The following is a 279,659-nucleotide window of genomic DNA, read 5'->3' on the forward strand; positions in this document are numbered from 1 at the left end:
GCCGAGGTTTTGCAGGGGGTTTGCCAGCCCAAGCTGCCGCTGTCCCCTCGGCACCGTGTTGGCCTGTGCCAGGCGCTGCTCCAGGCTCGGGCGGGTGCCCTCTGCTCAGGAGGGCGACGGGCGCTCCCGACTCCCCTTTTGCCTCCCACCATTGGGGGCCTGGTGCTCGGTGGCTGGCTCGCAGCATGGGGGGCCAGTGCCCCCCAGCCCGGGTGGGGGGGCTGCAGCAGCCTGCCATGGTGGGGTTGCTCCTGCGCCGTGCTGAGCTCCCGCAGCAGGTCCGTTCTCAGCCTTTGCTGCCCTGACTTGGTTTTACATCACGAGCGTTGGCCGACTCCAGCTTCTCCCTCGGGGCTGTCACGCTTGGCGTGAGGTTCACCCCGTCGCCGTCCGCCCTGGCTGCATGGACTCGCCCTCTGCCAGTGGTGGAGGAGGCATCTCCTCTGCAGGCACCCAAAGCTGGGTGGGATGAGTCCACTGCATCCTCCACTCTGAACCCCTGCCTTCACATCCTCCCACCTTGCTTTCTGGTGCCTTGGTCTTTGGCTCTGGCTTCAGCAGTCAAGGTCTCTTGGTTCAGCGTTATCTCTACCTGCAGATCTCTACCATGGGAACACTGGTTAGACTGGCTCTACTGCGTTCGCTTCGCAGGCGAGGCTGAACTGGCAGTGGTCTCCCCAGGAGCCCAGCAAATGCATCTCTGCAAACAGCTCCTATTTGGGCCAAGGCTTGTGTTCAACTGCTGTGTCCTCGGCTGCTTTATTCAAAATAAGCAGAAAGCACCACAAGAAAGTTTGAAGTTTAACTAGTTTCCTAAACTGCAGTCATGGCCTCAAAATAGCAATGGCACCTCTGCCTGGTGAAGAAGGACGGGTGACACAGGCTCCCTAACGCACCGGGCACGGCTCTGCGGTGCAGGGACAAGTGTCAACAGTCTTAGGGGGGAACAGCATCTTCCCAGTCTGCTGCTTTCTGCTGTCGGGGTGCAGGCAAACACCCGCTGGGCAGCTTTCCCTGCACATAGCCCCGCTTGTCGCCTGGCCTGGCATCAGGGTGGGAAGCACATCCAGCGCGGTGGGAAGCACATCCAGCACAGTGGGAAGCACATCCAGCGTGGTGGGAAGCACATCCAGTGCGGTGGGAAGCACATCCAGCGAGGTGGGAAGCACATCCAGCGCGGTGGGAAGCACATCCCCAATGCCACGGAGGTCTTGCTCAGTCCTGGCTCCAGCTGCCGCCCCGTGCCCCGGGTGAGGTGGCCAAGCGCCGGCACAGCACCAAGGGTAGCCTGGACTCTCACAAGGAAACCCTCTTGTCTTACGGATTTGCGGTCCCTCTGCACGCTGGGACCAGGCTTGCAGGGTCTGGGGTCTGCAGCACTGCTGGGGGAAATGCTCCAGCTATGGCAGACAACAAGTGTTTGAAGCAAGTTTGATTCTGCTGTTCAGTGATAAACCCCCCCACACGCCCACCGAGAGGCCATGGGGGGACAACCCAAATAACACCCCCCCGTCCGGCAGCCACAGCCTGGCCTGGCCCGTCTACACCCACCCAGGGGAGCACCGGGACACGACGGCAGGTGGGGACCTGGATTAGGGACCCCCTGTCCGGGCCCCCCCGGGCTGTCACAGGGAGCCACAGCCCCCGGCCGGGGGTGACACCCGTCAGGAGGGGAACCTGGGAGCCGCTCTGAGACAGGGGGGGGGTCACTGCCCAGGGTGCAGGGTACGCTGCGGGGTGACACATCCCTGTTGGCTGTAGCTTTTATAACACGGGGGTTTCTATCAATCAAAGTCACGAGTCACAGCTGCTCACGACAGGTCGTGACAGGCCAGTCCCCACCAGGGCTCTCCCCCCACTTCTGGCCTGGGCTGAATCCAGCCGCTTTTCGCTCAGCAATGCCGCTTTCTACTCAGCCCGTTCCTTCGAGTGCAAATGCTCTTTTTGCCAGCCCCGTCGCTTTCAGGGCTGTTGCAAGACGTTATAAATAAAAAAGAGCTTAAACACTAACGACACAAAAAGTTTCTTGATGTCACGTGAGTCCACTCTGAGCATAAGGATGTGGAAAACAGTGTGTAAGTACGCATGAAAATGGACGTACAGGGGTGATGCTGGTACCTGCCGCGTTAGCTGTTTCGGCACACCCCAGCAGTCTTCGTGCCACCCCAGCTGTGCCGGTCTCGGCCCAGCTCACGCTCCCAGTACTGCACGTCCCTGGGGTCTGAGGGCGAGCAGGGGGGATTAACGATTCAGTCACAACTGAGTAACATGATGCGAGTGGTGGCAGTGAAACCGGGTGATTTCTACGGCCAGAAAGGTAACGCGGCTGTTCGTGGCCTGCTGGAGAGGGCTCCCTCAGACAAAGCGCAGGATGTAGGCACCCGTGCTGAAGACATCACTGCTTCCTCTGAGGGTGCTGATAACACAAATTACAAGGCTGGAAGGCACGCGCTAATGAGCAGTTGCACAAGACTGGGATGTTGCTGTGGGCTGGATCAGGCCTGAGGACGGGCGGAGGCACTTCCCCGGCACCACTGCGCCGAGCGCCTGTCTCCGCGCACGTCCGCACCGCGACGGCGACTGCAGACCGCGACGGCGACTGCAGACCGTCGCGGCGGCCCCGACAGGTCGGCAGAGCAGAGAGGTCTGCTCTTCCCCGGCTCTGCAACCGGCGCGCTGGCGGGTCCCCACAGCCCCGGGCTGATGGTGTGCCGTGAGCGAGGGGCCGGGATCGCTTCCCTCCACGTCCCTCTGTGGCCTCCGCAGCCCCCGCTGGCGGTTTGCCCCATGTTGGATTAACATGTGAAACGGGGGAATCTCTCCCGGCTTTGTTGTCTTCACCCGCTGGCTGGGATGCTCGGCCCCTCGCAGCCGGCCCCGGTCCAGCCAAGCTGGGGGCCACAGGCAGCGCCCGCCTGTCCTGCGGGGACGGTCTCCCCTTCGTGCTCCTGCAGCGAGCGTGGCCTCACAGGTATTTTGCAGCACCTCAAGATCTCAGGTCCTGTACGTGCCCTCAGGGGCCCTGCACGTCTCGCGCGGCGGGACCCTGCTGGTGGGACCGGCAGGGACCCCACATTCCCATGGGGTACCACGCCGTGCCCGCGCCTGAGCCCCCCTCACTGGCGGCGGCGGTGTGACTGAAGGAAGACGACCAAGACCGTTCCCTCAACAGACAACCTCAGCCACGGTTACGGTGTCGCTGGAGAATGTTTTCCTCGGTTAGATGGCACGTTTGAGCATCCAACCGTTCTCCAAGTGCTCAGACAGATGCAGATGTTGGATTTCTGCTTGCGGTCCCTCACCCTCATGAAGTCAGCGGGCACCAAAACGTGCTGTACGGGCGCCTCCGGGTGCTGCCGGGCTGGATGCCCATGCAGCTGCCATGCCAGAGGCGGCGGAGGAGACGCTGCCTGCAGTCCCTGGGTTTCCCTGCTGACAGCCTGTGGCTCAGGATGTTTTTGGTATTGGACTGACGAAATGCTTCCTTTGACGAGGAAGTCCAGTGGTTTTGGGGCATCCTAAATTGCCCTTCCAAGAGAAGTTCGTCCTTGCTCAGTTTTCTCCCATTCTCGGTCTCCTTGTTTAACCTGCAGCCAGCACAAGGGACAGGGAACTGCAACTCCCTTTTCCCCGCGTTTCGCCCCAGCTCAGCACTTTTTCTGGGCAGACTTCGAATGCTCTCTGGGCTTTGCTGTCCGCAAGTGCCGGCAAGCGGGTGGTGCACATCACGGTCCAGGCTTTCCCACTCTCTCCTCGGGTACCCGTCTCGTGAGAACTTGCCTGCAGAAGAGCTGTCAGCATTTCCAAAAGGAGTGACACAAGGAAGGGAAACTCGAGCTTCCCAGTGACTGGGAAGGGCTGGCCCATTTCAAACTACATCTGAGTTCCTCTACCTGGAAACCCGAATTTAGCACGGCAGCGAGGCGTCGGGGATCGGTGCTCCAGCCTGCTCGCATCTCCTGACCTGGGAGGCACAAGGCGTAGGACGAGCAGAGCTGGGTCAGACATACCTGCCCCACCGCTGGGTCTCCAGCAGCGGGGCAGCCGTGCCTGTAGCCGCGCGTGAGAAGGTGGCACGTGTACGGTGACGCCGTCCCACAACACGCTCCCGTGCTCAAAGGGCAGCAGCACGGCGGCTCACTGGGTGCCGGGGGGTGCCCCTGCGGCTGGCAGCCCTCTGCGGGGACGTGTCCTTTCATGTCCTGAACCCAGGTAAACTCTTTGCATCCCCGGCTGCCTGAGACAGCGCCCGGCATCCCGACCCTTGGTCTGTGCCCCTGCGGCGCCGGTGTCAAAGCCTTTGCACTTTGCAGGGGGTCAGGATTAGTGCTGGGCTAGAGCCCTCCTCTGGGCATTTCCAAGTTTTGCAAAAAACGCTTCCAGCCATCACCCATCGCAGGGATCCCCGTCGGATGCTTGGCCGACGAAGCGTGTGCCACCCCAGCAGCCACCATAACCGACCGAGCTTGTCCCTGCCTCGGCGCGTCTGACCTGCAGGACACGGGACCTGCGGACCACCAGGACGGTGCAGGGGCGTCCGCTGAGCCCCCCGGGAACCGAACCTCTGGAGCCGCTGCCCAGCGAAGTGGGGTGACTCTCCCCCCGCCGCAGCGATCACAGCCCCCTCTGAGTGCTGCGTCCCCACCGGGAGATCAATGTCCTCCTCTTCGTGCTCTGAACCCGGGGATCCCTGAACTCCATCTCCTTCCTCGGGAAGCCCACTAATCTGCCAGAGCTTGTCCTTCCGAGCTCGCGTTTTCCTTACGCTGATTTTAATTCCGTGCTCAGCAAAGCTCATTTACACGTTTTCTCTGACTTGTCTTTTACCCAAAGCACTTTTCAGCCGGCATGAGGCACCGCTGGTCCTGCTGGCCCAGGCGTGCCGCCGGCAGCACCCACGGCAGGGCTCCCAGTGCCCTGAGGCACAAACTCCTGCCGCTTCTGCACGTTTTCTTTCGGTGACTTCGGATAAAATCTGTCACCCTGGGACCGGCGGCCTGTGCTGTGCACGCCGGAGACAGGGTCTGTTCTGAAGGGGTAAGGCAGCTGCTTTGCTTTGCGGGATGCCTGGTGTCATGCAGAAGGCGATCTGCTGCAGGACCGTGAGGCTTTGGGCAGGAGGGTGGAGGAGCGTCCCCCGAGGCCCCGTCAGCCCCCAGACACTGGCTGGGGTCTGTGGCATCCAGCCTGGTGACGGCCTCTCTGCTTACTCCTGTAGTGGAAGTGCGAGATTTCTTCCTGTAATTAAAGAAAATGATGACAAAAAGCCAGGTCTCCCTTTTAGGTTGGTTAAAGTCCACTTGTTGGGTATTTCGGATTTACACCTTCTTGAAGAAGGACTTTGGTTTTTCCATCAGGTTGTAGAAAGGTTTCTGAAGCAATCCGCTATTTTCAGGCATTGTAGGACCTTGTTCTTCGGTGGACCCTAAATTTGGCATGAACAGGTCCCAAGGAGCTCTCTCTGAGGCGCTGCCTTCCCCGCTGCCGCAGGAAGCAGCCTTTGGGGTGCAGCCAGCACTGTGGGGAGAGCAGGAGGATGCGGGCTCGCACGGAGGAGCCGCACAGGTGAAGTCGCCGTGCGAACTCCCCCGAACGCGTGTTGGAGGCTCATTAGAGCTTCGTTAGAGGCAGACGCTTGGATAATCCCCACTGCAGTATCTGTAACTTGTTTCCTTAGGAACTCAGGATGCAAAGCAGCGTGTAATGAATGGAGCTAATAGGAAACAGAAATCACGGTAAATGAGAATTTATGACAAGTGGAAAAAGACAGGGGAAGCGAGAGGCATCAGGAAGAAATCAGGGTCAGGTCCTGCCAAGGACAGCGGGGAGAAGATGTAAGAATGCGTTAGGAACAGGAGAGCTGTCAACAGCAGCGTGCCTGCCCGGCTCTGCACTGATGCTGCAAATGATGCTGTGGAACGGGAGAAGAGTTTGATGTTTCTCCTCTGCGCTGGAAGGCGGCAGGGTGATGCGCTCATTTTCCACACGGCGGATGACGTGCCTGCTGATGCCACAGTTCCTCGGGGAAGCGGCGACGGCCGCGCAGGAGGAGCTGCCCGGGAGCCGTGGGATAACGGCGCCGATCCACGCCGTTTCTTCTGCAGCAGCTGCCCCGCTGGCAGACGGGTGCTGGGAGGCACGTTAGCGCCTGCGAGGCTGGCTGCTTCCCCCCCAGCCCGCTCGCGGGGCCAACGATGACGATGAGGTGCCGCGAACGGCTGAAGCTGTCGAGCGGTGGAGAAGAGGGGCGGCCAGATGAAGCATTGTAAATGCCCAGGCCGTTTCCTGTGCTATTCATCATTTGCGGTTTCCAAGAAGAGCCGGGGCCGGTTCAAGTGACAGAGCTGTGCCATCGGCACCACTGCTGATTCGCAGAATATTGCAGCAGGCTGGAGAACAGGGTGGCCAGCGGGGCATGGAGCAGGGGCAGGGGCAGGGGCAGGGGCAGGGGCAGGGGCAGGGGCAGGGGCAGGGGCAGGGGCAGGAGCAAGGGCAGGGCCCTGCTCGCTCCTCTGCATTGAGCACCTGCGTGAGCTCAAGCACAAAGGCAGAGCTGGGGGGACACGTCCTGCTGCAGTGGGACGAGGGTCCCAGCGAGTCCCGAGCAGCCCCGGCAGCGTGGGGCCGGGACCCCAGCCAGGCTTTCCCTCACACATACCGTGGGGCACCCGGCGGCAGCCTTGGCCACAGTCAGGTCACTTCCCATGGCATGAATGTGCCCCCAGTACTGAGCACCGGGACAGGGAGAGGGCTTTGGTGCCCGGGACTCTCGGTGACTGCACTGGGGTGATTTGTTCCTCTTTCGGTAATTCTATCTCCAATTTGTAATCAAGAACACACCATTTTGCTTTACAGGAACAATTCCGTCTGCTTTCTTCTGAGAGCTCACCTGCTGGGAACGGTCCTCTCAAACAACCCCGTCTTCAGTTTTTGAAGTCTGTGCTGAAAAGGTAAGTGCAGATGTAACACGCTCTGCTTTGGTAAGAAAATTGACTTAGTGCTGTGGGACATTTTGATTTAAAAGCTTAGCAGTGTACAGTGCTAATAAAGAACTATTAAATGACTCTAAAAGCCTAAGTGATGAATTTAAAATGTGTTTGTCAACAGGAATTTCTTTTTTGGCTGAGTGTGTTCCTAGAAAGGTCCCTAAAAGACCTCCTCTGGTGCTGGTGGCATTCAGCATCTTACTCAGTGGTCTAAAAGCAGCAAGAAAACACGGGTGTTGAAAATATGTGGATGACCTGCGGTTAAAATCACAGTCTGGGGATCACAGATAGGCAAGGAACCCCCCAGATGCGTGTGGAAGGCAGCGGTGTAGGTGACCCCCCCAGACACGTGTGCAAGGCAGCAGTGTAGGTGACCCCCCCAAGACACATGTGCAAGGCAGCGGTGTAGGTGACCCCCCCGATGCGCGTGCAAGGCAGAGGCGAAGGTGACGCAGGGGCAGCGCTGAGACTGCGTTGCGGCATTCAGCAGAGGTGAGACCAGTGCTGGAAAACGGCATCCAGAGTTTTGCATTTTGAAAAGTTATTAAGATCTGAGAGGATTCAGAAAAGAAACATGAAAATTAACTGAGGTTTGGAGAAAACGCCTTACTTTGATCTTTCTAAGCCTTACAATCGCATCAGAGCAGAGGTTGAGTGGTGATTTGATTACGGCGCCCAAACACCTTTCTAGGGAGAGAAGGCAGCTTGGGCGTCAGCACTGGGAAGGAGCTGCAAAGCTGCTGGTAAACTGGTCTCAGAGATACCTTATCGATATCTCACCAGTAGGGCAGTGAGGTTCCCCCTCACGTGACGTCTCAGAAGAGCTGGGAAATTAGTTCTACCTGGTATTTTAACTGGTGACAAGTGCAACATCCACAGGCACAAAATTCCCAAACAGGAGAGAAGGAAGAGCGATGTGGGATTACGGACAGCATCACTACAGCGAAGGATCCGGGTGGGCAGCAGCGGGGCACAGACACGTGCTAATTAAGTCACTTGCAAAAAGAACAAACCTCAATTTTGGGATATATTCATGGGAGATGATTGAAGAATATAAAGTCAGTTAAAAGTGTTTATTAGAATTAGCTTGCATTCATTTGATCACCTGAGCCCACGAGCTGACGTACCGAGGTCTGTTTCTAACGCCAGCCCTTTTGGTTCTGTGACAAGAGCCGGTGGGGTATCGGTGCCGCAGGAGGTCGGGCAGTTTTTGACAAGACTTCAGCCCCCCCCCGCTTTCCCATGCTTTACTAAAGACACGGCTGAGAGCATCACACGTACCAGCGCAGCGCGTTTCTGCGGTGGGGATGATGGGCAGTTCTGCCTACCGAAGCCTGCAGGTCTCGGCCAGGCACCTCCAGGGAATTCCTGCTTTAGCCAAACATCGTCTGTGCTTCAGTCAAAAAAAGTTACTGGTCTCACCACAGAGGTCACTGGGTGAGATTTTAGAGCCGGTGAAGCCCAGAACGGGATCCCGCAGTGCCCTCGAGTCGGTGCGTCCCATAACTCCATGGAAAAGGGGACGCTGGCACCGGGTACGGGCAGCTGTTGTTCGGGAAAAGTGGCACCTGACTGGTGCCATACTCAGAAAAAGAGCCTGTGGGTGTTACCTTTGACATTTAAATTTAACTGGGGAAATGAAGGAGCAAAGCTGGAAGAAAATAAATTTGATGTGACACGGTGTCTTGGGCAGGAGACGTTCTGCCGACCTCAGCGACCCGGCTATCACAGAACAGCCCCCATCTCCACTGGCGTGAGCAGAGGGAAACGTTGCCTGAAACCAGCCCATCACATGAGACATCCCAAAATTAGACTTCTGACGCCAGTCCTTTCAAGACGGATTTTCAAATCCATCCCTTTTTCTTGGTCATCCAAGAAATTCTGCTTGGGGTTTGCATTTAAATTCGTATTTTTTAGTCTAATCTTTCCTTTTCAGTGATTTTACTTGACTTTCCTCTGTTGAAGGAAATTAAGCTTTTTGAAGCACTGCATAAACCTGTTATTGGCTGGGATTATCACCTATTTGTCTGGATTGATTGCACTCCTGTTATGATCACTAATTGTAGGACGACCGCTCACGGATTACACCAGCACCCGTCCGGCTCAGACCATCAATCACAGGGTTCACTCAGGACCCTGACCTCAAAAGCCAAACGCAAACCAAGGGGCAGCGTGAGATCTACCGCCGTCATATCGATTGGTGCTCTGACCCAGATCTGCAGGCAGCGGTTTCAGGCCGAGCAGCTCCCCGAAGGCTTGAGGAGACGCCTGCTTCTCGACGAGACCCATTGGTGCCTGTGGGTTGCGGGATGAATGTGGCTGCTTCAGTTCATCTTTTCAGGTTTCATTTTTCATCCAGCTTTGGATAGCGTTCACTTTCAGTGCTCTGCTGGTGCATAAAGATAAGGAGAAAAGCAGAAAGCAATGGGGTTTTTTTCTTTTTTTTTCTCTTGTTCCTTTTCCAAGAAAGAAAGGGAAAAATTTGAAACATAAACACGTGTGTGTGTGTATGTACGTACGTATATTTATTAAAAAGAAGACTAATCCTGCTGCCTGGGCTCCACAGACCTTACAGAAATAGAAGAATCTCCCCGTGGACCTCTGGAAATTCCCCAGGCTGCAATAGCTCACGCTTTCCAGGTGCTAACTTAATGGAAACGTAGCCGTTTGCCCAGGAGCCTTCACCGGGTGATGGTGCAGGACCACACACGCGTTTCAGAAACATCCAGGACCTGCAGCCTTTCACTGGCTCTCCCCTCTGAGGAGACAGGAGACCGAGAAAAAGGCCCCAAGACAGTTGTTTTGGACAGGCAAACCATCGAAGTGGTTTTCTCATTCAGAGATGATGAAATAAATGTTCTTAACACTAGAGGAACTGGGAGATACCCGCAAGGCAACCTTGCCAGATTGCTCTGTCTCTTCACAGGTAGGTAGAGTGGGAAACCCTCAGCACGGGCTACCAAAGGAGCTTTCTGAAGAAACGAACCCAACCATTTTGGTGGCACTGGGCGCGAAGCTGTTTTAATTGGTCGCTACGCCCAAGGCAACGTCTCAGACTGCAGTGTCCGTGGGGAGGACACAGAAAACAGTCATTGCTCCGGGGGCAGAGGCCTCCATCCAGCACCTCCGGAGGGATTTGGACAGGGGACCCTTGGACTGCTCGGTGTCATCTGCAGCCAGCCGTTTCAATTAGCTGCTGTGAACAAGAACAGAAAGACACAAATTAAAAAAAAAAAAAAAAGAGTCTTCAAAAAAGGCTCCAGGCATGGCGCGGGCACTGCAGACCAGGCTGTGCAACTCGTGTGCCCACTGCATCAGCAGAGACCGCAGTACAGAACAGACGCAGCCGTGGTTGCACCTGAGACACTAGGGAAGAGCCAGCCTGGCTTTTGTAGAGCAAACTTACGACTCACAAATCCATTAAGAGGTCGTCGGCAGTGTCCGTGACCATAGAGGTGAAGTTGATCCAGCCGCTATAATAGACGCGGATTTTCTAAAAGCTTTCAACAAAACCCTCATAAAAGTTTTTTTCTAATCTACCCCTTCTCACGGTGTAGGCTGCAGGGACCGCGCTCTCGAGGAATCCTGGCAGGCCAAAAGAGGGAGACAAAGAGGGCAGGGATGTGCTTCTCCCCCCGCACTCCCCCAGCACCCGGCTGCCTGCATCCCGGAGGATTCCTGAGCCCGGGGAGGCGATTCTGGTTCGAAACCCTCCAGAGCTCTTCCCTCCTCCTCCTCCTCCTCCTCCTCCTCCTCCTCCAACCCTTCCCACCATCACCTCTGAGAGGGGCTGTGGGTGGGAGCCAGCCCCCAGCTGCCCCCAGCATGGCCCAGGCCCGGCTCTGCAGCCGCCCCCCGAGCCCCCCAGGCACCGAAGCATCGCTGCCCCACGGGGCTTTGGTCCCAGTGGGACTGAGGGAGAAATCCATTGGGATCTTGATTCTCTCAGCTGGCCGTTTTTCAGTTCTTTCTTCATCTCCCTAATTATACTTTCTCATTTAATCTGCCAGGGCTTACGATCCTGTTTTCTTCGTTTCTCAGCTTTTTGGAAGATGCTCTCTCGTTTCCATCAATCTCCTCGGCTCGGCCGGGCAGCGAGCTCAGCTGGCTCTCACGCTGCCCGCAGGCCGGGATGCGCACGCCCGCGGTGCTGCCAGGACCGTGCCCTGCCGGAGCCTGTCCGTTCTCGTGGTCACCCCTCGCAGGCTGTTTTTAGGGGTGAGCACAGCCGGGGTGGGCTTTATCGGCCCCTGCCCAACAGCAGCGATGGGGCTGGCAGCCTGACAGTCGCGACTGCGGAGAGCCCGATCAGCGCGACCGCCTGCGGCTTCGTTAGAGGGACCCACCAACCGCTCTTGTGTCCTGCCTGCTGCAGCCCCACGGTCACTGAGCATCCCGCTGCGACGGTCCCCTGGGCGGTGCCGCCACTGCGCCGGCCTTCACCGAAGCAGCCGGTACCGGGGATGCGAGTGAGGCGACAGCAGCGGGGCCCTGTGGGCAGGGGGTGACTGGAGAGGGGACCCCACCACAGTGAGGCAGCGGTTGGGGATCATCCAGGGACCTCTCGGGACCAGCCACCTTTCACAGTTTCATTAATGACCTTGGCATGATAAGTGTAACGATGAAATTACCTCCGAAATACAGTCGGGACGCAGGGAGGGTCAGGGTGGCGCACAGAGGGGTCCCCACGCCAGGCCGGGGGGCATCTGCCCGGTGTCCCGTGGGGCTGCCGAGGGGTCTGCGTGGGCAGGGGAAGCAGCACGACGCTGGCGCTGCAGCTGGGGCAGCCCTACCGAGCGGGGTCCCGGCGGGATGGCGAGGGGCGGCAGCGAGGGGATGGGGAGCAGCGTGTCCCCCCCCACCACCCCCCGGCCCGACCGGACCCGTCCCCGAGGCGAGGGCCGGGCAGGGCCGCCGCTGCCCGCAGCGGGACAGGCAGCGTGGGAGCGGGCAGGAGGGGCGCGGGCAGGAGGGGCGGGTGCCCGCCAGCGCCCGGGACGCCGGGCCGGGGAGCGGGGAGGGGTCGAGCCCCGCTGCCTGGCGGGCAGAGCCGGGGGCCGCGGGTACGGGGCCACGCGTGGGGCCGGGCGGGCAGGGGCCGTGCCGGAGCGGGGCTGCGTGGGGCGGGGCAGGGCACGGCCCCCCCCCCCCCCCGGCCCGGGCTCCCCCGCCGGCGGCGCAGCCCCCCGCCCCCCCCCCCGCAGCTCCCCCGCCCCGCCCCGCCCCGGGGCCGGTCCCGCTCCCGGCGGCGTGACGCGGACGCGAGCGCGGGCGGGGCGGGGGCGGCGCGTGACTCGGGGCGCGCTGCCGGCGGCGCGGAGCGGAGCGGAGCGGGCGGCGCGGCGCGGCGCGGCGGGGGCGGCAGAGCCCGCAGAGCGGCGGAGCCCGCAGAGCGCGGCCATGCAGCGGCTGCCGGCGGCCCCGCGCCGCTGACCGCCGGCCCCGCCGCCGCCGCCATGAACTTCCAGGGCGGGCCCGGGCAGAGCCCGCAGCAGCAGAGCCTGGCGGCGCCGGGCGGGCCGGTGCCGGTGCCGGTGCCCGGCCCCTCGGGCCCGCAGCCCGGCGGGCCGCCGCCGCCCCAGTTCGGGCTCTCCAACTCGGCGGCGATCCGGGCCGAGATCGGGCGCTTCGAGTCGGTGCACCCCAACATCTACGCCATCTACGACCTCATCGAGCGCGTGGAGGACCTGGCGCTGCAGAGCCAGATCCGCGAGCACGTCATCTCCATCGAGGGTGAGGCGGACGGGCCGAACCGGGGCCAACCGAACCGAACCGGGGCCAACCGAACCGCGCCGGGCCGAACCGCGCCGCGCCGGGCCGGGCCGGGCCAAGCGGGGCCGCGCCGGTGCGGGCCGCGCCGCACCGAACCGAACCGAACCGGGCCGGGCCATCGCCGCTGCCCTTTGTCCCCGCCGGCCGCTGCACCTGCTCCCGGTGCCCGCCGGGGGCGGCGGCCTCGCCCGCTGCCTGCCCGCGGGGCCCGGCTGGAGCCCTGCCCGCCCCGCCGCTGCGCCGCTCGCCGGGCCGGCACCGGCCGCGCATCCCGGCGGGCCCCGCAGCAGCGGCGGGAAGCGGCCGGCCCGCGGGGGCGGCCGGAGGCGCGGCGGGGCCGGGCCGCGGCCTGCGCCGAGGCGGGCCGGGGCCTGCGGGGCGCGGCGCCCCCCGCTGCCGGGAGCCGTTGCCGGGCGGCGGCGGGGCGGGGGGCTCGGGGCCCGGCTGGGCTCCGGCCCGGGGGCTGCAGGCGCCGGGCGGGAGGGGGGGGCACTCCGCAGCCGCCCCCTGCCCCGGGGGTCCCGGCCCGGCGCCGCGGCCTGCAGCGCTGGTGGTCGCGGCCCGGCAGCCTGCGCAGGGCTGGAGGACGCTCGGCTTCGTCCTTCCCACCGGGTGCTGCGGCCTGGGGCGCCGAGCTCTGGGTGAGAGGGGCTCTGTCCTTGGAACTGATGGGCAACGAAACCCGGCGGGGTGGGTGCGTGATGTGCGGAAGCCCGTTAAAATTAAAAATGCGGAAAACTGCAGTCTCGGCCCAAGGAACTGGCAGCAGAAAGGCTGAGATGGAGCCGAGCGAAGGGATGGATGAGGGAAAGGGGAAGGATTCACAGCTCTGTGCTGAGGCTGGTGTTAGGCGGGGAGGCGGCTCACAGCAGCCCAGCCGAAAGGTCCCTCTGGCTGGCTTTGGTCATCCTAAACCTTCAGATTTTTGCAGCCGGGCTTTGCCCTTTAGCAAAGAAAGCTTTGGGGCTGCGGGTGCCATTTGGTCTGTGTGAGGAATCCTGATTTGGTTTGGTGGCTTGTTGAGTGTTGCTGTTTCCTTGCCGTGGTTTTTGTCGTCTCGGCTTGATTTTGGCAGCCTGCTCAGGTCTGCTCCCGCTAACTCACGCCAGAAACGTTGCCGCAGGTGGCACGTGGGACCGGTTTTGGAGCGCGGTGGCCCCGCTGTCGTGGGTGCAGGCAGGGAGCAGCGCGGTGGCCCCGCTGTCGTGGGTGCAGGCAGGGAGCAGCGCGGTGGCCCGCTGTCGTGGGTGCAGGCAGGGAGCAGCGCGGTACCAGCCTGCGCAGCAGGTGACGCTGCATGGGGGTGGCAGTCTGGGCCAGACGGCTTCCCTGGAGCTCTTCTGGAGATGCCTGCATCCCACTTAAGTCTTTGGGATGGTTTCTTTGGAAAGAAGAAAAGTAAGAGGGGCTGTAACAACAGTCTAAAAGGTTGCATGATCGAGGGAATGTAAATTCAAGAATTTGTTTCATCTGTCTTGTGGTGCAAGGACAAAGGACACTCGGTGGGATCGGAACAGGGCAAATGTAAAACCAATAAAAGGAGAGGGCTTTTTTCCACTTCTGTGACTGCTCTGTGAGGTCTCCTGCCGCAGAAAGCCATTGCGTTAATGGAATTCAATGAGGTGAAGAGGGAAGGGATTTGTACTGGAGACCAGTGGGAGTGCACAGCGCTGGCCCAGGCCATGGCAGTGCCTTAGCCCTGTGCGTCGGGGCTCCAGCCTGTCTCCAGCTGGGGGGTCAGGATGGTCCTGGTGGGGGAAGACCATCTCGCGTCCGTTCCCATGGGGTTCCTGCAGCTCTTCCTTGTTTGTGCCTTTGATGCCGGCTGCAGTGGAAGACCCGAGGGACCGGTAACTGTGATGACGTGGTCTGATCCTGCTTGTGATTCCTGTGTTGTGGGACAGAGAAGCTACCCACTGAAATACTGCTGTACGAAACCTGGGTGTTACTCCTGAGTTGCTCACAGGGCCATCCCTGCAGGCAGAGCGCGGGTGGCCAACCCTCCGGGCTCCCTGCGTCCCTGCCTCTGCACCTTGTCTCTCTCCCCGTGGGGATGGAGAGCCGCTCCCGCCACTCCCCTGGGCGCTGGGTGCGTGTGTCCCTCCCCAGCCGCTGTCTGCCCTCGCCTGCCGCTGCCCGCCTGCACCCTGTGAACACGTGTCAGCTGGTGGTGAGCACGTTGGCGTTTAGGTGCGTCTCTTAGCAGCCTCGCTCGTGGTGGTGCGTGTTTTCTCCTGCTGCTCAAAGGAAGGTGTGAAAACAAAATTCTTTTGCGTGCAGCTGCAAATGGTCAGGGCTTCCCGAAGCTGGAGGGCAGCTCTCTCGTTTAACCCAAAGATGAGTTGCGAAGAGCGACCAGCGCACTAGCAGGCAGCCGTGGTGTGGCTTGCTTGGTGTCACGCAGGGCTGTGTGATGGGGCTGGAGGCCAGGTGTCTTTGGGGGCTTTGCCTGCTCCAGCCACAGACCTGTCCTGTCTCTTCTGGTCTTTCCCCATCTCCTCCCTCCTTTCTTTCCAGCTGCAGATTTGGCAGAGCAGGAATCCCACAGATTTCCTTATCTTGGCTGCATTTCCCACTTACCTGCTAGGCACTGGGTTAAATCGTGATCCTGGTGAAAAGTGCGCTGTGATGATGCAATTACATGCAATATGTTACCAAGTATAGGTGAGAGACTGAATTAACGGTGGGGGTAATTAACCACTGGAAGAGTTTTGCTGGAGATGTTAGCATTTCTTGAAGTGCCTGAGTCTGGAAGGGAATATCCTTCTAAACTGCGTGTTTTGGGCTTGATACAGAAATTGCTGGAAGAGGGTTTTTGTTTGTTGGTTTGTTTATGTTCTTGATCCAAAGATCAGATTCTGTGACTGTAACGGCTGCTTCTGGTCCTAAAATCTGTTATGGAAGTCGCCAGTGAAATCCAAAATTCAACTTCCTAACACTGAGTGCTGGATATTGCAAGACTTGCTCACATCCTCTTACCAGATTCTTTTTCTGCAGGCAATTCCTTCATTTTTAAAAGGGAAAAAGGCAGGGGCCAGTTCCTTCTGCAGCGGTAGCGGTGTGCCCGAGCTGTCCACCCTCCGGCCAGAGCCGGGCTTGCCATTGCTTCCGTGCAGGTTTTCACCTTCAGAGCCGTGTTGGCGGGTAGGAGGGGGAGGCGTTAGCAGAAGGTGTGTTGTACAGAAACCTTGTGGTTTTGTGGCTCGTGCTGCAGACAGCATTGCCAAGGAGGGAGATAAAGTGGGTGTTGGGTAGGCTGCTGCAGCCGGGAGCCGTGATAGCCCTGCCGGGTCGGGGGGAAGGAGCCTTTTCCCGAGGAGGAACGAGAAGGGTTTGGAGTCAGCGACGGGGCGAAAACCGCACGCAGACGGAGCCTGCGGCTGCTCGCCGGTCAGCCTCTCCTGGGCCTGAATGGAGGTGTTGTTCAGAGTGTCGCTGCAGGAGGAAAGGGAAATCTGCTTTATTTTGGTCTCCTCCTCGTAGCTGGAGCTTCGTTTAGAGGCTGTGGCAGGAGAGAGGGCTGTTGGGCGCCCAGGGCTGGGGAAGGCGGTGGGTTTGGCTGGTCGCCAGCGTCAGCTGAATCACAGGCAGGACCCGGTGGTTTTCAGTAGTTTCTAACCGCCAAATTTGGACAGATTTTCAGGGGGCTAGCAAAAAGCGTTTCCCTCATCCCAGGCTTGTTTCTCTGCCAAATTTCAGAGACTGCTGCAAGCTGCTGAGCTCTATAAAAGATTTTATGTATGCATAAAGCAAAATGATACGCAACTTTAGTTCTGAGGTTGGTACAACCCCTGCTTGTAATAAATGTGACCTCTAACTATGTTACTCTGGAACAGACTATAGACAGAATTATATTAATAGAATTTGTAATTAGAACAGTAATTACACAGCACTTAATTTCTTTCATAGAAGTGAATTTTCAGAAGTGACCAAAACGCAGGTTCTAGGAGGGAGAGCAATGCCGACAGTGCAGAGAATTACCTGAGGGACGCGCAGGACGGGGACTGCGAGCTGGCCTGGGGCAGCAGGAGCCAGCGTGCGGCCACTGGCACACAGGAGAGAGCGAGCCAGGAAGGTGGAGATATGGAAGGAGGATCACGGTGCAGGGCTGCGAAGATGGTTACACAGAGGTCTTCTGTGTGCGTAAAGTAACGAAGGCCAGGAGGGAGGAGGTGGAAGGTAGAGGAGAAGAAGTAGGTGAGATCCCTCAGATCTCAAAAAGACAGAGCTTTTGTCAAATGATAGGAATTTTTTCCTGACGTTAGCTGTCATGCACATGTCTTGCAGCCCACCTAAAGGCTCAGCTCTCAGGAAAAGCTTGGAGAAAGTTGTCAGCCATGGTGAGAGGACTTGGTGGCCAGGTAGCAGGAGCAAGAATCTCTGTTTGAATGCGGGTAGTCAGAGTTCTACCTTGAGTGTGTGTTTTTCCCTTTATTGTCCTTTCACACCCCTCCAACACGCTTCTAAACTCGTTTTGGTTCCTTTCTGCATTTTAAGAAGTGGGATTAGTTTGGAGAAGCTTTCCTCTACGTTTTTCAGCTGTTGCTTCTCTGCAGGCGCAGGATGAAAAAAGCCCTGGAGAACGATCTGCTGATAGCAGACTGGCGGTTAACTGTGGCTCTGCATCTGGCTTTTGCTGGGCAGGAATTACCTTTGAATGTTGGCTTTGCATTGCTCCAGGTCCCAGCTGTTTTGCTGGGTTTAAGACTAGAATGGACTGTTGGGTCACTTGGTATGAACACTTCCATCCCGGGATTCTAGCCTTTTCCCAATCAGTTAAATAGAAGGCATCTGGTTAAGGCATATCTTTGAGATACAGCTACAGTCTAGGGCCTTGCTGCCTTAGGAGTTTTTCTCCTTTATTAGCTGTCTTGCTGTTAATAATTAGCTAGTTTTTTTCAATAGCATCTCTAATATCCTGGATATATTTTTTTGCACTTCTCTCTAAGAGTAAGTAGTCCTTTGATACTGGGTATTTTTGTGTTTAAAGCTGCTCGTACCAATTAATGAGGTCACTTTTCTGTCTCTCTTTCTGATGAGTTAAACTGGCTGAACCTTGTCATTTTATTCAATTCCAGCATAAATTTTACAGCTCTATTCTGTATCCTTTTCCAATGTCTTTTGAAACTGGTTCCTGATGCTCTGATTCACAAAGCAAAATCGAGGCAGGAGTTGCCGTTGATGCAGTATCTTCTTGAGGAAGATAAGAACGAAGCTCGCTGGAGTCCTCCCAGCGTCCTGCCTGGGTTCGGGGGAGCCCCGTGCTGCCAGGCCGCACGCAGGGTTTGCCGGCATGTCCTTGCTCAGCTGAATCAGCCTCAAGTAAATTACACCCTTTGGGAAGGAGAGTGTTCTGCTTAGCTGGCTTTTTCCTGCTAATTCCATGACCTCTGCAGAATTGCCCTGTTTATGTGTGCCTGTAAGTTCCCGAAGGCTTGGAAACCACAGGGAACGGTGGCGGGGTGTGGCGGGAGGAGCTGTGCTCCGTCTCATCCAAGAGCAGCAAACGTCAGAGCCGTCAGTGCATCTCTGCTCCTGGGGCTGGAGCCGGCGATCCCGGGCGGCTGCGTGTCTTCTGCCGTGCTGGCCCTTCTGCGTGCCGGATCGGGGCAGCACTGCCGTGTCACCGTAGTCTCGACTTTTGCTGGAAATTAAGTGCAAAGGTGGTTAAAAGAACACAAAAATGAGAGATCAGGCAAACGTTCTGATCACACGCTCTGTTTTGTTTGGATGGGGGGTGCTGGGGTCTCAGGGCAAAGACTCCCAGGAGAGACTCCTGAGGGTACTTGGAAGTGCTTCCCGAGCCGCCTTACGTGCTAGCGAGGAAAAGCCCTGGGTCCTCTAACACAGCGTGTGTCCTTGCCTGGCAGAGGAGTCGGCAGGGCTGACACCGCTCAGCATCTCCCAGAGCCGGTGCCCGGCGTGAGTGGCACAAGCAGACAGATCTGTGTGGGGAGGGTCCCGGAGCAGCCCTGGTGCGAGGGGAGGCCTTGGCCCTGTGGGAGTGATGGGCAGAGCAGAAACACGGCTGGAGGAGGCCTGTAACACGGTTGGACAAATACATCCGCTGTTTTTATGAAGTTTTATATTGCGGCCCCAATCATCTGGAGCCACCTTTGCCAGATGCAGGTCTTACCTCATAGAGCTTACAACTCAAGAACAAGGTCTTGTGGAAGAGTCAGAAAATCAGAAAAAGAAATTGCTTGATGCTGTGATTGACAGGAGTTGGGAGAGATGATGAAGCCGGAGCAGGAAGACTGGAGGATGATCTTGATAGCTGAAGACTGAGTAGGATGGAGTTGCAGGTGCTGTGGTGAGGGAAGAGAAGGTTTCTGGTGCTGCGGGGGCAAGAACTCTGACATTGTGGCTAAAGAGGAAAAGATGGGGATGTGGAGGTACGCCGCAGGGAAAGAACGGGATTTGGATGTGGCCTGAGTGAGAGCATCGGAGATTTCTGTGGCTACGGTTTCACAATTACCTCAATCCAACACAAGTCTGTTTGCTGCTAGAAGGGACACTGCCCGCTCCCCACCTGGCAGCTCCTTGCCTGCCCTCCCTTTCGCCAGCGCTGGTTGCTGCGCGGTGAGCGGGATCAGGGAACTGCTCTGGTGGAAACCGAGCTTTGCATTGGGGTTTGGTTGGATCAGTTTTCAGTTGCTCACCGGGCTCACGGTGTGACCGCATGAGTGCGAGTGTGGGCACAGGCAAGGAGGGGGGTAATGCATGGTCAGGGCTGGGGGAGAAGGCAAAATGGACCTATATTTTGCTGATTCTGAGCTTGTGTGAGACAGCTTACACCAAACGTCCGTTTACTAAATATTCTGACTGTGACAGCAGCACAAGTCAAATGCCTGGCGAGGAGTGTGGGAACCAGTGCCTGTTTAAGGGATGCTTTCTCCGAGTGTTTTGCCAGACATCGGCAGGTCTTCCTGAGCTCGGTGTGGTTTCTGTGTGTTGTTTAGTCCTTGGTGGCTCTCTTCCCTTGGTTCGTTCAGTCTTCCTTGACCCAACGTAAACTTGTAGCTCTCATGATTTCTCCCGGCAGGGAGTTTCACAGTTCGGTTGCACAGAGTCTTTTGCTTGTTTAGGGACAGTTCTGCACCTGACTGGTGCTCCGGGCCGCGACGTCCCGCTGACCGGCAGCTGCCTGGGCCTCTGTTGGAATAGGGACGGCTGTGGCGACCCTGTCCCCGGGAGCTGCCTCTGCGTTCGGTGCAGGGCGAGACCTCGGTTTGTGGCCAGGGACCATTGCTTGCGCTTTCCTTCTGTGCTTGGGCTGGAGTGGCCGGGGCGTTGCCTGGTGAGGACCCAGTAGGAGAAATTCGAGTGTGGTTAGTTTTTGGCAGTTGGTCTGTGCATAGTTGATCTTGCCATCCGCTTTCAGGAGGTTTCCTAGAGCTCCTGACGGAGCGTGTCTGATTTCTGTGCAGAGACCTTCGAGTCTTGGGCAGCGCTGGGCTCTCGCCTCCTCTGGAGTTTCACCAAGATGAGGATTAAAGGCATTTGTGCATCCAGGCTGGCTGTTCAAAGCTGGTGATAGGACTTTTGGTTAATTTGGGTGGCCAAAGTAGGTTTAAATTATGTCTGATCTGGACCTTAAACTGTGTTTCCAGATAGGCTGGCTGGTGTGAAATGGGTCCCACCTTCTCTCCTCATCAGAAGTAGGCCTGGGGAAGACTGGGTGTTCCTGGTGCCACTGGGCAATGGGGTGGCAGCCCTTGAGCTAAAATCCCAGTCATGCTCTTAGCTGGCAGTGAATGGGAGAGGGGTGCGGGCAATGGCCGTGAGTTCCAAAGGAGCAGCAATGGGCTGAAACAAAAGCCTAACTACCAGAAACTGGGGGATACAAGAGCTGCCCCAGCAACATGCCTATGATCAGAGCTTTTAACCTTGACTAGCACCTCAGTAATACCGTCATGCTTCTATTGCATCCCTCGCTGGGCAGGAGGAGTCGTTTTCTCTTCGTGATCCCACCTTCCTACTTTGGCGTCTGATTTTTTTTAAATCCTCCTCCAGGACTTTCTGCGAGTCAGAGCCTCCCGTATAGCAGCTGCACGGAGTGAACAAACCACGTCCATTTTATTTCTGCCTCCCGTGTCCTGCATGAAAAAGGCAACTGTGGTCTTAGTTCCTTCTGCCTCCTCCTGCAATGTGCTGGGCATCACTAGCAGCGCTGAAGCTGGGGTGTGCCTATTCAGGTGAATTTTCTGAAGTGTTGGAGTGAGAGCAAGGAGCCTTCTGAGGCAGGAACCCTAAAAATCAAGATAATTTTAGGCTGCTTCCCTGTTGAAAGGAGGTTTGTATCATTAAGACCTGTTCTTCTGTGTCTGCTTGCCTCTCCTGCCTCAGTAACTTTCAGACCTGCTGTCCAGTTTCAACCAAACCTGGCAAACCCCTGCTGTTTTTGAATTCCTACAAATCCCAAGAAAACAGATATCTAGACAGAGCAGAGCGACCCAGCTTGTGCCACACGGAACGAAAGAGATGTTTGCATCTGTCCTCAGTGGCTCGCTGCCGTGGGGCTACATCTTGGCACAGGAACCTCTGGCTTGCGTGAGTCACTCTGGAAGTTCTTGCCCGGGGTTATGTGTGAGATCTCGTTCTTTCCATGTGATCTGTGTGGTGATGAAATCCACTCAGTCATCGAGAGCACTGTGCCTCAGTTACAGCTAACTGGTTGCTGACTGCTGTGTCCGAAATCGTGGTCTTGTCGTGCTGATGCCGTTGTCCTGGAGGGTTGGGAGCCACCGGCTTCGGGTTCGTCATCTCACGTCTCAGCTTGCTGCTGTGGATAACGTGGGCTGTCAGCCCCTGACACTTGCTCCCTGTCGCGTGTTTATTGCTCACTTGCCTCCTGCTGCTGTTTTTTGGACAGCTTTTGATATTTAGCCCAGCAGTGACTCCTGTGCTTAATGAAAAGGGTTTTGACCTTCAGATCAGCCTCTAGCGAGTGCACGTCCCTTCCCCAGTCTCCAGATGAAGGAATGGAGGTGAATGGAGGGCAAATCCATGAACGAAGCAGTGCTGCTGGCCGGTGGGCGGGTGGCCGGGGCTGGTGCTGTCCCCAGCGCGTGATGGGTGCTGCAGGGTTGAAAGCACTGTGGCACTTCTGTTTGGGTACGGTTAGGTGTGAGTCTCCATCTTCTGTTACTGTTTTTTTCATTAGAGTCACACCTTGGAGCCTTATCTGATCAGGTTCCTCCCGCAGAAGATGCTGTGAAAACACAGGACAAAGAGAGCCCTGCCGCAGAGGTCTTGTAGTTTATTTAAAAATGAGAGGCAGATGCCGATGAGCAAGTGGGGAGCACACAGAGACAGTGGGACAGCATGGGCTGCATCGTGGGCTTGGACTTAACATGGCAGTGATCTAATCTGTGTTGTTTTTGATGTTTCTGGTGAGTACAGAGGCACAGGAGAGCTTTAAGGAGCAATTTGAAAGAAGATAATAAAGTGGATTTCACGTTGTTTACACAGAGCTCTTTTCAAACATGAAGTACAAATGGGAGAAAATAGAGAGGTGTTTGCTTGAAATTTAGCAGCTGGGAAGTGGAGATTGCTGCCATAGTTGGCGAGGGAGAAGAGTCAGCTCTTCAGCAGCGAAGGAAGGATAGTTGTTAATGTATGAGTCGTTTGGGAGGGTGAAGACAAGCAGCTTGCAGTTGACGTGACAGGAGAGGAGGACCCGGAGGGGGGATTCAAAGGGAGGGGTGGCCTGCTTGAGAAAGAGAGGTTAGGAAAATAATTTTAGCAGCAGCATTCTGACTGAATATGGATAAGGCATGATTTTACGCGTTATAGACAATTTTGGGGGGAAGGGTGGAATAGTGATTGATGCAGAGTGGGAGCCTGGGGTCTTTGTCTGTGTGGCCAGGTGATAAAGGCTGTGTTTCAGGGACTATAACTTGTGTAGCTCTGTAGGGGTTTAGGGACAACCAGGATACGGAGAGAGTAGGAGAGTTAGGTCCACGAACTCTGTTCTCTGTGTGAATTGTGTCCTTAACTCACAGACAGGATCTAAGTGATGTCCCCAGGCATCAGCACCAGCACAGCAAGGGCTTGGGGGAAGAGGGGACAAAGCTGGGATTAGTAACAGCTCTCTTTAATCATGTTGAGCTTGGGCTTGTGGGTACACACTTGAAATGCTGGAGGGGAAAATAAGCTACGACTTCATTTTGGACAGGAGACAGTCCAGGAATAGAAAGGCAGAACTATGAATCATCAACATAGAGCTGAGAGATGGTATTAAATTAAAACATAAGGCTAGCTAGAAGAAGCATGAAGGGAGAAAAGAAGGTGCTATGGTGTGCCGGTTTTGGCTGGGAGAGAGTTAATTTTCTTCACAGTAGCTAGTATGGGGCTATGTTTTGGATTTGTGCTGAAAACAGTGTTGATAACACAGGGATGTTTTTGTTATTGCTGAGCAGTGCTTACACAGAGCCAAGGCCTTTTCTGCTTCTCACCCCACCCTGCCAGCGAGCAGGCTGGGGGTGCACAAGGAGCTGGAAGGGGACACAGCCGGGACAGCTGACCCCAGCTGCCCAAAGGGATAGTCCAGACCATACGACGTCATGCTCAGCATATAAAAAGCTGGGGGAAGAAGAAGGAAGGGGGGGATGTTCGGAGTGATGGCGATGTCGGAGTGATGGCGTTTGTCTTCCCAAGTCACCGTTGAGCATGATGGAGCCCTGCTTTCCTGGAGATGGCTGAACACCTGCCTGCCCATGGGGAGTGGGGAATGAATTCCTTGGTTTGCTTTGGTTGCGCGTGCAGCTTTTGCTGTACCGATTAAACTGTCTTTATCTCAACCCATGAGTTTTCTCACTTTTACCCTTCCGATTCTCTCCCCTACCCCACCGGGGAGGAGTGAGCGAGCGGCTGTGTGGGGCTTTGTTGCTGGCTGGCGTTAAACTGCAACATATGGGCAGAGCCATGTGAGACACCTGAAAAACATAGCAAAACTGAAGGGGGGGGTGAGGACTATCTTTTTGAGACTGGTGAAAGAAGCAGTGGAGAACCAGGAGAATAAAAGAATTGCTGGGACCAACGAGGACAAGGTGTCGTGGCCAGTTAGGTTCCTGAAGGAGTAGCTGGCAGGGTCCAGAACCACCCAGAACCTGCACATGAGGCAGGAACAACCTTGTGCAATCCCCCGGTGAGGTGGGAAAGGGCAATGGGAGATCATTTGCCCACCTTCCTGCCTAGGGTCAAGATGTCTGTCCTTCCTGAGAAATGTTTGTCTAACCAGCTTTTAAAAGACTGTCAGTGACAGTACATCTGAAGCCTTCCCAGGAGACTGGAGAGAGATGGATTTGATGGATGGACTATTAGGTGGGTAAGGAACTGGCTGGATGGCTGCATCCAAAGAGTTGCACTCAACGGCTCGATGTCCAAATGGAAACCAGTAACGAGTGGTGTCCCTCCAAGGTCTGTACTGGGACCAATACTATTTAAGGTCTTTGTTAATGACATAGATAGTGGGATTGAGCGCACCCTGAGCATGTTTGCAGGTGACATCAAGCCGAGTGGTGCAGCTGACAGGCTAGAGGGAAGGGATGCCATCCAGAGGGACCCTGACAGGCTGGAGGAGTGGGCCCATGTGAACCTCATGAAGTTCAACAAGGCCAAGTGCAAGGTCCTGCACCCGGGTGAGGGCAATCCCCAGTACCAGTACAGACTGGGGGATGAATTGATTGAGAGCAGCTCTGTGGAGAAGGACTTGGGGATATTGGTAGATGAAAAATGAGACATGAGCCGGCAATGCGCACTTGCAGCCCAGAAACCCAGTCGTATCCTGGGCTGCATCAAAAGCAGCGTGGCCAGCAGGTCGAGGGAGGGGATTCTTCCTCTCTACTCTGCTCTCCTGAGACCCCACCTGAAGCACTGCATCCAGCTGTGGGGTCCGCAGTGCAAGACAGACATGGACCTGTTCGAGCGGGTCCAGAGGAGGCCACAAAAATGATCTGATGGCTGGAACACCTCTCCTATGAGGAAAGGCTGAGAGCGTTGGGGTTGTTCAGCCTGGAGAAGAGGAGGCTCCAGGGAGACCTTATTGCGGCCTTTCAGTACTTGAAGGGGGCTTATAAGAAAGATGGAGAGTGAGTTTTTACCAAGGCCTGTAGTGACAGGACAAGGGGCAACAGTTTTAAAGAAAGAGGGTAGGTTTAGATTGGACATAAGGAAGAAATGTTGTACGATGAGGGTGGTCAGACACTGGAACAGGCTGTCCAGAGAAGCTGTGGATGCCCCATCCCTGGAAGCGTTCAAGGTCAGGTTGGACCGGGCTTTGAGCAACCTGATCTAGTGAAAGATGTCCCTGCCCATGGACTGGATGATCTTTGAAGGTCCCTTCCAACCCAAACCATTCTAGGATTCTGTGAAATCTCTTCCAGTGTTTAACTGTCCTTTTCCTTAGAAAGTTTAACCTGAATCTTTTTTTGCTCCCAGTTTCAGCCACTTGCTGAGGACAAAGGGAACAAATCGTTGCCTTCCTTTTTGCAGCAGCCTCTGTCCATACTTGAAAACCGTAGCAGAATCCTCTTCTTTAGGCTTAATAATTTCAGGTCTTTGTCCGTGACATTTTCTGGTCCTCTGTTCATCTTCATGCTCCTCTGGACTCTCTCCCCTTGATCACATCCCCCTTGAAAAGTGGTACCCAAGGCTGGATGCAGCACTCCGCCAGTGCTGGAAAAAGCACAAAGCAGGACTTCTTCTGCAGGCTTGTCTCTGTTCATATGATTCAACGTGGTCGTTGCCTTTGCTCAGAAATACGGTATTGCTGACTCCTGTTGGTTTGTGATCCACTTTGACCCCCAGATCCTTTTCTGAAGAGTTGCTGACTATTCTACAGCTGTCTGTCCTGTTCTTGGGCAAATGATTAATGCTGTGTAAGTGTAGGCCCTCTCAACTACCCTTTTGGAATTTAATCCTTTTTAGACAATTTCTCCAATTTGACAAAGCCATTTAGGATTCTAATCCCTGCAGTCACTCTTAGTTTCATGCCACCTGCAATTTTAATAGGCATACTTTCTTCCATCATCTGGTTGGTTAATAAGAATATTGAACAGAGCTGAACCTAGGAGAAACCTTGCCCAATCCGAGTTGATACTCATTTCAATTCATATGGTTGTCTTTGATAAATATTCTCAGAATAGTTATCAAATCAGCATTGTTCTGAGCCTACAGCAGGTTTATCCTTCCTTAAATTAGTTTTGAAAATACCTTGTGAAACAGAGTCAGAAACATCACTTAATGTATGATGCTTAACATCTGCTTCTCTGCGGTGCTGAAGGTCTGTTACCCTGTTGCAGAAGGAACTGACGTTGGTTAGATGCCATTTGTTCCTAATAAATCCATATGTACTAATGCTTGCCTTGTCTTCCAGGGACTTACAGGTTGTTGCTGTTGTTGCTTTTTTTAATGTTTCGAATCAGAGTGATCTGTGAGTTCTTAGCTTCTCTATTTGTTCATTTTTAAAGGTGGGCACTACTCTTGCCTTTTTCAGTGCAGTTGCCTTCCATCAGCCGAGAGCTCTCAGGGCTTGAGCTCTTCCGATGCTCCTCCAGACAATTAAGCGTTCCAGGGTCAAGTTAATCAAAATCTGACATTGCTTTTTTTTTTTACTGAAAGCTTAGGTATATTCTTTGGCCACTACTTTTTGTGCTAGACACGTCTTTGCTGTTTATAGTGAAGACTTACGCAAAACCGCATAAAACACTTTGTCCTCAGTGTCACTTCTCAATTGCTTTTTCTGTTCACTGAGTAACAGACCAATCTTTTTCATGTTGTTACATTGATTACTAATGTACATGAGAATTGCTTCTTGTCTTTGCTGTTTGTTGCTAGTCGCCTCTTACTCTGCGTAGCTGTTTTGAGTTCAGTCTGTGGTGCTGATGCCACTTTTTGTATTTATCCTTATTAATCTGACCTCATTTCCACTTTCCACATGCATGCTGTCCTGTGCCTGAGACCAATAAGGAGCTCACGTGAGCCAAGTTGGTCTCCTACCACGCTTGTTATTCCTTTGCACTGGGATAATTTCTGTTTGTGCCATTAGCACCATTGCTTTGAGGACCTGCCAGCTTTCTGTAATATCTTCCCCCCCTCTTGTGGATTTGCCTCCAATAAGATCTTGCCTATGGAGTTTAGTAACATCTGCCTTGGTGGAGTCTCTTGTTTATAGTTTGCTGTCCTTCCTCCGATATATCGTAAGAACTTGTGGACAGTCTTTTTTTCTGCTCTGCCTCTTCCTGACAGCTTTCTTCAGAGGATTTGGTGAAGGATGCTTTGGTAAACTGTAAGACGTGGAAATTAAGTTGGAGAGAGTCCAAGATAAAATTGGAGGACAAAATGGTGTGTGGCCTGGTGCAAGTAAGAAATGGGTGTGGGGGAATCTGCCCAACCACTTCTGCTCAGGAGCCCAGGCTTGCAAGTGGGTTGTTGGAGAGAGGATTGTGCAACGTGGCTGCGATGAGACGTTCAGTGAGCTTGTGATGGAAGGGCACGAGGAAATTGTGATGGTGAGAGGCGAGGGCTGAGAGGGTGAGAGGGGTGAGACTAAAGTATATTCCTCTTGTGAGGACAAAATGCCTAAAAGTATGTTGAGCTCAGTCAACTGGGTTTTGTGGGTTTTGTTTTTTAAACACAGAATTTGATACTGGAGTGTCTGTTCAATTATTTTGCCGTGTATTGTGAACTAATAAAATTCACATTATTACCCCACTATTTAGTTTAATAAATTGTTTGGCTGAAGCATTTCCCAGGCAAACGTGTAGGTCGGACTGAAAAACATCAAGAGGTGGAGAATGGCAGAACCATCCCTGTTGGAAGGGACCTTGGGAGGTCTCTAGTGCAACGTCCCGTTCAACACGAGGTCAGCATTGCCATCCAGGCAGGTTGCGAAGGGCTTTGTCCAGCTGAAAGGTCTTGAAAACCTCCAGGGATGGGCATTCCACAACCTCCCTGGGCAACACGTTGCAACGGTGCCCAATCCACTGTTTCCTTCGGTCAGTTGTTCCAGTTGTTAATTCCTCTAGCTACTAATAGTTAGCATTTAATTTCTAATTTGCATTCATCTGGTTTAAAGTTCCCCTTTTTTTACTTCTTTCTTTAGATTGGACTGAATAAAACTTTGTTACCTGAACGTTATTCCCTGAAAAGTTTGCTTTTACTTTATAATCAATTATCTCTTGATGTTCTTTTTGGAAAGTTAATCGCATAATGCTCGTTAAATGTCTCTTTGTGAGTTCATTTATTGTGGCCTTCAAAGAATTTTTATGGCTCTTCATTACCCAGTGTTCGTAATAAAAAAAAAAGAGACTATAGGCAACATGCTGTTATTTGACTCAACTACAGTTACTGTAAATCCATCTCCTTTCTCTATTGACTGTTCTCTTTAAGCATCTGAGGATCATTTAGCTCTTTTGCTTCAGCAGTGCATTGAGGACTAATGATGAACTGCTCATCTGCTCGGACCTTTAAACCTTTCCCAGGATTTGAGCCCCCATCCTACGGGGATGGCTGGTAACCCTTGGTCAAAACACCTTGCACTGGGCAGTACAAAAAGGTGCTTTAGCTGAATGGGCTCAGCTTGCAAAGTGATTCAGACCACTCAGTCACATCCTAGTCCTAGATTCTCCAAGTTACAGCGTCAACCAGATGTTTTTCAACAGTGATCTTACTTTTACTTGCATTATTGCATCGTATAGAGAAAGCATTGAATAACATCAGGTCTGATACTGATTCGTTGATACCATCGGAGAAGCGTTGTTTGGATGTCTGGAAATCTCCAGTCCAGCCTACTGAAAGTCAGACTCTCACCAACACTAGATCAGGTTGGCTGTGGCTTTCTCTTGCTAAGTCTAGAAAACTCTTCAGAATGGAAATTATACCATGTCTCTGCAGGTGCTAGTCCCTTAGTGGAGAAGTTTTTTCTAATACTCGGTCTCTGTGGCCCAAAGCCATGAGACATGGCTTGTGTCGCTTGTTGCAGTCTGCTGTTGCTGAGAAGGGTTCAACTCCATCTTTCATGTAGCTGAAGGCCACTGTTAGATTCCCCCTTTGCCTCCTCTTTGCTAGACTGAGGAAGCCCATCTCCTCAGTGTCACCGTGTAGATCAAGCCCCTCACCACTTCGTAGCCATCTGTTGGACCCTCACTAGTTTTTCAACATCCCTCTTGAACTGGGGAGCCCCAAACTGGTGCAGCCTCACCAGTATTGAGTAGAGACACATGATGGGGTCCCTCAATCCACTGACCATGCTTCTCCTGACATGACCCGGGATGCAGTCTGCCTTCCTCGCAGTGAGTGTGTGCTGTTGGCTCGTACTCAACCTGGCGTGTGCCTTGACCCCCAGGCTCTTCTCTGGCAGGCTGATCTCAGCAAGCAGCTTCCCAGCTGGCACCGCTGCACAGGAGTCCTTCTGCCCCAAACACAGACATCTGCATGTCTCCATACTGAGCTTCATGAGGTTTCCCGTCACCCAGTCCAAGTTTATCATGGTCCTTGTGCATTAGAGCTCTGTTGTTTGGCGTATCCACCTGCCCCCTCCCAGATTAGGGTTATGTGCAGATTGCTGGGGGTGCGCTCTGTCATTACATGGGTGGTCGATGAAGGTATGGCGTGATATCGGCCCAGTATTGACCCACGGGCTACTCTGCTTGTTACTGGCTGACAGCTGCTTACTGAGCCATTGATGCCTGCCCTCAGCCTGGTGGTGCAGGCAGTGTCTGCCCATCCTTACTCTGGTTGTCCAGCCCACGTTTCCTCAGCCCAGCCGTTTCGTGAGGCAGTTGGGTTGATCGTGGATCATCTGCCATGGTAAATCCATACCGACGGTTCCTGGTTACGCACTCGTTCCTCACGTGTTTGGAAGCGGCCTCCAAAAGGATGTGCTCCATGGTCCTCGCAGGGGCTGGGGTGGAGCGGGCTGTCCTGGCGTTTCTGGCATTTGCCACCTTGGGCGTCTTGGAGAGAGGCATAGCAAGAGCATTTCCCCAGTTGTCTGGAGCTTCCCCTCATCACTAGGATGGCTCCAAAGTGTCACTAGATGTCCTCTTACCCGTTAGCGTGAAGTTTCTCTAGCTGTTTTCTGAGACTAGGCATTTAGCCAGTTCTTATTGCATTTATCATTAATGACTTTGCAAAGTGTTAATTTATAATAGGAATATTGTACGGTAATAAGTCACATCTTCATGAAAATACAGACAGAATTGTCTTTATCAGCAAGACTTTAAACACCTGGAAGAATGGAATCAGATCTATAACATGAATTTCTGTCTTAAAAAAAATCTGTTCCATTTAATCCTTCCCCTTACTTTGTAGGGGACTGATGTCAAGCCAGATAGCTGATGGTTACTTGGGGGAGTCTGTGTGTTCTTTTCTGGATACTGAGGTAACTTCACTCTGTTTCAGTCATTCCTGAATATCTCCATTATTTCAATATTTACTAAAACTTAGCATAAGCAGGAAAGTGATCCTTTCTGTGAACTCGCTCTTTGTGATACCATTACATCCAAGTTGTTTGTGCCTTTTAATTTAAAATTATATTGGTTTAACGATTTTTTTTTTTTTTTGCTAATGGTTTTGAAATTATGCATTTGTCTTTGTGTTTACTCTTTACGAGTATGTCAGTCTGCTCTTTTAGTGACATCGGTGTGAGGACTGACGGACCACTTCTGCTCTCTGGTATCTGCTGCAGTGATTTTCTGCTGTGTCTGTCCTGCAGGAGCTGTGTGGAGGTGCTGTATTTTGCAAAGCTGCTTCCTGTTGTACTTAGCATTGTTGAAAAACGTTTTTTCCTGAAGTCTTCAGCTTCCTATACCAATTTTTGATACTTCCTGCATTCAAGATCTTATTGACATCTGTTTCCTCCTCTTTTTTCCCCATTTCTTACCCTTTTTTGGGTATTTCGGATGTTACTAGCATCTAAGCTAGTTCAGGTCTTTTAGCCAAATTGTCGTCTTTATTTTTTTATGGAGTATTGGCTTTTTGGCTATCTGATGAATTATCATGAAAATGTAAAAAAACCTAAACAACAACAAAAACCCAAACAAACGAAAAACCAAATAAAGCCACGCACCCCTTCAGACCCCGAATGCCAAACCCCGTTTTCTCAGCATAAAATTTTCCCGCGAGTACTTTCATTATCCAAGACGACCAGAAACGAGCAGGCGCTTGCTGGCTGCAGGAGGTGTCCGCGCTGCTGCCGAGCTGTTGCCGGTGGGGGTTGCCGCAGTGTGAGCAGGGACCCCCGAGCGCCCGTGGGTTCCCAGCCCGGTGGAGGTGTCTCTCCACGAAGAGCCCTCCGCTCAGGGGCTGCCCGGCCTCGCGCTGGAAGGCGGCCTTGGTTGGAGTCCTGCTGTCAGGCGCGTTGCCCACACAGAGGTGCCTGCAGAGCCAAGGAGCGGCTCCTGCCTGTCCTGGTCAGTGGGGTGGTCTGGAACAGACTCCGGCCAGGCTCTGTCTTTGGCAGCCCGTGTGAAGGTCCAGCGGGCTCAGAGTTTGCAGCCGTGAACTGCGCTGGAGCTGGAACTGCGAGCTGTGGGCTCTGTTTCCGACGGCCCCTCGGTCCTGGGCAGTGCCCGGCAGCCTTTAGAAAGCAGGTTGCATCCGCTGCTGCCTTCTCTTCTCTGGGTTAAACGGGAAGAAGCTGCTCTTGTGCCCACAGCCCCGGTCCCACCACTGGTGACAGGGTGTAGGAACGGGTCATTGCCATCCCCCTTCCTCCTTCATGCAGTTTGGCGGGGGCCATGTCAGTGAGTGAAGCCCCCACCACTGCACCCTGGTGCCTGCTTTCCTTTTCGACTGGTGGGTCGTGCTGCTGCTCTCCCCGTAGTCTTGGGCTGTTTCTGTGGCTGGGGCTGTCCTGCTGCCGGCAGCGCCGGGTCTGCCGGGCTCCTCGGCAGTGCTGACCCCAGCCCCGCGTCCCCTCCTCTCCTTGAGCTAATTCTACTGGTCCCAAACCGCAGTGGCGGGTGCCGGATTTAGGTGGCACACTAAAATAAATGCACAGTTAATAAGATTTTGGGTTACTTTGTTGCTGAAGTAGGTGGTGTGCAGTTTCCTCCAGCCAAAGAGGGCGGCAGTGGTCAGAGGGACCAGGCAGGTGAGGTCCCCTCGGTCCCCCCGCCTCGAGCAGCATGTCCCTGTGCCCTGGCACTGCCGGCTGCCCGGGCTGGGGAAGGTGCCATGGACAGGCCGTGCTCCCGGCACAGCTGGGCCGCTGGGCTGCCCCATGTCTGGGGCAGGGGGTGTTGGAGGCCGAGGAGCGGGTGGGTGTCAGGGAGGTGCATGGGGCGCAGGGTGGGTGGCTGCGGCACCATGCCCTGGACTGTGGCGCTGGGAGCCATCGGCGGGGCGGCTGCTACGGTCAGGCTGAGGGCTCGTCCGACCCACAGCTTCGCTCCTGGCAGTGGGGGCAGACAATGGGGACTGCGGCAGGGACACTGGCGCGTGTCTGGGAACAGGCACGGCGCCCCTGGTCAGTGGTCCCTGGAGCACCGCTGGCGGCCCGGGAGACCTCCTGCCCATGCCACTGCTGGGTCAGCGCTCTGCCCCGTGCCGGGGCCGTCGGGGAACCGCTGGCAGCAGAACGGCACAGCATGGCGGGGAGGAAACCTGCACCTGGAGCTGCCGTGGCAGCATCTGCCGGCCGGCCAGCATCCATCCGTCCCGCAGCGCTGTGTCTGAGGGTGAGTCAGCCAGTCTCCGCACTGGGTGAGTCAGCCAGCAGACTCCCACATGCCGCGCTGCCTGCGCCTGACTCACTGCTGCTGCCAGGCAGAGGCACCCGCTGCAGCACCCGCCGCCCGCTCCCCTCCACCAGCCGAGGGGGTGTCAGCCCCGGCTGGCCAGACGAGGGGGAGAGAGTGGGCGGGAGAGGAGGATGGGCAGGCTGCAGGCAGGAGAGCAAAGTGGCAGGAGAGGAAAGGACAGAGCGAGGAGTCGTACAGGAGGCAGCCCGACAGCTTGGCTGCTGAACCCTTGGGGTGGGGAGGAGACAGTGTACGTGTGGGGGGAACCCCAGGGGTAGATTTGATCTTGCCCAGTGTCCTGACAGCGTATCTCCTCCACATCCGCACCCCAGTCCCATGTGTGGTGGCTTTGTGGAAAAGCAGGCTGGGCCTCCTGTATGACACGAGGAGCTCGGGTGACTGCAAGGTTCAGGATGCTCAAGGGCTCCGTGCAGGGAGCAGCAGGCGTGGACTGGAGGTCTGAGAGGCTCTTCCCTGCCTGTACTTGTCCTTACAGGTAGTCTTGGGCTGGCAGGCGTGTGTAACTGTACCCTGGGGAGTTCTCTCCAGAGGCTGACGGAGAGTCTTGCCTAAAGCACACCCGGCTTTCACGGTAGATTAGCTGTAGACGTAGTTTTCAGCTATGCTTGTCTGTCTTGATATGGAGCTTTGCCAGCACAAGGGTGGAGATGGCTCCATGTGAGCTCACTGGAGCAGGGCAGGCTTGCCATGTCCCACAGACTCTGCTGTAGAAGGTGTAGAAAGTGACTTCCCTCCATCTTCTCCAATTCTGAGCTCTCTGTCTTGGAGCAGGGTTAGGATTTCTGTGGGTGAGAAGTTGCTCTCCTAGAGGTTGGGACATTGCTGTCCTGACCTGGCAGGAAGGTCTTAAGGAGTGTGGTTACAATCATGGTAGGAATTTGGCTCACGGCCAGGTTTCCAGTGCCTTCCAGGCATCAGCAAGGCAGCAGATAGCATGTGCTATGGAAAATTACTCTCCATTAGCATCTGTTACCCACTGTCTGCCTGTTTGTCTGTGTGGCGGCACATGATCAGACCTGGACTGAGCAATTTTGGTCCTTGGACTCAGGTGTAATGGCCAAGAGGAGAGAGGCTCGTTGTGCAAGACTCCCTGGACCCATTAGCTAATGGTCATGCTGACCACAGCGATGCCAAGGCATCAGAGCACCAAGAGGGGATTTTGGGGCGGTGACCCCTCAAAGTGGACACCTAGCTGGGCAGAAGACAGAGGGGCAGCTCTTCTCCTCTCTTGTGGGAGATGCCTTTGTGTTACCCGAGTGCTTCCTGGGCACAGGTAACTCCCCTGATCTAGCTCAACAGCCTTGGTGATGCTACCAGTATCATAGCTTACGTTGTGTTTTCCAAACCCAAGATACTTGTTTCAGAAGGGTTGTGATGCTGCCTGGGTCCTTCTCAGCGTTGTTTTCAAGAAGGGCTTGTGGCTGCAAGGTGGAGTGACGACAGTAGGGTTGGACAGGGTAACCCTCTGCTAGCGATAGTAATTAGCACCTTGGCTCCGCACCGCTCTTTCTTGAGGTTGACCATAACAATTGCAGTCCTTTGCTGTGTCAGGCGAAAGAGGAGGCATTAGCCTTTTCTTGTGCCGGCTGATACTCATATTAGTGCCTGAAGCCATCCAGTAACTCGCTGAATGACTCACAAATACAGGAAGCCTGTTCCTACTGCTGAAGCATCAGAGAAGCCTTGGTCAGCAGGATTGCTGTACGTTGTCCGAGATCAGTTGCCCATGTACAAGCAAGCACTCGATTCAACCGCCATCAGTCAGGAACTTCCGTCTCCTAATGTACTGATGCAGGGTAAGCTCTCTGGAAGCCTAATTGACTGGTAAGTGAAGCAAGAGTAAATACCGATGGGACGGTCCTGCCTGTGGTGGAGCTGCCTGAGTGTGGCCGGATGCGGTGGCAGGGCCAGAGAGCGGCTCGGCCGCGTTGCCACCGCACGGCCTTCGGCAGGGCTGCAGTGGGGCGGTGGTGTGGGGAAGCGCTGTCTCCTCTCCTGGCGTTGGAGACGGGAGTGCTGACAGGTTTAACAGTTAAATACCCGATGTTGGTAATTGTCTTCAAACTGAAGTCTCTAATTCTGCTGTTTCCATGGAAATAGAACGATCTTGTGATTAAGACGTAAGGCTGGGGTGGCGAGCACTCCGGTCCTTTGGAGCTGCAGGCCCTTGCTTCGTTCCCATGATTGCTGGTCCGAGGTACAGTGTGTCTGTCTGCCTGGACTGCGAGGGGAGACGCAAACCTGCCCTTACACAGAAATACGGATGCCTGCTTTCAGAAAGGTGGTCCAGAAAACCCTGCCTAGTCCCCAAGGATCCTGACAGAAACATCTTCAGGTGCCTCAGGGGATGGCGTTGCTCATGCCATGTCGGCTGAGCAGGCTGTCATCGAAGGGAGGCGTGAGATCCAGGAGCTGGGGGAGTTGTCTAACTCAGCGTTAGGTGGCTGTGATGGAGGTGACACCACCTGAGTCAGTTCCCCCAGGCTCCTCGGTAGTCAATCTCGGGCTGAAGTAGGAGTGCGAAGTAGGTTGGATGACTTGTGCAGTAAAAGTGCTTATTTTTCTCCACTGACTGTAGGAGAGCCGAGGGTGACTAGATCAGATGTAGATGTCTAAAACACAGATGGCTTTGAGTTCAGCTTGAAAAGAGGAGGAGGAAAAGATGTGATGAGACCCACTTTTTTTATGATAGCCTCCTGAGCGGGGCATTAGTGCAGAAGGGTCACTCGGGCTGGTGGGCTTCAGCAGAGCATCTCCCTGCAGAGCTGCCCCGTGGAAACCAGCGTCGCCAGAGCAGATCCATTCTCAGGTGGCTTGGAGAGCTGGTACCTTCAGCCCACCTCTCCCTGGTCCTCCAGCTGCCTTGCCTTGCCAAGTGCCCTGGCCTTGGCGTTTCTCCTGTTTCCGTGTCTAAGGTAATGCTTTGCGCTGGCGTGGAGTGAAATCTCGCAGCCACCGTGGTCTCCTGTGGGTGGAGGTGGATTCAGTCCCATGAAACACAAATCACAGAGAGTCTGCTGGTCTGTTTGCTTTCTTGAGAGAGCTTTACTGCTGGGCTTGCAGATTAAACCATAGCATCTTGCTGACTCTGGAAGACCATGTCGTGGTGCACGGTCAGAAGGGAAGAGGAGTCCATTCCTTCCTGGGACTTGCTCCTTTGTCTTTAGGGCACCGAGACATCACACAAATGTCAGAAGTGTAACTTCTTTGTAAACTCTCAGTTCCTTAATTAGTTTGTCTGTATTTCTACCTTTACTAGCTTTCCTGTAAGCCACGGCAGTTTTAAAGCTGGCGCAATATTTTATGCATTATACAATGTAAGAAAGTTATTAAGCAAATACCTTGCTAACTTCCAACTCCCAGGCATTATATAAAATGATAGCTCACGTATGGTCCAGTTGAAGATGCATTTGAGTTTGGCCGTGTTTAGATTGTGCAACATCCCGATTGTTGTGTTAGTTTGGGAGAAACCCTCTGTGGGACCCTGCTACGCAGACTTTTAACATGAGTTGGAACTTATCTCACAGACATGGAAGGGAGGGCTAACGTTTTTATGGCCTTGACAAGACCATCACCAGGTACTATTTGTAATTTTGATGCCTGTAATTTTTTTATTGTTTAAAAAATATGAATAGTTACAAAAAGAGCCATAAAATCATTTAAAGCCTGGGGAAAATGGCTAATAGTATAATAAGGGGCTTAAAAGCAATCAGGTCAATTTAGAAGCTGAAGACAGAATGTGACCCACTGGGCAGAGCCCAAAGCTACACAGATTCAGCTTTTAAGTACTCGTTTTTGTCAGAGAGTATCTAACCATTGGAATAACTTTGCTAGAGATGCAGTAAATACTTGCAAGGCCTCAAATCAAAGCCTGGTGTTTCTTTGCAGATAAAAGTCCACGCTAGCTCAGGTGTAAGAGATGATTTTGATGCTGAATTTATTGAGTGGGTTTTTCTAACCTGTGCTGTGCAGCAAGTGCAACTAAATGGCACAGGGATGATCTCTGCTGTCTTTGTAATCTGTTATCGGTGACCAAATATACAGGATTCAATAGGAGGAGTCCTCCTCAATCTCAGCTGAAAAGCCTGACTGCATATGTAATACAACTGATTGCATTCAAATAAACTTAAGCAGCGGTGATAAAATTATAAATCAAGCGCTCAAAAATTGAGAGGTGCTAAAATCAAAAGTGCCTTTGTATTTCTTTGTATTTTTAAATTCTTTTTTTTAGGCTGCCAGCAAGGAAGCCATCTAGCAGATCAAGATAGAAGCTGTTCTGCTGCAGCCTGTGTCTTGGTGTAGCCCAACCTAAAGTTTAGGCTGTTGTGCATCTTCAGCTTGAGTTGTTGACGCGTGGAAGCCAAAGGCTGAGTTGCCTCCCTGGTGCGTTGGTTCCTTCTGTATTAGTTTGAATTAAGAGCAAGGGGTCTCTTTTGCATCCAGCACCATAAACTGAGACGTGTGAACAGCAACTCTCAGAGGGGTTGTGTCCCCCCCAGGCTTGGACGCACATTTACAGACAGCGAAAGTCATCTTCTTGAACGAAGGATGACCCCAAGCCCGCCACTTGGTTCCAGCTGTGAACTATGGAGGTCGATTGGCTCTTCAAATAACTCAGTCAAAGCTGGAAAAATGTACAACTTTGGCAAAGCTACCTTATTTTTCCCTAACCTCATTTTTGGAAATGTCTGAATTGCTTTTGCTGAAACTTCTAAAAATACCAGCCTAATGCAGAGAGCAAGCATGGAAAATTTCAGCCTGAATAGTTAGTTTGGCAAAGTTTGAGGGCCCTGATTCTCAGCTGCTGCAGTCACTATTTGACAACCTAAACCACAGATACTGCCAGCAGCTCTGCTTGCACACGCAGAGGCCCGCGGGGGAAAGGAGAGGCGAGTCCGCTCTTCGTGCCATCGCGAAAGGGGCTCCCTGGGCTCTTCAGCCCATCGCCCTGGCCTCTGCTGCCGCCCAGCCTGCGCCTGGGGGCCGGGACGCGAGCCGGGCTGCGGGCCATTCGTTCTCCCAGCATGGAGCCATTTGTCGGTCACGGATTTCCCGAGCCCAAAGCAGCGTCTCCGTGTTTCCGTAGCCCTGTGTGGAGCTTTTGTCCTTGAATTTGCCTAATCATCTTCTGAGCGCGTGTTAGCTCGGCATCCACCACATCCCTTGACAAGGCATTGTACAGCTTAGCCATGTTCTATATTAAGAGATCTCTTTCTGTTTTGAACCTGCCTCCTGATTAATTGGATTTGATGTCCCCTAGTTTGTGTTTTGGAAGAAACGGTGAACAAATTGTTCCCTGGTGGCCTTCTTTCTTCTCCTGACGTGGAAGACTTCATTCCTCCTCTGCCATCTTCCTTTTCAGGCTCCTTGTACAGAAGCTATTCTGTCCTTTTGATCATCTCCTGCCCTTCTCGGTACCTTTTCTAGTTCCCTTCTATCTGTTTTCGAGATCTGGGTCAGGAGCGCCGGGGAGGGTGAGGAACGGTACTCGAGCGGTGCACAGCCTTCAAACCGTGGATCGGTGCGACAGCGTCGTGATGTTCCCTGTTTTGTGCTTCATCCTTTTCCTAGTACTTGCTAGTACTCCGTTTGCTCTTTGATTGCTGCTGAGCAGCGAACTGATGTTTTCATAGAGTTGTTTAGAATAACCTCAAGATTTCATTTGAGTGGTAAGAAGAAGTTGGAGCTCATTATTGTATATGTAAAATAAGAATTTTTTTTTTCTGAGCACGCCACTTTACATTGATCATCTACTATTCTGTCACCCAGTTACTCAGGATTTTAAGGTCCTTTCACAACGCTTTGTCTTTGTTTCTGCTATCCTCACTAATGCTTTGGAGCTGATCTGATTGATTTTTTTGTTTTGTTTTGTTCTTTTTGTGCTTGCCTGCAAACGCTGCACTTGTTCTAGCACCTTCCTCCTCCTGAAGCTCTGGGGCTGCCACAGCCTGAGCTGCAGCGGAATGGGGACGTGCTGCCTGCTGAGAGACTCGCTCTGTCCGTCCGGCTGAGCAAAGGTTTCTCTGTGAACCAGAGTCTTTTGTCTGAGCCTGATTTAATTTATTCTTTCTCCAAAGTTCCTTTCAACCAGCTGGCCGTTCCTCTGTGCGTCCGAGGCCCGGGCAGGTTTCCTGTTCGCTGCCCTTCCGGCGGTGCGGCGTGGTGCGGCGTGCTGTGCCGTGGGATCTGCAGCTGGCTCCCGCTGCAGGCTGGACTCCGGTCCTGGGAGGTGCTGCCGCCGCTGCGGTGCCTTTCCAGCGGCTTTTATGTTCCCTGTCCAAGAGCTGTGCAGCTGCCTCCTTTCAGTGCAGATTTCTCCCAAGGAGGGAAGCCATGGTCCTGGGGAGCATGCCGTGGTCGCCGGCGCTGCCGTTCCCCGACGCGAGTGGCACAGCTTGATTTCGGTGGCAGAGGCACAGGGAGAGCTGAGCAGTGCTGGCATGCGGCTCTGTGCAGAAAATCTCTCGTGCTTTAAGGACTTCCCAGCCTGCACCGGAGCCTGCGGTGCAGCTCACTGGCTCAGGGAGGATTTGTGGTTTGGCTAGCGAGACCTTGGATGTCAGAGATGTTTAAAGATGGAGTGAATGTTGTAGTTGTGTGTGTGTTTACTCTGACGGCTTCAGTACAGGGGAAAGGGGGTTAGGAGTGTAGGGATCCAGACCTGCCTTCCTAAGTGCTTGTCCTGGTTTCAGCTAGGACAGAGTTAATTTTCTTCCTAGTAGCTGGTATAGTGCAGTGTTTTGGATTTAGTAGGACAATAATGTTGATAACACCCTGATGTTTTCAGTTGTTGCTAAGTAGTGTTTATACTAAGTCAAGAATTTTTCAGCTTCTCATGCCCAGCCAGCAAGAAGGCTGGAGGGGCACAAGAAGCTGGGAGGGGACACAGCCAGGACAGCTGGCCCAAACTGGCCAAAGAGCTATTCCATACCATATGACATCATGCCCAGTATATAAACTGGGGGGGAGTTGGCCAGGAGGGGTGGATCGCTGCTTGGGAACTAACTGGGCATCGGTCAACGAGTGGTGAGCAATTGCATTGTGCATCACTTGCTTTGTATAGTTTAATTCTTTTAGTATTACTATTGTCATATTATTATTATCATTATAATTGTTTTTCATTCCTTTCTGTCTTATTAAACTGTCTTTATCTCAACTCACGAGGGTTTTTTTTCATGATTCTCTCCCCCATCCCAGGGGTGGGGGGGGAGTGAGCGAGCGGCTGCATGGTGCTTGGCTGCGTGGTGCTTAGCTGCTGGCTGGGGTTAAACCACGACAGCGCTTCAGTACCTGGAGCTCCCGAGTTTTGCAGTAAGCTCTCCAGGCAGCAGAGAGCCGGTGTGCTCGCTCAGTCGTCGCTCGTAGTGCTGGGAAGCTGGAAGGTGGCTGTGGGCAAATGCAGACAGTGGAGGGGACTCAGCTCTTGAAGCACGGCTCACTGTGGCCCTCGAGCAGCCCAGCAATATTTAATGCGATGCCAGCTCTTCCTAGATACCTACGTTAGTCTGACTGCCTGCTCAAATAACGGTCAGGGCTCAGTCCACCTCAAGGATCCCAGAAGGTGATGGGGAGCTGAAAGCAGCTCTTCTCCGGGCTGAGCAAGCCCCGTTCCCTCAGCGTCTTCTCCAGGGCGAGCACCCCAGCCCTGGGCATCCTCATTCCCTCCATGAAACCTCCCCACGTGCTGTCCAGAAGCGTTTCGTTCGTGGCTCGGCGGTTGCACTCGCTCCCTGGCAGCGCTCTCCCTCCAGCCTCAGTGGCTCAGTGCTGTTCATTTCCCACCTTGTCCCCAGCACAGCGCAGAACCAACCGCATCAAAAGAGATACAAAGAGATCAGGTGGAGGTGTGAACCGCCATTGCATCTGCTTGGTGCTCATGCCAGACAATGTTCTGATGCTCTGATCATACTGCGATTTTAGACGTGAGCAGCATCGCACAGTGAATGCCAAAGTTACCGGGTCTGGTGTTGTGGCGTTACCAGCGGTACCAGTCTGGTGCCAGCCTTGGGCATCGCTGGGGGAGGTTCCCAGCAGTGTTTCCTGCTACACCTCCACCAAAGCAATCTCTTGGGAGCCATCCCAGCCCTTTCCTTGGTACTGGATCGTCTGCGGATGGGGAAGGGAGGGCGGGACGTTCCCCTTCCCCTTACAGCCCTCTGTAACTCCCTGACTCTTTCTCCCAGAAAGGTTGAGTAGTGATGCGATGCTCTTTCTGGTGATGGTGTTTGTGTGACACTCACCCGTTACTATTTGTTTTAGAAGGGCTGATGTCACAAAGCCGAAAAAAAAAATAATAATTATGAGCCAAAGTACTTAGGAGAAAGAACATAAATAGAAAATGCAAGCAATAATTACACATTTCTAAAGAATGTCTTGTTTGTGCCCAAAACACCCAAACCCCACAATTAATGAAGAAGGCGGCACTATTTCAAAATTCAGCCTGGCATACAAAAGAGGTGGCACATCTAAACAATAAGACTGTCATATAATTCATCGTTAACAGAGAAAAAGTTGGTATTACGGAACATAAACCAAGACTGAAAGTGAGCAAACTGAAGGAATGAGAGACAAGTAGCAGTCTATGTCCAGCTTGGTTAGTGGCGACTGGGAATTATGAGGTTTATTAGGAACAGGGATGTTTTTTAACTGCAGTGTTGGTCCATGGCTGGCTAAAATGCACGGGTTGTCGGTAGCCGTGCAGTATAAGGATTTCCATCCCGTGCTTGCGGAGATGAAATACTTGCCCTCGAATGGTTGTTCGGTGTTGAACAGCAGCTACCGAAATCAGGTATTGTAAGATTGCCAGCTTTGGGTAGCTTGCACCCGGGAGCCCTGGGGGAGCTGGCTGGGAGCTCTCTGATCTGGGGAGCCTCTTGGTGGCTCCCGAATGAGACTGGAGCGGGCTAACGCTGTGCCAGCCTTTAACAGGATAAATGGGATGACTCGGGTATTTATGATGCAGTTAGCCTGATACCGATCCCTGGGAAGGCAGCGGAGTGGCTGACATAATCTGAATTAATGAAGAATTAAAGGAGGGGAAATGAGTGCCAAGTAACATGGTTTGATGGGATCTGTTTTCCATAACGCTGATAACAACTCCTGAGCAGAGTGACTAGGTACAGGTGTTAATATTAAATAGTATGTTTAGACCTCTTTATGATATTTGATTTAGGACAGAGTGACCTTCTGATGAAGGAACTAGAAGAGTCTGTGGCCAACATGAAACGTGTAAAATGGAGTGAGAATTAGGACCTGAATACGTAGTTGTAAATAAAAATTGTATTTGAGCAGCTAGGTTTGCAGTGGGTTTTGTGGGATCTGTTCTTCACCTTGTAGCATTTAGCATTTGTACTGATTGCTGGAAAAAAAAATCAAGAATGGTGATTGAATTAATAAAGATCATGTAAAGTGACAAAAAGGGGAGGAATCCAAGCAGTGAGGTGGGCGAGTCTCTGATGGAGGAGAGTGAGGGACTGTGTCTGGAGAGCCCCGGACTGGGAAGGCTTGAGGAACTGTGCTCTTTTATCAGTGGAAAATGAGTTTCCAGTGCAGTGCCGAGGACAGAAGGGGTAGCGTGGATTCTCTGTGTGCGTGTGGTTATCTGTAGGGAACGTGGTGGGAGAGAAGGAGGTTTGGCACCAGGATGATCCCTGCTTGGACGGTGCCTGGTTCTGCTGTGTCTATACCAGAAGAAAAGCATTGGGAAATTAGGGAGGATTCAGAAAGATTCGTGAATTAATGGCCGGACTGCGGGATGTACCCATAGAAGGGGACTTGAGTAGCCCTGCTGTATCATAGAGACTGTTGAGAGGTTATTTGGTCAGACTTACAAATATCTTTTAAGGGAGCAGGATTTTGATAGCAGTCCCTTCGTTTTGCAGACAAAAGGGTGATTAGAGGCTGAAGCCGAAAGACACCATCTGTAAATAAGGCACGTGTTCTGAAGAGGTGAGGGCAGTAATTCAGGGGCGAGGGGGGCATACGAAGGTCACCTCTTCTCTCCAGTCCCTGGAGCAGGGCGGTGGGAGGTGAGCGGGCAGAGGATGTCGTGCTTGTGGCACGGGTGCCAGAGGTGTTGTGGGTGGCCGGCGTGAGACTGCCCGGGCACCAGCAGCACGGGGTGCATGGACGAAGAGGGATCTCAAATGGGATCTCAGGTGCCGGTCCGGAGAAGGGGATTTGGGCACAAGAGTCTCTCAGAAGACGTGTGTATTAGCGGGAGCTTGAGAGGCTGGCTCTGGGGAGAGCGTAAATGAATGCTCCTTTCAGTGTGGTTCGCAGGATGGCAGTCCGTGACGGAGCCGCCGTTCCCGCTCCTTCGCTGAGCTGTGAGGTGATGCTGCCCTGCGCTCAGCCCGGCCGAGGGAGCGGGAGCTGTTTGCAGCCGGAGCCGCTCGCCTGGCGCGGCTGGAAGGAGATGCCAGGGAGCATCTGGTGCCTCTGGGCTGCGCGAGCGGCTGTGCGGGGCGGCAGAGCTGGCCAGGGCAGATGCTCGTGGGGGTTCAATCTTTCCTGAACAGCCTTGTGCCGCTGCGGGGGCAGTGGCTGTCTGCTGCCTGCCGCAGCTCCAGGTCACCAGGGCGCTCGGAAGGAGATAATGCCGATCCCTCTCTGCCACTGCCCCTCGGCTGGGCTGCGGGCTGGATCTTCACTGTGCCCAGGCAGCAGTTACATTGCAATTACAGCACATGGTTTGCACAGCCTGGCGCTGCTGGGAAGGGAGGAGGGGAGATGTCCTCCTCCAGTGCAAGTGGGTGCTCTCTTTGCCTGCCCTTGCTGGTGGAGCACCATGGTTCTGGGCTGAGGAGAAGCAACCCTTGAACTTTGGTGTGAAGGAGGGACGGATGGACGGACATCATCCTGTCCTGCGCCAGCACACAGGCTGTCAGTCACCAGCCACTCTGCAGCAAATGGGGGAAACCTCCTCACGCATGTCTGTGTGCTGGGGGACAGGCTGGTGACGGCTCTTCTTATAAAGGTCTTCTTGCTGGCCCAAAGTATGGTTCGGTACGGCTGGTTATCCCGGCGCCCTCCTGGCTCCCCCTGGCAGCTCAGCTCTGAAGACGTCTGCCTTGTCCTCCCTGCTAAAGAGCAGCCGGTTTCGGGGCGGTGAGAGGCACCCGAAGCTGTCGCCTCCTGCCCTGACCGCACGGGAAGTTCATATCGGTGCCGGTGTTATTGAAGTCTTCCTCTGCACGTCTCTGCGGTCAGGCAGCGGGGGCTCGTCAGGCTCTGCTGGGACTTCGCATCGGCGGGGAGACGCCGAGAGCGGCGAGGGTCAGCGTGGCAGAGGGGTGTGGGACGGGGCAGAGCGACGCGGGGGCTGCTCCCTCCCAGGGGGACCGTCAGGTGGGATGCGGCACACACTCCGTTTCGGGAGGATGAGCCATCCGCAGGCTGAGGCGTCTGTGGTTGCTGCAGGAGCCTCTGGGGGACTGTGAGAACATGAGAATGCAGGTGGGAGGCCAGCACCTTCTGCTGTGTGTGGCTTGGGTTTTTTTTGTTTTCTTTTTTTTTCCCCCTCGTCTGTGGTTGATGGTTTGGTCTTTGTGCAGAGGCCTTGGGGAGAAACCCACAATGCCTGTGTTTGACGGAGCTCTTCTCGCCTGGGTGCTGCTCGAGGGGTCTGCCTTCCCGCAGCGTCCTGCCCACCGAGCACCCGGCCCGAGGCCCCGTGCTGTGGAGCCTTCTCCTGCCCCGGGAGCACATGCTGGACGCCCTGCCTCGGGCAGGAGCGGTGCTGCTGCAGAGCAGGGATGCAGGCAGTGGAGTAAAGGCGCTTGGGTGGAATTCGTCTAGGACAGCTTCACACGCTGGGGCTGGTGGGGCTGGCGTGTGTACGGGGGAATAAAGCAAGAGCACACTAGCCTGGGGACTCTGGCAGTACAGCCGTTTTTCCTGGGTCGCAATCCCCATCTGATGACAGCATGCAAATCTGCAGCTCAGCTGGCAGCGGCTGTACCACGGTACCACAGTTTTGTAGTTCAGGCTCTCTGGATTATGTGAAATGGGTTCGTACAGTTAGATAAAACTTTATTTTTTTACATAAAAAGAAAAGTCATATAAAACAGCTCACAAGAAAACTGCACTAAAACCAAACAAACATCACTTTGGTTCCGCAAGCCAACCTTGTAAAAATTTACATTTGCCTTTACATCCTAATTTGGGCTCTTTTGCATATGAGTTTTGATGCAGCCTTTAATTATGTGCTTGTATATTTTCCACGAAGCATTGCCTTACTCAGGATGAAATCGCACGCATGCAGGCCTGAGATAACGTCGTGTTGGCAACGGCAGGACTGGTACTGCTGGCTGTCGAGTGCTTCCCCTTGAACCTAAATTATCTTCCAATGCACTTGCCTAAGCTGTGCCAGAAATGAGCTGGTGTGAAGGGAGCTCACCTCTGAGAACTGGAGGGCCCTTGGTACCACCTTTTGGTCTTTGAGGAAGGAGTTTGTTCAGGGCGTACCTCTTCACCACTTTTGACTCCTGGGATCTGAGACCTGACCACCCGAATAAGCTCCTTCTCCCCTCTCCGGAGGGTTGCCTGCGGTAGCCCCTCGTTCGTCCGCTGGCGATGGTGTCCGGCTCCGAGCACTCCGTCAGCGTAAGGATACGGAGCTCCTCTCTTGCTGCTGCGTTACAGCCCGCGGGTGACTAAGGATTACCATGAGCTCAGAACAAAACCATGGATGGCCCCACCCAGCCCATTTGGGACAGCATCTGCAGGGTCCCCTCCCGCCAGCCCGGGCTCCGGCCAGCCCCGTGGTGGTGATCAGCAGCTCGGTGCTGTGCCGTGCCGGGGTGGGAAGGGGCTCTGGGGCTGGCAGGGAGGGCTGCACCCCTTTCCTCACTTCCCGGCTGTCTGCTTTTGGGTGGCTACATCATCCCCTGTAGTGCTGGACACGTTTTGTTTGGGTGACACAGCAGCCCCTTAAGACAAGGGTGGGTTTGCAGATTGGCTGGTGAGCGGGCAGGTGAGGGTTGAATAATATTCCTGGTGTCCCAGCTCTCTTCTCAGTCTGGCGATTTCCACCCTCGCCGGCCCCGTCGGTGGGTGGGGGTCCCGGCAGCTGGTGGCACTGCTCTGTGTGGGTAAGTCGGGTTCCTTGCAGGGCTGGCCTCAGCTGGGGTGGCTCTGCCCGGCCCTGCTGAGCCCACCTCTCCCCCTGCCCCTCATGGTGGGCACTGCCAGGGTCCCCGCAGGAGATCCTTCCTGCTGAGATGTGGGGCAGCTTCTCCCTGTCTCTGACAGCAGGGCCAGTTTTCAGGACCCTGCAGGAGGTCGGCAGCTGGGGCAGTGTCAAGGGAACGCTGTCTGTTATGGGAGGCTCACTCTGTGTCGCCTCAGCACTTCACGGTTGCTGACGGTGAGCCCCGGTCTCGCACCCCTTGGTCTGCAGTGCTGCAGGGTGTCACGGGGTGAGCACGTCTGCTCAAAGCTGGTCTCCAAGGCATTCGTGTTTGCAGCTCTTCCAGCCATCACGGGAGCTTCTTGGCTGCCAGGTCGGGGCAGAGAACAGCGCAAAGCGCTGGGCTGGGAGGCTGCTTGTCCTCCTGAGCTGCTTGCTGTCTGTTACAGAGCTGTGCTGTGCTGCTCCTCAGCAGCCTCTGCCCCACCTGCACGTCCCTCCCGTCCCTGCTGATGCCCCAGGGAAAGGCAGGAGGGCCCCTGGCAGTGTCCCGGCGCTCGGTGGGTCTCTGAAGCATGGCTTGTAGCTCTGGGGTGAGACTCATCCTGGGCGCTTTCTTGCTTTGGGCTCACGGGTGGTGGTTTTGCTGTATTTGTTTAGTTGGGTGGGAAGAGAGCTGCTTTAGGGCTGGAAACCGTTGAGCAGTGAGGGAAGGGCGTGAAAGGCTGGGCTAGTTGCCCCTGCAGAAGAAGGCTTAATTAACAAGCTAGAATTTGGCCAGAAAGCAGGGTTATTCTTCCTGTTCTTGGAGCAATGGTGCAGGATCTGGAACAGTTTGAGTCATTACTGGTCATTCCTGAGACCCCAGGAGTTGATCTGCAAAATAATTGTTAGCTCTCGAGTGCTGTCAGTGTCTGCTCGCAAACTGACATTATAAACATTTTAATTAAAAACACTGATCATGATTACAGTAAAAGTGGGATTAGGAAATAAAGCATAGCTAAGTAAGTGTTCAGTCCCGTGTTTATCGCCTCCTCTCACCGCCAGCCACAAACAGCAGCAGGGTGCCGGGTGCCCTCTGACGTCCTTTGAAAAGCCGCCGTGGTCTCGCTGTTACAAGGCTCGCAGGGCGCTGCTGTTGGGGTCCGAGTTTCGCCGGGATCCACTGGCACAGGGCGCCCAGCCCGCGCCCATGGGCGAGCCCAGGTGCCGCGGAGCCGGGGCTTCCCCAGCCCTTCCCCGGGGGTCGCAGGATTTCGGCAGCCCGGCCTCACTCAGGTGCAGGGGAGGGCCCTGCCCAGAAACCACCGCTCGGTTTCTGGATTTCGGGTCTCCCCGACCTCCCCATCCTGGGTGACGGCTGGGAGTGATGCTGGGAGATGCTTGTGGGTGGGGCGGTCTCAGGGTGACTGGGGACCCCGTCTGCTGGAGGGGGCCCTGGCTGAGCGGCAGCGGGGCGCCAGCACGGGAGCTCCTCGGCCGGCCGGGCCGTGGGGACGGCTCTGTGCTGGTGCAGTGCTTGAGCACATCTTCCTTGTCTGACGGGCACCGCTCTCCTGCAGCCTCCGGTCCTGCGGCCCCGCTCGGGCCGGGATCGATGGGCTTCCCGGCCTTCTCCTCCCCTCTGCTCTGAGCAGTCCACAGCCCTGGTCACCCGGTGGTCTCCGTCTTCATGGGCACGTTCCTGCTGTGTCCCTCTTAGGTCTGTCTCTCCTGGAAAGCCCAGATCCAGCTTCTGCTGCCGTGAGGGCAGGATGATCCTCAGGGCCGGAGGGATCTGAGGAACTCGTTACCTGGAAGCTGCTGGGTCTGAGGCTCCCAGGCTTACGGAGAAAGTGCGCTTGGAGCTCCAGGCGAATAAACTGCAATGGTGTTGCGGTTTAACCGCAGCCGGCAACTAAGCACCACACAGCCGCTCACTCACTCCCCCCACCCAGTGGGATGGGGGAGAGAATCACGAAAAAAAAAAAAAGCATGTGGGTTGAGATAAAGACAGTTTAATAGGACAGAAAGGAAGAAAAATAATAATAATGATAATAAAATGATAATAAAAAAATTAGAATATACAAAACAAGTGATACATAATGCAATTGCTCACCACTCGCCAACCGATGCCCAGTCAGTTCCTGAGCAGTGATCCACCCCTCCTGGCCAACTCCCCCCAGTTTATATACTGGACATGATGTCATATGGTGTGGAATAGCTCTTTGGCCAGTTTGGGTCAGCTGTCCTGGCTGTGTCCCATCCCAGCTTCTTGTGCCCCTCCAGCCTTCTTGCTGGCTGGGCATGAGAAGCTGAAAAATTCTTGACTTAGTGTAAACACTGCTTAGCAACAACTAAAAACATCAGGGTGTTATCAACATTATTGTCCTACTAAATCCAAAACACTGCACTATACCAGCTACTAGGAAGACAATTAACTCTATCATCCCAGCCAAAACCGGGACAAATGGGAATTTGGGCTTATTTGGTGTTACTTTCCCTTGAAGTTGTGCTGCACTGTTCACTCTGAAGTCATAGCCTGGGTTGGTTTAGGCTGTGGCGTTTCTTGGAGCAAGAGACTTACAGTGGCGTGTCCATCAAAATGGCAAGTGCAGCACTGTGCTACATAGGGAGAATATGTGACATGAAAACAGCAGTGTCCTCGTGTGAGGCATGGCTGAGATTTCCTCCAGGAGGCTTTGTATGATGCCTGCTGTGGGGAAGAGGACTTTGATGGAAACAGGAGCAGAAGTGGGTTACGAGGGTGGTCAGAGGAACCAAGGGTCTGTTTGAGGAAGGTTATGCTTATTCAGATAAGTTCGGTTTAGCCCAGTATCCTCTTAGAAGGTGGCTGAAAGCAAATGCCTCGGGAATCGGATAAAACCAGGAGGAGCACGTAGTAATATTTCCCTGATTGACCCAGCATCCAGTGGTGTGTGGTTGAGGGACTCCTGTGCCAGTGGTAGTGTTTGCACATTTAATAGTGCTGGTTAGCTTTTCTTCTGTGATTTCATTTAATTGCTTTTGAACTGGGTGAACTTTGAGTATCCACAACCTCCCGTGGCAGGGAGTCCGCAGCCTGACAGCACGGCATGTCAAGAAGTGCCTCCCTTTGTTTTGAAACTCGCCAGTTTAATCTGACTTTCCCCAGCTCTTCTGTTGGAACATACTGTTTCTTACTTACCTGTGCAGTGCTCTGGAGATCAAATCATAGACTGGGAGTCTCACCCATCTCGGGTGCCTCCTCCTTAGGCTGACAGATCCTTCTCTGTTCGTTTCATGGAAGCTCTTTGTGTCCCTACTGAGTTGGGGACCAGGCATTCAGGGTGGGGGTAAAGCATGAATTTTATACAGTGCTGTAATGATGCTTTCTGTCTCATTCCCTGTTCTTCCCCCTCTGTGCCATTACACATCTGACCGTGGCCAAGCTGCCCGTCGCAGCTGAGGGCTCTGTGCCTGGGCAGGAACAGCCGGCTCAGCGCCCACGTTTTGCTTGTGAAGTCAGGGTGCTCAGCTCGATGGGCATGGCTGTCCTCAAATCTCAGCGCTGCTCCTCGGCCCGGCTGCTCATCCCAGGAGCCTGGGCAGCTCTGTCCCACGGGCGCCCAGGACTGATGCCCTCGGCAGCGCAGTGTTCCCTGCCGAAGCTGTCGCCCCACCGCTCGCCCCTGGCCCAGACCAGGCCTGTGTGTCTGGAGGAGCACAGCTCCCAGCACCGGCTTCTCAGCACTGCCTTGGTGACCTCCTTCACTGAGACAGTGGCCTTCTGGCAGTCCTCTTCCCCTTTTAACCAGCTGTTTATCCACCCAAGGGTTCCCCTTCTCCTTCCAGAGAAACTTGAGAGCGTGTGGTAGAGGGACCTGGTCAGGCTGTCGCTGGACGTCCACAGCTGCATCTCCTGAGTTCAGACGGTTCTCAGTTCAGAGGTGACGTCTTTCTGTGAGGTGCGACTGCCGCTGGCAAAATCCGTACTGATTCTTTTCCAGGACGTTGCATCTATCTCTATCTATGTTTCTGCTTGCTCTGTTCTTCATCATTGTTTTCACCAATTTTCCCGTTACGGATGTTAGCTGGCTGGTCCCGGGGTTCCCCCCGACCTGCTGCGCAACACCGGTGTTGTGTTTGCCACCTCCCTTGTCCTGGACACGGAGGCAGTTTTGGGTCACAGCCTGCACACTGCAGTGAGGAGTTCAGCTATTTTCTTGAATACAAGCAACCAGAGGTACTGGAAGTTCAGTGTTGGCAGGCCCATGCCCTGAAAGCACTTGGTCTATTTAATCTGTAGACAAAAACTTCACAGTTGTTGTGCTAATATCCACCTTTCTCACGTTAACTATTTTTTCCCCTTTTCACTGTATGAAATGTGTTGTTGAAGTTCACGTTCTGCAAATGCCTTAGAGTTTTCTGTCAGCTGCAGCTGATGACCGCATGGCTTGGTTGGGTGTTTAGATGGCCACCTAAAGTTAAGTTGGGTAATGGGCAATCAGGTAATGAAAATAAAACTAAACCCAACTGTTAGCGTGGACGGATCGTCAAAGGGAGCTGCCCCGTGCCCCTGCGAGTGAGCCACGCGTCCGCAGGGAGGGCGGTGGGAGGAGATGACCTGTGCAGGAATTCCCTCTCCGGGCTCCTGGTGTCAGAGCCTGGGACCCTCGTACCTAGGCGGCAGCAGGAGCAGGAGGAGACGTCTAACCCTCGTCCAGCCTGGAGCAGGGGCTCTGGCTCGGCGCCTGCTGCGGGATGCCGCTGCGTTGCGGGCTGGAGGCTGGCTCTGGCTTGCTCCGAGGTCCTTGTTGCACCACCTGAAGATGTGAGTGGGTTTAATGCAATGCATATTCTCACCAATACCATTTTGTTGCAAACGTTAGTTTCGTATGCTAGATGGCAGCTACATTTTTTAACATCCTGAGAGTTATATTTCCTTTTCTAAAACAATTGCTAATGAGAGTTTAAGCTAAAATGTGGGGTCTGCGGCCTGTTTCCCAGGGAGGAAGGTGGTTTGGCTTTTCTAGAGAACTTTGTTGCTGGGTAGAGTGCTGTAATTACCCTGCACCAGGTGTGATACAGAAGAGTTTGCTAATGCTGCTCTCACCACTGACTCTCTTGTTGTCTGTGGAAAAACAACCTCTGCCTTTGTGTGCTGATGTTATTAGTCACTGAGCTGTTCCTCGGGAGGATGATGAGGTAGAAGCACTAGGTAAAATGGTATTTGAAGGCATTTGTTGGGGTGCTTAGTTCCATGTGAGTATCTCGTGTTGTTATCAGTCTCTGTGGCTTTTTACCTTGTTTTTTGAAAATACTTCCTTTCGTCCTCTCTTGTTCTTGGGCAGGTGCCTGGAGGGCACCGGGAGGAAGGACGGGACCTTTTCATGGCTCCTTACAGTGTAATTGTTTTGCATGTTTTCCAGGGAGGACCAGTCTCAGATAGCTTTGGGAAGCTCTGTTGGGAACATCCTATTTGGGGTTCTGGGCTTCTCTCCTTTTTGCAGAGCTGAATGCCTTTCCAGTCTTACCTTCTGCTGGTGTCTGCTATTCCCGTAATTCCGGTGCATTTCGTTGGTGGTGTCCGAGCGATGCCGCGTGCAACAGAACGAGAAGGACCTGAGGACGGGTGCTCTGTCCGGTCAGTACAGACCTGGCCGGGGGGATCCAGGCTCCATCCTCTGCCAGGGTAGGGGCTTTTCATATAGGTGTAGGAATGTGCCTTATCCGCTGGGCATGCGAACGTGACAAGGGCGCAGTCGTGTGTAAAAGACAGCTCAGCTAGGACGAGAAGTCAGGCAGAGAGGCTGTACTTGTGCATTGCTGCACAGCGCTGTGCTGCATCATGGCTGTGTGGCCTTCGAGCCTCAGCCCGTGTCTGTCCTGGGTGGGACGAGCGCTGCCCGGCCTCACAGGCGCAGGGCAAGGGTGGCAGGGCGTTTCGAGGGCAGTGACAGGGTCCGCACAGACATCATCGCACAGGCTTCCTTCAGCGTCAGCATTCAGGCCAGCTGGTTTCCCCCGGTTGTGGGGCAGGACTGTTTCATTTTTGAGGTTCTCTGTACCGGAGAAGGGTTTTGCTTCCTCCCCCCTGCACACAGCGCTTTGCGTGGGTGTCCTGGTGCCCCGGCCCGGCCGACGAGGCCAGGGAGCACTGTCCCAAGCCGGCCGCTTGATGGGGAAGCGGCAAGAGGGGCTGCTCCCCCCTGCAGCTCCCTCCTTGGGAGACTTCTTGGCTTCAGTCCTCTGAGCAAACTCCCTAGCCTTTCTGTGAGGGCTGGCCTTGAGCTGGGAAGGTCTGGAGGTCTCCTCTGCCCTCCTGATCCGCCGAGGATCTGGCTCTGCGGCCGTGCTTTGTAGGCTGCTGCAGGATCTCTGCCTTTCTGTCAAGACGGGGGGGATTTTTCAGCCTCTTCCATCTCCTGGCCAGGAGGCTGTGTTCTCCTCCTGACCTCCAGATTTATTTACCTGTCCTCTGAGTCTTATTTCTGCATCTGAGCATTATTTCTGCATCATGTCCATCTCTTAGTTTCACCCCTTAAGTATTTTTCTTTTCACTTCTTTCCTCCACTACTTTTGGAATAAGATAGAGGATTTTCACTGTTGTAAATGATGATTATGGGAGGGATTTTAAAGCCAGGGCAAAGGCTGGGCTTGAGAACCTGAAGAGGTCTCCTTTAGTCCTCTTCCCAAATTTTCACATGGACTTTTGTCTTTGGATTTCAAAATACTGAGGAGATTTCACAATGTCTAGCCTAATCACGTTGAGTCTGCTCGTACCTGCAGCCATTGCTCGAGCGTCTCCTGCGAGGCCGGTGAGGAGCACAGAAGGACTCCGTAAATACAGCCTGGGAACCGCCTGGTGCCTACGCTGGCATTACGGCGAGTCTGCCCCGTGGCTTGGAGCTGGGCTACCAGACTAACTGCAGCTAAGCAAAGGCTGAGATTTAGTCAGGACACTAGTATTAACATCTTGCAGCTTGCAGAAGTGCCCGGGGGGTGGTTTAATGAGCAGAAGTGATCGCTGCCTTGATCTTCTATTACGCCCAGGAGATAACGTCTCAAAGCGTTATCTTCCAGGGCTTCCCTGTGGCACTGGGGTCTGGTCTGGCTTAGGAAGCTCTGTCTCTGCGTCTGTCTTGCAGCGTGTCGGTGCGGGGTCTGCAGCATGGCTGCCCTTACGGGGTCTGCAGCATGGCTGCCCTCGCCAGAGTGCTGGCGGCGATTTGGTGCTCAGCCTCTCTTCTTGATGGGCGAGAGGGTGCCCGTGCCCTGCGTGTGTGGCACTGCGGGGATGGGGTGGTGCGGGGTGGTTTGGGTGACATGGGCATGACCTCATGGCGTGTAGGAAGGAGGTGGTTGGCTTCAGCGCTGTGAATCCCAGGGGGGAGAAAGTGGTAATTTCCTCGTCAGCAGTGGCAAGGTTTGCAGGCAGGACCCGAGCTGGGGGTGTGCAGAGCGTGTGGGAGGTTGGAGAGAGCTGATGCTGAAGTCAGGCTCTTGTGTGCCTTTTCTGTTTACTTCCTGGCTTTTGTTAACTGTTTGCTGGCTGGGCCTGTTCCTCCTCTCTCCATGGAAACTGTAGGTAACAGCCTGCTCTGAGTGATCTCTCACTTCAAGAAGCCATCGAAAGTCAGGCCTGCAGGTGTCAAACCCACAGCTCCGGGGCTGCAAAGGGGGCAAGGGCAGGGGGAAGGGGCACAGGCAGGGTGCAGGGGCTCCAGCTGGCAGGCAGGGCAGCGAGGGGCTCTGCCAGAGCTCGGACCTGGAGCAGTGCCTCATTTCTCCAGTCTGAGACCCTGGGGATTTGCAGGGGCTGCTGGGCTGGTGGATGTTTTGTCGGTGGAGAGGATGGGGATATTGTCTCTTGTGAACGCGTCGGTTGGGGTGACCAGAAAGGGTTATCACGGCGGAGCTGATGTGATTTGCTGTCTCTGGCTGTGCTGGATGCTCGAGCCCCAGAGCTGAGCCCAGAGCCTGGCTGTGGCTGAACTCAGCAGTGAACAGTGTCCCTCCGCTCAGGGTCCAGGGAAACGCCTCCGTCTCCTTCGCCCTCCTGCTCTTTGGGCAGAGGACGGCTCTGTCCCTGCCCTGTGGGGCCAGCAGGCAGGGCCTTGCCCCCCCACCGCCTCACCGAGCGACGGCTGCGGCACGCTGCCTGCTGCTGACGTGCTGGCAGCCGGGCTGGGCGCTGCGTGCGGCAGCACGGGCTGTGACGCGGGGCTGCGGGGGCTGCGGCGCTGTGCACCCCACGGCCGGGCAGCGGAGGCTGCGCCCCCGGATGCTCCCTGTTTGGGCAGAGCCTCATCAGTATTCCTGGTGCGTGGCCGAGCCGGCTGGAGCTGGTCTGCAGAGCCTGGCAGCTCCGGCGCGGTCCTGGCACGGCACTCGGGGTCCTCCTGCAGCTGCGGATGGGCTCGGCCGCCGTCCCGTGGCACTGCACGGAGCCCTCCTGCTCCACTGCTCCAGCCTCGCGCCGTTCGCGTGGGTCAGGCTGGAGAGCGTGTGCCGGGGGTCCTCGGCATCCCGCAGCCTGGCCCAAGTGCGGTGTTGTCAGCACGCCCTGTCCTGTCTTTGTCTCCTGGCAGCACTGCTTGGGCAGTGGTACTAAGCCTGGTCTCCTGCCCACGGTCCCACCACCGGCATGGTCTGCATGGGGCTGCCAGCCTTAGGCTCTCTGCAGCCCTGGTAGCACATAGGTCCTGGGGCTGGCTGATGTCTGTCCTGTATTCCTGGTCTGCTGCTGGCATCTGCCTGCTGACAGGGTGCTGAAAACTTACGGCTCTGTCCATGCTGGGAACCTCATCCCTCCATCCCCAACTGCCGACGCGTTCTTAGACGCTGCAGTGCCGGTCCCTTGTCCACACTGGACGCGTGGCTCGCTGCAGTGGGTCTCCCAGGCTTGGGCCCCTCTGCAGAGCGACAGCACCTTCAAACCCAGGTGGGATGGTGAATGCAGCCGTGCCGTCCTCCAGGCTGAATGTCCCCTTGCAACAAAACCTTTGCATCTGCAGACAGCTGGAGCAGAAATACCAGTGCCAGTTAGGTCTGGAGGAGCGCAGCGGAGCATTTGACCAGTCACGGTTCAGACTTCTTTTCCGTTTCGGGGCTCCACCCTGAACTTCACACTGGGGACCAGCCAGCAGTGGAAAGTTCCCTGACTTTCGGACTGTCTTCCAGTGCAGCTGTTGTTTAGCCTTTCATGGCTTTTTGTTAATTTAAGCCAGATGTTCATTGCCATAGTATTTGTAACATGAGTGTGACTCATGAAAGTACTGGTAAGAGACTAACTTGCTTCTGTCCCCAGGCACCTGCCCCAGGTCAGGATTGCAAAAGCACAGTGTCCCTGTTACATCCCAGCTCTCGGAGCTCGTCTGCTTCCGGAGACCCGCGTGGCACAGGGGAGTCCAGCAGCAGCCACCTTCCCACCGAGCGGGTGAATTGTCATCTTTCATTTGCATTAGATGCACACACAGCACCAGTCAGATCCGGTATAATTATGGAGCAAACTGCCTAACAAGAGACGCTTAAAGGTGCGTGGGGCGTCTTTCAGTGGTGGCTGTCTCTAAACACCGGTGGCTTCTGGTTTCCTGGTCTCATTCTCAGAACAGTTCCTCCGTCGGTCGCCGTTTCAGCTGTGGTGGCTGAAGAGGCAGCCAGAGCCCACGTGCTGTCGAGATCTGGCGGGGTTTGAGCCCTTCCTTGGGTGCAAGCGCCCTGCCTGCAGCCCTCTGACACCAGAAGTTGTATCTGAGGCTCCATTTTATTCTATTTTATTTTAAATGTCTTTTGTTCTTCCTGTAGGAATAATCCCAAGGGGATCATATCAATGTATATAGCATGTGGAAACCTTTGCCTCTTAACAGGCTAATTAGGTAAAAATATCGTTACATTGTTACTGTAGTAAAGACCAGTGTCTTCTTGGGAAGTAGCAATACGGATGTTGTATACGTGTTCTCAGTGCTGCTGGAGGCCGCAGCTGAATATTGTGCCCAGGTTCTGGCGCGGCATTTAGAAAAAGGTAGTAGACAAACTGTAAAGAATTGAAGGGAATGCATTAAAAACACTAATAGCTGTAAAAATACAATCCTCGGTAGGACAGTGAAGGAGACGTTGTCAGTTGAGGGGAACTCTGTGTTTCTCAGTACGTTTAAGGTTGTAGGGAAGAATGCAGTCTGTTAGTCTTCACGGCCGATAAGGGTACGGCAGAAGTAATTGGCTTTATGTACAGCCAAGGGGGTTTGGACAAGATCGTGGGAGGAGGAAGAATGGGAGCAGCGAGGACGGTGCAGTACTGCAGCGGCCTTCGGGAGGTCGTTAAGGATGGGTCAGACAGACGGCTGTCGCGGTGATCCACGCACGTCTGGTCCCGCCTCGGCAGGGGAGTGTGTGGTACATCATCTCTTCCAGCAGACATTTCTGTGATTCAGTGATACCTTAAAGCCCAGAACTTGCCAGAATATTTTAAAAAGATGAGATTCATATAGAAGGTGTACCATCTGGCATTGTTACAGTGAAAGTTAAACCCAGGATTCTGGGAAGGGATGAATGTAGATGGTCCCGCTTCATTACAGAAACGACTTCCAATCCCTGGGAGCAAGGAGCTGTGCAAAGCACGGTTGGGAAGGAGCTTGCCAGGTTACTGGTCTGGTTCCCTGCCCAAAGGCTGGTTACCTGTGCCTGAATTACTCCTGACAGACGTCTGTGCGATCGGTTCTGACATCTCCAGTGATGGAGACACCACGGTCTCCGCAGCCAGCCTCGTCTGGTGTTCAGCGCTCTTTGGAAGACGTTCCCTCCTAATTGCTTTCTGCAGAATTCCTCGCTCCGCGCTGCAGTGCGGCTGCTCCTGGGAGACAGGACACCAGATGATGTGGATGAGGGTCGGATCCAGTCTGGCAGCTCGCGTGTTCCTGTGACCTTGGCACAGATGGCAGAGCTGTAGCTTTGGCGGGTGTTCAGGCGCCTTCTGCTCGGTTTCAGACGTCAGTGCCCGTTGGCTTGGGAGGGAGGGGAGCTGGATGCGTCCCGTCTTCTGCCCGAGAAGCACTGACATGGTGTGGGGAGGGGCGTCTTTGAGCTGATCCTCGGTCTGGGTAGCTGCTCCACGTGTTCAGCACCGTGTAGCTGGGAGGGTGTACTGCTGAATTGGAGATTTTACTGTCTGAAAGGTGCAAAAAAGTCGAGGGAAGAGAAGGACCTCCAGCTAAGGGAGGAGGCTGCTGTGCGATAGCTCTGCTCACGCAGCATGGTGATGGTGGTCTGTGTTATCAACGGGTGGTGGTGGACGGGGAGGCGGATGGTGGAACCTGTGGGCTTAGGAGAGGATGGAGAAGGGAGAGGAGGGGGCTTGGCTGAGGTGTTGGCTGTGCCATGAGGAGGGGAAAGGCTGAACCGGCTGCTGCCTCATGGTGAGGCAGGATTTAGCTGTGTCCTCGGGCTGCAGGCAGTGACTGGGGCTGGGTGCATCTACAGAGGACTGGAGAGGAGATGGGGCGTTGCTCAGGAAAATCGTGAGGGCATGCTGTGAAGGAGGATGAGGGATCAAAGAGAGGGCAAAGTCCAAAAAGGTGGTGGGATTTTGGAAGAGTCGAGGCAGTGGAGTCAAAGATTCCTGGATAAGGAGGGGGAAAAGGAGGTGCTGATGATTAAGATGTTCCCTGGAGAGGCCTGGAGAGGCAGAAGACCACCTAGGCTGGTTTAGCAGACCAGGAGCTTTCAGAAAGGTAAAAAATAATTTAAGGGGGAGTCAAGCATCTTTATTTTTTTTTTTCCTCCCCAGAGGGAGCACAGATCACGCTTGCACTGCGAAGGAGGAAAGCCAGGGAGAGGGAAGATGCTTTCAGAAAAAGAGAGGAGGAGGAGGGTCCCGGGGCGATGCTGGAGACGGGGGCTGCGCTGCAGGCAGCAAAGGCGGGGGGGTGCTAGGGAAGAGGTGGAGGAGGTGCTGCAGTGGGGGACTCTGGAAGAAACGGCCTGGAAGGAGGGCCAGAGCCTAACGGTGGTGTGTTTGGTGAAGGAAAACCACTTTGCTGCGGAGCAAGGCGGGAGCGAAGCTCTGGCTGAGACGGTTACGCTCGTCCGGCGGCCCGGGGCCCCTCGCCGCTCTCCGCTCCGGGTCGGGAGGGCTCCTGGATGTTGGTGCGGCGGCTTTTCAGGGGTTCCTGAGCCTAGCGCTGCTCATAGCGGGCTCGGGGGCGCCTACGGGTGCCGGCCCAGCCGGGCCCCGCGGGGGCTCGGGGGCGACTCCCGGTGCCGGCCGCCGCGGCCGCGCGAGGGCGCCCGGCGGCAGCGGCGAGCGGGAGCGCCGCGCCCCCTGGCGGGCGCTGCCGGCCCCGCGCCGCGACGGGGGGACCCGGGCCCCGGCCCCGGCGGCCCGGCACGGCCCTGCCCGGCGCTCGGTGCAGCCCTGGCGGGGCCCAGGCCGGGCCGGGCGGCCGAGCACCCCGGCGTGGCGGGTGCGGGCCGGCCGGGCAGCGCCGGCGCTCCCCGGGTGCGGGCTGCCGCTACGGGCACCGAGGGCGGCCGGGCGGTGACAGAGCCCTGCCCCGGCCCGGCCCTGCCCCTGGCTGCAGCCGAGCGCCGCGGGGGGAGGCGTGAGCCACCGCCCCGGGCCGGCTCCGCCGCCTCTGCCCGCGGCCGGGCGAAGGGCAGCGCCTGCCCGCCCGGAGCTCGGTGCCCGGGGCGTCGGGGGCGGGCGGCGGCCCGGCGGGGCGCGGCCGTGCGGGGCGGCCCCGGCCCCGGCCCCATCCCCATCCCGGGCCCCGGCCCCGGCCCTGTTCCGGGGCGGGCCCAGCCCCGCGCTGGCGGCGCGCCGGAGCGCGGCCCGGGCATGCCGGCGCGGCGTGGGAGCCGGCAGGCAGCGGGCGGCGTGCGGGGTCCCGCTGCGCCGCCTCCCCGGGGCCGGCCGCCCGCGCCGGCAGCGGCCCAGAGCGGCGGGCGGCCGGGGGCCATGGGGCAGCCCCGCAGCTGACGATGGCGGAGGGCTGGCGCTGGAGCGAGGCGGGCCGGGGCCCCCCGCGGCCGAGCCCCCGCCGCGCCGTCAGCGTCTGCGAGTCCCTGGACCTGCAGGGCGTCCCCGCCGTCCAGGCCGCCCTCAAGGCCGCCCAGCAGCAGAGGCGGCGGCCCAAGAGCTTCTGCGCGGCGGGGAACGGGCTGGCGGCCGGGGCCCTGCTGCCCCCGCCGCCCCCCGCCAGGGCCCGCGGCAGCCTGCTGGACTTCTTCAGGCTGCGCTCGCCCCGCAAGCAGGGGCCGGAGGCCGAGGGCGAGGCGTCCCTGCTCGCCGGGGCCGACGGGGCGCAGCGCCCGCGCCCCAGCAGCATGACTTTCCTGCCCTCGGCCCGGCAGCCGCACCCCGCCGAGAGCCCCGGCTTCCTCCGGGGGGGCTCCCTGTGGGGCAGCCGCCGCTGGAACCTCTTTGGGGGCAGCGGCCGGAGCAGCCCCGGCCCCAGGAAGAACTTCAGCTCCCTGCGCAAAAGCTTCAGCTTCCGTCTGCGCCGGGGCCACGAGCTGCGGCGCTCGGAGTCGGGGGGGCTCCTGCGCCCTGCGCGTCTCCGCACCAAGAGCGAGGGGGACGCCAGCTCCCTGCACACCTGCCCCAGCAAGCGGGACCTACTCTACCCGGAGCTGGCCAGGGTCGGGGGCAGGCTGCACGCCGACCCCGGGCAGGCGGGGGGACTCTGGAGACTCCTCACGAGCCGCTTCCGAAGGCGAGAGCGCGGCAGCACCAGCAGCGCATGCCCCAAGGACCCTCACGGCAGTGCTGAGCCCATCCTCCTGGGCAGCGGTCCACTGCGAGCGCTGGGTAAGTGAGTGCAGGAGCAGTGCTGGCCCGGTGAGAGCCCCGCTGCGCCCATGGGGTCTGCGGGGACGGGCGGCCGAAGTCCTGGGCTGGGCACTGGCACCCGATTGCGTCCTGGTGCTCTGCGGGGTTTGCGCTCAGGGGAGCTCAGCTGTAGCGAGGAAGCGTGAGTGTTTGTGGGGCCGTTTCGCACTCCAGCACCCGGTGGCCGTGCACACTGCCGTCGTCGTTGGTGCTGAAGGAGCTGCAGCGTGGCTAGCTGGGAGGAGATGCTTGCCGGCCAGACACCTGGGAGCCGAGCGCGTCTGTCCCACGTCCTTCTCGCCCCGATGGTGTCCCAGCAAGGGCAGGCAGAGTTGAGCCTTGTGCAGCGGCGTTGGGGGAGCAGAGGGAACTGAAACTGCGTGGGAGGGGGAGAGGGATCCTGCTAGTGGGCTCCCGAGCAAGTGCTGAACTGTTTGGGAGATTGCCAGAGCAGAGGCGCAGAGCAGCACGAGGCGGTTGGGGAGCACAGAAATGTGCCTGCACTTCCCTCCTGTAAGCAGCTCCCTGGTGCCAGGCTCTGTCTGGGCGATGCTCTGCCGGGGTCTTCCCTGGGCCGAGTGGAGGCCGTGTGTTTGGGAGCACGGTGGTGCTCACCAGGTGCGGAGCAGCCTGCGGAAAGCGGTGGTGGCGTCCCGAGTGATGGGACAGAGGGCAGGACCGGCTGGGGAGGGGGAACGGGACCCCTGTGGGGTTTGGGCAGGCGATGGGGACTGGCAGCTGAAGCAGCCGTCAGGTGCTCGACTATCTGGTGTTTGGCCTCACTGCCGTGGGCTGTTCTCCTGCGCTGGGGCTGCCCGGGCGTGCGAGGGCCTCTGCAGGGGCCACGCTGCCTGTGCCTCTGTGTCCCATCCCGTTCCCTGGCTGCGCGGTGTGCCCGGCCCCGCAGAAGCGAACGTGCGGGTGAGCCCTGCCGCCTGGCCGGGCTGGGAGGCAAGAACAGCATCCACAAGCTTTTTAAGGCATTGAACGCTGGCCTGCACACACAGAGCTGGGGGCTGGGCTGGGCCGGGACCTGCTGCTCTCGGGGAGGCAGGGCAAGCGCTTTCTGGCGCCTGTGAGCCTCTCCGCATTTCCATCGCTCTGCTCTGGAGTCTGGGCATTGTGGAGGCAGTTCCCCGCCTTGGCTCACGTGCCGGAGGGACGGATTGGGGCTGGCGGGCTCCCCGAAGAATCCGCACGCTCCCAAGGCAGCAGCTGCCCAGAGGAGCTTTGTGCCCAGGACGCTTTCCGGGAGGGCTGGGCTCCAGGGACCGGCGCAGGAGCAGCACTGCTGGCGGCCTGAGCTCCGCTGCTGTGCAGGTGCTGTGCAGGGAGCTCAAGGGGCTCGTTCCTGCCAGTCCCCCTTCTCCCTGGGGCTCGCTGTGCCTTCCTGGGAACGGTCCTGGAGGCTCTGGAGGCTCCGGGTGGGTGGTTGAGGCTGCCTTTGCGCACTGTGGGGTGAAGGGATGGGATACTGCTGCTGCACTCCCCTGTGCTCCTCCCGGGAGGCCGTGCTGCTGGCAGGGGTGCCTGGGGCTGGGTGCCGGGTGCTGGCTGGGTGGCGGGAGGTTCCCAGGCGAGGGGAGTCTGCGCTCATGGCTGGGGAATGTGGGTGTATCCGGGCAGGGAGGGCCGGGCCCTGCCCATGCAGCGGGGGGCCTGTTCCTGCTTGCCGGTGGCTTCCAGCGGGAGCTGCGCCAGCAGCAGCCAGCCCGGCGGCCGCATTCCCAGGGGAGCAGCTGAGGTTGAGTGCTTGTGTTGGTGTCCTCACCCCTCACCTGGCTGCTCCGCCGGGACAGGTGGGGGCTCCCTTTGGGTCCATCGGCCGGAGAGCTTTCTGAGGCTTCGCTGGGGAGCACCGGCGAGGGCTTGGAGCCCTCTCTAGCAGTGACCAGCCAGCTAATGCGAGACCACCGCTTGTCAGGGTGGTTAGCATTTGCCACCGTGGCTTGTACTGGAGGCACAAGCTCGGGGATGACCTTTCTGGACTGCATCTGGGACTGTGGCTCGTTGCAGCAGAACGAGCCTTGCTTGCTGGATCTGCAAAGTTCACACTTTGGTTTGGTCTTCGCTTAGAACACTGTTTTTGCCGTTATCTGCCTGGTACCCAGTACAGGCAGTACAGGCCTCTGTGTCCAGTCAAGCCATGTCCTCCTGGGGTCAACAAGGTGTGAAGAAGCAGCGGTGAAGTCTGCAGACCAAAGCCGCTGTTGCTCGTCCTGTCTTAGCTTCTGTCTCCCCATTGTCTCTCCACTCAGCGTGTTGGTCTGTGGGCTCTGGCTCATTCCGGTGGGAGCTGTGAGCCTCTAAGCCAGGACACCGTAGACTGGAGGTGCAGAACCTTAGTACTGCTCCAGCATGGACTTGCTGGATGCGGCAGCCCAGGAGATCTCTGCCCCGTTCCTATTTCAGACTTGCAGGCCAATAGTGTTTCTAACACCCTCTCGACATTTCAAAAACTTTGATGCTTTATGCTACTGCTGCCCACCTTACCCCAAGGAAAGCTGCTGAACAGTCCCAACACGCCCTCCCGAGGGGGTGCAGCTGCAGTTGCGGTTATCAGCTCTTTGGAAAAGCTGGATATGTGAGTCCAGGCAGAGATCCAAGCCGATGCTGCTACCCTGTTTCCAGTACCTGGAGTATTTTGTTTATACCAAGCTGAGATACCCATCCAGCGCTGCGCTGTAGACATACCCGAGGGTCAGAAAGCCCGGCCCACCAGAGAGTCAGGAGGATGGGCTCAGTGCTGCTCCCCCAGCCCTGCTGAGAGCTCCTTTGGACTGCGTGGGTAACGTTCGCTCCCTGCTGATGGAGGGGTTCAGCCAGGACCAAGCACAGGGAGGGGTGATCAGGGGAATGCAGAGTTTGTTAACCAAAAAAGACTTAAAGAGCTGGTCTTCGTGTAGCAGGATGAAGGCTGATGGGGGGTGTGATTTTCTGCTAATGCACCACGGGAGGGCAAGAGCCCTTGGAGCTAGAGAACAAAGTCAACACAGAGTCCGGCCAGCTTGGACTGATTACAAATAATCGTGGTCAGTGGTTCAGAGGAGCGTTTCTAGGTATCGAGGTATCGGCTGGTGCAGTTCTGAAGAAGCCCTCTGATAGGCACAGGCTTGGAAAAACTGAACTGGTTTGGGACTGGCGTTTTCCCTGTGCATGGAGCAATCACGTGATGGGTACAGCATCTCTAACAGCTCAGGAAGTGTTTCTCACAACCGTGTTCCCCTCTCCCAGAGAGATACCCTGCTTTTTAAAGTGCTGTAAGGTTTAAGGTAACCCCCTTTTCTCTCCTGTTTGGTGTTTGGCCACACAGGGGACTAATGTGTAGGGCATGTGTGAGAGGAGACTACTGGGAGAAGAGGGGGGTGTTTTTACATTAATAAGGTGAAGTTTGCATGGTGAATTGAGTAGATGATGATACGTATCATCTCTTGTTGGTACCTACCTCAACTTAGCTGGGAGTGTTGGTGAGAAGCAGAGATGTCATGATGGGTTTAGAGACCATGCCTCGGATGCTGAATCTAGTCTGGTGTCCACGCTTAAGAAAAATTTAAGAAGTCTGGAAGGTATCAAGGAAGGAGTTGTTGGGACACCGATCTGGAAGGCCTAATTCTCAGGATGAGATTGGAGGAGATGTGTGCAGTAGGTGCAGAGGTGTTCTGATTACAGTCTACAGGCATCCATAGGAAGAGGGAACTTCAAAAAACAGTGCATTTTTAATCTTAACTTGCCTTTGCTCGTGGGGTTAAACAGCTAGAGCTGAGGTCAGACAAATTTGGAACAGGTTTTTACCGGCGAGGTAGGTCCCCACAGAGCACTTGTGTTGGGGAAGCGGTGCGTTATTTGTCTCTCCACGTCACTAGCTCTGCTGGGTTGTCCCTTTCAGCAGACCCTGTCCAGCTGTCAGAGCAGAGAGAATTTGGTACGGTTCTTTGGTCTGCATGTATTCAGACGTGGACTGGAAAGTAGGTGCCGAGAGGCTTAAAATGTGTGGCTCTTCTGAAGTCTGTGCGCTGCACAGCGTACGTAGCATGATGGCACCAGCTGCTGCGGCGTGCAGTATAGCTAAGAAGCAAGGGTAGCAGTTCGTAATCACGCCCTTTTTTCCCAGAGATGCACAAGATCCTCTCCTTTCGCTGCTGCTGAGTATTTAAAGCTCTGGTGAGATAATCCTTGCTAAGATCGTGTCCTGCACAGGGTATCCACATTGGGTAAGCTCTCTGACGGGAACGCTAGCCTTGCCTGTGTTGGTCCTTGACCTGGAGAAATCTCTCTCCCTGCCAGCGTTGCCAGGGTTGAGTCTTTATCAAGCCTGGCCTGGAAAAGGTGGTTCTGCCCAGGCATGTCGCACTCTGCTGCCCTTTTATCTGCGTGTGTGGGCAGGTGGGTACTTTGGAACATGGTTTGTGTGGGCACTGCTGTGTTTGCTCAGCCTCTGACCTGGTTTCAAGGCTGGTTTTAGTGTCCAGGGTTTCAGTGTCCAAGTTAGTTCCAGAGTGGCTTGGATAATGAGTCGGTTAATTATTAGTTGCTGTGTGTGGAGACCAAATGGGTCTGGCTCTAGCGCTTCTGAAGCACAAGGTAGATGAACCTGCTACGCTTCATCCTATCGAGGAAGCAGCCTGGGTGAGGAGTCAGTTTTGCCCGGCCAGCCCCTTCCTCCTCCCAGCTTTGCAGCAGCAAGTGGATGCAAGCAGCAGCGGGTCCGTACTGCCGCGGCTGAATTCCCGCTGAGCTGTCTGTAAAGGCAGAGGGGGCTGTTGTTGTCCAGCCTTTGAGATGGAGGGTTCTGGTCTTGCCTCCTTAGTGTGTGATGCTGCCCATCCCACAACTGTGGTCTGGTCTGTAGGTCACTGAAGGTGTCCAGGATGAGTGACTGACCGAGGGACATCAACTACGTAGAGTGCCTGCTTTATGTCCCTATCTGCTCTTCTTCGTGGACTCTGTCCACTGTAACTTCCAAACTTCCATATGGGTTTCCACCTTCTGCAGTAGGGCTGCCTACGCCTGGAAATCTCCATAGGCAGAAGCTTCTGGGCAGTAACAAAACTGGCCTGAATCTCCTTTTTCCAGGACAGGTCAGACTGATTGCCTCTCTTGTGTGGTTGTGTCTTGTGTCTTGGAGCCAAGGCCACTGTTTGGCTGTGCTAAGGCTCTTGGTGTGCAGGTGGTGCCATGAGTTCACTGCTTCTGCTTTTGAGGTCAGATGTGCCTGGGGAAGGTATTCAACCACAGCACTGACAGTCTGGTCTCTTCTTTATTATTAAATAACAAAGAGAAGAGGGAGGAAGAGTGACTGGGTGTGTTTTAATGTGAAATGCCAAATGAAGCAGCTAGTCCAGCAGGGAAGCTAATCAAGTAAATCGCTACTCCTCGATGCGTACACGAACCCTAGTGATGAGGGAGACGACAGTTCATTAAGGTGTTACCCCAGCTGGAGGCAATCTCTGCTGAACAAGCTTGTACCAAGGCTCTGGCACTGCGTGGAAGGTGCTAATGCTGACCTGCCTGCCTGGATTTCGGTTAGTGCGTTAGATCAGGTCAGGTCACTGGTGGCTTGCTGTGTGCTGCCACGTGGTCGCTCTTTCTTCCCGGGAGAAGACGGGGATCTCCTGCCTCTTCCAGTGGGGAACGGTGCCCGAGCGGCTGGCGTCAGCCCCTGCACCTCCCGCTGCTCGGCGCAGCCGGCTGGGCAGCAGAAGCACTGCGGATGGGGAGGGGAACGGCGGCGGCGGGGGGACTCCCACACCCACATCAACCTCCTGCAGCTATGGACTTGGACCTTCCTTACGCTGATTTGGGTGTGTAACAGCCGCACAGATACACAGAGTGTATAATATTATACTAACAGAATTTATACCGATGAAGTGCAGGAAATTGCCATATGCTGCATTTTAGTAGCAAACGATCAACACTTGGGATGGACAAAGCTGACATCAGCGAGTTGTGTCAGCGTTTTTTGGCAGTCAGGTACTTGGCCTGTGGCTGTTTTGGGTGGTTGAGAAACTGCTCTTGAGGTGCCTTTCTGACAGCTCCGTGGGTGTCATCCGCGCCCGCCCGCACACGGCTGCTGCACTCACTTCTGCGAGAAGCTGCTGGTAGAGGAGGAAAGCAAGTGCAAGAAAATGGCGGGGGGGGCTCTGTGCTGGGGGAATGATCTGAAAACCAAGCGATGGAGCTGTCCCTGCGAGTGCGGGTGCAGACGGCTGTGGGACGCAGGGGCTTCAGGTGACGTGAGAGCTGACTGACGAGGCATCTTTGGGCCTGCGAATGGGCGCATCACGTCTAGGCGTGGGTCACCCACATGTCAGCGTGGCGTGCACGGGTTGTGGGTGTCCCCTTGCGTGATGAGAGAAGGGTGATGGGCGTGCCCTGGGAGCAGAGCAGTGGCGGTGTAAAAAGGACCAAGGGCCAGTTACGGTGACAGATTTGAAAGACTCAGTTGTGGCATGGACCCCAGGCTGAGGCACGAAAGTGGGTTGTGCTCCAGATCCTCAGGCCTTCCTGAGCTAGCTGATGGTCTTGACGGTCTTGAGTACCTTGTCTAGGTGGTAGGTGGGAATGGTCCAAGTCAAGGCTTTGTGTTTAGTCGTGGCGATTCTTCAGGTGCTGCAGGAACTGCCACATCTTTGGGAGCCTGCTCTTTGGGGCACTCGGGGCAGGAGGAGATGCATGCTGCAGGCTGCTAGTTGATGCAGCTGAAGGCATTTCTTTTTCCTCCTTTTGACAACCAGAGCCAAGCTTCTCATGGTCTGCAGGGAGTGCTAGAAGTGTATGCGTGGAAATGCTGCTTTATTAACCGAGTAACTTGGGGAAGCTGACGCTAACGCCTCCTGGTTTTGAGGAGTTTCAGCTTTCAGGCACCGTTAAAGAAAGCCCCCAAACTCTCTGCAGAAAGCTCGTCCAAAGCCAGAACTGAAGCCTGGCCGGCAGTCAGGCGTGCAGGGGAGCTCGGTCCAAGTGCTCTTCCTCAGTAGCTGCTGTTCTTCTGCGCAAAACTGACTCGCTGTGGAGCAAGCTGGGTGTTTTGGGAAGTGGTGTTGGAGGGCATGCTGCAGGACACCGTGATGCTCCTTCTACGCTCTTGCAGAAGCTGGGAGGCTTCCCAGGCATGCCGCAAGGTGCAGGCAGAGGACATGTGCCTACCCCGGTGTGCAGACACGCGCAGCCTCCTCGCCTCGCTTCTCTGCTTTGCCCAGGCACTGCCTTGCTTCATCCCTAATCCGTGCAATAGAAGACACTTCAGGCAGCTCCACACACTCAGCTAATGGGGAAGGACAGAGGGCGAGTGGGTCGGTGCGAGGAGTAGTGCTCCGTACGGGCAGTTTGAAGTCGGGGTGGGATGTCCTCCTGAACTAGAGGCGCTTTTGTTCCTGTAGGAGTTCATTACTGGAAGGGTTTGTGTGTACGGGTACAGCCTGGGATGGCAGGTGGACATGAGGGTCTTCTGATCCTGACATCTGTGACCTTGGCTCGGAGGGGGCCACAGAGGGGACTGGCCCCTCCAAGATCTGTGTCTCAGTAACTTTTCCAGGTGATTGTGAAGGAATCCCTTGGCTGTCTTCAGTTCAAGGCCACTTCCACCTTAGTCTCTGTTCCTTTGGTCACGTAATCTGTAAGCTCTTGCTTTTTCCCTCCTGGGTACCGGAATAAGAGTGGGTTCATCTGTACCTCTGTGAGCGCTTACACTGGGGGTATCTCGACCCCGAAATGCTGCAGGTAGAGTGCCTTATCGTTACAGCTGGCTCTCCTGCAGTGAAGCAGCTGGGTGGTCTGGGCAGGGTCAGTCGCTGGAGCCACGTGGGACCTTCCACTACAGCCGTCTGCCTTCCTCCTGTTGTGAGTGAGATGCTTTACACAGCGACATGCGCAGTGGACGTGTCCTCTTCCGCTGAACAGGAGGTACTGGAGGAGGACAGCAGAGAGGGTGGAAGGTGCACAACAGCTTCTGCACGAGGAGTGATCCAACAGCTGGGACTCCACAGTGTGGAAAAGAGGGGTTGCAGTGAAAGATGGGGTGGTGCTGGTCAGGCTGGCTAGGGTTGTTAGCTCACCGCCTCTGGTACAGGACCTGGGGACATCCCACGAAGCCAAGCCTAAACCAGAAGAAAGTGGGTTTTCAAGGAATGGGTATTTGTACTGCTGAAACTCCTTGCTAAAGAACAATGTGGAACTGAAATTTTACATGGTTTTAAAAGGAGACAGAACAATTACTCAGAGGAGAGTTTTTTGAGGTTTACTAAATAGGCAAACCACAGGAGATCCCTGAGCTGAAGAAGTCAGCAGCCGCAAACACGTGGGGTCAGAATCATGTACTCTCACCATGTTCCTACTCTTCCTGGATTCCCACATGCCAGCTGATGCTGGAGATGGCGTGCCGGGCTAGGCAGATCCTCGGCCCGAATCCAGATGGCTGTTCTCGGGTAATGATGTTGGGCGGCCTCCTGCCCTCAGCAGAAGCTGCTGCTGGGGCAAAGCAGCCCCCACCGCCCCTGGGGAGGGCAAGCAGCCCCTCAGCAGGGCAGGAGGACACCCTGCTCCCGGTGGTGGCAGAGCAGAGATCTGGTGCCTCTCTGTCAAGCTGCAGTCGCGAATGGATTTCCCAGCAGTAGTGGTGCGGGCTGCAGGTGACTGCCCACCTCCCCGTGCCAGGCACTGCCCGCCGCAAGCCCTGTGCTGTGCTCGGGCGAGCCCTGCTCCCTGTCCCGGAGCAGGGACAGCCCCGTCCCCCGCCTGCAGCCAAAGAGCAGCCGCGGTCTGGGGGTGGTGAGCTGGACGGGACAGGAAGGGCCTCACCCTGCTTAGCCTGGTGTCGAAGCCAGACTGCAGCGTGCGAGCTCCTGGGTGATGATGGCTGCTGCAAGCTGGGGCACAGCACGGCTTAGAGAGGTCCGGTGCGGGTGAGTCAGCGGGCGCTGGGCGCGTCCTCCCCGCTGCTGCGCGGGACAGACGTGAGCGGTGACAGTGAGAGCGTCGCTGCCGGTGTTTCCATCCCGCTCCTTTGTGCCAGCGAGGCTGTCACTCTGGCGCAGGGATTTCTGGCGGCACCATGCAGAGAGGTGCCAGCGCCCTGGCACGCTGCTGAGCAGAGACAGCGCGGGTGCAGCTCTGGGACCAGGGGGCTGACGATGCCGTGCGCAGGCTGGGACGTGCCGGGTCGATCACTGGGGCCGGCTGGTGGTCTGGGCTAAAATTCAGACTTGGCACGTGTTGGGAGCAGATTGACAAGCAGAGGTGTGCAGGTTGTATGTTGGTGTTTTGGGTTAGGCGTGCTGGTGATAGTTAATAGTTTAATGTGTTGTATGGCTGAATGTAGTTAAGTTGGCATTGTGTCACAGTTACGTATTTGTGTTAAGATTTACTCAGAGGCCTTCGCAGCAAGTCAAAAATCAAACTGTTGTTAGTGGACTCCTGAACCTTGGTTAAAAAACAAAGATCTGTTAGAATAATTATCAAAGGAGGCAACTAGCAAAAATCTGGACAGTTTCTCTATCCTCAGCATCTGAGAACAGAAAAAGAGAAGAGCATAGCCTGCCCTCTCCAGGCCTCTCTCTGCCTCTCTTTTCTTCCTTAAGGCCAAGTCAGCGAGTGCATTTGACTTGTGCTCCACTCAGAACCCCTTGAAAAACCTGCTCGGTTTTTGCCAGTTTTTTGTAGTTCAAGGTATATATAGTGAAACAGTGTAAGTATGCTGCCTCGTCTAATCTGGAGGGCGGGAATGCCAGTAAAGGAGAAAGTACTGATGGTGCTTTAACCATCGCAGTTAACTGACAAAGGGACTAAGCAGAGCAGAAGTTATAGGTGGAGGTGACGGCTTTTTTTAGACCAAGTAATGCAGTTGGAAATACAGGTGTGCTGTTACCTTTTTGAAAGGGCTCAGAATTTATCATTTTCCTCCTAACTTAGTAGTTGTTTTAATAAAGATTTTACCTCTGCCTAAAAAAAGAAAGGACAGGTGAAAGACAGAGGCCAAGAAGAAGCGATTCCTCTTAACAAGCTTCATGATGGTTATAAATAACCTTGTTACTGCATCAGACTTGTGTTTTATGTCTGTAGCTTCTGAAAAAGAAGTGTTCATAAATTAGTATGTGTATAATTAGTGTTCATAAATTAGTATATGAATGGTAAACTCTAAGTATGAGCACCGTATTCTTACCTTTTTTTGACACGGTGGAAAAATGCGCTGTGGCCTGCGGGTGCCAGTGGCTGCACAAGTGCCATGATAAAGGCGCAGTGGTGGATCGTCTTTTTTTCCCCTCGCGCATGCCGAGCAGCGGTGGCCCAGCCTGCAGATGTGCAGGCACGAAGGGCAGGGCCCCTGCAAGCCCTCCGGCCACGAGCAGCAGGAGCAGAGTCTTCCCCACGGAGCTGTGGGCTGCACATCTCCCACCGGTTGCCTGGGTGAGGCAGGGAGAGATGAGACAAGGCATTGGCCTGGAGATCGAGCGAGGCTTGCAGCCGTTGTGTGTCCAGCCTTCCCTTGGGAGTTACGAGGGCAGGAACATAAACTGGAGTGACGATACTCATTGACTGGCTTCTGACAGGGCTGAAGAGCCTGGCATTGCCCTCTGATCCTGCCCGGGTCTGGCAGCATCTCCTGCACTGCCCTGGTTTCAGCCTGCGGTGTTTGGCACAGTCCCGGATGAAACACCTACTTGGCAGAGACCTGCAGCCGCCAGCTTGCCCAGCCGGTTTGGGCAGTGCCAGTGCAGACACCAAGAGCTGCCGAGAGCTGGGGCTTGCACCGCGAGCGGGGTGGTGGGGTCGGTGCTGCCGGCAGCAGCGGCAGGCAGGGAGGAGTCGCCGGGGTGGGGAAGGGCGGCTCGCAGCTCCTGCGCTGGCGGCCGCTGCGGGACGGGGCGGCGGGGCAGGTCTAGAGCCGTCCTCCTCTTTGGCCTGGCGTCCCGCTGCGGCCTCGGGTGACGGCTGAGCAGCCGTAGCGCCCAGGCCGTCGTGTTTAATCGCTGCCCGCGGTTGGGTCTCACGGATTCGCCTCTTCCCCTTTTGAACCCATCTGAGATTTCCATTTCTGCAGTAGTCTGTGGCAGCGAATTTGCTAAGTTTATTGCAGGTTCTTGAAGAAGCAGTGCTCCCGCAGGTTTCCGGTCTCCAGAAATCCTTTATTATTTTTACACTATTAACATAGAGCAAGTGCTGCTCTTTTGTTTCGGGCCCCCTATCCTGTAGCCATCTGGCTTTGGGTGGAGGATGTACTTCCTCGTCCAAGGCAAATGAAAGGCTCTGGTTTTGTTAGGAGTGGCTGCTGGCTACTTCTGATGTTCAAGGTGTTCTCCAGGCTCTTGCTCTTCCTCCTGTGAGTCTGGTTTTATTTGGGAAGTCTGTTGTTTGACCAGCTCCTGGAGATTGTTTGGATGTAAATGAAGCGTTTGTGATTTCTGTGGCAGAAGAGAGGGTGTTTCCTGCGCCACTCAAAGCCGTGCCTGATTGTTACCACCTTCTTAAGCCTATTACAATGTTCTGCAAATTACATAACGTACGCATAATTAATTGTGTTCACTTTCAGTCACGAACATAGATTATAGCGTGTCTTCGGCTCTTTATCTACACTGCATATGACACACTGGTATTGTAGCCTGAGTGCAGTGCTCAGGGCACTGCTTTCGCCGTTACGTGCCCTTGGTTCTGGGGTCCTTTACAGCATGCGCCCCCCAAAAAGGCATCTAGTCTCTGGTGTTACCCTTCTCCCATGTGCCTTGAGGAAGGGGATGCTGTAGGGCTTTTTGTGCTCCCGCAGGGCAGGAGGGAGGGTCCCTAGCCCATGGTGCGTGGGCTCTACGCTGCCTTGCTGCCCTCGGCTTGGCCGCTTCCTCCGGAGCTCTGGCTGCAGAGCCTCCCAGGCACGGGCAGCATCGAGACCTCATGCAGCTTTGTGTCTCTGGATGAGGTGGAAGGGAGGGAAAAGCCATAAATATCCTGCCTGGAGGGAGCGGGGAGAGCATGGCGGGATCCTTCTTAGGATCTCGAGGGAGACCATGGTGACCTGATGATTTCTCCTCTCTGTTCTGCAGATTCGTTTGTGAACAGCCAGGAATGGACCCTGAGTCGCTCGGTGCCTGAGCTGAAGGTGGTGAGTACTCGTGGCTTGTGCCTCGGATACCCCTGGTTCTCTGATGCTCCTCCAAATCCCCAAGAAAAACCCATGTTTTAATGTGGCCAAGTGGAAATACATAGAGGCTTCAGCCTCACAGAGGGGAGAGAGGAGCTGCGGCTGCTGCTGTGCTGGGGGAAGGCAAGAGCTTCTCGGTGGCTCACGCTTGTAACGGAGAGGGTGTTGGTCTGGGAGAGCACTCGGATGTGAAGGTTGAAAGGCAATACCTGAGCTCTTCACCCTTCCTGCTGGCCATAGCAGAGTCGTAATTCCCGACTGGGTACTGCTGCACGGGCTAGACCTTCTGGTGTAGCAGAAGCAGGGGCAGATCCTGAGCAGCGGTACAGGCATGCACCCACGGTCGTCACCCTCAGAGCAGCCGTCCAAGCGTGGGAGTTAGCTGCGTGGGAGGTATCACCTCTCCGTTTGAACCTCGTTGACTTCAGCTCTGCGCTAGTGCTTCCCTGGCCTCTACCGGCCACCTCCCAGAGACAACTGCCCCGTGGTGTCCCTGCTGTGGAGGGATGCTGGTGGGATGAAACCGTCACCTCTGGTGCTTTGTTCTGCCAAACAGAGGGGAGGAAGCTCCTCCCGTTTGTCAGCGCGGGGCGGGTTTCCCAGGGCGCGCCCTTACCGGGCTTCATCACCTACCTGTGGGATGTGGTCTCTGGTAGGGGGGCTGCCTCTGCCCCAGACACAGCTCCCTTCATGTGGGACGAGGTCACGAGGGAGGGGGCCTGGTCTCGGGGTGCGGCACCTCTGAGATGGGAGACGTTTCCCATGGCCTGCCATCGCTGATGGCTGTGCGCTGGCTTGCCGGGGCCGTCTGTGAGCCGGCACAGGTCAGCGGTGCAGGAGGACACAGAGGGTGTTGTGCTCGAGCTGGGCTGGCTAGTGAGCACGAGGGGCAGAAGCCATGCCTGGGGCAAGGGAGGAAGCGTGGCTCCTTGCTGGTGGCGATGAGTTAGTGGGCTGGTTCGGGCGTTCATGGAAAGGCACCCTCGGCAGCCGTGCTGCGAGCGCTGGAGCAGCGCTGGAAGGGATGTCGGGGTGGGCAGGATGCTGCAGGCGCTTCCAAGTGTCTGGCTGTTTTCGGGGACCTCAGCAATCTGTTCCATCGCTCCGCTCTTCTTGCGCTCTCCATGGCAGCCTTTAACTCCCTTTGAAGACTGTTGGCATGTCTCCCTTCAGCCCTGAAAGATTAATTTTTTTCAATCTTAATCCGAGAAACAAGAAGCCTTTTTGCAAAACATACCAGCACCATACTGCCACAATTTTTCTTAATGTGCTGTTAAGTAAAAAATTAAAACAAACTTTGAATATTCATTTGTTAGTTTGGCTTGTAAAATGTGTGTCTGTTCAAAAATATTCTTGCAGCTATTCTGTGTATTGCCTTCTGACATTTTAACATTCTGCAGGCTACAAAACAGTACTGCAAGCTAAACAAACCTAAAGCTTTTAGTTCTTCCTCAATTAGCACAATTCTTTTCCCATGTTTTCCATGACCTCCAGGGATCTCCGTTGCTCCGGGGTTTCATCCGGCCGATGCAGGTCTTCCTAAAAGCCTGGAGGCCTTTCAGAGTCCTGGTTCAGTCCTGGCCTTGCTGGACTGAAGCCCTTTCCATCGTGTCTCTGGGGTTAGGCTGCAGCAGCCGACTGTGGCGGGGGACCCCGTGCTTGGGCGGGCAGACCTCTGGGCGGTGGGGTGGTCGTCCGTGATTTCTTCTTTCTGCAGCTGTGAAGGGCAGGACGTCGCGTAGCGGCAGAGCTGCTCCTGCCTGGGTCTGGGGTGGCGGTCAGCCAGCGGGGACAAGGAAAGCCAGGCAGGTCCTGAGCTTTCGGGCGGGTGTCTAAGGGGCCCGTTCCATACTGCGCTGCTGCGGCCCTGGCTGCCCCGTGGGTGCGCCAGCGCGACGATGCCTCTCTTCCTCGGCTCCCATCTCGCCCACCCCAGCGGTGTGGCCGTCCCCGTCCGTCACAGGGCCCAGCTCTTCTCCCCAGGTCTCTGCAGACAGATTGGTCTTCGAGCAAGCGTCCCGAGTTACCACCAGGTTACGGTGGTACAGAAGGGGTCCCCACATGGCACCCATCCTGGAGTCTGTACAGGAATCGCTAAATAGATGGCTGAGACTTGGCAAGAAACGTTCCCAGGCTTTGCTCCCTTCCAGTTTTCAAGCAGCTCTCCCCTCGGCTCCCACCTCAGCCTCACCGGCCCAGTCCTCAGAGGCACGCTCCATGCAGGGAGGTGCTCCGAGTGGAGCAAGGTCTTGCCTGCGCAGCTGGCACGGGCCCGGCAGCGATCTCGGCAGTGCTGCAGAAGCGGCTCCCGCGGCAGAGGCACCCAGTCCTCGGTCCTGCCTGTGTGATGCTTCACCAAGTGCACCACGTGGCCCCGTGAAAAACGTGTCTGAAACCAAAAGACATCCTAGTGCAGGGCAAGCTCAGGGTCCTTTGATAAATGGCAGAGCACACTGTTTATGATGGGAGAGGCTTGCACGAAGCACCCGCTCTGTCTCTGATCTGCCAGTCCTTGTCCCCAAGGGAGACCTACACTGAGCCTACGAACCAAGATTCATAATTCTGTGAGTATGGAAAACCACAGACTCGTTGGGGGCTTCTGTTTCATGGCACATAAAGTGTTGACCGCAGCCCACGTCCCTCCTTCTGCAGGAATGAACTGTTTCCCTCAGCTCTCCTGCAGGAGGTAAGAATTGTACTGCTTTCTTCCCTGCTCATGTTCCCATTTGCACCACAAGTGGTCAGTGTACTTTCTCTAAGGTTCTTTAATAGCTTGATATATTTAAGTTATGCTCAGCAGTTTTTCCCACCTCAATTTTGTCCTGAAGCTTCCTCCATCTGCTGCAGGCTTAGAGGAGTCTGTGTCTGAGAGAAGGCAGTGGTTCCTGCAAACCTTGCCTTCCCTGTGGGCAAGGCACAAATGATGCCTGTTGGTGGGGACTCGTCCCCCAGACCCGATACTGGGCAATATCAGCCCTTCACTGGCCAGCACAGAGGCAGGCTGCATTCCCTTGTTCTCCCAACATGTCTTGATACAGAGGTTTCCATGGTGCCTACACACCTCGTTTTACTTCGGTTTGCTGCCTCTAAGGGGTTATGTTCCTCAAGACTGTCAGTTCTATTTGAGCTTGTTTATAACACCAGATGAGGCTAAGACAAAGCAGAAGTGTATTTCAGCAAGACGTAGGTCAGGATTTTGGTTATAAGCAAAGTGTAAATGCAGCCTCCATCCAAGTTTTAGAGCACTAAATATTGTCGGAGTGTTTACTCTCTGATGTTGCGTGGAATCCTAGCTGCCAGGCGGCCTCAGGGAGCCACTCTGTTTTGCAAAGGTTTCCGCAGGGACAGGAGCTGCGGTTAGCCTGGGCACAGGGCTGAGCCCCTGAGCTGCCCACCCTGCGCAGTGGTCTCCACAGTTTCTTCTCTGTCTCCACCTCTTTATATCCCAGACTGCTCACGCTGCCGTCGAAGTGCGGCAGCAGCAGGGAGGGCTTGGCTGGAGGAAGGGATGTTGCCTTCGTTCACGACACGGGCTACGGCATTCGTGTAGCCCTTACGTCTCCGCAGATCACTTGGCTCCAGAAGCACGTGTGCGTTACCTGTGAGGTTTACAGTCTGGTACGTGTTCTTATCTGTCTAAACGCGCTGTGTATGATCTGTAATTACTGTTGCGGGTGACAGACCTGGCAGCGATGCGTTCGGCCCGGGCATGCCCGTGGGAGCACGTTGATCTGCACTTCCTAGTCCTGGGCTCCTGGTGCCCCAGTCCCGCTGCTCGCTGGCTCCGTGCAGCGTGGGCACAAGAGGTGCCGGCAGACTGGACGGGTTTCCTGCGCTCCTATAGCTCAGTCTGCCGCCAGCTGAGCGCCCGCTGCTGTGGGACTGGTGTGTCTTCGCCTCTCGCCAGGAGCATGCGGGTAGCCCGGGGTGGGACCCAGTGCAGCGGGAGCTTTCGAGCACCTGGCTGAAAGCTGGAGAACCTGCCCGGTGGTGACTCACTCACCAAGCTCATCCCTTCGGCTGGAAAAGGTCGGCCATAAACTTCTCTTTGGTGGCAGAGGCAGCTTTAATGTTCCCAGCCACTCCTCTCTCCTCACCTCCCACTTCTTTCGGTGCTGGTGGGGCTGGTGTGTGGCTGTACTGCAGACCTGCTCTGGCAACTGAGCAGCTTTGAAAATAGCACTGCAAACAAGTGCCAGGCCAGACCGCTGGTTCTTGATTCCTTTTGCTCCAGAGTCACACAGACCGTGTCAGTGGCGCAGCCAGGGGCATAATGCAAGGTGGATACAGGGGGCGAGCGTGGGGTGCGGGGGGGACGGTCCCTGCAGGCAGGCGGCATGGACCACCGTGCTACTGCAGTTAGGCCGCTTCTGGCAGCATGGTATGTCTGCCCTGTGCCGCAGCCTGCTGCGTGGGTGTCACCACAGGTTGTGTCTGCGAGACCTGCCTACGGTCCCCACGTACTGAGACAGGGAGTAGGTCTTGGCAAGCAGGGAAGAGCCAGTGGCCGGAGCTGAAATCATCATGGCCCACGCTTGGACGTCATGAGGAAGCGTTACCAGAGTGTGTTGTGGGCTCTGGAAGCCCTGCCCCGACAGTGCGGCTCTCCGTCCCATCCCCTGGCACAGGCAGGGTGCACTGGGGACGCCTGGGGCCAGCCGACCCCTTCCCCGGCCCTGGGAGTGCAGGAGTGGGCACAGCCTGAGGCAGCAGCCGGGCAGGGAGAGCAGCCCCCAGCCCCAACACGCAGGACTGGGGTCTCTTGGGGCGACATGTTCCCTGCCGGGCTGGGTCTGGGCTGAGCGGGCAGCAGGTTTCGTTCCTGGCGCTCGGAGGGGCCGGGCTGAGGAGGGCTGTGGATGGGGTGAGGGCACGGCATGCGGCACCTGCTCGGGAAGGAGCTGGTCCTCGCTCAGCTGCGTGGGCTCTTTCCTGAGTCGGCTGGCAGTGCCATGTCCACGTTTGCAGGAGCTGGGCTCGCTGGAGCTCGGGAGGAGGGTTCTCCCATGACAGCAGACAAGTGGAGAGCTCTGACACTGCCGTGCCTTGTGCTGGTTTCTGATACCCAGGTAACACTTGGAGACAAGTGATGGGATTTTGGTTTTGTCTCTCGTATGTGTAAGGGTATGTGCTGTTTTCATGAACGCTATTACCTTTTCAGTGCTGTGTGCCTGCTTGAAATTTTCATCATAAAGATACTGTACTTCTGCCTGTGTCTTTCTGCGCAGAAATACACCCACCGGGTCTGTGCAGCACCTCCACGGAGACTCTGGTATTTCCAGCAAATGCGAGTACTCTGCACGTGCCCAGTGAATCTCATGGTCTGGTCCAGTGGTGGGTTTAGGAAGGGTGCAAGGTCAGTGGTGCACTGCCAAACACTGTAGTGTCACTGTGCATTTGGTGTGAAGCAGCTGTGGACACGCAGGGGATGTTGGATTTTCCAGAAACACGGCAGCCGCATTGGGAGGTCTGCACAGGGGTGTCTCTGGTGGCTTCTGTCTGGTAGATGTACCAGACGTCTTAAATCCCAGTGAAACGGCAAGTCCCCACAATCCATGCTAACTAGTCCTGGGGACAGAGAAGGAGGATGCCTACAGAAGCATTTGGGTAGATGGTAAGCTGGGCAGCAACAACAACAAGTCTGTTTCAGTCATGTATTCAGTGGGACAGAGTGAACCTTCAGTAGTGGAGAAACCCCCAGGCTCCGGGTTGCGCGGGGCAGTGCAGGCAGGTGCTCTGAATGGCCGTGTTGGTGTGTCGGACACCCACCCCCAGGATGTCTTCATGGGAGCACTGGGAGCGTGGTTTAGGCACAGGAGGAGGTGTAGGGTGCCCTACAGCAGGAGTCGGTTACATACCAGGAGCTCCGTGGTAAGGCCAGACTATCCAAAGCCAAACGTAGGTTAGGTGCTTTTTGGGAAGCCATGTGGAAAAGGAGCGGGGAGCTTGCTTTGCCCAGGTACAGTGAGCTGTGGCCTGAGCTCAGCCAGGACGGCTTCCTGGGCTCTGCGCGGTAAACAGCTGGTAGGAGCTTGCCTGCCTTCTTCACCAGGGTTTTGAGGTGCGCAGGCCTGTGTAAGAAGTGAATTAGGAACGGCTCTTCTGGCTCCTGACTGAGAGCACCTCTCCACAGGCCTGGGGTATCGGGAGGAGGCAGAAGAGCACGCTGCGGGCGAAGGGTGCCTCTGCATCACCCCGACATTTCTACTCCAGCTCCATCAGAGCAACGCTGCAGCTGAGGCTAGAGGAGCACAAGATGGGATGCTCAGTAACACAAGAGCCCGCTCCAGAAGCTGCATTGTCCCTGTGGATGTGGGGAATAGCTGTGGGATATAAGCTGACCAGTCGGAACTAGATTTTTTGCAAAGATGACAGAAGATGGCCCTTTACCCCAGGATTGCTCTCCCATCAGCAGGCAGGGCCACTTGCAAGCCCTTAGGCACTGGAGGTTTTTTAAACCGTTGGGAAAATGCTGACTTTAGGAAGAACAGGGTTGTCTGGCTGACCTATCCTGGGACAGCTACGTTCATTTTGTAGCATATTTGTGGGGTGATCCAGACTGACAGACCCCTAGCCTAGTGTGTTTTAACCCAGTTAAAAATTAGTGCCAGGTACCTTTATTTTTCAACTCAGTTAAAAATTAGTGCTGGATGTCTTTCTGTGTAGGCAGCACAGCCAGCTCCACCGGGAAACGTGCACTCTGCTACAGCAGCATCACTGCCGCAGCGAGGAGCAAGCGCTGTGCCTTGCTGCTGGTATCGGAAGCAGCAGCTGTACCAAACGCACGGCCAGTCTCTGCTCTCATTCTCCGTGTGGGAAATGCTGTTGAGAGCTGTAATGCCCCAAAATTTGGCGATGTGTGAGCTGGGAGAAGAGGTTTTTTCCTTGTGAGTTGACTGTGGCTTGGGAGGGCAAGTGTCCCCCACCGAGGAGCAGGAGGGCTGTGGGAAGAGCTAACATGGAGCTGATGGGGCTGTGCCTGTTTGGGGGAGGACGAGGGTCCTCACCACCCTCCGTCTGGGTGGCTGTGACCCAGTACCTGCTGCTTTCTGCCCGGCTGAGACCAGTTAATGCCTCCAGGCTTCTCACCAAGTACCAGCTGGGTTGTGCCATCCCCTGTGCCCTCTCGTGACCGTCTCTGCCCACCATCGGCACGCGCCCGGTTACTGGTGGTCTCGCCTCGCAGGGGTGGCCTTGTATAGAGGGAGGCGTGCTGGGGATGCGGGCAGTGGGTGATGTGTGCCTCTGTTTCAGGGCATCGTGGGGAACCTGTCCAGTGGCAAGTCAGCCCTCGTGCACCGCTACCTGACCGGCACCTACGTGCAGGAGGAGTCTCCAGAGGGTAAGGTCTGGTTCCCAGGGCACCTGGGGGGTGGTCTGGGTCCTCGCTCTTCTCCCCAGTTCTAAAGGTGACCCTCATCTCTGCACCTCATCTGCCACTGCCGCAGGGCTCTGCAGCCTCCCCTGACCTTCGTTAGGGGTTTCCCCTGCTTGCCGCCTGCCCCCCTCCCCCTGAACTTGACATGCTGCTTTGCTCTCTTCCCAAGGTGGCCGGTTTAAGAAGGAGATCGTAGTGGATGGTCAGAGCTACTTGCTGCTGATTCGAGATGAAGGGGGCCCCCCGAACTCCAGGTAGGAGACCCGTACCTCCTGCGGTCCCTTCCCACTCTGTCCTGCCAGAGGGATTGGAGGGCTCCTGGGGAGGGACCTACTTGGCCGCCCCTTGGGAGCCCGGTCGTGGGAGAACACGAGGACTGCGAGGCCTGTGCTCTCTGTTGACCCCAGGGTTTCCCCGCGGTGCCGGGGAGCTTGTGCTGCAGGGCCTGGGGCGTGCGCTCGGCTGAGCCCGGCCTCAGCACCCCACACGCCTGCCCTGTGGCTGCCCTTGCTGGCGGCTCTGGGCACAGGGCTCCGGGATGCTTGTCTGGGCTGTAACGGCTGGTGTGTCTCCCTCAGTTTGCTGCCTGGGTCGATGCTGTGGTGTTTGTCTTCAGCCTGGAGGACGAGATCAGCTTCCAGACAGTCTACAACTACTACCTGCGGCTCTGCAGCTACCGGAACACAGCGGAGGTGCCGATGGTGCTGGTGGGCACGCAGGGTGAGAGCGGGGCAGCCGGGCATCCTCCCTGCCTCGGTCAGGAGCACTGGTGACTTGTCAACACTGGCAAGAGAGCGCAGGGTGCTAGCCCTGCGAGTGTGTCAGGGGATCCCGGTCTGTAAGCCGTACGTGGGACTGAGTGACGCTGAGGCCCCTAGCCTAGGGCCCTGGAGGATCTGAGTAATTCCTTCTCAGACCACCTCAGCTTTCCTGCAGAGAGCTGCCTTACTTCATGGAGCCACTCTCCTCTTCGAAATGCCCAAACCTGCTGGCGTTGCCTGCCTTCCTCAATTCTGCCTGCAGCAGCTGGGTGCAGGCAGGAGTCAGGGCCTGGGTGTGGGAGGGTTTTCTGCTGGTGCATTGCCCTTCGTCCTCTGGGGGTGAGCTGCAGCAGGGAACGTTTCAGGGGACGGCAGTTTGCTTTCAGCACCCCGAGAAGAGGCCTGACCTGTGGAGCACCGTCTCCCCTGAGGTGCTGCCAGAACATGTGGATGTGGGGAAGAGCAGCAGTAACCCAGAACTACCCTCCCCCTCCTCTCCCGCGCAGCGCTGGGGCCTGGAGCCAGCTGGGCCTGGGACGGAGGCCATAAGGGAACTGTCACGAAACCGCAGCTGAGGCTGCCAGTGGGTGCGGGCAGCAGAGGAGACAGGAGACGCAGTGCCTGGAGCCCCATCTGGGCACCCCAGACGTGCCTGGGCAAGGAGCTGCCGATGGAGAGGGGCTGCCGGGAGAGAGGGCAGCCCTTGAGCGGGATTCCTGCTTTGCACACTGTGTGTCAGAGGCAGCCTGGCTGTGGGTGCCGGGGACGCAGGGAGGGGCAGTAACGAGGGCATTGCTGCAGGTGTCTGCTCTGCATTTCCAAAACAAGTGTCCTTCCTGCCTGTAGACGGTAAAGCACAGGCAGAGGGAGCCTGGGGCTGCAGAAGTTGTCTGGATGGAAGGGTGACAGCAGAGAGCGGGAGCAGGGGACAGAGGACGCGAGGGAAAAGGGTCTTGGCAGGACCCAGTTCCTGAGCAGTGCGGCCTGTTCCTGGCGAAGAAGAAACTCTGAGGCTGGGAAGACAGGCAGTGACAGCGGGAGGGGAGTCGCAGGGGTGTCTGCTCTGGACCCCAGATTAAGAGTAGAACAAAGTTGTTAAACTTTGGATATTTAAAGATTATGGAATTCATTTTAGGACTGAGTGATCTTGGTTCAGGACTGGGCTGGGGTTGCAGGCACATGCAAGGCTCAGGAGTGGGGAAGAGTGATATGGCAGAGGGGTCAGTGATCATTGCTGTCCCAGACTTAGAGCCAGGTGAGGTCACAACCTTGGTACAGTCACACTAAGCAACCCACTGGAGAGTTCGAGGAGGACTTCTTTACAGTGCGAGACCCGGTACTCCTTCGGCTCCTCCTGAGAGGGTTCATTTACAGCCCCTGCTTGTCCCTGGCATGTCTTCAAGGAATCAGATTCCTCTTGGGAAGGTAGTTTTTCCAAAACATGCGGGCACTTAGCAGCCATCTGGGATACAAATTAAGCCTATTTTTCAGTGTTGTCCACCAAGACCTCAACTGTGAGTGCATCCTAGCTGAGTCGTCTTTCCCAATGAACTGAGGGTGATTTCTCCTTTTTGATTCTTTAACGTGTAGGGTATGGCCATGAGACCTAAAACCATTGAGACTGGCAAATCCATTTTACTCTGCAACTGAGGCAGACTTGCAGATGGGTGCACTCGCTCGTTCCAGCAGCCGTGACCAGTGACACATTGACAGATGGCAACGTTAGTCATTTCTAATGCATGTAAACACCGTGCATCCTCATGCAGATGAGGCTGTAGTTGGACCCAGGGTCAGGCTCTTTACACCTTTGCCCCCAGCACTCTGTCTGCTGTCACTGAGTGTCCTGCTGTCTTCAACAGCTGCCCTGTTCACAACATGGTTGTGTGAATTCTTGGTGGTGTGTCCCATTCCTAACATCCAGGCTGCCTTGCCTTGCCAACCACACCTCCCACGGGTTTCTGCCCTCTTGTCTTCAGAAACGTCAGTGACTGGATGGTTAGGAGAGTTGAATAAGGTTCATTTAAAAAGGTTCATTTAACAAATCCATTTTTCTGCAAACGTGGGACTTTGTTATCTAAGGCATTTATAGGAGAGGGGGTGTACTATGAAGGTGGGTATCTCAGTGTGTGAAGGGAGGGAGGGAGGCCAGGAGTGTGTCCTGGGACCTGTGGATAGATGGGACACAGGCGCTTGCTTTTCAGCCTCCTCTCCCTTTGGTTTCCAGATGCCATCAGCGCCACGAACCCCCGGGTCATTGACGATTCTCGGGCGCGGAAGCTTTCCAATGATTTGAAGCGCTGCACGTACTACGAGACCTGTGCCACCTACGGACTGAACGTGGAGAGAGTCTTCCAGGATGGTAACTGCAGCCGGTGGAGGGTGTCCGGGCGAGACAGGGCAGCAGTGCTGTCCCAGAGAGGGGGCTTACACTACCTAGACCACTGGCTGTCGATGAGAATGGCGTGCTGCTGTGAGGCCAAGGGAGTTAGGCACATGTTTGCATGCAGTGCTGTTGCTTTACACGCGCAGACCGGGTCCAAGGAGTAGGACGTGCTGTATGTGTGGCAGGATTCCTCTGTGTGGCGTGTAGGTGAACTGCACGTGGATGTGCACGAGGGACCGCAGAGCAGGGCTGGGCAGCACCTTTCTCCTGCCTTTCTTGCAGGGGCTGTCCTCTGGGTAGCCACTTGTTCCAGAGAGCAGAGAGGCTGCAGGGGACGGTTGCATCCCCATGGTGGGCCTGTGCAGCACAGCAGTCTATATAAGCCTGCAGAGGACTTGTGAGGCTGCAGAGAGGGTTTTGATTTGCCTTTCGTGGAGGAGAGGAGGAAGCACAGCAGAACCTTTGGGTGTTAGAGGTAGGGGAGCAGCAGCTGAACAGCCAGGTGGGGCAGCTGTTCCTCATGGGAACAGTGTGTGGAAGAGCATTTCTGCTTAGACTTGGAGAGGAGTCTGCGTGACGGGGATGCTGTAGGTGGGAGAGGGAACCTACCCCATGTCCTAGGAGTTTGCAGTCTGCTTAAATAAACCGGGACCCTGCCCTGTAATGGGACTGCATATTCCCCTGTCCCCTTTCTCTGCCTTGTCTTCTGGAGTGCAGCTGGGGATCTGTGTTCAATGCATGAGGAAGGGTCTGTGCAGAGCTGAGTTGCTTTTGGAAAGGAGGAGAGCTGTGCTGTTAGTGTTTGCACGTGGAACAGGTGCATGGAAGAAAGCTTGGAAATCACAGTGCAGCAGGACTGCCTGAAGGCAAAAATCCAGCTCTGTTCATTGCAGCACAGCAAGATAGGCTGAGGGCAAGACACAGGCCTGAGCCTGTCATCGGCTTCAAGTGCCTCCATCCTCTGAGCTGGAGCTGGGGATCCTCCTTCCCCTGCATAAGTCTGGGACCTTCCAATAATATCCTGTTGTGGGGCTGAGGATCGTAGTCACAGTGCTGCTTTTCTTATGCAGAAGCATGTAGAGATGTTCCCCTCTGCTGCTGCTGGTCCGCCTCTGAGATGGTCTGAGAAGTCAGCCCAGAGAGCGACCTTCCAAACTGTCCCACCTGGCAGGGAACCCCTCAGCATCCAGCAGCCTCTGCACTGGTTTGGTATTCCTGGGGAAACTGGGGCAACCCTGTCAGGCAAGTTGCTTGTAAGTCTCCCCTTATTCCTCCTCTTCGTGAGGAATGGTGGGAAGGAACAGCTGGGAATAGGTGAGGATAGTGAATACTGCAGTAGACCTGGAAGGAGGGAATCTGCTAAACCAACCGAATGGTTTGCAGAGCAAGTCTGTCTGGAGAAAGCAACAGGAGGTGGGCTGCCTGCACAGCTGATCCTGGCTTCTGGAAAGCTTGGGCACTCTGTGTCACCAAATTTGTTCAGCTTATTCCTTCAAAGTGGTTCTGTTGTGTCCCTTCTCTGAAGGACAGTATGGTGAGGAATAGCAGCCAGTGGGTTTGGGAAGGGAGTGGGGAAGGCACTGCAGGATTAGGTGCTGCTGTTTGTTAGGCTGCTTCTCATGCTTTTTTATCTCAAGATGGAATGAATTGTGCTCTGGTGTTGTTTTTTCTCTTTGTTGACCCTGGGAGCATAGACAACACAACTTTAAGCAGTGCAATGTGTGAGATGAAAGCTCTCATGTGAGACCGGGACTCACCTTCTAGCAGCAGCGCTGCTTAGCAAGCTTGGTGGGAGACTCTGAGCTGCTGCTTGAAGGCTCAGGAGTGAATGCCTGCAAAGTGCTGTGTTTCATCTTTTGTCTGGGTCTATTCATGGCCTGTACGTGTGGTCAGGAAGGAGGCAAGGGAGCGGGTTTGTCCACGTGAGGAGCAGCGAGGCTGAGGAAGTCCAGAAGACCCCAAGGAATGTGGTAATCAGAGACTATTCGGACAAAACCGATGTCAGTCTGGGCAAATGCTGATGCTGTACGGAACAAGGAGCATGGGCTGCCCTGCTGGGAGGGCTGCTGCTGTCCCTGGGCGAGTAAGCAGGGGAGCACCGAGTGGAAGTCTGGACGGATTCTTGCCTTCGTACAGGGCAGCAGGAGGACTGTTGCTGGAGTGTTGTCAAACTCGGGTGTCAGCACTTCAAAAGGACACAGAGAAACTGAGAAGATTAAAAAAGAAAGCTCCAAAAGTTAATCAAAGGCTGGAAAAAACACCTGATAGTGAGACACTAAAAGAGCTTATCCATTCAATAAATCAAAAAGAAGATGGAGAGGTGACTTGATTACAATATAAGAGTATCTACGTACCTGTCTACGTGGGGAGAAAATCACACATACTAAGACTCTGCAGGCTAGCAGAGAGTTAATGCTAGAAGCCAAAGCCAGCCGAATTAAAATTTTAAAGAATCCTTACTTTTTTTGTTAATAGCCCTCTTTTCATTAGCTGTAGGAAAAAATGCATAGGGAAGTGCTGTATTCTGCATCTCTTGTACTTTCTCCAAATCCAGACCAAGTCCCTTTGTGGAAGAGACTCGCTGCATACCCAGATGACTGGTGCAGTATAGGCTGGGTGGAGTTTAATGGCTGCAGTATACAAAGGGCAGCCTGGAAAACTGAGAGATCCTTCTGGCCTTTAAGTCTGTGTACGCAGGAGCTGTCTGCGTTTCTGCGGTTCCCTGTGCCGTGCCGCGTTTCCTGCAGTAGGCTGCCTCTGCGTGCGGCACCGCACGCCTGCCAGTGCAGTTTTGCCAGTTATCGGTGCCCTTGCTGAGTGTGCTGCTTGGAGCTCTGGAGAAAGAAGTGTGATAATTGGGAGTTGCAAATGGAGCAGAGGGACCCACCATCTCAGAGGAAATCTGGAGTAAATCTCAGGTACTCAGTGCTCTCACTGGCCTGCTCAACTGCAGGAGCACACACACACTCCTGAACACAGCTGTGGGAGGGAAAGAACGGGGCAGGAGGTGCTGGCGAGGAGCTGAGGAGAGCTGAGCCCAACACGTCGGCCCCAGACGTCACTGGCATCCGAGAACTGTTCAGGGACTTCCAGGATCCAGTTTCAGATGAACCTGACTGGACGGGATGAGGTGTTTCCAGAGTGGGTAAGTGGCTTTTCCCAAGGAGCACTGGTGGGTCCTGATGCATCTGTTTTGGGATCTGGTGGAGTGCTGGCAGTCGTGGACTGTGAGGAGCTTGCCCCGTGTGGCGATCCAGTTACCAGCCAGACCTCGTCTTTATATGGTTTCTCCAACACAAGTTGCTCAGCCCAGATCGTGGTAGACCTGCCCCATGCAGGCAGGGGAAGATGTCGGTTTTCCACAGCAGAAACAGGAAGGCTTCACTGAGCTGTGGTCCTTGCTTTCATTGCAAAGGTTTGCTTGCTTGTCCGTGCTGTGCAGAGCGTATGCTGCACCTCTGTTCCCAGAGAGCCCTTCCATGCCACTGTCTTGTCTAACAACAAGCAATCACTGACCTTTTTGGACAGCAATTTAATGTCGTCCTGGTCTAGCATGACAGCTTGAGGGAGCGAGCATCCTACCTCTTGGTATTCAGTTGAAGGCTGAGGCTAGCACTCTTCCTTCCCAGGCCGCTGTCTCTGCAAATGCCCCACGGTCTGCACGTGGTGCTGCTGAGTGTGGGGGAAGCTCTGAGAAGGAGAACCTTGGATCTTCACATTCACTGACTGTTCAGAGGTTCTCCAAGAACTGGGTGGCTCCAGCTATTGTGGTGCCCTCCTTCCTGCTCAGGCGGGTGCAGCAGAGACCCTTCCTCCACACCTAGAGCAGTTCCTGCGTATTTGGTCTGAAGCTAAGTTTGTGGTTGCGTTGTGCAGGGATCTAGACCACATACGTTACAGTGTGTGCCACTGTAATTGTGTTGAATCTTTTGGAGCGGTGAAGGCTTTGTCCGGGCAGTCAGGCTTCTGAAGGTCACTGTGAAAAAGATGCATGGCATGCGGAAGAGGATGCATGGCATGCGGAAAAGGAGTAACTTTCTCCTTGCTGGTTTCTCACGTGTGGCCTGGCAAAAGTCCCCCTGGGTTCGCTGTTCTCTGTGTGGGAACTGCACTTCTCTCACCCTTCCCAAGTTGCTTGCAGCACCAGGTGTTGTCACCGTTACTGCTTCTGTGAAAAGATGGGACAGTCTGCCTGCGGCTTCCCGTACTGCGAGGAGAAGACCCTGGCACAAGCAGGAAGAGTGACACAGGCTGGGCTGTGTGCTGCAGTGTCCAGTGCCCCGCAGACACCAACTGCAGTTTCAGAACTTCACCAAGGGTGAGCCCGCCCTGAGGGGTGGGTCGGTGTGGTCCCCTCACCCACAGCAGAGCTCCCAGTGAGGTGGGAGGCTGGTACTGAACGTGCCTTCTGACTTCTTGGCTCTGGAGAGGTACGGTTAAAGGGCTTTCTTCTCAAAATTGCCTTCACAGAGCTCCTGTATGTAGAATCTCCTAGAGTATAGAGGATGCCAGGACGACAGCAAGAAGCCATCAGTGTGGGGATGCCTCAGCTCTTGGGCTTCATTTTAAGAATATTTCTATACCAGGCAAAGGTTAGAGAGCAAATTGTCGAGAGCCGCTTGGCAGTGATTATCTCGGCATTGTTCCTGAAAAGGAAGAATCACCCAGGCCCAATCCTGGAAGGGCACAGGAGGGACAGCAGCCATGCTGCCCGGTGCTGTGAGTGGCTTCTCTAGCTTCACCTCTGCAGCAAGTCCAGGGTGAGCACCCCTCTCCTCCCGCTGGCCCTGAGCATCGGAGAGCACAGCCAGCGGTGCGAGGCAGCCTTCTCTCGTGGCCTGCCAGAGCCTGCAGCTGACGTGCTGGCAGCATTGCTGCTCTCCATCATTCGCCCTCAGCCGTAGGGCTGCAGACTTGGACTTCAGCTTGAAAGCCCAAGGGTGGTTCTGGCTCTCCTGCCTAGCAGGTGGTTTGGGTTTCTGCATCCTGAGTGGGACAGGGTGTCCCTCCTTCTGCTCGAGTCTGAGTTTGTTTGTTCCTGGCTGTCAGGGTGATCGACAGCATTGCCATGTCTTCCAGGACAGTGAGTGATGCTTCTGAGGAAGGGTTTGGTAGGGCAATTTCAATGGAGAGGCCAAGAGTTTGTGCACGGGGGGCTGTGCAAGGCCCTGCGACTCCATAAGATGCCACCCCACCCCGAGGTGTTTTCTGTAGGGTCCTTGGTGCATCATGGGGGAGCTTCACGTGCACCTCCCCTCTGTCCAGGTACTTCTCCCAGAGCTGACCATTCCTGGCGGTGTCTGTAGAGGGATTTCTCCGGAACACCTAGGACACGGTGCTGTGGTATGCTTTAAAGTGCTCTGTGATGCTCAAGTGCTAATACTCACAGCACACCGTGTGTGACATTTGGCAAACAAATGCCAAGCAATGTATCTGGACAGAGGTTCTGCGGACAGGGCAGGGCTCGTTGGTTGTACATCACAGAGCTGCGTGTAGCAACCAAAGAAGTCGTGGTAAGCAAACGATCCCAGAGACTGGCTTAAGGGATGACAGAAATATCCTTGAAAAAGTCTGGCTGATGTTCAGGAAGTGGAAGAACCTCCGCCTGGCAAGCAGAAACACAAAGGCCGCCTCAAGATGCCTCAGTTATGGGTTGGTGAGATTTTATCACCACCAGTGTGGTCTTGCTGGCCTCATGATTAATTCCATTGTTACCACTAATGGTACAGGGTGAGTGACAAGGCAGAGCCTCTGCCAGGCTCTTTGCCCAGGACAGCAGTTGATGAGGAGATTTTCTGAATCTCTTCTGGCCCCTGGGGCGCCTGAGCTCGCAATGTGCCTGGCCAGTGTTTGAAGGAGGGATGGTTCACACAGCGAACAGTGGATGAAGCTGGCCAGAGGAGAGGATGGAGGGCAGGAGAGCAGGAAAAACCAGCAGGTTAATATGGTCTGTTTGGTGGGTGTCGGAGGGGTTCCTGCTATTTATGGGACTAATATTTAGCTTGGGAGTCTGGACAAGCTCCCAGCTTTATCAGACGAGCAGGTAGCAGCGGTGGCCCAATAGGCCTTCGTCTGTCTCTGTACGGGACGTAGCACTGCAGCTGTGAGGTGGCAGGATTTTGCAGTTGCTGTCGGCATCTGACTTTTCCAAATGGGTTCAGTCACACCACATGTGTGGTGCAACATCTTCTGTCTTTGTGGAACGGGAACGTGGCAGCTCCTTTATTGCAAGGGTGCACGATATGAGGCATGCTGGGTTGGATGTGTGACGTTCCCAATGCCTTCAGTTGTGTTCGTCTGAAAGGTTCCTACTTCTGTGATGGTGGGGGTACCCGGCCAGTGTGCAAGCGAAAACGAGGAATGGCAATGTGTTCTCTTGAATTCCCCAACAGCCCAGCCTGTTTGCTGTCATGCTCTTTGGTCAAGGTGTTTATTTCCAGAAAAGGTAGGAGATTGGGAAGGTTGAAATGCAATTTTGGGCTGTCGGCATCAGGCACTGAGGTGACAGGAACTGGGAGAGTTGTTCCTCACGTTAGTTTTTCGAACATCTGGAGACCGTGAGGGTCACAAGGGCCCAGACTGGTGGAGGTGGCATTGCCCAGGCTACTCAGTTCGGTAACTGGCTCCTGTACGTGCTGTGAGGGGGTGACCGAGAAGTGACGCTGGCTGCCCAGGGATTCTTCTGCAGCAGCCCAGGGCTCTGGGTGGCTCCTTGGTGTCGACATGGAGTCACTACTCTGTGTGAGACCCAAGAGAGCAGGTGGCCTTTGGGGACTCAGCACGACCGGCGTGGGAAGCCTGCCCTGCTGCCTGCTGGAACAGCCATGGGCAAACGCTGTCCCTGGCAGCTGGGTTGCATGGCAGCGGCAGGCAATGGGGATTGCGAGGTTGGGTGTTCTGCAGAAATCCTCCCTGTTAATACAGGGTGGCACAGTTTGAGCCCCAGATGTTGGCATCAGTCAGAGGAAGGGTTTGGGTCTCACTGAAGCCCTCCAGAAATCCGTGGGTAGAGAAAGTTGCTTTCTGGACTCTGACCCTGTCCCTTTCTCCCTTCTTCCAGTGGCTCAGAAGGTGGTGGCTCTACGGAAGAAACAGCAGCTTTCCATCGGCCCCTGCAAGTCCCTGCCCAATTCACCCAGCCATTCGTCTGTCTCTGCGGCCTCCATTCCTTCTGTTCACATCAACCAGGTGGGAAACGGGAACGGGGAAAGCCAGGGACCCCACACGCTTCTCCATACCCCCTCAGTTCACTCAACACACAGCATGTTTAGCCTAGCCTTAGACTTGCGCCACAGCCCTGGAGTAGCTTTTGGAAAGAGCAGAGTGGTTGTCACCCTGGCGCTTCTGTCCGTAGCCCAGAACAGCTTGATGCTTGCCCTGAGGTCAAGCTTCGTGTCTAAACCGTTGGGTCTGGCTCATGGTCTCCAAAGATTGTGGCATACTTCTGCAGACACTGGTGGCAGAGCTGTGAGCAGTCGGCAGGGAAGCTCCTGGGCAGGGCAGAAGGAGGTCTGTGAAAGGGGCCTCGGTCTGGCTGCCCTGGCCGGGCAGGCAAGCCTGGGTGGACGCAGCTGCCCATGGTCCTGCTCCCCCTGGAAGCGGGAAGCTGATGGTCTTCCATGCATATGCAGGTGGGCTTCTTAGGGGATGTATGTGTGGAGGGGCGAATTCAGTGATGAATTGAAGGAGTAGCACAGAGGAGGAGGAGGTTCTCCTCCCCCCTGCCAGAGGAAGGGCTCTGTGCTGTTCTTCTGGCGCAGCATTAGCTTGGCAGGGACTGCCAAGGTCTCCATGCCGGGAGGATGGTGAAGCCGGAGGTGTTTGTTCTGTCACTCTGGAGGAGCAGAACTGACGCAGGAGGGGCAGGTCAGAAACCAAAGCAGCTGCCACGGTGAGTGGCTGGTGAAGGAGATCCTTTGGGCAGCCGCCTAATTACATTAGGGCTTTGCTGCAGTTTCCAGCACCCACATAAATGCTGAGCTGGCTCTCTGGTGAGGAAGATGAGATACTGGGCTCTGCTGCTCCTCAGGGGCAGTCAAGGCAACAGATTCCAGCTCTGAGGCAAGTGGCATATGAAATCACAGGATCTCGTAGCAAGGACTTCAGGAAATCTGGCTGGCTGGCATGGTGCTGTCAGACTGAGAAACAGCAAGCGTAGCAGCTGGGTTTATGGAAGATGGGATACAGCATAGCCGGAGCAGCTGTGAGCCCCTCGGCTGCCTGAGCAGTGAGCTTTTTGAGGAAAAGCGTAGCTAAGGACTCAGAGGAGCATGTAAAACTGAAGAAAATGCAAAGCAAGTTTAGCAAAACAAATTCTAGCAGACTGACACTTTTTTGGTAAGGGGATTGGCTTTGAACCTTAGGGTATATCTGAGCCTCTCAAGCCCCGAGAGGACTTCTGGTGCACCACCACAGGGGAGACTGTTCCTGTACAAACCTGAGTAGTGTCTGCAGCCACTGGTTGGACCCTTACATGAAGAATTTTTAAATACCCATGTGAAGTTTATACCTGACTGTGTAGGCTTCTAAAGCTGGAGTGCGAGTAGGTGTTGTACAGATTTTTGCAGAGACCTGTGCCAGCTTCCTGGTGCTCCAGGTCACCTGGACACCAGCAAGTTCAGATGAAGTCTCTGTGTGCAAGCAGATAGGTTAAGCCCTGCTGACAGCCAGAGCTGCCTGATGAAGCTGCATAGCTTTCTGATCAGAGCTTGCTTGTGTCCAGTGAGCTTGGGATATAAGCAGAGTGAGCATAGCTGCTTGCAAAACATACACAGCCATACCATGCCCCGCAGTATGTCTGGATATGGGTGCTTTTTGGGAGATTTAATAGGAGGGGTCCAAAGTGGAGAGCAAAGTTCAGGGAAAATGCAGATTTGAGTGTATCTGGTAATTTGAGGATTTTATTAGCAGACAAATTGTAAACAGTCAGAGACTGGTTGGGAAGGAGAGGCAGTCTGTACTGAAAGGGGGAGCAGGGTGGAAGATGGCCAAGGGCAGCATTCCTCAGGGAGGAGCTGAACACTTGCTTAATATTGTCTTCAATGTCCAAAGTATGAGAAAAGGGTCCTAACAAATATGTACTAATGGCACTTGCTGTGCCAGGCAACGTGTTTGTAGTGAAGCTAAAAATGTGTTCCCTGTGTGAGGGGGGGATACCAGACTCCTCAGTCTGATTCCAGTCGCTCATGTAAGTATGCATTGAAACTGGCGTAGGAACAGCAAAAAGCAAGTGGGAGGGAAAAGAGACCCTAACGCAAGAGGAAGGTAAGCACTTGGCTTGTTTAGCTGAGGAAAGAGAAGGCTGAAATGGACCAAACCTGACCTCTAAAATACACAGCTGTGAAAGGAAAGAACTTTTTAAGAAAAGACGGTGCTAGAACAAAAGGGGTGGATTTAAGACTGGCCATGGGGAAGCAAAGTTTGAGCATCAGAAGAGGTTTCTCACTGTGTGTCATGAGCTTTGTTAGAGGTTTTTGCTCAGAAAGCTCCCTACTTCCCTTTCCTTCCTGCAGAGCACCTTTCAGCCCAGTTTGCAGGCGATGTCTGTGTAGAGGTGAATGCTGGCTCCTTGGCTCTGAGGCAGGACCTTTACTCTCAGTACCTTGCTGTGCTCCTGGGGCTTTGCCGGAGGGACCTAGGTAGTTCTGGTGGGAAACCAGAGCTGTTAAAGGGAAGTAACGCAACATGCAGCTAACAGGAAACTGCAGCTAACTGTGAGGCCTTTCTAAGCAAGAAATACTTATTGATTGCCTGGGTTGTAGCAGTGTCAGCAGTAGTGATAGGCCATGTCCTTCTGGAGCTTCCTCCCTCTGTCCTCCCACCCCCATACATGCTCTGTGCCCGTCTAACACTGTGTCCCTCCTGCGCTCAGCAAACCTGGACGCCACAGTGAGGATCAAAGTAAATTTCTGTTCCCTGGGTCTTCTGTGGCTCAACCACAAAGCCTCTCGGTTCCCAGTGACTTGCTGCAGTAATCTTTGCTGTGGTGTTTACACATCTCTCTTCCATTACAAAAAGCACTTCTCCTAAAAATGGAGTATGAAGTAATGGAACTGGTGAGTGATTGTAAAATGCTGTGAAGTATTTCCCCCTTCTTGCTTGGGCTCAGGAATGAGGTTCTGGAACTGCTTCCCACTGTCCTCAGAGAAAATCCAGCTGGCTTTGAGAAACACACGTTCACTGACTGCTGATGTTTCTAACATGGACCTGGGCAGAGCAGCCCACGCACTCTGGTGCATATGGGCTTGCCGCCCATATGGGAGGACATACCCAATAGTGAGCACGGTGACCAGGCAGTTATTGCAGCAGGGATGCAAGAGGTCCCAGAATCGCTGCTCAGGAGTGCACTGTGATGGTGGTGACACACCAAAGAGTGCGGTCTCCAGCACGAGCTGGAGCAGCTGTCCCTAACACAGGAGAGACCTGGGTGCAGACAGCTCCGGAGTCCTGCTGGGCACTGCTCTCCAGGTCTGGGCTGCAGAAGTGCCGGAGCCTCTCGTGGGGCCGGGTGATGGTGGCCTCGCTCGTGGGAGGTGTCCTCTGCTCCTGGCACTGAGATACCCAGTGGGGCAGCTCTGGGAGGAGATGGAGAGACTGTACACTTTCAGGAAGGACGAACGAGAGAGTGACAAGGTCTTTGCAGAGTAGTGCTGTGTTCTGTCTTTTTCTACCTGAGGATATGGGGCTCTCGCCAAGGTTTCTTACTTGCCTTCGCAAGTAGGAGAGCAGGAACTGGCACAGGGAAAAGGATCTCAAGGAAGGGTTTGGGAACACAGGATTTAACATGGAGATGAGATGGAAGGAAGCCAGATAAAGAATACAATTAGGAGCTTTTGTTTGCCTTGTACCGCAGCTAGGTATTGGTGTACGCAGGCAAGACACACACACTGGGACAGAAGGATCTTTTTCTTCTGAGTACTGCTTGTGGGAACAGCGGGACTGGCATTTGCATCTTGAGTGCTTGCCCAGGAGGAGCCCCTGGGAGCCTGTACACTGCTCTGTCCTCGCAGGGACTGGTTGTGGGTGTCGAGAGGTGCTGCCTGCAGCTGCTGGCCACCTGTGGTGGCAGCGTTGCTCTGTCCCTTCCAGGCAGTTATGGCATCTCAGGCAGTGTTTCGTTCCCCTTAGCAGGCTGGCTTTCTGAGGGCTGTTAGCAACAGCATTCCCTTTACCCCTGGATTGTCCTTCTTCCCTTCTGCCAGTAGCTACGGTTGAGGTCTGCTTCCCTTCATAGCTTTGTGCCCGGAGAGATGGTGGTGCCATCTGAGACGAGAAGGATGTTCTGCTTGGTGCCTGGTCTCCTGGCCTGTGCGGGCAGGGACAGCTCTGTCTTCTGGAGCTGTCAGTGAAGAAGGCACTTGTCTTCTGGAAATGGGAACAAGTGGTCCCCACAAAGGGTTGCTTACAGCAGGCAGGAGCTGGGAGCCAGCCCTGCCTCTCGTCCTAGTCCTGGGCACATCTTTTCTGGAAGTAGTTTGATGCTACTAGTTGAGCCAAAGCAACTTTTTTGGAAATGGCCACTGCTTGTCTGGTCTCCTGACAATCTGGCCAGTCCATTGCAATTACTGGGAGAGGAGAGACCCCAGAGGACCCTGGTGATTTTGTCACCCGTCTGTCCGGAGGATTTTCTTCTCCTGGTGTGAGGTGGTGGCCGGTTTCGAAACCTTCATGATTGTGCCAGGTTCCCAAATTGGCAAGGCTCTGGGACAGCGGTGCTGTGTGAGATGTTTTGGTGTCCTTGCACAGCGGATGATCCTCTTTACGAAACAGTTCTTGAACCAGGCAAAGGTCCTGGTTTCATTTCTGTCTTTGGGAGGTTTGGGTTTTTTTGCTTTTATTCCGCAGCAGTGCCTGGTGCCTCAGAGGACACTGCTTCCATCAAGGTGGGGAGGAGGGGAGCTGTAGTAGCAGCTCAGCTGTGATCAGGGTTTTCCACCAGCATTCATGAGTGCGCTAGGCATGCTCGTCAGGTCTGTGACCCTGAGTACTGTGTTCAGCATCTCCCTGGTCCTCTGGCGTCGCAGGAGCCAGGGCCAGCCTCGGGAGTCCTGCACACTTCCTTGGGGATGCGAGGTCTGCCCCTGGGGTCTTCCCAGTGGCTCGTGGGATGTGAATCTGCACCCGTTTGAACAGATGCCTCGGATCCCCCAGGACCCTGCATCCCCAAGGAAAGCTCTTGCTTGCCTGCTGGTTTGGGCTCTCCTCTCCTGTGTCCTGCCCACACCCATCACTGGGCGAGCAGGTTAGATGGGTTTGGGAGCCCCGTTCCTCGGCTTGGCCTTGACTTCCACCCTGCTCCCTTCTGGCAGCTGCCTGTCCCTTGCCTGCAGGGTGTGGGTGGGAGTTTCTCAGGCCAGTGGATGCTTGCAGTACTTGCAGAGTTATTCCACCTGATTTTCTTACTGTTGCTACCCCTTTCTCCATCTTTCTTCAGGGACTCTGAGATGCCTTTAGGAGTACCCCAGGCTGTGGGATGAGTCACCGTTGCCTGTTTGCTGTGGGATGGAAGTTTGTCTTTCTGCCAGGGAACTCGTTCCCAGCAGCTGGCAGGAGGTAACACAGGCACCCCACGCCGAGCCTTGCAGGCTGGTGGAGTGAACTGCGTAGTCCCCCAGGCCTTGGGAGCCGCTGCCGGGCCCTGCCACGCTGCCTGGGTGCCCGGGTGTGCCCGGCCCTGCTCAGCTGCCCTCCTGGCACGGGGCGGCCCAGTGTCAGGGCTTCACTCTGGTGGCCTTGTTCTGCGGTCCTGCTCGGACTCTTCGGTGACACCGGGAAGTGCATTTACTGAGACTTTAGTAAGAGAGCAGATGAAAGAGGTGGAAAATTAAAGTTTGCAAGTGAAATGAAACACGAACTGCAGCTCACCTATGCTTGGTAGCGAGCACTTCCCTGCCTGTCGCAGCACGTTTCAGCAGAGTTCAGTCAGCACGTGTGTCTCGGCAGCTGAAGCAACGGGCGTTTGCATTTCCTCGTGGAAGCCCCTGTCCCATAGCCTGCTCAGCTCGCGATGCCCTCCATTTCATGGTCTGTGCACTCCTCTGGCTTCTTCCCTGTTCCTGTGCAGACGCTGAGTCGGTGGCTGCTGTTCGTTCGCTCTCTTCTGTTCAGAGCCCTTCCCAAATTTCACTCTTTGTTCCGCCTCACGTGTTTTTATGCCAAGAGTCACTACATCTTAACTACATCTTAACCCTATGGCACTGTTGATATTCTTTGAAGTTCACGATATTCACCCATTACACGCTAACAAGAAGGATTTGTCCCGCATGTGTTTTACTAATTTTTCAGCTTCCATTGTGTTCTTAGATTTCGATAGCCACCACAGGTGGTTCTTCAGGTGGATCAGCAAAGTAGCTGCCAGGAGCAAAAATAAGGTATTTGCCCAGACCTGTCACCTTGTCAGGGTTCTCCCACATCCCTGTGATTTGTTCTGGGTCCCTGGATCCCTACTGAAGTCTTGGAGCAGTCTGCTTCGGTTAAACGGTGCAGTGGCTCAGGATTGCCTGTGTAGCCGGAGGCTGCACTGCTGTCTGCCTCTGGGGGAGTTTCTCCTCTGCCTCCAAACTCACGGGATGGTACCAGCCCTCACACTTGCCTTTGTAGCTTGGTGCGAGACATCCTTCAGCCCCAGTACCTTTCCTGAGGTTTGGGTGTCTGTGGGACACCAGCAGGCTCAAATGCTTGTGTCCTTTGTTGCTCAAGAAAGACAGTAACCTTGACTTGTTTCCAACACTGGCAAACTTATGGGCTAAGGAAATTTATTCTAGCCAGGCAAAAATTACGAACAAGGTTACAGGGAGTATGTAAAATATAAACCACAGTTTAGCAAGATTTCTTCCTAGGAGCTTTCGCATCCATCACCTAACATCCATAGGGTTTGTCCCAGCTGCTATGTCAGGAGCTCAAACTCTGCAGCCTCTTCTGAACTGAATCCTTCCCACAGTCACAGCTTCATAAATGTGCTGACAAGGTTACTGAAATATGCAGAGCTTAGCCAGGAGACTACCTCAGAGTGGTTTCTGGACTCCTGGCAGCCTTGCCTGGCTCACCTTCCTGGGTAGCAGGTTCTCTGTGTTGCAGCATCAGCCATCTATTCCCTCACACTTTGAATCTTTTTCTTTTTTTGACATGGTTCACACATTATGCTTCAGTTAAATACTGATTGTACACTCATTGTTATGCCTAATCCTAAACTTGGGCTGTCTCAGCAAATTCTCTTTGACTTGGTAGCCCTAGCTTTCTGCATCTGTTCCTTCATCACAGCATTTGCAGAACCCTTCTTCAGGCAACGTTGGATCCGTGGTTTGCAGGAGCTCTCTCTGTTAAAGGTTCAGAAGTCACTGGCAGGGTGGCACGTTGCTTTGCTTCTCCATATCCCTGGTGGTCTCCCCTTCCCTGGATCATGGCAGAACTCCCTTGCTCAGCACAGGGTTTGTCAGCTGGACAGCCTGCAGAGAAGCTCCCCGGTGACGTTCACTTCTCCGGATGGAGTGCCTGGCCTCTATTACAGGCAGAGAAGTACAAGCGGACCAGGTTCCCACTCACTCTGTGTTTCAGGGCACCAGAAGCTTTCCTGTCTCTGGACAGGCTGGGGACAGTCCGAGTCCCGTACTGGCAGGGAGGCCGCCTGCTCACAGCAAGGCTTTCCCGAAAGCCACAGAGCAGCCGCGTGGCCTCCAGCTCCTCGGTTTGAGCCACGCGTGCTGCCAGGCTGGCGGCAGGTAGGAGCTCAACCCGATGAGTCCCTTTCGGTACGAGGCTCCCTTTCCCCGCTGAGCGGTCAGCAGAGCTGGGCAGGCGGCAGAGGATCTGTGGCTTGGTGCTGCCCTGTCTCCAGCATGGTGTTAGGGTCTTCCAGACCCACCTGGAGACGGCAGCCTTCAAGGACGTTTTGTCAGGGCAGCGTGCTTCCCCATGGGCTTCACCTCCCTGCTGCGGAAGGGTGTTTTGCTCTGGCTTCAGGCAGCACCGTGCTGCAGGCAGGCTGTTGTGGAGCTGCTCCAGAGCCTGGGGTAGCCCTGGCAAGTAAGGGGCACTGTGCCTTCCCAGAAGCAGCTGTCAGCTCCCCGAATGCGGCTGTGAAGGAGGTCAACCTCAGAGTCCTTCTGGGGCAGGATTTCCGTGAGGCACACCTAGCTGCCCTCAGTCAGAAGTCCCTTGGTCTGCCTCAGAGAGGAAGAAGTTGGGCTGATTCTTGGATGGCTCTTTCCTCTCTTAAGAGAAGTTCTCTTTTGTGTGTCTTCTTCCATTTCTCTCATCAAAGATGAGACGATCCGTAGCTTGAGTGAAAGTTGCACCCTTTCTAGGAGACTGGGCTGTGGGTCACAGTCGCTGCTCTGCCTGCACAGCCTTTTTCACGCTTCTAACATTTCTTAACTGCTTGTCTCAGAATAAGGCTCGGATCCTGCCAGGCACGGCGTGTGCGCACGGGTGTTTTCTCACTGAGCACCTCTGGCAGATCCTCATCCCGCGTGTGCTTGCACTTTCTGCTCTAAGCAGTAGGTGGGAGTGGAGGAAGCGTTGGATGCTGCTGCTCTGTGAGCGTGTGAACTGGGAGGAGGCGGGCTGCTCCCTGCAAGGGGTGCCGGAGCTCTCCTAGCCTTCTAGGGGCAGCTTCTTCAATGTGTTTTTGAAATACTGTTCAAAGATCAGCAGAACTGCCAAGGAGCGCTCAGGCTGCCACGTGCCTTGTTGTAGTAAGACGTCCTGGGCTGCAGATCTGAAATGCTGTTGTGCAGGTGTTGCTCCTTGGGACCTCTTGTAAGCTCATTTCCAGGTCGTTGCCCGCAGAGCTTGCGTGAGCAGAATAGGAGTGAGCAGCTACTTGTCTGAAAGAAATGCGTTGCTGAGGTGGTTGCACAAACTGCACGGTTAGATCTTTCCCTCTCCCTGAAGTCAAGCGAGTTGTTAGTGAAGACACAACGTGTTGTCCCACATGTTCCCAGACATGGGCCACTGCAGTGAAGGCTAGGGTGGGCCACAGGCACAAGAGATGTGTGCCACCCTTGGGGTCTGCTTGGATAAACCTCAAAACCAGCAGCAGAGATGCGTTTTACATAGAGGGTGAGCTTGGCTTGTGGCACCCCGTGCTTCAGGACACTGGACACTGGAACGGCGAAGGCTTGAGTCATAGGGACACGCATCCCCGTTGGTATTGTAGCTGTTATTGTGAGACAGGGAAGGGACCGAGTGGGACTTGGAGCCAGGCAGGCTCTGGGCTGCCTCGCAGCTTCATGTCCGATGGCCTCTGCGGAGAGGAGCGTTCTCACCAGGAGACTGTCTGAGGGATAGCTACACCAGTCCTGTGTTTTGGAGAGGGAGCATGCTGAAGTATCCCCAGCCATGCCCCTCTGAGAAGAGAGCCAGCCGCTGCTATTCAGGGTTGCGTGGTTCATTGCTGCCTGCGTGCCTCTGCTCCAGACCTTTGTCTGGAAGGGCTTCCCTGGCTGCCAGCCGACAGCCAGCAATCAGGTCTCTCTGTCCATTCGCTGCTCTTCGCTGTTGATTTCAGAATTTCAACATTTTACCAGTGGAAAAACTAGAGTAGAAAGAAGGGAAACAGCTTTCCCAGGATCCCGCGTTGGGCAGGAGCAGTGCATGGCGTAGGATGTCTCCCCTGTCCCAGTCCCGTGCTGCACTTCCTTCCCCCCAGTGCCTGAGGCTGCGTAAGCAGAAGGTGTTTCCGCAGTCGTGCCCTCGGGCAGCTCTCTGTCTCTGTCTGACTGTCCCGTCTTGTTCTGCCCTAGGCCACCAATGGTGGAGGAGCCTTCAGTGACTACTCCTCCTCTGTGCCCTCCACACCTAGCATCAGCCAGCGGGAGCTGCGGATTGAGACCATTGCTGCCTCCAACACACCCACCCCCATCCGCAAGCAGTCGAAGCGGCGCTCCAACATATTCACGGTAAGTGGCACTGGGGTCGGAGGAGCTTTGGGATGAGTTTTCTGAGGGTCAGGCAAGGAGAGGGGAAGGGAGTGGGTCCGCAGCAGTCTTGCCCCACAGGCTTTCGTGCACTAGTCTCTAGGTGAACCTTGCTGTGCTGGCCAGGGAGGGATGGGTGGCAGGGGACACAGAGCGGGTGCGTGGGGGGTCTCCCCGCAGGAGTGTACGTGTGCAGCAGGGAGAGAGGGAGGGAGCCTTCTGCGTGTATAGGGACCGTGGTGCTGAGAGCTGCTGCTGGTGGGCGTGTGTGTGCATGGGGGAGTGCCTGCGAGCAAGCCGTTCCTTGCACACATAGGAGTGTGCATGGGGTACGCTCGTGTGTGTGTGTATAGTGCGTGTGCGGGAGCAGAGCTCCCTGATCTTTACTGGGGAGGGTTGCACTTTGTGCGTGCACAGCACCAGTGACCTCTGCTGTTCCTCTCCTTGGGGCCATGTCCCCTGAGCGTGGCACGAAGTCCCTGGCGACTGGGCCTCCTGTTTGGTGCCAGTTGTGCTGTGCCAGGTGGTGCTGTGCAGAGCCCAGCACGTGGCACTGGGCCCCACTCGCTCCAGTACCCAAACCCCACGTCCGCGTGACTTGAGCAGTGCGCCTGGGAACTGCCGTGGGGCGCGGAGGGAGGGGAGGCGTTAGGGAGCCAGCAAAGCCATGGGCCCCAGGTGGTACAGGGTACGTTTGCAGCTGTTATCTCTGCTGGTTGAATTGCAGCCTGCCTTTCAGCACGCTCTCACACCATGCACACACCCGTCCACGCAGCGTGCACACAGTCCTGCCCACACACTTACCCTCGCTGTCAGCGCAGCCCATGAGTTTCCCCTTGCTGTTAGTGCACACATCCTCCTAGTCCCCATGTCTAGCGTAGATAGCCTCTGTTCCCCATGTAAATGTGCTCCTCTCCCTCTGATGCCCCTGTAAATGTGCTGGGCTCAGGCCTCTCTCCTCCTCCCCATCTAAATGTGCTTTCCAGCCACCATTGCTCAGTACACCCGTGTCTGCTGTCTGTGGAACTCGCCACCACAAAGTCCTTGTACCTGTTGCACCATGTTGCCCTGTGTGAACAGCCGCTATTGCTCTGGACCCAGACCACATAAATTCACAATGTCCCATGCCCCATCCCTCTCACTGCACTATTGGCATCCCAGATTCCCCCGACTCCTCGTGCTGGGAGTGTACCCATCTCCCCCAGCTTCTGACATCCTGGAAGCATCTGCTCTGATGTCCTGAATGCTCCGTGCGCTCCCCACCGTCTGCATCTCATACACCTCCCAGTTCTCTGTACGCACGTGTTCCCAGCCCCTCCCCAGCACACGTGCTTGCCCCCGCTCCCTGTGCTGCCTGGCAGGTAGGCTGTCCCCCGCCAACCTCCTCCTCCCAGCACACACCGCCCTTTGCAGCAGATCCACTGCTCCTGACGCATGGTTGTTTCCTTGCTAGCCCTCCCCTCCTCTGTGTGCTCACGCCTCCCTGAAGATGCCCTGTAGGTCTCCTGTTGTCGATGGTCATGCTTACTGTTGCACTTCAGTGCTGATGGATGCTTCTCCTCCCTCCCCGCCGTTTCTCTTGCTCATGCTTGCTGCTGTGCACCAGTGCACGCGGGCGCTCATGCACTGCCACCCATCCTTCTGCTCGCCTGCGCGCCGACGGGTTCTGGACTCGCCGTCAGCTCATGTTCACGCTCTCTCACTCCTCCTGGAGCCCCGTGCTCCGCTCACTTGGTGTGGGCACACGCTCATGGGGGGAGGAGGAGGGCAGCTTGCTGTGGGGCTTACGCTTATTTGCTGTGGACGTCATCATCCGTCTAGGGCTCTCACTTGCTCGCTCATTCTGGGCTCAAGCTTGCTCACTCTCGCTGTGGGGCTCACCTGTGCTCATCCGGGCTCGCGCTCACTTGCCGTGGTGCTGGGGCTCACGCTCACTTGCTTGCTCTTGTGCTGGTGCACATACATGGCTCACATTGAAGTCTTCACCCCATTTGGTCGTGGCAGCAGCAGCAGCTCCCGACACCTCCTCCCGCAGTGGGACAGGGCCAGGAAGAGTAGGGAAGGGAAGGAAGGGAAGGCTGTTTTTCTGCCGCTAGCTTTTCCCAGGCAGGCAGCGCAGGTGTAGCCAGCAGCCCCTGTCCTCACGGGGTCCCCCAGGTGGGCACGGGCCTCTCCGAGGTCCGGCGCTGGGCAGGGCCGTGCTCCGCTCAGCTCCGGGAGCAGCTGCAGCCCCAGTCCCAACCTGTGCCTGGCTCCTTCGCGTCCAGTCCTCCTCCTCCTCCTTCTCCTTCTCCTCCTCCTCCTCTCCTCCTCCTCCTCCTCTCCTGCTCTCGCTCCCCTCCTGCTCCCCTCCTGCTCCCCACGCCGGATCGCACCCCGCAGAGGCGGGGGTCTCCGTGCCGGAGACCACCAGGTGGAGACAGACTCTGCCCGCCAGGCGCCCGCCCCGTCCCCGCTAGCTGGAGCCCAAACCCCAACTGCTGCTGCCGCCGGCGCCTCGCTCCGTGGCCTGTCTGTCTGCCTGTCCGCTGGCGCCCATCGCTGACAGGCTCGTGTCCGTGTTCTGAGTATAACTTGCCAAACTCTTTATTCTTTCGATATTTGCAGATATGTGCCACTGTTTCCAACTTTTCATCAACAAAAAGGCCTTTCCAACTCCTTCCAAATTAGAAGATCCAGGTGGTTACACACGGCACCTCTGTACAAATTCTCTCACTTTTCATTGCCTCTCCAGGGCCGGATAAGGGATGGGCACTGGGATTGATCTAAGATTAGAGGCTCGCCCGCCCTCCAGCCAGCATGGGTCCCCCCCTCGGAGACACGCAGGAGCCTTTTAAATCCCCCAATGTAAAGTCTAGGAAGCGCTGAGACGGCCTGCGCCTGCACTTTAAGCTGGGACATTTCTGGGCCTGCTGGATGCTGTCTAGGCACTTTCCATGCTCGGGGATGCCAGGCGGACGACCCTCATGGGATGGGAAGACCTGCAGACCCGCCGGGACCGGGCGACAGCAGCGAGTGGAGCTGGATGGGCCAAAAGACGCTTTGCTGCTGCCTGCGGGAGCTGCTGTTAGCGCCTGCCGCTAGCACTCAGCTCCTTCCTCCCTACTGCACCTCCTGCAGCCTGCATGGACTCCTGCTCCTCCTCCTCTTCCTCCTCGCAGCAGAGCAGCCATCTATGTCTCTTTAGTTTTCTTCTCTTTCAATCTCTTTGTTTTGTTCTGGGCCCAAAAGCAAGTGAATCAGTGTCCCAGGCGCGTGGGGCTCGTGTCCCTTTCTGATCCAAAGCACAAGGGGCGCTCCCGGACTGAGGGGGTGTGTAGGACGCTCCAGAGAGACGCTGCCGCTGCCCTTCTGCCATTGTTGTGATTCTGAATGTATTGATTGTGCTCCATGCCGTGTATGACTTGATATTTTCCTCTGTCCTAAGCACTTTGAATGAGTTCCGCTCAACAGACTGTATATTTCATATTGTATTTATTGGAGTTTGCTCTCACCGCAGCCGCCCTCGGGGGCTGGCGGGTTTTGCTCTCAACTCTCTAGACGTGTGATAGATATTTATTGTCCATGCTCTTTTGTAAGGGGCTGGTATCTCTGCCCGGTGACCTGTGCTACTTTGTATGGTGCAAGTGTGTTAACAGAATAAATCTGTTGGATTAGTAGAGGTGTGAGTTCCTTCACTGCCTTAGCCTCTCCTGCTTCCATCCATGCTCCACCTGCATCCCATGCCATTTCTGTCTGTCACCATGTCCTGTGTGCCCCTGTGGGAGGGGGGTCAGAGGTAGCCCCGTTCGGCTAGGAGGACAGCTCTGCTTGCAGTTGTGGGGGGAGAGGACAGCTTGCCAGGGGACAGGGGGTGGGGAGGCTGGGGCTGGAGTGTCCCTAGAGGGGACGGGTGAGACGCTGGCTGCTCCATGCGCTGGGAGACCTGGCCTGGGGGAGAGTGGTCTGGTCTGGTCTGGTCTGGTCCGGCAGCCCGCTGGGGATGGTGGGGCCGTGCGTTTCCATCTCCTGTGCCCCTGTCTCTAACGGACCTCTGTCTCTTCTCTTCCAGTCTCGAAAGGGCGCGGACCCAGAGCGGGAGAAGAAGGTGCCGGAATGTAAAGCGGACAGTATCGGCAGCGGGCGGGCCATTCCCATGAAGCAGGTTCGATCCTCCTCCCTTCACCCCCATGCGAGAGCAGGCTCCCTGGGGAGGTGCCGCGAGGCTTTACGGTGTGGACTGGGGTGCCTTTGCTCAGCACGAGGCACGGGAGAGGGCCGAGGAGCCGGGTGCCCCTCAGCCCGGCCGACGGGGTGCCTTGGGGGCTGCACGCCTGCCTGGACCCGAGGAGCGCTGTGCCGGGGGTGCCGGCATGGACCCTGTGCCGTGTGCGGGTGCTGGGTGCACAGCGGGGGCTGCTCCGGCCGGCTGGCGGAGCGGTTCCAGCAGAGGGCATCCGCGCCCCGCGCCCGCTCCCCGGCCCCCCAGCTGCAGCCCCCACGCTGCAGCGCTCTGCTCCTCTCCGCTCCTCTCCCTCTCCTCTCCCTCTCCTCTCCTCTCCTCTCCTCTCCTCTCCTCTCCTGCACCGCTCTGCTCCTGCTCCGCGCCGACCCAGCTGCCCTCTGGCAGGACAGGGAGGCTCTCCTCATCATGGGCAGTGGTAGAAAGCAGTGAGCACAGCGCCCGCGCCGTGAGCCGTCGTGAATCAGAGGGGGTCAGCCGCTTGCTCTGGCAGCAGTGCGTTCGACTCCTGCCTCCTGGCTTCCAGGGAAGCTCGAGCTGCCTGGAACCGACCCTGAGCATTGCCTGCCTCCGTGTCCATCGGCTGGAAAGCAGCGACGGGTAATGTCCGAGCGAGCCAAGTGGTATGGATTGGCTGGATGGTGTTTCCAGCAGGATTTCCTTGCACTACTGGCAAGGCTCATCCATACACTGCTTTGCAGCACCTGGCTGTGCTTCTGCCTTGCACCCTGTGCCCCCTGTTGTGAATCCATTTTTCTTCCCACGGCCCCAGCTGGCCTCTCTCTGCCCCGTCTGCCTGCACACTACCAGAGCTGAGCTGCTGTGCATATGAGGCCCGTTAATGTCTCTGCATCACAGGAGCATTGGGCGGTGGGGCTGAAGGGCAGAGTCTGCGTCCCGACCAGGTACTGTCTCCCTGGTACCGTTTCGTGCTGAGGAAGGAGATCCCCAGGAAGGACTCGGTGAGGCCAGGCTGACTGAGGAATGGGGTGCTGGGTCAAAAAACAGAGACCCTGCTTGCTGCTGGAGCTCCCAAAGCTTCCTGTCCCTTCCAGTCCATGTAGTAATACTGTGAAAGGTTTGCGAAGGGCTGTTGGCAGTGCCGCTGACAGGGGAGTGCCGTGGAGCGGCACTGGAAGGAGGGCTGTGTTTGGGAGGGCAGCGTGCTGAAGGTCAGCTCTGGGGCTGGAGGGGAGCAGTGGCAGGGGAAGCAATGCTGGGTGCCAGGGCAGGGGCTGTGGGGTCTCACACGTCGGGGCTCTGCTTCTAGAGTGCCAAAGGTTTGCACAGCCCCAGCAGGAAGGGGCACATCAGCTGCATGCCAGGTCATGCCCCTTCTCTCTCTGCGGCACAGGTCCTTTTTTTTAATCTCCTGGTTGGAGCAGGGATCGAGGCTCCTTTAACTGTTTCTTCCACCGCTTCTTCTGCTGGGGTGCTTGCCCCTCTGTCCACGCTGCTCCTCTCATTTCCAAGCAGAGCTGGCTGCCTCTGCACACCCTCTGTTAGGGGCCATGTGCTGGAGACGGTGGGCATGCCCGCTCCAACACGACCTAGCACTGACCTAGAGGGCTGTGAGGTGCACAGCGCAAGCCCTGCCTCTATGCCATGTGTGCTGCCTTTTGGCTGCCAGTCAGCACGGTGGGTAGTTGGTTTGTGGTGGCAGTGCCTGTGCGCTCCGATTTTGAGTCAGCCCAGCATGGCACGCAGGGGAAGCAGTGGGCAGTTGTTCCGCGGTGAGGAAGGGGAGGCTGAGAGCAGAGCAACTGGAGCCTTGAGCTAGACCTGACGTAGCTCCCAAAACTGTGCTAGTGACTGCAGGAGGTCTGGTCATGGCCTTTGGTTTCTGGACCTTTGGGTTGCTTTTTGCAGGATTTCCTTCACTCAGCAGGGCAAGATGCTTTCTTCACCTGCTCCTGCGTCTCTCTGTATTGCTAACTGGGCCTGGCCTTGTCCAGTCTGCTGGAAATGGCAGTGTTTTAGTGTAATTATTAAGTCATTCCTTGCTGTAGGCAGAGCAGTGCTGTTACCATGTTGACCAGGTGGAGAACTGAGACAGACAAAGGCCTAAGTCTGCAAAAAAAAGCCTGCACATCATTCCTGTGCTTTGCAAGAAGAAGTAGGTGCCAAACTATTTGCCTGGTTCAGGACCTAAGTGAAGTGACCAGTTTGCACAGCAGCAGCTCGCCAGGAGAGCCCAGAGCAAAATGTTACCTTGTGAGGTCTGGGTCCGTGCCCGGGCTCAGGACGGGCACCTCCTGTAGCCAGAGCTGCAGGAGGTGATTTTGCAGAGGAGATCCTGGCAGTCTTTCTACCGGAACATGTAGTGACACTGGGGGAAGCGGTGTCTTGTCGGAAAGGTAGGCACCAGTTTATGCAAATGGCTCTTCCTCCCTGGGCTCTGACTGACTGTGTTGCACCATACTGGAGTTGCTGGCCCTGGGGCAATGCTCAGGCCACAGAGCGCTGCTGTGACCTGTCCCTTGAGATACTGTGGCACTCTGAAATTGCTGCCCTCCCACTGCTTGAATTAAGTAGTTGTGCTACAGCATCTTAGGAAGGCACAGAGCTTTGTTCCTAAAGGAGAAAAGAGGCCAATATCCACATGCAGGTTACAGGGGATGGGGTTGGTGTAAACATGCAGTGCGGTAGATCCAGAGTAACATCAGAGTGCTGCAGTTCTGCACCGTCCCTGCTGTGGCCCTTCACCGGCTCATCCCTCCAGGAGGAGCGATGACTTGGTACCACCAATATGAAAAGGAGCAAAGACTCTCAGGAGCTGTAGCTCCACATTGCCAAGATTCAGGATAGGTGATGGTTGCTCCACTCTCTGATATGGACCTGCCCTTTCTGGAAGATCATGGAGATCTCCTGGCTTGCCATCTCTTTGAAGGGCAGCGAAAAAACAGGGCCTTTCGCTAGTTTTACTCTTACATGGTCTGGTGGTCCTGCCGAGCCATAAAAGAGCAGAGAAGCCGGTCATTTTGAGGGCTGTAGAGTGGCAAACATGCAGGATCTTCTGCCTGGGTGCTTGGCCGGTTTCACACTGCTTCGCTTCCCTCAGCATGGGCGCTGCTGGGCTGATGGCAACAAACGCTGTGTTTGGGGTGCTGCGGCCACTGGTGGATAACCTTGGGAGCAGTTTGATTCCTCTGCTTGGAAGAACAAGATTGGTGCATGCTTAAATTACCTAAAGATAGTTGAAGTCAGTGGGTGATGGGGGGCGGGAGTAGGGGTGGTTGCCCTGCAGACTCCTTCCATGATCCCTGTGGCTGTGATCACTGTGACCGGTGCACGATCTCTTCCTGGACTCTGCGGGAAGAGGACTAGCACTAGGGACTGCTGGCAGCCTTGTTTGGCGCTCAGTGCTTTGGGTTTCTGCACAGAGCCAAGTCTGATGGCTGGGAAGGCTGACCACGAAGCGGGAGGCTGGGTTGGGTGTTGCAGAAAGGTGAAACATTGGGTGGAGACTTTGCTTGGCTGAGAAGGGACCTGTGCTGCCACGGAGGTGTGGTGGCTGGCTCCCACTTGTCACCACCTTCTCCAGCACAACTGAGAACAACGCCTCTGGGTGACCTGCTCTGTCTCCCTTACGCCCCACGCACACCTAGGAAAGATGGAAATCCCCAATGGGACAGGTAAGAGCATGGATGTTGGGGCCCCTCTACGCCTAGGACAGCACCTCCTCTCCCTCCAGGCTGTGGAGGCAGCCAGTGCCTCTGCTGGGGCTGCTCTGCGCCGTGGACTCGGGATCCCTTATGCTGCAACGTCGTTTTGGTGATACAGAGGTTCAGATGGTCTTGCAAGGTCGGAAGAGCTTCTTCATAGCTGGACGCTTGTCTCTGAGAAGTGGGTTAATTAGGCCGGGAGACTAAGCTTCCCCAGCTGTTCGTTACTGGGAATGAACTCCTAATTGCACATGTACCAGATTCTTTCTGGGAAGGCTGTACTGAATGCACAGGCAGCCCAGGGGTCCCCAGGTCCCTGGCCCGACTCAGTTTGGGCCATGCACTCCAGTAGGGCCCAAGGCGGGTGACTCCTCCTCCTTGGGAGCTGGGATCATGCTGGGAGCTTAGATTACATTTAAATTGCCATTTGCATTTTCCAATCAATACGCGACTTTACAATTAAGTTTGGTGTTAAAATTCTTAGCAAAAAGTGAGTGGAAGGGAGATTTGTGGAGTAAACGAGTCCTTTGGGGGCCATCGCTGCTCCCTGCTTCATTACGCTGCATATTGCTGCTGCTGCTTTTACTGTGCACCACCACAATCCAAACACAACACAGAGACACTCGCGCTGGCCGACAAAATGCCGGGAAAGAAAGGAAAAGTGGGGAGAGGAAGAGGGTTGGGCTCTCTTGCCTTTCGTCTCTGGCAGCTTCTTCCCTTCGTGCGTGACTTCGACACCCGGGAAGAAACTTGCGGAAGAGTTATTTCTTGAAAACCTTTCCACGAGAAGCAGAGGGAGCTTGAGGTGTGGCAGTGTGCGCCGGCACAGGGGTCTCCCCAGACCTGAGGAGCCCGTCCGGGAGGCGCGCTGGGGTGCGTGCGCAGGAGCACGCCGAGGATGTGCGTGGAGGGGATGAGTTAGGCTGTGGCGATGCGCCTGCCTCTGGCCCATTCTGTGTTTCACCTGGCTGTGTCCTCCTTGCCACTTCTCACTTCTCTCCGAGCTGCTGTGGGGGCTTTCCTCCAGGAAAACCAGAGTTCTCTGGATGCTGCTGGACCAAACCTCCACATTCTGCCATCAAAAAAGAAGAAGTTGGGCTACAGAGTTGTAACCTTGATGCAGTCAGCACAGCAACACCGTTAAAACCTGGAATCCTCTCGGCTTCTGTTCCCTGCCTCTTAATCTCCAAGACAGCAGCGAACAACAAGTCTAACTGAGCTCTATCCCTCGATTCAGCTGTTTTTTGCAAATGTTTGGCCTTAAGGGCCCCTTCCCCTCCCCCCCATTTTATTAGATGTTTACTTAGACTGTGTAGTTGCTCTCAGTTTTGGACTCTTGTGCCTTCTGGCTTGAAAAAATGGGCTGCCAGTGCTCGATTCTCTGTTTCCAGGTCTGGTTTTGCTTGTGTTTCAATTTGTGAAGTTCCAGATTTGTAGCTGAACTAACTGCAGCTGAACTCTTCTCTGCAGACAACACATTTTGGGGGCTTGATAGAAGATGCAGCAGCCTGAAAGTGTTGAAGTAGAGGTATTTTGTAGCACCAAGGTGTATCAAGGCGAAGACACATCAAGGAGAGGAGAGGCAGCCGCAGTTGTTGTTTTGCAGTATGTATTGGCAGGTCAGACTGTAGAACTGAGCCAGGTTTAAGGCCAGAAGGGATCATTATGCCCAGAAGCCAAAGAATTTCACCCAGTGACTTTGAGCCAAATTTGTAACTTCAGCCTGGTCTGGAGCAGATTTGTTTGAAAGATACCAAACAAATGTTCTCAAATACAGAGAATCCACCATTTATATAGATTAGCTGGTGTAATAGTAAACTGTCTTCATATGTGAGGAGGAGGAATAATCAGTTTCATACACCGTGTGGGAAATGCATGGCCCAGCGGTGGTGCTAGAGAAGACGATTTTGTGTAGGGCAGAACCAGAGCAGAGCCGGCCGTGGCCTGGCGTTGAGAAAATGCAGGTACCGCTGCTGCGTGGGAGAGGATGGCTTATGAGACCCGAGAAGCAGTCTTGCCTCTGGCACGGTCAGGCCCCAAGTGCGCTGCCGCGTCCCAGTCAGGACACTGCCCTTCGAGCTCTGGGACAGACGGAGACTCTCCAGGGCGAGCGGGTTAATGCTCTCAGAAGGACGTTCTGCAGGAGCGACAGATTTCGGACTGCGAGTCCAGAGGAGAGGAGAGTGCACGGAGATGTAATCGCAGTCTTCAGATGACGTTAAAGGCTGCTGCAGAGGGCCTGGGACCGCTCTGAGGGGTCACGGCGACAGAACAAGCACTGCACTGCCATTTCATCGTGGAGGTGCAGGAAACATCAGGATCCGATCTCTGGTGGGGAGGCGCGCAGTCTCCATCACTGGCGGTTTTTATGGAGAGGTTGGAGTGACGTGGGTACGCCTGAGCCTGCCCTGGGGAGGGATGTGGCGAGGTGAGCTCTGAATGCTCTTCCAGCTCTGCTTTGCTATGATAAGATCACACCTGGAGGTAGTACCGTCTGCCTTATCCAACCTGACAGTCCACTGCCAAGCTGAGTCACCTTCCTAACTGAACACCGGGAGCCCAGGAGCTGCTCGGCGACGGTGCTCTCCAGCCCTGAGAGCCCACCCTGCGGGTGGTCTGGCAGTCTGTCCCCAGGAGCAGGACCTTGCACGAGTTGTGCTAAAATCCACGCTGTTCTCAGGAGCCCGGTTTGCCAAGTGATATGAGGCAATTTGTGTTAACGACCAGTCACTGCGGTGATTTACCCTGTGCAGTTTCTATGTTACCTTCAAGTTTTCTGGTTTTGTGTTTTCTTGGAGCTCGTTTGGGGAAGACATTGATTAAATAGTGTGAATCAAATGCAGATTGACTGGACCTCTGTACAAGTATTTCTGTTGGACGAGGATTTGCTATTTATGATTACACTTGTTCCCATTTATGATTATGTTTTGAGACCTTTCACTTGGCCAATTTTTACTCCATACATTAGTGGCTTTATGGATTTTGTACAGTTGGTTTTTAATGGGGTGTGTGTGCTGCTCAGTTAAAATCCTGACAGAAAACTAAAAATGCTGCGTCAGCACAGTTACCATTGTCATCAGATATTGCCATCTTACCAAAAGTAGGATCAGACTTCTCTGATGACCTGTTTCTGCATTGGTTGGCATTAGTTACACTGCTGTCCTCTCATTCCTTGCTGATCACTTCTTGTGGTGGCTTTTCCAGTTTTGCCCAGTGTAAGCATCCGGCTAAGTGGCCGTAATTACAAGGGTCATTGCTTTTCCCCTTGCACATCTTGGCAAAGCATGAGCTTTCGGACTGCTGCCATGTTCCAAGGCATGTTAAAATCAGCACCTTTTAACCGCTGCTGAGTGAGCTCTTCAGCTAATTCTCTCGGAGCTCTTGAAGGCAAGGAGTCGGATCCTGCCACCAACACAGCTTAGCTTTTGCCGCTCTGTTTTAACTTTCTCTCCCTTGCACGAGTAGGAGGCGTTTCCTTTTCACACTGTTTGCTTCCCAAGTACTGAACATAAGCAGTCATGGAGCACTTCTGCCTTTTCTGCATCATTTATTGCCGATTTCATGGTCGTGTCTGGCAGCGTTGTTACCCCACCATGTGCCAAACCCTACAACTTTTTGTTGTGTTTTTCCATCGTGCAGGCACAGCAGCCTCAGTCTCTAGGCAGTGGGACGGGGCCCCCAAATATGCTGAGGCTGGCAGGACAGAGACTTTCTGTCCAGGTTTTTGAGGAGGTGCTGGCCTGGGGCCCAGATTTTTGCCACGTTAGGAACAGCCAGTCTGGATGTCTGTCCAGACAGTGCTTTCGGAGGGCCCGGGCCCGACAGTTGGTAGATCCAGCTTTTTCCCAGACTCTGTTATTCATTCGTACTTTTGTCCCCCTGTGCTGTCCTTTCCTCCCTGCCGGCAGAATACTTGATGTTCTCTCCCCGGTCCCTGCTCCAGAGCCCTTGCGCCTGACTTCTTGCCCCGTCTTCCTTCTCCCTCTCCACCTCTCAATTGCTGCTAGAAGCAGATTTCCCGGGGAGGCAGAACTGGATGGGGAGAGGGTTAGGAGGGTCCAAGCTCTGAGCGTTGGTTCAGATCAATGGAATTTAGTTCTGGGTTAGTTCTGGGTTGGGCTGGTGGGCTTCAGGGCATGTGAGCACAATCATTTTCAGGCCCTAGGCGTGTGCTGTGCCTGAAAACCACAGGATCGGTCTCATGTAAAATCCTGATGGGGAAAGGGGGTGAACCGACCCCTCCACTGCCCAGGACCTGCTCTACCTCCTGAAGTGTGTCCCTAGCTCCATTTGTTTGACACCTCTAAGAAAGAATTGCAAGCAGGCAAGAGAATATGCATCCCTTGTGAGACCTGTGTCTTGGAGTGTTGTTCCATTGATTGGCCCCTGCCTGTCCCAAATTGTCCTTGCCTTGACCATCCCTCTGGCTGTGCTTTCGGTGATGGAGGAAGGTCTGGGAGCACTGTGGTAACAGAGCAAGCAGTGTCTGCTGGTGGTGAGGTTGGCTTCTGCCTTGTGTTGGCACTGTCCTTCAGCACCAAAAGAGTTGCCCAGAGGGAGTGATTTGGGACAGCAGAGTATGTGATAGGTCCCTCAGAGGATCTAGGCATCGTACTAGCATGTGGAGACCCTCGTCTCTGAAAATGGTGGGAGGGGGCTCTCTGTGGAGACATGCTAGGGTTGGTGAGGAAAGGCGTGCAGCCCTTTTCCTACCAGTCTCAGGGAAAATGCTGTTGGGAACACCAACCTAGAAGATGTTTTCTTGAGTCCTGATCTTCGTGTCTCTTCAAAGACCGGTCTCCTACAAGGGGCAGTGCTGGAGCTGAGTGGGAGGTGCCTGGGCCAAACAAGGTCTGAGACTCTTGACACTTCTCTTTTAGGGCATTCTCCTCAAACGCAGTGGCAAGTCTCTCAACAAGGAGTGGAAGAAGAAGTACGTGACGCTGTGTGACAACGGAGTCCTCACCTACCACCCCAGCCTGCATGTAAGTACTGCGCTGGGATGGGTAGAGGAGCAGGGTGGGACAGAGCACTGTCCTTCTTCATGCTATGGCTGCTGCTGCAGGTCCTGTTGCAGATGCCACAGTCGCAGAGAGTTGCTTGGGAAGGGTTTGGCAGCAGATGAAAGCCCCCGTCTCTGCCTGCAGCAGGGCCCTGCGCAGGAGGTTCAGCACGAGCCCTCGACGGGGCAGGGCTATTCAGCAGAGCTGTTTTTTACTAGGGTCTGGAGGAAACCTCTTCCCTCTCTTGAAGGCTGTCTCTGCAGTGCCAGGCTGGGTGGGAAAAGCCGATAGGAACATGGTCCGCACAGAATTATGCTAAGTAAATGCATCTTTCTTATCTCTGTTTCCCTTGCTCAGTCCATTAAAGCAGGGGTTGCTGCCTCCCTGCATCTGGGGTGAGGAGCAGGCGGAGAACTCCTTGCAGCCATGGCTGATGGTGCCATTTGGGTGTGGAATAATTTTCCTGGCTGCTAGGTATTGGGTAATGGAGATGAGGTGCCTGTGCAGAGCCTGCCGAGCTGAGCTGTCACTCGATGCATCTCTGATCCTCTTCACTGCTTGGCTCAGGCGCACAGCTGCCTCCCCATCCATCTCTGTCGCCTCCCCACTGTGGGGCTAATGACTTCTTCCCCATTCCCTCTTGAGCACAGTTTGCTGCTGAGACAGTGAGCCACGGACAGGCACACCTGTGACACTGAGGCCACAGCACCCTCTGCAGAGAGGACGTGCTTGCAGCGGGACAGCCGGACAGGGACAGCCGGACAGCGGCTGGGGAGCGCAGGGTGGAGCTTGGGCGCAGGGCAGTTTAGGGGGTGCTGGAGCGTTCTGCAGGGCTAAAGGGAGAAGAGCTCCTGTGCTTCCTGAATGTTCCTGGGCCCTCGATTTGTCTCTCATCTCCTCAGGCACACGGGTATTGGAGTGCCCTGAGCCTCAGAGCCTTTCTCCTCGTTTCTAACCCTGCGTCTCCAACGCATGGGCTTGCAATGCTCAGTCGTCTGGCTTCTGAGCCACCGAGCCTTTTAACCCTACTGTCCTTACACCGGAAAGCCAGTCATTGCATTTCCTTTCCTTAATTTGTGGGAGCTTTGAGAACAGTTTGTTTTTTCTTTTAGTCTTTGATCCCTGTGCTGTACTGTGGTCCTGCCGTTCCCTAACTTTCTAACCCCATTTTTTGGTCTTTATAGAACCAAGCTGGGAGGGAATGGCTGCTGCTGCCTGCTCTGCGTGTGTGCTCACACGCGTGTGTGGGTTTATCACATTTCCATCGGAGACATCATAGGCCATTATTACAATCAGCTGTAGAGGCAGAGTAATTTCTGGGATGTTTAACCGCTCTCAGATGATGCTGCTACAGACTAGGTTTCTCTTCTTTTTACACCATTTCTTCCTCAGGGGGTGATCTAGATTGATGCCACTTGCTTTCCTTACTGCACTTTTTCAGCATTTCATTTCATTACTGTGTTGCCCCAAGCAAAAATCTGGTTTGCTTCCACCTGGTGCTACTGGTGATCCACAGTCCGTTGCTAAGAAGGGTACAAGATGGGCCTCTCCTCCCCTAGGTTTCACTGAAAGCTTTGAACCTTGCACCCAAGCTATGTGTTGTATTGCCCTATATGTTTACCTAGAGCAAGGACTAATTACGTGTGGGCCACAGAACGCAGAGCTGCTTGCTGCCCAGCTCTGACTTCTGCAAGGATGGGGGAGTCCTGCATGCTCCCGCCGTGGCATTGCCTCCCTGAGAATTGGGGAAAAGAGCCATGACCCCTACCATCGTGTTACGTTTTTTACTGCGATGCTGACAAAGGCTTTGCTGAGCAATGTGCTGTTCTGATTAGCAAAGGCCCCTCTGCCTTGCCTTGCCTTCCCTCTGGATATCTGGTTTATGACCTGCTTGAAGGGGACAGATGCAGGAAGGAACCCTGGAGGAAGAGGTGGTCCAGAAGAGGATGTCCCATTATAGCCTCTCCTCCCCATCTTCTAGAGTGAATTGGGAGATGCTGCAGTGCGTTTGTCACCGGGTTTGTCTCCCATGGCATGAAGCAAGTTCCCATGTCCTTTCACAGGATGACACAAGCAGAGCACATTAGGGTTGAACAGCCTGGGTCACTAATGAAACCTGTGTTCCTGAGGAAGGGCACGTGCTTCTTTGTCACTTCCACTTGTGGCAGCAGCTCTCAGGCCAGCAGGCATGTGGTGAGGTAAGCTGCCGGCAAGAACAAGTACGCAGATCCTCAGTCAAGGAGACACTCAGCGTCCTAAAGTTCCTTCCCTGAGATGTGAAGTCCCAGCTTCTCCCCTGCCTCACTCAGGGTGAGCCTGTACTGCCACACGTCTAGGGGATGGCAGAATTCAGGGTGCAGCAGAAGGGTCCCTGAGGGCACGGCTGAGCACTGCAGGAAGAGGGTCTTTCCCAGCCCCTGTCAGGGTGTTCAAGCCCCAGGGCATTTTTGTCCTGCTTTTGTGTTCCAAATGGCTTTTTCTTGGCATGATTCAGGGCAATTCCTGCCTAGACTTCTCTTCTCTTGCATCTCTGTTATGTTCTCTCCCTGTCCCTCTTGGGATGGGTGTAGGTATCCCAGGGATCAGCAGCCCTGCCTTTCTTCTTTTTCCTCCAGTAGACATATCTGCCCCAGATGTGTCTGTGCCCCATCGGCTGAAGATTACTGCGTGGCTCTGGCTGGATCTTACTTCTGATTTTACCAACCAAAAGCTTCCTGGCAGGGCTGTTCATCTACTTTTGGGTGTTTATCACTTGACCTGTTTCTGAATCTGTATCTTGGCACCTCCAGTCCCACTTTCAAGTTTCCTCGCTGGGAGTCAGGCTTAAACTGTGGATTTGCAGTCACAGGTTGACAGAGCGCGCTCCGGTGAGCTGGGTCCAGCCCTGAAATCAAGCGGTCTGTGAATCCTCGATGGAAGCGTATCTGCCTTGACTGCCAGCCTGGACCTATGCTTGGGTCCTACGGAGCTGTGCGTTCCTGCTCCGAGGTGCCACCTCTGCCTCCTCTCTGGAACAGTCAGTGGTTTCAGAGACTTTGCAAGCAGGACGCCTGGAGTTGGAGCAGTGGGCAGCAGCTCTTGCTGAAGGCAGGAGCGCTTGGGGGCCTGGTTCCTGGATTCAGCACAGCTTTCCTTGTTGCATCTGTATTTTTCTTACCTTTCTGTGAGTGTGTTCAGTGACAGGAAAAGAACAAGTTCTATGAAGAGACCAGTGTGGTTTCCTATCACTTCCCCAAAGCCTTGGAGAGTAAATGCTTCTGCTCGTGAGGAAGGTGTATGTGGTTCAGCCCAGCTTCACTGGCCAGGCTGTGCTGTGCTGCGCAGAGCTAGAGAGAAAGCATCTCCCATTTTGCAGCCAGTGGAGCCATTCACACAATCACCTTCTGTTAATTCTATCTGCAACATCAATTAAATTGTTTGTAGAAACTAATTGAATGTGGCTTAATCACACATCTTAATAGCTTTCCACGCTTTGAACTCGTTGTTAATTCCAGTAATAAAATGAAATGAGAGAACTGGCTGGGTAATTAGCGAGGAGGCTTGGGAAGAAATTGCTGTTTTATAGCATGTAATAAAAGCAGTGCGCTGGTGACCGCTCTCTCCGGCAGGCAGCCGGCTACCGCAGCAATTGTGCTGAGTTAGGGAAAATCCTCCAGCCCCTCTGAGATTCCCTGCCCAGGGGTGCCACCAGGCTCCCACCCAACCAGGAACAGCTTGGAGTAATGTTTGGTTGGGCTGGTTATCTAGGAATTGCCCGGGGCACCGAAGGGTGTGTGCCTGTCGTTTGAGGTCAAGTCACCCAGACGTTGGAAGCACAGAAGGGTGTGCTGCCACGCTGCCCCATCTCTTGGGTTTGCTGTGAAGGACTGGATGCCTGCACAGGGGTCTGTGGAAAGAGAAGAGTTCAAACCAAGGTGCGGAGGTGCTGCTGAGAGGTTGTAACCCTTGCAGGTAGTCACCTGAGACCACAGAGCATTGCCCGTACAGCCCCCATTCACCTGCTTCTTGGAGCCAAGGATTGGGAGCATGGTTGCTCTTAAATTGATCTTGTTCATGTCTTTGTCTTCTTGGATTTGGAAGCAGACAGGGACCAGCTCTGAGTTAATCTTTTTGGTGACCTCCTTGTGAACTGGAGCAAGCCCAAGCCTCCCTGCAGCAGCCGCAGTCTCACCCTGGACGGTTGCTGCCACTCCTCTCCCAGTTGCAGTGCCCTTCCCCAGCGCAGAGAGCCAGGGGAGGATGCACCCACGTCGTGATTCCTCCCAGAGTCTCTAGCTCAGCTTTCGGTCCCTGCTCCCTTGAGGTCTGCCCACGAGCAGGGCAAGGCAGTTCCCCTCTGTGCGTCTCTCTGGAGATTACTTTGGTCGGGTCTTCCCTTTCTGGGGGCATGAACCCAGGGAAGAGCCAGCCGCATCGGAGAGGGTTGGGGGAGAGCTGCAGTACCCTGTGGAGCAGGGAAGGGGTGGAAGACACGGAAAAGGACACGGCTCTCAGGAGAGGCTAGAGGTCTGCAGCCTTATTTTGACCGAAAGATGAGACGCTATTAGGAGACAGGGCAGAATGATATTAACAGTCTGCATGTCGAGTTTTTGGTTGTATAATAAATAGTCTACCAGAAGAAATGGTGGAAGCGCCAAGTTTTGAATAATGTAAAGCTATGCAGGTGAATGTACAAGGGAGTTATCCTGCGTTGTGTGGTTTTGGGCTTGAATTATCCTAGCTGTTGCCTGAGAGGGAATTTCCAGGTATCCCATTACTTACACTGTACTATATTATATTATTAGCTGTTACAGCTGAGTGCTGTGATTAAAAAGACAACGGATGACAGGGAAGAAGAACTGCCTGCCACCTACGTGCTCTTTTGCTCCATCTAATCTCTGATCCCCAGCCAGGCTTTCACAAATGGGCTTGTCATGGCATCAGACTGCCCCTGGCAACATCCCGATGTTATTCTTATCAGAGCTGACTAGTTCTGGGCACTGAAAGTGAGCCCTGGCACTTCTCTGGAGCCAGTTCGAAGGCACCAGCCAGTGGAGTCAAGGCTTCGCATCCGTGTTGTCAGAAAACGGCTGGCTGTGGACACTGGGGAAGTCGTGGGGTCTTTCACCTCTAGCCCACCTGACTTGAGACTTCGGTATAGTGCGAGGGAAACCAGCATGTGACGAGCTCCCAAATCACCTCCGGGTTGCTGGCTGACCATCGGTCTGTTAACCAGTTACCATGAGGATGAATGGATGCAGGGTTTAGTTTTGATTATGTGGATGAGAGGGGAGCTGAGAGTGGTAGGCCAGGGCAGGGCTGATCTTGAACCATTCTGCCTCTCTGCTGTAGGATTACATGCAGAACGTCCACGGGAAGGAAATTGATCTGCTGAGAACTACAGTGAAGGTACCGGGCAAGCGGCTACCCAGGGCAACAGCGGCAGCAGCACCCAGCGCTAGCCCCAAAGCCAACGGGCTTGCGAAGGAGAGGAGCAGCACGCAGCTGACGGGAGGCACAGGTAAGAGTTGGTGTGGGTGCCACAGAGCTGGCGGCCGTCCTTCCCTCTGGTGCGTCAGCAGTGCCTTGCTTTGCTGAGCTGGAAACAAAAGCTGTTCTGGAGTTTCTTGCTTTTACTGCTCTTGGGGAGTGCCTTCGGAGGGTGTTGGCGTTTCTGTGCGAGTCTCAGGTAAGCTCCTGTTGGGATTTTATGCTGGTTAGTGTCCAGGACAGAAGAAAGAGTCAAAGGTCTTTAACTAGTGGCGTGAACTCCCTGAGAGGAAACAGTCGAGTCTGATGAGTTGCTATGCGTGGGGGAAGCTGTTGCTCCCTAAAACAAAGGAAATCTCAACCAGGGATGTCTCTTGATCCCTGGCAAGTTCTCTTCTGCTTCTTTCCTTTTTTGTGGCCCCCTTTTTCCTCCTCGCTTTCCCCTGGAGAAGTAGTAATGTGAGGGGCTTGTTTTGTAATTATTATTCTTCTGTGTGCATATTCAAGCAACGCAGCTGCCACAGAGAGTGGTGAGAGGAGGTGAGGTTGGGAGGCTCTCTGGTTTCTCATGGAGTTCATGCCAGACTGCTTACTGCTTCTCCTGCCACAGAAAGTATCTTGCCCTGCCCAGGGGAGCTGTTGAACTTAGAGTTTTCCTGCCCAAGTTTCCCAGAGCATTGATATGCCTTTACTTTGTCCTCGGGGTTGGTATCCTTGGCCTGGATGGACGGTTTCCACACTCATTCTTCCCAGCCAACTGTTGGCAGCAGTCTAGCATAGCAGGGTGTGGGTACCTCTCCACTCTTTGGGATAACGAGGGAGTGCTGGTAATGCTGCTGATAACAGAAATCCTTCATAATCTGATACTGCACGCTGTGCCACTGAGAGTGAACTTGGGTGACCACATCCTCATTTCTCTTCGGTCCTGCTCTGCACCCCCGTTGTGTCCTGCGGTCAGGGTGTTCTGGAGCTGCTTCACAGCGTTCTGGAGCTGAGGACTCATGAGATGGGGTGCAGCTGGAGTGAGTGCCAGGAGCTGGCTGGGGTCCTCAGCATCACACACCACATAGGGAATGGGGCGTGCTAACGGTGCCAAGTGTGAAATAATAAGCCCTTCTGAACCCAAACTGCTGTTTCTGTAGAGTCAGAATTAGTCTGCAGACCAGATAAACTGCCAGTGAATGATTGCAATTACTGTCTTTTTGGACCAGGGATGTGCAACTCTGCCTGTTTTCTGCCACAGCTCTCCACTGTACGCTGTCATTTCTTCACCACCGCTGTACACCCTCAGCATGCCCGAGTGTGTTAACAATTCCTGCCTCTGTACAGAGGCACTTCTCAGGCGTGTTATTTCGAGGGTGCTTTGTCTGAGCTCCTACTTCAAGAAGGTTATCAGAGCTGTAGGAAGAATTCAAAGACAAACCACAGAAAGGCTTATGCTGATGTCAAACCAAATGCTCACGTAACCCTGTATCCTGCTTTCAACAGTCATCTCAGTCCTGTTGGGCTCACAAGAGCAGATTGAGATGTGACTTGATTACTGATTACTGCTGCTTGGAAAACCAGTGCCTAGAAGTGAGCGCTCTGCGAGGCCTTTCAGTCTAGTTGACAAAGCTTGAGGAGACGCAGTGCATGGAGGCTGAAGTTAGAGCAATTTAAACTTGAGAGGAGATGTAGTTTCCTAGCAGGGAGGGTAATTAAATGTTGGAATAGTTTATCTGGAGAGCTGGTGGACTTAGCACTGCTTGAAGCCTTTAAAATGAGATTAGTTATCTTTCTACAAGATATGCTTTAATCCAGCTCATGTGTGTGTCGCTGCCTGCATGTGTGCAGGGGATCAGACTGGATTGATACAACGGTCTTTTCTCATGTAGAAATCCATGAATTTGAGATCTCCTGTTCACTGTCTTCTCTCTGGGCCCCTGAGCAGAACAGCACCACTGTGCTACCCAGAGCACATGCATCAGCACGGGGCTCAGCATTAAGACAGCAACCTTAATCAGATTTTATGTGTCTTGGCTTTGGGTGGTTGTCTGCATTGGTCAGAAAGGTTTTTTCTCCTGGTACACAAATGGTAAGATGTTTTCTGAGGAATTTTTTCAACTCACTCTGATGCCTGCAAGACTGATTGCAGCTGACGATGCAGTCGCCACGGTAAGTGCACTGACATGATAAAAATCCTCTGAGGTGACTTGCTCATATCCCTGTGTAATGCAGAGTACGGGATTTGGGGTCAGTAAAGAATCTGCCCTGCTTCAGATTAGCAGGGACTTTGTAGTTTAGCTGCCTTTGGGGCTAGGGAGGGGACTGTTACTGGGGTCCACTGGGCATCTCTCATCTAATACATGCTTTGGGCAGCTGGAGAGCGAGCACCTCAAAATGTGCAGTTCTCTGCTGGTGCACAAGTTAATCTTCAGAGGACCTGAGCTTTGGAGACCTGAATGATTTGCTGTCTTACACCAGCAGTGTCTGGGTAAAACCAAATGGCCTGTGTTTAGAGTTCAAAGCAGGTGGTCCGTGGTTTCTTTGTAACCTGAGCTCCACCAAGGTAAGTGAGTGTGCAAATTAATGTCCACTACATGCACAGTCCTTACCCAGGGGCAAGAAAAGAAGTAGCAGATAAAGGGGAGGAGGAGAAAAAAAAAGATAAAATATCTTACACTGCCCTGTATGTGGATAAAATACATATATGCACCACACTGGTGATGATTCAAAACAACCTCCAAAGTAGGTACAGGCAGTACAAGTTGGAGCTAAATAAAGTAAGAACGGGGAAGGAGCTTGTATTTGTGAAACCTGTGGGACTCTGAGCTCAATGGATGATTGTACCCCAGTATTTAAACCATTAAAGACGGCAACTTTACTGTAGTCAGAGTTGGTTTTATTTTAGGTTGCATGTGTTCCCATTGTAAACCCTGTTTTCAGAGGCACAGAACCTTGTCATAGGTTGCACCTGCCTTCCATCCACCCAAGGCTTACTTTTTGCGGAACATGTACGCAAATGTTGTATGTGCCCAGCAAGGGTTGTGCAGTCTCCCTCCTCAGAGATAATCAAAAAACGTCCGGGCTACTGGCTCTGTGTGGCCCTGCTTGAGCAGGGGGGGTTGGACAAGACGACCCCCAGAGATCCCTTCCAACCTCAGCCATGCTGTGATTCTGTATTAATTTTGTCAATATTAAAAATTTGTCTCCAAGAGCTGTAAATCTTCAGAGATTCGGTGCAAAGATTGCCTAGAAGCAGAAGTTTTGTTCTCAGTTAGAAACTTTTTTTTTTCTTTATCCCTTGGAAAATATATTGGGATTTGATCAAAGTTTTGGAATTTGGTTACTGAAAGCTCTGGGGTGCCTAATCTCCTCCTGGGCTGTCAAGAGCTCCTGGCAGAATGGTCTCTGCTTTTCTGTGGTATTTTTTCTTCACTTTCCAACTGTGATGTCCTCCTAACTTATTCTTGTATGAAATTTTACTGGTAAAGAGACTATCCAGAGATGGAAGAGTAGCTGATATCAAGCACAGGTTCTGTTAACAGGTTCAGAGCTAACTAAATGCAAATAACGAGCATTAGTACAACATTTACGGCTGAGCCCTAAATCAAGCCCTTCAACGTCAGGAAATCCTAAAGCGCAGGCGACTGGCCCGTGTCACCTCTGCCAGCTTGCACCTCTTGCCTGCTGTGTTACTTGCAGGCAATGCTGTGCGCAGAGTTAGGCCTCACCAAGCAGACCAGCCCGGGAAGCCAAGCCCCACGCTTGGACCTCCGTGGACTCGAGCGGCGTGTTCTTCATCCGTGTCTCGATGCAGGATTTGCTGTTTGGGCATCGTGCTTGCCATCTCCCCGGTTATGTCCTGGAAGACCAAGAGGACGCCTGGGAAGTGGCGGCCAAGGCGAGCTCATCCGAGAACGTTTTGGATATGCCTTCCAGAAGCATCTCTCGTATGCCCAGATATTTCCGTGGCACTTTTCCTGCCACCTTCTTGTCCCCTAGGTTTTCTTTGGAGACTTGTTGCAGACTACCGTTGAACCACTTGATCCTCTGACATTATGGTTCAGCCATGCCGGCTGCTGAGCTGTTGGGTGTTCCTGGCACGGTTCTGGCTTATGGCACGGACTCTCCTGGACAACACCCTAGGGAGCAGTGCTGGCCGGCACACAGACTGGGTGCAGCTTTTGGGGAGAGAGAGTTACTGTGTGTAGGCAAAAGCTTCGCTGTGCCACGGGGTCTCAGGACCGAGGGATGGCGTTGTTAGTGTGCACGTCTGCAGAGGGACCTCTCTCGGGGCTGGGCGGGCGGCCAGGCCGCTGCTGCAGGCTGACCTTTCCGTGGTGGAGCAGCACCTGGGCTGCATTGTGCAAACAGTGCGGCCCCATAGCTGGCACGGGTCGGGGTCTGGCATGCACCAGGCAAGCCAGGAGAGGGGTCCACCCCAGTGCACGCTGCTGTCCCGCTCAGTACCCCATGCTGACACAGGTAAGCAAGGGCCCTGATGGCTCTTGTGTTCCACTATAAAAAGAATCCCTGTAGTGGCACAGATGTGGTCAGGGACAGTGATGAAATCATTTGTCTGTTCAGGCCATCCCTCCTTTGCCTAGGGCGGGAGGGTGTTGCATGTACGTGCTCCACCTTCTGCAGTCATGATGGCAAGAATTCTTTGGGCCAAGCATCCTACGTCAGGAAAATGAGTGGCCTTATCCCGGGAGACACGTGGGGAAGAAGGGGAATGTAACTACTGGATTCCTGGAAAGCCACAAGCAGCGGAGGGGGGGACGACGACGACTCGCCTTCATGAGCATGCCTGAACAAAACATCTCATCACTTAGATGAGAATACATTGTGACTGATGTGCATGAAGGCTAAGACATTGTTAAAGGTGTAGGCGATAACATAGATACAGCTATAAAGAGAGTAAACGCTTCTTACAATTTGTAAAGTGTTACTCTTAATATAAAAACAGTCCAAGAAGTGCTTTGAGTTGCAAAGGCACCAGTGCCTCGATAAGCCATCGGTACTGCATTGGCATGAAATGGGAGCACAGGCAGGCCTTGGCAGAAGGAGACCTACACCACGGACAGCTTAAGGTTACACAGGGAAGCACACCACAGCAGGGATAAGGCTTGTTGTCAGCTTCCATGTCGGCTTCAGTGTTTGGATCGGTTAGCTCTCTGATGGAGGGGGTGGTCATGTGGATGCTGAACCCCAGCTTTTGGAGCTAGATAGGGGTGCAGACATGAGATGGTCTTGCTGATGTACGCTAGGACAGCATTACATGTTTTTACTCTTCATAACAATTTCTTTCTGAGCTTGGAGTGAAAAGTTGGATGTTTTAGCATTGCATAGTGAATCTTTGTTTTACAGTTAAGTCTTCTTGTTGAGGCAAGATGAACTAGGTTGGAAAATTCAGGGTGCATTGCATGGAGGTAACTAGTCAAAACAGAGCGGGAAGCACTGGCACTTCTGGCCAGCTGCACCCCGAGACGTGAGGAGGGAGCCCCAAAGCAGGCGGCCAGTTCCTGGCGTGGTCTAAAGGCCCTGTGTAAAATGGGCACTACCTGGTGTCCGTCTGGGGAGAGATCCTCTCTAGCAGGCACCAGTCAGCACCTTCCAAATGCACCTGAAGCCAACGGACACCCACGCTTGCAGGTGCTGGTGGGGTTCAGCAGTACGAGCCCTGCCATGGCCCTGTCCTGCACAGCTCTGCCCACGCTGCCGGCACACCCAAGCTCCTCTGTCCCTCCCCTGTGTCTGTGCCACAGCCGGGGCTGTTCCGGCGCGGCCCTGGCCCAGCCGTGGTGGGGGCAGCCCTGGGCTCTCCCGTCCCCACTGCCGGCAGCACCCTCCTCCACTCCCCGCCGGCAGGGCAGGGGTTCCTGCTGACCCTCGCAGGAGGATGGTGTGGGACGCGGCGGTGCTGCCAGCCCTGTGATGTTTCCTGGGGAGGATTGACACCACCAGCCATCACCAGGGCTCGGGTGGCAGTTCGCAGGCCCCCCACCTTGGCGCCGGGTACACGTCCAAACCACTTGCACCTCTCTGGTGCCAGCTGGAGCTTTTAGGGACAGTTTTGGTGTCGGCATGGCCCTGGTGCTGCAGCTGGCTGTCACGCGCCTGCGCCAGCGCCGCGGAGGCTGGAGGGGACCGCAGGGCACACCAGGCCGCGGGTGCTTGAGAGGGTGCCATTGTGTGAGGGACACATGGCAGAGACCCGGCGTCCCCCGGGCTGCGGAGTGCTCGCCTGCGTCCCCGTCCTGCCAGCCCCTTCTCCCTTCGTCCCCTCCCCCAGGCGGGCTGTCCTGCCCCGGCGGCGCTTTGCCCGGGGGGTGCCCTACCTGGCCGGTGCTGCGTGTCCGTGGAACACGCCACCCCCTTAGGCTGCGTTACAGTGCGTATGCAGGAAGCTCACACTAGAATTGTCCTGACGGACTCCGTCTTGGCATTTTCCAACTTTTGGTATCTTAACTTTGTAATAAAGATGGGGTTTTTTCCCTTTAATACATTTTTGTAATACAGCTAAAAGACCCATCCTTTTCTGAAGAGCAGAGCTTCTGCTCTTTGTCTCGTCGGCAGATTTATACCCTCGATCTGGTGAAGGACTGGGCCAGCTGAACACCGTTACTCTCCGAGTGAGCCTCCTGTGTCAGGGGGTAGGAGGCACCGTTGGCTGGGAAGATGCTCGGCTGTTTCCTGGGCACTTGGGGCGTGCTGGGATGTAGGAACAAGGCACTTGTTCCAACAGCCGGTGGATGTGGCTCCTTTATTCCTGACCCCCTCTCTTCTGCCTGTGCTCTCCTCCTCTGCTCGCTTCTTCCTGCGCCCAGCCGTTCCTGCCTCTCCCACCAGCGACTCCATCCCCTGCTCACTTTTCCTCCTTATCAGCACTGCCGGGCAGCTGGTGGTGGGCAGCATGAGCACAGAAGAGGGGTCCTGGTGGTCTGATTCCCCAGACCTAATACTGCAGCAGCACTGGGTGCCAGGAGAAGCAATTGCTCATGCTGCAAATCAGGCTGCATAGAAATAGGCACATGTATTTACCCTGTTCATGTCAAAGACGCCCAGAGGCTTTGAAAGATCCATCTGCGCTTGTCTGTTTGGCTAATTTTCCACAACTAGAAATGAGACCGCCAAAAGCACCTAGGTTAGTCAGAGCATCCGTGCGTCTGGGTTTCTGGGTCAGATGTGTCCAAAAAGGACAGTGATACTTGCTAAAGGACTTTTTTGGAACCTCTAAGTAGAAGTTCTCCACAAACGGTGGGAACCGTGGAGACTCCTAAAGTCTCAAAGGAAGAGCACAAGTGGGTACGGGCCTTTGGAGGAAGCTGAGAAAGAGTTCTTGGCAATTACTGCTCAGTCTTGTAAATCCCCGGTCAGGTGAGATAGAGCTGGCTATGGCCCAGTGATGGAAGCACCTGTGGTGTTCTGGGTTTCTGGATGGGAGCAGTACTGGGCCAGATGCTGGGCACGCCGAGCATGGGCAGGTTCTGTCGACGGCAGCTGGAGCAGACGGTGCCCAGCAGTGCCCCGGGTGAGCTCTGGGCACATAGCTTTGCGAGGTGACCTGGGCACCTCGCCAGCCAGCGTGCGAGCAGCGCCTCGCAGTGTCTCCTCTGCCAGGCAAACCCAAGTGGTGTTTGGGTTGGAGAGGGCAGGAAAGGCATGTGCAGATCTCGCTGCCAGAGCTTAAGGATGCTGTTTTCTGGATATAAATTGGCTGTGAGCATGGAGCCTGGCGGCATGTATTCACTGCACGTGTGGCAGTGCTGGTTCAGGTGTCGTCTTCAGATCCCTGCAGCTCCTCTTCCCACCGGAATATCGCTTCTCTTGCACTCTTCTTCAGGGATCCCCAGATGTATCTTTGCTGTAGTTCAGCAAGCTCACCCTTTCTGCATCTTTGCCCCATCTGTATCTCATTCAGGCTTGAAGAATGAGGGCAGCTCTTATTCAAAGTGCAGACTGGATGAAAAGGAATTTTTTAGTGGGGAAGGACAGATGGTAGCACAAGAAAAATATGGAGACAATGTCAATCAGCATGAGAGACTGGTCTCAGCACAGCTGCAGCCCTGAGTTCTTGCTTTGCAGAGGTTTGTAGGGACCTACTCTAAAGCAGTCAACACCAGGGAAAAGGGCATGAAACGTACTGCCTGAAAATGTGGTATGGGATGCCTGTGCACGTACTTAGATGCACACTTAACATGGGCAGACACAGAGCACACGAGCCTGTTCCTTGACACTGCATTGCAGCTGAGCAATGTAAAAGGAAGCCAAGCAGCTGAACACTGGAAAACCTGCCTTCAAATGAGAAGTTGAAGTGTAAGGAAAAATCAGCAGAGATTGCTGAGATTGTTGCGGTTGCAAGCAGCTACATGGAGGCACAGTTTCTGACAGCAGAAGGCTGTCTGATCTAGCAGGCAGAAGCAGTGCAGATGCTCTGCCTCAGCCAGAAATGCTGAGCTAATGCAGCAGTCCCAAGTGAGATTTTCTGGCCAGCGTTGCACAGGCAGCCGGGCTAGGTGGCTTGGAGATGGGACTAAAGCAAACAAAGCATGGGAGAGCCAGAGCATGGTGTTAGAAGAGGAGTTAAAAGGAGAAAGCTCTGCCTGTCTGTGTGGGGCTCTGCAGCGCGCTGAGGACCATGAGCCTCCCATGGGATTTGCTGCCAAGCGGTGCAGGACAGCAAAGATTGCACCCAGGGTCTCTGGCGCAGAGGAGGCCAAGCAGAATGAGCCGAGTTGGTCTCGGTGCAGGGGTGTGAGCTTAAGCACTGGAGTCTTTTATGTGGGGGAAGAGCTGGAAGGGGCTGATGCTGTTTGGTCGCCCTCGCCCTGAGGAACACTCTTCATGGTCTGACACGTGTGTCAGGGCAGGCTGCATGTGAGCCCTCCTCCTGCTGCTGCAGGATTGCTTCTGTAGCAGAGGGAGAGCATTTTCTTAAGTGTGTCTGTGGTGGTGGAGGCACTGCTTGGGGTGCAGTGTCTTGGCTGATGCTTGTGTTTGCTCTGAAGTGACGGGGGTCCAGCTGTCCCCTGGCTGAGTTCTGAGTGCTTGCATTGATTCACAGCTCCACTGGCCAGAGCCAGCCGGCCAGGCTCCTCAGGCACGTGCAGGAGAGCCCTCGATGTGCTGCGCGTGGGTAGCTTGCCTCTCCCCTTGGCTGTTGTGCCAGATGGGGTGATGGGGAGCCCGTGCTGGTCTCAGCTGCTCAGCAAAGTGCCTGGGAGCCCAGCCTGGGCTGGAGATGGTGCTGGGTTTCCAAGCAGCTGCAGGATTTTTGCCGGGTTCGTGCTGACGCCTGGCAGCACGCTTCGTTGTCGCTTCTAGAGCTGATAGCCTGGGAGCGTGTTTGCACAAGGCAGGCGGGAGGAGAGCACCTTGCCGTTGCCGGCGCCTGCCTGGCCGCTGGTGCTGGGGGAGCGTCGCGGCAGCGGGCCCCCCCTCTGCCAGGCCCGGTGCATGTGCGCTGCCCCCCGATGCTCTGCCTCTGCAGAGTGAGGGATTGGCTCCCCCAGGCCGGGGTTGCTGAGCCTGCTGTGATCATGTCACGTCGGGCTCCGTCGATGTTAACATCTCATTATCTTTGTTACTGTAATTACATTATCCGCTGCTTTATGCAGAATTATTCTCCGAGGACTAATTGATGGATCCATGTTTAATTCATTAATCATTAGCATCAAATTCGACAATTACAGTGCACACTGATTGTGGAATTTCAAATGTAATGAGGGAAGAATTAACAAAGAAAAGGGAAAACCTGTTTCCCTGGCATACTGCTGCTCGCCATGGGGGACAATGACATTGAGGGAAGAAGAGGCAGCAGAGAGCAGGGTGGCGCAGGTCATGGCAGACAGGAGGCTGGTGGGATCATCTTGTGCCTTTCTCCTGGTTGTGGCTGCACAACATATTCTTTCAGGTCAGAGCAGGGTCATTAATCTGCTATGAAAGAACGGGTATTTGGGTACTGAGGAGGAAAAGCTCAGCTCTCACTTCTGGAACAAAGTTGCCTTCCCCACCCTGCAAATAGCCCGTGGGTGCAGGAGCAGCACATCTCACCCTGCCATGGCAGGCTTCCGGGAACACCAAGAACATCCCAGCGTACACGTGTGCACACGCACTTTGCAGGGAAAGCCGGCTGGTGAAGGTGTGGTGTCTTCAAAACAAGCTTGCTGCCCCCATGATTTGCCCATAATCCTGTGGCTGGTCTGTTCCCTGGACGGTGCATAGGACCTGCTCTTAAAATCTATGGCTAGCTCTCATTGTTTCAGTGTTTCCTACTCTGAGGCAGGAATCCTGTAACACTACTCTCTTTATTTTGGTGCCTGTGAACTAGTTAGCAGAAAGCAAGCCAGAGCAGTCTTTCCAGTCCTGCCCCATCAGCCAGTGGATCTGCTCAGGACCAGGGCTGGTGCAATGCCCCTACACAGCTGTTTCAGTACCGGATGTGGATATGCTCCTTCCCTCCCTGTAGACGTGCTACTGCAGGCTCTCCTTGCTTATGGAAATGGGCAGCTTCTGCTTCATATTTTGGTGTTCCTTGTCACTTTACTCAGTCTGAGGACGTAGACAGGCCTTCCCTGGCACCTTGTGTTGAGTCAGTTAAATAGCCAGGGATGCTCGGTTTTCTGTTGTCACCCTTGACTGGGATGTTGGAACCAGCTGCCAGCTCCTGCCCAGTCTGCTTCAGTGCAGTGCAGTTTGATTTAAAGGGAGGTTTCCACCTTGGTTTGCCTGGCTACCACAGCTGCCGTCGTGGCAAGCAGCTCCACAGACAGTGGCAGCAGCAGCTTCTGAAGCTGCCGGGTGCGTGCACCAGGCTGAGAGATCCGCTTCCAGCCGGGCTCCTTTCACCTCCTGCAGCGCGGGCGCTTCCCCGCAGGCAGGCCCTGCCGCAGCAGCCCTGCCTGCCCGCGCTGCTCTCCAGGGCTCCCCCCAGCCGGCGGGCAGGCACTTGCAGAGGGACCGGCCGGGTGTGATGCTTCCTGCAGGAGCGAGGCAGGGGCACGCTCCTCTGAGCGGGGCCGAGTGCTGCTGGCTGGGAGCCGTGATTTCGGCTAGCTCACTTTGCTTTCTGTTGAGTCTGGCTGGAAGAGTTCAACGTTAGTTACTGTTTTTCAGCCAAGGGCCAAGAACTTGGACGTGGGGATGCCAAAGCTGAAAGGAAGAGGGTGAGGGTCTGTCTGTGGTGTTTGTCGGTGTGGGACCTTTATCCTTCCCAAGAATATGTTAAAGGGTTGTTTGTAGCCTGAAGATGAAGCAGAGATCAGAGATTTAGTAAAATTTATCTGTAAGTAATATTTGCATCATGAATCATGTATAAAATACTGCAAATTCATATGTATATTATAAATATTATAAATTCACTATAACATTCATATGGTAACATCTTACGAATGTTTATCTGGCTGCCTGAAGTAGGAGGATGAATCCAAATGTGAGGTTGGAGCCATTGCATTCAAGGATTCGCATGGAGTAGAAGCTAGAAATTGTCAGGACTTCACTGGGGAGAGGAGTGCGTCGGGAACTTTAAGGGATGACATGAGGCAGGACAGTTCCAGCAAACCTTGGTGCCCAGTTCTTGTGGTGTATGAAAGCCTGAAGGACCAAGATATGCTGGATCAGCTTGAGGTTTTATTTGCTAGGCATATGCTAGAGTTAGGATGAATTTCCTATTTCCAGGCGTTGTAACTCTGTTCTCTCAGCTATTATTATTTCTTTCTATAGAAGGAAAACTGAGGCAAAGAGAAGATAAAGCCAAAATTGTGAAAAGCATCCGCTAACTATGTGCCCCCAGTTTAGAGCCTAAGAATTGCTTTTTCTTTCCCTAGAACTTAGCCTTTTTTTAGCCCTTTAAAGTGTAGCTGTGAGCAGTGAGCTCCTGTTTATCAGTCCTCAGAGTCTCCACCTGGGCACTTGGAACAGGAGGAACACATTATTAGTGGCTGGTTTTGACAAGTGTTTGTATAAGTGACTTGAACAGTAGTTCTGGGAATTTTGCAGCGGCGTATGGATTAGATCCCATGTCCCCAAAGGAAATATTCAGCTCCTTAGCCTTGGGCTGCCCCTGCTTTCCCTGCTGCCTTCTGCGTTGTTCTTTTGGGCCCCTTGATCCTGCAAGAAATCTTTCAGAGGTCTTGAAGATAACAGAACACCTCACTCCTCCTCATCATCCCCATCATCCTCAGGTGCATCCTGGCCTCCAGTCTGCCAATTCATCTCCAGCCCACTGTCCTTCACGTGGGCAGGAGATGTGCAAGCACTGGCCTGTGCAATGATCGCCTTTGTGCCTCGATGAGGTGGCGCTTGTGTAGAGCTGTTGGTCAGCACCACCGTACTGTGCTGAGCTATGTCTGTAGACCAAGGGGATGGGATTTTTCGAGCAGCGGTGGGTGAAGACGTGCTAGCTACACTGTACCCACTGCTAGGGGTGCAGGGAACGTACTGCAGTCCAGTTCCAGCCTGGTCTGGGGAACTAGATGTCCAGCAGTGGTTGGAGCATGTTAGGTGCAGTGCTGCAACAGGTATTCGTGTTTAGTTTCACCTGAAAGGCATCCATTTTGTGTGCTCAGAGACTGCTCAGGCACATGAACCAAAGGCGCTGGCCTGGCTTGAGCTAAACGCCAGTGCAGACTCGACTCGGAGGCTGCACCGCCTGGCCATCGCTCCCTGGGCTGTGTGCTGAGGCGGAGCGCAAACGGCACTGTCCGCTTGATACAAGTCCTTCCTGCCCCCCGCAAATCACTCATGTGGGCCCGTTCTGAGCGCAGGACCTCTCCCAGTGACTCCCGTGGCAGGGTGGTCAGTTGGCTAATGTAGGGTTAACCCCTTGGTTTGGAGAGGTTTACCTGTGGCTGCGGGTTAGTCACCGTTGGCTGTTCCTGCCCAACCTCTGAGTGGGAAACCGGTGATTCTGGGATGAGCGTCCTCTCCCTGCTCAAGGGACTCAGTTACCTGTAACATCTTTGGTGGTTTACAATATTCTGTACATCACAAAAGTGTTAATTTCCTGTATGTTTTACAGAGTCCATGAACTTTGGCTCATCCCCAGCTTTTGATAAATGCCACATGGTCTCTGTGGATGTGCTAGTAGATAGCAGACCCAGGAGCGAGGTGCTTGCCGGCCGTGTCTCCGAAGGCTGGCCGTCCTACCGCCACCTCGCCGGCTGCCAGGCTCCAGGGTTATGCAGGGCCGTGGCAGCTGGGAGACTCGGGTTGTCTCTTTGGTTTTGTTAGGGACTCCCGGGGCGACTGGCAAACTGCTTCTCGCAGTCTCTCAGTGTTTCCATCTGTACAACAGGAATGGCTATGCAGAGCGTTCCTGCTTCCCAGAGGGGCACGGCAGCCCTGGCACTGTGACGTGCTCCCGTATCCTCCCCGCAGATCCCAGGGACAAAGTACAGTAAGTACTGTGTTGTGCTTCCTAAATTGCTGAGCAAGGCCACTGTCACAGGGTGTTATCAGGACGTGCCGTGTCATGGTGGCAGTAGTATTTACAGTATTGCAACATATTGCATCCTTAGGTTTTACCACGGTTTTGTCTCCATTTAGACGGCCAGCTGACTCACTCTAGCCTGTAGGTAGGCAGCGGAATGATTTTTCCAGAATGAGTCTGCCCTTGTGGGAGGAAGGAAATGCTTTCTACTAGGGATGAAATCAGATACACTGAGGTGTTTGAGATTTATCTGGCATGGCAAAGGTGTATACCAGTACTGCAGGTCTGAATTGGGGCATGCTGTGGCACATCAGCTGAAACTGCTGAGCTGTTGGTTGTAAAGTGGAAAGGCACACTGAGCTGCTCAGCTGAGATATCCCGGGCTCTGCGTGAATATGCAAAGTTGTTACTGAGTTGTGCAAATTGGATTGTGTTTGCACCAGCCAAGAGAGGAGAGATGTGGGGGTGTCTGTGAGGCAGAGCAGCAAGGAGCAACTCAGATGAAATCCCTTACGAAAACCCACAGTCTGTATACAGTCTATAGCAGCTCCTTGCCTGCCAGTCCACATTCCTCCAGAGTCTATCCTCATTACATCTGAAGACCATTTTATCTACACTTGAGCTATTACGTGAAAGTACTGGTAGCCTATTCGCAGTCATACAGAAAAACTATTACTGTTGTATCATTTTCCAGCTTTACTGGTGACTCTGCAGACATTTGCAAAGATGCTACCATTCTCAGAGAGTTGATGACCCAACTATCTTGAGCATATTAAGTAGCTTCATCTATCACGGCTTCCAGAAGGGCCTCATGCTCCCCGTGTCAGAGCATGACTCCTCTATGGAGCCAGTGAGCCAGGAATCGTACCTGGGAGCAGAGCTGCCTGCTCCCACCGTTCCTAGGAGCCGTAGGAGCTGTTGCCCAGCCATGAAAAGGAGGTTTCAGCTCCTGCCCAGTGGCCGGGGTTCTGTACAAGCATGGGGAGAAAGGCAGCACCTTCTTGCTTCAGACCTGCTCTTCTTCTTGCGGGCTTCCTTTGCCAGAAATCTGGCTACCGTTCTCCATTTTGACCTGCCAGCTGCCAGAGCTTTCTGTCCAGAACCTCTTCTGTCTTTGCCCGTCTTTTAGAGAGGTGCTCACCCATCCCTCTGCTTTGTATGTCCACACCTAGAGCCTTGCTGCTTGGGAGGTGTGAGCACTCAGCTCGCTAGACTTGTAGGTTGGGCACCGTGGACACACTTTTTTGTGAGTTTTCTCAAAAGGCAGCTTCTCTGGCGTGTGACAGACTGCGCTGGCTATTCCTCTTCGGTTTTCACCCTTAACCACAGCTGTCTTCCAGCATATGCAACTGTTCTACCTTTTACCCTTTAGACCACGGCCGTGGTGTGACTCACCCATGGTCAGCAGTCGTGTTCTCCAGGAGCATGCAGGGTAAGCGTGCTGGGGTACAACTTGTGCCTGTGACCTCAGGCTTCACTCAGACTGCAGAGCGTCGCTCAGGTGGGCTGCCATCGCCTGACGAACCCTGTGCCCACAGGAGAGATAGGTCCTTCTCAGGTCTCTGCTCCACGCTGCCCTTCCGGGGAGCACAGCCTCTGCAGCTCCAGCACCCCACACTGCATCTTGCCTCTAGACACAGGGCATGAGCCCCAGTGTCCCCGTGAGAAGGACCTGCAGGTGCAGCCCTGTTCCACGGAGGTGGCCACTAGTGGTGTGAGAGCATCCAGCCATGCTGGGCCCAGCGATGCCATCGCAGCCCTGGCTTTGCTCTGCATCCCTGGGGTGGGCTGCCCTCCCCCTTGTCCAGACCAGCAAAGGAGCGAGGCTGTGTCCCAGTTGCCATCGCTCAGACCCATCTCCCCGCACGGAGCTCCTGGTCCTCGGGACGAGCAGCGCCATTAGCAGTGCGGGCAGGGAGACGCTCGCGGGAGGAATCGGAGCACGGGAGGGAGCTGCCAGTCCTTCCTCCCCTCCCCACCTCGACTCTCTTTGCCCTCCCTGATGGGAAACTAGAGATTGATTTTCTCCGACCCAACAGTATAATCACTAACCCTAATTAGAGATAATTACTGGGACTTGATACACTTATTACTTGCTAGAACACTAAAGGAGCTGTGCATTGCAGGGCTGAACAGGGAAAAAGGCCTCAGAGAAAGTGAGGAGGAGAGGAACAGAGAGGAGAAAAGAACAAGGCAGACAGAACGCTGTGATGATCAGAGCCCTGCCCAGGGACGATGGAAGTGCCGAGGGAAGCCAGATGGGCACGCAGCTTCGTCGCACAGGGGCAGCAAGCCAGACCCATCGGCTGCAGTTGTAGTTATAAGCATCCTGCATTTCTGAACATCTGGCTCTGGGTGTCTTGCACAGGGCACCTGGAAAAATGAAGAGGGTATAATTAGTAGCCACCTGTGAAAATCTCAGTATAAATAACTTGCCCCACGTTGCCAAGGAAGACTGGGGCGACAGGGTAGCTAGTATTCGCCTGGGGTGGACTGAGGACCTTTTCCAGAAAACCATGCTTTCTCTTCCATACAGACCACACTTGTGCTACAAGAGGGAGAGGGGCAGGGGAGCAACTTGTTACAGGCAACAAACTCGTGCCCTTTCTGCTGTCACCCAGTCTTCCTGCCAGCTCATCCCTTCTTGAGTGCAGGCTGCCAGCGCCTGTTTTGGGTCCCCCTTCCTGACCTCTCCTCTGCTGCTCTGCGCTACAGGCACATGGGGTCAGTGGCTGGGGTCTTCATTCTGTTGCTGGACAGTGAGGTGCCCCAGAGGAAGGTGCAAAAAACTATTGCTAGCAGACAAGGGATAGAGTCATCCTGTTACGGGCTTGCTCCAAATAGAGCAGTGCTTGCTCTGTCCCCTCCTAGGGACCTGTGCAGAACTTCAAGCTGATCCACGGTCTCTCTTGGTATTGTGCACACCGGGTGGTTGTGTTGCTGTGTGCCCGGCAGCCTCTGTGGGCAAAGCAAGCAGGGGTGTATAAAACATGTTATGAGTGAATAGCTTTAGAAACGGAAGTTATGTAAGAAAATATAATACAATTCTAGCGTAAGCTGAATGGCCTTTTCAGTTGCTAGCATTCGTGAGCTGTGTGCAAATGCTGGTTTTTCATCATTCACTGCAATACTTGTCCATGTCCACGCTTCTGCAGCAAACCCAGAAAGTTCTGGGTCTGCTTCCTTCCTTCCTGCAATTTTATATATCAGACTCGGCTTCCTGTTTCTGACTGTAAATGCAAATGGTGATTCGTATCATTGCAACCTGTCATGAGCGTCTGTCTCCCACCGCCGTCTTGGTGATATCTTTTAGACTTTTCAGCTGCACAGTATCTTTTCTGGTTTGTATTTTAAACAGCATTACTTGCACATTTTCTGCAGCTTACGATTTCAGGTTTCTACAGAGACTCTAAGTGACACCTCTGGTCATATTAACAGACCAGGAGAGAGATCCGAAACAAGGACCATTTTTCCTTCGTCCACTCCCCACTGCTCATTCCCAGCACTTCAGTTTGCATGTCTCAGAAACAGTTTCTGAAGTATTTCATTATAACATGTTGGAGAGTAAATTACGTTATGGTGGTGATAGTCACTGAAGGACTTAGCCAAGTGACACTAAAGCTTCCTCAGACTTTCTGAATCCTCCTGGTTCAAATAAGCAATGCAGCCCCCATGGAGAATGCCATAGTTACCCTCATCTAAGCAGATGAGGAGAATGAACCACAAAACTAAAATTAGTAGTGGCTTAGGTAAAAGTAACCTTGACTTTGTTGTACTGGTGTTCAGGCAGAGTAAAATTCAAATCAGAAATAAAGATTATTACACACGCGCGCGCACAGACACACGCGCACAAAAATATATATCCAAGCCAATTTCACAAAGCTGAAAGCAATTATGAGCCGGATCATTTGGGAGAAAGAACTTAAACAGAAAAAAAATGTGAAGCATAATTAGGAGTTTTTAAAGAACATTTTACTGGATACCAGAAAGTTAAAATCAAAAGGAAGGTTGCACTGCTTAAAAATGTATTAATCTGGGTTAAGAGGAGACGTAAACTATTCACTCTCTCTCTGTCCAGATAGTGAAGAATGCACAGGAACAAAAGAAAGTGGAGGGGAGCAAGCTGTATTGTGCTAACGTATTTTGTACATCTGTGTATCTGTATGTATATAAAAAGCAATAAAAATAACGGCAACATAATAATTGATAAGTATTGAGCAGAAGTTGAAAGCTCCAGTGGGTAGGTAGTTGATAACACCAGTGTGGTCCTGCATGGCCAGCTGGAACCACGGGTGGAGGCTCTCTCTGCCATTTAGCCTTTTGCCAGAGCTCCGCAGACTAACATCCGCCGTGAGTGATTAATTATGAGCAGCCCTCAAAGTGACCCTTTTGGCTTTGTGGGAAGCATTCCAGCTCCTGACGTTCCGAGACTTGCTCTGGTTACAGCCGCACAAAGGGTTTGTTTCACCGTTTTATCTGGGTTCATTGCTTGCGGAGAAGTCGTGCACCTTGTGCCTGCCCAGCTTCCCCAGACCACGCTTAGTACCAGTCAAATTTAGGGAAGAAGTTCAATACATTTAGCAAATTATGCTGTTGATTAAGAACTTAGAAACAAAGTCACCAATGAGACAAGAATGCCAGCACACCACAGTTGCTGGGTACAGCTACCCACCACCTTTCTCCATAGGAACATCAGTGCCTCAGCTGATGGGAAGACCGACGCTGCCTGCCTTATCTGAGAGCTTCTTAGTTTGCGGACTTCTGCCTGAGTCCGTCATCTCTGCTGCCTTTCTCCTAGAGGGAAACCTCTCTTTCCTTCTCTCTCATAGCTGCTTTACTTGAAAAAAAGACAAATCTTGCATGTTGGTTCCTCCTCCAGCACAGATCCAGATGATGAGCTCAAAGCAGCTCCTGTGTCCTCCCTGTGCTTTTTCCCGTTGTGGTCTCAGCGGTGCAGCGTGGAAATGCAGCCGGGTCTCCTTCACCACACTCGATGTGTCTTGACCTTGCACTCGTCTTGTGCCCTGTACTTGGTGAGCTTCTGCTGAAGAGGCTGCCTTGTCCACAGCATCTTGATCACTGTATGACAGTATTTTTAGCCTGTGAATCATGAAAATAGTCACTGTTCGTATATCTTACCAAATTCCTAATCTTCAACTTCTACATGTTCCATGGAGACTCTACGTAACATACAAATAAAAGTGATGGATTTAGTATCTGAAGCTCATTCCTCAGCTGACCTTCCCTGCTCTTGGCTAGTTTCAGGAGCCTACATTACCATGGTTGCACGAGGGGATACAGAAAAGGTAACCAGCAGAGTTAAAGGCAGTGAAAAGTTTTTTTTTCAAGTTTATTAGGAACTAATGAATCCTAAAAACAGCATTTGTTCATTACTGTGTGGAAATAGTAGAATGGTTAATAAAGAAAAAAAAAGAGAAGTGTTCAGTGAACACTTCTGTTTAGTGTCTGGGAAGAGGCAAGATGATGTATCTTATCACAGAATGATGAATTCTTCATATTCCAGCTGTAATTAGGAAGCATATTAAACAGCAGGTAGGAGATTTAGACATGTTTGAATCAGCAAGTCTGAATTATTTAATTCAGGAATTCTAGAAGATGTGGTCAAGGTCTTTCTGAAGTGTTGATGGTGACTGTCAGTTTTGGGATGCAGAGGACTTCTAGAGGGCTTCTAGGGTTCATGGATTTCATGTGTCCACAGTATGAGAATGAAACCAATAGATTGGAAAGAGCTCAGAGAATAGCTGTAAAAACAATGGAATGCTTGCCAAATGCACCTCATAGTGAAAGATTCAAGGAGCTCAATTTGTTTAGTTTATCGGAGAAAAGGTTAAGAGATTATTTCAACACCATCTGTAAGTACCTATATAGGAACAAAAATTTGGTATTAGAGAGCTCTTTATCAGATAAAAATATACCAAGATCCAATGACGGGTAGCAGAAGCAAGACAATTCAGACTAGAAATAAGGTGCAGATTTCAACAGTGAGGGTAATTAAGCACTGGAACTGCTTATCAAGAGTTGCTGTGATTTCTCTGTCACTGACAATATTCTAATCAAGATTAGAAGATTTTCTAAAAGATATGTTGTAGTTCAGACAGGAGTAAATTAGTGGAAGACCTATGGTGTAATTTTATGCTATGCAGAAAAGATCAGACAATCAGAGGGCTCCTTCTGGCTGCTTCTGACTCCCTGTCCAGATGTGCTGTCGCTTGCTCTCCCGACAGATTCGCCTCTTCCCCACACAACTCCGGCCACCCTTCCTTGGCAGTGGAGCTGCACGGTGGGTGGACAAGGTGTGCTCCAGCAGGCTCTGCGGGCTCTGCGGGGGTGCTTCGTTCGGCCGGAGCTCAGGCTGGAGAAGGACTGAGTAGCTGCGGCTGCCTGCGGCTCCCGGGCTGTCAGCATGCTCTTGGTGCCTGAGGATTTTGGGGGGCAGCCATCACTGCGGTACCTGTTCGCAGCCTTCTCCGGTTTGCTGGGGTCCTGCTAACTGTACGTGGAGTTGGCCACCATCTGAACCAGAGATGAGTCTGGTGCGTCGGCTGAAGACGCCTTGGCTTATCTCATGTGCCCCTGAGTTTTGGTTGGGACATGGGAGTGTAAAATGGTAACAGTGTCATGGTCAGCCCTTCCTGTCCTGCTGCAGGCAGCTTGGGTTTTCGGTCCTCCCAGAGATGTCTGGACTATACAAAGCTGTTTCTCCTGGCGGTTCGTACCCACCATGGATTAGCTTTGGTAGGAGCTAGGGTGTTACATAGTCACTTACCACATGCATATGTCCAAAAATGTGCTCTCCAAATGCAGTGCTAAGAAAGGAGGGAGATTCCCCTGTGTCAGAGCATCTGTGAGGCCCAGTGAAAGGCAATGGCTCCCACCGTGTGCAAGCTGGCAGATCCTGATGGCCTTGCTAAGAAGCAGGGCTGGGAAACCTTGGTCGCCTGCAGTTTGGATCAGTGATTTCGCACAGACATTCGCTGTTGGCAGAGCTGGGAAGGACATCTGTCGTCCCAGAACATGCCCCGCCGTGCTTGTGGGGCTGTATAGGTACTCGGTGTTGTTGCCATCTCCCAAGGAGGACTTGAAGTTGATGTCTTTCAAATGGCATGTCTCCGTCCTGGTGCTTCTGGTTGGTAAGAGCTAGCCTATGGTTTTTGGCCTCATTACTGGTAGGAATTGTTCAAGAGGAAGGAACCGACTATGTCCAGCAACACAGCATGCAGTGCTTCGTTCAGAAAACCAACCTGACAGAGACTTCTGGCTCCGGACCTGCGCCGGGGGTGGGGGCAGCTCTGGGAAAGGCAGCCGCAGGGTGCTCCCAGGACAGCTGCATTCCTGCGTACATGGCAGCTGACCGCCCATTGATGGAGAGTGGTGAATTATGTCTTTACCAGCAGGGATTTCACAGGCAGTCAGCTTAACCAGGCTCATTGGCTCTCACCTCCCCTCAAGAACCAGTTGGTTTCTCAGAACTGAGGAGTTTCCCACCAGCTGGAGGTGGGTACCCATCCAGCCTGCTCCGCGCAGCCCGGGAGCAGCGTGTTGGGGTCCAGAGCAGCCGTGGCTGCCCCATGCGCACAGCTTTCGGGGAGGCTTTGAGACGTGCTCTGGCTGCGGACACCAACAGAGTACTCGAGAGTCAGTACACTAAGGTGACTTGCAGTAATTCTGATTTTTATTTGGAATAAATGATGATCAGTTGGCAACAAGTACCTTAAAGTTTTGGTTAAATGGGTAGTGGTAACTGATGACTCTTTGGGACCTGGTTTGGCAGATAGTGAATAGCATTAATCTGCAGTGTGCTATTGGCCTACTGCAGTACAAGAGAAAATAGGGTTTGCTTCATGCCAGGGTGTCCTCACCCCATCCTGGGGTGACCTCCATCACCATCTCGTGCCATACAGCTGGCAGTCTCTGCTGCAACGTAGCGTGGCAGCAGTGTCCCTCTTCCTGTGCCAGAGCAAGGCCTGGCACTTCAGAGAAAAGACCTGTGCTGTCCTTGGCGATAAAACAAGGGGGAATTCCCAAACTGCTGTTTGGGAGCTTGTGCCTCTTTAAAATTCAGCATACCCCTGTTCCCCCCAAACGAACACGGTTTCTTCCACATTGTAAGGGCCTGGTAGCAGCCACCCGCCTGCCCCAGGAGAGCAGCGCTGAGGTGGGGATGGACAGTCGGTGGCTCCTCGCAAAAACATAACTGCAGGCCATTATCTGTCCATGCCCTTAGCTCTGCAAGGCCTCGGGGAAGTCACGGGGTGCAGATGGTCAGGGATCTATCCCTTCATGTTTCTGGGAGGCAGGAGAACATACAAGCAGTCTTAGCTGAGATGAGGTATCCAGCCAGACTCCTGCCTTCTCTAAAAACACCCGCCACCACTGCCTCAGCCTCTGCTAGTGGTGGCTTCGTAACACAGATAAAGAGCGCGTTGGGATAGTCCAGCTGAGAAATGACGGAAGCCTGAAGAACTGAGGCCAAGCTGTATCCACAGGATGAGGCCCAGTCTTCTGCTCAAGCAAAAACAATGACCCCATCCATGAGTAATTATGCTGTGCCAGAACATAGCTCCAGTGAAGGAACCGAGAGCGAAGCTTGCTCCAGACAGCAGCAACTGGTTCAGAAGTCTGCGCCTTCGGTTTTCATGGGAGCGGCAAACTTCTCAAAGTGTTTCCTCTGCTACCAGCTCACTTTGCCGTGCACAACTTCTGATAATCACGTCCAACCAAGCCATCCTGACTGCAGTAGTGTAGGTGGTGTGGAGAAGCACAGGCAGAGCAGAATTCAGCTGCCATCTGACGGTTCTCCTGTTTTAATGTTGAATAAATTCAGTAAGAGACAGCTCTTCCTTTGAGTTACCACCAGGCAGGGGTCTGAGGGTGTGAAGACATTTTTGTGTTGCAGTCTGCTGTGTGCATTGGCCAAAGGAGGGTGAGCCTTTGGGACCCTGTCCTCTTTCTCAGGTTGAAATGGCAGTATTCCCGGGTTGGCAGGATCAAACGCAGCAAAGAGATGAGCCCAGGACCATAATCACTGGTATCTGTCCTTTGTCTGTCGGTGCACAGAGCGTATCCATCTGTGTCACTGAAGCAGTCTCTCTTCCGTGTCCTGGCCAGACTGCAGACACTCAGCGCCCAGGACGCGCGCATCAAGGAGACATCTGGCTTCACCAGGAGCTTGCTCAGAAGTGGATGTCGGGTGCTGGTGGTAGGAGGTAGAGCTGATGTGCCACGGCTTGGTTTCTTCAGTGCTGGTCAGGTTATTGCATGTTCAAGGAAGAGAAGGAAGTAGTCCTTTCCTCAATGAAGTTGTCAAGAATGTAGGTATTTCTGTATTACTCCTATTAAAAAAATATGTGACTTAGCATGTCCGTACACTTTGCGTTGCTGTTACTGGCAGTCTGCAGTAGTTCAAGACTGCAGGCTGTAGGATGTGGGCAGGTGGGCTAACAGGATTAATAGGAATGGAAAGTCACCTTTGTTTTCTGTATCTGTTCCACCTTGAATTAGTTTTTTCCAAGGTGGTAGGTTGTGCATGAGGATCTAGGTGAGGTATCATACCAGCTTTGTGCAGAAAGTGCACGTTTCCCCGTTATGCAAGGCATACCTCATCTTGCACACGTGGGATCACATTCGACTTTCCAGCCTCGGTGGTGGTGTGGTTCACTGATGCTGTGAAGAGGCAATGCTTGCAGAATTTGTCCTCCTCTGGTGTTCCAGTTAAAAGCTCCAGCCTAGTGCAGACATTCTTGTCATTGGGGTGCAATCCAGATCCCATGGAAAACAGTGTGTACTTTCCCAGGATTTTCTGAATCAGGCCCATTAGTTCCAGAGTACATATCTTTGCATTTTGTACTAAATAAATTTTATTGTGGTTTTGTTAGCTCGCTTTTCAAAATCATCTCGTCCTGCATGACATCTTCATTGCCAAAATACTGGCAGTGCTTCCCACTTAATGTCACCAGGAAATTTCACCAGAACCCGTGTGTTGTTTTGCCAAATCGCTGTTGAAAATACTAAATTTGTCCAAAGGTTTGTCCAAAGATCCTCAAGCGACTCTACAAATGATCTCCTTCCCAACTGACAGTATCCCTTTTTGCTAACTCACCTTTATCCAGTTCCCTGTGCACCCGCACCTTAATGAAGAATTTCCAGTTTGCTTTGATTCAAGTGTTTTACTGAAGCGGCCAGGCTGCCACACTCCACACTCAGAAAAATGATGTTCTGGTTTTAGGTCATTTTTCATTTACTGCCATGTCATCAGTTAGGCTTTCCTTAAAAAGGCATCACAAAGCCTTGCCTGCTGATGCTGTCACACTAACATGTCTACATGAATCTCTTTTTTGGGGGGGGTGTTGAGGAAATAGTGATTGGGAGAGCTTTGCTTGAGGGACTGTAGGGAGGGTCAGGGAGAGTTCAGTTCCTGGAGGCTTTGGCTCAGAGAGGCAGTTAGTATTTTACATGTAGCCTTTTATTTACCTCTCACTTTGCTTGCCTAATTTAAAGGGAACATACCCAGCAACTGCCAGTGGTGTCACTTCCAAAGGGATGCAATTCCTGAGAGCTCTAGCCTTGTTGGGACCACCTTGCAGATCCCTGGGCCAAGCTGGAGTTGCGCAGCCGAGAGGTCCGTGAGCCAAGCGAGTGGCCGGGCTGTAAGGACGTTTCTCTGCAGCTGGGTGACTCCAGGCAGCTGGTGTAAAGTGCAGGGAGCTCCTGGAGAGACTGCAGAGGCTGACAGAAGCTGTTCCTGGAAGTCGTAGCAGTGCCGTTTCATTTCAAAATGAAATTTTCAAATTGGCACCGCTTCTTCACGACACATACTGCTGGCAAGGCAGGCGTCAGATTTGGGAGGCTTGTGCTGAGCACCCGTGCAGGGTCGGGTGGTCGCCACGGGTGTGTGTGTGGGCTCTGAGCGCGTGTCAGCGGCTTTCCCAAGCGTGTCTTCTTCTGCCCACACTTGGTGTCCTGCAGGCCCGGCACGGGTCACGCTGCAGCTGTGGACGCCTGCCCTGGCAGCGTGGTGTGCTCCCCAGGCAGCCACCAGCAGAGCTGAGCGGGGCTGAGGGCAGGCTCTCGAGGTGCCTGGGGTTGCTGCTCTGCGAGTCTGACCACAGCAGCATCTTCCTTTCCTGCTGCCTTTCCTGCTGCCAGCGCTTGTTCCTGCTGCCCAGCCTCACCCACCACGCAGTGCCACAAAACCAAGGGAGATCCATCACTGGGGGCAGGTTTGGAGGGTGCCTTGACCATGACAGAATCGCATGTCCTTGGCTCTGGTCAGGCCTGGGGCACTTGGGTGTTTGTGGCAGCCCGTGCTGCTCCTTGGAGGAGCGATGGAAGGGCACGTGCCTGCAGGCTGGGGCTCCCAGCGTGGCTGGGGTGGAGGTGCAAGGGGCAAACCTGGGCTCCCTGGGGCTCTGCAGGACTTTACCCTCTGCTGGAGGAGCTTCTCCCAGGCACTCTACACTCCTGCTGCTTTCCTCCCTCTCCTCCATGGCTGTGGCGATAGACACGTGCTGTGTGCGCAGCCTGGCCTGGAGCCGACAGGCACTGCCTGAGCTCTGGGGGCAGCTCATCCCGTCCCGTCCCATCCCGTCCCGTCCCATCCCGACGCGTCCTGTCCCAGCTCAGCAGCGTGGTCCCCAGGACCCAGCTCTTCCCAGTCCCAGGAGAGCAGCGTTGTCCCTGCTCCAGTGGCAGCAGGCTCCCTCCCACGAGGAGGCGAGAGGAGATGGATGCGGCAGTCAGGAGCGGAGCGCCAGCTAATTACCCTTCCGAGTGTGTCTTGTAAATTAAGGGCTAATTAGAGGCAAAGTCAGTGTCATGGTTTTACACGTGTTTCTGTGGCGCTGAACAAGGGGAGGGAGGGGGAGCGTGCTGCAGCCGGGCTGGAGGCAGACGAGCCGGCAGCTCTGCTGCTCCTGCCCCGTGGACAAGGGCCCTGGCACCTCGGGGCTGCAGGGCACCGCGGCCCTGTGAGCTCTGCGTCGGCACTGCCGGGGCAGGCAGGATCTGCAGGCAAGGGTTACAGATAGTCCCTACACAGTGCAGCAGAGAAAGGGGATTTTTGGTCCAGGGTGGGTACACAGAAGAGGAGGGTGGGAGGCACCCGCCGTGCTGGGGATGAATGAAAGGTGCTCGTGGACGGCAGGCATGCCTGTTGCAGGGCTGATGGCCCGCATCACCCCTCCGTTCAGCACACACCTTGGACCCGCCTTTTGTAGAGGGGGATTTGGGCTTCTTGAGCTGTTGTTTCAGGCACTCTGCAGCCTCGGGCAGCACTCAGGCACCAGTGACATTCGAATCGCATTTCTTGGGTTTTCATGGAAACAGCAGGGACAGAAATGTAACTTCATGTACAAAATCTGGGGCTCCACATGGGATTTTATGGGGCTCTGCTCTTTGTGGAGGGTGGCTGAGCAGTGGAATAGGTTGCTCAGCAAGGTTGTGCCGTCTCCCTCCTCAGAGATAATCAAAAAACATCCAGCCACAGTCCAGGGCAACTGGCTCTGGATGGCCCTGCTTGAGCAGGGGTTGGACTGGATGACCTCCAGAGATCCCTTCCATCCTCAGCCGTGCTGAGAGAGCAAAATGAGGCTGGTTTTACGCAGCGAAGACACAGTCAGTTGGGCTGTCTTGGCTGTAGCAGATCCAGCTGGGGACCTGCTCCTGCAAGTGTCCTTCTGCTCTCCAGCCTCCTTCTGTGAAAGGATCCCACTTACACACCAGTCCCGTGAAACAAGTTGCTTGGTTTCTCTTAGCCCGGCTCCTTGCGTGGCTGCGGGGTGGCTGGCTCTGGTGGGGCTGGAGCAAGCAGATGGGTCAGGCTGTGGGTGCGTGTCTCATCAGCCAGGCATGCTGCGGCCGGCGCTGCTCAATGGGCCCTGCCCTCATCCATGGCCAGAAGGGCTGGTGTGGGAGTCCCAGCTCAGCATCTGCGCCTCCGGGCGTGGAAGGAGGAAACGTAGATTCAGAGTAGGGAAGGGGACCCTTTGCTCACCCCTGAGCTCCCAGAGCACTTGCTCCAGGGTGGCTGGAGCTGAACGCCCTAAGGGAAGGCATAGGAAAGTGCTTGTAGTGGGCAGGTGTAGGGTAATCCCTCTAGGGCAGCGTCATCCTCCTTAACAGATTGCCTGCAGCCTTGAAGAGCAAGATTTTTTGCTCCCTGTCAGAACTGCTCTGTTTACTATTGTGGAAATTTTGGATATTGTTGTAATCCAGAAACACTTGACCCATTTTGAATCACTGAGTGATCTTGTCTTCTGTGATGGCCTCTAGTCCCAAAACCACTCCTTTCTTGGGGGTTCAAGCTCCTGGGCTCAGCTCCAGGGGTTTCCAGCTATTGGGAAGAGGCATTTCCACCCACAATCCCCACCTTACAGACGTCTGTTCCCCTGCTTGTCCTTTTGACATCTTCCATGTGATTTTCCATTCACTCCTAGTGCCTCCAACATGGTTGTGTTTCTTGCTAGGGACACCCAAGGAGTGAAGTTAAGGAGTGAGGATGGGCACACTGGCCATGGGGTGGGTTTGTGTTTGTCCTGTATGCCTGAGCATACAGTGAAAATTGTGAGCAGACCGTGAACTCCAGCTGCAAAATCTGGCTGGAGGGGAAAGCTGTGTGCCAGGATGCCTAGCTATGCATCCCAGGGTGCTGCGTTGAAATCCATCAAGCTGGGTGTCCCTCTGAGAAGTGTGTGCTGGGCAATGCTCTTTTCTCAGCACCTTTGGGGGTGATGCGCTGGCACCCCTTGAGAGAGGAGAGCCAGACAGAGCCTGTCCTCATGCAGGGCCACACGGAGGCATGTCGCATCGGGTACAGGACAGCTTTTCCTTCTTCCACCATGCTTCAGAGCAGCAGTTGGTCCGTGCTAAATTCATGTCTCTCTTGCAGGTGCTCCCCACTCGACCAGCAGTACCTCCCTGCACTCAGAGCGCTCCATCAGTGGCATCAACCTGGTGGGCTTCAGCTCAAAGCCAGACGGCATGCACCAGCGTTCCTACTCCGTCTCCAGCGCGGACCAGTGGAACGAGGCCGTGGCTATCCCCGGCAGCTGCCCCAACCCCTGTAAGTAGCGCTTCTGATGCCGCTCCCCTCAGCTGTAGCACGTGGGGAGGTTTATTTTGGTGATGGGGCAGTCCTGAGCTCTGCCCTGTGGCTGCGAGCCCAGAGTTTGCTCACCGGTGTCAGACGCAGCCTTTGGGGCCTTGTTGGGACTGTCCCCTTTCATGAGGGTCAGCTGGCAGTGTCCAAACCGGGGGGAGAAGCTCTCCTGCCAGGCACAGTAAAGCAGTCTCCCTCCAGCCAAGGGATGCTGCTCTGCGGCAGGACTGCTCTGACCTCTCTCCGCCGCCTGCCCCACTCTCAGCTCACCGTGCAAGGGGTAACCATTGCTTCCCCCCATCCCTGCTCCTCGTCAGTACCCCCAGCTCCCAGATTTTGGGGCAGTTGAACGAATAGGAGTAATTCCTGTCTCTGGAGCACACACTGAGCGCGGCCCGCCCCCTCCCCCCACGCTTACTCGCTCTCTGTGATGTTTCAGGACAGTTGAGTGAATTAAAATAATTCATACATTTCCCAACGTAGCCACTTTGCCGAATTGGAAAATAAATGCTTTTGTGCTGCATTCATCACTCCTTCGTTCCTGGCTCTGCCGCCGCACTAAAAAAGCAGTTAAATGCACATCAAGAGTGGAGGAGCCATTTCCATGCCTGCTCGCCCCTTGTAGTTCTCATTAGCGCGGCAGCCGCCCCCCCGCTCGGTCCCAGGGGCTTTCGCAGTTTAAAGAGAGCCTCTTTATGATCATTACCGGAGTCCGACTGTGCGGGCGCCATTTGCAGCTGAGGAGGCTCCTCATTTGTAACTGTGAAAAACTATCAATTTCAGCGCGCCTGATGCAGCGGCTCCATCATTGGCCCCATCAGCTCCCTGCTGGAAGCGAATTAATCAGACTGTTACTGCTGATGGGGCAGCGCAGGCAACGGGAGCGGAAGGGCGCAGCTCTGAGCATTAATGTGCCGGCAGCCCCCCCTCCCCTCGCCTCGGACACGGGGTGCAGCGGGGCAGCCTCCGCTCCTCCAGCGCTGGAGGAAGTGGGGTGCGAGGAGGAACCGCCACGGGCGCATCTGCTGGGATGCTGCAGGGCCGGTCCCCTGTACCGGGAGAGGGGTGCCCCCACCGCAGGCAGCACCTCGTCCTGCCCACGGGAGCCGTGCGCGCAGGCAGCAGGAGCCTCCCGTGCCGACTGCTGAGCGTGCCCCTGTGCGTGCAGCAGTGGAGTCTGCACACCCTCGTGCAGGTGAGCAGGCAGGCAGCGCTGCGGTTGGCACGCACGTTGCCTTTGCGCAGGTGAATTTTGTGGCACAGCCCTTCCGGACGGCAGCTGTCTGCCTGGATGGCCTCCTGCCCCAGGAACCTTCGTGGCAGGTCTCGTCCTCCTCCCAGGAGCCCTGCTGCAGAGCCCAGGGGCCTGGCGTGGCCACGCTGTGCGTTTTGCCTGCCCTGGCTCTGGCCTGAGAGTCACAGGAGAGCAAGCCGGCCTCTACTCCCTGTCCACGGGAGGAGCTTGCGGCCACCCGAAGCGATCTACTTCTTTCATGCAAAGTAAGCTGGAGAGTGACACAAACGGGAGCTGAGATGCTGCTGCTGCTTCTCCCCGTGACATGGAGGGGTGAGATGCCAACTCAGTGCTAATTGTGTGTCTCAAGCGCTGGTGGCTGCTTGTCCGCTCTCAGGTCCCGCTGCACTGTGCTGGATCCCGAGCCCTGTGGGTCGGTCCTGCCTTGCCCTGCCCTGTGTTAGTGGTCCACAGACACATCACTGGGCCAGCTGTGCTGAAGGGCCCGCAGCATACAAGGGGTGACCGGCCTGGCTGTCCCGGGGGCCTCCTGGAGCAGCCTCACCGTCCATCGCCCAGCTCACAGCTCGTGGCACCGTCACTGCTGCACTGGTGGGGAAAGCAGCAATTTCGTACCTGCCAGCATCTGTCTCCCATCCGCAGAACCGCTCGGGGCTGTTGAGGAAGGTCTGGGGCAGGTGGAACCCCTGGAGCAAAGCCCTGGCCCCAGGGAGGCAACGAGCAGCTCCCTGGGCTCCTGTCCCTGTTGGCTGGAGCAGCCCTGGGCTGCACGCACGCCAGGCTGGCAGCTCTTTGGGCTGCGTACCTGCACAGCCGGCAGCCGGCAGAAGAAGTGGGTTCTTGGCATCACGAGGGAGAGGGCTTTTAGGGGGGCAAGCAGTGCTTCCCGCATGGCACGGCGTGCCAAGCTGAGCAGCATGTCCGCCCCTCCGCTGCAGGGCTGAGCTAAGCTGAAGCAGGCATGCCTCGCACCCGCGCCTGAACCCCGGCGGTGCCGCTGTGTCTGTGCAGCCCAGGTCTGAGTCCTCCGCTGTGTTTCCAGCTCTAAATGGCAGGGCAGGGTGTGGAATATTTCTCTGCTCAGAGCAGACTTGCAGGTGCGTGCAGAGGGTGCAGGCTGCCTTCACGGCTCCTAGGGACAGGCTGCCTCCTCCAGTTGTGCCCTGGAGAGCACATGGAAGAGGGGTGGGATGGGCTGTACAGGTCATGCAAACATGCTCCAGCATATTTTGTGTTTGTCCTTTGTGGGAGGATCTCTGTGGCCCACCCCTGGGGACCCAGGGGCTGCCCATAAGGCCAGCTGGTTTGGAGGGAGGAACCAGGAGGTCCCACGTGTGCCTGCGGAAGGGTTCTGGTGGTGCAACGGGGCCCTGGAAGTCCTTGGGTGGGTCAGAGGAGCTCACTTCTGTCCTGCTGGGGAAAGAGGGAGAGCAAGCAATACCTGATCTTGTAGAGGGAGTGTGTTTCACGTTCTGCCCCCACCCCATTGCAGTCCCTGGAAGCCCCCAGCTCTGTGGCTTTAGCTGCCGGGCGATAAGAAGAGCAGGGACGTGGGAGATCTCTGCTCCGCGGAGCAGGAGGTGTAAGGCGCATTGGTGGGGGCTGCAGAAACGCACAAACCCTCACGCTGAGCGTGGAGGGGGGCAGGATGCCGGCGGTGCGTGGTTTGGCCCGAGGGGCATCCTGGTGAGCAGGTGGGTAGCAGAGGTAGGCTGGATGCACCACATGTAGCCTCAGACGAGAAAGTTCAGGTCCCCTGCGACATCCAGGCTGGGAGATGAAGGTGCCTCACACCTGCTCTAAGCGTAGTCCTGTTGAACAGTATCAGTAATTTATATTTATAAAACTGGAGTCTGATTTTATTAGATTTATCTCTCTTAATTGTCAAGAGTGAACTATTTCCCTGCGGATAAATAGCAGCAGAAACACCCTACTAGTGTGTGTCAAATGTAGTAGAAGCCAGAGATGGAAGAGCTCTGATGTTGCGTCCTCTCCCAGCCTTGCGAGGGGGACACCGGCTGCACGCCGGACCTCTGCGTGGGGCAGCTCCTGGCCGCTGCCTGTAGCCCTCTCCGTCCCACTGTTGGATGTTTGTCTTGCCCCTCAGAGACAGACCAAGCCCCAGAGAGCCAGCCTGACTGAACCAGGATGAAACGGGAGAGTAGAGGCTAGGCTGGAGCGGGAGAAGGGCTCGCCAAGTCACAGGCAGTCCCCACTGCTGGAGGGTGCTGCCCTTGTTAGACGCTGTGATTGCTTTCTTAATTTCAGGTGCCACGAAACACGGACATTGGAGGTTAGGACTTGATGGGAGACACTGGGTTGTTGCAAAGAGGACAGCAAGCTGCCCAGGACAGAAGTGGGCTGGGAGCGGAGCTGCCATACGTGCCCTGTGGGTGGGTGGACACTGGAGAGGCAGGAGTGTATTTCGGAGAGGGTTAACAGTGCAGCAAGGGCTCCTGCGCCTCGTTGCCTTCCCCGGAGTCTGCATTTTTATGCTGATTGGAAGCCTGCGCTGTGTGTGCTGCTGAAATTGAATGTCAGGCTTTTGATTTTGTTGCTGGTCTCTAATGAAATTTGACATTTAATGGTGAGTGCAGCGGCAGCGTGTGTGTGTGTGATCGGAGCTTGATTAGCGCGCTCTAATTGACAGTAATTAGGCAGCTCCCTGATTGTTTCTAATTCTGCTATTAATTGTAAGGAACAGTATGATTGAGGATAAATTTGGTGCGTTGCTGCTGGGGATGCAGCTTCTTCAGCTCCGTATCGGAAGCCTATTGAGACCATCATGCTTAGGTTCCTAAGTGTGGCAACCCCAGTCACCTCGTCTGGCAGAGCGGTGCCGTGGGGGACCGATGCTTCTGCAGCAGCACTGCAGATCCCGGGACCTGGATCTGCACCTGGGGGGGGCCGAGAGCACCTCCTGGGACTGTCCCTTCCCAAAATGCACGCATCGCCCTGCGAGGACACTGCTACTGAGCAGTACGCACAGGGACGTGGGCTGAGGGGTTGGCATGTCAGGCTGCCCCCAGTGATGCCGCTGCGCTTGTCCCGGCTACGTAGATGCCAGCGCTGTCTCTGTGTGATCATCCCGGATGAATCCCAGTGCAGAGTGCATCCAGCCTGACCGTGCCCAAGGAGCCTGCCAGCCCTAAGCTGGAGTGGGTGTCGGAGCTGCCCCGGGCGATGGGGCTGAGTGCGGGTGCTGTCCTGTCTCGTGGGACTGTGCATTTTGAGCCAGGGGGAGCACCGGGGCTGTCTCCAGGACACTTGGTTGTCTCTAGAAAGAGCAGACTGTCACTGTCTTGCTGTACATTACTTTCTTTATCTTTGTTCCCAGCTAACGGTACTGCCGATTCTCTCAGCTCCAGCCCGAACATTTCCAGTGCTGCCAGCCCGAAGCTGGAGCCGCCTCCATCACCACATGCGAACAGGAAGAAGCATCGCAGGAAAAAGAGCACAGGGACGACTCGGCCTGATGGCCCCAGCACGGCAGCAGAAGGTAGGAAAGGTCTTCTGCCTGGGGGTGCAGGTCTGCCAGCTCAGAGCACCGGGCACCCAGGAGTCCTGCCGGGGCTCGTCGGGGACCTGGGGCTTGGAGCGCTCCTCATCGGAGCCGGCTTGTGCTTAGGCAGAAAGGAGCAACCAGCCCCTCTTGATCTGCCCTTGATTTCTCACCTGCGGTGGAAGCAGGACTGCCGTCATGCACAGGGCTACCATCATGCCCATGACTGCACATACTGTTAGTGGTAATAATAATTACTAACTGTATTAGCAGAGCCGAGAGCACACCACATAGTTAAGGCATGCTTAACTATGCTTAAGGTGTGCAGGCACTTTCTACCACAAGAAAGAACCTATTTCTGTTGGCTTGTAAATTTGCCAGACTTTCATCATTTAAAAGACCTATGCTGGCCATCTGCCTCAAGCTGAGGGTCTTTTGGAAAAGTTTATCTACTTCAGGAAACCAGTTGAAGACGTATACATTGCTTTCCTTATGCTAAAAGTACTGATGGTTTTTCTGTTGAGAAATTTTGGTGTCTCTGCGGTTTCTGAAGAGGGACCCAAAGCTTGGCAGGGAGACTGCAAGGCATAGGGAAGTGCATTTTGCTGTGAAAAGCCATCCAGATTTGTCCAGGTAGAGATTAGCTTGGCAACCACGTTCTCCAAAGCCTGCATCTATGGTTAGCCTCTGTGGAAAAAGTGATCCTCAGTCGTTAAGATTTTACTTTATCCTAGATCATCCTGTCCCGCAGCACTCAATAAGCTTTTGTAGTAAACCAAAATAAAGATTTAATTCAGATGGCTAAGGGCAGCGGGAGAGGGGTTAAGTGTTTGAAACTAACGGCTACTGTAAAACAAATGAGAAAATTTTAGCCTGTACATTTGTTAGTCTGTACCTAACAAAGCGTGCTGCGGCTGTCCTGGCATCTCGCTCCAAATCACAGGTCAGCCTGTAGACCAGCAGCCCAGATTTCCCATGGCAGAACAACTCTTCTTAAGTTCTCTCTCTTAGAAACATTGTGGTGATGATCTGCATAGGAGTTCAGCAGTCCTGTTGTTCAGTCTTTTCTATTGTAGTTACCTTCATCTGAAAACCACTGAGTTTAGGACAGGCTTCCCCTTTGCAGCGCTTGATTCAGGCATCTTGAGCATCATTTGAGTCTATAATATAACACTGGATGTCTCATGGAAAGCAAGAAGTATTAATTGTATTTACATTTTGTTAAACAACTGGTGCGTTCTTAGCTATGGGGATATGTTGACTCTTCAGACACGTTACTGCCCTTCCCCACATCAGCGCTCAGTTTGCACTTCTCAGTCCAGTGCTTTGGCAAAAAGAGAGACATGTATTCTTTATATGTCTGAAAAGTGGGATACCAAACAGTAGAATGACTTTGCACCTGCACGTGAGACTAAGAAAGTGTGTGCTAAAGTACTGTGTCCCATCCTGTAAATAATACTCCAAGAGAGCGTGGAAATACTGGAGAGAGTTTTAAAGAAGGTCCCAAAACTGACTTGGGTCTGATGAATGTATTTGTGATGTGGACATTAAGGTATTCGGCTTACCAGAACAAAGACTGAGAAGCGAAAGACTGATGTTTTCAGTACTTACAGAGAAAGAAATCTGGTCCTGCAAGGCTGTTCGGCATAGCTGACGGGGGCGTGAGAAGGTGCAGAGGCTGGGATCTCCAATTACACAAAATTGAATACAGTTTCTTAGTGGGAAAGGTAATTAAATATGGGAACACTTTTATGAAGCAGTAGTGTGGACTAACCACTGCTCAAAGTCTTAAAATTAAATTAGTTACTTTTCCACAAGACGTGTGTGGTCCGGCCCCTGGCAGAATTCCCTGCCCTCTGCATCCGGGTGGGTAGACCAGATAATTGTCACCCTCCTCCTTGGATGCCCAGTCCATGAATCTTTGAGCCATCCCAGTTTTTCTGTCATTTCGTAAGGAGCTTTTTTCAGACACATGCTCACTCTCACTATCCTTCCCTGTTTGGCGGTATCCTTGGAAGGTGGAGTGACCGAGGCTGCACATAGTGATGATGTGGTGCCACATGATGTGTACAAGGGCATCAGAATATTTTCTGTTATTCCCTGCACTGGTCCTTGACCATGGTGGTGTGCTGGGCAGAGGTCTTGTGCTATCTGCAGTGGTATCCAGGCCCTGTCTTGGGTTGATATAGTTAATTTAGAACCCTGTCAGGTGTTGGAGTAATGTAATTTTTTCCTGCAATGTGCATTACTTTGCATTTATCAACATGGAACTTCATTTGCCAGTGAAGTGTCAGTTACCGAACTTCATTTGTCACTGCACAGACCTTGCACACAGTTGCTCCTCCCGCTGCCAGAAGCCTCCGGCACCAGAACCGGGAGCAGGAAAAATACCTCCCCAGTGATCCACAGTACTGCCGCTGCTGGGACACGTGGCAGCAGGCTGCTTAGCCCGCTCCAGTGCGGCGGTGGGAAGGGAGCAGTGAGGACACCATGTGAGGAGTTAAGAGAGCACGGCAGAGGCAGGAGGGGCACGGCAGAGCAGAGGGGGCATCTGTGATCTGCCATCACGTGAGCAATCCAACCTCTGTGTCTCCAGATTGAATCCAGTCTTTCCACATCCCTGTGTCCTTTTCAGTCGGTAAATGGGTGCAGTACCCACTGGCTCAGCGCTGTTGTCAGGCAGAGATGACAAGAGCCTGCTGCTCCCAGGCTCACACTGGGTCAGAGTGGTCCCATGCAGTGTCTTCCACATGGGGTATTCTACAGTGGGTTTTCTGGCTTTTTGGTTGGCTTTTCAAAAACTTACCTTGTATTTATTTTTTATGTAATCTACTGTATTAGAAAACTGATCCAATTGCAAAATTGGGCTTCCAAAGGCTGGGTCAGTTCTGTCATCCTCATGGGTCGCCTGCATCAGCACCTCCTGGGGAGGCCAGGCTGTGCATTCTGCGGGTGTAGGGGGGCTGCGGGCAGCACCCGTGCCAGCAGCGCCATGCTCCGTGTCCACGGGAGCCGGCCACTGCTGCTGTGCGGAGGCAGCACGCACTTAAAAGTTCGCGGCTTGGTCCTGCTGTAGTGAGTCCAATGTTTCAGTAGCAAACAGCTGTATACCCTGTTTTGAGGAGAGGGGGACGTCTCTGTCTGGAAAGGGTCCTTGCACGTCCCTGTGCTCAGTACAAATTGCAGAGCTGAATCGCGCGCTCCTTTTCAGGCAGACGATCCCCTGCCTGCCGTATGTCCGATTGGCACTGGGTCTCCCTGCCTGTGGTACCTTCCTTGGGTGACTCGTTTTGCCTCTCTCCTGCTCCTAGGACTGCTCCTGAGAGCTGACGGAGCTCAGGGTGCCACGGCAGCTCATCACCAGGACCAGGCAGCCCAGGGCAGATGCAGAGGAGTGACTCTGGGACTGAGGCTTGGGTTGTCTGCTTTCTAGACACTCAGGGCGAGCACTAGGCTGGAGTCACAGCCAGGTCACTGTCCTGCGTGGCAGCCTGCATTAGGAGTGGAAACTGGCAGCAAGCAAATAAGAGATAATGAGCCTCTCTGTGAGGTCCCATCCTGATGTCTTAATGGTCAGCGATCGGTTCCAGCTGTGAACTTGGGGCTGAGCATTACCCCACATCATGGGCATGACTGATGACTTAGGTCATGGACTGGTGTCCATAAGTATGTCTGATTCTTCCTTGTATCTTGTTTAGCTGCTTTTGAACAGTTACAGCAGTTTTTTCACAGCAGGATAGTCTGAGCTTTTTGCTTTCGCATAGTCAACATGGTGAAAGTGTAAAAATCACTGTGCAGAGAGCAGGCTGCTGTGCTCTGTGTTAGAGCTGCCATCCCTTGTGGTGCTCATCCCGTTGTGGAGGGTACACCGCCTTGGGAGGAGCGTGGGGGACAGCCCAGCGAGCGGCTGTGCTGTCCATGAGCTCACATCAGCGTGGCCATGCCGGTGTGGGGAGCACCGCTACTGGGACCCCCCAAAGCTTTCTGCTAGGAGATCTCAGCAGCTGCATTGGGCCAGGCACAGTGTCAGGCTCAGCCCTCCATCGCAGCATCTCTCCCAGGCACGAGCAGCAGCAGCGGAACGTGGAGGAGCAGGCGGCTTGGGCTGCGGCCAGGCTACCTTCGGATGCACCCAGCCCAACGCCCGCGTGTGCAGGGCACGAGCGTCTCAGGTTAGCATCCTGGGAAAGTTGGTGAGGTCTGGGGATAAATTGCCATCAGTTTATCTCATTTAGGAGGTAATCAGAGCCAGGGACGTGCGGAGCAATTGAATCTTAGTTGTTCTGAAGTATCATAAATCAAACGAGCTGTTGCTTTTTTACATGGTCGCATGTTAAAGAGAGCGCAGTGTCAGGTTGCTAGGGAGCATCAGCAAACTATGGCAAGCGTGGTATTGGGCTGCCGGGGATGTCACCAAACGGGAGAGTGCGGCTCAGGCTGTCAGGGAGCACCCACAGGCTGGCAAACGTGGTGTCAGGCTGTCAGGGGATGTCGAAGCCCTGGGAAGAGCTCATCACCACGGTGGGATTGCAGCATGAGCCTGCAGGGACCATCAGGAAAGTCTGCCCAGCAAAGCACTGCGGCCAGGAGTGCCCCGTCCTGCCCCAGACAAGCCCAGAGCCCCCGCTGCAGCCGCCCCTCCTCCGTGCCTGGGAGCTCTGCCTTCTGTTTCGGGCAGCCGGGAGGGCCCCGGGCAGCCACCAGGCATGTCTGATGGCAGGAGCACCTTCGCGACGCTCCCTACGACAGCATCCCCATGGCTGCCAGAGCTCCGGGGATAATGAACTTCTCATGTGCTTAAAGAGTGATGCAGGGTGCATGGCGAGAAGCTGACAGCCCCTTAATGTGCTTCTCAGTGGCGGCCAAACGATGTGGTTTTGTCTTTGTTTTTTAGTTTTAAAACCCACGGGAAATTGATGGCCAGTAAAGAGTTGTGTTGGGGCGATGTGCGTGATTAATACCAACTGTCAGGGGCTGTCGGAGGCCGATCTTGGCGAGCTGGGAGTGCGGGGCTGAGCTGCGCTTACCAGATTGCTGGGGATTCCAGCTGCTATTGCTCAGCTCCCGCCTGCCCCACGCAGCTTGTGTCACCCGTGCGCTCCCTTCCGCCAAGCCTCTTAATTCAGTGCTAACAAGTCACTCCTGCTCATTATGGACCCCGCAAGCTCTCTGCTCCATCCTGGCGGGAGGAAGGCAGCCTGTGCCTGGGCATCGCCACGCCATGGCTGATCCCCCATCTCCATCAGCTCCACACCCTCCTCATTCTGTGGTTCCTTGGGGGGACCTTGTACAGCTCCGTGTTGCCCCTTTGAGAGGCCCTCGTGTGCGCACCCGTAACTGCGTCGGTGCGTCTTGCAGCAAGCCTCCACGTGCACCGTGAAGCCTGCATTGTCCATGTGCTCCTGTGCCCGCAGCATGACCCCCCCGCCCCCAGTGCGTGCACACACCCCGCACGGCCCTTCTGCTGCCTCCCAGCCCCACTGCGCTCTGTGCACACACTGCACCCCATATGGCATCCGCCCGCCCCCCCCGCCCCATACACAGAAATGACACTCTTGGTCCCTTGCGGTGACCCCCTCTGCACATCACAGCGTACCCTGTGGTGTCCCTCGGGAGCACCTTCTCTTCCTGACACGCAGGCTCAACTGCCTTTGCTATCCTTCCCCACACGTGCATGCACGCGTACGTGCACGCGCACGTTTGGTAGCCCACAGCGTGCCCTCTGTTGTACAGTTGAGTTTGCCCATCTCTGCTGGTGTCGCTGCGCAGACCCCGTCCCACCCCTGCTGCCCCGGCCCAGCGTGTCCCCGGGGGCAGGGCAGGCAGCATGGGGTGGTGGGAACGTGCCAGCCCAGCTTGGGGCACTCTGGGGTCTGGGGGCACTGGGACAGAAGGCGCTGTGGGGTCTCCATAGCAATGTTCTTGCTGTGGCTGTCCTGGCGGCTTGTCGCTGTGGAGGGGGCCTGTCCCCGTTGCACTAATACAGGTTAGGAATATTGGGTTTAATGATCTGCAAAATGAGGAGGCAGCGAGCTGACATTTACGAATGGTGCTGCATCCTTCTCTTCCCAGACGCCTGCTAATTTGTTGATATCCCAAACACCTCATAATGATGTGGTACAGTGGCAGCTTGCAAACAAGCATCCCGAGGCTGGGGGGCCTGCTGACTGCCCTGCTCTTGGACACTCTTCACGGACTTGGCAGCAAGAGAGCGAAGCTGTGGGCCAGGCACTCCCTGCACCAAAGGCAGGACCAGCCCTTGGTTCCCTGCCATGCGCCCCACACACTGGAAGCATCCCCCCACCTCCTCCCTCTGTGACCACCCACTCGCCAGGGCATCCCGAAGCACCTCTGCTCCACCAGCTCAAAGTGGGAGAAAGGATGGGAGCAGGAGAAGGGCAGTGTGAAGGGAGAGACTGAATGTGATGGGGAGCCGGGGGAGAGTGGACGTGAAAGAGGAGACTTCTGCTTCAAGACCAGGGCATGGCTCAGTGTGAGCTCTGCTTCTCGTTTTGCTGATGTTGAGTGGGATCCTGCTCCTCCTTCCTGGACCTGCTGGGATGCAGGGGGAGGCATCCCACACTGTCTTGCGTGCAGGGCCGGGGCTGTGTCCCGTCTGGTCAGGGAAAGAGCCAGCTGGGGAGCCAGCTGGCATGGAGGGCTCTCCGTGCCTGGTGTGGAAGTGCTCCCACCCATCCCCTGTGCTGAGCTCCCTGCTGTCCAGCCCGCTGGGGTGGGAAGTGCTGCCCTGTGTCTTGTGGGCTGGTGTAGGGGAGCTCTATTCAGTGCTCTGTGGGGGGAGAGGGCTGCAGCCCTGTGTCCTGAGTGCTGGGAGAAGCACGATCCTGCTGCGCTGGGTGAGGAGCATTGCGCCGCGTCTCCCGCAGTGACTAGAGGGGCATTGCTCCATCTTCTGTGTTCTCCCTGCAGAGCTGCTTTGTGTCCTGGTGCTTGAGGGATAGGGGAGCAGCCCACCCCGTATTGCTGCTTGTGCTCTGAGGGTGCTGCCCCAACCCTGGGGGGGCGGCACCTTGGGTACACGGGAGGGATGTGGCCAGCCTGTCCCACTGCAGCTCCCCGGGGAGGCACACTGGTCTGGGGTTTCATGACGCACCCCAGGGAAAAGCAGGGTGTCTGTGGGGAAGGACGTGGGAAGTGCGACTCCCTTGACTCTATGTCAAGGTCCGTGCAGGGGGGTCTCTGGGCTGGCCTGGGCTGGCCTCTTCTGCACTGATGCGGTGTGTAGTCTGAGCCCTTCACAGAGCAGGACAGATCCCTGCCCCCAGCCGCGTGCTGAAGCTAAGGTGTTTTTAGCCATCCTGACATACCACTTCTCCTCAAAGCTGTGCTTCCTCCCACTGAGAGCAGAGAGAAGGGCCGTGGCACAAGCTGTAAGGGCAACACTCCCGCGCCGCCACTGCTTCCCTTCCTCCTGTGCTGCTTCTCTTCTCCAGCATCCCCTGCTGCTTCCGCAGGTGGCAGATTCACCGGTCTGCTGGGCATCTCAGCTCTAGGGCACCTTTGGGCAGCAGAGCTCTGTCCCACCCTGGCTTCTTGGTGGGGCTCTTACCCTCTTCCTTTCACTTTGTGCTGGTTCCTGGCAGTGCGTACAGGATGTCTCTGTTCCCCCATTTCTTCCCAGTCCTGTGGTGCTCAACTGCTGGCCCTGAGGAGATGCTTCCTCCCAAGGCTGGCTTGCTGGCAGTGGGAGCTGCTGGCTTCCCCCCGCTCTAGCACAGCAGGCTGGTGAAGGGTAACTCCACGAGGGCTGATCACCTTGCTGCGGTTGCTGCCGAAGTCCTCAAGCCCACTCAGCTTCGTGACTCTGTTGCTCGTCGGGTCTGAGTGCCGCACAGCCCTGGCCCGTCCTGGCCACTGTGCAGTGCCCTCGCTAATTTTGCTCTCATTTGGAGCACTCATTGCTGGGCGGCGTTGGAGCTGGGTCATGGGGTTAACGCCCATTAGCAGAGCCAGCTCGCACCGAACTCTGCTCAGCAACTCTTCACGGAGCTCAGTCTTTAAAACATCATCAAAAAATCATCAAGAGAGAGAGAGACAAGCGCGTTCATTTCCACTGCCCACTAATTCTAATGGAGCTGGTGTAATGGACTCCCACCAGCACGCCTGTAGGCAGCCGCAGGGCCAGGGAGACGAGCTTTGCCTTCTGGCCCTGGGATAGCCCCTGTACCCCGAGGCGGCTGGAAAGGGCTCCCCACTCCTGTAGGAGTGGGTTCCTCCGGGACCTTAGCCCTGTCGAGTCTGAGCTGGCGAGCTCTGGGGCTCTTCTGGCCACCCTGGCCACCGGGAAGGAGCCTGTGCCCTGCACGTGGTGCAGGGAAGGTGGTTCTGCCAACCCTGCTTCAACAGAGGTAGTCCGAACGCTTCTGCCTGTGTCATCTGCTCTGTGCTACCCTTTCATCTGGCCAGAAATGCCCCTGCCACATCAGAAATCTGTGCCTCTCCCCAGAAAAATCTGAGAAAGCCCCATACTTTCCCTAAAGCTATGACTTGAGTCAGATTCAACTTGTATGGGCGCCCCAGGGAGCTCAGGAACTCATCCCAGACCATCTGAGAAGCTAGGTCTGCACACCGTTTGAAGCTGCTCTGAGTCCTCGATTCCCTTCCCAGCTCTGCCAAACCCTGCGTGTGAATCCGAGGGTGTGATGCTGCAGCTCCCCGCTCTCCTGCCTGAGCCATGCCACGCTCAACCCTCCAAAGAGGTCTGGCCCTGCAGTGCCGTCCCGTGTTGCTGCAAGGAAAGAGAGGTAGTGATTTTGCTTGCGAAAGAAGCCTTAGGGTGGAAGAAAAGCTGTCGTCCTTTGTTAGCTCTTCCCAGGCTCTGCTGAGAGCAACAGGCCCTTTGTTCGGAATAAAGCTGGAATCCACGAGGCACAAAGGAGGAAGGGGAATGGAGGTTCTGTGGCTTGCAAAGCCAGCACTGGGGCTTTGGTCTGACTGGGACCACTGCCAGGGCTGGGACTGGGCAGCCCCAGGGCTCTGGGATGCCCCTGAGCTGTGACGATGGGAAAGTCCATCCGAGTGGGATTGGAGCCCCAGAGGTCTCGCTGTTTGCCCATGGTCAGGTGTGGGCAGCCCAGCAGGGACCCCGGCAGGAGGGAGCCGCCTGCCCCTTCTCTGTGAGCATCCTGAGCAGAGGACTGGGAGACACACGATACCCCCCACCCCAGCACAGCACCTGAGGCAGAGGGGCCGTGCCTCAGAGGAGCAGCAGCAGTGAGCCCCGTGTGGGAGCCTTGGGGCAGGCAGGCGCTGCAGGGCAGGCGTTTGCCGCCTCGTCTCTGCTGGGAAGCGTACTGGCGCAGGAAGGCTTGGGCTGGGATTCCTGCTTGCATGTTTGGGGGGGAGGTACTGAGCAAGCGGGAGAAAGGAACAAGGATGATGGAGTTGTGTGAGCCCGTGGCAGGAATCCTCACCGTGTCCCAGGGACTGTGCCGACCTGCTTGCTGCTGTTTCAGTGGCAGTAGAAGCGGCGCAGCAGCAGGGAGCACTTGAAGCGCACCCAGTACTTCCCAGGTCCAAGCGGCTGGCCTGGGCTCTGCAACACACTGACAGCAGCCACAGGTGGCTCAGACCAAGGATTGGAGAGATTTAAGGAGAATAGGGCCCATTCTGATATATCGGGGTGCCGCAGGAGTGGCTTTGTTGGTTGCTGCTCCAACAGCGTGGCCTGATCCGAGATCTGGGAACTGCAAACGCTCCCTCAAGCACCTGGGCAGTCACTGCCCCCCAGGAAGAAATGCCACTCTTTCCTTCCTGGCTGTTAATGCTTTGCCCTGGGCAGCAATCAGTTCTGCAGCTGCCAGGGGCCTGATCCTTGCTCTCTTGTAGCCTCCTGCGGAGGTAGAAGGAACTGTCTCTCAGAACAGCTGGAGCACTCGAGTCCCTGGACTACAGATCCCAGTGATGGGTTGGGGTGGTGGAAGAGGTGGAGGCAGCTGCTTGCTCATGAGTGGGCTGGAGCGGAGCAGGGGCTGGGCAGATCCAGCTGAGGGCCATGGTAGTAGGTTCCTGTGTCGCCTGACTGCTGGCTGTCATCAGTGGCTGGATGCTCCCTGCCCACGTCCAGGGTATGGCAGTGCTCACAAAGAGGATGGTGCTAGCTAGCCAAGGGGGCAGTGGCTATCAGCTTGGCTGTTGTCTGGTTATTTCTTCTCCCAGTATTCAGAAGTTACCAGCTGTATATTTTCCAAGAATCTTGTTTTTGAGATGCGATTTGGTGTCCTTGGAGCCTCCACAGCAAACGTCCTTAGGGTAGGAGGCACATTGCCTGCAGGGAACTCCCCAGAGTGGGGACTGTGGGGTCTCTTCTGTGGCTGAGAGCTGGAGGAAAGGGCAAACTGCTGGGCAAGCTTGATGTCCCGGTTAGGCAAGTGCATCACAGAGAGGGGAAGAGTCCAGCAGCGTGACTGATCGCCAGCACCCTGCAGTCTTGTCCTCCTCCTGACGCCCCAGAGTTTCTCATTCCCAGCAGGGGAAAGGCAGTTGCAGACATCTTTCCCCAGAGGAAGAGTCCCAAGCTGATTCTAGGGTGAAATGAGTGAAACAGCCTCCCCTTCCTATCTGGGAAAGGCAAGCCGGTTGGCACTTCACCTGGAGAGCCCTTCATCCTGGAGTCATTTGATCCTCCCGAGGGCCTGCTGGTGTGGAGGCCAAGCCTTGCATTCCTGCACCAGTCCATTTCATCAGCAGTGATGATCAAGCCCCCATGGCTGCTGCTGGGATCTGTGCAGGACACACCATGGAGTGCTCTCAGCAATGGCAGAGGGCAGGCATCTTTCCAACCAGATGTCACTCACACTTTTAACCCCCATGAAATGCAAGATCCTGAGCCTGCTGTGTGAGTAGCATGACACTCTCCACCACGGCACAGTAGCAGGAGCGGCATTTTACCCTCAGGTTGTTCTGGGGTAAGCAGCTGTGCGTGATGGAGAGAGATGGGCAGTTGGGTGCTGTGCCCAGTACTTGTTAATGCAGGTGGTGGTGCCTGCGAAGGAAGGGAGAGCCTGGAAAGAACACTTGCAAGAGAGGAAGGGCTGTGTTCTCCCACCACCCCCATTGGAGCTCTTTCCTCAAGGAGACTTCCCGTGGCTGCACCCATTGTCTGAGAGTGGTTGTGGACACAGCCTTGCTCAGCCGGTGCCAGGCGGCCCAGCAGCAGCTGAGGTTGGCTGTGCCCTTGGTGGGACCCAGCTGGTGGCCTCTGCACCCATTCATTAGCTCTGCTGGGGTGCTGTGGGCTGCAGCAGGTTCCTCAGTCGTTGCCCTCCTGCTGCTTCCCTCCGCAGTAAGGGACTCCTCTGGCCGCAGCTTGCGGAGGGAGTCGGGCAGAGGAGAGGACCCCCTCCAGACCCCCTCCGCTCGCCTCCCCGTGTCTGCCCCAGCAGGCACAGACCCTGCCAGGCTGGAGGCCAGCACAGCTCTGCCTTGCTGCAGACCAGGCTGGGCCCCTCGGCCTCCTTGCTGTCTCTGGAGCTGTGCAGTTGACTCCCTGCTTTTAATAGAGAGCTGGGAAGGCACATTATGGAGATGAGGGTGTTATTTGCATAACGCTAATTAGGTAATTACAAATCATTTTGCTATGAGCTGAAGCGTGTGCTGTGACATAACGTTTATTAGTCATTCCATTCAGGCCCCGCTTAGTTAAGTCATTTACTGCACTAACTACTGAAGTTGGCAATAAAAGGTAAATGCTGGTGCCTGGGTGCAAAGCTGAGACAGGGCACCCCATGTGAGTCTGAGGCCCGTGCGCCCGCTCGGTGCAGCCTGTGGCATGGGCTGGCAGGGCAGAGCCCAGCCCCGGCAGCCCAGACTGGGAGGGCATTACAGCAGAGCAGGAGCCAGAGGGGGAGGCCACATTTTAAGCCTTGGTTTTCAGGAGGCTCTTGGTTGTTTTGGGTCTGTTTTCTTGGGCCCAGGGGGCCTGAGGTGCTTTCACGTGTTTTCACTGTCCCCCATCTCTCTGCTGCTGGCTCTGCCACGCAGTGCAGAGGTGCCTGTGCCCTGACACCCTCCCTGGAAACCCACCGGGCAGCCTGCGTTTGTAGGGATGCTAACACTTCCATTTGTACCCAGCCTCTAAGTGCCTGGTGGTCTGAGCAACCCTTGGGGCTCACCAAAATTATCTTCCCTGAAGACAGAAAGTCAGGAATTTGTCCCCACATGTTTCACAGCCAGAGAATTGCTTTAATATTGAGGCTGTATCTTCTGGGGTTGCTTGCGGGGCGCAGATGCTGGTGCTGTGCAGAGGAGCGGCTGAAGCGCCTGAAGAGCAGGTTGCCTGGCCCTGCCCTCCCGGGCACTTTGCCCTGTGCGCATCCCTGCTGCCCTCCCTGCTGCCCTCCCTGCTGCCGTCCACGCGCCTCATGGAAGCAGCTCCGCTTGGCCAGCTTCCAGGGACGCCCGTGGCCACCAGCTTCCCAGGTTTGGGAGCCGGAGGCCGCCGGCCCAGCAGGGTACTGAGAGGTGCCGGAGCTGAGAATGGCATCACTCTTGCCTCTCTGTGGCTCCTGCCTGAGTGTGACTTAATGCTTCTCTATGAGAAAACAGCGGCTGTGCCCTGTCGTGTGGGTCCGTAGAGCACCCAGGCACCAAGGGCTTCCCAAGCGGGATCCCTGCCCTGCTGCGCTCCTCAGCTGGCAATGATGCCCCTTCTCAATGCACAGGCTGCCTTTGAGCCCACTGCAAGGGCCCTCCTTGCATCTCCTGATTCAGTGTGCGGGGCCCTGTCCCTCTAAAGCCACACATCGGCAGGCACCGAGCGCTCTGTGGGCCCTTGGGGGCTGGTGGGGCTGTTCGGGGGCACCAGCTCTGCGGAGGAGCTGATTTCACTGCTCAGGAGCTCAGCAGCTTTCTCCGAGGGTGGGACATACAGGGCACGGAGAGCAGGACGCAAGCAGCTTCCAGGAGTCCAGTGCTACAGCCTCCTGGGTTTCCCGGCCCGGGAAGGTGGGGGAACAAGGCTGCGGATGTTCGTGTGCAGGAGGAAGGGCAAGCCCACGCTAGTGGAGCTGGCGCGCAGGGAGCTGTGCGAGCAGCAGGAGGGACAGGCTGGTGCAGAGCTCTGGTTCCTCCCTGCAGGCATTCTCTGCCTGCGCTTCCCTGTCCCAGCCTCCTGGGGACCGCTGCTGCCAGCAATCCTGCCCGTGTGCGGGCACAGCGGTGGCCCGCAGGGGTCTGTCTGTGTGCTCATGCCCTGCGAGGCCGGCAGACCCTCTCCTTCCCTGACCCATGTCATGGCACACCTTTCTTTTCCAGAACCAGATGAGCCATTTGAGTTCATTATCGTGTCCCTGACGGGCCAGACGTGGCTCTTTGAGGCCTCAACGTCAGAGGAGCGAGAGCTTTGGGTCCAGGCCATTGAGAGCCAGATCCTGGCCAGCCTGCAGGGCTGTGAGAGCAGCAAAAATAAGGTAAGAGACCTCGACTGAGTTCTGCTTTGTTCCCTCCTCTCTGGCATCTGCTTTGCTGCGTCCGTCCCTGTCCCAGGCTTCCCTCTCTGTCCAGGCTGGATCCCATCCTGATTCCTCTGCTCCCAGTCAGGGTTGAATCCCATCCCTGGGACTGTGCTGCTCCTCCTCGGGTTTCCTGTCACCGCTCTGAGCTCTCTGTCCTCTCCCCAGCCTGGCTCCGGCCCCACGGAGCTTTCTGCATCCCACCAGGGCTGGATCCTGCGCTGTCCGCTCCCTCCTTGGACAGCTCTGCCTTTTCGCTCCCCCTTCTGGCCCACCATCCCCCTGCTCCTCCGGCGCACACCTGGCTACGAATCGATGTTCCCTCCAGACCCTGTTGTCTGAGCCCCCGCGCTGGACACCCCTCCGGCAGCAGAGCCTGCGGGATGCCCGCTGGAGAGAGGTGCTGGCCTCTCCCCCATGGGCTCTTGGGGGGGTGATGAGAGGACACGTGGCGGGGCAGTAGGCCTTGAGTAAACGGGGTTCCCGTGCGTTTTGTTTCAGGCTCGGCTGGGCAGCCAGAGCGATGCACAGGCCATGCAGGCCGTCCGCACCGCACGTGGGAACAGCTTCTGTGTGGACTGCGATGCACCGAGTAAGGAATGCTGCCCTGGGAGGTGGGGCTGCTCACTCGGGGAGGGGAGGGGGACTCCACCCCAGCCACCTCCTCTCTTACCCCAAAGAGACCTGCTCTGTGGGGCTGTCTCATCCTCTCCTGCAGTGGACCCGTTCTTCAGGGATGGGGTACTGACCCACCTGCCACGCTGGTCCGTGACCCCTTACTGACCAGCCTGGGGTCCTTGCCTCTCTGTGCTGCTGGGGCACTGGGCTTGGAAGGGATCTGGTGGGCAGGTGCCTGCAAATAGGGGTCTCCTGGATCGTAGGAGACAGGCTGGTGAGTCCGTGCTGGTATTAACTCTCCCCCGCTGATCTTGCTGCCCTCAGATCCGGACTGGGCAAGTCTGAACCTGGGCTCCCTCATGTGCATTGAGTGCTCCGGGATCCATCGCAACCTGGGCACCCACCTGTCCCGTGTGCGCTCCTTGGACCTGGACGACTGGCCTAGCGAGCTTCTCATGGTCATGACAGCCATCGGCAACGCCCTGGCCAACGCTGTCTGGGAAGGAGCGGTGGAAGGCTACCCCAAGCCCACCCCTGAGAGCAGTCGGTAAGGGAGATGGGGAACTGCAGAGATGCTTCTCAGACAACCACACCAGGAGGCTTGAGGGCACCACAGGAGGTTGGGAGCAGCCATCCAGTCAGAGAGGTGGGCAGGAATCCTCAAAGTACTCCAGTGTTCGGGGTCCTGCCTGCTCTCTGGGCACTGGAGGCCCTCTCCCACTGTCCTGATGGGCCAGCTGGGCTTCATGGCCGGCCATGGCCATGTGGTGACTGCTGGAGCTGCGGCTGGCTGCAAAGTAGAAGGGGTTAACAGAGATGGCTTGGCAGCGTTGTGCGGGTCTCAAGGGTGCGTCCCTTTCAGGCCCTTGTCTGTCCCTATCGGAGCGACTCTCCTGTCACTCATCCCAACAAGAGCCCATTCTGCAGCTTATCAACGGATAAGAGCGGGTCAGGGGGCAGCGGGAGTGAGCATGCTCCGCGCAGGGCATTGATGGCCGCCCGCCAGATGCAGATGGATAGAATGGCAGCAGATAGCGACGGCACGGCACACATCGATCCGCCCGGCCCCGCAGCCCCAGGCGGGACGGACGCCGCTGCAGCCTTTGTTTGCACCAGGCGAGACGGCAGCAGTGATAACGTGCCTCCCGTGGCACTGGGTTGTCGTGTGCAGCAGCTAACCTTTTCTTGCCGCTGGCCATGGCCCACACACAAGCACGGGACAGAGACAGTCCCTGCGCTGCCGCGTAATGGGCACGCAGGAGAGTGTGTAGGGGCACTAGCATGGAGGTGCGGGTGTCCCTTTGCACAGTGACAGGTGTGGGGTCTGGGTGTGGGACGCTGCTGCTGTACATGCATAGACGTAAGCACAGAGTGTATGTAGGGAGCTATAAGGAGGTACAGTGAGACAAGTGTCTGTCGGGCGTGTGTCCGGAGCAGTGTGACAGAGCCCGAGTGACAGCCATGTGCACGGGGGGGCACAGCAGGGGAGGTGCCTGCAGCAGGGGCTATGCAAGGTGTGCCTGTGTGTGACAAATGCTCACTGCTAACATGGGGTGCATTCAGGGTGGCAGCGCTGGTATGCATGCCCCTTTGCACATGGGGCCCAGGCAGGTTGGCCCACCTGCGACAGTGACAGTGTCCCATCTGGCAGGGAGGAGAAGGAGCGCTGGATCCGGGCCAAGTATGAGCAGAAGCTCTTCCTGGCTCCCCTGCCCCAGTCAGACATCCCACTGGGGCAGCAGCTGCTGCGGGCTGTGGTAGAGGATGACCTGCGCCTTGTGGTGACGCTCCTGGCCCATGGCAACAAGGAGGAAGTGAATGAGACCTACGGGGATGGAGATGGGCGCACAGCGCTGCATCTCTCCTGCGCCATGGCCAACGTAGTCTTCACGCAGCTGCTCATCTGGGTAAGACAGGACCCCGCAGCGTCCACCATGGCGCTTCTGGCCCTATCCTGGTGCTTCCCCACTGCAGCACCTCCCCGCTCCCAGGTCTCGGGACACCCCTTGTCCATCCCCTTCCTGCAGGTTCTCCCACGTGCCCGCTGGCACTGCCCTGTCCACCCTCCCATCTCCCTCTCCCTGCCCGCCCCAGTGCCACAGAGCCCCTCTGCCTCTGCTGGTGCCCTTGCCGTGCCACCCCCGTGCCCATGGGCCACATGGCGCCTGGGTGCCGCTGACTGGCTGCTTTCTCTCCTGCACAGTATGGGGTGGATGTGAAGAGCCGGGACGCTCGGGGCCTGACCCCGCTGGCCTACGCTCGGCGAGCCGGCAGCCAGGAGTGCATCGATATCCTGCTGCAGCACGGATGCCCCAGTGACAGTGCCGTCACCACGCTGACCCCCAGCCTGCCCCGCCGCAACACCAACGCCAACAACAACGCCTGCACCGTGGTGCCAGCTGAGCTCGGCTCCAGCCCCAGCGCTGTCTAGCTCCTCACGGGCCCTCCGCTCACCACACAGCTGCCTTCCAGCCCTGCCGGGGGACCAGGGCCACAGGAGCGGGTCTGAGAGCAGCACAGCCGGGCCACCCGCTGCGCTCGCTCCCCCACTGGGACCCCTGTTCTGGCTGGGAGGAGGCCGGGGAGCCAGCAGCCTGCTCCTCTGCACCGGTTCCTGTGGACTCTCCCCATGCAGCTGGGGCGGGGGGCTGTGCAGACCCCGTGCTGTCAGCTTGCAGAGGGGCTTCCTCATAGTCACTGGGATGGGGGGCTCCAGTACACCCCGTTCTCATGACCGGTACAGGGGGAGGAGGGGCAGTTTCTCTGTGCCCCCCACCCCACACACATGTAGATAATACAGGGACTGGAGGCAGTTCAGGTGTGTGGCCCTCCCCTGCACAGCCGGTACTGGGGAGGGCGGTCGCTGCACCCGCTCTCCCAAACAGTAGGGCAGTTTGGGCACTTCCCTCCTGCCTTCCCTCCTGTGTCGGCCTTGCTGTGCACCCCCGGTGCAGTGGGGAGGTGGGGGGCGGCAGGAGGTGCATGTTTCTCCACTGCACCCCTGTGCTCTTCGCTGCTTCTGGCCAGTGCAGGGAGGGATCCGCTCGCTGGTACCGCTCCCCACGTGCTGATGCAAAGGGAGCATCTCTCCCGTGTAGCCCCTGGACAAAGGCCTCTCCAGCCTCCCTTGTGACCTAGAGGGGGAAGAGGATGGTCACCCCGGGATCCCCAGCTGTGTCTGTCTGTCTGTAGAGTCACTGTCCTTCCAGGTTCAAGCCCCAAAGCCATACACAGTGTCTCCATCAGAGCATCCCCGCTGGCTCCCGCTGCTGCCCAGGCGGGGCTGGTCTCCGGCTGAGCAAGAGGAGAGAGGAGACGAGCGTCTCCCTTCGGTTTTGGGCCAAGCCTGCAGCTGAGTGCTGGAACCCCAAGGCTTTGGACGCTGCTGTGGAACGTCTCTGTCACTTGTGTATAAAATGTACATTGGAAATATTTATATGGACACTCTGTATATACTGTTTCTTTGCCATGAGTTGCCCTGTGTGTGTTATCTGCAGCCAAGGAGATAAAGGCCAATAAAGCAACCCACCTCCTGCCAGGCCAGCTTTTCTGTGTGCTGCCGTTCGGGCCTCCAGTGCAGCCTCTGGTCTGCGTCTTGCCCGCTCTGCGAGGTCTGGTGGATTTTCATCCCAGACTGACAAACGTTCAACCCTTTCTCCTGCAGCTTGGGAGCTGGTAACAGCAGTCTTGTGCTGAACTGGGCCCCTTGGTGGACATGGCAGAGTGCTGGGCTGGGGAGGGGAGATGTGTCAACCCCGGGCACAGTGCAGGGACACGGCCCCAGAGGGGTGCATGGCTCTGGCGGGATCAGAGATGGGCACAGCAGAGGTGTGCAGTGGGTAGGGGACATGCCGGGTCAGAAGTGCTGGGGCCAGCTGGTCCCTGTGCACAATACAGTGAGTTTGAAGCTGGGGGGGGAGACAGAGATGGGCAGGGAATGGTGGGCTGTCCTGGCGAGCAAGGAGCCTGGGTGGTTTGCTATGGCAAAAAGATTGCTGCAGAAGACTGGGGGTCATCTAGTCCCAAGGCGCAGACAGCCCCCCGGGCAGTGAAGGGAGCCATAGGTCTCTGCTCTACCATCCCTGACCCCACGTGCTTCTCCCAGCTTTTGGCAGAGCAAGGCCTCAGTGCTGCTGGTTCTCCTCTGGCTGCACCCAAAGGCACACCACAAGCGACAGTTTGGGGCTCCAGCATCCCCTCTTGCCGTGCCTGGGTCCAGGCTCTGCGCTGCACTGGGACTGGCACGGGTATGGCTGGGTCCCCAAGCCTGCGTGGCGGTGCTGTAAGGAAGGGAGGCACCAAGACAACCCACTCTTCCCCCTGGCACCCCACCCGCCGCAGGTACCCCTCAGCAGTCCCCTCCAGACCCCTGTTGCCTCCTCCCCATGCCCATCCCATGGCAGATGGCTGCCACACTGGTGGCTGCAGATGGTGGCCCCAGCCCCTCCACCAGTCCCTTATCTCCATGAGTTGGCTGCATGTGCCAGTGTCGTGGTCCCCATCCCGCTCCTCGTCCCGGTCCCAGCCCTCCCCGCCTGTGCCCATGTCTGCCCCTCATTCCCTGTCCCCTCTCTCCCTCGCGGTGCACACCGGTGCCCCTGTACCGGCCCTGGCCCCGGCCCCAGCCCGGTGCTGGGTTTGGTTAATTTCCTGGCGACTGCATTAGCGGGAATGGAAGCCGAGGGACGGCAGCTCCTCTGGGGCCCATTAATCATCCCCCTCAGACAAGCTGCCTTGATTACAAGTGGCAAGAAATTCATTAGGGCTGCGGCTCTGACAACTTTTATCTGCGCGGCTGGATCTGACTCATTAGGCAGCCAAATTAAAGCCATGATGGGCCCTGATGAAATTCACTGCTTGTTTATCTTGTGCGATCTGATACATCTGCCCATACATCATCTCCCGCGCGGGATCCCGCCCGGCCCAGCCCCGGCGCCTCCCTTCCCATCCCAGCCCTGCCCTGACCCGCTGGGGCACCCCTGGCCTGTGGCACAGCCTGGACCCAGCTCCAGAGCCAGCCCCAGGCCAGGGTCTCCAGTCAAACCCCTCACCTGCCCCCACACTCTGCCTTCGGGGTCGGCCCCGGGGTCGGGGCTGGGAGCAGCGGCCGTGCCAACAGGAGCCGCCTGAGGACAGTCCTGGGGCCACACGGCCCTGAGCAGCCCCTCCTGGGCCACGTGGTGCCCGTGGGGGTGTGCAGCCCCCCTCGGGGCACCCACAGCCCTGGCCAGGTCCTGCTGGTGGTGGCACCACTGCCAGTGCACAGCCCCGTGGAGACAGGCCCAGTGCCCTGCTGTTGCCCGCATCTTGCAGACGGGTGCTGGGGCTCCAGGGGCTGCCCCTCTGCTTGCACCCAGGGGAAGGGAGCGCCAGCAGCTTCCCCGTGGGCTCTGACGTGCAAGGGCCCGTGCTGGGCACGGGCAGCCTCTGGGCTGCGGCACGCTGTTCCCGTCCCCCGCAGGAAGGGGTTTGCACTGAACAACAGTGTCCCTGTTCTAGCGTGCCCCCATCCAGCAGTAGACCACTCTGGTCCTGCCCTGCCTTGCCCCAGCCCAGCATTATCCCACTGTTCGAGCACATCTCAGCGCCAAGGTGGCCTGCATGGCTTCACACTGTCCTGAGCCAGGACAGGCTGAGGCAGGAGCTGCCGTGTCCATGTTTAGGGGCAGGAGCTGCTGTGTCCATGTTTAGGCTGGTGCCAGGGAGGGCACAGGCGCACCCTCCACTCTGCTCTGTACGCCACAGGAGTGTGCCGGGGCAGCAGCACAGCGGGGCTGTCTCTGCGTGATGCAGCCCCCAGCAGCAGCGGTGACCACACCAGCTCCTTGGCAGCACCATAAGGACCCTGCCACAGCCAGCCGGCACCACTCGCACCACTGAGCTGAAGCAACGGCTGCAGCAGGGTGTGGGTGCTGCAGGGCAGGAGCGAGGGATGCAGACTCATGCCATGAGCACATTCAGGGTGTGCAGCCCCAGGCTGGAAACCAGCCATGCCGCAGGTCTACAACACTTCCCCGAGAGCCTGGGCACAGCAGACCACGCCAGGACAAGCCCCATGGGATGCAACTCGCAAACAAAGCCCCATGGGCCCTCTCGCAGCCCTAGCTGAGCTGGAACAGCCTCCTGGGGGGGTATGTAGGTGGGCAGCAGCCATGGCATGGAGCAGTACTACCCAGCCCTGAGGCAGCTGGGACTGCACACTGGGTATGTGCAGAGGTGCTTTTACGAGAGATGGCCAGAGCAGAGATCATGCTGTTGGTTGCACTTTTCCATTTCCAATCAGCCCTGCCTCTTTGAAAGAGAGGGCAGAGGTGTGACACAATGTCCCCGCTCCCTTGGTCTGTGCTTACCAAGATACAGCACCAATATGCTCTGCTACAGCACCTGCACCCAACGCCCATTCATGTCTCGGTATCTGGCCTGCTTGTAGGTGCAGAAGTCCACAGCACAGGTCCTCGCAAAGCTGTCTGGAGGAGACACTGGCACGAGGTGGTAGGCTGAGAAAGGCCCAGCATAGGCAGGCGAGCGGGACCCCTTGCTCGGGAAGGGTTTCAGCAGTCCTGGCTAGCTAGGGATCATCAAGCACTGCAGTCTCATGAAGCGCTTCATAGCTCGCCCAGCACGTGAGTGAGCAGCAGCACAGCAGAGTGTGGCTACAGTCTCTCTCTCCTCCCAAGCCCCAATTCCAGCATACCCTCGATAACTTCTTTCAGGTCTTGGGTCATTTTCCTTAGGCACTGAAGGCGCAGGAGTTTGCACTCTGCTGCTGAGACCATCATGACCAGACTAGCTACTGAGTCCCCCTGCAGCTGCACCCTGAACTCTGTGTGCTGCTGTGGAGCTGGCTGTAAAGTAATTGGAGGTGTTCAGGCAAAGCTCATATAACCCTTCCCAGGTGCCAGGCGGGTGGGAAGGGAGATTGTTTCTCTCCTGCCCCTGTGCAGTCAGAGCCAATTTCTCCCCACCAGGGTATAGGTTCGTTGCATTGCAGGATTCCTGCAGTGATGACACGCACGCGGTACTTCTGACCACGGCCAGGAGTATGGTGAGCTGCTCCCTAAAGGTAACCCCCAGCAGCACGGATTCCCCCACAGGGCAGCACAGCCCAGCACAGTGCAGCGTTCCTCTGCCCTGCCTCAAGTCTGCTCATACCGGGGTCAGAGGGCCCATCACAGCCACCGCTGCACAATAGCTTTGGAAAAAAAAGCCCAGTGTGACCTCCTGAGGAACTGCTCTGTGAGCCACTAGCAGATCAGCTAAGCATCCGAGCAAGTCGTGGAGAGGCTGACTAATGAACAACAGTAGCACCAGCACCGTGTTGTGGCCATCAAATCTTCATACAAGCCCATTGTTAGAGAATGCTGCGAACCAGCTTTGTTGCACTGAAAATCCTTTTCCTGAGAAGGGACCACTGAGTGAGTAAATACCCCGTGGGATGCAGTCACTACTCCTTTCCTAGTTCTTTAAGAACCATTGCCCGGGTAAATGAGTGGACAGGTCTGGGTAGAGACAATTCCCTTGTAAATGATGAAACTATCTTCATAAGCGGAAAATAAGTCTTGTTCATATGTACGTGTCTATATATATGTACAAACACGTATGTATAAACATATGTATAAATAAATGCATGTCCATGTATATATATATCTCTATGTGTCTACATCTGTATCTACCTTTTACTCTGTGTGTGTATGTGCGCGCACGCACATGTGCATAAGTGTGTGCGTTTGGGTATTCACATAAGAGTTCCTTCCCCCCCAGTTCCTACTCCAGGGCACAAGACAACAGACAGGAGGTGGTACATGGGAAATTCCAAATAGATAGAAGGAAAAAACTACTAGGAAGGTGGTCAGGCACTGGAACAGGGGCCTGAAGAGGTGGCATCGCCATCCTTGGAGATACTCGAAGTCAGCTGGACAAGTTCCTCAGCATCCTGATCTAACGGGACCAGCTTTGAGCAAGTGTTGGAACAGAGACCTCCCAAGGTCCCTTCCCATCTGCATGGCTCTGTCATGCCAGGGTCTGTCTTTACTGCCCGTTTTTTCATTGTTGCTCTCCTCCTCCCACCCACCCCAGTCTAAATGATGCAGCACCTATAGCTCCAGCTTGTGGGGCATGCTGCTCCCTCTGCCCCAGCAGCTCTTCTATTATTTGGGGAGGTGCCGTAGCCACTTTGTGCAGCGCAGGCTGTGCCATTCACTGCATTCACTGGGTGTTGCAGTGCTTTGCTCTGTGCCGTGCAGGAAGCATCAGACTCATTGCAATGCACAAGGTTCACGGGGGAGCTCTGTTCTGCACAGCGCAAGGAGCACTCTGCTATTCTGCAGCTCTCTCCAACACGCCTGGTGACAGCAGTGAGTCTACCTCCATCAGCACCAGACCGAGCTGCACCTCTCTGCAACACTTGCAGTTTTATTAACACGACTGTTTGCGGGGTTGCCTTGTGTACTGGCTCTGTGTAGTTGTATCTAACTCAACAACAAAAAAAGCCAAAACCCAAATAACTTCCAAGAAGCTGAAAGCTGCAGTTCTCCAGTCCACTCTACAGGCAGTTGATGAACAAGTGCGCAGGCAGAGTGGGAGTGCTTTCCACACAGAGTTCAGGTTGGCAATGGTGTGCACAGCAGGGCGGGAGGGGGGGGGGGGGGCGCGATGGGTTAAGAACACAATAAACTGATGCTGTCACTGGGGCAGGACATATCAAACCACAGCGTCAGCTAGAAATGCCAAGTGAGAATAAGGGGGTTCTTGGACGCTAAAACAGAATTTAACTCCTTTCGATGTCACTGCCCCAATCCTGGAGCTGTGGACATTTTTCAGAGTGCTGTGCTTAATCTTGTACTGCTGTGGCGTGCTAGGTTGCAGTGGCACAGACCCCTCATGTGGACACATTTATAGTGACAGAGCACTGCTTATAGCTGCACAATTGCTTTATCCTGTCTCCCCCTGCCCTCCCCGGCCCCCCTGCCCCAGCTGGCCCAGATGTACGTGCATCAGTTCATGTGCAGGAGCTATTGCAATTGCTGCAAATGGCATGTTATCCCCTTTTGCAGCCATGCAGCATAGGTAAGTTAACAGTCTCTGCCTCAGACCAACCCAGACCCAAGGAGGGAGAAGCAGGGAATACCTGAGCTGTGGTTCTCAGGTGCAGGCAGCTCTGCCACTGCATGTTGAAGAGAACTGCCAGCTCCCCTGAGGGCAGGGCAGCTGGGGTCAGCTGCCAGAGGACATGTACCTCCCCTGATCCAGAGTGAATGCCAGCAGATGTTGCAACCTAAGCAGGCCAAGCCCACACTGGGGATGCTGTGAGCAACACTAGGCCACGCGGTTCCTGAGGACGCTTTCTCCTTTCCAGGTCAGTGGTGCAGGGGATAGAGGCAGAAGCTGTCCCGCTGTGGCTGCAGGAAGCCAGCTGTGCTCTCCTGCCCCAGCAGGTTCTCAGAAATTCAGGTCATGAAAGGATCCTGCAGAACTGTCTCGGGACCTGCAACAAACATCTCCGTGGAAAGAAGCACCCACCTAGGACATCCAGGAGCACAGCTTTGCCCTAACAGTTGCTCTGCTCTGAGCTGTGGCTGTCCCCACACAGGCCAGCCAGAGCCAGCAGCCGATGGGCAGGGAGAGCCACCCACCAGTGCTCTGAGGCTACAGGGCTCTGCAGGAGGACTCAGCTGCGCAGGCTGAGCACGGGGCACACACTCCAGATGATCAGAACGCAGCTGCCAAAGAGGGAAGGGCCATGGGGAGGGAGCACTCGCCCCAGGCAGCATGGAGACGGGCCAGCCCTTGCTGTGGCATCAGGGAGGGCACCCAGGAAGGTGAAGTCGGCTCTGGCTGTCAGGGATGTTGCCCACTCTTACAAGCTGTGTCTCCCAGGGAAGGGTGCCAACAGCTAACTGGACGCTGTGTGACCCAAATTCCATATCAAACCTCGGAGCAACTGGCGTCCCAGCAGCACCATGTCCCACACCCTTGGAGGGAGACTTCTCCCTGTCCAGGAAGCTCTGGTGGGATTGCAATGGGTGTTGCCACTACAGTACAGAGGCATGAGCTCTCTTGCCCCATGGGCTGGGCTGGCTGATGTTCGTCAAACCAGCGACAGAGGCTCCCATGGCTGGACACCCAGTTAGCGGTGGAATCACACAGTCCTCTGCACTGTTGACTCAGGATTGTGCATGCAGCTGTGCCCCGTGCAGAACTGGATCTTCGTCAGGTTCTGGGCTTGGCTCGGTCGTCTGAGATACCCTCTGGCTTCAGAAGCAGCATCTCATGCAATAGCTCTCAAGAGCAGACTATTCCACTCTGGCTGGCCTAGATGTGAGAGCCCCTGCTCAGGAAGCCTGAAGCCCCTCTCCTGCATCAGTGCAGTGAGACCCAGCAGCTGCTCTTGGCTGGGGCAAGGAGACACAGTGTCAGTGCCAGCAGTGCCTGGTCTGCCCTGGCCCTGCTCACTGCTGCGGAGCCTCAGCAGCGTGGTAAGAGAAGCAGCAGCTGGTACTGGTGAGACAGGCTGAGGTTTCCAAGGAAGGGCAAGACCCTTACCTTTCCCTCAGCCCAGCCATGGGGCAGGCAGCCCTGGCAGCCAGCACTGCCCCAGGATTCAGTTGCAATAAGGCGCCTGAGCTGCAGGAGGATTTCTCCATTCATTCCCCATGGGCTGAGGTCTGCTCCTCGGGGCTGAGGGAGGAGGAAAGGTTCCAAGGCAGCACTCTTCTAGCAGGCAGTGCAGCCCTGAAGAGCTGGAGGGCATTGCATCACTGGGCCTCAGAGGTGCTGCTGGCATGTGGGGCTGAGCGTGCATAGAGCTGGCACAGGGCGCCGAGGCAGCCCTGGGGACAGCAGGCAGGCATGCTGCTTGCGTCGGGCAGGGGCCAAGGGGGCTGCGGGCACGGACATCTCCTCAGCCCACGGCCAGCAAAGGCCAGGTCCTGGCACGAGGCCCGTGGGACGGGCAGGGCTTTGCCTTCAGGGCGGGTGGCAACCTGCCATCGTGCGGAGCGGACCGCGGGGGGGTGGGGGGTCGCTCCTGCCCCAGGGCCTGGGGCACCAGGGATGCCGGCTGTCCCGGGGCAGGGGACGCAGCCGTGTCGGGAGTCCGGGGGCAGCGCACACGTCCCTCCCACCCCGGGGGTGCGCTGCTGGCCTCGGGCAGGCCGTGGCGGCAGGGGCTGCGGGAGGCGGCGGCGGACGGCCCCGGCCCGGCCCCGGCCCCGGCCCCGGCCCCGGCCCGCGCACCTCCCCGCCGGCGGGAGGGCGGACCCGGGGATGCTCCCGGGCGCTTCCCAGCCCCTCCCTTCTCTGCCCCCTCCCGTGTCTCAGCACCGGCACCGGGCCGGGTCCGATGGAGCCCGCAAGGCCACCGCTGGTCCCCGCACAGCCGCCGGGTCCGCGGGCCCCGGTACCGGCACCGGCCGAGGGGCGGGCGAGACCCGGAGCCTCCCGCCGTCCCCGGCCGCCCCTCGGGGTCGGAGCCGCCGCCCGCTGCCCGTGCCCCCGTCTCTGCCCCTGTCCCCGTCTCGGTCCCTGCCCCGGTCTCTGCCCCTGCAGCGCGGCCGGGCGGGCAGCACCGCGGAAGAACGTCGCCTTGCTCCATAGAAAATAATTTATTGAAATCACAGCTATACATGGGCGGGCGCCGCGGGCAGCGCGGCCCCGGCCCCGGCCCGGCGCGGCTGGCGGCCGGGGCCCGCAGGCGCCAGGCGGCCCGCGCTCCCGCGGCACGGACAGACGGACACGCTGCCGTATGTACAGACTTTACACGGAATAAATAAGGGACATGTACAGAGGAGTGCGAGCGGGCGCCCGGGCCGCGCCGGCCCCCCCGCCCCCCGCTGCCGGCGGCCCGCCCGCCCCAGGGTCCGAGAGCCCCGACGGCGCTCAGGGCCGGGCGCCCTGCTCGATCTGCTGGTGCTGGCTGCGCACGGCGAAGCGGTTGACGTGCACCGGGATGGGCACCACGATCTTGGGGTTGCGGACGGGCTCGCCCGAGCGGTTGCTCACGTTGCCCGCCTTGATGCGTTTCCACTTGGCGCGGCGGTTCTGGAACCAGATCTTCACCTGCACCTCGCTCAGCTTCAGGGCGTGCGCGATCTGCGAGCGCTCCGTCAGGCTCAGGTACTTCTTGCAGTGGAACTCCTTCTCCAGCTCCAGCAGCTGCTCGCTGGTGAAGGCCGTGCGCCGCCGGCGGCTCTTGCCGGCCCCGGAGCCCGGCGGGGCCTGCTCGGCCGCGGGCCGCCCTTGCCCTTGCCCTTGGCGCCCAGCGCGGCGGCGGCCGCCCCGTCCAGGAAGGGTTCCTCCTCGCTGTCGCCCGCCGAGCTCTCCTCCTCCCGCTCGCTGCACGGCGTCGCCGCCGACTTCACCTCCAGCTTCTCCTCGTCCGAGCTGTACGCCTTCCCGTCTGCGGGGCACACAGCGTGAGCGCCCGCCGGCGCGGCCCACCGTCCCCCCCCCCCCCCCCCCGTCCCGCCCGAGGGTCCCCGCGCCCGCGGAGCCCCCGGAGCCGCGGGGGGGGCTCCCCCGCTCCCCCCGGCCGCTCCTCTGCGGCAGCGGGGCGCTCGGCGGGAGGCGGCAGCTCCTCCCGCGGCGGCCGGGTCCCGCGGGCCCACCACCGCCGCGTCCCCGCAGCCCCGGCGCCGCCCGCGCTGCCTCCCGCAGGAGCAGCGGCTTCCCCGGCACCCGCTGCGCACTCGGCCCCGCGGCGGGCAGCGCCGGCTGCTGTTGTCCCAGGCCCCAGCGTGGTCTGCTGCGCGCTGCCCGCACCCTTGGCCGGCTCTGCGGGGCAGCACCCACAAAGCCGGCGCACCCGCAGGCACCCTGGGGTACGAGCCACTTGCAGCAGCTGCCACCATCCCCGTCCCACAGCCCAGCCGTTGCAGCATCGCTGTCTCATTCCAGCAGAGCACACCACAACCCTTCCAGGGCTTGTCCGGACCTCCGCATCCGGAAAGAAAGTCTGCGCCTTGCCCCTCAGCTCAGCCCTCCGTCCCATCCCACTGCATCAGACCATCGATGCTGTTCACCCAGAAAGAAGCCAGCCAAGAGGAGGTGAAGGACCGTCCTGGAAACAGCAGCCAGAGCCGGTTCCAGCCCAGCAAACCTCTGCAGGGCTCTACAGGACGTGGGGTGTCCTGCTGCCAGCTCCCCCTCCCTAACCCCAGGATGCACTACAGCAGAGTTGCACAGCCAGGGAACAAGGTGCTTAGGCAGCTGATGCTCAAGGCTTAGCTCCCCCCACCAGTCTGTGCAGAGGGGCAGGCCAGAGACTGCCAACATCACTCAACAGGCAGGACCTCATCCCAGGCCACCCAGACAGGAGGCAGCGCTTGGACCCCTGCAGACACCTCTGTTACATTGCCTGCAAGGGTATTGATAGCCCTATCATAGGGGTATGAATCTCCTTCTTGCAAGCTTCTTGTGTCCCAAACTGCATCCTGAAACAGCCATGGAGCAAGGCAGGACACGGGTGGGAGACAGTGGGGAGGAAAGAGGCCTGGAAGCCAGTCACTTCCTTGGTAGAAGGGCTCAAACAAAGGCCTCGCAGGAGATCAAGCGAGAAGATGCTCCCGGCCGTAGCCAGGGCTCGTGGAGGGAGAGGACCCACAGCTATGCACAAGCAGATGAAGAAGCTTTTCTGTCATGCTGAGACTAGAAGAGACCAGCAAAGTCTCCAAGTCTGACCCAACAGCAGGAATCGCTGCCGGAAGGAGCTGGTCCTGAAGCACTGCCACTCTCAGTATAACCCTACATGCAGAAGGAGAAGCAGCAGCTCTCCAAGCTTCTAAGCAGTGTCCAGGTACTGGCACCTGCACCCCGGGTCACTGGATCTCCAAACACCTCATCTCACCTCAGTGGGAAAGGCAGAACAGCCCTCAGATGCCTGAAGGCGCAGGGTTGCAAATACACAAGCAGCAACTGGAAGAAACTGCTTGAGCCCAGGAGACGTTCTTAGGAGTCTCGTTGCTGTGGAGCTCCCACATCCCTTGCCGGTCCTGCAGCAAGTCTGTGGCTTCCTGAGAGTGGGTGGGTGGCTTTGGAGATCTGGAATCATCTCCCTGCTCCTCCTGCTTCATACAGTGGGAAAGAAACACCTTCATCTCTATTCTGCTGCAGAAGAATAGACAGTAACCTCTTTCTTCTTGAGGGCTGGGGGCGGGGGAAGAAATCTCCCATATGCATAGGGGTATAGTAAAGACCCAGAGAATTTGTGCTTGTGGGGCTGAGGATTAGCAGCAGGTGGCAGGGAGCACTTTGGCTACCAATGCAGTCTCCTGCAAGCCCCTTGCCGAAGAAAAGGAGAGCTTTCTTTTCTGTGTGCCACCTCTGTCTGCTGGAGCACAAGGCCTGACAAGGTAAGAGAGCTCTTATGAGGACGGCAGTGTCTTCACCAAGACTACTCATAGGTCCTGCCCGGACTCTGCCCTTCCCCAGTGATGGAGGACGGCATCCCAGCAGCCACACTATCAAACAGCGGTGATCGGGCAGTTTGCTCTTATAGGCCCAGACTGTGCCCCAAGAGACTGGAAGAAGGCTGAGCTACCAACTGCAACGTGTCACTTGGTAAAAGAGGTACTATCTCTGGATACACTCTTCTTAATCAGACCCCAAATTTTAAATGGTCTCTAGCAGACTAACATGTCTCACATTTGTGTCTTATAAAAGGGCTGGGTTTGCAGTAAGGAACTCAGAACTATATGGTGATAGAGTCTAAATCAGAGGTTTTCACAAAGAAAATTGGTATATTGGTCTGTTAGTCATCTAGTATGTCCCCATCGAGGAAGTAATGGAGGCAGGGGAACCCACCCATTTGGTGGGAGGGTATACTGAGACTTTCAAGGCCTTTGAACAGGTAGTGAAGCTGTCATGAAGCAAAGCATTGTGACTTCAAAAAAATCAACAAGAAGGCAGTAGATGAAGAATAGGATTGACCCATTGCTTTGCTCTTCACAAAGTCCCAGCTGTTCATTGATCTTGGGAAAGACACGGACCTGTTGGAGCGGGTCCAGAGGAGGCCACAAAAATGATCCGACAGCTGGAACACCTCTCCTGTGAGGACAGGCTGAGAGAGCTGGGGTTGTTCAGCCTGGAGAAGAGAAGGCTCCAGGGAGACCTTATTGCGGCCTTTCAATACTTAAAGGGGGCTTATAAGAAAGATGGGGACAGACTTTTTAGCAGAGCCTCGTGTGGTAGGACAAGGGGTAATGGTTTTAAACTAAAAGAGGGTAGATTCAGATTAGATACAAGGAAGAAATTCTTTACTGTGATGGTCATGAAACACTGGCACAGGTTGCCCAGAGAGGTGGCAGATGCCCCGTCCCTGGAAACATTCCAGGTCAGGTTGGACGGGGCTCTGAGCAACCTGATCGAGTTGAAGATGTCCCTGCTCATGGCAGGGGGGTTGGACTAGATGGCCTTTAAAGGTCCCTTCCAACCCAAACTGTTCTATGATTCTATGATTCTGGACGTGGTAAGCACGGTGAGGAGAGTTGGCTGTCACAGGTGACAAAGTTATTCAAGCAGGATCAGGGGGACCCGGATCAAGCATGGGTGTTGTGACAGCCAGAAGAGCCCTGTGTTGGTAAGCACACATGAGCTCTTTGTCATGATCATAGGGAACAACACGAAACTTCACCCTGTCCCTGGCTGAATGTGCAGTTACTACATCAACCCAAGAGAGGGTCTCAGACCACTGCCTGGATCTCAGTGGAGACCTCCAGCTCAGGAACAAACGTGCTCTCAGGAGAGGTGTGGAGAGCTGCGGGTGCTGAGTACCTTTATCCTGGGGGTCATACTCTTTGCTGCAGCTGTAGTAACAGACCAGACTCCAAGCTTTGCTGCTGCTTACCACCAGTTTCCCTGCATGCCTCTCCCCTCTCAAGAAGTGCGACAACAGCTGGAAGCAAGTTTGAAACATAGTAGATGCAGAGAGAGGCCCTAAAATAGAACATTGACTCCTTTGGCTCATCAGCAAGCAACTGATCTTGTCTCCATAGACACCTGCACGATGGAGATACTAATGGAGCCCAGGGACAGAAATAGTCACTTTAGGGTATAATTCACTTGACGTCAGCAAAACAGACAAAGGGAGGCATTTCTTCTTCACATGGTTCTTCTACAGATAAGAGATCTGTGGAACACCTTGCCCCAGGATGTAGCTGATGCCAAGTTTATCTCTCCTTTCTGGTGGATTCCAGGGGAGACTAGATAAGGTCACAGAAGAGGAATTGGTCAAAGGTTACTAAATATACAGAAACAACACCTGGCTCAGGAAGCCCCTGAGGTGCAGGTGGTTGGATGCTAGGGAAGTGTCATTTTAGGAAGTATTGCACAGGTTGTGCTCTCTTACTCTTCCCTGGACAATTGCTTTTGGCCAGGGCCACAGATAGGATGCTAGCGCAACCTGCATTACAGATAGTTTTTGATGCCTCCTTTTGACGTGAACCTTCTTTCTCTTCCTTAATTGTGGAAAAAGCCCACAGAAACCATCCTGGCTTTCATCTGAGATGGTCAGTAAGATGAACCCTATTGTCCACCTCCAAGGGCCTTGGCTGGTACAGTCAGGAGAAACATGAGGTAAAGGAGAAGGTGGGCACATTTGGCCTGACAAATCCTCTTGGACCCAGGCAGAGCAGCCCACAGAGTCAGGTCCACACGGGCACATGCTTGTGCAGAAGGACAAGCATCCTTCATGGCTCCAGGGCAAGCAGAGTGCTGAGACAGCTAATAGGCAGCAGCGAATGAACAGCGGTAGCAAGAGATATTTCCTTCCATCATATGAGCCAGTCACAACAGGGCAAGTGTTAGAGACACGATTTCTTGATATCGGAAATGGCCACTGTCTGGGACAGTTCATCTGTGTCCCTCGGGAGGAGAGAACATGTTGGGCATAGCCATGGAGGAGACACGGAGGGACATCAAGCACAATGCAGTTCATTTCCCCATAGACTGGGAAGATGTGTTCATACGGACAGCTGGTTTTGGCCAGGGCAGTTCTGTCCCTGAGGAGACTTTCACAACACAAGTGAGATGACACTGGGCTTTTGACTCAGTACAGAGGCCTGGGAGCACCAGAGGAGCACCAAAGCCCCAATAACCCACAAAGGCAATGAGGAGGCAAAATGCCCCGGTTGTCCTGCTGAGAGACGAGGTTCAAGGGGTACCTGAGCGGGGGAAACAGTCTTCTGAGAGAAGAACAAGGCAGGGCAAGGAAAAGACCCGGGCTTACCGAGGAGAGACTAAAGGGAGGATGGAGAACAAACAGCCAAGCACTGCAAGAAGCAGCAGAGACTTCTCAGCACGCATCCATGCCAGGAAGCCTGTGAGACAAAGGTGGATCTCAGGGGTGACCAGGAGAGACAGCTCTCAGGACAGGCCACGTCAGAGAAAGCCAGCAGCTGGTTTGCCTCAGCCTCGCCGCAGAAGGGACACCTCCAGCCCTGTGCTGCAGGAGCTGAGGTGGAAGAGAGCAAGAGCTGGAGCTGGCTGAGAAATACAGAGCAACAAGTCACCGAGGCTGACGCCTGCACGCTCGGGGGAGCGGCCGCGGCTCACAAAGGCGAGGACCCCGCGGAGCCGCCCCCGGCCAGCACCGAGCGGGGTCCCGGGAGCGGAGCCGCCGCCCGCCTGCGCCGTCGGGCGACGCTGGTGCCGAGGCCGCGGGCACGGCCGGCACAGCAGCGCGGGGCGGCGGACCGAGGCCAAGGGGAGCGGGGCTCCGGCCGGCGCGGGCTCGGGAGGGGCTGGGAGCGCCGGTAGCCGCGGCACGACGGCGCCGAGAGGGCGGCGGAGCCCGGCACGGGGCGGGCTACGGGCGAGCGAGGGAGCCCCCGGCCCCGCGGTCCGCCCGGGACGCGGCGTCGTGCCGGGGACAAGGCGCAGCCCCGCGCCGCACCGCAGCTGCACCGAACGGGACCGGGACCGGGAGCGGGACGGCCGGGGAGGGCTGCGCGCAGTCCCGCGGACCGGGACGGTGCGGCGTCCCGCTGCCCTCCGCCTCGCTCGCCCCGGGCCAGGTGCCAGGACCTCGGAGAGCTCCGCGCCGCCGGGCCGGCCTCGGCTCCGGGGGCCCGCGCCGCTCCGGTCCCGCCGGGCGGTTCAGTGCCCCGCCGGGGCGGCCGCCCCGACCGGCGGCTCTCGCGGCTCTCCCGCCCCGCGGCCCCGGCGCGGCGAACGGAGTTCGTCTCCCACCCGCGAAAGTTGCGGGCGCTGCGGAGCCGGCCGGGAACGGAGGGGAACCGGCCCCGTCCTCCCGCCTCGGCCCGACGGGACAGATGGGGAGGGCAGCCGCGGGCAGGTCCCGCCGCCACGGCCCACCGCGGCCCCGCCGTCCTGCCCGCCGCGCCCGGGTCCCCAGCGGCCCCGGCTCCGCGGCTCCCGTCCGGGCGAGCTCGGTGGCCCGCGCTGCCGCCCGCAGCCGCCGCTGGGGCGGCGGGGAGAGCCCGGCCGGGGGGGGGGGCGGGGGGGCCGGCCGGGCGGCGCTGCCGCCGCGGGGGGCCCCTCGGGCTGCGGGAGTCCCGGGCGAGGCGGGCCGGCGCTCGCCGCAGACGAGTCGCTCTCCGCCGGGCGGGGCTGGCCCGCGCCGCTCTTACCTGCCAGGCCGGGGAAGGGGTCCGGGAAGTGCAGCGGCGGCTCGGGCGGCCCCTTGTCGCGCCCCGGGGGCAGCTCCTCCGCCTCCAGGCCCTCGGCGCCCCGCCGGCAGCCGGCGTCGGGGTTGGCGCGGGGCGGGGGCAGCTCCTGCGGCGGGTAGAAGCCGTCGGGGGGCTCGGAGAAGCTGGGCAGGGCCGTGGTGAGCGCCACCATGGAGGGCACGGCCTGGCCCAGGCTGGCGCAGAAGGTGTTGGTGAGGCGGCCGGCGAAGGAGGCCAGCGGCGCCAGCGGCGGCAGCCCCGACTGCAGGGGGGCGTGGGACAGCGCCTGCGGCAGCACCAGCGGCCGGTACGGCATGAACATGGGGTACCCGGTGTAGAGCAGGTGCCCGGAGCGCGGCGGCGGCGTCCCGATGAGCGAGTCGATGGAGAAGGCGGTCCCCTGACCGCTGGGTCTCTGCATGGCGAGCGGGCGCCGCCGGCTCAGCCGGCACCAACTTTCCGGCGAGCTCGGGCCGCCGCCAACTCGCCGCGCCGCCGCCGCCGCCGCCGCCGCCGCCGGGCCCCGCCGCTGCCGCGGCCCCGGCCCGGCCCGGCCCCGGCCCCGGCCCCGGCCCGCGCCCGCCGCCTCCCGTGGGCTCCGGCGCCCGGCGAGAGCTGCCGCCCGCCCGCCCGCTCGCTGGCTCGGCGCGGCGGAGTGGAGGCGCGCTCGGAGCCGCCCGCCCGCCCGCCCCGCCGCGGGGGGCCGGGCCGGGCCGCGGAGGGGAGGGGAGGGGAGGGGAGGCGGGCGGGGGTGTCGCCCTCTGCTCTCATCCATCTTCCGCACATCACGGTCGAGTTCCTCCTTCAGCGCCCGCTCCGGCGGGGCAAGGCTCCCCGCTCCCCCCGGCGCGGCCGGCCCCTGGGAAGGCGCCTCCCCCTCCCGCCTCATCAGCTGTTATTAATGGTGATTGATGATTAGCAATTACGGGGCCAGCACAAGGGCGCTTTTGTGGGGACGGGACGGGGCCGCGCCGCTCGGCGCATCCTTCCTCGGGCCGCCCCCGGGCCCGGGACAACGGACGGGGCGAGCCGGGCCCGCTCCGCCCCAGCCCCAGCGTCTCCCGGAGCCGGCCCGGGCCGACGCTCCTGACAGCTCCTGACGGCCCGAGCCCGGCGGGGAAGCGGCCCGGGGACGCCGGCCCCGGGCGGCCTCGAGCGCCCCGACGGACCGGCCCTCGCCGGCTACCGGCCGGGCGCGGCCCCGCCGCTCCGGGCCTACCGTGCTGTGCCGGAGGACCGCCCGCCTGCGAACCGGGCGCGGGGGAGGGGGGCCCCCCGGGCAGGGTCCAGCCTGCCGCCTTCCAGGCCCCGGAGCCCGCGCCCCGGAGCCTCGGCGGCGGGCTCGGAGCGGGGTCTCCGTGAGACCGGCGGGCGAGGGCGCCGCGGGGCCGGGGGAGGCCGCGGGGCTGCCCGGAGACGCGCTCCGGCCAGGGTGGGAACGGGGGACTGAAGCCCGAGCGGCGAATGAGGCTCCCCTACCCCCCCACACCCCCCCCCCTTGCTGCTCCCCCGCGGCCCCGGCGCCGTGCACCGCGGTGGGGCTCCCGGTGCCCGGCTCCGTCGGGGCAAGACCGGGCAGGCGGTGCGGAGCCCCGGCTGAGCGGGGCCGCAGCCCGGGGCGCCGAGTGTCCGGCGAGTGCCCGGGGTGCCGGAGGAGCGCCTGCCCAGGCGGCTGCAGCCTGCCCAGACCTGTCCCCCACCGGGGCGTCCCAAGGCCGGCCGTGGCTAGGCTTTCCTCGCCTGCCCGGCAGCGCACAAAGCCCCTGGGCTCTCCCCCTCCCACCTGCGCACTCGTCGTGTGTCAGACGTGTACCCCGGACTGGCTCCCGATGGGCCCTTCTGCACATCACGCAACCTACAGAGCAAGCGAGACCAGGGCGAGCCGAACGCTCCTGAACTGCGGCGAGAGCTCCACAGCTCTCCCTTGTCCTGCTGCGTGTCCTGGGGAGCGTGGCCTGGCCCTGTGTGGGGAGTCCCCACGCTAAAATGGAATACTTATCCCCCACAGCTTGGCACTTAGGTTGTGCTCCTGTCTACAGGGAGATGCTCACCGGGCCTGTAATATGCTGAACATCTAGCAAATTGAAGCCCTGCTTCAGAAGAGCATCGGCATCAGGATTACCACATAAAGCACTCAAAAGCTGACAAATGCCAGAGCTGAAGTCATGTCTAAACTCACTCTGACTGCGTTTTCAGTGGCACAGCTACACGCCAGAGCTCCAGCTTTCACCTAGGGGTAGTCCACTTCTCAGGACCCCTGCGTGTTCCTGCCTGCACTCACCCTTTGACCAGGGATGCCGTACTTCTGGCTGCTTAGCTACCCAGGCTACCTGGTGGCATCGATATCTATGTGAATATGCGGATTTCTGCACCACCACCCTCTCCTACTCTGTCCTCAAGGAGGTCTGGGGCACCACTTTGCTGCAGCCTTGAATCATGTGTTTTGTGTGGGACATGACGGTCCAGCCACGGAGCTGGACACTTGAATCCTGTGTGGAGCATGTAAATGAGGCCAAATGGGTCCACCAGGCTGACAGTGCGGTACTCAGCCTTCCTCCACTGAACGGGCACAATCTGAATCCCCAGGGTCCAGCTATGACATCAGTACCAAGGGCCTGCGCAGAGCCTCCTCTTTCTTTCGTGTCTTTTATGCCTTTCTCTATGGCACATCCTTGCAGTCTCAAGGAAATATCCCTCCGCAGCGAGAGCTGCCCTACCCCCAGCCAGGGAAACAGAGGTGTGGAGAAGTCAATGTTAAAATAATCATCCAGACTCAAATATTGAATCACAAAACCGAGGCCCAGCAAGAGGGATCCCTCCTACCACTCGGATGCAGACACCTCCCACTAACCGATGGCCCTTGGATCACTGAGGAAGAGATGCGCGTGTTTGTAGGGCAGAGGCCATTTGGATGGCCAGCCTCTAGGATGAGCGCCCAGATTTCAGGCTGGGAAGGAGGCTGGCAGTGACTAGCATTTGGACGAATCCCACCTTAGGAATCGGTTGTGACAAGATAAGGGACACGCTCCAGGTCTGCAGGTCAGCATCCATGTTCTATCTGTCCTTGGCCCAGCTCTCCTGTCCCACCCACCACATGTTTCTGTGGGAAAGGAACCTTCAGGTTGGAGTCATCTTCATGCACACAGCTTGGGTTCATTCCACTGCTATCAAAGCACATTAGACCACGGAGAAAATGAAAGCATAGCCATGTGTAAGTTACTGGATCTCAAGACCTGTACTCAAAAGCATCCAAATTAAGGCTATGCAAGCAACTTCCTAACTCCTGAGCAATTGCAATTTGATCACTTGTTCAATGAACCTTTTGTATGTAACCTTCAACCCACACCTCACACCCTTATGTAAGTTAGCAAGATATTTGAGAGCAACAGGAAACTGCTATCTTCAGTGACCTTGCTGGGGAAACCGAGAAAGCTGGGGAACGAACTACAGCTCCCACAAGGAAGGATGACTGCCCGTGCCCAAAGCAGCAGGTCCTTCCTGAAGCCACTAACGCAAGCTCCCATACTGACCTCTGCAAATCAATAGCTTGCACCCTGCAAGTCCCTACGTATATCTCCAAGATTAAGGTTCTGCTTACTTGATCGTACACTTGCATTACCTGCAGCCTCTGTCTCTCTTCAAACGCTGAATCTCAGTTCAATGCCAGGAGCAGCAAGGGCAGGCTGCTCCGATAGGGAAGGGAAGCCAGGAAGCAAGGGTTGCAGCAAGGCAGGCAGGGCAGTGGCTTCACTGACAAGGGTGCAGTCCCACAGGACTCAGGGAAGGTGAGCAGAGCAGATCTGGTGACAGTAACTAGGGTCACCAGTAGTCCAGTGATCACCCAGCAAGTCCCACTCTCCAAGTGGTGAGGCAGGTCCAAGGCCAAGCCAGAAAGTCAAATCAGTGGGTCGGGATCATTGTCAGCATCAGAGAGGTACAAGATCAGGTGTACCTCCAGCTTAGGTCAGGCAGAGACTAAAGGTGAGAGCCTGAGCTTAAAACCGGCTCCTCAGCAAAAGAGGGGCAGGCTCTTGCTGAGGTTCCCCAAGGACAGACAGCTGCATCATCTAAGTTGGCCCTGACCCCGGAGAGCCAAACCCCCAAGAAGAGGGGACTGTACTCAGGGCCCTGACAACTTGCTCCGCTCTGGTTTACTTTGTCTCATGAGACTTGGCAGTAAAGTAAGGTAGAAATTCATTTGCCAAATTGTAAAGCAAAGATCCAGAGCAGAAAAGGTTGAAGGACTGGGAAAAAAAAGGGTTGCAAGCAAAACAAAGCAAATACTGTACTATTGTACTCTAGTGCGTACGTTGAACAAGACACAGATTGAGAGCTCCCACCTCCACCATCCTTGCAGGGCGAGCCAAATTGGCAGGGTGAGGGTCCAGGTCGCACATGATAACTCTACCACCCCTTAGACCTCCAGGGGCTTTCCCAGTTTCTGTATCCTATATCTAATCTTCCACAGTTTCTCACTGTCTAGTGGAAATGCAGTTTCCATGGCTTCCACTTGAGGCTCAGACCTCCGCTGCTCAGTACACTCCCTGGGCGGTTCTCCCTCCCCACGCGCCTTCTCTGCGCGGAGCCACTCTATTCCCTTTTATCAGGCTCCATCCCCCAATTCACAAGTAGCTGGTATGTTCCCTTAACGTGCCTAAAGATACACCGTCCAACACACCAGGAACATGAGAAATATTAATTGCATGTGCAATTTGTAAAGCCCCCGGTCTCATTGCACTCTCAGCTGTTGACAGAGACCTCTCAGGACCTTGCTGGATACATCATCAGACATTACGCTAAAAAAGAGTCTCAGGAGGAGACCTGCTCTCTCCCTTCTGTTTTGGGGTTGCTGGGTCATAGCTCTGTTTTTATCAGCCTCAGCACTTGGTCCTGAGTCTCACCAGGCTGGGCCTGGAGTAGTGAATTCAAGTGCAGTCTCTGCAAGTAGTGGCCTTAAGCAATTACAGACCAGGCTGTCCTGTCTCCTCCATCACCTCACTGCCTGAGTTGGCCCTCCTTCCTCAGTCTGCCTTTGCTTCCCACCCCTCTTCTTGTCTGTTTTCCGCATTAGAACTGCTGAAGCTTCTTCCTCCTCTTCTTCTCTGCTCCTTGCTGCAGACATGTGAGCATGGAAAAGTCAATGTGCCTGCATTTCTGGAGTCAGTAGGCAAGACTGGGAAGTGTCCTGCTCAACACTTGACACATTGGACACAGTCTCTATGCTGAAGCTGGTACATGACCTGTCTGGTCAGCACAGAGGATCTGGCATAACTTCAAACTGATCAGCATAGGCAGAGGCTTCCAGGGAGAAAACTATCAGCCTCTGAAAATGCCCTTGCTTGATACATGCAAAATGGGGTCCTCAGAGGCTGGTAATTTAGGAATAGTTGATCCCATGCTGCCGGGCAGAAGAAACATCCGCGCCAGCTCTCCTTCCTGCACTGTAACCTGCTCCTCCAAGGTGGGGAGTCTAGAGCGTATTCCTGGTACACAGGCTGTTGGCTAAGTAGAGGCCAATTAATTTTTGCTGTAGCTGTAACAGGAAAAGTTCAGCCTGAGACAGGCACACAGCATGGAAAACCACAACTGCAACAGTTAAAGTTTAATAACTGACTGGCAAATGAAAGCAGGTCTTTCTAATGGAAACTGCTATGCAACCTTAACTTTATGCCTCTACCTGCTCCACTTACGATCTCTACACAGAATCTAGCACAACAGGACTAAATCTAGTCACGGCCTCTAGGCATTCCTGCAATATAGCTACTAAACGTATTAAAAGCAAGGGTAATGTTGCAAAATTATTTACTTAAAGTTTGGAAAGTCTAGAGGGTGGGCTGGCTGTGGCTGTGATGTTGTGTTGACAGAAGCTGGGCTTGTATCAGGCACAGACTCGGCTATTGGACTATACCCATGAAGCGGTCCAAATGAAACAAACCTGGCTGGAGCCATCAGGCTCTGTAGGCACCCTCAGCCTGGTGGGTAACAGCTAATGTGCGAGTCCTGCCCCAGCAGGCAACCGGGATGCACGGAGCACCCAGGCGTTTCCAGCTGGCCTCTGCAAATACAGGCTCACAGGCTCTCACCCCACTGTCGAGTTGTCCCATGGGATTCTGTCTTCAGCTTCCAACAGCAAAACCTGCCTGCAGCAGCTGAGGAGACACCCTCTCATGCCTGGGGAACGTGTTTTAGAACTAGCCCTGGCAGAGCCGTAGCTGGCGCAATAAGGATCCAGGATCCTCATTAATAGTAGAAAGAGCATTCCCAGGTGCACAGTTTTGCTGCTGACAAGATCTCAGAGCAGAAAAAGGCTACTTCCAAGGACCTGTCCCAAGCCAGGGTTTCCAAAATAGAGAAAGACTATAACTTAAAGAGAGGAAAACTCGGAGCAGTCCATCTTAGGACTTAAGGGCAGAGCTAGCATTCTAGAGCAACACCACATACCTGTCTTTTTTATAAGCCTTGCACAAGTACAGTACTTACAAGCAGTAACAGTGGCCTGTCCTGTGTACCAGCCTCTGTGACCTCTGCGGTTCAGCAAAGCGCCTAGAAGCAGCCCCCAAGCTGGGTCTTCCTGATCCGAAACCCCCTCGTTTTCCCAGACTGACAAGCAAAGGCTTTCTTCCCAGCCACAAAGGCCTCCCAGCAGGACCTACAGTGGCTCAGCTCCCAGTTGCCCACTGGGCACACACATAGCACAGGAGCACAGCTCCTGCATGGTGTTAGCGAAGGAATACTTTCTGAGAGCTGGTGATTGAAGGCTGTCAGGTTTGCTAAGGGCACACAGGCCATCTAAGACACCAACCAACTGTTTCAGCAGCCGGGATGACAGCAGTCGAGGCAGGCACCTCTGCACCATCTCCCCTCGCCCTTTAGCCCCAGGCCCCACAGGTGAGGCAGGAACCACAGGCAACACACATGTGAAGCACCATCATCCTCACCAGCCAGCACGTCTACCAAGCAAAAAGCACACCATACTCCAGGCCTTGTCACAGAGCAGAGCACATCCGTACCTGGAGGAGCTCAACCTTTCCTGGCATCTCTCCTGACTCCTGCACCTAATGCTGCACCCACACCTTGGGCAGACGGATTTCCTGCATAGCGCACTTTAAAATGGTCTTATAGCTCATTAGCAACAGCACTGACATGACAGAGTTAGCTCAACCCCCTGTGACTATCAGTTCCCTGGGATCCTTTGCATGCCACCTTGCCTCCCAGGCTGCCTTTCTGCATAAGCTGAGAGCGATCCTCAATGGATCAGTGTGTGGCACGTTTGTTCCCGCACATCTCAGCTCGCACCATCTCTGGCAGGTCAGGCCTTACTGAGGCTTTTGCAGCTGGGCTCTGCTGCTTCTAGGGGAGAACTTGGTATTTGTCCTGCTTGCCTTATTGCTGTCCTGCTCGCAACCCCAACCAGCACAGTGTCTTCTGCAGATTAAATAAACCTAATGTCTATTCCTTCATGCAAGTCTTTAACAACTCTAGAAGAGTGCCAGATGCAGGACAGACCGCCAGGTAACACCCTCTATCTGTCACTGCAGTTTGACTACTGATAACTGACTCTGAATTGGGTTTTCTGACTAGTTATGCTCTCACCTAGTAGTAGTTCACTCTATATTGTCTTTTCTTAATTTCATTCTGAGAATCTTATGTGAAAGAGCATGAAATTAAGACATTTAAGACACATAACATCTGCTCCTTCTGTCCCTTTCCCACGGGCTTTTTGGCCTGATACAGAAGGAAGTAGGATTGGTCTGACCAACTTTGCATGTGTAAATTGTTTAGTTACTTGCTGTGGTATTTTCCAAGAATCAAAGTAAGGCTGGCCAGGCATAGGACCGAATTTAAGAAGTCACAGGCTACTCCCCTATGAGGACAGGCTGAGAGAGCTGGGGTTGATCAGCCTGGAGAAGAGAAGGCTCCGGGGAGACCTTACAGCAGCCTGCCAGTACCGAGAGGGGGCCTACAGGAAAGCTGGAGAGGGACTTTTTACAAGGACATGTAGTGATAGGACAAGGGGTAATGGCTTTAAACTGAAAGAGGGTAGATTTAGATTAGATATAAGGAAGAAGTTCTTCACTGTGAGGGTGGTGAGGCACTGGCACAGGTTGCCCAGAGAAGCTGTGGATGCCCCCTCCCTGGCAGTGTTCAAGGCCAGGCTGGATGGGGCTTGGAGCAACCTGGTCTGGTGGAAGGTGTCCCTGCCCATGGCAGGGGGGTTGGAACGAGATGGTCTTTAAGGTCCCTTCCAACCCAAACCATTCTATGACTCTATGATTCTACTATCAAACATGTGCTTGCATTTGGCCCAAGCCCATGTGGCCCAGAAGCCTGAGGGACAGCCTTGCAGCTAGGAGCATGGAGGTGGGTGGGACGGTGTGGATGTGAGCAGCATTGCTGACATCTGGTGATGAGCCGGAGGAAGGGAGCGGGGGCTGACAGGCCCCAGAGAGCGCCTTTGTACAAAAGGGGTGTGCTCCCCCTGGGTTTCACCTGCAGAGTGTGGTACCTCAGGAGCATCAGCGTCTGCTGCAGAGCATCTGGATGGAAACAGAAGCGCAGGAAGCGTTTGGAGTCATGCTCCTAACAGTGAAGTACCAGAAGCACTCAGCACTGGGAGAGCTGCTGTGGGGCCAAACCAGCCACTGGAGTGAGTCCAGCAGAGCTCTGCATGGGGCTGCTCAAAGAGGGGCTGTGTCGCTGTGTGGGGTTGCAGCTCGGGGCAAACACTGAGGCTCCTACTGCCATGAGTCAGAGATCCTTGGAGTGCCTCCTCAGGTGGGATCACTGCAAGCGTCACGGGGCAGCACCATGAGGTCCTCATGTGCCGGCGGACTGGTGAGAGGAGGGAGTTTGCCTTTGTGTGTCACATCCAGCCCTGAGGTCCTTCGGCAATCCACAAACACCACCCAGTCCCACAGGATAAAACGTGCTGTGCTTGGCTGAAGTCTCAAAGCTAAAGCTTGTGAGAGAGATTGAATAAGAGCAAATATTTAAATAAAATTATAAAGTAGCATCACCATTTATTTCAGAACATCTTTTTCAGAAACCAGCGCAGGCAGCAAATTCGGAGCAAGGAAACTGATAGAGCCGGTACAAACCAGTAGTTACAAAATGAAGGAAACTAAGGGGAAGTCAGAGACATCAATGAAATATCAATGAAGTGAGCAGCGCTGTTATGGGAAACATGAAACTGTTTCGTTACCTGGGGCCAAACACAGTCCCAGCAGTGACAGAGGCCAGTGGTAGACCACTGTGGAAGGCTGACAAGACTATGGATCATAGACCTGTAATTAAGCACTCTGGTCTCTTTGGGACTTGGGCTAAGCACCATGCAGGATGAATTCTGGTCTGGGCTAGGGCAGATCTTACAGTGATTTTTAAGAAAGCCAGAGATGAGAAATCTACATCCACCATGATAAGCTATTCTAAGATGCAATTAACTAGTAGATTAATTACCCTTGCTATTAAAAATGTCTCATTTCTAATATGTGTTTGCCCAGCTTCAATTTCCAGCCACTGCATCTAGTTTTACCTCTAAGTGCCACTCAGAAGAACTGGCAATGCTGAATAAGCTCTGCAGCCTGCCCCTCAGAAAGTTTGGTAAGGCACAGTTGGGGACCAGCACTAGATGTCGGCATGGCGATGGAGGGTGTGTTTAGCCCACGTGCCCACAGTGCTTCGTGGAAGAGTGCTTGTGTTGGGTTTGTGTTGCAGGGTTTTGGTAGCGGGGCAGGGGCTACAGCGGTGGCTCCTGTCAGAAGCTGCTAGTCACTTCCCTGGCTCCAAGTCAGACCCGCCTCTGGCCAAGGCTGAGCCCATCAGCGATGGTGGTAGCGCCTCTGTGATAGCATATTTAAGAAGGGGAAAGAAGACTGCTGAAAAAAAGACCTGCAGCGGAGAGAGGAGTGGGATGTGAGAGGAACAACCATGCAGACACCGAGGTCAGGGAAGAAGGAGAGGGAGGAGGTGTGCCGGAGCAGAGATTCCCCTGCAGCCCATGAAGAGTTAATGGCGGAGCAGAGATTCCCCTGCAGCCCGTGGAAGTTAACAGAGATTGCCGGAGCAGGTGGCTGGGCCAGAGAAGGCCGTGACTGTGTGGGAAAGCCCACGCTGGAGCAGTTCGTGGAGGACTGCAGCCCGTGGAAGGGGCTTGAGTTGGAGAAGCTGGTGGAGGGCTGAGCCCCGTGGGAGGGACCCCACGCTGGAGCAGGGGCAGAGTGTGAGGCGCCCTCCCCCTGAGGAGGAAGGAGCGGCAGAAACCCCGTGTGAGGAACTGACCGAAACCGCCATTCCCGCCCCCTGCGCCGCTGGGGGGGAAGGAGGTAGAGGAATGGGGAGCGAAGCTGAGCCCGGGAAGACGGGAGGGGCGGGGGGAAGGTGTGTTTTTAAGATAAGGTTGTATTTCTCATCATTCTACTCTGGTTGTTAACAAATTAAATTGGTTTATTTTTCCCCCAAATCGAGCCTGTTTTGCCTGTGACCATAAGTGGTGAGTGATCCCTCCCTGTCCTGGTCTCGACTCACGAGGGGTTTTTGCTGTATTTTCTCCTCCCCATCCTGCCGGGGGGAGTGAGCGAGCAGCGGTGTGGTGCTTTGTTGCTGGCTGGGCCTAAACCGCGACAGTGCTGTCAACCCTTCCTGCCCTGTAAAGCCGGGACCGAAGAACAAGCGCCTACAACTGCACACAGGACTCCAAGGCTCAACCGTGGTGTGTCCAACCACCACCCCTCCGAAGGTCCCACTGCCAGGAATCACTGTCGATCCATAACTCACGGCTCTTCTCTGAACCCTCTCCAATTTCTCAACTTTTTTGAAATGTCAGCCCCAGAGCAGGATGCCCCAGCACCAGAGAATCCAAAGAATTGCAGTCGCTGGGCACCTGCCCCAGGTTTCTGTGTGTAAACATATGTTCTGCATAATGAAAACCAAGAACTCAGTAAATATTTCTGCTCTGTATTTGAAACAACAATGGATAGTATTCATATTTTACAGTGGTAATGAAATGCTTTCTATTCCATCAGTAATTAAGGAAGATGCTAAAGAGAAACTGTTCAAGTAACAATTTTTATAATCTGCAGGAGGATAACTTTTACATCCAAGAGTATTTAATTGGCTAGTGAGTTCACTGAACCATTTATTTTTTTCTTTATAACAAATCATGGCACACTGGGGAACTTAAGATAACTGGGGGGAAAAAAAAATCCAATGTCTTGCCAGTATTTAAATGTGTTCACATGGATATCCAAGAAACTACAGAGCAGTTAGTTCAACATACATCCCAAGCAATCACAGACAAGCAGCCAAAGGATGTCCTGGGTAAATTAGTAAAAGCTAGAAACTAAATTAATGTAATTCAAATTAATGACATTTGAAAGAGGTACTTTCAAACAATTTTATGTAATTTTTTGTAAGCCTACAAGTTTGATAGAGCTAACTAGATAGATATGGTATGCTTAGACTCCTGTAAGTCATTTGACTTAGTTCTTCATGACATTCTAATAAGAAAAATCAGCTGTATGCTACAGTCAGTGTGATCAGTATTAACAGATTTGAAAGAACTGGGTAACTGAGAAGACTTATTCTATATAGCCATTCGACAGACGTATTTCTATTTGTATTCTATTAACGTATCAATGCTATATGTTATTAGCAATCAGGGAGAAAATAAAAAACAATTGCTGGCAAAATTATTAGGGTGGATAAAAATGAATTGTTGGGATGGTAAAAGTAACAGGTGGCACTTGCCCAAGACAACCTAATCTGGGTTGCTTGAAACACCAGGTTCACGAAAAACCTGGTTTGTTACATCTAAGTATAAGGTGCAAAATATAGGAAAGAAGAATGTGGGCTTCATTTTAAAACATGGACAGCATCCTGGATAGTAATGAGTCTGAAAAACATTTAGAGGTTGCAACATATGCCATCTGAACACAAAACATCCTGAATGGGAGGGCATCGCTGCCAAGGCCGTCCTCCTCCTGTACTGTGCAAATAATCAAGTAATGTCAAATATGAATCTAAGGTTCCTGAGGCATTTGTGTGGATCTCACATCCACACGGCTAAGAATAACTCTTACACAATCATAGCACAATCATGTTTTGAATGTTGTGCACAGTTGTACTCCCTTCGTCTCAAAGTGATGCACTAGGATCAGTGAAGGGACAGGGAAAGCCTGTGCTTGTGGTTAAGGGTTGGGTGACTGCTTCCATGGAGGGAATGACACAGTTGAATAGAATTCCAGCCTGAGTAAGGAGAGAAATGACAGGGATCTATATAGTTTTGAATAATATGATGAAGAGGAACAGACTATAGTTGCCCACATATTCTTAGAATACAAGAGTTAAAGGGCATCAAATGAAACAAGAAGGTGACAGCGTAAAGACAAATAAAAGAAGGTGATCAACACAATGTGCAACTAAGTTATCCTTGCCACATGGGTATCAGAATGCTCAAACATACATGGGTCCAAAAAGTGACTGGTCAAATTTATGGAAGGAAAAAAAAAATATCTCTATGACTGCTAAATACAAAGATGCCCTTTTGACTCAAAAGTACCTGAAATGCAATTTACAGAGCTCAGGGGTGGGGATGGACATCCTAGGGAAGGGCTTTTCTATACTTGCTTTGTCCTTGTACCCTACTATAAGTACCATTGTGGTTTACTAGTCCGCCCATTATGGCATGTCATGCTCTTTACCGAGGAACAGGAAAGATCAAGCTAAGAGTCAAGCAGACATTTGAGGCTGGGAGCCCATAGGGAGATACTGATGCAGTTGATCTTTCAGTTAAAGGGGATACTAGGAATAGGCAATGCTTTGACTGCACAGAGAGGGCCAGAGTAAGACCCAGTGGCTGCAGCTAGGATGGAAACTTCTGTCTAGAAATGGGATGAATTTTTTTTTCCCTGAGCACATCACTTGGACAGCTGCACTGAGAACGTGCCAGTGGACTCGCATTACTTCAGCCAGTCATGAGGGTGTCTCTTGCTGACCGCCGTGCCAAAAAACCCAGGTGGATGCTGAAGCAGGAACAACAGCATGTGCCCAAGAGACATGCCCAGTGAACCTGGGACACAGTAGCAACCACCAGCTGCCTGTGCCCGTGGCAGTTGGTAAAAACACATCAGAACCACATGCCCATGTGCTAATAATGTCACATGCTTGCGGTCCTCGGTTGAGACCATAGCCCTCACACTCAGGAGAGCTAAATTTCCCTGGCATAACTCCTGTCCCAGCAAGTACAGTCAATGCTGCATTAGAAGTTTCCCCTTTAGAAACCTGAGAAAAAGCAGCGCAGCTTGTTATATTGCCAAAATGTGCTCTGGAACATCAAACCTTTTTAATTCTGTTCTTGTAAATGTTTTTAAAAATCAATTGCTAATCAATTAGCATAACTGAGTTAAACTCAGAGCATTTGTTCTCAGCCTGCACTTACCTTGAACTTTTCTGATTGTTCCAGTTCTGAAAAAAGGCTTGAGTGCCCAAAAGCTTTTCTGGTGGTTTTTTTTTTGTTTTGGTTTGGTTTTTTCCCCCAGTTAAATCAGTCAATCTGTAAAAGATTCTCCCCTTTTCCTACTAGCCTCACATTCCTTGAAAATGGTTACTCAGTGGTACCCTTCCACACAATCATGCCCTTTTAATTCCAGTGGGAACATAGATGAAATCTCGTCTATGAAGATTTGTGCCCAGGGATGGCTTGCCCCTCTTAGCTACCCGCCTGACCTCAGCCCTCCCACTTACGCTGGGATCCCCTGCCTGCAAACCTTGTAGCTCTGAAAGGAACCCTGGAAATTCACCTGCAGTCCCAGCACAGGTCCTTCATTGCAGCAGGTGCCTGTCTATGCCAAGACACCTTTGTCCAAAGAGGAATTGGCAGTGCCGGGAGTTGGCCTGCCCATGTGTGCAGTGGCACTGCGTGCTCCTGTGTTTGCAGAAACAAAACTCTGTAGGTTCACTTCTTTCAACCTGCGCTGCCCTCATCACCCAAATGCAGAGCAGACTTCAGAACTAGCAAAAGTAATCAGCAAGACCTGAGGCGTGGCTTTAAGTCTGACAGCTGCAAGAAACAATTCCAAAATAAAGCAAACCATTAAATTCAATCCTTCCCTGTCCTTAAGGTGATATTATCTTAGTGGCTGAGTACACATTACTGAACATAGGTTATTGCAGGCATATGGACAGTGCTGGAAAGAAGAAGGACTGGTAAACCTGCCCTACATGTACTGCTCTGCAGACTGCCTTCATACCAAAGATATCCGTTCAGGCTAAGGTAATCCCAGACTGTGCTGCCACCACAAGGGACAGACCCTCCTTTTTCTGCTCCTCCTCCAGTCACAGACATGATCTGGCTAAAAATGAACGCTCCGAAGTCGTGATTAGAATTTGGGAATAAGACTACAGGACCTGATCCCATGAACAGATCACCCTGCACAGACACGCGAGCTCAGCCAGCAGGAAGGAGGTGACTTCAGGCTGGGTTCCTGCACTGGTTCAAGGGAAATGCACTACTGATCCCTAGTAAGAGTGCAGGCCATTATCCAGGTATTTTAAAAGCTTTGACTCCCCTGCTCCCTTCATCCGTGTTTTGCAGATAGTCTTGGTATGTCACCTCAAGCCAACACCTCACCTCACTGACCATGGATGTCATAAAGCACATTGTTAAACCTTTTTGAGATACACCATGTCTATACTGCAGCAGTAGTACCTACACACACAGGCTGCCACAACTGGTTTCCTGACACCTTTTGTAGGCCTGTAACGTGTAAACGCATTCCTGTTGTATTCTATTAGCGTTCATGCTGTGGTGCATCACTGGTGTGAGTGCATTAGGAATGGCACGCTGAACCTCGCATAGTTACTTCAAGCTTGCTACCTCAGAGCAGCATGGTCTAGTTGTGTAAGGTGGTGATAATTAGGGGAGCAGAGCTACACCCTGTGTCCCGACAGAGGCAGAAAAAGACAGAAGCATTGGGTCTGTCAAACTGCTTAGCCTTGAGATCTGTGCGTTCCAGCGTCCTGGCGCTGATGTGGACATTAACAGAGGCCTCGAAAGACCAGTGCACCAAGAGGAGCAACCTGCAGTGCTGCCCTAGCGTACCTTCTGCCAGCCAGCAGCAGTTCAGGCACTGCTTGAGTCAGAAGCAGAAATGGAGTTCGCTTACAGCAAATCTTTAAAGGATGGTTAGTGCTTTGATTTCTTTACAACTGTGTCCTTAAATCACGGGAACAAACATTACCCTTTACCTTGTCTAGAGCGTGGTGCAGCCGAGGCAGCAGTGTGTAGACCTGCACTGTGCTCTGGTAGATGCTGGCTGGGCTGTCATAGGGGCTGGCTGCTCTGTGCCCAGGGGACGGGCATTCTCGGGGCATGCTTCCTCCTCGCCCCACCTCGAAGGCCTCAGTGCTGGCATAAGCACTGCTGCCCTGCCCCAAGCTGCAAAGCCAGGCAACCCCAGACATTGTACCTGCGTGGGAAGTGTGTGTTTGGGAGGCCTCAGCCCCACACCCACCACACATTTCCCTATGTCTTCCAAGAAGCAGATGGATGCGTATGTCTGAGAGTGCACATGCCACTATGTGTAACATGTCACAGGGATGCGCTCTGTCAGGACAGTCTTCAAGGCAAGGCAGAAGTTGTACTCTGGTAGGTATAGAGAAAGACCAGGGTTTATTCCAAACACCTTTGAGTATAAACTGTAAACAACTTGACTAAAGACAGGATCCTAACAAATGCTCAGGGCACCAGAGCTGCCTGGTTCAGGTTAGAGTTTGTAGATTTGGGATAGGGAGACTGATATTCTACAACTAAAACTGTGATCAATGGAGCATATTTGCTCCTTGTCCCACAAAATGCCCTAATCCCCATATCTTGCTTTTCTTAGTGAGTCTGGAGTTTGTCCTGATTAGTATGGGTAAACAGAATGCTCCAAAATAGGCGCATGAGGCAGAGCACAAGGCTGGCTGGGACAGGGACACAGCAACAGGCTTGGCACGGGGGCTGATGTGGCCTGGCAGGAGGTGTGCGAGGGGAAGGGGTTAGCTGGGAAGGCACAAACTGCACTGGCAGGGATGGAACATCTGCACAGAAAGGCACAGTAGGACTGGAACCACAGCCCTTAGTAGAGAACGTCCTCAAAGCTGAGCAGCAGGAAACGGTGCAAGGCACTTGGCAGGCGCAGCTGAGAAAGGACCAGAAGCAACCGGCCCTCCAGGAAGGTCCTGAGTGTGTAGCGAGCCAGGTGCTGCAAGGAGCGAGGTCTTTGCTCCAGGGAGAAGAGTGACTGGTAGAAACGCTGGTATTTCTACAGAGAGAGAAGAGAGGACCAGAGGCAAATAAAGCCGAAGATATCACTCTAGGAGCAGAGGTAGATCCAGACATCCCTTTACCTTAGTCACTATGGTGCATCCTCCCTATCCCCCAACAGCACCAGCCCTGTGCCCTGCAAATCTCCACCCAGCCCCAGCCCTGCCCCAAACCCTGCTCAGCCCCAAGCCTCCTCTGGCACCCTGCCGCGGTAGCCCTGCTGCATGTTCTCCAGCCGGCAGCACGCATTTCCTCACCTGTACAACCTCCACTGGAACCGCTTCCACCCAGTCCTCGGAGACGCGCACATGATCATAGCTGTTCATCAGGGCCTCGATGACACGCGGGCAGGTATGGCAGTACCGCAGCACCTGCGCCAGGGAGAGAGCAGATGAACGCTGCCTTCGGGCAAGGTCCTGCAAGCCCCACCTTCGCCTCCTAAAAAGCTGCTCAAAAACAGCCTCGGTAAATCTAGGGAACTAATGTCCTTCCCTCGTGCTGTCCCAGGAGATCAAACCCACTGATGGTGGGAAATGCCAGAGCACCACTCCTGCAAAGAGGGTGACTGAGCCAACACCCAACACACACAGCAGAGTTGCATTCAGCACAACTGGGTCCCCACAGCCTCTGCTCAGATGCAGGGACTAATGTACGTGGCTGGGATGCAGATCTCCTTCATCTGCCTCACTGCTGCAAGTAGCTTGTAAGCAACCAACACTCTGCTTTATGCCAGGCTCCTTTCCTCACATTTTTCTAGTTAGAGCATGAGCCGTTCTGGGGCAAGGACTGACACCCATTTTGTGTGCAGCAAGACTAAGGCATACCATGCCTCTGTTGAGGGCTACACAGGGGTCTCAGGGATGTATTGTGCCTGTTTGGCATGGGGCTGCAGAGACATCCTGTATCTGTGCTGCGTGCAATGGGTGTCCTAAGAACTACTGTGCCCATGTTAGCTGCTACACAGAGCCCCAGGAAGACATCATACATATTTTGTGCAACACATCTCTGGTGTGTACCACGTCCATGGAGGTGCAAGCAACACACTTACACCACCAGTGTGGCCTTTGGAGCACATCCCACCCATGCATAGCTGCACAGAGGCAGACCCCCCCCAGCTTTTGGCTCCCACTCCCTATGGCCCAGGCCAGCAGTAGCTGTCAGAGTCTATTCCGGCTGTACGAGTGATCCTCATTATCTGGCGTTAATAGGAGATTAATTAGTGTTAATTGTTGATTTTCCTGTATTTTCCCAAAGGGGAGAGCAATCTGCTGATCTCCGGGCTGGGTAATTATTGCACTGCTCAGGAATTAAGACAGGAGGTTAACCCTTTGTTTGCTGGTGTCTTGCAGAGACAGCACGAGCTGGCAGGTATGCCCCAAAGAGGAAACAGATCCCCTGAGAGGAAAAGGGCCAACACTTTCCGGGGCAAGTGATTACAGAAACGGGGTAAGTACTGTCCACAGAGCTTGGCAGACAGAAGCAGGAGAGTCCTACAGGAGAACATACCCCAGGAGAAAACTCCAGGGAATCCCTTACCAGTAATGCCAATTCCCCCTCCCCCAGCCCCTGGGAAGAGATAGGCAGGACAGCAAGCAGGCTGGCACACAACAAGCCCTGCTGTGACAGAAACACCCTTGCTCTCACTGGGGCCCTGACGTTCACAGCCTTCCCTTCCCGCCGTGCTCCCGGCACAGCTGTGAGCCCCGCACCTTGAGGAGGGAGCCAGGCCAGATGCGGATGGCACCATAGTTGAGCAGGGCTCGCACCACAAGCTCGGGGTGGTGCTCTAGCTTGTAGGCAGTAGCTTGCAGGATATTGTGCAGTGCTGTGTTGCCGCTGTAGTTCATGACATTGACATTTGCACCCCGGGCCAGCAGTAACTCTGCTACTTGAGCATTGGCGTTCTTGCAGGCCAGGTGAAGTGGGTGCTGACGGTCCCTATCTGCAGCATTGATGTTAGCACCACTCTCCACCAGCAGCTGGCAGACCCGGTAGTAGCGGTCCAGGTCCTGGGGTTGATGGGGCTGAGCACAGGCAGCATTCAGTGGTGTCTGCCCCTCCTCATTCTTTGCCTCCAGCTCTGCCCCATAGCGCAGAAGCAGCTGGACGTGGTCTGTTAGGCCATGCCGTGCTGCTACATGCAGTGCTGTGTCATCTTCCTCCTCTGTCCGACTGTTCACATTGGCGCCATGCTGCAGCAGCTGCTGGACACACCTATGTGGGCCAAAATGACTCAGTGACAGGCTCTCCTCTCCAGCTCCTATCCTACACCCCCCCCCCCCCATGTCTGTACCATCCCACGGCTTTCACTTTTCCCAAGAGTCCAAAAATCCCTGCTCCTTATGCCCTGGAGCAGTGGTTTGAAGTCAGGATGACTGCTGAGCAGAGATACTGTCATCCTAATTCTAGCTAACTCCCCAGAGTCTGCTCCCACACCCACGGAGGCCTGTCTGCACAGCGCATGCCCTGAGCTTCGCAGTGTAAACCATCAGCTCTGCATTGCTGGTGGGTAGCAAGACAGCAGCGCCAAGCTCAGCTGCATCAGCTGAGGACTAGAGCTTGCATTCATCTGTTGGACTTCAGAGGTGATCCTGGTGCAGGAACAGGCAGTAAGGCCACCCCATTCAGCAGCCATTGCTGCAACCACCAGCCCACCTGCAGCAATGAGTAGGGACCCCTTTTACACAGGATGAGGCTCGAGGGGGAGGGAGGCCCACTGTGCCCCCTGGGCAGAACTCACTCGATGGAGTCTGGGCTCTTGCAGAGATGCAGGGGCTTGTAGCCATCCTCAGAGACAGCCTCAGGGTCAGCACCAAAGCTGAGCAGCAGGCGCACGCAGTCCGTACTGGCTGCTGCACAAGCCTCATGCAGGGCAGTCTTACCCCCTGGTGCAAAGTTGACGGCAGCACCTCTGAGTAGCAGGAGCCGCAGGCAGTCTGTGTAGCCCCGGCTGGCTGTGATGTGCAGCGGCGTGGTGAGCTCCTGCTCATAGCTCAGAGACCACAGTCCTGCAGGGAAAGAGAAGTCAGGGAGCCACATCCAGCCACACTGCACAAAAGCACCGGGCCCAGACCTGCCCTTTCCCCCAGGGTGCCTGACGTACATCCCCCCTTGAGAGACTCGGGTTTCCCCTCAAGGGACTGACTCTTCCTGCCAGTCCCTTCTCCGCAAGGTCCCTGCCTTTGGACTGGCCTGCCCAAAGGCAAAGATCTGGGGATGGTCCAGATCTTAGGCTGCACAGCCATGCTGACAGGGAGCTCAAAGGAGCAGGAGCCTTGGGGCAGAGGCTGTTCCCAGAAAGTGTGCTTTTCACCTGCAGCTCAGTCATGCAGCACAGGGTTTCTGTTGACAGGAGTACAGCAGATGAAGGGCCTGGGGCACAGGCAGGGGTGAAAGCAGCAAGGTGGCTGGGAAGAGCACCATGCATGAACCACCACAAATACAAGAAACCAGACAGTAAAACAAAGAGGTGCTGGGGCAGGCTGCCACACACACACACACACAGGAGATTCAGACAAGCCCTGAGCATGGTGCAGACAAGGAAGCTTCGGCAGAGATGGACATCTAGGGCCTAGGAGAGAGCAAGGGGCTGAAACCTGCCAACTCTCAAAGATGCTGACCCAGCTGGAACCATTGCTGAGCTGGTGCAGTCTGCTGGCAAACAGCCTGCAGCCGTTACAGGAAAAGGGCTCCTTAATCATGCTTCTTGCTGCCCGTCCAGCCTGGGCTGGAGGACCACGTCCCAGACTGCGTGACATGTCCAACGCTACATCCCTCTCACATTTTTCTCGCAGAAGCAGCACGCGGTCAACTGTGTTTCCCAGGGCCAGGTTCAAACTGAGCCATCTCGAGGACCTAACACAGGGCTATGACAATTCCCTGCCCAGCACAACCCACAGAGAGAACCAGCAGCCCAGCACAGGCTGCACACAAACAGAACAGGCACACAGAGCCAGGCTACAGGGCTGGTCACAGATGGAGCACAACCTGGAGCTTGAATCTCCCTTGCCCAGTGGGGGAACCCAAGCAGTTTCCAGGCACTTGCACAACCCCTGCTAGAAGGGCCAGGTACCCCAGCTGCACCTCACGCTCCCCGACACATGCAGACTCTCCCACAAGCAGCAGAGGGGAACCCAAACACATCCCTGTGCTCTCACTCCCATCCCCACTCCTCCGTAACCCAAACAGCACCTGTAACACACAACCCCAGCAAGAGTAATGCCCTGCAGCACAAGCAAAAGGCTCTGAGCCCCTGTTCAGCTAGGCCACGCTGCCTGCCCGCTGCCCCCCTGCATACTCAGCCGGCGGAGGTTGAAGCGGTAGTTTTTCCACTCTTCCAGGTCACTGGTGTCAAACACAGCATTGGGACTCAGGTTGTTCTGAGGGTTGCTGAGGATCTCGGCCACAATCCCCCGATCCCCAGTCAGCAGGGCCTGCCAGTAGGCCTGGGCAGGGCCATCCACCTTCCGCGTGCAAATGGGCTCCTGACTCTTGTCTCCTCTGCCTGTGATGCTACCCATGATGCAGTACCCAGACCCTCCACAGAAACCAGGGCAGGACCTGCGGCTGCCTCCCCAGCCAGGCTCCGAGCCGGTGGGTACAGCCCCACCAGCGCCCCGTGCTCCGGCTGATGGGCTGCCTGTCTGCCCTGGGGCGCTCTGCAGGGAGGGAGGACATGTCACATCACTGTTTGGCCCAGGCTGGGTACAGCTCAGGTCTCAGCTGTTCTATTCTGGGAAGCCTTGTGACCAAACGTTTGGGCCAAGAGGCTGATAAGGACACTCCTCTCAGGCAGCAGTATCTTTGCAGTCACTGGCTGTGAAGGGAAAGCCCCTAGGCAGGGCAGGGTAGCAGAGTAGCCTGAAGGGTAGAAATGGAGACAGGACACCACTAAGAAAACAGAAAAGGAAGTAGTCACATGCCCAACTAGCCTGCTGTCACCCAGTTGCTGCCCAGACCACAACAGCACAACCCAGCTGCCTCCATGCACCAGCAGCACACCTTTGTCCAGCCCTTGGCTCTCACACATCTCCAGCACTGCACACCTATTTGCTACTTCCACCCGAGCCCTTGGCAGTAGACAGGTTTTTAAACAAGCCACAGGCAAGTTCTTTTTAATCAAAGCTTAAAGCCAAAGGACAGGTAGAAATAGGTACAAGGATGGGAAACAGTGCATTGCAAGTGAAGTAAAAACATAGAAGGTAATTATCCTTTAGACCCCTTCCTACTTTTCCTTGAAATTCAGCCTTGCAGAGAGCTCCTGCATGGTTTTAGTACTCCCTTTCCCATCCTCTGACGGTCCCCTCACTGCTGTCCTTTCACCTGAGATGGCATTTTCCCCTGTCCCCACTTAGTTGTATAAACTCACCCTACCCCTACATTGGTTACAGAACACTTTGCTCACAGTTAGTCAGCATTGTATGCATTCTGTTCAGACCATATGTTCTAAAGAACACATCGAACTGCATGAAAGACTAGTAGTGCTTAGTTTAATTTTGTGTCATACAACTATTCAGATCATGCAGCTAAAAACAAGTGACCCCAATAGACCAGCAAGCAACAATTACCTTGGGGACCAGAGAAGAGTACAAGATAGGGAACTTTACCATTCTCAGTAATGAAAATAAATGACGAAGTTCTATACTGACAGTCTCCAGCATGCTCTGTCTGTGCAGACTTCACCACCTTGTCTAGCTAAAATGTAGTGCGTGAAAGGGTAAAGAGAGGGAAGCACCCGGCAGACTTTCTCACCTGATGGAATCCTCTGTTTCCCCAAAGATATAAGCAGGTATCCCACGAGAGCCTGAGGTTCCCAATCACAAAAGCATTGCCAGGGAGGCAAAAGGCTGTGTGAGTTAGTGTCAGTAACACCACACAGTCTACACTTCCTCTGGGCTTCTTAAAATATCAATAGGGATGACTTGGGAAAGACCAGGTCACTAGAATCTACTTTTAAGGTTGCTGGCTAGGTAAGTTTTAAGAAACTGTCCCTACAGGCCAGTGAGATACGTAACCAAAGCCTTAGGTAGCATGAAGGTTTGCTTTGGTTTTTGTTCTGTACCCTTATCTGATAAATTCGGTAGTACATTTTTGGTCTGTGCTTGATGAACAATCTTGTTTGGTTGGGTATTTCACATCTTGAAACTCTGGTGATAAGAGCAATTTCTATGTGAAGTTGTTTTACATCAGCTGTTCTGTTTTCTTTGGGGCACAAATCTTTACAAGCAGACTGACTTGCTGTTCAAGTGTCTGTCAGCCCAGCATAAGACAGGAGTTAAAATGTGCAATTAATATTTTACTGACAAGTGGTCTCAGTTACACCAAAGGTAATACCTTTTGTATTTTTATTCCTAAGTAGACTGTAACAAATCAAAACCTGGGTTGTACAAATCTTGGAACTCAGTAAATGATCTTCACCACCCACAAGTAGCAGCAGTTGCAGCTGCAAACACACCCTATCTGTCTCTTGCTAGTGTGGATCCCCACAAAACACTCAGTCATGGTCAAGCTTTATCAGTGTGCTCCATAGCTTTGTGCCAGGACACTTGAAAAGAACCCACACCTCTGGGAAAGTGGCCTTCATCAACAGCTCTTCCATTCTGGCACAGGGGGGCTTTTCCCACCAACCTTCTGTGGAAAAGAGTGGGGCAATTATGGCCCCTCCACACCTGGCACTCCCCGTCTTAAACTCTGGGAGCCTGCCCGCACCACACTACTAACGGACAGCGGCAAGGACAAGCGCACTTCCAGATTGCTAAGCACATCTCTCCCTTTAACACATCAGCTATGCTGCTTACTGAAAAGCTCATAGATGACATTGATAAGAAGGTAAGCAAAAGGGACCAGAGAGTGTGGAAGCATGTGTGGTAGCCACAAGATGTATCTGGGCAAGGTACAGTGAGGTGTACAGATGGGAGGAAACACCAAGGATGGCCAGCTTCTACCTCCTGTCACTCAGGACAAGCTTGTTTCCACCATCTCTCTGGTAGACTTGATTTCTGCTCCCCTTGCCCAATCCATCTCATGGAATAGAACAGCTTCTAGGGTGCAAACCCCGCATGAGAAAGCAAGCAAAACACCAAATGCTTTTGTTCTGGAGCAAAGCCCCCCTCCAGCTGATCACTGTTAGCCTTCCCACATCAACCCCCCTGCAGCTTCTCAGAGTCAGTGTTTGGAGCAGGGATCCCAATGGCTCTGCTTCACACCTGGATTTCACTACAGCAGCAGGTAGATACAGAGCAATTGTGGCTTGGTCCCCAAGCAGCTGCCTACAAGGCTGAAGCACAGCTATGCCTCTTCCTCAGGATATGGGCCAAGATCTGCCCGAAGGACACTGCTAAGACCACTCTGCTGTTCCCAAAGCATGTCACAGCCTTCAGTTTCTAATGAACTGCAGTAACAGACCCAACTTAAGACATAAGGCAGGAAAAGCATCCTTATGCCACCTGATGCCTTCTCACCCAAGGACTCTCTCCACCTCACACATATTTCACATGATCCCAGCAATCTCTAACAGGACAGTCCTGATGTTGCTCCTCTCCAGCAGCCCTTCCAACGGCCCTATTCTCACCATTTCCCAGTAGATCTGCCTCTGGCCACCTTCAACAAGCCTGCTACCATTTGTTCTACAGCCCTGGAATCCTCCTTCCTCATCCAAAAGCCTTTCTTCGCAAGTCTCTCTTCCACCACCCTGTCTCCACCACTGGGGATTCCTCTCAACACTTTTCTCAGGTGTCTGTGCTCTTTCTCTGGTCCCCATCCCAGGAATTTTCCATCCCCACCACCTCCCAGCCCTGCACACCCACCAAATTTCCTGCTAGTCCAGCGCAGCTCATCACCCTTGGTCTCAATGATGAGATTGATGGCTGCGCTCTTGGTGAAGTGCTTCCGTACCATCTCCAGGTCCCCAGTGAAGAGCGCATTCTGGACCACCAGATCCCGGCACTCCAGTGGCTCAAAGCGGCTGTCCTGGCATCCCTGACCAACTGGGCTCAGGCTGCGCTCACTGTGGTGGTATCGGGGCCTTATATGCAGAGAGTACTTCCACTGATCGGGCTGCTCCTCATCCAGCTGCAGCAAGCGTTGTCTGGCAGACCTGAAGGGAAAGGTGCAGTCCATCACGGGGAACAAACAGGACAAGTCTGAACCTTACAGTAAACAAGCTGCTGCAGGCAAGAGCCTCTTATCCAAGGCTATGCCCTTTGCAGGTTGCTCCCGGGTTCCAGCTCCCCAGCGTCTGGCTGGATTCAGGCACAGGCCTGACTCACCCAGTATAAATAGTCCTGCTTGGCAGCTCCCCTTCACCACCTCCCCTCCCTTCCAAGAGCTTATTTTCAGCTGCTGGATGCAATCACCAGCACAGATTAGGCACAGGAGAGGGGTAGTAGGCAGCCTTGAAACACTCTCTATATGCTTGCTTGTTTGCTCTGCAAAGTCGCTGCTCTGCACTGTGCTCCCACTTGGAAAGAAACAGAGCAGGGTGGGGGCAATCATGGTGTGGGGTAGCTAGGGAAAGGCCTGCAGCAGAAGTGGTGTCAGAAGTCATAAGGGACTGAGTACAGAGGCCTTCCCCACAGGGGCCAAAAACCCTCACAAGCCCCACACACTGCTCTTGGGAACCCAGCATCTTCACGAGGGCAGCGAGGCTGGCTGCCTAGACCCAGCTGAGCAGAATAAAGGAGGGCATGCAGGCAAGCTCTGGGAAAAGCAGCTTGTATAACGTGAACCAAGTTTCCTAGCAATAAGGAAGAGAGTCTCCCATGCAAACCTCAAGAGGTTGGCAAGCATCTTCAGGCTTCTGAGGGGGGCATGCCCAGCTATGCCATCCACCTCCCCAGCCATAGCGGGTCACATTTGGAAGGGTGAAAGATGCTGAAGCCCCCTGCCCTGCCCCAGTTATCACAGCTCACCCTACAGGACATAGAGTGGATCCCATTAGCTAGGATGTTGTGGTAGCTTGACATAGGTTTGGGACCTGTTAAACTTTCTTTACTCTCAAATTACTCTCCTGTAACTAACCTGTTAATTGTGTCCCTGCCAACATGAGAACCTTCCAGCTGGGCAGGCTGTGAGTGCCAGCAATGGCAACAGGGACTCATTAGCTGCTGTGGGAATTTCAGCCAGTATTCTCTACCCAAACCTATAACTGAGAGTGTCTGGGGTCGCTGGGGTGACATAGAGGAGACCTGCAAGAGTGCCTGAGGGCTAACGGGGGTGGCCGTGCACCCAGACCACATACCTCTACCTGGAACTGCTACACTGACCCACTGACTTTCTCCTGGACCATGCTGTCCCACTGGCAATGAGGTTTTGTTAGAAGCCATCACATTGGCCCACCTGACTTATCTCCTGGACTGCACCATCTGTCCGGCAAAACAAGCAAGTTGTGTGTCTTGTTAATATTAAATATATATATATGACTAGAAGGTTTTTGGGGGGTTGGGTGGGTTTTTTTCTTTGGTTTTGGGGCTGGGTTTTTGGGGGGGGTGTTGCTGGGTTTTTTTTCTTTGTTTGGGGGAGAGTTGTTTGGTTTTGGGGTTTGTTTGGGGTTTTTTGTTGTTGGTTTTGTTTTTTTTTTTAAATCTGAGCCTGTTTAGTCTTTACCCTGTCCACTTGGTTCCACACTGTGATAGAGTTCTTTCTAGTATGGCTGCAGGTGCTGATCAGACAGGGAGCTAGGCTTTGCTTGCGTTCCTTTTGGTGGCTGTTTCCAGTGTAGAGAAGAGGACTATGTAAGAACTGGGAGGCCCAAAAGGCTCCGTGAACCAGTCCCCAGTTCTGCTGGCTGCCTTCAAGAGCTGCCAGACACATTCCCCATTGCCACTGCACAGATACTCTATGCCCATGAGCAGTTTGCAGCATCTCACTACTGCAGCACTGGGGTCACAGGCACACTTGTTCTCCAGAAGGACGCAATGGCCATATCTCCAGCCCCACTTTGGAATCCACATTCAAGCTTAACAAAGTGAATGCCCAGGCACAGGTGTGAGAGGTGAGCACATCTAGAGCACACTGGCCAGGAGGATCTGCTGATCCTCAGACAGGGCTCAGGGCCTGCCTCACCCCCTCACTTGCTGCAGGACCTGCCCAGGAGTCAGGCAGAAGAGGCACTCAGTGGTTCCTCCCTGTGCTCCTCTTCCCTGTCCCCTTTCTACAGCAAGAGCAGCAGAGAGCTGACAGGTCCAAGAGCTCCCAGACTGACGCACACTAAGAGTGGCAGTAGATGCCACTACGGTAAGGATTTTCATATAAGCTCTAGCTCTCCCTCCAGACACAGCCACAGTCCAAACACACCTATAGAGACTGCTCCAGCCTCACTCATATGTGGTAGGCTTCACCATGCTCACCACACCACAGAACCCCATCACAAGTATATCTGTACACACGTGCCCAGTGGCCTTGTTTTTCTTCTATGCACACCCCCCTCCCAAACCCTCTCCCCACTCAGTGGTTTGTCCCCTGTCTACACACAGACAGTGGCCAAAACTGACAAACAGCTGTCCTGTCCCAAGACAGCATGTACAGAGCTCATCAGAACTATTTATTATCTTTATTTCCTTTTTTTCTTTCTTGTCTTTCCCTCGTGCCTCCTTCACTTCTGCTGTCTCTTGCACTGCCTGGAGCCACCTTTTACCCAGGGCTGTCTTCATTTACCAGTCCCACAGAGAGAACAAGTATGCAGAGAGTAAAAAAGGCTGCAAAGGAGGGTCACAGCACAGAAGACAGAAACAGGTTTGGGGCAGGAGGAAGGGACGGCCAATTGTCCAAAGCACAAAGGAAATGGGACAAATCAGGCTGAAACCAACTGGAGAGGAACAGTCAAGCAGGAGAAGGCAGAGAGGACAGGTTGAATTACCTGCAGACTCCACCAGGCTCCCCTTCCTGTAGATGGGACCCACCTTGCTCATCAGCTGCAGGAGCTCACAAACTTCCACTACACTTCCCACGTGCTTCTTGGCCAGCTGCAGGATGTGACACCATCAGCACCAACGCACACAGCTTGCACTATGTGGCCTCAGCTGTAGCCATCTGACACCTTGACCAGGGCACTGATGCCCAAGCTGCTGGTAAGAACATCCCACTTGCTTTTGGATCAGTCACTGCCAGGTCTCTGAATAAAGCAGAGCACCCATGAGAGAACGCCATGGCAGGAAGGATGGAGAGAGCATGACAAATAGCCAGTCTCCTCTGGCCAGATGAGGGGCTCAGTGCAACAGCCCCAACTTGGGGAACCTGGAGTGCAGGGAAGGCTGGATTCTCTTAGAGATGAGGAAAAAGAAAAACTAAGGAGAACTCTTAGTTTCTCTCCAACCTGTCCTTCCACCTCCTGCTGCTCCTGCCACGGGAAACAATGCCATCATGCTTCCCCCAGCCACGGGCTTGGGCACAGAATCCAAAACTAGTCCTTCACACACAGTACTATTCATGCATCCTACAACCATCCAGGAAAGGCATCGAGGAGGAATACCCTGACCTGAGGCCAGGTCCCTAGCCCTCACACCCAAAATGCTGGCAGAGGGCAGGCAGTGCTTTCGCACTCAGGCAGTTTCACAGACCTTGGGCTGAGTGGGTGTGCATTTCTGCCTTTGCACCAGCTACCCTGCAGATTTCCTCCTGTTCCCATGGCTAACAACAAAAAACCCAAAGCCATCCCACCACAAAAAACACCAAAAAACCAACACCAAAACCAACCAAACAACAAAACAACACACCAAAAAACAAAACCCACAAAACACAACCAGCCACACACACATACACCCCCCCCCCCCGCTCCCAGCAGAGCCTTTCCTTCATGTTTGACAGGGCTCTGGCATCTGCCCTGGCCTCACAGCAAAAGAGGTCCTTTGCTTGCTCTGCCTGACAGGTCACAGGAGGGAAGTCAAGACCATCTGTCCCCTCAGCACTGTCATCTGGCAGGAGTTGTCCAGCTACTGGCACAAGGCTTTACCCTCAAATCCAGTTTAATGAGCCCACTCACTGCACACTCCATAGTGGGCTGCACAGTCTGGGGGGGAAAGCAGGCTCCTCCTCACTGGTTTTGCATAATACCTTCACATCAGGGGCACAGGGCCTGTCTGATGCACAGATCAGCAGCACCCAATCCTCTGGCCCCAGTGATTTCAGGGCCTTTAGCAAGTCTTTCCTCAGATGCTTTGGATCTGTCTGTGAGGAAGAAGAGGGTTCTCAAAGGTCAGAGTGAAAGGGATCATGTGCAATCCCACGACCCAAGGCTGACCAGAGGGAAAAGGATGAACATCCTTGGGGGGGGGGGGAAAGGTGTTTGAATTCTTTTCAGTGATCTGTCCACTTCTAAACATTGTTGCTCTTATTGCAAGAGATTTGTTTTATCTCTTAATAAATAATCTATTTGTTTTATGATTACATCTGCCTTGTGTCAGGGGCCAAGATGAACAGAGTGAAATCAGAAAAGTTACAGCGTATTTCTTGTATGATATAACAGAGCATGAGAGACATGTTGGAATGTCTCAGAGACATTAAAAGAGTTCAGAGGATCAAGTCCTGTCTGCAGGTTTGCATGGGGTCAGAGGCTGACAGTCACTGGCTTTTGAGAAGGTACTCCCTAGAGTGTGCACAAGCAACCACCCCCAACCCACCCAGCCCCGCTAGAAGCGGGGACCACCCACTGTTGGTACATCTCCAGACACCACACCTTCCCCCCAAGAAGCAGTAATTAAGGACAAAGCAAGGAGAAGAAGGTTGAGTGGATAACTCCATCTATCTCCCCGTGAGAGAGAGAGATTAAAACAAAACTGAGGTACCCAGCCCCACAGCAGCTACCCAAATTGGTACGGAGAGACAAAGTGGAAATCTGTCCATGATGTGGGACAGAACAAGGGTGTTGGAATTGGAATCTCTAGCCCAACAGTAATGCAAGTGTGACCATTTACACATGCTCACGTGCATGACAAAGCATGCCTGCCCCCAAAAGACAGATTTAGGGAGAGTACCTTGTTACTCGCAAAGTCATCTGTGTAAGCTACAAGCCTAAAGATGTAGCACATGGCCCTATCAGGTCAGAGACTACCCAGGAAACCATGATTTTATGCAGATATTAGCTGGTCATATACACTAACATGATGTATTAAATGCTGCCACCTTCAAAAGGTCCTGATGACACATAGTAAGCTACTGGAGCCCATACTGTGCACTTTGTTTTCAAGTCTTGAACAATTAGCTCTTCATTTTCTACCTTAAGCATTAATAAACCCTGGTTTTGTTTTACTGTTAAACCTGCTGGGTATACAGAAGCTGCTGCGCTGGATTGAAGCCAAAAGCAAAGTACACCCCTCTACAATACGATTGATGAAAGGAAAGAGGGATCCAAAAGAACTTGTACCCGGAGTGTAAGAAGGGGGACCAGCAGCTAGGTCCTGCTAGTCTGCAAGAGGTTAATGCAATAACTGTGGTAGCCAGCTGCTGCTGTTTTGGAAAAGCCTTTACTCCAGCAAGCACAAAGAGTCCCTCCTGTACGCAGAGGTAGCAGAAAGAGACCTGACAGAGCTTCAGACTAGGCTCCAAGGAAAGAATAAGTAGAACATGTCTGATCCTCAAGACAACATTACTGAGCTGAAGCCCTCATTCAAAAATAGGGCCATGAGACGTGGGAACCAGGTTAGACACTCTTGTGGTCAGAGGAGGTTGTCCTTCAAATGTTTCTCAGGACTGCTCTTGTACAGCAGCACAAGGGTTGGAGCAGTAGCCACCCTCAGTAATACCTTCTCTGCTGCTCAGGAGCAACTTGCTATGGCAAAAAGTCATTCAGAAGAGCTTTCCAGGCTCACTCACTTCTGACACAAGCAAGCCAGCTTCTCATGGAAGAGGCCCTGACAAGGATAGCACATGGCAGAGATTGTGAGTTATGTTACTAGAAATTGTTTGGTTTCTAACCCAGCTGGAAGGGAAGTTTGAATACACAGGCTGACAGCCCACCTCTCTCTCTAGGTCTCACCACCTTCTCCCCAGAAGGTTTCTTACAAAATTCAGTTTCTTCATTCCCAACCCAGATTACTGACAGCTGCAGCAGCTTTGCTAGCTGCAGTGTCAGAAGCAGATGACAGAGGCCTTAACCAGAGCTAGAGTACAGGGGTCTGAGTGGGAAACACCAGCAGAGACTTAGCCCAAACAGTCGATTCCAGGTGAGCCAGCCCAACTCTACCCACTGCCTTGCTCAATTACTAGTTCACTATGCATTCCTACCCATGGTGCCTGAAACACTGGGCTCTTTTCCTGACCTTACTGCCTGCTTTGCCTTGTGTGGCTTCTCATCTTCTTGCTCCACCGCCACATTCAGTATCTGTGGCTCCTCTCTCAGCAGCTCATCGTCAACCTGGTGAAAAGAGGACTTCAACAGAGCACCTGGCAGACTCCTGGTTCACCTCTAACACCCCACTGTTCTTCAGTTCTAACCAGGAACACCGTCCCTAGAGGCCACAGCACACGTTAGCCATTCCCAGCTTACCTGCCTCCTGCACATGGGCACAGGTTGCACAGAGCAGTGGTAAGTTGAGCTTTCTCCAGGAAGAAACAGCCATGAACACGTTCCTAAGCCTGAAAGCTCTGCTCTCGAACTCCATGAATCACAAAAGCCTTTTCATTCCCCTTCAGCATCTCCAACCAAAATACCCACAGGTGCCAAAGTAGGAAGGTCCACAGGGCACGTTCAATACAATGAGGGCCCATACCTCTCACCTGCAGGCAGATCTTTTTCCATCTCTTTTCTCTTCTGTGTCTTGATCAGCTTCAGGTCATAGTGCTGGACTCCGTCTGCAAAGATGGGGCAGCTGAACTTCACCAGACTCACTCTTCCAGCTCCGTTTTGCCCTACCTCCCAAAGGCACTGGGGCTCTTACCTTAGGCCTCCCTATCTCCACACCACATCTGTCAGGAGAACATCTCATCACATCTCATCCCTTCATTCATTGTCATGTCACAGCCTCCCCGCTTGTGTTTCAGCCCACTGCCACCATCAGGGAAGAACTGCTGCCTTCCCCACAGCAGAGCCCACCCTGTTCCCTACAGCACCTCTGAGCCATCCCCCTTGGGAGGGCAGCTGCACAGGCAGCTGACAGACATGCAACACAGCCTGGCTTGGATGAGCTGAACCACAATGCACATGAAAAATACAGCTTGGCAGACAGAGCAGCCAGGTTCTCCCCACCTCCAACACACCAGACAAGACTCAGGGTCTCAACAAGGAAAGCAAGCATCCCATGCACGTGCAAATCCAAATGCCTGCATTTGGTATTGCCCACCATCCACACCAAGATGTGCTAATAAGCAAGCACCTGGAAAACCAAGATGGGCTCATGCCTCTTGCACCACAGCTGTGACCACAAGAAGTGCCAAGAAGAGAGGCAGATACCCAAAGCCCTATGCGTAGAAGATGAAATGTAGTGTCCTGAAGAATAAACCCACCAGAGTCCTATTCTTTGAAAGCAAGGTTAAGGTTTCAGCTGGAGCCTTATTACTCACACGGCACATGCAGAGGGAGGGAACAATCAGGGCAATACACCACATAAAACCATCTACAAACTCATGCATATAAACCCTGCAAAGTTCCAGCCATTAAGTATCAGCTTCTGGTTTCTTGATCTGTGTTGCATTTACAGCAGCTCCAGTCCCCTCCCAACCACAGCATGCAGCCCCCTTACTTGGACAGTATGTTGTGAATGCTCCATTGATTGCTGGCAGGAACATGGATGAAGGCAGCACATCCAGGCTCAGTACAAAGCACTTCCTTGCCCCAGATTATATCAGTTAGCACCCCTTCAGCATAAAGCTGTGGGACCCAGCCCCTCCATCCTGAGACCATCCCACCACATACATTTCCCAAACGCACTGGAAATTCAGACCCACCAGCCCTGGGGCAGGATGGGGGAAAATTCCACCTCCTGAGAACATTTGCTGCCTCAGTCACAGACAGGCTCCATGTTTTATACCCTGCCCTTCCTCCTCTGATTTGATAACCTTTGTCCCTACTCCATCTTTGCTTCTGCCCTCATATCTGCTCAGCGGTCTTTTCTGAGAAAAGGACGCTAGAGCCGTCAACTTCCTATTCAGGAAAGCAGCCAGCAAGGTCACTGTGCAAGGGACATAGATGTCAGAACCCAACAAGCCCTTAAGTATACCTGGGGGCTTGATCCTTACTGCACTAACATTTGGTCACAAGGTGGCACCAAGCAAAACCACAGCTGGGACCCTGGCTAGAAGGGGCTGAACGTGATCAGGAGGGAGAGGACAAGGGGACAACACTGAATACTGCTCACGTCACCAAGGCCAACAGGACAACGATAAAGTGGTACCATTAGCCTTGTACCACCACACAGGACTTCTATTTTGCACAGGCTGGGAGGACAGTGGAAGGTGCCCAGGCAGCAGTCAGAGAGGAATGGGGATAGAGGGTTAGCAGCAAGGCCGCCCTCCCATTCAGCCACTAACCATCGCTCAAGGAACCGCTGCTGAAGCTGCTGCTCCACCTGCTCCCTCATGCCCAGTCCCTCCAGCTCACGCAGCTCCCTGTGGACATGCAAGAGCACATGCTGGTACTCAGCTTCGTAGTTCTCCCAGCTGTGCCCAGAACACAGCAGCTGAAAGCCTTGGGGCTGCAAGGTCTGGAGCCTGCAATAACACAAGTACGAGGGCTTGTCAGAAAGTAACCACAGTTCTGCATCGAGCATGGAGCACAGGTGAAGGACAGGACACCTGAGAGACAGTCCCATCACCAAGCATGCCCCACACATCCCCATTCCAAAGGCCAGCACCCAACTGCCCATGATCATGCCCCTTGCTCCTCTTGCTGCAGATGACACCAGGCCTGCCTTATCAAGTAGATTTCTCCCTAGTGCCAAGTAGCAGCAGCCATGGTGGGGAAGAAACATTAGGAGCATCAGAAAGAGGTTGTGTGGGGAGTGAGCAGTGTGCGTGTAAACGAGCCTGTAACGAGTTTGTAATATGCATGTGTGGCACGGCCTGCGCAGCGTCATCACAATGGTACAGGCACTTTCCCGCCTCATTGCCTCCCAAATGGATTTTAAATATCATTCCGAGGACACAATTATTTAAAACGCTGAACTAAACACTCGCTAATGGGAAAACGGCGTGTGGCCTGCAGCAGCCATTCCTCATGGGGCCACTCTGCCCATGTCATCCTCTTCTCCAGCCCCACACCCCGCATGGGGCCACAGGGAAGCATCCTCCTCCCACTTGGAGACCACGCAGGGTACCACTAGGTAACTGTCCTGAGCCCAGCCCAATACACACTGCTTAATGTGAGAAGATACTTTTTGTCCCCATCGCATTTCTGTCCTCAGGCCCCAGAGAAGCACTCTGCCCTGTCCCAAGCTTCTCGGCACCGGGGACACCATGAGTCAGTCACTGGGGCTCTAACAGTCCCTGGCTGCAGCTCCATATCATGAAGCACCTTACCAGACAGCAGGTCTTTCAGTCTCCCCTTGTGTTTGGCAGCAGGTAACACAGGGCTATACAAAGAGAGGACATTAGAACAAGGATGCCTTCTGACACCCATTGTTATATGGCCCTGGAAGTTACAGATGTCAAATACAACTTACTTTTTCACATAATTAACTTCTGAATACCTCCCCCACCCCCACTGCACAATCCCAAGCAGGGGAGATGAAGGAAACAGCATTATTGTTGGCTACATCCAAGACACCAGAGTGAACAGAGTATGAAGAGAGAGAGAACAAACAAGCAAACAAACTATTTGCAGCAATCTTTGCTGGGGAGAACATAGATGGAGACACAGCTCCAAGGATGCCACGGACCCTTAGTCCCATTACAGTGCTGCAGCATCAGGGATAACAGAGCCTCAGACAGCAATGTGTGTGCTCATGGGGGAGTGTCTGTCTGACCTTTGATCATCACTCATCTCCCATTCTCCAGGCAGGGATTCTGGGCTGCCATGAGTTATGGACTCAGAGTTACCATTACTCGGAGACAACAGCCTACCTCGGACCAAACCAGAAAAGCGAAGGGACATAGACCGGCACTGTCCCCACACACCAGCAGCAGAGCACAGAGAGGATGAGAGTCTCTTGCTGGAACCCTGGCTGCACTTCAGAGGTTCATATTTTAACAGCTTTGGCATCACCAGAGCTATCCATCACCAGCTCATTTTCCTCCAAGTGCTGAACCATTCCTGCCTATGCTATTTGGAACAGTGTCTAATGATGCACCAGAGCAGCCACCTGGCAGCACTGCTGCCAAGGGACACAGCAACATGGGAAGAGAAATGCACACAGGTCTGCACACTGGTGCCAGCCTCCATTGCCCCAAAAGCTCCCTCCCCTCAAACCTGCACCACTCATCATAGATCAGAGAGATACTCTGCTTCATGGTCCCCCACCCTGCGAGACAAAAGAGCACATACTCTTAAGTCATTGTCCTCTTACAAAAAGGAAAACAGAGAACACAGGCATTACTGATATTTTTATGAACACTTTGATTCAGTTTGTCACACTATGGTGTTCTTTTTGAGGGGTTTGAAGAGTGGACCAAGGCAAAAAAAAGAGGTTGCTTCTAGCCCATAGGCATGTATAGGTCGTCAAGAACATATCAGATGGACAGACATGGGCCAGGGACATGCAACATGACAGTGCTGCAGTGTTGCAGCACTAAGAACTCACTGGGAGGCTTGCAAGGAAACAGGCAGACCTGGAAAAAGACAGACTCACATGGACAAAGGCAGTCCCAAGACACTTTGGAAGAATGCCTGCATGGGATCTGAGTTAAGGTTTGCTTTTTACTGTAACCCGAGTGCTTCTTGGTCATTCTCGCAGTGACCAATTTCCTGCAAATCCCTGCTGGTTGGCAGAGTCTACCCCCTCCTCCCAAAGCAACTTCATTCAGATCTCACCTGATCCACTAGAGCATCATGGCACAAACAGGGCACGGAGCCACAAGTCCGGTCTGGAAGAAGCTGAGCTGTGGAGCAGTCCTCACAAAAGCTAATCTGTGCTAAGCATGCAGAGTGATCCCTCAGGAAAGGAAGACTGCGTATGACATCTCGTGCAGGTATATCAGGGCAGCTCCATGGGGATGTACTGTGGGGAAACAAGCAGCATGACCCCTGCACGGTGAAAGATGAACCCATCCCCATATGGGAAATGCAAAAAAGACAATCTGGGCAGGTTCAGCGCAGAACTCACCATTCCAAGAGCAACCATCTCCTTCTGCCTCTCAAGCTTGGTACATCTGCGCTGCAGGCTGCCCTTCCAGATCTGTGAGGAAGTGCGGGGATGAGGGATATGAGGCCAATCACCACCTCCATTCTTCCAGCCTTTTGGGGGGGGGGGGGGGGGGGGGGGGGGGGGGGGGAGGGGGGAAGGGGGGAAGGGGGGAAGGGGGGGAGGCATGGAGCAGTTTCATTAGCCACACAAATTGTGGTATTGGAGAATCAAGCACCTGCACCGCTAAAGCCTTACTCCTCTTGGGCTCACACAGTGCTAGATGCTCTACCAGACACTTCCAGGAGACAGCCGCTCACCCACACAGCCAGCCAGTTATCTGCTAAGAGAGCCCGGGTACCACAGAGGGAAGTTGCATGGTCCACAGGCAGCCTGCGTAGAGCTGAGCAGCACCGGGCTCCTGCCCATGCAGCAGAAATATATTTGACATCAGGTAGTCAGAGAGAACCACCTCCAGGACAGAAGCAGAACTGCAGTTCCAAGCTATTCATGAGCACTCTCCGTCCCACAAAAAGCATGGCCGCACATCCTACAGCTAGGGAAATGGGAGTGCTGCTGGAAAGGGGGAGTAAACACAGACACCGTGGCCTAGGGAGCAACAGAGCAGACTGGGCAAGGAGATGGACCGCTCACCTTCTAGATGCAAACGGCAGCCTGCTCACAATCCTGCTCTTTGGCTGGACTCTCCCAGGCCTGCCTCCGATGCGCCGCATCCAGCCGAGCCTCCCCATGAGCCTGGCTCGCAGGCAGCCCTGACACAGCCACTCTGCCGCCTGCGCCAGCTGCACAGCCTCTCCCCACAGCACAGCCGGCCGCAAGGGCTAGAGGAAATAAGAGTTACAGCCCTGTTGGGTGAGATGCTGCTCCAACACCTGTGCTCAGGACCAGTTCTGGCTTGCAGGCAGGGCACTATGAAGAAAAGAGCACTCTTCAACGCTGTCCTACAGTCAAAAGGAAACAGAGCACCCAGTACCACCTCCTCCCTCCCTCCCCCAGCCAGCCCCACACCGTAGCAGCAGGGCTGGGACTGAAGGCGATATGCCCAGTCCCAGTTCTGCTGCCTCCTGTACTCTCTCTAGGAGCATCATGTACACCTTGTCTGGCCCACACTACTGGGCCAGACTGACCCCGATCAGACCGAGACAAGCACCTGTCACAGCTCCATAGCTCATGAGACTCAGCATCACCTCACCAGCCCTGCTAAGTCCAGGGACTGCCCCACATACGGTCACCTGGGACTTACCACAGCTCTGGTTCCTCCCAACACTCCTACCCCGATTTTTGCTGCCACCAAAGACCTTCAAACCAGGCATCCAGTCCCAACGTGAAGCTGGCAAAGGACCTCCACCACATCTCCACCCAGAACATAGCCCACGTCTTTCCTTCACTCCACCACAGACCCAGAGGCAGCACCTCCATGCAGGAACCCAGGGACAGGCCTGCACACCCTGAGAAGGTGCTGCACTCATGGGGTAGGCTGTCCCACCACAGCCCAGGAGGTCATGGCCTCCACCACCACTCTGGACACAGCACCCGCTCAGCCCCGTGGGCTGCACAGGCTCCATGGGGACAGACAGAATCTGCTAATGCTCCCTTCAGGGCCCTGGCTCACTCATGTAAGAAGCACCTGGGGATATGAACTTCCCAGTCAGCCTGAGGAAAACCAGACAGGGCCAGTCATTAACATGATGGTCCAAGGCAGAACGCAGGACGCTCGGTCCTAGCCCAATTTGTAGCCCCGCAGGACAAAGTTGTCTCTTCAAAACCACTGGAAGCAAGAAGGGATGACGTCCACAAGTCCTAGACAGAAAACACCCTTTGTTTCTTCTGTCAGTCCAGCTCCTTTTGCACTGCTTCCTCCCCTACCTGAAAGGGAGAAATTTTTCACCAGGAGAAAAAAAACCCAAACCAACCAACTCCACAACCCACCAGAAAAACCAAAACACTTTTGAAAACAGTTTATAAACATAAGAAAAACCCTCTACCCGCTGCTAACTGCACAACACTGACAGAGAGGGATTTAGTCTCTGCTCTGACTGGTACAAACTGATAAACAGCATGCCGATAACCTGGGCTGGTGCAAAGAGGCCCAGCACAGTAAGGAAGCACTTGAGGAAGAACAGCAGGAAACTCAAAGACAACATAAGCTTTTAGCAATCAGGAACCTGAAAACTGAAATAAGGAGTTAGGAGAACTGTGGAAGAGCTCACCCTGCTTCCCAGAACGACCCTAGCTTTCTGCAAGTATGCCCTGTAGTCTCTGCTCCTAGCTGTATTTGATTGTTTTCAAACAGCAGCTGTTCATCCTGTCCTACCAAACAATCCAGATGGCCACAGTTCAAACTGCCTCACAATTTATGATGCAAAGATTAAAAGACATGATCTGTGTTTTTATACATTTATTTGCAGGCAGCCAACAGGCGGTTTTGCTTTTTTAGTTGCATAAGACTGAATACCAACTCCTGCAGGACTGCACAAGAAGGAAAGTCTCCATTTATGATCTCTGTTAACAACTTGCTGAGAACTGGATAGCTCAGAGAAATCAACCTGCTACTGGGTGCTCCATAGTTGACATACAGGGCTAATTAAAACCAAACTGAATCTTTCTAAAAATTATAAATGACAAGTCTGTGACGTTATCAATCAAGCCTATGATTTGGTAAAATAAGATATACTCTACATAAACCACTTCAATTACTTATGTTCCAACCCCTTACTTTATTATCAAGCAAATCTTAGAGCAGATTTCTTTTATTTTGCCTGGAATTAATTCTAAGCTAACTGACCCAGACCTAACAATGCTATCCTCCTTTCCCAGAGTGAAACATGTTTCCTCCCTGATCCTTTACTTACGATTTCCTGCTACTCCAGTATTTTTTTTAATAAATGTCAGCAGACCAGAGAACTCCAGCCCATTTTTTCAAAACCCAGGTAAAAGTTATGGACATACTGACCTTGAAGCGGTTGTCCCATCTAGCTGCTATGTAACAGCTTTTTTTACCTACAAATGAACAAGGAAGTAGCTTTTTTTGTTTTAATAATAACTTTTTTTAATCAAATAGAAAAAAGTTTTAGAAACAGATGGTATTTCTGTACTTACTGCGTACTTTGTCATTCCAAGATTTTTTGCTGTTGTTCTTTGTATGTAGAATCTTGCATTCACTTCTCTACTACCTACAGATGCTTTTTACCTCCTTTATGCCTACAGTCAGCAAGTATTTTCCACTCACCACCTATGCTACACTTTTGTTACATCACCCTCCAACACCCCAGGTGCAGCTTTCTCTGAACCAGGTTTGATTTTCAGTTCCATGTTGAGCTCCCTTCATCAACAGGTCCCAATTCTATAAATATATGAAAAGGCTTTAGAAAACTTAACATGTTATCTTGCCCCCTGCCTTCTTGAAACTAATTTGACAGAATGCTTTACTTACAGTTTTCCTCCTTTGAAGTGTGACATCATTAACACAAAAGTTTTCCATCTGTTCATCATGCTTATGCTGAGGACAAGACCTTAATAGCAACCAACTTCAAAGTCCAGGGGCTAGTTCATCTTTACTCATTGTAAAGGGGCAAGACTACAGGTGACTCATTTGAGCTGCAAAAGGTTGTACAGGAAAACTGCAGAATATTGAGGTGCCACAGCAACTTCACCAGTTTCTATCAACCTTCCAACCTGCACTCCCCACACTGAGGTTCCCCTTAACTTGCTTAAAGAGGAGCATGTGAAAGGTAATTCAACCAGTACTCTGTGATGAACTGTGACAGATTGGTGCTCAATCCTCTTCCTGGATCGCTAGTGAAAACCGATCCAACGCACCCTTCGGTGGGCTAGGTCCCAGGCTGTAAGTTCTCGACGTGGCCGGCAGCACGCCAAGAGCACGCTTCCCCTTTCTAACACTTGCATCCTTCCTGCTCAAGTTCGGCCTAGCAATCTGCACGCTTCCCCCTTCCAGCCGGTTCCTGAAGAACTCGCACGCTAAGCTCCCTCTCACCGATGAGAGCTCCCACCTCCTCCCGCTCCTTACCCAGGCTGGACCACCGGAGGCACCACCCGCGAGGACCGCCGTCCTTCCCGTCCTTCTCCCCGCGCCCGCAGCAGCCGCTGCAGCCAGGACACCCCCTCCGACCGCAGCCACGCCGGCGACGGCGGCAGCCGCTCCGCACCGAGTCAGCGGCGGGAGAGGGCGACGGGCAGGATCGGAGCGAAAGCCTCTCCGCACCTCCCGCCCCGGCTGAAAGCTCCGGCCCAGCTCCGCGGGCCCCACCAGCCCCCGCTCCCCGCGGGGCCCCGCTCGCCGCGGAGGCCGGCCAGCCCCCCCCGCCCCGCCGCCGAGGGACAGCGCGGGGAGCGGCCCTCGCTCCCGCGGAGCCCGGGCACCACGTCGCCCCAGCAGCCGAGCCGACCCGTCCCCGTCCGTCACCTCGCCCAAGGTCCCGGGCCGCGCTGGAGGCGGCCGTCCCGGGCGGCGAGGTCCCGGCGCGCCGGAGCGGGGCTGGCGGCAGTCCGCGCCGACAGGCCGGCCCTCGCCTGAGGCGCGCTCCCCGGGACGAAGCGTAGCCTCGCAGGGCCGCCCCCGGGCTCCAGCAGCCGCAGGGCCGGCTCGGCACTCCGCGCCAGCAGCCCCGGGCCCGCCGCCAGGCACCGGCACCCCCGCCCCGCGCCGGCGAGGCCTGAGGCGCCGCCGGCTGGACGCGGCTCCCGCGCACGCCGGGGCGTGCCCGTCGCCAGGGCAACCGCGCCGTCCCCACGGCGACGGCGAAGGCCCTCCCCCCGGCGGCGCCATGACAGACCGGGCGCGGCGAGTGCAGCAGGGTTTTATTGGGGCCCGGGCCGGTCACTTGCTGCTGGTGTACTTGGTGACGGCCTTGGTGCCCTCGGAGACGGCGTGCTTGGCCAGCTCGCCGGGCAGCAGGAGCCTCACGGCCGTCTGCACCTCGCGGCTGGTGATGGTGGAGCGGTGGTTGTACTGGGCCAGGCGCGAGGCCTCCGAGGCCAGCCGCTCGAAGATATCATTGACGAAGGAGTTCATGATGCTCATGGCCTTAGAGGAGATGCCAGTGTCTGGGTGCACCTGTCAGATGGTCATCAAGCACTGTCTCACACACCCATCACCCTGGAGGGAGTGGGGGCCCCAGCACCCCCAGAAAAATGGACCCCCCCTTCCCACCCAGGCAGGGCACTCTAACCCCAGAGGGACCCACAGTTGCCACCCCGAGGGTCTTGAGCTGTGTGCCACTTGCATTAGACTGAAGAGAGGCCCCCACGATACTACAGTGGCCTTGGGTCTGCGCTGGCAGGAGCCTCTGCACAACCCCTGTGGAAAGCAAGCCTGTAAGGGCTGGAAATGCCCACGTGCTCCAACTCCTGCCTACAGGCTCGTGCAAACGACTGACACCTAGACAACTCATGGCCACCTCTCAAAATTCTTTCTCTCATCTCCCCAACAGAAATTACCAGAAAGATTTTAATACTTACTCATAGGGCCAACAGCAGCTGTTCTTGCCCTATTGACTTCTACTCAATTATTTCTTTAGGCAGAGCCATGCACTAGAGCTTATTCTCTCCAGGAAACCCTTTCTGACCTAGATCCATCTCTTGCCTTCTACCCCAAGAATACCCCCCCACACACACACTTTTGAGACTCAGCTGGGACTCTCCTGTACCCACTCACTTTTTTTTCCATCTCACTAAAAAGCAGATCTTCCTTCCTTCCTCTTTATAAGGTTAACATGCAACAAGCAGGTGTAACTTTACATTTGAAGCTGTTTCCAGCAGAAAAGAAACATTTACTCACCTGCTTCAGTACTTTGTAGATATAGACTGAATAGGTTTCCTTTCTCTTAGGCTTCCTCTTAGACTTCCTGTCCCCAGAGGCAGGAGCATGACCACGCTTCTTCCCAGCTTCTGCACTCATCTCAGCCTCCAACAGAGCGAGCTCCAACAGAGCAACCAGTAGGTGCCATGGGGCTGGTTATGTAGCAAAGGCAGCAGTACCTCACCTGCCTCAGGTGCAGCCCCCAAGTAGCAGGACGAACACACATCTGTAACTGATGATTCCACGTCGCACTAAGTGAAGGGCAGCTGGCCTGAGAGGAGCTTGGAAGTAACTGATCCAATTAAACTTTCAGACCTGAGAAAAAGTTTGAGGGTAACACGGGCAAAGAGGTGGGCAAGAGCAGTGGCGTCTCATTCACGTGGGGCAGAAGTGCCAGAGAGGAGCTATTGCCAGGTCCATCCAGGGTTTTGGTGAAAGGAGGGTTCCTGCTTTGGTGGAAGGGTGTAAATCGGAGTACTCAAGGTATTGCTTCCAGAATCAAATGGGTGGAACCACTTCTGTGCTATGAAACAGATAATGCAGTCAGTGGCGACTCAGTGAGTGGAGGGAACATTCGTCTAGTGACTGAATGATAGCATTATAAACATCCCAACAGCCAGTACTCCTCCCACTATCTCAGCTAGCCTGCTCTTGGGAGTCCTGCCTGCTACACACAACGGGGCCTCAAAGGACAGAAGGGAGGCAGTGGGAGGCGGGGGCTGACACCCTGAGTATGTATTTGATCTACCTTGGAAACCAGTGATCACACTAGTGATGGTAATTATGATGCAGGAATTAAGCTAGACCAGGAAAAAAAACGTGCAGCAACACAGTAGAGAAGTGAACAAAATAGAAAAAGTTTTCTGTCCTTTAGATAGAAAAGGAAGCCTTTCTCTCAGCAGGCACCACCACAGATATTTCATAAAAGGGTAGTACTAGTACGCACCTTTGGGGGAAGGAAGGCTGGTATCTCTGTGCTGCCATGCACCCTGTCTCCTGCTCAGGGGCACACATTATACTGGCATATCCCTGGCAAATCACACCTTCCGAGGACTGAGTTTGGGAGACCTACTCATCAGTCACTCTGCCAGTGCTTGTACAGCCAATAGTGTTTCACTGCATTTAGTTTTATTCTAGGCATGTCCTCATGGGGAGGCACCTGATCACCCACCCCTAGTGCCAACAAACATCACGGTGACAAATGGGGTCTAAGTGTCACAGAAGGGCTTCTTGCACCCAAGAACTGAAACATTAGTGATCAGGTGGGACAGGCTGGAATGGTCATGTCAGCGCATTTGTGAAGGGGAACAGGCTTGGGCATTGAAGATATGGGGTACTGGGATCCTTCTGGGAACAGGAGTGGCATATTCTGTGACATCTAACGTCAAGAGATGCCAGTGGATGACATACTGGGAGTAGAGAGCAGGCAACATCACCACTTCTGTTTTGTAAGAGGCCATGCATTGACAAGGAGCAGCACAGGGCTTCCCGCACTGATGTACATTCCACCTACTCACTGATTTACAGAGCTGTAAATAGCTGAGACCTTTGTGTTGGGGGAGACTGTTCACGGCGACTGGAACTGTTTTACCTTTCCCACCGGTCATAGCACACAAAGGCTCTCTCATGCTAAAGGAGCTGTTAGCTGTTGTATCTCTCCACAGCGGCAGCTGTGTCTGGCACCGGCAGTTATACACACACAACTTGTTTTTCTGACAAAATGTTTAGTTAGAAGGAAGCCCTTTGGTGGACGAGGAGCAGTGACTGGTCACTCAGCATTAAGCACAGGGAGCCGTTATATAGCAAGGGCGGAGGCTCATCCACTGAGCAGTATAGTCAAATTTGACCTCCCAGATTTGGGGAACTACCATCTGCTTCCCTAGATTGCATGTGCTAGAGGCTGTCCATTCTGGAAGCTGTGTGCTGGGCTTGACTCATCCTTGTGCTATTTTTGCAGTGTATGGATCAACACAAAGACAAGGCAATCCCACAACGCTGCACTCGTAGTATCTGCCACTTCTGGCTGTAGCTGTGTTAGAGCCGACCTTGCGTTTAGACTACAAGCAAGAGTAATGGTGTAGAGGCTCTAGGCCACTTCTTTCACAGAAATGACCATCCTAGCAACTAGCGAGCAATTCTCATAATTTACCTAGATATAGTTGTGGTTTTGTGCATGACCAGAAAAGCCCTAGCTGAAACAGTTCAAAATGCCACTGCCCCAGCTAGTGGCTGTGTCTCTCACAGAAATCAGTACTCCGGGACATACGCCTGCCACAGCTGCTTCCGTGCAGTCTCACAAACTGTCACCGCAGAACAGGTTTAAATCAAGGCTGAAATACCAGACTGATAAAGCCTGTATATATATTCCATTTTACAAGTCCTGGCCTACTAACTGTGACCTCCAGTGCAGTTACAGCTACTTTTGCTTTGAACATGTACCTGTGGTCCTTGTTTGCTAAATCAGAAACCTGCCTGCAACCGAGAAGTTCCCCTCATTTCGCAGCAGCAGACAGCTAACACGGCTCTCCCCGTTGCTACATCAGCTACAAGAATTCTCCAACTACTGTCCATCACGCTGGCTGTCATCCCAATGTTCCCATGCCCTTCTCAGGATTTACCATTCCCAAAGAACTCGGTGTAAGATTATATCCTGCATTTATTATGGCCGCCATGGCTCTCAACTACACAGATCTGAAACGCAGTAGTAAGAGTTGTTGCCAAATCTTTGCTAAGAATAAGGAAGAGAAGAATGAACAGCTCTAGGCTCAGGCAGGACTTCTTGACCTCACCATTCTCATAGCTACTTTGCAACCCTTTCCAACTCACCAACACCTTTTTAAAACCTAGAGAGCAGAACAAAGACATGCATTCATCTATCCTTGTTTCAACTTTTGTGACACCGATCAGCCTTTACAGTAATTACTTATCTGTGGGTTGCTTTTACTCCATCACTGTCTGTTTGTTAACTTCTGAGTACTACACTGCGAGATAGTAATTTAAGTGACTTTTCAATGCAATCTAGACTTTTCTGCAGAACTAACTTGAACAGCATTTATACTGATCTGCATTATTTTCTCAGAAAAGACTTTTTTTTTTTTCCCCTCTCAGATCATTGCTAAAAACACTGAAAAACCTGAATGTTCTGCACTATCTACTGGAAGCAGCTCCCACTGTGACATTTGTCCTATGGATGATACGCAGTGCTTCTATAGCAGCAGTCACAACTTGGATTTCCCTTTGGAAAAAAACCAAGGAAATACTCTACTCAAAGAGTCAGACCCACAGACGGTCGGCATCTGAGAAAGTACTGCAAGAGAGTACGATGACTATGTATTTGTCCTATTCTTCAACTTGCCTGACAACATGTCCTGTTGGAACAGGTTACTGGGCTACATGAACCTTTCACATGACCAGTGCAGCCATTCTCATGTGTCAGATAACTTATGATCATGAGAAGCTACTTGGTTTGATTTGCTACTTTTTTCTTTAGTACCTTTTAATTGTTTTAAAAATACATGAAAAATGTATTTTATTCAAGCTTCTGTGGCACAGGGTGAGGTTTAAACACCAACTTTTCTAAAAATTTGTTATTAAGAACAAAAATAACTGTTAAACTAACTTTAGTTGATTAGTCTTGTTTAGTTAAACCTCAAGGAACAAATAACTAATTCATAGTCCAAAAATCCTAAATTATTGAGTCTCATTATTAGACCCATACAATTCAAGGTGAAAAAAAAGCATACACCTAAGCGACTCTGTTGTAGAGAACACACACTGGTATTCTATAGATCTACCTTCTGTCTCTAATTTCCCATCTTCAGAACCCTTTCAAATTGTGTGGCTTGCTCCCCCTTCTGTCACTAACTGGAAAACCGGGCGTTCACTCTGGATTAGCAGAGGTTTCCCAGGCGTGAGGATCCCGCTCACTGCTCTGTACCTCCAGAGCTGAGTACTCACCACTCCGTGTATCCCACAAGTTCTGGTCATAACTTTGGTAGTACCGAGGAACTGAACCTTCACCCCAGAAGAAAGGGCTCTGCATCCTTACTCAAAGCTCAGCACTAGCTGATTTGCCCCGGCATGCCCCAATAACTACTACGGCTCGAGAACAAGACAAGACTGTTCTTCCCTCTTTATTGACTGATGGATTCTCAGGCAGATCTGTTAATTACACTGTTAAATAATAGTTAAAAACAAACCAAGGCCAGAGGAGTTTGAAGTGAAGAATCTAAACTGAAGCAGAAATTGGGAAGGAAGAGGCGGGAGAAGCTGGGCTGGGGTCTCCACTTCTGTATCACTGCAGCTCAGACACCCTCACTGCCACTGCCATGACCCCAGACCATTAGATTCCAAGGCCTGGCTCAGGTGGGACATCACCTAAATATGGAAATGGTTGCCCAAACGTAGCCAGATCAGGAGAGAAGAGATCTGTCCAGATACAGAGGTGCAAGGCAAGTCAAGGGGAAGCAGTATTGCAGCAATCCTAGAACACAGCCAGAGATAGCAGCAGAGTCCCATTCCAGTCGGCAGATGGGCGAGTCACGTTGGCCACTGTCAGTCTCCACAGAGCGCACCTGACCGACTGCTCTAGAGCTCACACATTGTGGGTCTTTTTGGTGAGCTGCGGATCCTCATCCACCAGCTTTGACTTGAGATGTTCCTTGTAGGCGAGGATGTCTCCTTGCCACTTTGTGATTGTCTGCTTCTCACAGACCCAGATCTCCTGTGCAACCTGAAAGCAAGCACACAAGGAGGAGGAGGAGGAGAGGTTTACAGTACAGCATTTTATAATTTTACCAAAATTATAAAATTAACAAAAATCTACTCTCTGAAGACTGGTAAGAAAAGAGTTTAACAACTCTCACACTTCAACCACCAAAGAAAAATATCTGCCGTGAAACATCTCACCTGGTGTTTTCTGCATAATTTATACAAGATTTTAGAACTAAAAATCCTTGACCCATCAACATTTCCTTTTTTGTTCATGGACTAAAAAGGAAAGCCTTTCCTGCTAAATTGGGAATTGAAAAAAAAAGTAGTTCTTGACCTGAACTACTTGGATATAACACACTGAAAAATAAAATTATACCTGAACTTGCAGACAAAGCTAGAGCTGACAAATCAGGAGTTGACATTTGTGTGCATAGTGCAATTTCCTTCGCCTGTGCAGACTGAGTGATAAAAAACCTGTGCTAGAACTACTCCAGTATCATTTAAAAAAATCTAGTTAAGGCCTCCACAGTGTGTCATGATTTCCGTTTAACTTATTCTTCACTTCCAAGGTTTTGTTTTGTTTTTTTTTTTTTTCTTTCAAGTACCTAATGCTTTCCTAGGCTAGCTCAGTAATTCTTTCACATGAACATGGCAAGGGAATCCTGTTCAGTGATTTTTTTCACTCACACATCTTTTTGGGATGAGTAAGAGCCAGTCAGTTGAAAGCACCTTGTTTTAATTACTTAAAGTGTTAGAAAGGTGCTCTGACAAAATTCACTACTTTTCTTACCTGTTGGATGAGTCTGAAGTCATGGCTGACGAGCATCATTCCTCCTTCAAATTCATTGATAGCATCTGCCAGAGCATCTATTGTTTCTATGTCCAAGTGGTTGGTGGGCTCATCCAGGAAAAGCATGTGCGGATTCTGCCAGGCCAGCCACGCAAAGCACACACGGCACTTCTGCCCGTCAGAGAGGTTCCTAATGGGGCTCACCTGACAAACACAGGCACTGTTCGCAGCTCTGCAGGGAAACTTACAGACTGCAACCCTGACCACAAAATATTCAGACCTCACACTGTTTCCAGCAGCTACATGACACAAGAGGACAAAGTTTAGTCAGTCTTATACCTAGACTAAGCTTCTCTCACCAGCAGAACAAGGGAATTCCAGGGGCTTCTGAAGAAGGAGTGTCCATAGCAAGACCCAGCTTGTGTGAAAGGTTCCAAAGGACAGTTAACTGAGGTCTGACTAGTGTTCATTGCATCCTGACACAACAATAAAACTACTCTCAACTTCTGGAGTCACAAATGGGGAAGAACAATGTAAAAAACAACGTTGAACTGCAGTGATGAGGACAACTCCTGTCATACATGTGACATATGACGTACAGGAGCATGTCATGTTTGGACTCAGAGCACCACTGGTGATCCTACCCTCTTGTTTGAACCAAGTGGTCCCCACTCCCAGTTGAGAATGTGTTCTAGCACTTCTGCCTGGTATTTATCTCAGAAATAAGAGAAAAGCAAATTGCTTCAAGTTACAATTAAAATATGCTCAAGTCTAACACTATGCCACAACTTGTCTTCTCTTCACTCACATTCTGAGGAGGTCACCCATTCCAACCCACATATTGCTGCAATGCAAAGAAAGTTCCTATGAGCCCTGAGTTATTTTTTTTTCTCCACTTTCAAAGGCAGAGAAGAAAAAAGCATTTTGATGCTGTGGCGTGCCATGCTGCTTACTGCATCACACTGTCAGACATCAGTAGAGCAACAGAAAATGCAGCAGCTCTACTTCTCTAATGAGCAAAAAGCAAACCTCAACAGCTCATACTCACCTGCTGCTTCCCTGTCAGACCATATCTGCCAATGATTTTTCTCATCTCCTCCTTCTCCTTGATCTCTGGGTAGCATTTCAGCATGTACTCCAGGGGTGAGAGGTCTAAGTCCAACTGCTCTTGCAAGTGCTGACAGAGAAGAAAAGTCACCTTCAGGCTGTGCAGGCCACCCACTTCACGGCCACAAGTACTTCCCCCCTTATATCCCCCTGGTACCAGCTGAGCAGCAGAACACAAGAGCCAATAACCCCACTCACAGTATAGCCACTGTGCTGAACTATTATGGAAGGAGTCTCCATTTCAGGAGCAGGAGTCCTGCTTCAGAATAGCAGGCTTGTCCACCACCAAGCACAAGGCAACCATCTCTCCCATAAAAGGTGAGAGGCTAAGCAGAAAGGACCACAGCAAGCCTCTTTTCAGGGTAAGAACATTTGCTAGAGCCCATTCAGCCAACAGAACAGTTCCTTCCCCCATCTCCAGGCACAGAAGGGCAGCAGTGGGGGGGGCCTTGGAAGCAGAAACAGAGGGGCAAGATTCCTCATTCCTGACAGCTTTTTCCTCAGCATTTCATGTCCCTGGTGGCTGCTGTAGGGAGTACCTGGTGGTATCTACCGATCTTCACATGTGAGTGCTTGCGAATCATCCCATCTGTGGGCAGCAGCTAGAAAGGGAAGATAAAAGCATTTCACCAGGAAATCCCTCCTTTTGCTGTATGCCAGAAATACAGCATCCAGCCATCTCCGCTCTGGCACAGAGGAAGCGGCCTGAACAGCTAATATGAGAGAAAAAGTCCTATATTGCAGCAAGACCTTAGGATTCCCAAGGCCTGATTGGGGTGCTCCGGCAAGTAAGTGCAGCTTCGTTGAAGACTACCCCAAGAATAAAGGTCCAGAACAGTACAGACAATTGTTGTGGTTTAACCCCAGCCAGCAACTAAGCACCACACAGCTGCTCCCCCCTCCCAGTGGGATGGGGAGGAGGATCGGGGAAAAAAAAAAAAAACAACAGTAAAACTTGTGTGTTGAGATAAGAACAGTTTAATAACTAAATGGAAATAAAATATAATACTAACTAATAATAATAAAAATATTGTAATAATAATAATTGTAATGAAAAGGAATATAACCAAAAAAAAGAGAGAAATAAAACCCAAGAAAAGACAAGTGATGCACAATGCAATTGCTCACCACCCACTGACCGATGCCCCAGCAGCGATCCGCCCCTCCCGGCCAATTCCCCTCAGTTCATATACTGGGCATGACGTCCTATGTTATGGAATACCCCTTTGGCTAGTTCGGGTCAGCTGCCCCAGCTACGCTCCCTCCCAGCTTCTTGCACACCTGCTTGCTGGCTGAGCACGGGAAACTGAAAAGTCCTTAACTTAGGATAAGCGCTATTTAGCAACAACTAAACCATCAGCGTGTTATCAACATTATTCTCACACTAAATCCAAAACACAGCACTGTACCAGCTACTAAGAAGAAAATTAACTCTATCCCAGCCGAAACCAGGACAACAATGTAGGGAGCATACCTCTCCTGTGAGCAGTTTCAGCAGTGTTGACTTTCCGGCTCCATTGGGTCCAACAAGAGCTACACGGGTATCCAGGTCAATCCCAAATTCCAGGTTATTATAGATCCATGGCTGCAAACCACAAAAATCATGACACATATTATGCCTTTCCACCACTACGCAGAACCTCCTTGCTGCACCTGTAACGCTCTGTCCTCAGCAGACTCAGCATTAACACTGCCAAGAAGTTTGATCCACTAGTCATATGCTACAGCCTGATCAGAAAGCTTAGCCAAAAGCCTCACGCTCCCAAACAAGGCAGGGGTACATCTCCGTACAATCCATGCACCCTCCCCGTACTCACCCCATCCTTGGTGTATTTGAAGCTGACATTCTGTACCATGATGACAGGAGGGGGGATTTTCCCACAGGGCGGGAAATAGAATGACAAAGTCTGTTAACACAGAATATCCACTTGTTAGACACCCTGGAGCACAAGACAACCTAGTTATTCTGATATAACCATGCCTCACTATAAACATCATCTGTAGACCAAGGCACCAGACTGTGACTTTTTATGAGCCCCTCTAGCAACTCACTCACAGATTTATTCTGATTAGTTGCTTGCAAGCTCATCTGCTGGCTAATGAGTCTCTGTTTCTTTCCCCTTGAAGCAAACGTGGCCTTATACTCTTCAAACAAGTAGGAGTTGCTCTGAGCATCCTCCTCCATCTTCTCCAACCCTTAGACATTCATTTCTGATTTCTGTGTCTGCAAAATAGCCTTATTGATATGACAAATCCCCTTCTCTCCCCTAGAAAATTACTCCTCCTCTCTCCACTCTTCAGCATTACACTATCTTCAGTACAGTCATCCTTGGCATCAGGAAGGGTATGCCATTCTTGCTCCCAGCTGTGTCAGCCATTCCTGCTGTCAGCTAAAGATCATCCTACTTATCTAGCCCATGTTTCCAATACTGATCTCTAGATGCAATCCCATGTCTGATCCTACCTTATCATTCACAACTCTCTCTGTCAAGCCAGAAGCCATCATTTTCTGAAGGGTCTTCTCCTTGCTCTGAGCTTGCCTGGCCAGCTTCGCACTACCATGACCAAATCGTGCAATGTAATTCTGCAACAAAACACACAGTTAGCCGAAAGCCACGATAACAAGGTTGAGGAGGTGCAGGAATGCCCACCTGCATGGGTAGAAGGATGTTCATGCAGCTAGGCAGATACCTTCATATGGGCAATCTGATCTTGCTCCCAGTGGAATCGCTTCATTTGATTTTCTTCTAGTTCCAAGCGAGTCTTTACATACTGATCATAATTTCCCTAGAAAGAGACCACAGAACATCAGACATGCCCCAGAGAACAGCTCCTCTGTTTTTGCCGGTTGCACAGGGCACCATTTACTCACTGTGTAGTACTTCAGTTTGCGGTTGTGCATGTGGATTATGTTGGTGCAGACACCATTCAAGAAGTCCTGGGAGTGGGATATCAGCACAAGGATCCGCTTGAACCTATGGCACCATATAAGTTATTAGAGACTAAGCTAGGAAAAGAATTCTTGCTCATTGGCCCTGATGGTGACAAAGGATTTACATGCACCAGATCACTGGCCTACAATTGGATTAAGAACAAAAAGATAACAGCTACCCATGTGGTAGATGACGAGTGCTACTGATGCAAGTGACTCCACTGGCATCACACTTCTAAGAAGTTTCAACCTTTGCTGCTTACTTTCACCTTGGCACAGACTACCATCTGTTAGGTACACTGTGCCTGGCTCCACTCCACATCTGTAAAATGACTGGTTAAAGCCTCCCAAAAAGAGAGAGGTTCAAATTACTTTCCTAAAACGTCTGACTTCTAAAGCAAGCATGCAAAAGGTTCAACTGCCAAAGCTGATGGAAAAACCTCTGCAGATGAAAGGCCCTTCTCACTATACAGTCCTTTTAATGCACAACCCAGATAACCTAAGCTTCCTAACTACTCCTAAGCTTTTTGCCTTAAGCCTTAACATTTTACCTTTGTTTATGAAAAACAGTCACCCGACATACTAGAACAAGATGAAACTGACACACTCAGATACTACAGTTCTGTGAAAACAGAGGAACAATACGCAGAAAGATGAGCTGGAAGCCAGGTCTGGAAAGCTCACACTACTGGTACAGCACATGGTGCTGGTACACAGGCTGCCAGGGCTGCTCCTGGCTTTCAAGGAAGTAGCTTTAACCGGGGAGTACAAACGAGCATTTCTCATTTCTTCAGTGAGGGAGAGACGGGGGCTTGTCTTGAATTCATTACCCTTGCATCAAGAACCCTTTCGTAGACAAATGTAGCAGCAAGCACAAGGAGGTGTCACTGGTACTGCAATATAGTTATGTAGCCACAAGAACTATAGACAGTTATTCCTGTAGCACTTGCTCACATGCTGACAAGATGTTCCAGCAGAAAAGCACAAGCCATAGAAGCAGCAAACTCCTTCATGCTTACGTTTTCAGCTCTTCCTCCAACCACACACAGGCATCCAGGTCAAGGTGGTTTGTGGGCTCATCTAGCAGCAGCATGAAAGGCCGAATGAAGAGGGCTCTGAAAGGAGAGGGGAGATGACAGCGCAGGGTAAATGCAGGTAACCCAAAGCCTCTCAGCTCTGCTCTGAGTTCTTAGAACTGTGTATGTGGCTCTGCAGAGTCAGGAGCAAGCAGGCATTTTCCCAGGAGGCAGCAGGCAGGATACCACTCACCTAGCAAGAGCCACCCTCATTCGCCAGCCACCACTAAAGTCCTTCAGCTTCTTCCTCTGCATGGCTGGCGTGAACCCCAAGCCGTGAAGGATACGCGAGGCCCGTGCTTCTGCCTTGTCAGCATCCAGCTCCTCCAGACGTTCATATAACTCCAAGAGTTTCTCACACTCCGCTGAAAGAGAGCCTGCCTGTCAGCACTTCTACCAATAAAGGGCTCTCCGCTGCGCCTCTATACAGCTGGGAAAGCTCATAGTCCATCTGCTTTACCACTATTCAGCCCCCTCCATTCCCAAGCCTGAGACACTTCTTAAGAAGCTGCATGGAATAATTTCATCCAAAGAAGTGTAATCCCACAGGACTTTTCAACTAGTACAGGGCAGCTGGGGGAAACAGGTACCATAACATGTAAGAACTCTGCCAAGGAACCCAAATAAGACCTTTTCTTCAGTGGGGAGGGAAATGGAGGAAACGTCCCTTGTCCACAGGGACTCCAAGAAGCTTTACCATCTTCATGAGCCAGACGTTCCGCTTCTCGTTCTAACATGGCCCTCTCTGTATCCACCTCCATCACACACTGTAGAGGGGTCTTGTCACTGGGAGGCATCTCTCGGGTCAGGTGATAGATGTCAATATGCTCTGGGATGGGCACTTCTCGTTTCCCAATAGCTGACAAAAGCATGGATTTCCCTGTGTGCAGACAGACACTCCACAATTAATTGTTGGATTCAGTGAGATACAATGTCACAGAGAAACGGACGAGATGCAGTCAGATTCCATTGATTCCCTCCCTTTCCAACCCCAGAAAATCCTTGGGAATTTCTTCCCCAAGAGGCCAGAAGAATTAGAGACACATTTAGAGCCTACTGCCTCACTGTGACAGGCTGCCCTCCCAGCTAAGGCTTACCACCCCAAGGACAGGATTGAGACATATGAAGAAGCTCTTTGGAAACCACTGCAGTTCAGCCCTTGCCCAGATTTAGGAAACTTTATCTCTGCTGTATACTTCCTGCTGTCTAACCAGGTCTGACATCTGTTACCAGGACCCCCGACTCTAAAGACTTCTAACATAGAGGAAAGTAATGCACTCATCACTAGAGAACCTAAGTGTTTTCCTGAAAGTTAAACCAGCTGGTCACTCTTACTAGCTCTTCTTCAATTACACCCATATTCTGCATCTCTCCATGTAGAGCGTCGCCTTCTCCAGGGATTGTACAGTTGTTTTCCCATTGAGGACAAACCACACACTCCCTACTCCTCCATACTGTGCAAGTTCTTTGACCAACAGCATCAGCACTGGGTTTATTGACACTGCTAAACAAATCCTGCAAACAGGAATCAGACAGATTCACAGATCCCAGATGTCTCATCCAGCTCACCACAGAAACAAGTTCAAATGCACAGTCCAAAGCCAGAATGCAACCTCATACTTCTACCAGCAATCCTAGCAATTCCTCTTCCTGGGTGGGGAGACGGCAGAATGGAAACTGCCGTGTCCCAGCCATGTCTGTCTAACAGCCTTCTTTCTGGTTTCCAGCATTTACCACCTGCATCTGTCCAGCTTCTCAGCAGCACAGAATCTTCACTGAGCTCCAAGAAGCCCACGTCACCGTGCCCCGCAGCTTACCGATCCCATTGAGTCCGATCAGGCCGTAGCGCCTCCCGGAGTTCAGCTCGAGTTTTGTATCGCTCAGCAGCTCCTGGCCGTGGAAGGTCAGCGAGAGGTTAATGATGTGCACATCCGTGCTGTTGGGATGGGAGGCCAGCACTCCTGTCACAGCTCGGGCAGCAGCTTTCTTTAATTCAAAGTCCTCCAGCTCCTTTGTAAGAGCATCCACCTCTATATGCAGAGACAGATCAGAAGTGTTACTGATTTACAAATACAAGGGAAGCCATAAGACCCTGTACCAATAGGCCCAGGACCACAAAAACAATTCCCACGTCCCCATTTCTACAGAAGTGTTGAGGAGGCCCAAATGCAATCACACTCAGCTTTTCAGCTTAGCAGATGGGTATATATGATCTAACAGGAACTTCCGCCTGCTCTCTAAATAAAATGTGACTATTAGAACTAAGTGAGCAGCCAGAACAGCTAGCCTGTTATGCCAGTACGATGGGACTAACCCTCACTGCAGGAAGGACATGGGTGGGAAGAGAACTTACAAAGTATTGCTTGTCAGCTTAAGGAAAGGGCTGGCCGAAAGAAAACTTGGCTAGAAAACAAATGAAGGGAAAGCCGAGAGGAGGAAAGAAGCAGCAGCATTGGAATAGGCCCTACCGTTTTTCTGAGAAGCTAATATGTCCATATGCATGCCCCCCTCTTCCTTTCCTCCTACAGTATAAGCAGATCTTTCCTGTCATGCTGATCTTCTGTTGCAGCCCTGAGTTACAGTCCAACTTTCACTCCTTGGTGAGACACTGCCATTTGAAGAAGAAAATGGCATTGAGGATCCCAGCAATACTCCAGCTGCTCCGAGCAGAGACCTGGTGTTCAGATTGTTCGTGTTCAGGCCAGTGAGGGATAGCACCCTGGCTGTCAACACCTAGCACTCCTGGCAAAATCGCTCACTCAGCAACATCACTATTATCACCAAGGCAAACTTAGCCAAGAAGGAGCAAAAAATGCCAACCCCCTTTGAAGGCACGGGCAGCGCAAGCAGACCAGTCACGTAAACAAGCAAACCAGACGAGTGAAAAGAGGGGCAGGGCAGTGTTACTCTCGAGGTGTAACTATTGCACAGGGAGCTGCCAACAGGAAACACGCACAGAACCTGCCCTCTGATGTTCGCGCCGGCTCCCAGCCTGCCCTTGACTCCCAACGCCTGCTCACCACCTCCGGCCCCGAGCCACCGGCACCGGGCGGCACACGGCGGCGGCGGCGGCGGCGCGCTCCCGCAGCGGACAGCCCGCGGCCCGGCCCGCCGCGGCTCCCCAGGCTTCACCAATAGGAAGGCGCTATGCAAATGAGCCACGGGAGCGGACGCCGATTGGCCGGCTCGGTCCCGGCGGGCGCCGAGTCCCCGCCCGGAGCCGGCGGCGCCGCTGCGGGCCGGGCCGGGCCGGGCCGGGCCGGAGGGCGGCCCCGCCGCGGCGGACACCCGAGCCGGCCGCGGTGACCGGGCCGAAGGCGCCTTCAGGCACTGGCAGGGTCTTGCTGGTGGTGCCAGGCCACCAGGCGCCGGTGCCGCCAGCGTCCGCGGTCGGGAGCGTGCTCTGGGGAACCACGGCGGCGCTGGCAAAGAGCGGGGTCCGCGGGAGAGCGGCCCCTTCGCCTTGCCCTCCGGACCCCGGTGCCTTTGGCTGCCCTGGGTCTCTGTGTCACGCACACTGAGTGCCTCTTAAAACAACGCACTGTGGGCTGAGCCTGAAAAAAACTTGCGCGCCCAACAGCCTGCGGCTTACCAGGTGGGCTAAAGTAAGGACAAAAAATAAACTCTCTCTCTGTAAGCGTCACCTCGCCTATTTCCTTTAGGGAGGTCAACAGGTCTTTGTTGACAAAGTCTCTTTCATTAAGATAGCCAGGCTCTTAGTTCCTGCAAACCAGATATGTCCCAGAGAAACAGATGAACAGAGGGTCATAGCAATATCAGCAAGAACAGTAAGAATTCAGACACTACAGTGGTTCCTGCAGCAGGAAAAAAAACAAAATAACAAAAAACCAAACAGGTCTGGGCATCAAGTACCAGAATATCGGGACAGCATCTGTTTGAGAGGGAAAAGACACCATCAGCACCCTCTGTCTTTACCCTGCAAGCCTCAAGCGAGCGCCTAGGGAACCCTTCACCTGCACAGTTTACGGAGAGCAGCCACAAATTGCTGTAGGTGTCCTGCTAGCTCAAAGGAGAGAGCGTGGCCCTAATGGTAGACACCGCAGCTGGCCCAGTTCAGCGCAAGCCCGTGCCCACGCTGTTTTTCATCTGAAGAGGAACCGATGTCCCAGTTTACTAAGCCGCGGGCGCAACCAAACGCGTACAGTCCCGTCCGTGAACAGCCCCAGCCAGACGCTCCCAGCACCGGCACACACGGGGCTGCCGGGCTGACCCCCACCGAGGGCACTCTGTCGGGTGCGCCGGGGCGCTGCCAGCGCCGGCCCCCGCGGGGCGCACGGACACGAGCCAGGCACCGGCCGGCGCAGTGGCGCCGGCATCGCGGCGGGGCCGCCTCTCACCTGGCAGCGACGTTCCGTTGGCCTCCGGGGGCCGGACCTCCTGCGGCTCCGTCCCGGCATCGCCGTTCTCCTCCGGGGCCCGGCGCGGCCGCTGCCGGGCCTTGGCCGCCTCCTTCTTCTTGGCCGCCTTCTTCTTGGCCAGGTCGGAGGGCATGGCGCGGCGGAGGGGCTGCGGCGGAGGTGCGACAGGCGCCGTTAGGCCGCGCCGATCCGGCCCGCACCGGGTCGCCCCGCCCCAGTTCCTCGCCTCGGCGGCCCCGCGAGCCGCCCGCCCCGGCCCGGAGCACGCGGCGCCGCCGGGCCCGGCCGAGGGCTGCCCGCTCGCCCGCCCGCTAGGCTGCCCGCGCCGCGCCGCGCAACCCACTCCGGCCCACTCCTCCTCCTCCTCCTCCTCCTCCTCCTCCCCCGCCGCGCCGCGCCGCCAGGCCCAGCCTGCGCCGCCCGCCCGGCCCGCACCGGCTGCTCCGCGCTTTCCTTCTGTCGCAACAGGACAGCTGCTACCGCGTGCGCACGCCCCACCCCCCCCGGCACGGCGGCCAATCGGAGCGCGAAGCGTCACCCGCGCCGGGCGGCCGCGCTGCTCTGGGAAGCGGAGTCCGCGCTCCCTCCGCCGGCCGGGCCCGAGCGCGCCGCCGGCTCCCGCGCACTGCGCGTCCCGGCGTGCATCGCGCCGCTCGCGCCGGGCCCGGCCCCAGGCCCCACCTCCCCCCCCGGCGCACGCCGCGGGCAGGGGCCGGCGCGCGACGTGAAGCGCGCGGGGGGCGGTGGCTCGCGGTACCATAGAGGCGACGGCGCCACCAGGTAGAGCGGCCGCCGGGGCACCATAGAGAGAAAAGGGGAAGCGGAAGCGCGCCAGGGTCGCGATGAGGCGGCTGAGGTGGCAGCCGCTGCCTGCCCCCGCCGCCCCGGCACGGAGCGCCGGGCCGCCCCCGGCCCTGCCACCGGCCCGCGCCCGGAACGGCCGCCCTGCCTGCAGGTGAGAGAGCCCCGGGGCCGCCGACCCGCGCCGGCCGGCGTCGGGGGCGGGGGGCGGTGCGCGGCCCCGTGGGGGCGGCCGCGCTCTCACCCGCCCGCTGTCCCGCAGGGCCCGCCGCTGCCCGCCCCGCGCCGCCCGAGCGCCCCGCGCCGGCGATGTCCCGCGGCCGCCGGCTCCCCCAGCGTCGCAGCGGCCCCGTGAGCCCGCCCCGGACGTAGCGGGTCTGCGGCCGCCCCCGCCCGCCCGGACCGGACCGGACAGCCCCGCGGCTGGACGTCGCCCCGCCGGGGCCCCGCCGGCCCCGGCGCCGCCATGCGCCTGGCTGCGCTGCTGGCTGCGCTGCGGCCCGTGCTGCCGCTCGTCCTGGGCCTCTCCCTCGGCTGCAGCCTGAGCCTGCTGCGCGCCTCCTGGAGCCAGAGCGGGGGCGAGGACCAGTGCCTGGGGGCGGCGGGCCGTCCCGGGCCCCTCGCCGGCGGAGCGCGTCCGGAGGCAGCGGATGGAAGGCCGGGCCCGGGCCACGAGGACTTCAGGCCTCGGATTGTTCCGTACTACAGAGACCCCAACAAGCCTTACAAAAAAGTGCTCAGGTAAAATCTGTTCCTTTGGCCAGGCTTTCCTTCAAGGGAAATGATCGCATGCGGATGGTATTTGGGGTTCTAAGTCTTCCAGCGAGTTAACGGGTTCAGGGTGGAATGTGCTGTTTGAAATACCTTGTGTAGTGACAGCGCGATGCAACAAGGCAATGGCTAAGATTGCTACCATAAAGGGGTGCAGGAGAAGTGTCTAAGAAGTTAGTTTAAAAAAAGGCAACAAAAATGCCCAAGAAGATTGAGAATATTTCTTCTTTTATTACTCCTGTCTAATAGAACATGTTAAATTATTCTTCAAAACTTTTTTAACCGGTCTATTTGTTAGGAGAATATTGAGCAATTAATAATAATGTATCTAACTTGCAAGTGGTTAGCTCTGGTGTTTGTTTTTCTTTTTTACTTACACGAGCACAGTTTCCTAGCTCGGATAAGTGATGTGAGATTGTAGTTTCCTGTAAGGAAGCAAGTGTTTTTACAAAATGGGATTTTTACTAGTGAGTCTTCTCTTAAAGCTCTACTTTTAGGCTTAGCTGTTTCACCGTTGGTAGATTCCAGCAGATAAAGACTTATTCCAAGTTACCATAATCCTCTGGGTTTTGTCACCCAGCTGTTTGTCATGTAGGTATGTCCTTCCTTTACAGAACTCGCTACATCCAAACAGAATTGGGATTCCATGAGAGACTGTTTGTGGCGGTGCTGACCTCCAAGGCTACCCTGAATACGCTGGCAGTGGCAGTGAACAAGACCGTAGCCCATCACTTCCCACGCCTGCTGTACTTTACAGGGTTGCGCAGCGCCAAGGTGCCTCACGGCATGGTGCTGGTGGCCCATGGGGATGAGCGTCCCATTTGGCTCATGTATGAGACCATGCACTATATCCATCAGCATTTTGGCTCTGACTATGACTGGTTCTACATCATGCAGGATGATACCTATGCCCAGGCTGAACAGGTCAAGGCTCTGGTGACGCACCTAAGTATTAACCAAGATGTTTACCTGGGACGAGCGGAGGAGTTTATTGGGGGAGATGAGCAGGCCCGCTATTGTCATGGTGGCTTTGGCTACCTGATCTCCCGCAGCCTGCTGCTTAAGCTCCATCCACACCTGGACAGCTGTCGGAATGAGATCCTCAGTGTGCGGCCAGATGAGTGGCTGGGACGTTGCATCATTGATTTCCTTGGCATCACTTGTGTTTCCCAGCTCCAGGTACTACCTCCCTTCTCAGGGTTTTGTGTGGGCTAAGCCTGAACAAACCCATGCTCTTACTAGTTGCCTGCTGCATAGCAAAGGGGCTTTTCTGTGAGCCTCTGCTGTGAGTTACGGAGGAAGAAAGGGCTGTGTGGTGTGGCAGCACTGGGGAGAAGCCCGTAATCAAAGCTGAGACGTTGGGCGAGAGAGCACATACAGTATTTAATTTTCAGCCTACTAGCAGATGCTGATTCACAGGTTTTTGGAGGTTGGATAAAGGGCGCGCTGGTACCAAGAAGCAAGCGGGCATGTAGCATGGGGGTAGGGTGGAGGGGGACAACTCTTACAGTTTCATCTCTGGGTACCGCAGTCAGCATGGAAAGAGGGGCAAATGCATGTCTGGGGTGAGGGAAGGCTTCTCTGTGAACTCGAGTTCCATGCCGGTCTTTCTGGCTCTTGTCCACTTCAGGGCCAGCATTATCACACCTATGAATTGGCCAAAAATACTGAGCCGGAGAAGGAGGAGGAAGAGGAGTTCCAAGCAGCTCTTGCTGTGCACCCTGTTTCTGACATGACCCTGATGTACCGGCTGCACAAGCACTTCAGCAGGATCCAGCTGGACAGAGCCTACCAGGAGATCCAGGACCTCCAGGTATGTGGGGAGGGATATCTGCAGAAACTCCTCGACCAAACAGGTTTCCTTTTCCTTCAACAGAGTGAAGGAAGATGATTGCTTTTGTTTGTAGGTGACCATCAGCCAGACACAGGATATAGTCCTGCGTCTCAGAAATAGCACTTCTGACACCATGTTATCCAAAACCGCTGGTGCGGCACTACCAAGATAAAGTTCTAGGTGGTGAGGCAGGCCTGGGTGGGAGATGGGCTGGACCGCTTTGAGGAGGTGGTAGGGATCAGTATGCGTTCTCTCTTTGCACAGATGCAGATCAGGAACCTGACGTCATTGACCCCTGCAGGTGAGGCAGGCTTGACATGGCCTGTGGGCATTAATGCCCCGTTTCTTCCAAAGTCACGTTTTGAGGTAATCAGCTGGGACTACTTCACTGAGCAGCACCTCTTCTCCTGTCCTGATGGCTCCCCCAAGTGTGAGCTCTCTGGAGCCAGCAAAGCGGATGTCAGTGAAATCATTGAGTCCGCACTTGAGCAACTTAACAGTCGCTACCAGCCTCTGCTCCGCTTCAGCAAGCGGCAGTTGCTGAATGGCTATCGGCGTTTTGACCCCACGCGGGGCATGGAATATACGCTGGACCTACTGCTGGAGGCAGTGACCCAAAAGGGCCACAGTCATCTCCTGGCCAAACGAGTGAGCTTGGTGCGGCCCTTAAGTAAGGTGGAAATTATTCCCATGCCATATGTGACAGAGGCTACACGGGTGCAACTGGTGCTTCCCTTGACGGTGCAGGACCTGGATTTTGTGGCGAACTTCCTGGATATGTTCGCTATGAACACACTGGACACACATGATAATGCCTTGCTGACTTTGCTTTTCATCTACCATCCCTATGATGCCCAGCGAGTCAGTCAGGTGGATGTTTTTGCTGGAGTCAAAGCCATGGTAGGAGAGCTGGAGAAACGCTATGCAGAAGTTAAAATCCCCTGGATTAGCGTTAAAACTGAGGTGCCGTCACAGGTGAAACTCATGGATATAGTCTCAAAGAAGCACCCTGTGGATACGCTATTCTTCTTGGCCAGCGTCTGGACAGAAATCAACATGGAGTTCCTGAACCGCTGCCGCATGAATACTATCAGCAATTGGCAGGTCTTTTTCCCAGTGCATTTCCAAGAGTTCAACCCTGCACTGGTGTATCGTGGTGAGCAGACTGCTTCCTCCAGCACTGACTTCCTGAGGGACGGGCATTTTGACAGATACTCCTTTGCTGAGGCCTGCTTTTATAACTCTGACTATATGACAGCACGTACCAAGCTAGCAGCTGATATCCTAGACCGAGATGAGGTGCTGGAGAGCATGGAAGTATTCGATGTCTTCCTCCACTATTCTGGTCTGCACCTATTTAGGGCTGTGGAGCCAGGGTTAGTGCAGAAATACGCACTGAGGAGCTGCAATCCCCGCCTTAGTGAGGAGTTATACCACCGCTGCGTGCTTAGTAACTTGGAGGGACTTGCATCCCGCTCACATTTAGCCATGGCCCTCTTCGAGCAGGAACAGGCCAACAGCACTTGAGAGACTAGAAACATCAAGAGCTTCTCAGCACCTTAACACTCGGCACTTTCCATCCCCTTCCCAGCCTTGCCATGGGTAAGGGCGTGTGAGGTCAAGGGAGGAGGAAGACTTTCCCAGCCCTGCTCTGAGGCACAGGCATGGGCTACAGAGAGAGGCTGTTTCTGTGGGGGTTTTGTGGGGGGTTTTTTTGTTTGTTTGTTTTTTAATAAATAAAAGTTTCTTTCCAGGCAGACTCATGTGGTTACTTGTGAACTTTATAGCGTCTGGGATGAGGGATGTAAAACAAGCTGTGGAGTCGACCTTACTTTAAGCCACGCAATTCTGCTGAGCAGTGCAGAGAGAGAGTGAATATGAGCTATGTCCTAGAACAAAGTTACCTCAACTATGCTACTCTCAGGGCTGTTGTTGTACCCTCCTGTGTGTTTCTGTCTTCGTGCATTCATTTTTCAAGGAGCCATAAACACAGCTTGTCCAGTTTGCTGCTGGACAAAGCTACTCAATGTACTTTCACTTCACTATGTTTGGCTCCCCCACAACTGCAGAGCATTCATTTTGTTGTGTGATCTGGGAAGGTGAAGGAACAGAAAATTCCCTTTGACATGCACCAAGCTTGCTTCAGTTGGGCTGAGCACCGCGGTATGACACAGGGTTGCTGTATGCCCTAGAGAGCAACCAGGAACTGTCTGAAGGTCCCCAACAACTACCTTTCAGTTCTGCAGATTGAACAAAGCATTATCCCTGAAAATAACAGATATGTCACTTCCTATCACAGATGGGCAGATGGCATGGCTAGCAGATTTAACAGTTCAGCTTTAATAGGTGCAGGACTTAGCAGGTAATCAAATTGAAGTGGTGAGCCTGTGCAACTGTTCTAAGGGACAGAAAATTCCTCAGTTACACCATACTTTTTGATTGTGCTCCTGGCTCTACACAACTTCAATACACACAGTTTTGGGACCTGGTTTCCATCAGGTCTGTCCACCTGCTTGCCACACGCGTCTTTGTGGAAGCAGGTAACTGCTTATTGTCAAGGGCTGTTATTCCCAATTGATGTCCATGTTTTCATTACTGTAATTATTAAATGGATGAAAAGCTGTCTTTTAATGACCAGGTATGGGTTTTGAGTGTGCTCCTACGGTAATAGGTTTTTGGCCAAATGTCGCTCATTGTATTTGATTATTTAAGGGAAAAAAATGTTGGTAAAAGTTTGCAGCTAACAAAGGTTAACCAGGTGGGAGAAAATGGGGACAGGTCTGTTATACAGAATGACTCAGATACAAGATGTACTTACACATAAGACAGGTAACTGCAAAATCATTTATCTAGAAAAGGTAATGTTTTAGATTTCCCTATTCTGTATCCCAGAGAGGGGACCTCTGGAGTTCATCTAGTTCAACCCCGCCCCTGCACAAAGGATCAGCTAGAGCAGGTTGCTCAGGACTGTGTCCAGTTGCATTTTAAATATCTCCAGGGATGGAGACTCCACAATCTCTCCTGGCGATCTGTTCCAGTGTGTAATAACTTACACAGTTAAAAAGTTCTTTCTCATGTTTAAATGGAATTTCTTGCATTTCAGTTTGTGCCCATTGCCTCTTGTCATGTCACTGCACGCCACTGAGAAGCATCTGTTTCTGTCTTCCTCACACTCTCCCGTCAATGACTTACATACATGGATAAGACCTACACTGAGCCTGTTCTTCTCCAGGCTAAACAATCCCAGCTCTCACAGCCTCACCTGTTACGACAGACACTCAATTACTTAACCGTCTTCACAGCCCTTCGCTGGACTCGCTCCAGTATGTCCTTTGTCTGTCTGGTACTGGGGAGCCCAGAACTGGGCACAGCACGCCAGATGTGTCTCACCAGCGCTGAGTAGAGGAGATGGATCACTGCCCTGGGCCTGCTGGCAACGCTCCTCCTCGTGCAGCCCAGAATGCTGTTGGGCTTCTTTGCTCCAAGAGAACGCTGCTGGCTTATGTTTAACTTGTTATCCATCAGGACCACACCAATCTTTTTTACTGCAAAGCTGTCAGCTTTCCAGCTTCTTCTTTCCAGCCGGTATCCTAGAAATCAAAGGCCAAAGCCCTGATGAGAACTTGTGAATTTCAATGAGCCAGTGAGTGTGACTAACTCCACTCAGAGCTGCATAAGCACTGTCTAAGGAAAGAGATTGTATTTGCTATACTCATGAGCAGTATGAGGTGGAGGTCTGGTGTCAGCACGAAAAGAGATGCTGAAAGATTAGAAAAGCTTCAAAAGAAGTATTCAAAGTCTGGAACATTGCCTCAAATTGGGTAGGAATCTCAGATCTGTTTATTTAAAAAGTAAGACATGTCTCGATTACATTTACATGGAAAGAAGTCAGATCTCTGCTGAATGTCTTACTGGGATGCATGTTTGTTGCTAAGCAAACCTTCAAAGAGTGAGAACAAGAGAAGCTAACTGGGAAACTTTCTTGTTATGAGTGGTTGTTTTGCATGAGGAGGTGCTGATCTGTTATGATCCCAGCAGGAAAGGGACTCGGACTGTGTAAGGTATCATTTAAAATACAATGTATTAGAGCTAACACTATAAAGAGAGAATAGTGTAGGTAATCTTACATCCTTTAGATGTGGGGAACCCCAAGTGGTGTAGCATTGAATGGGCCCCTGGCCCACACACAGCACACCATGCAGACCCCATCTGTAGAGTAGATTCTCCCGTTTTGGCCACTAGAGCTATTATAGGATTACAAGAAAACGACTCTATGCATCATTTCTACTGTCAGACAGAAAGGATGTTTGCATGAGAACTTCTGGCCTCACTTTTAGACAAAGGCAAGGCCGCCCAGGTGGCGTAACCGCCGATATGGACTGAGAGCTGCCGAGGGCTCTTCTGTGACCACGCACTGGCTGAGGTGGTCCTGCGGGCAAGGGATTTGTGCAGCAAACAGGCCTGAATGTCACACTGCGAGCAGCACAGCACAGGCCTGTGCACACTCAGTTTAACTGTTACGTGGGTCATCGACTCCTTGATGTGCAGTGACTGTCTTTCAGTCAGGATCACTACAATAGCAAAGACGGACAGTGGAAGAACCCCTGCTGCTGCTTGTCTTGGTGATGGTGTGTTTGTCTTCTTCAACACAAAAGAGATTCTGATGCATGAAATACAACCTCATGGTGCCAGAGAGGATGCATAGCTTGTAAATGCAAGTTTCAATATGGTGTAATATCCAAGGAGAATTCCCTGAATAATTGTTCTCGATCACACATTTGGAAGGACTGGCAACGGGCACTGGATGCTGTAGAAAACTACGTAAGCAAAGCAAGCAGTCTGATATGATGCATGGGGGTAGAACAGGTGTCATGCAACCAAGTCGAAAGAATAAACATCGAAAAAGATGCAGTAAGTTAACTGTCAGGAAATCTCTCTCTCTAGTAATGAAACTGAAAGCTGTAGGGGATGTAGCAGTTGGGGATATCTGTGATGTAAAACAAGCTGCCACAGAGAAGGTTTTAAAATGACATAGAGCATGCTACAATCATTAGTGAGTCCTCGTTAGAGAAGACAGACAATCGTGAAACAGGATAGTGAGATTTGATGGACTGTCATTTAAACAAAACAAAGACGTAAACCAAAAAATTGGAATGGATCAGTTTGGTAAGTCACTGCCTGTGTCAGTGCATATAAGACAATGAGGCAATACTACACAGAACTTGAAACTCTTAAGAGCATCTGGTATCTTGGGTCAACACTGAGGGAAGCTGGAAGCTGATTTTTTTTTTTTTTTTTTTTTTAATTCAGCTCTGTGGGAAAGGAAAGGCAGAAAATACTGCCAGCAAACTGCTGAGTCCATAAGCTGAAGTTTCTGGTTTACTGATCAAAACTCTGCATTCCAAGGTGAGATTAGGCTATATGAAAGGAACAACTTGCGTCTTACAGGCAGACAGGTTAACTTTCACAGTTATGCTCTAGCTGGAATAGCCTGGGGATAGTAAACTAAAAATGCAATAAGGCAAATGCTGTAAAGAGGAAAGAAAAAAATCAGTAAATGTTGAATGAATTGATCCAGTGTTACACCAAACAAGAAAAATGTTAATCGCTCTTTACAGATATGTAACATTAGACTATAAGCAATTGAAACCAGAAATGCTGAGAAGAAATTTGGTGTAGTTGTCATTACTGTATAGGTTGTTGCACAGCAAGTAAGACTTGGCAAACAACTTGACTTAAGCCTTTGAAGTTACACGTTGAGTTAAAGATGATCAGACAGCCATTACAGACCTGAAAATCCATTTAATTTAATGCAATGCTTTAACTATTAAACATAAAGTTTTACAGCAGTAAACAAATCATGTGAGTTAAGAACTGGTTGGCATATCAAATAAGAGCCAATTGTTGGATTTGGGGACTTCTACTTAGGTCCTAGGGGGACAGTTCTCCAGCCAGTGTTGTGTGACACTGAATTGATGATTTGGAAGCAAATGTAAGCTCTCTACTGATAAAATCTGCAGATGATGTAAAAAATGAGTACTGCAAAAAACAGTCATAAAGATAGGATAACAATGGAGAAGAGCGTGTAGCAGAGTAAGGCTATTCAAATAGATTTTGTCTTAAAGCAGTTAAGTGCAAACTTACATGCTTGGGGAAAATGAAGGCGTGTCACTCCTCCAAAGAGGACTGTATCAAAAAAAAAAAAAAAAAGCTAAGTCTGGAAAGAAATTGACTGTATTAATGCACAAGCAGCTTAGGACCTTGACACAACCTTGACTAGGACCCACTATTTTAGACACTAAAATACAGAGCTATCCCAGCCCTGTAAAGTTTACAGTTTAAGATTAAGACATGACATAACAGATCTGTACAGGTAGACAATCTGGGGGAAACAGATGCTGTTGATGTGAGAGACAGCAATAAGGCCCCTGGTGGCATAGCCCTTTTTGTAAGGCTTGAAGGGAACAGAGAGGGAAAAAAAAAAAAAAAAATGTACAAGAGGTTCACAAAATTTATCTGAAGATTGGAAGAAATATTTTACAATGAGAAATGCAGAACTCCTGTAGCAATAAGATAAGGGGTAATGGCTTTAAACTGGTTTTGATGGTTTTAAACTAAAAGAGGGTAGATTCAGACTAGACATAAGGAAGACATTTTTTACGATGAGGGTGGTGAAACACTGGCACAAGTTGCCCAGAGAGGTGGTAGATGCCCCATCCCTGGAAACATTCAGGGTCAGGCTGGAGGGGGCTCTGAGCAACCTGATCGAGTTGGAGATGTCCCTGCTCATTGCAGGGGGGTTGGACTAGATGGCCTCTAACGGTCCCTTCTCACCCAAACCTTTCTATGATTCTATGATTCTATGAACTCTGATTGCTTAGAAGGTTGTGAGGTGATCTGATTAGAGTGCATAAGTACATTTACTGATGTCGTGGTTTAACCCCAGTCAGCAACTCAGCACCACGCAGCCATTTCCCCCCTCCCCCCTCCCAGTGGGGTGAAGAGGAGGAAAGGAAAAAAAAAAGTAAAACTCATGGGTTAAGAACAGTTTAATAACTAAAGTAAAATATAACACTAACAATAGTAATAATGAAATATAATAATAATAGTAATGAAAAGGAATATAACAAAAAAAGGAAGGGGGGGGGAGAAAAAACCAGTGATGCACAATGCAATTGCTCACCACCCGCTGACCGATGCCCAGTTAGTTCCCGAGCTGCGATCCGCGCTGCCCGGCCAACTTCCCCCTGTTTGTATACTGGGCATGACGTTCCATGGTATGGAATATCCCTTTGGCTAGTTCAGGTCAGCTGCCCCGGCCGTGCTCCCTCCCAGCTTCTTGCACACCTGCTTGCTGGCAGAGCATGGGAAACTGAAAAGTCCCTGGCTTAAGATAAGCGCTACTTAGCAACAACTAAAACATCAGCGTGTTAAGCAACATCATTCCCACACTAAATCCAAAACACAGCACTGTACCAGCCACTAAAAAGAAAGTTAATTCTGTCCCAGCCAAAACCAGGACAACTGAGTAAAAATGCCAGAATCTAAAGAGGTTTTTAATTGTCTAGGGGTAAGGCACAACAACAGCAACACCAAAACTAACAGCTTTAAACTGCATCAGATAATTCCAACTGAAAATAGGCATATGCTTTTAGTGATGAAAGTGATTAGCTAGTGAAATTACAGAGTGGTAGCCTTTCCAGCATATTACAATTTACTTGGTTTGTGTAACAGAGATCATTGGAGGCCCATGTGAAATTACTTGTCATATGTAAGCGGGCAGAATTAATGCTCCTTCATGGCCTTAAATTTCATGACTGTGAATATATAGTGATGCAAGTTGCAAAAGAGAAATCCATCAAAGGCTATTAAACACAAAGCCAACACGTCTGTCACAGTAGGTCTCTGAATCACAAATCACTACGAGCTAGGAGAGCATTCAGGGAGGTATCACTGGATGTCTACCCTGTTTTTATGATCTTTTCTAGGCATTCAGTGTTGGCCACTGTCAGGAACAGGGTAAATGAGTCAGGTGTACTTATGATTTGACTCTGTAGCACCATTTTTGTGTCATTATCTGCAAAAAAGGACTAGATTTTTTTTAAGGACACACTTTAGTTCAGCCAGAAATGATAAACTGTGTGAGGATCATGATACAGAATTCACGGACTGCAATGGGGTCATGGATTGGCCAGGAAGACAAATCACCATGATTGTCATCTTTGACCTTGTAAAACTGAGGAAATGCTTACCCTCATTAGATGTCTGTTGTGCCTCCAACTGTGCTTACCCTCTCATGTTCCAGGTGTGTGTACTTTTGCGTGTACTTCACTTTCTTTGGGCTCCATGTCCTTGGATATTTTTCTTCCTTGTCTTCAGTTGTGGTATGCGTAACTTGCTCCGTTGTTTGTCCTAGACAGGCTTACTTACCCTGTTGGAATAGTCTTTGCTGATCCCAGAGAAAAATGTGCAGTATATGTTACAAACACAGGAAGCTTTTGTCCCAGCTGCATTTTTAACTTGAAGAAACAGGTGAAAATAGACTCACCATCTTCTCACCTCTGAAGGAGCTGCCACTCTATCCCTAACTAAAAGGTATACGTTTTTTAAAAAAAAGTAAAAATACAGATGTTGTGAACTCAGATATTCTATCTGATCATGGTGTCCATCAATCTTCTCCAAGACTGGAATATAAATGATGTGACTCTCCCATGCGAGGGGGACGTGCAGCCTGTCTCATCTGGGCAACCTGCGCGGGGTGCTCTCCCCCTCTCCTCCCTTGGCAGTGCTAAGCAGCTCCGGTGTGTCGGTGCAGTCCCCAGGACGGCTGCACTTACCTCACTCACAGCTGACAGGACGCTGAATTTTCTCACTCCAAAGTGTTTCACAGCCAATTGCTAGCACTCCGGAGAGTGCAGGCCCATCGCTTGCAGATGGCCTAGGCTGTTCCACAGAGAAGTTTTGGAGTTGCTGTTGGTCAGATCAGACAACCAGATACAGAGGACATTATAATCTCATCCACAGGTGCACATTTCCCCAGCAAAAGCAAGGTATTCCTGCTCAGCAGACTCCTCCATTCTTAACTTGAGCATGAAGTTACTTCTTTGCTATTTGGCCTTAAGCATTACCTTGTCACATATCCATCATGAAACATACTTTACAGTACTGCAAAACATGTGCAGGCTGCTCGCTTACTTTCCTGCTGGGAGTCCTAGCCTGAACCACTACACAAGGTGCTTTCTTGCAACGCTCTCTCAGGGCTTGCCCCTCATGAGTCATGTACCTTAGCCAAGACAGTCATCCTCTCTTGCATTCCTCTTTCAGATTGTCTTTCCTGGATGTGCCTAGCACTTACATTATCTTCTCAACAGGCACGCTAAACCATTTCTTCCAGGGCGCTCCAAGGTGGCAGTTTCCAGATTACAGGTAACACAAAAACTCATTTTCCATTTACATCAGTGTTTTTCTAGTGCAAATAGCTGTAGCAAAAAGCTTGAAAATGTGACACACATGAAAAACGCAGACTGAAAAAGCTGAAGGCACATAAATATATAGCCCTCATTTAAAAACACCCAGTGAGACATAAATCCACCTCATAATCTTTACAAGATTTTATTTCAGCTTTTAGACTTACACCCTTTTTGAAGACTTGGAGTTGGCAGAATTGCTCATCTGATACTCCTTTTAAACCGAGTTGTTTCCTTTCACCCCTTTCTCACAGCTCCTTGGAGCATCACTCAAAATTATTCACTTTCAGTGCTCATCCTATACAAACTCCCCTCCTCATCCCTCATTGTTTGCAGTGCTTCTTCAGCTTACGCCAGACTCTCTTCACTGCTTCTTCAAATTATTCTTTGAAAGCGTACTTCATAAATATCTTCCACTGGATATGCACGAAATAATTTTCCTTTTCTTTTCCCATTACAGTTGGCACAGTGCAACAGCCAAACCAGACCCAGCACCCCCATCCTCCCAGGAGTTTCTAGCTCCTTAAGAGAAGGGTGTGCAAAAAAGCGTGCAAATATGGGGTAACAACTCCTGGTACAGGCCAGTGTTGAATTTGAAAGATCACACCGGCCTCAAAGCCCCTTCCCGCCCCGTCCACTCCCGAGGCACGGGGTGTTGTTGCTGTTGCTGTCGCCACCGAAATTCTCACCCAGCCTTGGTGCATCCTTGCCCCCGCAGCGCCCCGCGGCAGCGGCCGCCACCCTCGCTCGGCACCGGGCGCCGCCGCTCTCCGAACACGCCCTCGAGTTCCGCCGCGAGCCGGGCGGCTCCCCGCCACTGCCCCGGGGCCCGGGGCCCGCCGCCGCCGCCGGGCCGGCACCAGCCCCGCCGCCAGGTGCGTCCGCGGGGCGGGTGAGCGGGGCAGGCCGCTACCGGCACCGCCGCCAGAAGGGCCGGGGCCGCGGGCGGTCGCTACGGCCCAGCGACAGCCTGGGCGTGGGCTCTGTGGCGGAGCCCCACCCGCCTGACGGCCGGGGCTGGACCGAGCGGGGCCGGGGCCGGGGCCGGTCCTGCCGCTGCCGGGCCGGATGGCGGCGCGCGGGGGCCGCGGCGGCGGGTTCGGGCAGCTGTGGTAGCAAAGGGGGCGCTGGCGGCGGGTGAGGGGCGCTGTGGCGGCAGGGGGCGGTGGGGCTGTGGGCAGTGAGGGGCGCGCTGGCAGCGGGAGGGCGCTGTGGTGGGTGAGGGCCGCTGTGGCGGCGGGGGCTTTGGCGGGTGAGGGGCAGCCCGGAGGCGGGGGGCTGTGGCGGCGGAGCTGTGATAGCAAGGGGTGCTGTGGCGGCGGGTGAGGGGCGCGGGGGCTCTGGCGGTGAGTCGGCGCGCTGTGGCGGGGACGGGTGCTGTGGCGGCGGGGGGCGGTGGCGGGTGCGGGGCGCTGTGGCTCGGTGGTGGCAGGGGGCTGGGGGCCGTGGCGGCGACTCTGTGGCGGCGGACCCGCAACCTGACCGACCCTCTCCCGCGGCTGCCGCGGACGCGGCCGGCGGGCGAGCGAGCGAGAGACCTTTCCAGAGGCGGCAGGGCCGGCCCGGCCCGAGGGGCTGGAACGGTACGGGGGCTGCCCCCGCCCGTCCACGGGAGGAGCTCCGCGCCGCGCCGCCCCCGCGGGGCTGGCAGCCGGGCGCAGGGACCGCGGCTACACCGTCCTCCCGTTGCCGAAGCGGCCCTAAAACGCGGGAGGTCGGAGCGCGGCTGGGCCGGAGGAGCGCTCGCTCGCTCTCGCAGCGGGACCCTCTCCCCCGGCGGCGAGGGCGCCGCGGGCAGCCCGTCCCGGCACCGCGCTGCCGCTGCCGCGCGGGCGGCGAGCAACGCGCACTTTGCAGACGGTCCCTGCGCCGCTCTCCGCAGCGCCGCGCAGGCGCCCCGCGCCCGGCGCTGGGACGGCGGCCCCGGTGCGAGCGGGAGAGCGGCGCGGCGGGGAGGAGCATGGACGGGACGGTGAGCCTTGCCCCGGGTCCCGCCGCCCCCCCCCGTCCCGGGCTTCCGCCCGGCTCGACCCCGTGGCGGCGCTTGCCGTGGCTCTGCCTCGGGCACCTGCGGGAGCTCTGGCTGCGGGACGCCTCTGCCCGGGCACTGCCCCCCCCGCCAGCGGCACCCCCGGGCCGGGCACGGACCCGAGGCAGTGGCGCTGCTCCTGCCCCGGCGCTGCCTGCAGGGCACGCCCGACCGGCAGAGTCCGGGCGGCGGACCCCGCGCCGCCGGTATGCCGCCCGGCGGTGCCCCCCCCTCCCGCGGCGCCCCGCTGCCGCCGCACGGCTCCCCCGCGGAGCCGGGGGCTGGAACACCCTGACGGCTGGCGCACCGCTCTCTGCGTTCTTCCCTTCGGACTCGGCGTTGCGCCGGTGCAGCCGCCCGCCCGGCCCCTGCCGCCCGGCCCCGCATCCTCGGCTGAGCTGTGGTGGCTTTGCTGCCTCGCAGGGACCCAGCTGGCCTGGAGAGGCAGGCAGCGAGGGGAAGCCCAATACTCATTTGCCACTCCCGAATGTGGACTGCAAGCCCCCTCGGGAGGCTTTCCCTCAGCAGGGACTGACTTTCCTGGGGGAGACACCAGCACTCGTCTGGAATCGCCCAGCCTGCTCTGGCATGGTCCTCTGGAGAGGAGGGTCATTTTCTTAACACCCTGTCCCTGGAGACGCTGCACACCCCAGTGCTGTCCTGTGACTGACAGCTGTCTCCAGTGCTCCAGGAACAACCAACCTTCATGCAGGAGATAGCACCTTTTGAGCGAGAGTATTTGTGTTGCTGCCTCTAAGTTGCCCCTCAGCTCTGTTTTCAGAGGGAGATACATAGTCCCAGATACTGTCTCAGGACAAACCGATCCGTATCTGTAGGAGACTAATGCTCTGCATGGCCTTCCAGAAGATCTTGACTTCCCACACAGGCAAACCATCTTACTTTGGCACCACAAGCTTGCTGCTGGAGATTGCTGCTCCCTCCCTCCCTCCCGTTCGTTGGGGCCTGAACTCTCCTCCGTTTCCTCTGTCAGCATGGCCTGTGGAGGGACCCCGTGGGCAAGTTGCTGCTGGGAAAGACTGAGGTAGCAATTAAATGGGGGACCGAGGAGAAAGCGCGGTCATTCACCAGTTAGCATGATCTGGGGGTGCGTTTGTGCAGTATCCTTGCCTAGTGCTGTCAGCACTGCCCTTCTTGGAGAGACTGGCTTCATACTACTGCCCATCCAGGGGAGTGCTGCAGCTTCTGAAAATAACCCATTCCTTGGTGCTGCCTCAGGAGCAATCAACAAACTACTGTCTACTATGGGGACACCACCATGAGAAACCAGCCCATCTTCCCTGGCAGAATCCCCTGCCCTCTGTCTGTGAGGAAGAAACTCCCAGCCGGGCCTTGCCCCTGAGGCAGGGTGAGGGTGAGATTCCCAACATTGTCAGCCTTTGGTTGCCTCCTTTTCCGCAGTGCTGCAGTGATGTTCCTTTCTGTACCTCATGCACTCTCCTGGCCCAGCCCTTCTCACTTGCACTGCCTCCACTGCTGTGTTCTGCCTCAGCCACTGCTTTCCCGGACTCTATCCCTCCTTGACTTCAGCTCTATTTTAGCACAGTTCACCATGAACTTCTTTCTGCCCTTTGTTCTTCCCTTGTTTTGACCCTGCTGGACCTAGAGCCTTGTTACTGTCCCTGATGGAGCTGCCTGCTCTTGTGCTGACCAGCACTGCCTAGGCTGGCACTGTGATGCTCATATTTCCCTTTCTTGCCTATCCATTCTTTGAGCAGTTGCTTCTAACTGCATGACTAGGTATGAGCTTACACCCGTGAATGCTGAGTGCTGGTGTTCGCATTTGTTCTTCTGTAATGCTTCTTTGCTTCATCAACTACAGTAGAGATCTGTCAGAAGAAGCAGTGCTTCGTATAGACAGGGGCAGCTGGGTCAGCTGTTCCCAAGGAGGAGCTCCCTTTTCCTTCTTACCCTGGCTCATCTTCTCTGGGACCTATCATGAATATCCAGACACTGAAGCTGCCTGACTATACCCTAAATCTGTGGGATCGTTAGTTCTCCCAGTCCGCAACACTCTCACCATCCTACCAGGGCAGCTGACAATGCCTCCTGAAATGCTAGAGTATTCTGATGGCCTTTAAGGATTTTATTTTTTAAGAATGAAAGCAAGCTGACTTGGTTAAAGTTCCTGAGCTGGCCTGCTTTCCTGAGGGTTACCAGAGATGTCTGATGGCAGAACCATAACTGAGAACATCTGTGTAAGAAGATACCCTTGCTTCTTGGTTAGGCCAGGCAAATTCCAGGGATCCCTTCCAATCTTAACCACCCTTTGGTTCTTATTAGAGCATGCCTCAACATGTTGACAGGTTATAGGCAAGTGGTGTACTTTCTTCATGTTTTTTCCAATCTCCCCAAATACGAGCTGGCTCCTGTCTGTAAGTTGAATAGCCTGGAAGGATGGCCAAGTGCCTGGGCAAAAGTACTGTCCTGGCAACACGGACACGCACCTGTGTGCAGTTGTCTGCAGAGAAGTCCCTGATCACTACGTCAGCTGCATCTTCTCGTCTTGCTTTTTCCCTCTTTTTTTTTCAGTTGTGCTGCTTGTGAAGTGTCACATGGGTTGGTGCAGTTCTAGGAAATTTTGTTTATAGTCTGCATTACTTCCCTCTTATTCACTATGTATTTTCTCTTTTCAGAGCTGGATCCAAATGCATCCTTGGCCTGCTGTCTTAGAGCTGTTCCGGCTTCAAGTCAATGAGAATATCTGCTGCTAATTCATCATGACATGATATCTGGTCTCCTGCCCCATCCCGTTGGATAAGCTTCCTGCTTCCTCTTGGTCTATACCCATGTGACTCCGGGTATTCATCAGCTACCTAGTCTGGTACAGGTAGGTTTTAGCCCTTTGAAAAATGCCCTGTTCTAGGTGGGAAGAATGTGTCTGTGCTTTGTATTGGGCCTGGAAAATGTTTGCCTTTGGACATATGGGAAATGTTATTTTGTGAAATAAATCCTGAACTGCCTGCTTGCTGCTATTGACCTAAGCTGGTCCTTTTACTAGCCAACTACTTCTGTGATAGTTTCTGCTAGTGCTGGCAGGGAGGGTGCTGATGAAGCAGACTGGACTGGCTCAGAGCGAATAACGTTAGAGAATGCAGTTGCAAAGAGCAGGCCTAATAGAGGAAAGAACAAAGAGGAGGAGTAGTAGCAGGTGTTCTTTGTGGTAATTCATTACTCCATTAGCTACAAGTCAATGTGATGATTAGTTCTTGTCAGATGGTTATTGATTTGTAGGGTTACGATGCTTCTCACAGCAGGTTTAAATTAGCATGGTTAGCTCCTCCCAGCTAGTAGACTTCTCCAGTACCTGCTGTTGTTGGATATGCATTGGTCATCTCCATTATAAGGTACTCAAATCTGCCACTCGGGTCTTTATTTTCTACCATTAGTTTCATTCTCCTTGTTGCTTCCACTGGTGAGTATCCACCTGTATCCATCTATCTTTTTTCCCAGTCAGTACACAGTATGCCTGTAAGGGACTTTGTTTTTCTCACAACTGGATCAGTGCCTTTTCACCTTTTACAGCCTGCACAGGTCAGGTCACTGGTAGCATGAATTATCTGGTAGGAAAAGACATTCTATTTTGCATTGGAAATAAATAGCCTGGGTTATAACTTTTTTTTATTTTAAGACACATTAGGCTTGTTATTGTCATCTGATTTGGCCCTTTAACAACTATATTGCTTAGCCTTCTGCAGCACAGTTATGAACTTTGCCTGCTACCTCTGACTTTTCGATTCTGGCTGAGCTAGGGAAAGTCTGTTACAGAGAGATACCAGCACTAGTCTACCAGTCATAACTTACATGAATTTAAGAACTGTGTTGCACTGAATCAGACCAAAGTATCCTGTCTCTGACTAGTAATGGATATGTGGAAAAGGAATAGGAAAATGAGGCAAATGCTGAATCTTTTTTTTTCTTCCACATACCTTTTAAGTTTTTGCAGTCATCTAATTATGGAGTCAGTCTGGAGTAAACAATGTTCGAAAATCCCCCAAATTCTTAGGTCTGCTGTTTCAATGTTAAGTTATCTTCATTGGAAGGAGTTGTTCCAGTTTTCTCTGATTGACTTTTCTGTGATTATGTTTTCTGTCACTATTCTGTCCTTTTCTGTTCAGCTGAGTGTTCTCTTGGATTCTGAGTCCAGGGAGGACTATAGGACCATTCACTTTGGCGTGTTCCTAAAGGTAGTGGGTACCTGTATCCAGCTCGCAGTTGTTGCTGAGTAAGGGTATGTCTTTTAGAAGGGCAGTTTGGTAGTTATCCTTATTCAGGTTCAAATGATAGAAGACTCAGGTATGGATGAGAGCTATTTGGCAGAGGGAGAGACCAGACAAAAAGCGGGTGACTGCAGATGCTTGGCAAAAGAAATTGGAAATAAAGACAATGAGAATAATAACTTGCTAAGCAGGAAACGCTTTTGTGATTTTTTTTTTTTACTTGTGTTTGCGCTTATGGATGGTGTTGAGTTCAAGATGACCACTGAATGCCAGGCAGCAAATGTGGCAAAACGCTTTTTCTAGTTGACATCTAGGAAAGTTTCTTTCCTTTTCAGTTCTGACACTCCACTCCATTTCTTTCTGTTCCTGTAACTATCACATGCCCTGTTCTCTATGCTGACTAACTTGTTAAGAACTCCTTGATGTTAAAGTTAATGCGGAATATACCTGCTAATGTATATTCCTGCAGAGAGTCCACAACCCTTGCTGGAATCAGAAGAGCTCATGTATTAAAACTCCTTTAGCTTTTTGATGAAAGGTAAGGTGTTAACTTTAACCTTCAGTACTCTTAATCACTTGGAGCTCACTCCTCTTCCAGTGCGGTATTGCCACAGTGATTTCCAAACAGAGTGCTTGGGCTAACACCTGGAATTTGCTGGTCTCCCCTTAAATTGAATAGTATTCCAAGACCTTAACTTTTCTGGAATGGTGCAGTTGGAGGAATTGAATGGTTCATAATTTAAAATGTAAAGGATTAAGAATTCTGGTATTCTACCACGGGAGTTATCCAGGTTTTTAATTTACACAGAAGTGTCCTAAGAGCATAGAAACAAGCAATTAACTACAACTTGCATGCTTTTTCTTCTAGCTTACAGAGTTATCGTTGTGTTCTCCATAATGCTTTCATAATCTAGACAGTGGCTAGTAGGTCTTGTTCAGGAAATGTTACTCAGAGGTCATCAAGCGAGGTATGTCTGATTTTTGTGAATTGACAGCTTGAGATGCCCTTGTCAAATGTTTCTGATATTCACAGAGTAAACATGAAAATAACAGTGATATGGTCATTCTTGTACCTGGATATATTGATAGCACTGGCACCTCAATGCTGGACAAGGGTTCCATGAATTTTATGGAAAGCCATTTTGATCTTCCTTGTATTTTTTAAAAAACTCTATTCATTGGGTCCAGTGTTTGAGAGACAAACTTCCTGTCCTTTCCTTTATGGCCTTTGATAGTCCAGTAGCCTTTACTATTTTGTACTCTTATCATAATGATGATGTCTGTGTTTGTCTATGGTAGTTGTCCAAATCTAGGGATAGGAGCATTTCTCTTTGAATATCACCATGGCTTAAATGAAGCCCTTAGCTAGACTGAAGAATTTGCCTGCTCCAAGAATGTCAGTTTCAGAGTCTAATCAACATTGTATCTTTTACTTTTTACCCTGAAATTTGGCACACTTATTCTCTGCCTGTGAGTGAATTTCAAAAATAATTTGTTTAAAGGCAGTTCAGCTCCTTTCAAGATCCTAAACTGCAGAGAAGAAAATACAATTTACCAATCATATATTTGTAAATTTATAGGCACAGCTATTGCACTGATGTGGGAAGTCGTATAAACTTAACTTTTGATAAGCATGTGGCCTTTGATTTGCAAATGTGCTTTTGATGATGTGAAAGAAATTGGACTTCATTTGGTGAAATTGCAAGGCCTAACAAGGCATAACATTCAAAATTTATAAATTCATGATTTTTAAAGACTTAAACCAGTCATTTTCCCTTAGCAAAATATGTATGATTCATGGCAACTGCAGAATTTACAGTTAAAAGGTGATGTCTAGATGGAGAGCAAGAGCTGTGTTTGCAGCTGTTAGGTCAGTGAGGAATGATTTTTAAACGTTACTTGTAGATAATTTTTTAAAGCTTTCCATTTCCACGGTAGAGAAAGGACATACTGCAAGGTTACTTAAGGTTTTTTATTCTTGTTTTTTCTTCTTTGAGACGATAGGGATAACCACATAGTAACTGACCTGGCTGGTATGCTGATCAGACTTTATGTGGACAGTGGCCGATATGAGTAGTTGCAGGAGAAAGTACTGTCCCGGTTTTGGCTGGGATAGAGTTAATTGTCTTCCTAGTAGCTGGTACAGTGCAGTGTTTTGGATTTAGTAGGAAAATAATGTTGATAAGTAGTGTTTATACTAAACCAAGGATTTTTCAGCTTCTGATGCCCAGCCAGCAAGAAGGCTGGAGGGGGCACAAGAAGCTGGGAGGGGACACAGCCAGGACAGCTGACCCAGACTGGCCAAAGAGCTAGTCCATACCGTATGACATCATGCCCAGTATATAAACTGGGGGGGAGTTGGCTGGGAGGGGCGGATCGCGGCTCAGGAACTGACTGGGTATCGGTCGGCGAGTGGTGAGCAATTGCATTGTGCATCACTTGCTTTGTATAGTCTAATCCTTTTAGTAGTATTATTGTCATATTTATTATTATCGTTATCTTTCTTCCTTTGTCATATTTATTATTATCGTTATCTTTCTTCCTTTCTGTCCTATTAAACTATCTTTAGCTCAACCCACGAGTTTTTTTTTTTCCGATTCTCTCCCCCATCCCACTGGGTGGGGGGGAGTGAGCAAGCGGCTGCGTGGTGCTTAGTTGCCAGCTGGGGTTAAACCACGACAAGTACAAAGCTCATTCAGTGTGTGGTTCATAGAATGATAGAATGGTTTGGGTTGGAAGGGACCTTCAAAAAATGTCTTCCTTATGTCCAATCTAAACCTACCCTCTTTCAGTTTAAAACTGTTGCCCCTTGACCCATCGCTACAGGCCTTGGTAAAAAGTCTCTCTCCATCTTTCTTACAAGCCCCCTTTGAGTACTGAAAGGCCGCAATAAGGTCTCCCTGGAGCCTTCTCTTCTCCAGGCTGAACAACCCCAACGCTCTCATCTTTTCTTCATAGGAGAGGTGTTCCAGCCCTCTGATAATTTTCATGGCCCTCCTCTGGACCCGCTCCAACAGGTCCATGTCTTTCTTGTACTGTGGACCCGGGAGCTGCATCCAGGTGGGGTCTCAGGAGAGCAGAGTAGAGAGGAAGAATCCCCTCCCTCGACCTGCTGGCCACGCTGCTTTTGATGCAGCCCAGGGTACGACTGGGTTTCTGGGCTGCAAGTGCGCATTGCCGGCTCATGTCTCATTTTTTATCTACCAATATCCCCAAGTCCTTCTCCACAGAGCTGCTCTCAATCAATTCATCCCCCAGTCTGTACTGGTACTGGGGATTGCCCTCACCCGGGTGCAGGACCTTGCACTTGGCCTTGTTGAACTTCATGAGGTTCACATGGGCCCACTCCTCCAGCCTGTCAGGGTCCCTCTGGATGGCATCCCTTCCCTCTAGCCTGTCAGCTGCACCACTCGGCTTGATGTCACCTGCAAACATGCTCAGGGTGCACTCAATCCCACAATCTATGTCATTAACAAAGACCTTAAATAGTATTGGTCCCAGTACAGACCTTGGAGGGACAGCACTCGTTACTGGTTTCCATTTGGACATTGAGCTGGCAACTATTTATAGACATTTTTCTTGGAGCACAAGAACTATGGATTCCCATGTTCAAGAAATCAGGTGAGGAAGGTGGGAAACCAGCATGGCTGAGTAAGGACCTCCTGGTCAAACCGAAACACAAGAGGGAAATGCATAGGCAGTGGAAGCAGGAACACGCATCCTGGGAAGAATGTAGGGATACTGCCCAGGAGTGTGGGGATGGGATCAGGAAAGCTAAGGCACAACTGGAGCTAAATTTGGCAAAGGATGTGAAGAAGAATAAGAAGGGCTTCTACAGGTATGTTAGTCAGACAAGGAAGACAAAAGAAATTGTACCCCCCAATAAATGAGACAGGGAATCTGGTGACAACCAACGTGGAGAAGGCTGAAGTACTCAACAACTTTTTTCCCCCCTCAGTTTTGACTGGCAATTGCTCTTCCCAAATCTCTTGCGTCCCTGCATCTCAAGGCAGGGACTGGGGAAATGAAGTCCCACCAATCGTAGAAGTTCAAGTTCTAGACCATTTGAGGAACCTGAACATACACAAGTCCATGGGACCTGATGAAATGCATGCCACGGTCCTGAGGGAACTGGCTGATGGTGAATCCTATCTCTCCCCAGCAATCTGTATTCTTCAAAGAACATCCCGTGATTGCAGAAGCCAAAGCCCTGGTGCCAACACCAGCCATGAAGCCAGGTATTGATCTGCATGATCATGGTTGTTTACAGATTAATGGATCTTATGGCTGAAAGAGACTTTTGGATCACCTGACACCTGTATTTTACTGAGCACTAATAGACGTCCATTTGTCCTTGCTGTGAGCCTTATACCTTCCAGAAAGACAAGCTGCAGTTTGGTTAGCTATTGTGAATTAAAAATGGAATATACTGCCTGTAGAACCTCTATCAGTGGAGGGTTTAAGAACTTAGACAAATAAAGGGTTTTGGCAGGTCAATACTGACTTGGGGCAAGGAAGGATTTGAAGATCATCTACTGGCCGTGCTAGCCCCTCTGCTTTGATTCTGTAAATATCTTGTTTGTGATGGCTAGGCTATCCTGAAGGCAAGGGGTGAAGGTTATAACAATGTCAGCTGTGCTTATGTAGGAGAGAGTGTCATCGTAACTGTTAGAGTGTGACACCCCCCACCCCCCCCCATGCTCCTAACTGACGTGCGCTGTGTGGTAATGATTTGTGGCATAGTTTGTCTCATGTTAGCTTTTGTCCACTGGCTCTTGTTCTGTCTTGTTTCTATTTAATTTAAAAGATTTTTATCACTTGGGATTTTGTGAATGTTTGTACTTACATTGAATATACTTAAACATCATCATCATCATGTTCATCTCTCAACTTTATGTTTAGTTCATTAAACATGTTGCATTATTTAAATCTTTCATGGACAACATTTTTCAGACTTCTGGATTGTACTTGGCACTACTTTATTCAGTGTTCCAGCATGGACTTCTCTAGTGATTGGAGTATATAGAGGAAACCCTCCTATTATCCTTGCTTCCTCCCCTTCATAAATCCAAGGGTTCCTTTGGCTCTCTTTGACGCAGTGTGGCACAGGTAATTCAGTTTGAGTTGTTTTCCCACTGTGGTTTCTACTTCCTTTTCAGATTTCCCCCTTTGCAAGGCACAATCTCCTGCTTTAGGGGGATGTTTTTCATTCTTTGTTCTTAGATCATTCCTTGCCTTTAAACACACACTTTGAATGGATCCATCTTAATAAGATGGCTTGATCCAACAGTTCTGTCCTGCACTCCAGTTCATTAGAGGTGACTTTGTATTAATTTCCATATGCTGAATGACACTGTTGAATGTTGTCTGACTAGTTACTAACCCTCCCTGTAAAGGTACCTTCACTTTTAACTACATTTGCTGTTTAATTTGTGCCAGCAAATTGGGGACATTATTGATATTTCATAGTGCTTATTTGTAATCAGAAAAAAATAGTCTAATAATACCCAGTCATCTCTCTAGAATGGTGTTTCAAATCCCTCATGGTTAATGCTAGGCAATAAGCTGCCCCTCACAGAAGGATCCTGTTAGTTCCCAGTAGAGCTTGGCTTTTGTTCTGTGGGCTTTGTTCTTTACAAACTTTCTCATTGTTCTCTTAATACTTAACATTACAGCTCTGGATATTCTTGTATGAATGAAAGTGTCTAGTCCAAGGGTTTCTATATATGGTTTGTAAGTAATTCTGGTGCCATTTTTGTGCTTGGTAGTCCAGATCTATCTTTGGAAGGAAGCAAACCAGTGGGGACTGCCAAGAATGCCATCACTAGGTCTCCCTGGGATCCAGTGGTATGCATAGACCAGCTAGGGCCCAAGGCAGTGTGATGGAACACATGCGACATCTGCTGTCATAACTTTTCTGTGGACTGTCTGGTACTTCTCTCTGCCATCCTCTGAGGTATATGGTGGTATGTGTCTTGTGGCTGTTTGACATGTAAAGATTTTGCTGTGTGACTCACAAGGTCAAGAAAACTGGATGCTCCTTACCTAGTTGACCCCGTTCTACATCTTCAATGTCCTTTGGCAAGTCCTATGCCAGTTAGGGCCCCAGGCTAACTATTCTGCATGAAAAAGGTTTTGTTGATTTTGAGTTTGTTGCCCTCTGTTTTTGTTGGTGGTCCTCTAGTTCATCTGTTACAAGATAATGTGCTCCTAGTTTTGTCTCAGTGCTAGTCTTAATTCTGTGCATTTTCCCTCTCCCCTGCAATATAAACAAGCACTCGTTTTCCGTTCCTCTTTATAAGAGAATTATTTTGTACCTAGTCTTTCCATATCTATTCTTTATTAATTCTGCTGTATACTTTTTAGAGATGTGACCACCACTGGCTGCAGTATGATAAAAGCAAGAGAGAACTACTGACTGATATCGTGTACTGTAGTATCTTCTGTCAGTCTCTTCATAACTCCTTCAAATTTTATTTTCTGAGTGAATGCTTCTGTCAAGTGCTGCAGCCATCCTCATCTGTTAGTATATTTAACAACGTAAATTGCAGGTGAAGTTGTAATTAGTGGAGTCCTGTCTTTTGTTCAAAGGATTGGTGTCTAAGCATGCCATTGCAGATAAGGAGTCAGCATGTCTTCTGTAGAGGCAAATGGTGCCCCACGGGTCTGTTATGTTCCTATTCTATTATCTGTTGAGCCCCTATTTTATTAGGATTAGACAGGTCATGTGAATAAGAGTGGGCCTGTCAGCCCACTGCGCTTAAGTGTTTTGAAAATGCTCTCAGCAAGGTGTCTAAAGAATGTAAAAGCTAATAAGGGAAGTATATAGTCAATAAGGAAAGTTCCTCATAAGCAGTAAGGAAAAGTAGGAAATCACAGAATGGTTGAGGTTGGAAGGGACCTCTGGAGGTCATCTTTTCCAGCCCCCCTGCTCAAGCAGAGCTGGTTGCCCAGGACCATGTCCAGACAGCCTTTGAGTATCTCCAAGGTGGGAGACTCCGCAACCTGTCTGGGCAACCTATTCTAGTGTTCAGTCACCCTCACTGTAAAATAGTGTTTGCTGATGTGCCAAGGGAACCTCCTGTGTTTCAGTTTGTGCCCGCTGCCTCTGGTCCCATCACTGGGCACCACTGAAAAGGGCCTGGCTCCATCCTCTTTGCACTCTCCCTTCAGGTATATTAATAAGATCCCCTCCGAGCCTTCTCTTCTCCAGGCTAAACAGTCCCAGCACTCTTGGCCTTCCCTCATAGGACAGATGCTCCAGTCATCTTCGTGGCCCTTCATTGGACTCTCCAGTATGTCCATGTCTCTCTTGTACTGCACAAGTGCAGCACTGGGCACGGTACTGCAGCTGTGGCCTCACCAGTGCTGAGCAGAGGGGAGGGATCACCACCCTCGACCTGCTGGCAATACTCTGCCTCATGCAGCCCAGGGTACCACGCGCCTCCTTTGCAGCAAGGACGCGCTGCTGGCTCGTGTTCAACTTGGTGTCCACCAGGACCCTCACGTCCTTTTCTGCCAAGCTGCTTTCCAGCTGCCCCCAGCACATATTGGTGCCTGGGGTTGTTCCTCCCCGGGTGCAGGACTTCGCACTTCCCTTTGTTGAACTTCATGAGGAAATGTAAGGGTATGTGGAAGGTGAGAGTACACCTCTTCTTCATTAAGTTTATGCAGTGAAGGACGTTTTCAGTGTAAAGGGGATAATAAGTAAATGGGGGAAGTGCTAAAGAAAAACACAGAGACACAAACCTGCTAGTCAAGGGATAATGGAGACAAAGACCAAAAGTATACTTTCACTAATTGATGAGCCATTAAGAAACTACAGGCATAGCTTTGGAGAGGACTAACCTGAACTAGTGGAATCCCTGGGCCCCAGAGCTGCTGGAGGTGGTGGCTGCAGAAGGATGAATAAATGTTCCATTTCTGTAATGGAAGGAGTGCCTTTCTGGTTCCCCATTGGTGTTTAGTGTATGATGAATGATTTCTAAAGAGGTAAATAATGAAGCAACAAAATTAGCCGATAATGTGACATTATTCAGTGCAGTAGAACCTAAACCTGTCTCTTAAAATCGGGGAAGAGTGTTTCAAAACTGGATGATAATAGAGCAGAATAAATTTAAGGTTGATGAATTCATATGTAAAGCGTGTAGAGAAAATAAGCCTACCAACGTAGCCACATTGTTGTCAAAATTAGCTCTTTTGGCGCAGGAAAGAAATCTTAGCATCTTTATAGATAGTTCTCTGCAAAGATGAGCTTAACAGTAGCGATTAAAATGCAAAATTTGGTGTTAGATATTACAGGAAAAGAATTAACAAAACTGAAGTTATTGTTATAATATTGTATAAATCCATGGTTCACCTATGTCCTGAAGAGTGAATGCAGTTCTATATCTGTCCTGGTTTCGGGTTAAACCACGACAATATCCCTTAAGATGCAGTGACTAGTAGAACGAGAAGAATTCTAGAAAAAGTGATAAGGATAGTGAGAGGTGGAGAGATTTCCATCAGAGGAGGTATGTGAGAATTCTTTAGAAAAATGATACATGAAGATAACTGGGCTAGAGATCATCAGTCATCATGGAGGAAAGGCAAGTTACCATTTATAGAACATATGGACTTAGGATTTATCGAACATATGGACATATGAAATTATCATGCAACAGGCTTAAAACAAACATAAAGGGTTGGTTTTTTTTTTTTATGCTCATGGCAAATTAGATTGTAGCATTTATTACTAAAAGATGTTTCAGCTGTCTACAGTAGAGATGGGTTCAAACACAGGTACTAGACAAGTCCATTGCTGGCTACTAAACATGGTAGTCCAGGCTCAGGACGTTAGTAAATCACGGCTGTTAGAAACAGGAAGGTCATACAAGGGGAATATGTATGTCTTGTTTTTTGCAATAATAGTGTTGTGGCTATGATGCTCTACCCATATAGTAAAAAAGGTTTTAATGTACAGGAGTATGTTTATTAGAATACCTGATATAGTTGTAAAAAAAAAAAAATCAAAATATTTTCTTCTTTTATTACTTATAGTCTTTCTTTGAGCCTCTGATACTAACTGTTGGCTAAGTGGACCTTTGGTCTGAGATCTGCTGGTGTCAGAAGTGTGAATTTTCCAACAGTCTCTGTTAAAAGTCTGAGGACAGTAAATGATAAAGGCTTCTTTTATTCCAGATGTCAGTCATTGCTGTTAAGCAACTTTAAAGGAAAAAAAAATATAGAGGTTAAATAGTTTAGCTGAAACTCCCTTCCTCTTCTTTTTTGTTTCTTTGGTGTATTAGCCCTCTGAACTATATAGGCTTCCCCTACCTATACAAGTATTTTGTACTGATTTAAAATTGAATATAAAAATACTCTGTTTCTATTTATAGAGTGTACTTTGGATGGGAAGAAAAGTGAAAATAGGAGAACTTTTTTTGAAAATTAATTTTCACCAAAAGGAAGTAAAACTTTACAAGCCCAACTATGTTTTTCTTAGTAAGTCATGTAGTGGTGTTCTGCATGGTGTGGATAGATGGGGTCCCTGGAAGCAGGTGGTGCATTTAGGGTTTTCTTTGAGGTTCATGCAAGGATGAAGGTGCCTTGGAGGGAAGCAGAACACAGATGTCTCAGATTATACCATCCAGTAGGCCTGGGTGATATGGGATGGGCGAGTTCCCTTTCTGGATTTACAGAATTGAGATAAAAGCTTAATAGGAGAGTTATGCTGCTGGGTGGCAAGTGTTGTGCATAGCAGAGTCCCTTCACTTTTAATTTGAAAAACAAACGTAGCAAGTACCAAACAAAAACACTACTTAAAAGAGAAAATTAAAATGAAGCCCTCTGAAATCTATTGGTCAATTCAGATGAAACGAGTGGGAAATTCTCAAATATTTTAGCAAGTATCTATCTGCACTTAATGCTCCTCTGATGGCTTACTTCCTGTTTAGGTTGCACTGTCACATATGACTCTTCTTGTCTTTTCTTTCCTCTGCTTTCCCTCCTTGAACTGCTCTGTGGAGGCCTATTCCGCACATCACATTTGGACTCTGCTGTGCTCTGTTTCTACTGCACAGAATGTTGTTCCTGTGCACCACTGCTTCTTGCCATAGCTGACAGCTAAATACTTCTTTGCATCAGTATAGTAAAGACATCTGAGTGCATGTCAAAGCACTCGGCTTAAGGAAGAGTCAAAAGGCAGAGGAGCAGTGGTGGGCTAGGAAGCAATGCCTTGAAAATAGTAGGAAAATGAGGAAAAGAATAAATGATAGAGGAAGGGGTAGGGAGCTCCGGTGAATGACCAGAGTTCTGGAGGTGGTCTTGGGGCTTGTTTTGAGATGAAATGCAGATTAGGAAATGGAAAACAGCCAGCTGCAGAGTATGCAAAAAAGTGTTGGGGAAGAGAGCTGTAAATATGGAGAGCTTTCTTTATCCAGGACAACTTAACCTCTTTTGCCTGCCTGCCACATACTCATGCTCCTGTTGGGGAAAAAAGTAGGAAAAGGAAATGATGGGGAGTGGTTTCAGTTTGTTTGGAGAGAACTTTTTGGCTTCAGGAACAAAGCTGTATGTGATGGCTGTGTGGGAGGAACCTGACTTGACCTGAGAACTTGGCTTTTGGAGATCCTCACTTTTTTTTATTGTCATGGTACCAGAACTTGCAATTGTGGAGAGAAATACTGTTATGCAAATTAGAACACACATTAATATTATCCATTTTCTTTACAAAAGACATGTAATCCCTCAATAAAAGTATTACAAGTTAAGGTGGGTAATAATCTTACAGTTATAGTTATATTATGAAGTACTTGCTTATTTTCTCTGTAAGTGCTTCAGGTCACTTCTTACTTACAGACTTTCAGTCTAGTTCCTTCAAGCACCTGTAGGTTATTGCCGAAATTTTCCCAGCTTTCCAGGTACGAATAGAATGGATGGCGATTCTCCAGCAAAATTGGCAGCAGCTACTTGGTTGTGCTGACATAGCTAGGCCTTGAGCAGCACACTTAGGAAGGGACCATGCCGCGACTGTACTTCCATCTCTCACTTCTTTCTCCTGCTCAGCCAAACATCCTCAGTGGCTCCTTGTTTGAATGCTGAGCCTGTGTGGACAACACTCGTGTGGACATGTCTTCCCTGAGTGGCTGTTGCTGCCCCACAGTTTCTCTATTGCATTCTGCCATTCAGCAGGGGAATAGCTCCTGGGAAGCTCTTGCATGGTACATGGCAGAGGCCATATGAGAGTCTGACTGTATATCCTTGTCATGGTTTAACCCCAGCCAGCAACTAAGCACCACGCAGCCGCTCCCCCCGCCCCCCTCCCAGTGGGATGGGGAGGAGGATCGAGTTAAAAAAAAGTAAAACTCGTGGGTTGAGATAAGAGCAGTTTAACTAAGGTAAAATAAAATATAATACTGAATAATAATAATAATAAAAAAAATAATAATAGTAATGAAAAGGAATATAACAAAAAAAGAGAGAAATAAAACCCAAGAAAAAGACAAGTGATGCACAATGCAATTGCTCACCACCCACTGGCTGATGCCCAAGCAGCGATCCGCTCCTCCCGGCCAACTCCCCTCAGTTTATATACTGAGCATGATGTTCTATGGTATGGCATATCCCTTTGGCTAGTTCGGGTCAGCTGTCCTGGCCATGCTCCCTCCCAGCTTCTTGTGCACCTGCTTGCTGGCAGAGCATGGGAAAGTGAAAACTCCTTAACTTAGGATAAGCGCTACTTAGCAACAACTAAACCATCAGCGTGTTATCAACATTATTCTCACACTAAATCCAAAACACACTGTACCAGTGTCGGGTCCCAAAACGGACCATCCTGGACAACCCTCTCTGGGATGGCCGATATTCGGAATACCCTTGGGCTAAATTAAGGTAAAACGACACCAAATGATCAGTTAAACATTTATTTACGGCAGAAGCTATTTGAACCCTTTTGACAAAATTATTCAAACCTTCAATTTTACAACCTTACAAAACTATTGGAACTTTCAATTTTATAACCTGTAACCTTATAAACCTTTAACCTTATAAAGGAGAGAACGTATGAGAGAGAGGGGAAGAGAGGAAGAAAGGTAGAGATACAGATAGAGGGAAGATCTGGATCACCACCCTGGGTTCCAGCGACGTCTCTGGTCCAGTCCCTTCGGCTGGTGGGTGCACACTTGGCTTCTTGGACTGGCGCCATTTGTAACCCAGTGCCTGCCTCCAGTCTCGCTTCCTATGCAGACTATCTTGCATGCAAGGTCTGTTGCTCTGCTACCTTCCAGAAAGGGGTTGGGGGGGCTTCTAGGGATTTCCATCCCCCCTCCCCTCTGTCAGAAATGCACGTGTAAAGCTGTCTCAAACTTACTGGTTTTTTAGATAGTCACCCAAGGTAAGAAAATCGGCCCTAGAAAAGTGGCACCCTGCTTCTTTTCCACCCAGTGTTTGAGACATTAACCCTTTTGTTTCAGTCTCTCACAACCAGCTACTAAGAAGAAAATTAACTCTATCTCAGCTGAAACCAGCACAATCCTCTCACCCCATCACATAGCATTGGTACCATCTAATACAACTTGTCTCTTAAGTCTCTGTCCTGCAACTGTTTTTCCTTCTCCTTAGTCATTGACAGTGCTGTCATAGATTTTTTTTCTTTTGTCTTGCCAGATCTGTGCTCCATCTTAACTGCTTTCTTGTCCCAATAACTTCCTTGCACCTTCTTTGTGGGCCTCCTACGTCACTTTCTAGTAAATGCTTTCTATACATCTTTAAATCCTTTCTTGATCCCTTTTCGTTATCTGGTCTTACTGTGCTTTTCTCCCCATCTTCATGTTTTGTACTGACTCTGTTTTTTCTAAAGTTTCTGTTGCTATTTCCCTTCCTGCTATTTTACCCCTTACACCTGTGTTTTGGCTTTGTTCTTCATGGCTGTTTCAGGATACTGTTGTCCCAAAAATCAGGATTCTTTTACCTGGTGTGCAAAAAAGCCGATTAACACACAGAGTCAAGATATTTGTTTATTTCATGTTTGTGCAGAGATGGGTGCTAGGTGGTAACTCCACAAAGCTAGCACACCTGGTTAACACACGGTAAAGCATTTTATACCTTTCGAGCAACAGTTATCAGTATTTTTACAGTTTCGCTTAGTTACCCTCGTTCCTATCGGTTCTCACAAGCCTCATCTCCACTTAAAGTTGCAGCATCCTCCTTTTTTACTGCGCATGTTCTATGAGGAAGGGGTTTCTGTTGGTCGGGGGCCCTCCCTACCCGAGGGTGGGTTTGCTATGACGTTAATTAGGATAGTTCACTCAAAGTTCAAGTAGCTCTTTGGTTGCCCCTGTGCTTATCTTGGTATTTCTTTACCTGGCTGACTTATGGTGTCATCTCGTTTCTCTTCTCAAGGTCACGCCTCGTTAACTGACCAGCATCCTTTGTTTTTGTTTCTCGCGTATCTCCAACAGTACCAGGCTGACCTTGCTGCTGCAGTAGTATGCATCAGCTGCTTGGACCAGGTTGTCCCTGGCTCATGCACCCACTTTAGCTCTTGCTTCGCGTGGACAGTTTATGTGCATTGTTTCTTCCACGTTTCTGAAGACCTTTTTAGGTTTCTTGCTTCCCAAGAGCGTACATCCCATGCAACAAGTGGTCTGCCTACTCTTTCAGGCTCTCTGAGTGCACATTTATTTATATATAGTTTTTTGTTCCCAGTTCACCAAATGACGTGGATAAGAGTAAAAATGACTTTTCCTGTCTCCTTGTGACTTATGCAAGCTTAATTAGTATTCATTTCCATTTCATACTTTCTCCTGAATCACTGACAAATATATTACATGATGTTAAGCAGACAACAGCTCCTATCTGATGATGATTCTGCATTTAGCTGTTATTATTTAGGATTTGCTCTCTTTTGACATATATAAAGTATGTGCTGTATTGATTTTTGTGGAGGGTTGAGTATTCTATTCAAAATGTTACAGGGTACAGCAGATATCTCAATGGTGTATACTTGAGTCAGAACCCAGTGTTTCTCTTAACCTGACCAGCATTTAAACTGTTGAAATCCTGAGACTGTCCCCTGGGCTTTCTTGATCTTTTTTTCTCCAAAACCCACCCTTCCTGAAGGGCCAGCACTGAGCCAGCAATATGTGGCAATCTTGCTTTTATTCTTTTTCTGATTATACCACATTAATCCAAATTAGTTTGTTTCAAATGCCTACAAACACAGCTATCTACAAGTGAATTTTATTGTGAATTTTCTTCACCTTTCCTGCTTCCCATTTGTAACAATGTTTCCAACTGCTCTGCTTCTTTCTTATCTTTGAAAACATTTAAGTCATGGTTTGACATAAACGGAATTTATCAATAAAGCTGATTTAAGAAGTTCCCGCTCTGCCCTGGCTGCTTATTCCTGCTTCTTGTGGTGGTTTGTTTCTCCCCTGCACTGTTTTGCTGTAGCAACTTGTGGGACCTGTAAATGAGGTTAACACTGGTTCTTAACCTGAACAGTATTCTTCTGTCACAGTATTCCTCTGTCACTTCTAACTTGTGAAGAAATTCTTGAAACATAAGGAAAACAAGGACTGTGGCCCAGCTAAAGACAATGAGACAGTGGTGTTCAGCTGATGCTGCTCTGGGCATAATCATTGTTCTTGGAGTTTGCTCAGCAGTTTTTTATCACAGCAACCAATTGAGGAGTAGCAGTTTACAAACACCAGTCACTTTGCAACTGTACATCTCAGTACTTGTTAGTTATTCAAAATGCTTTTGCAATACTGTTCTGTGATTTCTGGGTTTAAATTCTGGCACCCTGCATTACAAGTGCATAAAGAAGATCTTGTTTATTTGATTAACTGTAGATGTCTACAACTAGTTGTCATATGTTCCTTTTACAGTGAGTAGAGGGTTTGACTCACTACACTGTAATATAAAGACCTAAATAGATAATACTGTGATCTCCTGAAACGTCCCTAAAAGTGCCTGTTTCTCTCCGTTGACTGTCAAGGGTGGTCAACTCATAAATATTGCACACACCTGCACTGGGTTGAGGTGAAGTCTACCAAATGTCTGTTGTTACCACCTGGCTGGGTTAGAGCCTCAGGTCTAACCTCAGTTAAACAAACATACTCAGATGGTCAATGGTTTATGGAAGGCTGTATGAACAAATTGGCAATTTTTTATAAATAGCCTTATGAAAATATTCTTATGAAAATATATCAGCTTAGTTTGACAAGATATGTTTTCCATAAAACCATTTTGATTAGTGCTAACTATAAAACATTCTTTAGTAGTACTAGTATTTCCTGAGTACTATGGCAGCAATACTGTTAGACTGTCAGACTTACTGGTCTATAATCAGTCATGTCATCCAGTTCACTGTTCTTAATTATCTGATACAGCATTAACTTTCTTCCATTCTTTAGTGTGTCAAGATTTCTTAAGTCAACGATAATGGTCTAAGGAATGCACAAGTTATTTCTCGTAAAGCTGTTGAATGGCAGTATCCAGCTAATAATTTTAAATCGTCTAACTTTAGCACCCTTGTAATAAGTATTTTGTTATTTTATCACCCATATAAACTGTGAGCATCTCCTCTGACTTTTCTAAATACTTAACAGAATGTTTATTGTCAACGGTTTTGTAAATTCTTTTGATAGTGCATCAAACAATTATTTCTAGGAGGACATTTTTGTTACTGAAATACTGCAGAATCTTTTTGTATTGTTTTTGACTTTGTATCATCATGGATTTTGAGTAAATTATGTTAAGTTCTCTAATTGAATGTTATAGCAGAGACTGCAATGTAAAAGTTGTCAGTATCACTTGTACTATTTATTTTACTACCTCTTTTTTTTATTCTATTGTTACTCTCCTGTCTAAAGGAGAATCTTTTTCATTATGTTGTTATTGTTTGGGATTATGGTTTTTTGAGTTTCCAATAAGTGCTCTTAAATGAAGCGCTCCCCCATATTGCTCCCATTTTCTTAAACGTAAGTAACTGAAATTCAGAGTTTTTAATACTTACTAGTCAGTATTTTCTGTCTGGAGCAATTTGCTTTAAGAAAGTACTGTACATATGTATTTTCATGATGATTGTTCATGTTTTTAAGATATATGTGTGCATGAAAGGCATGTTACTTCATGTCAGTGACAGTGTATGTGCAAGTACTACAATCTATATTCATATTCATTCTATGGATAAGAAAACTGCTTGTTCCCTTTTGGCTAGGCCCTATTTCTGCAAAAATAAAGCAGTGCTTCTTAGCAGATAGCCCATGGGTCAGGCTCGTTCTTGTTCCTGCCACCATGCAATGCAAGGGTTTGTCCTGCTGTTGGGTGCATTCTTTTCTTTGAGGCTTTTCCCTCCCATCATCTCCTGACATATGCTGCCCCAGCAAAAGTTCCTTCTCTTTGAACTTCATAGGAAGGGCAGATAAATAATTAGACACCTGTGCACAATGCAGCTCACATCACATAGACATCGTGTGAGTGAAGACACATACAGGGCTGTGGATTCATTTTGATAAGCACAGTTCCATTGGCCAGGAGTAGACGTCTATCCCTTCACCTTTACTCTTCCTTTTTGCAGTGAAGGTAAATAATATTATCTTCACTTTGAGAGCAGAGACATTTGGGTGCCCAGGAATGGAGTGACAGTTAATGATTTTATGTTCCATGCTTTTGGGCTGTAGAAACATTATTTAGAGGCAATGCATGTCTGGCATTAGCTTTTGTCTTCCTAGTAAATTATTTGAGGTTAAGGGATCAGGAGCACAAGCAGTGTTCTCTTCTATCCTTCCAGTTGCAGGGAGGGAAGAAACAGGAAGAGTCAGCAGATCAATACCTGGCTCTGAGCCTGGTGTCACCGGCAGAATTTTGGGGTTTTTGGTCATGAGTCGGTCTACATGACACTAGGCCGGCTGGCAACAGACAGGGTACACCTGTCTCAAAGCGGGGAAAGAATCTTTGCACAGGAGTTAGCAGGGCTCATTGAAAGAGCTTTAAACTAGATTTGAAGGGGGAAAGGGATAAAACCAGGCTCGCTAGAGATAAGCCGGGGGGTGGCACGGCAATGTTTGAGGGACGGTGTGCCAGCGAGGTCCTTTGGTCTGCCGTCTCAGTGGAGGTGGGGGATGCGGCAGCAAAGACGCAAGGGTTATTGATGTGTTTAGAGAACACAGAAGCACCTGCGAACAGTCACACAGGAATTAGGGCTTCTCCCCCAAAAAAGGTGGCGGGATCAATAGCCCAACTGCAGCGCATCTACACCAATGCATGCAGCATGGGCAACAAACAGGAGGAGCTGGAAGCCGTTGTGCAGCTGGAAAACTATGATATAGTTGCCATCACGGAAACATGGTGGGTTGGAGGCTATCTTGGGCGTAGTGATCATGAAATGATTCCCAGAGAAGTAAGGAGGGAGGTTAGCAGAACTGCTGCCTTGGACTTCTGGAGGGCAGACTTTGGCCTGTTTAGGGGCCTGGTTGACAGAGTCCCTTGGGAGGCAGTCCTGAAGGGCAAAGGAGTCCAGGAAGGCTGGACATTCTTCAAGAAGGAAATCTTAAAGGCGCAGGAGCAGGCCGTCCCTATGTGCCAAAAGACAAGCCAGCGGGGAAGAAGACCGGCCTGGCTGAACAGAGTGCTTCGGCTGGAACTCAGGAAAAAAAAGAGAGTTTATGAGCTTTGGAAGAAGGGGCAGGCAACTCAGGAGGACTACAAGGATGTTGTGAGGTTATGCAGGGAGAAAATTAGAAGGGCCAAAGCCTGACTAGAACTTAATCTGGCTACTGCTGTAAAATACAATAAAAAATGTTTCTATAAATACATTAGCAACAAAAGGAGGGCTAAGGAGAATCTCCATCCTTTATTGGATGGCGGGGGGAAACATAGTGACAAAGGATGAGGAAAAGGCTGAGGTACTTAATGCCTTCTTTGTCTCAGTCTTTAATGAAGCAGAATGAAGCCCCCATAATCCAAGGGGAAATGGTTAGTGGCCTGCTACACCACTTAGACACACACAAGTCTATGGGGCCGGATGGGATCCACCCAAGGGTACTGAGGGAGCTGACGGAGATGCTCACCAAGCCACTTTCAATCATTTATCAGCAGTCCTGGCTAACCGGGGAGGTCCCAGTTGACTGGAGGTTAGCAAATGTGACGCCCATCTACAAGAAGGGCTGGAAGGAGGATCTGGGGAACTACAGGCCTGTCAGCCTGACCTTGGTGCCAGGGAAGGTTATGGAGCAGATCATCTTGAGTGCCATCACGCTGCATGTACAGGACAACCAGGCGATCAGCATGGGTTTATGAAAGGCAGGTCCTGCTTGACTAACCTGATCTCCTTCTATGACAAGGTGACCCGCTTAGTGGATGAGGGAAAGGCTGCAGATGTTTACCTGGACTTTCGTAAAGCCTTTGACACCGTTTCCCACAGCATTTTCCTGGAGAAACTGGCTGCTCATGGCTTGGACAGGTGCACTCTTTGCTGGGTAAAACCTGTCTGGATGGCTGGGCCCAAAGAGTGGTGGTGAATGGAGTTAAATCCAGTTGGTGGCCGGTCACAAGTGGTGTTCCCCAGGGCTCAGTACTGGGGCCAGTTCTGTTTATATCTTTATCAGTGATCTGGATGAAGGGATCGAGTGCACCCTCAGTAAGTTTGCAGACAACACCAAGTTGGGCGGGAGTGTTGATCTCCTTGAGGGTAGGAAGGCTCTGCAGAGGGATCTGGACAGGCTGGATCGATGGGCCGAGGCCAATTGTATGAGGTTCAACAAGGCTCAGTGCCGGGTCCTGCACTTGGGTCACAACAGCCCCATGCAACGCTACAGGCTTGGGGAAGAGCGGCTGGAAAGCTGCGTGGAGGAAAAGGACCTGGGGGTGTTGGTCGACAGCCGGCTGAATATGAGCCAGCAGTGTGCCCAGGTGGCCGAGAAGGCCAAGAGCATCCTGGCTTGTATCAGCAATAGTGTGGCCAGCAGGACTAGGGAAGTGATCGTCCCCCTGTACTCGGCACTGGTGAGGCCGCACCTTGAATACTGTGTTCAGTTTTGGGCCCCTCACTACAAGAAAGACATTGAGGTGCTGGAGCGCATCCACAGAAGGGCAACGAAGCTGGGGAAGGGTCTAGAGAACAGATCTTATGAGGAGCGGCTGAGGGAACTGGGGTTGTTTAGCTTGGAGAGAAGGAGGCTGAAGGGAGACCTCATCGCTCTCTACCGCTACCTGAAAGGAGGCTGTAGCGAGGTGGGTGTGAGTCCCTTTTCCTAAGTAACAAGTGATAGGACGAGAGGCAACAGCCTCAAGTTATTAGGAAATATTTCTTCACTGAAAGGGTTGTCAAGCACTGGAACAGGCTGCCCAGGGCAGTGGTGGAGTCACCATCCCTGGAGGTATTTAAAAGACGTGTAGACGTGTAGATGTGGCACTTAGGGACATGGTTTAGTGGTGGACTTGGCAGTGTTAGGTTTGCATTAGACTTGATGATCTTAAAGGTCTTTTCCAACCTAAATGATTCTATGATTCTATTCTATGATTAGTGACTGGACCTTGTTCCCCTTTACTATTAGGGCACTGCACTGGTTCTGTAAATTCAGATATAAGGGTGGAGAAGGGGCCCTTCTGCTTCCAGGCTCCCCCATTATGGGAGACTCCATCCATCACTCCTTTGAGCATAGTCTCTAGCTGTCTCTCCTTCCCCACGTCAGATATACGGGAGTAGCGAGCCCCTGTTTCAGTTGACAGTCCCTCCCCAAATTGCAAATCTCAGCTACCGGTGCATTGTTTTTTCAGAAAGGATGGGGAAAAAGTTGTCTGAGGGAGGAGAGAACGTGAAGAGAGAACCAGTGGCACCAGCAGTCCGGTGGCCGCCGCTTCCTGCGGCCCAGGGAGCCACCTTTGCTCCTCCACAGCAGCTTGAGGAGCGTTTCGCTGAGCTTGCAGGGCTGCTCCTGCGTGGCTGCGGCGCAGACCCAGCCACCGAGAACTGGCGGGCTTCACCGCGCTGCAGAGCTGCTGGGCAGCGGGCTGGTAACGGCTGCCGCCCGGGGGCAGTCAGAACCGGCGCGGGGCGCGGCCTCAGCGCTGCCCGGGCCTTCGCTGGGCCGCCCGGTCCCCTGGCAGCAGAGCTCGGCAGCGCTGCAGGAACCCGCCGCCGCCTTTGTGCCGGTGCTGCCATCCAGCGCTGCTGCCACCCTGGGGCCTCCAGTGTACGGAGCCCTTTCATTTTGCAGGCATGTTTTTTATTTAAAAACAGTGGAAGTGGGGGAAGACAGAGGAGAGGTGGACGCTGGCTTTGCCAGCCAGCTTTTCTCTAAGCACAGATCAATACCACAGGAAGCCCGTGGAGAGGAAGGAATTAGTTTTACTGCAAGTTAGGTCAGTGAGAGTGAATCGGAAGAGTTACAGAACAATAGTAGAAAAGACTTCCAGGCATACAGAGGTGTTTAGGTTGACAATGTCATTTTAAATGTTGATATCAAAACCAGATATTAGGAATAATCTGACATAGTATATCAAAATGCTTAAAACAAGTTCTGAAAAACAGGAATGGGGAGAATGATTGACATGTTTAACTGGAGGGGGGGAGGTGATGTTGCCTGTGTAAAGCTCCTTATGATCTTAAAGATGCTGAAATGCTTTGGGCACAATGTTCACCAGTTTCAAAAAGCAGTGACTGTCTCCTCGGCAACACAAAAGGCATGTGTCTGTTCCCATGGAAATGTACTGTGAAGGCTTCACAGGGAAGACTGTGTTCAGAGCTCAACAGCGCAGGCTCCAAGCTCTTTGTTGCTCGTACCTGAAGCAGAGGCTGTCAGCACGTTCAGGTGCTCTGATCCTGCAGCTGACGAGGAGTGAGCTGCGCATAGTGTGGTGCTGCTCCTGGCTCCCTGTACAAAACAGATTAATTGTGCACTATTGTTCCCATCTGAGGAGCTCCTTCCTCAGTCACTTAATTGCCAGCATTGAAGACTTCTTTGCAGCTCTCCATAAGGAAAGCAGTATTCTTGCTAGCCAGAGAGGCATCAGAGAGTTTCTGATACTAATTCTTTCAAAGGAGTGGACAGACAAATCTGAAAAACAGGAAACAAAGTGTATGCAGGGAGTCTGCATCTCAGCAGTCCCTTCTGATGTCTGAAAGGAGAAAAGGAGAGCTATGTAGAAGCACTGACAGGGCTACCTGCAGTAGATCCACCAACTAAGAAACTGCTAATACAGTAAACAAATTATATATAATAGGCACTACTTCTTCTAAACCCATTGTGATGCTCTTCTAAGGGAGCAAGCTTATATTTAGCAGGGATCAGAGGTAGGATCCAAGCATGGTTTGATCTTTTTGGTTTTTTAAATATGAGGTGTGGGATGCAGAAGCACTAGTGGAACAGTGATCATTTCAAAGTGATGGACTGGGAATATTATTTTAGAAGCAGCATTTTGTATGCATTTGTATGTATTATGTATAGGTATTACTAAGCAGTGTGTTTGTTCTTTTGTTTTAAAGTTTTTTCATCAACAGCCTGGTTTTCATTCCAGTAGCTTCTTCCTAGTCCTGCACTAAGGGGTAGTAAATAGAAGTGCATTATTTACCTTCATTATCGTACTGTTTTGCCCCTTAATACCTACCTTCTAAGGTAAAAAAACCTAGCATTTTCAATCACTACTCCCGAACTGGCCTCTCTAACCCCTGATTCTTCTCCCCATCTCTGCACCCTAATTTTGCTGTGCTTGCAAAGAGACAGCAGCTGGGTCTGCATATATGTTTCCAGGTAAGGGCATTCCAGGTGTTTTGTCATTGCCTTGTTTCTGATGTCAGTCTCCATTCCATGGTT

At 53.5% G+C, this 279,659-nt stretch overlaps 7 protein-coding genes across 14 annotated transcripts; 2 read left to right on the plus strand and 5 right to left on the minus strand.

Annotated features, from left to right (window-relative positions):
- The first annotated feature begins 12,424 nt into the window (after positions 1-12,424).
- On the plus strand, positions 12,425-167,282 carry AGAP3 (ArfGAP with GTPase domain, ankyrin repeat and PH domain 3). Of its 7 annotated transcripts, XM_050890677.1 has the most exons (19): positions 12,425-12,490; positions 12,545-12,719; positions 71,481-71,539; positions 78,833-78,920; positions 79,126-79,206; positions 79,530-79,676; positions 81,942-82,076; positions 89,161-89,288; positions 98,843-98,998; positions 103,068-103,160; positions 111,784-111,888; positions 117,238-117,406; positions 144,696-144,869; positions 149,498-149,659; positions 162,938-163,092; positions 163,636-163,726; positions 164,077-164,299; positions 165,404-165,659; positions 165,956-167,282. In XM_050890677.1, exons 1-19 carry the CDS (start codon positions 12,443-12,445, stop codon positions 166,181-166,183), a joined length of 2,673 nt encoding a protein of 890 aa, XP_050746634.1. In that variant the 5' UTR covers positions 12,425-12,442; the 3' UTR covers positions 166,184-167,282. The 7 variants fall into 7 exon arrangements, with proteins under 7 accessions (XP_050746634.1, XP_050746633.1, XP_050746635.1 ...); XM_050890676.1 differs by having other exon boundaries at positions 12,425-12,719; XM_050890674.1 differs by lacking the exons at positions 12,425-12,490; positions 12,545-12,719 and adding an exon at positions 58,602-59,430.
- Positions 167,283-175,629: 8,347 nt separating this feature from the next.
- Positions 175,630-183,150, minus strand: GBX1 (gastrulation brain homeobox 1). Its single transcript, XM_050892513.1, is given in 5 exon segments — positions 175,630-175,979; positions 175,982-176,149; positions 182,337-182,922; positions 182,924-183,105; positions 183,108-183,150. Coding segments are annotated over 5 exon segments (1,329 nt in total).
- A 14,879-nt stretch (positions 183,151-198,029) lies between these two features.
- On the minus strand, positions 198,030-215,204 carry ASB10 (ankyrin repeat and SOCS box containing 10). Its single transcript, XM_050892100.1, has 7 exons — positions 215,137-215,204; positions 213,381-213,462; positions 206,484-206,773; positions 201,419-201,686; positions 200,388-200,892; positions 198,936-199,049; positions 198,030-198,676 (listed from the first exon to the last, which is right to left on the minus strand). Exons 2-7 carry the CDS (start codon positions 213,407-213,409, stop codon positions 198,491-198,493), a joined length of 1,392 nt encoding a protein of 463 aa, XP_050748057.1. The 5' UTR covers positions 213,410-213,462; positions 215,137-215,204; the 3' UTR covers positions 198,030-198,490.
- On the minus strand, positions 214,902-218,597 carry LOC127012730 (uncharacterized). Its single transcript, XM_050890963.1, has 5 exons — positions 218,538-218,597; positions 217,866-217,996; positions 217,574-217,760; positions 216,124-216,176; positions 214,902-215,316 (listed from the first exon to the last, which is right to left on the minus strand). Exons 2-5 carry the CDS (start codon positions 217,985-217,987, stop codon positions 214,902-214,904), a joined length of 777 nt encoding a protein of 258 aa, XP_050746920.1. The 5' UTR covers positions 217,988-217,996; positions 218,538-218,597.
- A 4,114-nt stretch (positions 218,598-222,711) lies between these two features.
- LOC127012873 (late histone H2B.L4) lies at positions 222,712-223,821 on the minus strand. Its single transcript, XM_050891290.1, has 2 exons — positions 223,702-223,821; positions 222,712-222,978 (listed from the first exon to the last, which is right to left on the minus strand). The coding sequence occupies exons 1-2, from the start codon at positions 223,819-223,821 to the stop codon at positions 222,742-222,744; spliced, it is 357 nt and encodes a 118-aa protein (XP_050747247.1). The 3' UTR covers positions 222,712-222,741.
- A 4,016-nt stretch (positions 223,822-227,837) lies between these two features.
- On the minus strand, positions 227,838-238,852 carry ABCF2 (ATP binding cassette subfamily F member 2). The gene is made up of 14 exons (XM_050891289.1): positions 238,699-238,852; positions 236,158-236,370; positions 235,038-235,220; positions 234,534-234,705; positions 234,284-234,379; positions 233,205-233,307; positions 233,024-233,119; positions 232,797-232,916; positions 232,150-232,239; positions 231,807-231,917; positions 230,872-230,934; positions 230,274-230,402; positions 229,226-229,429; positions 227,838-228,454 (listed from the first exon to the last, which is right to left on the minus strand). Exons 1-14 carry the CDS (start codon positions 238,850-238,852, stop codon positions 228,317-228,319), a joined length of 1,872 nt encoding a protein of 623 aa, XP_050747246.1. The 3' UTR covers positions 227,838-228,316.
- Positions 238,853-239,974: 1,122 nt separating this feature from the next.
- On the plus strand, positions 239,975-243,882 carry CHPF2 (chondroitin polymerizing factor 2). Of its 2 annotated transcripts, XM_050891201.1 has the most exons (4): positions 239,975-240,261; positions 240,906-241,470; positions 241,922-242,104; positions 242,390-243,882. In XM_050891201.1, the coding sequence occupies exons 1-4, from the start codon at positions 239,987-239,989 to the stop codon at positions 243,650-243,652; spliced, it is 2,286 nt and encodes a 761-aa protein (XP_050747158.1). In that variant the 5' UTR covers positions 239,975-239,986; the 3' UTR covers positions 243,653-243,882. The 2 variants fall into 2 exon arrangements, with proteins under 2 accessions (XP_050747158.1, XP_050747157.1); XM_050891200.1 differs by lacking the exon at positions 241,922-242,104 and having other exon boundaries at positions 239,980-240,261.
- Positions 243,883-279,659: the final 35,777 nt, after the last annotated feature.

The sequence above is a fragment of the Gymnogyps californianus genome, chromosome 2 (assembly GCF_018139145.2).
Source record: "Gymnogyps californianus isolate 813 chromosome 2, ASM1813914v2, whole genome shotgun sequence".
Classification (NCBI taxonomy): Eukaryota; Metazoa; Chordata; class Aves; order Accipitriformes; family Cathartidae; genus Gymnogyps; species Gymnogyps californianus.

Excerpts from the sequence above, each read along its gene's own strand:
- LOC127012730 (XM_050890963.1), bottom strand. The coding sequence starts at position 217,987 with ATGGAGGTGGTGATTGGCCTCATATCCCTCATCCCCGCACTTCCTCAC. Across the intron at positions 217,761-217,865 it reads AGATGGTTGCTCTTGGAATG|TACATCCCCATGGAGCTGCC; the intron begins GTGAGTTCTGCG and ends GTTTCCCCACAG. Across the intron at positions 215,317-216,123 it reads ACTGAAAGACCTGCTGTCTG|GCTCCAGACCTTGCAGCCCC; the intron begins GTAAGGTGCTTC and ends GTGTTATTGCAG.
- CHPF2 (XM_050891201.1), top strand. The coding sequence starts at position 239,987 with ATGCGCCTGGCTGCGCTGCTGGCTGCGCTGCGGCCCGTGCTGCCGCTC. Across the intron at positions 241,471-241,921 it reads CTTGTGTTTCCCAGCTCCAG|GGCCAGCATTATCACACCTA; the intron begins GTACTACCTCCC and ends TGTCCACTTCAG. Across the intron at positions 242,105-242,389 it reads AGGAGATCCAGGACCTCCAG|ATGCAGATCAGGAACCTGAC; the intron begins GTATGTGGGGAG and ends CTCTTTGCACAG.
- ABCF2 (XM_050891289.1), bottom strand. The coding sequence starts at position 238,852 with ATGCCCTCCGACCTGGCCAAGAAGAAGGCGGCCAAGAAGAAGGAGGCG. Across the intron at positions 234,380-234,533 it reads ATGAGGGTGGCTCTTGCTAG|AGCCCTCTTCATTCGGCCTT; the intron begins GTGAGTGGTATC and ends CTCTCCTTTCAG. Across the intron at positions 233,308-234,283 it reads TTGGAGGAAGAGCTGAAAAC|GTTCAAGCGGATCCTTGTGC; the intron begins GTAAGCATGAAG and ends ATGGTGCCATAG.
- ASB10 (XM_050892100.1), bottom strand. The coding sequence starts at position 213,409 with ATGGAAAAAGATCTGCCTGCAGGTGAGAG. Across the intron at positions 200,893-201,418 it reads AAGAGCCCAGACTCCATCGA|GTGTGTCCAGCAGCTGCTGC; the intron begins GTGAGTTCTGCC and ends TGGCCCACATAG. Across the intron at positions 199,050-200,387 it reads GGCCTGGCTCCCTCCTCAAG|GTGCTGCGGTACTGCCATAC; the intron begins GTGCGGGGCTCA and ends TCCCTGGCGCAG.
- LOC127012873 (XM_050891290.1), bottom strand. The coding sequence starts at position 223,821 with ATGAGTGCAGAAGCTGGGAAGAAGCGTGGTCATGCTCCTGCCTCTGGG. Across the intron at positions 222,979-223,701 it reads TCTACAAAGTACTGAAGCAG|GTGCACCCAGACACTGGCAT; the intron begins GTGAGTAAATGT and ends ACCATCTGACAG.
- AGAP3 (XM_050890674.1), top strand. The coding sequence starts at position 58,602 with ATGGCGGAGGGCTGGCGCTGGAGCGAGGCGGGCCGGGGCCCCCCGCGG. Across the intron at positions 78,921-79,125 it reads GCAGGAGGAGTCTCCAGAGG|GTGGCCGGTTTAAGAAGGAG; the intron begins GTAAGGTCTGGT and ends TCTCTTCCCAAG. Across the intron at positions 163,093-163,635 it reads GTGAGAGCAGCAAAAATAAG|GCTCGGCTGGGCAGCCAGAG; the intron begins GTAAGAGACCTC and ends GTTTTGTTTCAG.